Source organism: Argiope bruennichi, chromosome 1 (genome assembly GCF_947563725.1).
Source record: "Argiope bruennichi chromosome 1, qqArgBrue1.1, whole genome shotgun sequence".
NCBI lineage: Eukaryota > Metazoa > Arthropoda > Arachnida > Araneae > Araneidae > Argiope > Argiope bruennichi.
In genome coordinates this window covers 147,203,088-147,442,451 of record NC_079151.1, presented here as the reverse complement: position 1 = coordinate 147,442,451, position 239,364 = coordinate 147,203,088, and the positions used below count along the sequence as shown (strand labels likewise).

Below are 239,364 nucleotides of genomic sequence, written 5' to 3'. Positions count from 1 at the left end.
AATAACCGAACTTTTCTGTACAATTTGTGAATAGATATACTCAGAATATTTTTCTCAAGATATTAAATTTCAAAATATACTGAGAAACAAAATACTATAAAATACAACGGAACCCATGATTCAAAAATTTTCTAGACAATTCTCAAAAGGTTGCAGAAAATGGAAAAATTCAAAATGTTTACTTGACTGACAGCTGTTTCCGTAAGCAGAGGGCACGTTTTATGATCATTTCTTTCTGTGCACGATTTCAATGAAAGTATGAATATCTTGAATTTGAAAGAATATAAATGTAGAATATTTTGCACACGGAATACAAGTTCTTGATATATTTTCTTTTGAAAATTCTTGATATATTTTCTTTTGAAAAAGACCGAGAATTTTTTTTTTTCTGGCTTTTTTGCATGCGTGATATAAGAGTGTCACCTTCACTGAATGAAAAAAAAAAAATTGCTTTGCCAACTTGTCATGCAACCGAATATTCTCTATTGGTATTAATAAAAATATCTAAAAAGTTTCCAAAATTATCTTTTTTTTTTTTTTTCTCCAATGATTCAACATGATGGAGTTGAAATTTTGTCCTGGAATAGGAATATTTTTGGAAAAATAATATTCGAAGTTTATAAATTTTACATTATCGTTTCAACCATGCAGTTTTTTATTATCCTTTTTTTACTTACGTTTAGTTTAGCTATGTTAACATCCTGTTTTAAAGCAACGCTAGGTCTATTTTGGGACGGACCTTGTAATTTTGAACCGCGGTCAGATGACGAAGACGACATCTGAGCTGGCACTTCTCTCTCCAAGCTTCTGGAGACCCAGATGGATTTGGCGTACGCCAGGCCCGCTTACACGTCGGTTCTTCGGTGGAATCAGGTCATTATGTCTGATTAATTGTTACTATATCCAGGTGGGAGAAAACATATGTGGATCCCGTCGTTTCAAATAGATCCATCATGTCATCAAGAAAGAGGAATGTCGAAAATCTAGATGCTAAGCATTTTTTTACTTTATGAAGAGACTCCTCAGTTATCAAGAATCGATCAATCACCAGCAACCACTGTCATTAAATATCCAACCCAAGTGCACTTCAGCTAGCATTTAATTGACATATGCTCAAGAGGCGGTAGGCCACAAAGATGGTTCTTTAAGAGACACTCCCTAGGTGAAGTTTAGTCCATTGAGGAAGCGCTGCCGAGCAGCTGTTAGGTGATAAGGAACTCAAGTTCTCCATTGTAAAATCAGAGGCGGATATCTGACGAAAATAAAATGCGGTTTTTTTCCAGAAAGAAAAATATAAAGTTTTCGAAGAAGAGTTCGGAGAGACTTCGTTCCTGATTGTTTGAGAAGCTCCATGTGATTAAGACTTCTGTGTTAAGGTCCACCCGATAAAGATCGGAGGATTTTTGGAATTGCCGTGGAGTAGTCGTTTAGAGCTAATAGTGTGTTAGTGGTTTTTTTGCTGACTTATTCTCGAATTTGATTGAGGAACTATTTCTTGATTGAAGTGTTATTTGATTTGTGTAAATAATATTAATTTAGATGAGAACAAACTGTTCTTTGTAAATATATATAGGACTGTCAATAAAAGAATTATTTTGTTACGCTACTCCTTTATTTTGGCGGCCTTGACCAAGATATTACCGCCGAATAGTGGTGGAACTTGAAATGATTACAAACATTCAATAGTTAGCTTCAGAAGTATGAATAGAGTTGTAACTGAAATTTCGATTGATATTTCAATTTTCAATATTTATAACATATATCGTTAAAAAAAAAGAGTATTTATGTGAAGTGAGAACTCCAGCTACTTTGTGCCCCTTTATATTCTCTACAGTCCAAAATTATGTTCATACTAAAATAGCTTCTATGGTAGCTTTTAAATGAGATTTTAGTCCAATTACCATAAACCAGCAGCAGACAAACTTATCAAATTCATTGTTTACATGTTTTTTTTAAACTTGAAGCGAAAAAAAGAAGGTAGTATGTGAAGTTTCCAGAAATAACTCTTCGCATTCGTTAATTATTATACAATATCAAAGCTCTTGGAATCCACTCCATTTAGAAATTCAGAATAAGGGAGAACGGGGTTCATTGTTGCACCTTTTTTTTTTTTATATATATATGTTATAAGTACTTTTCCAAAACACTTCTTAAATTTCTATCTCTTCTTTATTGAATAACCGTAATATATTTTTATATATATTTTATAGTATATGGCATTTTTTCATCATAGTTTATCGACTTGTGACTTCGGTTTGCAAAGCATTTTTTACCAGTGAATCTGTTAAAATTAAATTCACTATTAATTTCTGTAACAACAACAACAACAAAATAACCTTTCTGCAAGTCAGCTTCTGAAAATAGCCTTATATTTTGCGGGCTGACAAAAATCTCCCTTCCGTGCTCCTTTCAAAGCAGAGGGACATATTCGTAATGAAAGAGCAGTCAGTGAGGCAGAAGGGTTTCATTCCGATATGACTTCTTCATCACTGTTTAATGATGAACCGAAATGAACTTTGAGAGTTTGTGGCTGGGTAGAAATGATTGCATGAGTAACGCGAAAGGATCATCCATTCAACTCTGCGTCAACACCTTGCACAAAGGTAAGATTTCAGTGTAAAATAGTGAAAGAATTTTAAGATAACTCAGAGTCTTGTAAAAGTATTACAACAATATTTTTTCATTTTGTGGTGAAAGATTCTCCTTTGCCTGATACTTACAAGGGCGTGGATTATTTTAACTAAGGATAGATCTTGAAACTGAAAGATGGCTGGATAACTCTCGACTCCACTGATTAGAACAACAACATACCGCAAACATTTGAGATCAACAAAAAGTACCACTAGTACTTCAAAATAGTTCTAGTATAGTTTCAAAATGAGTCAGCTAAGCAGTTGCTGTCATCAAAATGTTAGGCAAAGCAAAGAGATATTCAGGGGAGAAACGGCTTCAGGCCTTTTCTTCTTCCGAACTTAAAGCTTGCAGGTATCCTTGTAAGATCTTCATATTTCTTCTGCAATAGACAGGATGCTTAATCCTCTGATGTCGCAAAATCTGTCCTTTTTCAAATTTACTTAATTTATTTTTGGCAGGATTATAACTGAGCAAGGTTCTTCCTCAATAGCAAATGACACAAAAATTTACAAAACTTCAACATCTTAATATCATTATCTCAATAGACAACAGGTACGGGTATAATTACTTCGAATGAGATGGGCTGGCTTTTTTTAAATCATTAATAAAAACACAATCGATTCATTTCTGAAATATAAATCTTTCAAATACATTTTATTTTCATCTTATTTTTTCTATTTCACTTTAATGATAGATCTTAATTAAGATCCAATTTTTTATTTTCTGATTTGAAATTTATCAGTAAGTTTAATATACTTGGTGATCTCAAATTTTTTTCATTCATTATATGTTATTTACTCAAACATGTTTAATCGTTGCTGATATTTTTGTGAACAGAAATATCCTGAAATTCTGTAAAATAAGATTTTGCGTTGATGTGAAAATGCTAATTAATCAAAGAAAGAAAATTAAATTAATGATAATTCGATGATTTCCACAGTCATCACAATCATAGATTTTCTAAATTTCCATGTGCTATCTGATGAATATCCGCTACATGATAATGATAATAAATTATTTAAAGAAAGTACCTGCCTACCTATAGTGACGTTGATGCACGGACTCTTCCCTTTTCTTTATTTTAGGGGCAATTTTAAAAATAACTTAAATATCTGGAAAAAAAATCATTTTTCTTCAATTTAAAATAATCGAAAACATATTATTTGACCATTTTATTGAAAATATCATTTTGAAACTTTAGTTAGTGGAGCCGCAACAGATGGATAGAGGATGGAAAAATCTTCTTTCCTAAATTTAAATCAAATTAGAAGAGAACCTATTTCTGGATGAAGCCGTCCTCGTACCATTAACGCATGAGATCTAGGATTTACATCCACGCATAAAAGCCATTTTTCGATTCCAATAAAATATTAAGTGCTTTAAATACTTCAAATCTGTATTTAATTATCTCTCGGAAATAATAAACACTCAAAAGTAGGCCACGACTCTTAAATTAATAGATGACTCTACAAACCTCCTTATAAAAAGGCAATATAATTCAGCAAAACCAATAAAAGTGAACACCGTGGTAACAATAACCTTCAGCCGAGTTTTATTTCTCTGGTGATTCGCAACCAAACAATAATGAATAATGAGTAACTAAAAATATGTGCATCGGCTCATAACTAACATCATCTTCCGCATTGCTGCATCATGGAAGCAGGGCTGCCATATTGGCCTCTTTAAGGGAGAATTGAGGATACATAGCCTTCTGCAAAAAATCTGAGTATTGGAAAGTTTCTTTTCCTGGATTTAAAACTGGCTTTGGCCAACATTTCTAAATACATCATCGGAGCACAGTTTTATGCAAACTATAAACTAACGAATTTTGAAAATTTTGAATTCTCTTTGTGTCATTTCAAGCACAAATGATGGCTAGTTTTTTAATTGTGGTTTTAATATTGGTTTTTGGCACAAAGTACCACTTTTTCCCTTTACACTTTATATATGTTTTTTTTTTTGTTTTTTTTTTGTAGATTTTCATCTAATTTTTATACAAGCAGTTTTTAAATAAAATAACAAATTATATTGGTTACGGATTACTTTCAAGAAATTTGGTTTCATTATCCCGCACATGAAAAAAAATTCAAAATAAAAATTTCAAATTAATTATAAACTAAATTATAAAAAATGACAAACCTTTTAATGTTATCTAAATATATTAGAAGCGATAGATTTTTTAGCGATTTAATTTTTCAGCATTATAAAGCAACATAGGATAAGAAAATGAATCAGGAAATTTGTAACAATAATGTTCTAATTTGCTACAGATATTTGATTTTAAACTGAATTAGTTCTAATGAGCTTACGTTATAAATTAAATAAAATATTGTGATTTATTTAATTTTAACGTCTTTTGCAAATATCGCAAAAAAAAAAAAAATGCGATGTCTTGAAAGTTGTGGAGTTTATAGGTATTAGTGCAATACAAATGTAGTAATTCTACGGTTTAAGTGTTCCGCACTACCATATGCTAGAGATACGGCATAGCTTCCCGGATATCGACGGTTCAACACCCGATTAACCCAAAGTTCCTCTGTGTATAGAAATCGAGTGAACGTTAATACGTACATTGCAATGAATCAGGCCTCTGATTCAAATCGTCATCTAATAAGATACTTTTTTCCACCCCATCCCTTAATTGTAATAGAGAAGAAGATATCTCATTAGATAATAGATTTGAATCACAGCAATTCACTTTGTGAACAACGGGATGAAACAAATAAATAAAAACTAAACATATTCGTATTCTACTGGCATCATATTGTACACAGAGTGAAAACTTTTATTGGGACCCAACAGGTTGCCAATGGCAATGATATGACACTCGATATTATAAATGCCTATCCGCTGAGGTTCGCCAACTTCTACACCTTCTAGAAAGGGATGAGAGATTAAAGAGAGGCCTTTCCAAAATAATGATGCCGATTCAGATTCGCTTTCGTCATCTGACCAAAGTCCTATATGACTTTTATCTCAAAATAACTCTCAACAAGTTTCAAGACGCAGCATTAAACTAAATTTAGCATGCTCATGTCATATAAATCATATGTATCAATTCAGTTCAATTCTGGAATCCATTACTCATCTTGAGAAAGGAGGAGGTTAAAACAATTTACAAGTAGTTCACACACGATCCGTGCGTTCACGCTTCTCGCATGCCTGCGAAATCACGTGAATTGATTCTAAAGTGATGGAAGTTCGATTAGTTTCAGTTAAAGTGAAATTTCGGTATGCTTTGTGATTCTATTCTTGACTAAGAACTATCAAGGAATGAACGCGAAGTCAAGAAATAAAATAATAAAACGTACCAGTAAGTGAAGAAAAATTCATTTGTAGCAAATATTAGTAAAATTGCATTCACTCCAAATAATTTTCTGAATTGTTTCTAATTGCTTCAGTGAGACCAGAATTCCTTCTTTTTTATCGAAGCAATCCATTTTGTGTTCTCTGCTCTTTTTCATCAATATCATACATATATAAGCAATTTTATTAAAATTTATTTTAGAAAAAATATCGCCTTTCGCATTGAAATTTCGCGGTTCCAATTTACTAGTCCGAATTTGGCTTTATTTTATGCTTCCGATCTGGCAGTCCTGCTCGGAATCTTCGTCAATTCAAACGAAGAGCCAAGAAAGCAGTAAAAGTTAAGCGCTCGCTCGCAACGTCGCCGGTGTCCTTCGACATCTTGCTCGATTTCCAACGTCATTCAATGGCGGATAGAAATTTATTGGCCACCCATTTCGGAGAGCGAGGAATTCGGTACGTGTGTTCTAAAATTGGAATGTGGGACTTTTCGGCGGACAAAATGGGACTTGTAATGCAGTGGCGTGGAGAAATTTATACACCACTGACATCCGCTCTGGTGATATAAATTCTGAGGGACCTTAGCTACGTGGAACGGACTGAAATGACTGTTAGCAAAATGTTCTTTACTCAAGGTGGTTTTATTTTATTTATTTATTTCTAATTTCGTGGCATGTTCCAAGCGTAATAAAACAACTAGCTGGTTCTGAATTTGAATTAATAAATTGACACTGAAACAAAACAAACATTTGAGACTTTTTAGTGTGAAGATGAAAATAATAATACTATTACTGAATAATTATCTGCATCTTGATTACTGAAACAGTGTATGGAATGAATCTGGACTTTTAAAATCCTCTCCTGCTCATCATGCCTGTTTCTGGAATTTCCAGGTTTATTTATTTATTTATATTCTCCAATGAAGGTTTGAAGAAAACTGCCATTTCCGAAATTCCAACAGTAAATGAAGTGGATTTTTTCGTCAGTAAAATTTAATATCTGATAGAAAGTTTCGCCCATATAGAACGTATGATACATTTTACTAATAATTCTGAGATAAATAATTTTCTTAAAATAATGCTGAGTAAAGTTACTCCAAAATTAGCATAATAGATGAGCATATGTTTAATAATGACAGTAGGCTTATTTTCAATTCAATATGCTTATAAAATTTTCAAAATAAATAATTACGAATACTGTGTCAATTGAAAATCTAAGAAATATATCTACATGTTAAATAGCCACAAAAAATTAATACTGTTGTGCAGAAAAAATGAAAGTGTGTTTAACAGAGGCATGAGGTTTGTAAATATTGTTATATAAAATTTTATACGATCGTAACGAATAGAATGTGCTCTGTGGGTACCGAATTCGAACACAGGCGCTCCCGATGCATTCATTGTTAAAGGATAGTTTATAAAGATTTAACTTCCCAAATCTATACAAATTATGTATTTCCCCTAATCTATTACACTAAAATTGAAAAATCAGTTTTTTGAAGATAAGCGTAATAAAACAATAATAATATTTCCAGTTCCGTTGACAATCTAGTATATAATAGATAGCTACTATAATGGCAATGGTAATTAAAATGCTAGCAGAAATATACACTTTGGCGTGTTTAAATAATAAAGTCTTAAAGTTTAAGAAATTGTCAAAGTCAGAGGAAATAAGAACATTTCAATCAAACTGGAATCACTCAAAACGTAATAACTATTGAAGTATAAAGTGATGAAAGTAGCTTCCATCTCATAGTAATTTCGGAAGATCTCGCCTGAAAACATCAATAGAAGTGAACAAGACGGAAACACCAAAAAGTTACTTAACACTATGGGAAAAAGCAATATCGAATAATGGAATAGATTTTTCTTGTTGGCTTCCGAGAAAATTCTCTGGCATATCATTCAGACGACACAATATGTTTTTTTAACCATTAAAATTGCAAAGCAACATCAAAAAAGGTTGTTTTTAAATATTTTTTTAATGTTTCATTCTTTTTCTTACCGCTAAGTACTGGAAAAAGAAATGCAATCGAGTCTCTATGTAAAAAGTTTCATCGTTCCGTTTAAACATTGTTATATGGAAATTTGAAAATTAAATTATAAAAACGGGGGAAAGAATTAAGCCTAAAAGTTGTCCACGTATTTTATTGATTTTAACACATATTTAAGCCGTATAAAATTCAGTAAGCATATTTTGACTGGTTTGTTAGAAGGAACACACTTATAAAAATATTCATAGTTCAGAAAGGATTGAAATACTTCATCTGTGACATTTGCTTGAAACTCTAATCCTCTTCGAATTGTATTAAATGAAATGAATCTTTCTTTTTGTGAAATTTTTTTAATGTACTCCTTATTCTGTTTTCGTTTCTTAAGATTTTATAGTATGCCATGATCCGAGGGATATTCAGCTAGAATATTGTATTAAGAAATGAGGCAAAAATTCAATAGATCTGATCTTGGACTAGAACAAGAGCGCGTGATGTCAAGACATGATATTTAGATTTCGTCGGATCTTTGACAAATAAGAAATCATAGAACAAACATGCAAAAAAAAAAAAAAAAAAAAAAAATGTAGAATAAAGTTACAAAAAAAAGGAGGAGATTGTGGAAAACTTATTAAATAGAAACACATTTTGATATGTAGAATAAATAACATGCAAATTTATTCAAAACTAAGATTCTGCAGAAAAAGCATAAAGAAAATTTCGAGGAACTAGTTTAGTTATATTAACGTCCCATTTTAAAGCAACACTCGGGCTATTTTGGGACGTACCTCTTCATTTTAAACAGCGGTCGGGTGACGAAGACAACACTTGAATTGGCACCCCCCTTCCAAATGCACACACCACACCAGTAATAAGGCATTTTGATTATTTAACGTGTACCAGACCCACTTACACGACGGGTCTTCGGTGGAATCGGGTCTCGAACATGAAACCCTCCGCTTCCTACGCCGAGTTTCAGTTTTAAGTATTAAAATTGATATCTTTTTATTTGTAAAATTCTTTATATATGTGGATTACATTAGATTTTTAGTAAGGCAATTGGATTTTCATTGTAAATAAAGCAGTGTTTATTTTTTATTTTTTCCATCATGTCATTTCGATTTATGAAAATTAAAACTACTCTCTAGGTCATATTACAAAACAAACCACCAAAATATGTGATTTGTTATAAATGAAATAAAACGTTAACGTTGTTGGCTAATCTGTGCAAGTTTCAGCATTTTTGAAAATATTTATAAACACTCAATGTATACAAAAAAATTAAATTACAAATGAGTCACCCAATGAGTTAATTGAATTATTTGCTCATAATAATTTTGACAAAAAAAAAAAAAAAAAAAAAAAATCCCAAGAAATAAATTTTAAAAAAAATTCAAAACTATGTTGCAATAAAATTCATTGCTGTTTAAACTAAATTTTGATGCGTAAACAATATAAAAACGCACCGATTGTTTTCAGCTAATGGTCTAGGCCCTTACATTTTAATTATTGAAGAGATTCTTCACAGAATTATTAGACTTTCTAAAAATGTGAAATTTAATTACGATTACTGATCATTTTATTTAAATATCAAAAATTGCAGATTACCGATTAATAATTATTTTATAATTATTAATTATAAAATAATTTGTTGAAATTTGATTTATTTATAAACAAGAACCATTGCGTGAATTATAGTGCACTAAAAGCTAAATTGTAAAACTTCTCAAGATAAAAGAAAAATATCATAAATGTGCAAAAAATATTATAAAAATATTTTTAATTAAAACTGAAATAGAGAAAAATAATAATTCATAAAATATTATAATAGTTATATGTATTTCCGCTAACTATAACAAATAAGTGAAGGACAAATTAATTATTGAGGATGCAGATACGCTGAAACTAAGCAAAATTATCATCTTATGAAATGCACTGCTAAGTATATCTAGAAAATAATAATAATAATAATGGTAATTATCTAAATCATTTACTTACATAAAAAATACACTGCATATCAAATATGATTACGAAATTTAAGTAATCATAATCACAAGTTCATGAAAAAAACTTACTGCAACCTTAAATTATAAATATCCAAAAAAACTTATGTTCAAATAAATAATTCAAATTATAATTAATTCGAAAATTTCCAGAATAAATAACTCGAGGAAATAATTTTAATGTGCAATGATTTTTTTTACTCATTAAAGTCACACGTGTTTTTAACGGTTATTTGAATAAATTGCATTTATTGGAAATTACATAATTCATTATATTACATAAATTTATAGGCGCAGATTTCTTAACTCGCAAATTAAGGAGAACTGTCATTTGCTCATGAAATGCGCGGTTAAAAATATCTATAGCTTTAAAAGTGTGGGAATCTGTTAAATAGTTCATGTGTTATTCTTAATAAATAAAACAAAATAAATCTGATTCCAAAATTACCATGTTTCTAAAGAGATCTACTATTTGCAATATTTACTGCTCCTTAATGTCAACGAATAAAATACAATTCTTGATTAAAAAAGTTATTTGAGATATAAAATACAGAAATAACTTTTATTAAAATTTAAACAATAAAAACTGTTCTTGTAAATCATATTTAAAAACATTTTTAAAACTTGGGGGGGGGGGGTGCGCATCAACTGAATATATCATTGAAAAGATAAAATTTTTAAATCTTCAGTTGGTAAAAAAATTATTTTCATGCGATAATATTTCAACCACAGAAATTGCGATAATATTTCCAGAAATTATCACTACAACCACAGAAATTTCACCCGATTTTTTTTTAATTAATTAACTTACTTTTTATTGTTTAAAAAAATCCCCTCGGCTTCACATTTCCATCTTCAAAATTATATTTGTCCCAAATTACAAAATGTTAATTGAAACGGTTTGGTCCGTAATATACAAAATAATTGACATATACATTTTCGATCTTGCTATTATAAGCGATAATTGGACAACAGACATTAAATGTGGACTACTTTTCCCTTTAAAAACATCATAAGAATGAAACACAATAATTTTTATGAAATATTGTCGGAAGTTTTTAAAGAAATTTTCCGAAACCTGCTCTATAAGTTTCTGATATGTTATTACTTTAACAAATTCAAAAGAGGTTAAATAAAAAAATTGAACCGTTGTTTGTATGAAAGTTTAACCTAGCAGATGATATAAAATAAAGATGCATTTCAATGACATCTTCAGGGCAGAATATAAGTATCTGGCGAAGCGTACAAATATAATCACATATAATGAAGCTTTCCACTCATCGATCAATATATCCTGAAATATAATTTTAAATGCTATAATTTAAACCATACTTTTATTAGTAGCAATTGCCTTTATAACTCATATGTATATTTTTATACTTAATTTAATTAATACGATCTAATTACGATGCATTCTTTGGTGTAGATTTGGTTTAGTTACATTAATGTCCCGTTTTTAAAGGGAATTTTTAAATATATTTTCCCGTTTTGGGGCGGACATCGTGCTTTTGAACTGCGGTCAGATAAAGAGGGTGATAGCTAAGCCGGCACCCTCCTTCTCCAAGCTTCCGCACCACACCAGAAGGAAGGGCATTTGGTGTCGTCGGATTCAGCGTGCATCAAATCCACTTACAGGACGGTTCTTCCGTGGAATCGGGTCTCGAACCTAAAACCCTTCGGTTTCGAAACCGAGACCTTACCACTAGGCCACCGCGCCCCGGACGCGCTCATTGATAGGCGGTTAGATCAAAAATGTTTTATACATAATTATTTAGATTTTAATCTCTATCCATTATTCCGGCATAAAGTTTTTTCGTGATCTGTGAAATTATCTCCTACAACTGTCATCCATGATCTACAATCCACTGACCAAAGTTGGTAGTCTTAGAGGAAAAGTTTATATGCGAACATCACCAGGTATTACAAGGATACCTATGGAACATTAATATAATAGGGCAGGAATGAATTTAAAAAAAGCGTACATTTGGAAAATCATTCTTTATTTTTATTTTTTTGAAATTCGAGCAAAATTTTTATAATTCCACAAAAGTGTAAGCTATGCAAAAGAAAGCATATGATAAAAATTGCAAATCTATATCTATATGTAATATTTTTCGAAAAATGTATTTATTTTGAAAAAACAATGTCTTCGAAAAATACCTATAAGTCGTTTCCAATCTGTCCGGTTCGAAGAAAAAAATTATTAAAAAAGTGCTGCTCAGCGAATTCAGAAGATTATTTGATGGCTTATTTTTCAGATAAAAATAATTAAAATTGAATTTAAAAAAAAATATTACTTGGGGGTGATTAATTCTCGAAAAACATTATAAAGTAGTGTTGTTTCGTTTCTTCTTAATTTCTGTAACGGTCATCGGAAAATGCATTTAAGCTTAGGAATTGACGCAAAATTTTAAATTTGAATTTAATTTTCAACACATTTTTTTAAAAAAAATAGACAGTTATAATACCAACTGAAATAATCGAACATTTTTTAAAAGAGTCTTTTTTTTATCTATGAATTTGGAAAGATAAAAAATTACTTTTATAACATTTTTCAACAAAATTGAATTTTTGCATAGTGCAAGTGAATCTTTCTTTTAGTGCAATATATACAAAATAATGCAAGTGAATCGTTCTTTTATTACAATATATACAAAAAAGCAAGTGAATCTTTTTGTTAATAAGTATATGCATAAGTTGAATTGCAAAAATTCTGCCGAAATTAAATAATAATAATAAATAAAAATATTTTCCCCCCAAAATTCACATTTTTGTTTAAAAATTTATTCTTGGTCTTATAAAACTATCTTAAAGTTCGACGGTTCATTTAACAAGAAAGTTATAGGTACTAAAAATACCAATAACTCTTTTGTTTAAATTTCTCCTTTCAGAATAATAGTTTTTATTAAAATACGGAAGGTGGATACTACAACCTTCCCATTCACATCCTCCCTGATCTAGGAAGAAGCAAATAGTGGACTGCTTCAGGCAACTAAACCAACAATTTAAAGCAATAAAATTGTTATTATATATTTTTCTCTACATTTTCATTCGATATACCGACTGGAACTGACTTCACTTGCGATATGGCAACACTGTACACGAGGAAGTCTTCTGAATTACTGCCGCATATAAGAATTTATAAATTTACTAATATTTCATTTGTTACTAAAATAAAACTGGATGCAAATTTCATCATTATCTTTACATCGAAAATTATAAAGTTAATTGTTAAAACTGTTAATACTTCCTTGCTTTTTCGTTAAATTATATGAATGAATGAAATCATCTGCTAGTCAAAATATCATGAGAGAATTTATGTTCCTGTAAAGTTTTGTGTGCAATTTATTCTTTTCTAACCATTATGATATTAGAAAAAACAATGCATCCGCAGTCCTTGAGAGGGTATTTTTAAAATATATTAAAAAAAGTCAAGAAAAAAAGAAATACAGAATAACGTCAATCTGAAGAAATTGCCGACAATTAAAGGCACAAAGGGACAAAAGTACACTCGATCACGAGAAGGGAATTTTCCCTACTTTTAGGGAAAAACTCCCAGACTGATTCGATTACTGAACAAGAATGAATCGCGCGCTTTCTGTGCATAATCTTTTTCGGGGGGGGGGGATGAATCTGGTGAAAAATATTCTGCTTATTTTCCTCTCTCCCTCTTATTCATTCCATCCTGCGACCTCTCCCTCCTCTTATCAAGAGGGTGGGAGGGTACTTTTAAAAGAAATAAATAGATCGTTTTTTATGGATCAATCGATACATTTGTACACTAAAGGTCGTCTCAGTATAAACTCTGACACACAATTCTTGCGTTTTTTTTATTAATATTTTTTTTTAAATTTATATATAAATTCTTGGGAGAGCTGACATTTTTTTTAAGTATTTCAATTGTATACTCATAGCGGGTGTTTTTAAAAAGTAAATTCCTCATATCTTATACAGAAATAGTTGCTTAATAATAATAATAAAAAAAAACCCTCCCCATTGGATGAGTGTACTATTGAGAATATAATAAAAATATCCGTCTTTTTTTATTATTTGTGCAAAAGTCTTCAGGGGAATAGAGTTCAAGTAATAAACAAGCAATAACAACAAAACAGATCTAGGACTTTGAACTGTTATTTAGATTTCAAATAATAAGAAACAATAATAGAATTCGCTTTCTTTCGTTTTAGAAGAATACAAATCGAAATGTTGTTCAGTCACTAGAATCATTCACCGCTTCTTGTAACGCTGGCGGAGGTAAAAATACACCTGCCCCTTTGGTCCGAGTTATCATCGGGGAAAAAAAACAAAAAAACTTCTGTTTTAGCAGAGACAGGACTTTATTTTTTAATGATTAAACTGACTGATCTTTTTTTTAGTTTAGTTATAGTAGCAGCCCTTTTTTTAAAACAATACTAGGTCTATTTTGGGTCGGACCTCATACTTTTGCCCCACGGTTGACCAAGACGACACATGAGCAAACACCCTCTCTCCAAATTTCCAAACCACATCACACCAACGTGAGGACGTTTGGCCCTAGAGGATTTAACTTGCGCCACACCCACGACTGGTCCAGACGGCAGGCGGGCCATGCGTTCCCCTTTCGACCCCTCTTGCGGTTTTCTGGGGTGCTTTGAAGTCCGTTTGAAGATTTCTCCGGTCATGGGACCGCCGCATTCTAAGGCGATTTGTCGGCGGAATCGTGTATCGAACCTGAAACCTCCGGTCCCGGAGCCCAAACCTTACCACCAGGCCTCCGCGGCCCAATGGTAAATAGCAAAAATCTGATTAGTATGGAAATTTTGCCCGAAGTTCTTGTGGGAGGGGAGTAATTTTCTCGGATTTGGCTGGCAATTACGTTTTAATATTTTAACGTGTGTGCATTCACGCGGAGTAATACTAATATATCAAATCTCATCCCTACATTATCTTTGGTCTCTCCTTGTTAATATAGATTGCCTCTACTGTTGAATACTGTGAAACGCAATAAAAAAAAATTACTATTACGCAACAGATAACAAGCAATTTTTAAAAAATTAGAAATTAGCCGGAAAAAATTATTTAAAGTTTTAAAAAAATGTTTTAAAAATTAGAAAAAATATCAGTTTGAATTATAATTAAGTTAAAGAAATCTAGTGTTTTGTATTTTCTCCAAAATTAGTAAGTAATATATTTTTTAAAAAATCAGATACTTTTCATTGTTTAATCTTACGAGGTTCATAAAGATATTCTCGTATTCACAATCTTGTTATTTTATTGCAAAGCAGTCAGATAAAGGATAAAACGTGCTTTAAAATGGTATCGAAAAGCATTTCAATTAGTAGAGAAATGATTAAAAAATTGTGGCATTAATCAGATATAGTAAAAACTAATGTTTTGAATTTTATAATGATTCTACAATGAAAAGTAAAAAATAATTTTTATACAGTAATATTTCCAATGATCGAGAAAAGGTCTATAAAATATCAATTTATTTTTAGTTAAAACTCAAATTTAAAATTTTGAAAACCCCTTTTCTACTAACCTTCTACTACATGCTACATTTGGCATCTTCTTCCCAAAGTCTACCTTGTAAAGAGTTAATATGCCAGCTTGTAAACGTTATCTTATTAATAATACAAATTTGAATTTTGTTTTGAATGCTCACAGCTCTTTAAAACGTAGTAATGCATGATTTGCTGCAAACAGGGCTTGAGTTAATCGGACGGGACAAATTTTAAGAGGTAAGATTTGGAATAGGCCTTTTCTTTATTAGTTATTTTTAATTGTTTAATATTGTATACACTTCACGAATAACGGTAAACAGATGAGTTAATTAAACTGTGCTTCAGAAAAAAATGAAATTGTTACTTTAGTTTTAAAAAAATCACAGACTTCAAAAACGTTTTACGTTTTATTAGTATTGGAACACTATATGTACAAATATGATCAAATAAGAATCAAATCAAATGAATATAGTAATGACTTTTTTTTTATTTTCCTATCCCCCCCCCTAAAGAAGCTGCATAGTAATTCAGTTTATAGTAAATGCCAATTAATATTCAGAAGAAATTCACGTTACTCGAAAAAGTTTACTGGAGAACAGCAACTTCTGCCCTTATGGGAAACTGGTTAAAGTGAGTCTGTCCACCCGCACTTGATACGTCAACACATGCCCGGTCAATTAGGTTTTGGAATCCATAGTGCATTTAGAGAAAATTTATTAAACCTCAAAAAAATATTTCCCAAATTCTATCAAATAATAAATTGACTTTTGTAGTTCAAACTACCTTGGATTTCCTGTATCACAATGAAAGAGGAATTCTCCAAATGGAATAACCATTTATCCTAGTTTGTCTCCTATCTGGACTAATCTTTCTTATTTTGGACTCTATATGTTATTTTGCTACAAAGAAAACAAGGACCTTTGGTCGCTTATACCTTGTGGTAAAGCAATTTTGCATTCCTCTTGGTGCATGAAGTGTTAATACTTTTTTTAACAGCAGCAAACTTTAAATGGGACTCGATCATTGCCTGAGCCCTTCCAAGTATGCACAGAGAAAGTCAAGCACTTTTTTGTTAAAAGTGGACAGTATCTTGTGAGTATAAGAAAGAAAAATGAAAAAAGAACTCTTTATCTTGTCTTTTGTTCTTGATCATCTACCTTAGACTGACCCAATGTATATTTATTTTCCTGTTTTTTTTTTTCGTTTTTTTCTTCATTTATTTACTTATTTTTTTATTTATTTATTTATATTTTTCTCTTTGCTTTAATTTTTTTTACTTTTATTATTTTTTTTCTTTTTAAAGTTTAAACTGATTATTTTTGGTAAATTTTATTATTTACTAATTATGTTTCAATGACACTGTTACTGTGGAAAATTATGTAGGCTCTTCTGCTCGAGTCATTTAGACCTTCTCCATTTCTTCTTTTTATCCCTGCTCTTTTATTTTTTTGTTCCGATTTTTTTTTAAAAAAAAATTTCCTTTGGCTGATTTTAGTTTCCTTTGCAACTAGTACACATGCATATGAACAATTTTTTTTTTGAATAGTTAGTCCTTTGATAGCTATGTAAATTCTATTTTTTTTTTAAATTTTAATTATGAGCTTTTTACCGGTTTTGTCCCACTTCTAATCATCATCAAAATACATCAGAATAATGCATCTTGCAAGATGTGAAGAGAAGCATGTGAAAAGGCTTCATCAGATTAGAATGACGTGGCCATTTACTCTTGTCATGCGACTGATGTCTCGTGAAATGACTGCATTAAAAATTCAGCTGGATAATCCCACTATGGGGGAAAACTTTAAAACTTCTTGAGATAAATTTCGCTAAAAGGTACTCAAAGATAACCTTTCTTCTGATTGGCATAAGCTCTTCTTCCGGAAAAGATTATAAACTTCTCCGATTGTTTACTGCCGAATGCCTGGCAACCCAAAGATTATCGCCCCGCGCCCAGCTCTATTCTCTGGAACAACATGACATTATCTTTTGCGTTTGACACCTGATAACATCGAAAACCTGAGTTTGCAAACCTCACTCTTATCGGCGAGTGCGCTTCACACGCACGGACTTTTATCTGCCGTTATCGGGGTCGCAGGCAACCTTTTATCGACTTCAGTGCCGATCAATATGGACTTCATTAGCAGACGGGGTGAGAAATGGTAAATGTTCAAGCAATGGCTGCCCCCCGCCTCCACAAAAACGTCTTTCTGTCCTTGATCAGATAAGATTTATATAACACTAAATTTATAATTCTTTTGCATAGCCAAGATTTCATTTTCTCGTCCGCCAAGTAGATGGCAAATCAGCGATGGTGCTGTCCCCAAAACGTTCTCGCTTACTCTCCAATAAAGGTGAATTTGTGTTTTAGGCGCTTTTTTTCTCCAACTGTTTGAAACCGAAATTTTGACTTCGAACTATAATTGCGGTAGTATAATAACATATTAAGTTTGACATTTTTAAGTCGCTATGTTTTTGAGCTACCACCTTTACATACTTTCGAAAATACAGACCGACACACGTCTGATCCCTTGTCAGATTGGAAATTTTGACGTCTAACACATTTTGACAGGCATCTACACTGTAGATGTCAAATCTAGGTACCGAATTTTATCTGCTTAAAATATAATGCTATCTTTATCCTGTCTGCCAGACTTGAACTAAATGAATTTTATTCAAAATTTAAGAGAAATCTACAAATTTGATGTAAAGACTATATACCAAATTTCATCCCTCTTGCTCAAGATGATTTTCTGTTAGCTTTGTCACAGACAGATAGACGTCATTCCAAAAATGTGTTTCTGGAACGGAGGGGGCTATAAAATGTAGAGATTCGTCAAAATCTCGTGTTCGAATTTTTCAAAGAAAATAATATTCTCTCTGCACTTCTAAAACGTGCTCTTTCTGATTGACCGAGGAGGGATTTCACTCATGAATACGAACAATTTGAAAACCAAACAATTCTTTATTTAAAAAAAAATGTTTTTAAGTATATCTGTAATAACTTGCCCACAAATGAATGGACAGTGTTAATCCTTTTCAAAGTTTAAATCGGGGAAAAGTGTAAATTTCCAGAAACCGCTTGCATACGTAAAAATGCTCTTAAAATCTTAGAGACTGGCAAAAAGGATCGCAAATGATTAGAAAAGACGAAAACGTAAATATGAGATAATACTGTGCTTAATAATGCCATTAATAAGAGTTGCAAAGTAGTTACATATGTAAATAAAATACATTACTTAAAAATATATACTTTTAACTCTTAAATATGTACTTAAATATTTTCCCGTCAAAGAATTTCTTGAAAATTGTTATTTCTAATGTTAATTTGGAACACACACACACACACACACACACACACACACACACACACACGAGACTTTTAGTAAACTTCTCTTTACAGATGAATTGGGCCCAAAATAATTTTGGTAGGGACCACACGAGAAACTTCATCCATTTTATTCATTGTGCTTTTGAATGAAAACAAACAAAAAGACATAGTTCCAAAAATAATTGTTTCTCATTCATTGAGATCTAAAAGAAAGAGACGCATCGATCTCTGAAAGTGAGTTGCTTCGTAAAATCCCAATCACCTGGTTGCTTAGAAGAGGAAATAAAATGTGGCACAATAAAATTTTTTAGACAATGAATGAATGACAAAACAATTTTTTTATATCAATAAAAAATCAATCCATTTTTATATCAATAAAAAATTATTGCCATGTTTTTAATTAATGCAAAACTAAAACGATCGCTGGCATTTTGAGGATTCAAGATAATGGTGGCTCAATTAGCTTTCAATATAATTTTGTTTTAAACGGTATCAAAAAAAAAAATTACTTTCTCTTTGTACCACTTCTTTTTTTCATTGGGATAGGCTAGTCAATTCTTATTTAAAAGTACAATTTATCTTACTAGTAATATAATAAAGAAATCATCTCCAGTACTTTAAATAAAATGACCTTTTTGATTGATGTATTCCATTTTTTCGTTTATTTTTATTGAGTTTCTTGAATATTAAAATAAGTAATGCTCTCTTCTAATAATAACTTTTACATTTAGTTTCTTTGTTAATTTAAATGGTTATTGTGAATTATCGTGCAAATCGAAACTGTCAGCCAAAAGAATATTATTATTTTCTTAATTAATGAAATGAAATATTAAAGCTGTGAACGAAAAGAATTACAAAATGCACTATAATAAATTTCGTTGGCGACGGTGGAATAAAATCTTTCAATGGCCAAACTCGGAACAAACGTCATTTCAGATGGCTTTGCTGTGGCGTCAAACATTTTTGAAAAATGCGCAATGGATTTCAAAACTGGTTCGCCGCATGTCGTTTGATGTGTAACACAGGAAGATGAATTTATAATTGCTCTTAGTTCGCGCTGCAATTTTTAACACAGGCTTTGTGCAAATTGAAGAATTTTCACTTATTATTACAGCAAAACGAGATCAGAATAGCTAATGGATCTGTCATTGCAAATTTGTTCATCAATAGATGATCCTACATTTCACATCCCATATTTCTAAGCAATGATATTAAGCCAATTAGAGATTCGACTTTCTTTTTCAGAAAAAGTGAGTCGAATTTTAAAAACATTTCTGCATTTTGAAAAAAATGAAAGGGGGAAAAAACCCAACGAGATTTTTCGAGGGAAAAGAAACACGATAAAAAGAAATGGCGTGAATTTGTCAATTGTTTAATTTTAATTTTAAATTCTACAGGAGGAAAATCTTTGTCTGTAATTGTGTTCATTCATTTCACCACAAAACTTTACAATAAGAATTGGAATAAATATCGATTGCTTAGAATGATTAGAACTGTTTGTACCATCAATCATAACTGTAACCTTAAAATGTCTGATGGATACATTTTATTTCACCTTCTTGCAAAAGGGAAATCAAAATTTTATATGGTTTGCACCATTTGAAAATGCTTCAGTGTAAAATTGATGTAAGAAATCCGTATAATAAAAGATTGAATAGCACAAAAATAGGAATATTTAATTACTGACAAAAGAAATGAATGTTCAGTAAACTGTATATGTTTCTGTCAAAGCAACGAGAATTGAATTCAAAGCCTGAGGCAGACGAAAGCAAAAACAAGAGAGAAATTGAAAGCAAATTTTGGATGGGAGTGAAAAACCCCGCATTCCAAGTCTACTCTGATAACAGCACCAGCGCCTCTAAAGTCAAAGAGAGGAGAAGTTGTCCTTTTTTTAAAAATCAATTAATAGTTAAGTGCATAGTTGACTTTCAGGGGCTGCACGACGAAATACAGTAGCCTCGTATCTCTTGCTTGTTAGTTCATTTTCTGTGTTATTTTTATGTTTTTATTCATTTTTATTTTATTTTTATTTTCGTTCATTATCGGACTCTCAAAGAGAGAAAGCAAATGGAGTGCATCGAATTTCCAAAGTGTATAAATAAGAAATTTCAATTTAAAAAATTTAATTTTTACAAATAAGTTCAGGATGTGTTGGAGCTGTGCAGCACTATTGCGTGTGTGTACTCCCGTAAATATACTTTATAAAGTTGGAAAGTTTTTTGATTTTATTCCATTTCTAACAGAAGTCAAATCAAATCTCTCCCCCTAAACTGAAATTCGATTCCATTCTGTATTATAAAACGCAGCATCGTACTAAAAACGAAAATCAAAGAAACTTCAACTCCTAGCCAAAACAATAATTTCCACTCTTTTGAAGCAAAAGAACAAACAGAAACTGACAGATAATTTTAATGTTATTACAATAAAGCAGAGAGGGAAAGAACAACACTGCAGAATCGACGAAAATATTAAAAAAAAAAAAAAAAAAAAAAAAGCAACTAGCAACTCCAGGAAACCTCACCTCGAAAGATAACACGAAAATTAAGCAACGAAAAGAGCTTTAAAACCCGCGCTAAAGGTCAAGCTGCGATCACCTACGCTCGTTGGCAGCAAGAAAAAGGAAGCGGATAAAAGGAGAACTCGCAGCAGGGCTTGGTTGCGCACCTGCAAATGGCAAGCAAACGCCCGACTCGGTGTTGACATAAGGGCTTGAGCTTCGGTTTTCTTTTCCTTCGCAAAAATGCTGTTCTTTCTCTCGATGCCACCATGCGGCTGTGTTTCGGGTGGGGTTCCCTCCTTTTATGCCGCATCACGTGCCCCTGCGAATGTTATTTCTTGACTAAAGAGCAGGGTAAAAAATGACGCTCCAAAAGTGGGTGTCACTCTGATCTCCATCTCGTTGGTGGCGGGCGTTCATTGCCTTCCTTTATCTGTCTCGTGAAGGCTTATCAGACAATGCCTGCCCCTCTGCAGAGTAATATATATATATATATATATATATATATATATATAAAGTTATCGTTAGCTTTAAAGTTAAAAGAATTTTAAATCTTTAAATGACAGAAGAAAACTCCTCCCCTTTGTTAACGAGGTTGACAATTTTTATTTTCCTGTACTATATCAAATGTAAAGAACTGCAATCGCCAAAAAATTCACACTCGAGATTTTGACGAATCTTTGCGTTTCAGACGTCTTTGAGTTCGAAGAATACATTTTTGGAAAATGTCTGTCGACCGTGATAAACTCAAAAACATTTTCAGTTAGACGGATAAAATTTGGCATATGGTCTTTGCACCGAATTTGTTGATTTTTATTACATTTTGAGTAAAATCTATTCCGAGGAAGACTGAAGTCAGGCTATTCAAATATTAAGTTAATACGATAACTACAAAACGAATAGAGCTTGTTGAATAAAATTCGGTGCACGGATTTAACATCTATATTGAAGACATCTATCAAGTTTTAAACGATATGCAACCAGTGGTGGACCCTTTGTCGGTCTCTAGTTTAAAAAAAAATATGTAAATGTGATAAAACTCTAAAAAGCAATGACTTAACTATATCAATTTGGTATGTCATTTTGTGACTGCCATTGCAATTTTGAGTCAAATTTCGTTTTCAGTCGTTGGGAAGAAACTCGTCTAAAAATAAATTCACCTTCATTGGAGAATATGCGAGAAACTTCCAAAGGCTTATGTATTAAATGCATTCCAAGGATTCATTACCACAGATCGTACTCTAATAGTCTCTTTCAACACTATTATTCGTCAATGACAGGAGACTCAGGAGCTTTATTAGAGAGTATGCGAGAAAGTGGAGGGGAGACCACTTCCGTTAGTTCATCATAATATTTTTTGTTAGATATTACTAATAAAATATAGACCAAATGTCTTCCAGAACCCTCTACAGACTTCGGTTGAATGTAAAATGGCTGCATCTGGCGTGTCATCATTTCTTGGGCACTATAAAAGTTCCCTAACTTATATTTATTATAAAAGTTCTTTTTAAAAACATTTTAAAATTGGACTTTTAGCTAAAAAGGAATTGCATTGTTAAAGTTTTCCTTAATAACTATTAATAGCACATTATTCTAAAATTTAAAAAAAAAATCCATTTTAAAATTAAAAAGAACTTTTTTGTAATACTAATAATCCCCGCGCAATATTTCTCTAGTTTTAATGATATTTTATGTATAATTTTAAGTATTTTTTTCAATAATACTTTTCATCGTTTTAGACATTATGTTTTGATGCACAGGTTATTGCTGTTCTAAGTGAGAGTATATTTTTAAAAATAACATAAGAACAGGCAAATAAAGCCTGAAATGTTATTATTGTTCAAGGATTTGGAGTAAAAGTGCGTATATCTTTTATTTATTTTTACAATGCGACGCTATGCAGAACAATTAACTCATACAGAAAGACGGACGTTTTTCCTCCTCGTTCTTCTCCACATCTTTTATAACATGTGGTCAAGATAGCACATTAATGTATGAGGTACCGAAACTTATGCTGACGATTTATCAGTGATGTTTCTGAATTATGATATTTCCCAGTCATAATGTGAGAGATTTTTACATGAAAATGAATTTCTGACCATACGAAATGACATGCAAAATATTTTAATTTTATATCCTTTTTCCTTTCTTTACCAATGCTATCTTGATGAAGGTCATTCGTATCACTTTAGATGCCTAGGCAGGGCGGAGATAATTTATTCTTTGCTTCACGCAAAAATTCAGTTATATATCGCTGTACTACACCATTTTTTACACCGTTGATTCTCTTTTGGGGTGGAAAATGACTCCTGACGAATTTTTTAGAACCATTTTACCTGAATACCACGAAGTTTAATTTAAAAGAAAGTGAAACTTAAACGAGACAAAATTATTGGATGATTCATTGAAAATAATTTTTTGTTGTGAATTTTAAAGAATTAAAAAAAATTAATGTGAAATCTTTAATTACTTAATTATGTCAAAGAATATAAACGAAAAAAAAAAAAGCTTCTGCAACAAGTTTTGATTCGTAGATAAAGAATTTTTACCATATGGCGTGGTTGTCCAGTCATGTAGAAAATGTTTAAGTTAATATCATTAACTCAGTTAGAAGCATTTGTACTTGTCAAAATGAAATGAGAGAAGTCGATAAGATAAGGATAAAGGCAAAGTCGTGTTTGATGTATTTCAATCACTTTGTAAGAGCAATGCATGAAAACGGACTCTAACAATTTCGAATAATTTAATAGACAACCAATTATAGAATACATTACACTTACAGTCACACAACAACAAATCCACATTTAGCCAATACTTAAATGTACAGCTTAACCTAATGAATTCTCGAGGTCGGAAGGTTTACATGCTCACCGTATTGCAGCTAGCATCGTACTGCCATACTTCGGATTAGCGAGGAGTTTGGCGCACTTGCATTTTTAGAAAATGTTACGACTTTACATTATACACAAGTCCAGAAGAGATAGATTGGTTTGAAGGAAGCCATTTTGAAAACAGCATATAACGAATGAACCTTGCTTGCAGAAGACAACAGTTAAGCGTCAGAAAAGGCGACAATAGAAAGTCTCAGAGATTAAGCAGGCACTGAAAATAAATGGACACCCCGTTTCTCGAATTATTATTTACTACTGATGTGATTGATTGGTTCATATTTCTTGTTGAAATTCACATCGATATAAGCGAAATTTAAACCTTAAGTATCACTACAAACTGAAATTGCAGTTTTTCAAAAGAATTGGATTCAATAATTCATGAATTAAAAAAGATTATAATTGGAATTTAAAAATAACTTTGAGCAAAATGGTTTTAAAAAATTACAAAATCTTTTTTGGCATAATCTAATAACTATTACACAAAATTTTCCATGGTTGCTGTTGTTTTAATCTATTAACCAAATATTTTTTTTTAAAAAAAAAGCACCACATTAATTTACAGGAAAATCTGAAAAAAAAAAAAAAAAAACCCTCTAAGGATAATATTCTGAAATTTAAATGATACTTATTTTTAATTTGAAAAAAATAGTGTGCAAGTTCCATGTAAGATAATTGAGAGCCAGAAATTAAATTATTCTGACATTGCAGGAAAAAAAATTCCGATATCCCCAAAATTGTGGACCTGTAAGTAGTTGACAGTTTGAATTTTATTTGATCCCGGCTAGGGATTGCAATACCGGACCAAAATTTCAATACCGGTATTAGGTATTTTTTAGATCTTAATACCGGAATACAGGTTTTAATACCGGTATTAGACATTTTAGAAAAAGAAAGAAAACACATGTGCATCTTTGTTTTATTTGCCAGTTTCATTAGAGAGTGTAAATATCACAAAAAAATAATATGTAACATATAAATTATAACAGTATATAAAGAATCCCGAAAAAGTAAAGGAAAAACTTATTTATTTAAATCACAAAAAAAGTGTAAATACCACTATTCAGGCTGTGGTACTATTGCAAATTTTTGAAACGTGATCTTAAAATACATAATGCATCAATTGTACTGTCATTAAGCCTGAAAAGTAATTTGGTGCAAAACTGACCAGCTGTCGAAAACGCTCTTTCGGCATCTACGCTAGTTGGTGATACTGTTAGCAATGCCCGATATACTTTTTCCAAGTATTTACCTCTAAATCCCTCATCTTCAAATAAATCAATTTCTCGTCGGATGGTTTTGGATATAGCTGATTCCTATATTTTGGTTCGTTGAATTTTTTTTTTATTTATCATTAATTCTAATTTTTATTCAAAACACAATTCCTTTTCACTATCGACATTAATGACATCATAATCTTCGATAACTGAACCGAATTCTTCTGAATGTGGATAGGTTTGTGGGTAAAAATTTTAAAGAAAACTTACTATAAATTTAATCAGATTTGAATTGATTATTTTCTTTTTTTCGTTTTCCTTTTCAATTTTAAAATCATTATAATTATGTAAATACCGTAAGACATTTAATTTTTCGGTATGCCTTTCTTCTGTGCGATTTTTCATTGTAATATATAATTCTTCAGAGAGTGATGTGTGCTGTTCTTTCATGATTGCAACATGAAATTTATTGTTGCATTAGCTGTTAATAAATTAAAATCTCTCTGACATAATGCCTCTATAGTCAGTTTTATTGGAAGTAGAGATGATATAGTTCTGGATATTAAGTCGAATTCTTTATATGAAAAATTAATTTACAGATTTAAGTCGATTATTGCTTTTTGGATTGGATTTCTAAATTTCAAAAATCGTTCCATCATTAGGAGTAAACTGTTCCAACGTATTTTAGAATCTATTATTAACATATATTCTATTTTATTTTCAGTTAGTATATATTTTTGTAATATGGCATTTTTTGTAGGGGAACGTTTAAATATCTTAACAATTTTTCGAACTTTATAAATTATAGGAAGCAATTCTTGATGGTTTAGTATTTCATCCTCATTAGCAATATCTTCTTCAACAATTACATTGTCATTATCTTCATTGTCAATATCACTCCCACTCTTACTCTCTTCAATGTCGGAATCCGAAGTTTCTATATCCACAGTATTTGGATTCTTCTGTTCTTTATTTTTTTGGTATAATTCATCTATTACTCTTAATTGAATTCCATGAGCATAGCACAATTGCTGATTTGCACCAATCAACTTTCCAACTTTTTTCATAACTGTTGCTCCATTAGTCGTTATGAATACAATTTCTTCTTTCAGGGATAATCCATGTTTCGCTAATTTAGATTTAAGCAATTAATTAAGCCATTAATTAGCTAATTAATTTTGCCCTTTAGGTAGACATAAAAACAAAAACGTATACTATTTTGCTATGTTGGCGATCCCTGAACATATAGTGAAGACAATTTAAAAAAATTCTAGTAAATACCGAAAAACCGGTATTTAAACTTGTGAATACCGGTATTACAAAACTGTACAAATGGCTCAAAATACCGGTATTCGGTATCCCGGTATACCGGTATTGCAATCCCTAATCCCGGCATTGAGGGCGGATTTCCGACTAGCAACCGCCTGGGATCTTTAGACTCTAGGGGGTGGCAGCAGGCAGATTAATTAAAATATGCTATTGATCTAGTTATCAAAGAAATAAAATTGATCTATTATAAATAAAATTATTATAGATAAATATATAGATTATTATAGATCATATAGATAGAATTATTATAGATGATATAGATAGAATTATTATAGATCATATAGATAGAATTATTATAGATCATATAGATAGAATTATTATAGATCATATAGATAGAATTATTATAGATCATATAGATAGAATTATTATAGATATATTATTATAGATATAGATATTATAGATTACTAAGAAGTATAATTTTCTAAATAATGTATTCGGGCTACATTGAGTGTAAAAATTATTAAAATCATTCATTAAAATATATATCATTACTCTTTTATAATGGATTATTAAATATTCCTTGGCTATGTTATATTCCACTTAAAAGCATAAAGAAAAGATTGAAATAATTTTTAATCTTATGTTTTCTTGAAATGCATCATTCCTTAATAATCTTTTATATTTTGATGATTACCTTATTTTATATTTGCAAGTAAAGAAATCATAGCGCTAGTTCTTTTTTTCATAATATACACATTAAAAAAATAAACACACACACACACACACACACACACACACACACACACACACACACACACACACACACACACACACACACACACACACACACACACACACACACACACACACACACACACACACATATATATATATATATTATTTTCTCTATATGAAATGTAGAGAAAGTCTGATCATCGTCAAAAAGTTCCAACTCCATATTTTGACGAATCTCCGTGTTTTAGACCTCTTGAGTTCGAAAAAACTATTTCTGCCTCCCTGTTACAAATATAACTTAAAAGCGCTTTCAGCTGGATGGATGAAATTTTGTATATGATCTTTACAACACATTTTTATCAAATTCTGAGCAAAATCTATGCAGAAGAAGTGTGTCTGTAAAGGTATTCGATTATGAGTTAATATAATGACCACCATAGAGCTAGATGGATAAAATTGGGTACTGAAATTGAACGTCTATTTTGTAAACACTTATCAAATTTTGACCCAAATCCAACAAGGGCTTAGAGTCTGTAATTTCAGAAGCCTGTACAGGTGATTACTCAAAAACGCAAATGGGTTAAATATATCGAATTCGATATGTCATTTTGTAACTGCAACTGTAGTTCTGCGTCGAATTTTGGTTTCACTCGGTTGGAAAAAAAAGCGTTTAAAACACAAATGAACCTTTATTAAGGAGTATGCAAGAAAGTTTGAGGGAGACTCTCTTCCAGATTTACAATGTTATGAAAATAAAAAAATAAATTAAAATAATTCATTAACGTAATAATGAATTAAACTATAAACTAAATTCTTAGTTACGTTAAATAGTAGTTTTTAAAAATGGAGTCTCATAACGAGCATTGCCGAGAGTCGCAAAATATATAAATCTGCTACTGCGTATGAGTATCACATAAAAAAAAAAAAAAAAAAATGAAAGTTTTTTTTTAATATCTTTTTTATTGACGATTACTAAAAGCCATCCCTAACGGAAGCTTCTTGAGCGAAGCACTTCTACTATGACCTCATGCAATCGTTTAGACTTAACTTTTCAGGTGAGCATTGAGGCTTATTTTAAAAACGTCGTCTTTGTTGCAGGCATTCATCTCTCGTCACCATGTAAGGAAAGAGAGAAACACCCTCCGCGCGCTCTCTTCTTGTTGGAAATGCTAAATCAGATAGATCTCTTATCAGTCGTGTGTCTCTTCTTCGGACGTGCGGCCACTTCTAAGCTCCCGGTGGTTACGGTTACAGTTACGCCCAGCACACAGTAAAGGCAGGAATGAAGGTGTAAAGGGTATCAGTTATCAGCCAGTTTCTTTTTCAGATGCGTTCTGAGTAAGAGCCTGTCCTTGCTCTCAATCTCTGGTTCTAAACACTTGCGAAAGGGAAGATGAGTTACACCCGAGTTAAACCAGATACTCTGTTAGAATCGTAAACATCTGAGATTTGAGATACGAAAGGTATTAGAATGAATCTAATTCGCGGCCGAAAAGCTTTTATATTTTTCTATATATCAGAATCACTTAACGGTGGGTGTAATAATAATAATAAAAATTATAGGAATGTAAAACATTTCGAACATTCAGTGACAAAGTATAATGTTACGGATATTAGTTTAATCCTCATTCATGGAATTTTAACCTGAGATAATTTTTTTAAACATTTGGAAGCATTTAGTTGACAGTAATTATTTTAATATATGATCCGAAGTGAATATGGTAATTCTAATCTTACATGAGATTTATTTCCTCTTGTAACTAAATATAATCTTCCCATTTTTGAGTGCTTTTTTTCCAATTCAGCTGTAAAAAGCGTTTCTTCCTAAAAGATGCTGATGTTTAGAAGCTAATAATAATAATAATCCTCAGTATACAAATTAGATGCAAACACTGTTTTCTTTCTTACACCAGATGCTCCTGAGCATAAGCTTATTCTCGAGGTAACTTCGAATTTCTTTCCTAAATTCCTTTCGAAATAAAATTTCAATGGCCATCTGTGCGCATAATGCAGTCAAACGTGTCTTTTAGTTGGAAAAGCAATGGCAGCCAGCTTGAATACCTATTAGTAATCGGTTTGAAGTGCATTCTGCTATCAATACATGTAATCACATAGTGTCAGAAATTTATTAAAAAATGGATTCATTAAAAATATTTATTGAGCTTCCATTAATCATCAGCATACTGCTGTAGAATTTTCTCTGCCATTTGGAAAAAACACTTATTTAAAAATTGATATAAAGCTTCACTTCAATGCATTTTCACTTCAGATAAAAGTATAACTGTTATTCGATTGCCACAAATTGGTGGCTGATCGTTGATCTCAGGCGGGCGAATGCATTTACTGAAGGGGAAGGAATATAAGGCCGCCTTCCGACGACCTGTGGCCTTACGGCTTTGGTCATAAATCTGCCAACTGACCCATTGCTGAACCACCACCCCTGTGGACGGCGATCAGGAGCTATTGCGATCAGGAGTCGATAAAATGAACAAACATCAATGAACCCCGGAAAACCACAAGAAACGGGAAAGAGGGGAAAATGTGCCGGACTCAAGGTGGGCACAGGTTCTTCGGAACAGGGCTTGATATGAAACGGTGTGTAAATTGCGGAGATATAAAAGAGCTGTAACAATAACAACTGTATTCCCTATTCTTAATTTAGGAGAGTAGACTTTTCTGTTATTCTTTGGTCTCTCTACCTTTTCTTGAGGCCGCTCTTTTTTTAATAAATAAAAATCATTATTGATTAAAACCTAGCAATCTGAGTGTTATTCAAGTTACATTCTTATAAATGGAACCTCATCATTTTTATAATGGTGAAGATGACAGATTAAAATCCATCAACCTGAATATTATGCAAGTTATTACAAATCTAGAGTACATTTGGATCGAAGTTAATTCTGAGGCTTATTTATAATTATTTTTATATAGAACAAGTTGATATATGCGGCATTGATTATGATTAAAATCCTTTCATCTACATTATTTTTAAAGTAAGAAACCACTTTTATTTAAAATTTTATGATATACCAAACGATTTGCAAGAGATATGCATTGAAATAAAAATTAAATATAAAAAATAGAAGTAGAGTAGTTCAAAGTATAGTCGTTGCGCAGGAAAGGAGTACCTGCAAATTTCCGTATTTCAAAATGTACTACATAAACTTTTCTAAAGTTTTAAAAAGCGATTGGAACAATTACACAAAATTGAAATCGGTATCGTTGAAAAGGTAGAATTTTTAATTTCATGATGGTGGGTTTTTTTTTTTTTTTTTTTGATTTATTCCCTTTTACGTTTTTGCGAGAAAAAAAAAAAGTCAAAATACTGATTAATTCCCATAGCCTGAAGCTTCTGCTGTCGTCAAATATCTATTTCATTTTCTTGCAAGAGCTTTTTATATTTTAGAGATTGACTTATGCCTGCTTTAAGGTTTTTGTTAAGTCACTTCTTTGAAACAAATAAAAATCTTGTAAAAAAATATGCATTAAAATAAAACTTTTTTAAAAATAATGGTAAACTACAGTTCAATTTCAATGTGTCTAATTTTTTTAACAAGTAAATATCATTGAAAAAGTAACATTTTGGATTTTAAAATATATAAAATATCTCTTCTGGAATAATTTCTCCAAAAATTACTGTGGAGAGAAGGTGAAATTTTGATTAACTTCTAATGAATCGAATTTTAATTTTTTTTATTGAAAAGCTGACAGCATTATCTTTCCTGTCTTTAATAATAAGCAAAATTAGTTGAATTCGATCCAGTTGCTTAGAAGACACACACACACACACACACACACACACACACACACACACACACACACACACACACACACACACACACACACACACACACACACACACAAATGGAAGGAAAATGTTATTATTATTATTTTTTTATTCAATTTGGCATTTCGGACACCGAAATGGATGGCAACTTGATATCATTAGTGATACCAGGTTGACCTCCTCTACTTTCATCTTTCAAATTATTCAATAACTGAAATAAAAATGTTTACCTCATTCACTTTTACTTAAAAAAATTTCTTTTTAAAATATGTAGGGAAAAAATTCAAGTTGATTTGAACCCATTCATATTGACGTCATGCACGATAAAACAGTCGCTTTATTTCAATTTTCGTCTCCGTTGTGAACTTTGAAGGAAAAAGAAAGTAAATCAAATGGAATTTTGAAATGAGTCATATGACGATGATGCGAATCCGCAAGACGATAGCATTCTTGTGCCGTAACTGTGATATTTCAAAAATGCATCTGATTTCCCCCCCTTATTTGTTCATAATCCTCCTACCCTCCCAACCGAAAAAGGGATCACCTAAAAGGAAAAATGTTTTATTTAGCTTTTCTGGCTGGCTCATGCAAAGCGATGCCCTCCCTTCTTTCGCGGGGTCTGGGATGGAATCCCTCCCCCTCCCCCAGACACACACTCGCACAGTTCCACAACCGCTGAAAGACAAACAAGCGGCGATCTGGGAAAAAGGAGAGAGGAGGCGGATCGTTTCCATGGAAACCCGATGTGACTGGCATTGCACGTGTGAAAGAATTCTTCCTCTGTTTATTCTTCAGACTTCCCCGGGAAAATCGTTGATGTCTTGCACGTGTGCCCTCTCGGCGACTGATACATTTCTGCAATTCTTTTGTACCACTGCAACCGAGACGGGCCTATTCTATCGCCTTATTAATCTATCCGGCAACCTGCCTTCTTTTGATGAAATACAATCTGCAGGTGCAACGACTTTCCAAAGTTTTTATTTTTTCCTGTCTTCAGACGGCATGACGACGAACGCTTTTTGTTTGCTATGAATCACCCAGATGTTAAACAGAACATCTGCGGCAAAGAACATCCGATTAATCCATTGGAATGTTGAGTTCTGAAATGGGAAGCAAGCTGATCAAATAAAACTTTCAATTCTGTGTGGAACCGAAAATATAGCAATTCCAATTTTTATCCTGGTGCTATTTCGTTTGGAGGATCCATGACGTCAACATCTCAGGAATTTTAAAATCATGCCCATTGAGGATAATTGGTTAAATGTAGCATTTCTAAAATGCAGAATGAAGATAAATCTGTGCACAGCGTCGTAATGCATTTCAAAATTCATACAAGGTGACTCATCCACCGAAATGCGTTGATAAGTTGGCTTATTTTGCTGAAATAGTTGTTAGCAATTTCTAGTAGATAAGATAAGCTAGATGTCATAAAATGATCCATTTTTTTTTTATCAATGACTGTTTTTTCTCAATTTGGAATGAAGTTTTTTGTCCTTTAATTACAATTATCATTTATTAAAAATATAATTTATTTATGGTTGGAATAAAATAATATTTTTTAAAAACGTTCATTTTTTGAAAAAGATGCAAAATGAATCAAACTAATAATTTTAAAGGCGCAATAATGTAATGCATGATAATACATAATGTAAAATCGATAATGGTGCTTATAAAAAATATCTGAAATATGACATGGCATTTGTAATTGTTCTGCATAATGTAAATGTGAAGTATTTAATGAACACACTATGTTAATTTCAAATACATATGAAATATACATATGAAGAATGAACGAAATGTTCACTTTATGTATAATTTAAAGTAAATTTATGATTCAATTTTAGTTTTATTGAAATTCAATTCAATTATTCAATATACATTTTGCGTTCAACAATCGAAATCCTTTCTGCATTCTTTTTGTCGAGATAACAATACAAAAAATAGTTCAAAAAATCATTTGAAATGATTTTTTTTTTTTTTTTTTTGCTCAAAATTTTGAGTTACATGCAGTTTGAAATGCCTCGTTTTTCTATTTAAATCGGTAAAAAAAAAATTATTCGAACCATCCGATAGCTTTCCCTTGGTGTTGTGAAAGAGGGAGGAAATAAAAATTATATTGATATTGGGATACACACACGTGCGCACCCGCTAATAACTATTTACGCTACACTATAATTAGAAAATATCTAGAGATGTCTAAAAAAGAGCAATACTAAGATGTACAGAACATATTAATAAATATGCAATTAAATTGTTCGGCGCTATCGGGCATCTGTACTGTCAAGTCAGCGTATTTTAGACAAAGATATTTGTTGTGCGAGGCGAAAATGACCGAATTCTATCCCTCAAAGTGCGTTCACAAGAGGGCAACTACTGCGCGCAATACTTGTCTTTCTGCTATTGTCCGGATATTTTTCTAAAGGGAGAAGAAGTTCAGACAGCGTGTCTGGGATAATGTCAAATAGTTGTCTCGATGTGACAACTATTTCCATTGTCCCTTTGGAATTGCGCGTGGTCTTGTATTACGTTGCAGGAGTCGACCCCGTGTAAAAGCTGCTTTAGGGATTGTTAGTCTAATTTTGACTTTGTTTCGGTTTTCATTCCTTAAATGGGCAAAGGGATAATGAAAATTTCACCTTGACCTTGAGACCTTGAGATTTTGACGAGTCTCCACTTTCCAGACCTCCCTGAATTCAGAAAACACATTTTTGGCTTTATGCATGTCTGTTAACATAACTCAAAAACGCTTCGAGCTAGAAGAATGAAATTTGGTATACGGAATTTAGGCCAAGATTGTAGAATTTCATCAAAATTTGATGGAAACCCATTCAGAGGATGTCTGTTTGACTATTCGAGTGCAAGTGAACACGATAACTACAAGACATAAAAAAAAAAAACGGCATGCAGTTTTAAATTCTAAAATATAGATTCTTTTTAAGTTTTGAACTCATTCTGTCTGACAGGGTCGATCGTCAGTAGATCTGTATTTTAGCATGCATGTACACGTAAATCTCTAAAATACGGTCTGTTATCTTGTGACTATAACAGTTCCGGGTGATATTTTGGTTTCTGCCGATCGTATAAAAATACATATTCGAACGAAAGACGCAGTAAAAATGCTAGCCTGACAATGCTGACTGATTTATGTTTCTTAACTATTATTTGCTAATGCCATGCAAGATACTCGCTGCTTTATCCAAAGTCTACAATTTTATGTGGAGGATAAGATCTTTAGTGGAGAGTATGCGATAAGTTTCAGGAAGACCCTTTCCACTAGTTAATAATAATTAAAAACGTTCTTTTAAAATTTTTTTGATCTTCACAATTTGTTTTGGGGTGCGACATATTTTGACACAGAATGCATAAATATGTGAAACAATATACGGTACTTTTTCTGATTAAATAAAAATGTGCATGTGAAAATTTCTTTATAGTCTCTTAACTTAAATTTTTTTTTTTTTTTGCAAAGAGCCAAATAAATAAATAAAATAAAGAGTTAAAAATTGTAAATTTGCACTGTATTGAGAAATCCATAAATAGGCAACATAGCAAAGACATGCTATGCAAAGACATGCATTGTGCTGCCATCTTTAGTAGCAAGCAGAAACGGAAAACAATATTATGGTTTAAAACTTGATATCTTTACTTCCATGAAATGTTTTTTTTTTCATGTTTTTAAAAGAAATTGAAGCCTCTGCTCCTAAGTACATCTACAATCCCTGAATTAAATTTCAAGAAATTATCAAAAAAATTATTTTGCTTTTCATTGTAATAAATAGAATGCATATCAAATTTGTGCGGATATTTTCTGTCCCCAGCTTTAAAAAAACTCCATAAAAGTTCTTGTGCCTTTTTTGGAATTAAGTAAGCGATTTATCACCGAGTCTTTCTTTGATGAATTAATTAAGCAACCATTTTATTTACTACATTTAAATAGCTATTCTTTTCTTCAAAATAGTTGATTATATCAACCTCATTGCTAGATCTTTTATCATCCAGCGTAACAATTGGAAAAAACTGATTTTTATAGTTGTTCTGCAGTTAACCTCTTGATTTTTTGAAGGTATGTATTTATAAAAAAGTCTTAATAACAAAAAAATAGCTTTATAAAAAAATCTAGAAGCTCTTCACTGAGCATCTATTTTTTTTTGTCTGTATTCTATTTATTTTATACTTAGGCGACCCGTTGGTTCGCCAGTCTTAATGCTCGTTAAAATTTCCAATTAAATAATTTATGTAAGTCTTTCAATAGCTTCTTCATCAAAATATTTTTAAGCCTCAAAGCTTGATAGTCATATAATTCACTCATACTATTATAAAGACCTTAAACCATAATGTACCCGTATGTCTTTAATTTTCTGATTCTCCCGTAAAATTTCAACTTTAAAGTGGAAATGATTAAACGACAGTTAATATTAAAATCATCTTTTACTGAAACCAAGCATTTTTTTTTTTTTTTTTTAATATGACAACTGAAAACAGAGTCGTTCGACATTTTAGTCTTTAAACATTATTATCGACACACAAAATTAAGATATACTTTTTATTATTTATAAAATACTGTACAACCACCGATTTTCAATATCAAAAACAGATAAATAGAAACACCCTAGATTTCGGACACGATGTCGAACGGCCCCATTTCCTTCACCATAGAGCAACCGGAGCAAAATGTTGCGGTAATATATTCGGTCAAATATGATTTCAATCTAAGATGAACTTGCACCACTTTCAAAATAAACAGATTTTCAATACTGTAAGAGCTAAAACTTCCATCTCCAAAATACTACAATCTAAATATTTTTTTACTATAAATTTTTTACTCATAAAAAGATCATAAGAAGTTTTATCTATAACTGCCATTATCTCCATTTTTTCAAAAATGGACTTGCTCCACTTTCAAAATAAACGGCTCAATTGTAGAGGGCAAGCATATGACAACGGTAGTAACATGAAAGGGTAATATAAAGGAGTGCAATATAGAATACTTTTTTTAAATTCGCATGCAAATTATGTTTCTTGTCTATCACATTCCTTTAATTTATTAATTTGTAATGCCGCTTCCAACAGTATATAAAGTAAAAAATTTTTGCAAAACATTTGCAAACAAAAATTCTGCAAAGCATTTAAACATTATTCTTAAACCATTATGTGACACTTTGGGTAGCCAAAATAGATTAGGTGAAAGCTGTGTATACACAGTTTGAACAAACTTGTAATGCCCTAGAAGAAATTATTGATGTTTAAATGATGTAAGTAACGATAATACAGCGGTATCCGAAGCTCAAAGTTTATTATATGCAAGAAATATCATTTATTTTATGTTTAATTGCATTGTTTGCAATATTTTCCAAAATTAACATTATGAATAAACTATTTCAAGCAGAAACAATTGTTCTTGACCCGGTTTTCAATTTAGTCAATAAAATTAAAACTTTAATCCAAAATTTAAGAAAAACTTGAACATATTTTTCGACGAAGCAAAAGTGCTAGTACATAATTTGAACATTTTCCTGAATAACGAATTTGAAAAAACAAAAGATTATGTTCCAAAGTTATGAAAAAAAAAAAAAAAAAAACCGGTAGAGGAATTTAGATGTCATTTTTTTAACACTGTAATTAATACTGTTATTGTACAAATAGAAGCTAGATTTAAAAGTATACCAAATATTATTTCTAATTTCAAATTAATCACTGATATAACAACAAGAAAAATATGAATTAGAGAAATGTTCCAAAAACTTTGTAAAGTTTTATAACACAGATGTAGATGAAAACCTAATCCAAGAAATTGTTTGTTATGGGATTTGATTTTGAATGAAAGCGATGTAAATAACGCACAAGACATATTGCAATGCATACTAAATAATAATTATAATGAGTTATTTTTAAATGTATTAACTGTGTTAAAACTTTTCTCTATGTTGTGAGTTACTACAGAAAGTGCTGAGCGCTGTTTCAGCAAATTAAAATTAGAAAGGAATTATCTTCGGTCAAGCATGTGTTCAGAACACTTAAATGCACTTGCTGTATTAAGCATCGAAAAAGAAATTGCAAAAAATTGTAATTTTTCTAAAGTAATTGATGTATTAACAAAAAAAAATCATGCATTAATAATATATGTACATATTTGCATGTATATATATATATATATATATATTGATTTACAAAAAATTAAGGCCCCAAATGACTTCTTCCACCCAGGCCAATTTTTAGAAAAAGCCGCCTCTGACCATAAGCCGTTTAATATACTTTGTTATAACCGGCTATAAATATATGGCGAAGAATTATGTTATGAATTTGTAAATTTTTGTTACTATAATTTTTCAAATTCAAGTCATTATAAGATTCCTCCTTCAGATTTATGATTGTCAACGCTACTGATTTTCTGTATGTATGAGTTATATAACAATTCTTTGTTAAATACATATTTTAAATTCTTTTTTATTTTTTTAGGATAAAAAAATATATAATTCTTATGTATATCTAAAAAACATTGCAGTTGTTGTTACTATAAATACGCGTTCTGAATTTGATGCTTGTAATGAAATTTTGGGGCATTAAAACGCAAAATCAAAAATTAGGTGTCTAGTTTTGTCAAACTAAAGAAAAAGTTCATTATTTGTTTCATACTTAACCTCTTAGCCGATGCAGTTCCAAAGAATTGCAGCATTGCCCAGGGAACACCATGTGGAGGTGGGCTATTTTTGTTCCCCACCCACCCTCCATTGCTGCATCCGAAGACAGTTCAGATGTGAAAACTGCACCGGGCAGCAGACGGCAGTTTTAGCGTTAAACTGCGTCATTCTGCGACCGGTATCTCACTGGAATATCCAAAGCTAAGCAGAACTGGTAGATCACAAAGGATTCTACAACTGGCACTCCGACAGGAGCCATCCGTGCAGGCAAACCCAGAGCAGAACACAGCTTGTAGACCGTATAGGATTCTACAACAGGGATATCAGACTTCTGGATTGCAGATGGAGCCAGTTTCGTTGGAAGTTCTAGGAAGTTCCTGGCAAATCCTAAATACCGTGTAGGAGCGAACCACTGGGACGGATTCTACTCTTGTCGCAGGTGGATCAGATGGTGTATCAACATCTTGATCCAAATCGGGATCGGAAAACAGATCTCCGATTGAGGGTAAGTGAGGGAACATGTAATATTTCAACAGTTCCCAGATTGTCCATAGGACGATCCATCCAACGATGGCCGTAGCCTCATTGAAATGTTCACAAAACACACCAAGCATAGCTCAGCAAAAACAAAAGTCACACAACGATCAGTTGCAAAAAGAGAAATGATTCTTAACAGAGCAGCAGAAGGTGGATTCATTGTTTCATCTATTATATTGTTTGTATTTTGTGCGTTTGTTTAACATTAAACAGTAATATTTCTGCTAACAACAATAATAGGAATGATTGTTGAAATCTTCTGCATCAATAACAACTGAAATATAACCAATGATTATTATTAACAATGGAATAAGTCTAATAATCAAGCATAGAATACAAGAGGGGGCAAAGAAGGGAGTTAATATTTAGTTAAATTATGTGGGTTTTAATTTATATATTTTTTCGAATATTAATTAGATTTTTCATGAGAGATTTAAAACGAATACTACCGATCGAGATTGAAATTGGTTAAAATTTGTAAAAAATGTGTTGAGTAAAATTTGAGAACAAATTTCCTTTTTACTTAATAAGTTAAGAAATAAGTTTCTGCACTGTGCTGTATTTGAGGTAAATTGCCATCTCATATTAGTGTAGTAATTACTTAAATAAAGGAAGTGGAAGGTAAAAGAAAAATGGAAGAAAAAGAGAAGAAATGCGCAAAAATATGCTTAAAGATAAAATTTACGCTAAACTAATGCAGAAAAAACATCAATTCAAGAAGCACCAATTTCAAAATCCCTTACATGAGCGTTTAGTGCTTCGTAGAATAATGAAGAAAACCGAATATGCATATTAACGAATACGAAGTTAAATCTGTACATCAAATATTACTCATTTTGCGTTCTTCGTTTTGCTGCTATCGTGTTAAATTACTTTCGGACCACCGAATTGACAAATTTCCTCTGAATAATGCACTTCATTCAAAATTTGATAGAAATTTAAAAATCTGAAGTACAGACCATATACAAAATTTCATCCATCAAGCTGAAAACGCTTTTGAATAATTGTATTCACTCATAGGCGTGATTTTATTTTAAAAAAATAAGTTAAAATTTTTTTAAAGACTATTATAAGTGAAAACTTTAAAAGACTATTATGTATAAACTATATTTTTTAACTATTATAAGTCCTGGCTAGGGACACCGTCATCCCATTCTTATTTTATTGACTATTGACGAGTTTTTAGAAAGTTGGCACGATTTTGTCATGTTTTGCAAGTAACTGGACATTAATCTTAAGTCTTACCGAACCTTTAATTACTGTGTCTTAATATAAAAAGTATCCAGAAACTGAATTGAAGCTTCAAGTGGCACAAATAGTGCTCAAAACCTGGAAAGTGAAATGCAATCATTGATTTTGTAAAAATTTAATAATATGGAATGTATTAGATATAATTAGCATTTTGTAGCTTTTTTCATTTTCTGTTAAACTTATCCTTAATTAGGAATCTGTTTTATCCATGAAAAAACTTATTATTAATTTGAAATATTTTGAAAAATGATGATACAAATAATTTATATACCTTCTTCCTACATTTATTCTTTAAGCTTTATACATGACTCCAGTCTTAAATCCTTAGAAACTACTAAGACGCCAGACAAATTAAAATTTATTCTACGTGAGAGATTAAGAGGAATTGAAAGGTCTTTACGTAGCAGTCGTCAGGCTTTGTCACAATATATGAATTAGAGAAGTGTTCCAAAAACTTTGTAAAGTTTTATAACACAGATGTAGATGAAAACCTAATCCAAGAAATTTGTTTGTTACGGGATTTGATTTTGAAGGAAAGAGATGTAACTAACGCGCAAGGCATATTGCAATGCATACTAAATAATAATTATAATGAGTTATTTATAAATGTATTAACTGTTTTTAAATTTTTCTTTATGTTGTCAGTTACTACAGAAAGTGCTGAGTGCTCTTTCTGCAAATTAAAATTAAATAGGAATTATCTTCGGTCAAGCATGTGTTCAGAACGCTTACATGGACTTGCTGTATTAAGCATCGAAAAAAAAATTGCAAAAATTGTAATTTTTCTAAAATAATTGATAAATTAGCAAAAAAAAAAAAAAAAAAAAATAAATAAATAAAAAAATAAAAAAAAATCAAGGAATAAATAATTATATATTAATAATATATGCCCAGATTTTTTTTTTTTTTTGCTTTACAAAAAATTAGGGCCCTAAATGACTTCTTGCACCCAGGCCCCTTTGAAGAGAAGGCCGGCTCCGTTTCTTGTACAGTGTGGTCATAAAATAACTTTCCATGTTTGGTGGCATCTGCAGCTAAAAGGAACCACATTTCATATACAGACTGTGGAAGGCATGGGAAGAGGAATTCAACAGAAAAAAAAAAAAAAAACTAGCAAAAAAGTTGTCGATAAGGGAAATACTGGAGCTGTGGGAGTATACTTATGAATAAATTCATGAAACACGGAGAAAATGATCTTTTATTTATCAATATCAGGGCCCCTTGGACGCAATGCAACATTTTCATTATGCTGACTTTCCCTGTGTAGAACTTATTGCATACGATGCATATGTTGCATACGTTTTCCACTGCTGCGTGTAAACTGTTAGTTTCGATGTTCATAACAGCCCGTTATTTGTTCTGCACATAAGACATGAAGGTTACTTAAGGGCAGCCACGGCATTACACTGTCTAGTGGAAAAACAGTTTTGCCAGCAAAGCACGCTGAGGTAAGGCAGGGCCCGTATTAAGCACACATCAACAGTCAATCGTGAACAACTTTAAAGAAGGAACTGCTCACAGGTCGTTTGCTCTTCTCTCTCTCTCTCTCTCTCTTTTTTTTTTTTTTTTTTAAGGAAGGCGCTGCTGTCACACACGCACTAAATAATTTTACATAATCCATCCCGATATGTAAATTTCTTCATTCGTGCGTGAGAGCAGCGCCGTTATTTCTCCTTTTTGCAACTATTAGTACTAATTTTTTTTTTCTGCGGAATTTATTTTCCCATGTCTTTCACAATCTGTATATGAAATGAGGTTTCATTTTGTTCATTCGTTTTTGCTGAAGATGCCGCCAAACAGGGAACGTTATTTTATGGTCACCCTGTATTAAAATGAATTTTATGTTAAATGACAGAAATTTTTATTGAATAAATAATAAATTTTGCATAAATAATAATAGAAAAATATTTTGTAGTACACATAAAACTTCAATGGTGAACGATTATATTTTCTGTACTCATATTTTTTAAGAAATAAAATATGTCAGAAGAAAATGTTTTTGTATTAGTTGAAGTTTAATAATTTCATCTTTAAATTAAAATTAAAATTTTTGGGGAAATGACATTCAATAGAAAATTATCGAAATGTGATGAACAGAGCGATGCAACGTTTGTGAAATAGTATCTGTTATATGACTATCGAAATTTCAGCTTAAAAAATATTTTGCTAAAGAAACCAATAAGGCCAAGACAAAAAATAGGATTGAAGATTTCGGCAACCATTAATCACAGCGAAATAGTTAATAGCAAATGGCGGTTAGTTATTTATATATTAAAAATAACTTGTTACTATTACCAGAGAGCTTTACTTTTAGATGAAATATCTTCATTCTCTGTATTCTCTTCCAAATTACTTTGTATGATACGCCATATTACTTGCTTTTGCCAATTGTGCTTATGAATTTCAATACGAAATGGTATGCACGCTCTTCATATAACCCGAAAAAGTTAAATTAGAAACTATACATTATTATTAAATTGCGTGTTATTTGAAGGTTTCCCTTATTTCAATTGAGGCGACTTTTAAATCAATAATCACTCTGATAGTATTTGAGAATTTCCACAATTTTAATTGAGACTTGATTTGTTCATAAAACACTTGTTGCCTTCCATATTACCTTCGATTTTTTAATTTTCGGAATGTATTAGCGTAAAAGTCTATTAGAATGTGCAATCAGCATAGAATGAAACAACATAATACAATAGAAAATCTTTTCTACTTTCTTATGAATGAAATTCAAAAGTTTGTAGAAAATGATAATGCTTCCTTTTTGGAAACAAAGACGGGTATTTTTACTCAACTATACTAAATGGCGGTGTTTAAACAGTTTTATCGATCAAAACAGATAAATTTATTCTTATTTATTTTAAACACTGTGCAAAACTTCCAACGGAAGCGATACAGATATGATATATGATATAATTGTCATAAAATTGTGCGATTCTTTTCATTCAATATTTCTCTCTTGTTTCTTTTAATTTGTTGCAATATGTTTCATCATCACTGGGTTCGGAAACGGAAACAATTCTCCTAATTTATTTTAAAGGCGATGCAAAAATTCACTCGGATCGGATACTCTGATTGATCTTTCACACAGACCGCTTTCTTCCGAATTTGTGAAATGACGCCACTGTTTTTGATGAACGCGAATAAAAATAGTGAGCTCGCACTTTAGTACGAAAAGTAGCGTTGAACGCAAGCATCAAAGATGCCGGGAGAAGAGCTTTTGGCAGATTCCCTTGCCATCACTTTGTTTTTTGGAATAATCTCTCTTTTCTGTCTTTATTGGTAAGATCATGATGTTCTCAGTAATTACTTATTTACGAGCAATGCTTACGGATTATATATTGCCTGTAAATTGCGACCTATATAATGCAAGAAACGCTGCACAGGGCTTACTATTGGATCAGGAGCGGCTAAATTTTTCATATCAGTGCATTTTCTTTTTAACGCAGTACTTACGTTATTTCTATTTTTACTTGCGTTATTTGGATAGTTAATTTGGCACTTTTTGGAAATCTGCTATATTTTTCAGAACAGATGTTTTTTTAATATTCGTTAGATCGCGATAAAAATTTGCGTGATATACACTCATTGGATTAAAATCTAAACATTTTAATATCTTTTGTTTTTATATCCTTTAATTATAATGAAGGCCGTCTAGAAAATTTCCAATTTTGAGGTTTTATATTATTTTCTATTTTACTCGTTAATGCTTAGCGTCGTATTTACAGGACTTTTCCGTGTCTAAATCTAACACGTTCCATGTCTTATGTTTAACTTTGTCTTACAGAAACAGCTCGTACCACTCATTAACCAGATTGTGTTTTTAATATATCGTTTGCATTTTTTGTCTTTGTTTCTTTGATTCATTTTGAGTTAATGCAATGAATGCGAAAACGATTTATGTATTTCGATATTTTATTATATTTAAAAAATATTTTAATATATATCTATAAATAATTTTATCCAGATTTTTAGTTAAAATTTAATTTTATTCTTCATTTTTTAATATCTATACTATTGACATAACTAAAAAAAGAAATTTGCTAAAATCTAAGCATTAATGAAACTGAGCATTAAGCTCTTATTTCCATGTTAGATTTAATATGAAGCAGCATCTTAAGTAATCACATTACACGAAAATCTTGCAATAAAACCGTATTAGAGAAGCATCGAGCTATGAAAGAGTTTCTTTTGAAAAGAAATTCGTGACTTTCTAGGGAATGACGTTTCTTCTTTCAGGAAATGTTGCAATGATGATGTGTTAAAAAAGATTGTTCCATACAATTCATTTTATTTGGTAAATGTAATAAATTATCTTATTTATTTTAAAAGCTATGCAAAATTTTCGTCAGTTATTATGTAGCAATTTAAACTGTACATTCAGGCTTATTTTTTTCTGCAGATGAAAATTATTTTATATTTTTATGTTAGAAAAACAAAACAATTTTGTTTTTCGTTCTTAGGCGTACGCTGCAACAATAAATGAAATAACTTTTTTTTATTTACTTGTTATCTATAGACTCGATTTTTATGTGCAAGTATCATACAAATCAGAAAAATATTTTTCTTCCCAAAAGAGAATAAAACGTTGGTATTTGAATCAAAAGCAGAAACTGTGTTTCCTGCAAGCACTAAAATGTACGGAGAAGAACTTGTAATTGAACCTAGCGGCATCATACTTTTTCTTGTAATAGTTTTCTTTCTATCTCTTTATTGGTAAGAGCCAATTTTTCATAGGAATTATTTTTTTATAATTAAAGTTGTTTGTATATAGATATATACCAGCCATCTTTGGCGATCAGCTGGCTCACTACCATTTTTCACTCACGACAGTTTTTAATAAAATTCTTTAATGCGTAATTTGATCTTAACGGTTCCTTCAGTAAAATATTTTTAAACTTCAAATTTTGATTGATGTGGATTTGTACTATTTTCCATATTCCACATCTCGCCTAAACCTTGAATTTTAAAATAAAACGGGAGATAATTAAACTCCAACTCATTGTCTTTGCTGAATCGAAATATACTTATAAAATTTATAAGGATGATGTATAATAATCTATAGAATTTTGTCAATTGATTCAATAAAGATTTAGTGCACTGCAATAACAAATCTAAATTTCATACTTAAAGAGCAATCATATAGTTTTTTAACCCAATTATATTGCAGAAGAGAGAAGTTTAGAAATCTGAAGCTTGGAAGACTTTTCTTCATCATTTACTTTGAAAGATAGCCCTTATTTCTAATTGCAATAAAGACAAAAGAAATTCAAAAAATTTTATGAAAGACTTAGTTTAAAAAGAGACTTACTCGATATGAAAAAAAAAAAAAATCTTTCCTTGGTAAATAACAATTCCGAAAAATCCAGAATAAAACATTGTATAAAAAATAAAAGTGATTTCAATTTTATTACAACAAGGAAAAATATTATCATAAAATATGCATAAAAAAGTTTTTTTGTACAAACTATTCGAATTAGGGAGAAAAAAAAATTACAGCAACTAAACTGTAATGCATAGATAAGAAAATTCATTTTTGAGCTGTAATATTTTTGAAATTGTTACAGAAAGATGTAAAAAGTTCGATCAATTTTTAATTAATTAAAATTTCAAGAAAGAATATCTCAGAAACGTGCGTTCTCATCCTCCAAAGAATGAGTAACAAAATAAACTGTGCTAGGTTCAGCGCTCCGTCCGTCAACACACGGAAACACAATTCTCCTTATTTATTAGTAACAGAAATATATGTCAGTTTCGAGAGCTTTTTACTTCGAAACATTTAGATTTTTATTATATTAATGCACAAAGTATCATATACATTTTCTATATATGTAAACATTCCCAAAAATGTTTGAATATTTCAAGAATGTTTTGAAATTTTAGATTATTTCCCTTTCAAATAAATGCCTTTCTGTCTCATTTATAAGTTTTTTTAAGCAATTACAAATTTTATGTGCAATTATGATTATTATAACTTTTAGATATTCATATATATGTTTAAATCCTTTAGAATATCCCACAAAACTGTTTTACTAAATATTGTTTTAGAAACTGGACACAATTCACATTTATTTAAAATAAACTATTTTCAACTAAGTAGCAATTAGGTATTGCACTAAATTTTTTTTATTTTATTCATTTAAGAAGTGTATAGAAGTTTCTACTTTCGTATAAATTCAGAACAGAATTCGGCCCTTTTCCCCTTCATATGGAATCCCCTTGTTCAGAATTATTAATAAGTTTTCTTCAAATTATGACACAGTAGGAGAATAATTATAATCCTGAAAATACTGTTTGAAATAAGAAAGTCACTGTCAATGCATGGATATTGCTTTAAAATATTTTTGATTGACTTTCCTTTCGAAATCCAATGCACTGGCAGAAGCTTCGTTGGACGCTTTAGGAACATAATAATCCATTAAAGAGTAATTTGTTTATCTCTTATTTTTCTTAGTTGGGAAAATTTGGAAAGAGACAATAATAACAAATTAAATCTTGGAATTTGTTGTGCTTTACCGTTTGCTTCACTAATATTTTATAATGAAGCATATTGAAGTGATGAAGTAGGCCTGGTTTCAGATGCCGCTTTGAATCAGGTTTAAGAGTATTTTGAAAGATTTGGTTAATTTTTGCTTCTGTATAAAATTAAAATTTTTGGCTGGAACTATTTTAAAGTATGGTGAATTAAGGGAAAAGGACCATTGAAAGGCATCTTTCCAAACAATAAGACCGTAGACAAATGATGACTGGATTAGGATGTCTTTTGAAATCAAATTCACCATTGGTTTCTAGTTACATTTTCATATTTTTCAATTTTTCAGGTTATTTCTCACATTTTGTGGAAAAATATTATCATTTTATTTTTCTCTCTCTGTGTTTGAAATGCCAGTTCTCAGATTCGGAGAGTCGGAATATGAAATTTCTTGCCTATAAACATAATTTGAAAATACTTTAAAATTTCCTTCGTATTCTGCAGTTGATTGGCTATTTTCATTATGTAGCAGATGTAATGAAAAGTAAAATTTGTTTTTGAACGTAATGCAACGCACGTTAATACAAAAACTACTTGAGCTACGAAAACAACATCAAGTGAAACGCAGAAAACGTTAAGTTTCTTTTGGTATGCTTTTGGAGTCACTCCATAAACTCTTGCCGTAATAGTCCCTTATAAATTAATAAAAATCAATGGATTCGATGAAATGAGCAGATATAAAAAGAAGTCATAAATGATCCCCTGAATATGTATTCTGAATAAAATAAAGATTAGAATTGGAAAGTACACTCCAAAAATTAAAAACAATTCATTTGAGAGTATTAAATTAAAAAAATAAAATAAATGGTCGCATTTATCGTCAGATTATAGAAATATTTCTAAGAGTTTGAATATGAAGCTTTTGATGCATTTCTTCTTCATTTATATTTTATGTATTTTAGTACTCGAATACAACCCAAAAATATCTGTTCTGCTATCCGATGTTTAATTTTTTGCAAATTACAAAAATCAAAATCATTAATTAGTTATGAAATATATTTTTAGACTTATTTCGTTTTTCCGAGTAATAGTTCTTAACAGCAGTACCAATAAAAAAAAGCAAACCCTACCAATTTAAAAATAGGGCGCAAAAGGAGAATAAAACCAAAAACTACTTAGACATTTGATGAAAACTTTTTCATAAAGTTTCAATGAAAACCCACATTCCTTAAATTAATAAAAAATATTCTTATTCAAGAAACTCATCGAAAACAAGGAAGATTAATTTCTTAAGCTTAAAATCATTTTTTTTTTATATTGCAGGTATTCTATTAAAGACTTTGATTATTGGAAGAAAAGAGGAATACCCTATGTTAAACCTGTCTTACCTTTCATAGGTACATCATACTCGCTATTATGGAAAGTATGGTTTTTTTATTTCTATTTTTATACTTTTATATAAGATTGCTCAAAACAAGCCGAATCGAAAGCAGTTTCCACTGTAACTGTAGGCCCCTCCCCTCCACAATCCATATAAGTAGGCTTTCGTCTCTCATTCATTTTTGTAATGTCGCCTTACATTTTGTCTTGGGCTTGCTTTTCGTTTGGCTTATTTTAAAAAAAGTGAAAGTCATCTTTTAGTATGGCTTAATTGTAAATATAATTTAATATGCTCCTTTGATGTTGTTTCAAATAATTCTATTCTACCAAATATAATTAATCAAAATGTATTTTCATTTGTACATGTTGAGACTGGGCAAACTTAAAAACATCGTTGGCTGCTGCACATTTACGAATTGTGTTAATTCAAATAACAATTAAGTTCAGAAAGTACTTAATTTTCAACTAGAAATACATTGCAGAAAGTTATCTAGTAATTTCTTGGTCTTTACGAACTGTTGAAGTTATTTCCACAATAAATTCAAATTAATACAGAATGAAAAAACACTATAACTCTAGCAAGGAAAAAAAATGAGGCGGTTGTGAATTTGGTACCTGATATCCATATTGAATTTAAAATCTAATCCTTCGATGGTTATATTTGTCTGTTTATCCGTGTAAATGAGTACAGTTAATTTCAAATTCACAATAAGTTTCGCATATAAAATTAGAAACAGTCTTGATATCAAGTTGGAAAATTTGTAAGAAATTTTAGATTAATAAGTTGATGTATTTTTGTGCGTGGAAACGCGACAATTCAAAACCGCACAAACTTCCTAAATGAAACTTAACCTGTGATCTTTGTCCAATTATGGATCCAATCGATAACAGAAACAGTTCTAAAATGCATACTCGATTTCTTTTTTCGAATTACAATGACACTTAATACAAAACAAACTTTAACACTTACCAGCATGCAAATAATAACATAACTAAAACTGCCTTCGATCATATTAGAAAAAAAAATGCACTTAATAGGCAATGAGCATTATAGATGGGAAGTAATAAATATGCCATCAAACTTCAGACACCGTATCCAGAAACAGAAACGAAAGATTAAGTTTTCAATCCAGTTGTGACAGCTATATTTTGCCGAATTCTGAAATGCAGGCAAGTGTCGCTGTCATCAGAAAGAACTAAAGAAAGCAGTACTGAAAGTCGTGTGTGAGAGAAAATGTTAGTTAAAACGCGAAGGATACAATATGTTGTGGCCAACCCTTTCATATAGTTTATGTGTTCGTTTCGTTTCTTTCCCCACATTACTATTTGTAAATAACTGTAAATATTAAAAATATTCTACAAAACAAGAAAAAAATTTAAAAACGTGTAAAGGTTTAACATTTTAAGTTTCCTTTAGACAAGTATTTTTAGGATTTCATATCATATATACTCCTTTAAAATCTGACGCTTTGACTGTTTTTAAGCCAATAAATAATACAAACTCAATTCCTAGAAAGGCATATTTGCTTTTAGAAATGAAATATTACTTAGTTTTTTCGAATCCCCTGTCAGTAGTATTAAAAGCAATATTTCAGAATTTAAGCGAAATTTTTTAAACATATATCCATATTATTATAATTACGGCTTTTTAAACGCTTTTTAATAAGCTATTGCTTAATAATTTCACTTAAAGAAATGGCTTGTTAAATCAAATATCGAGATCTTATAAATCGTATGGTTTATGGATTTTCTGTATTTATGACACAGCAGTGCCTTATTCGTGAAGAAGAGGTATAACGCAATTATATATAAAAAATGCTATAAATCATCTAAAATAATAAGATCATTTTTTTCTGCTTATGTTTCGTCATAGTTAGGAACGAGGAAGGGATTTTACGAAGATGAGTCAGGTAGATCAATATCTTTAAAACTTTGAAATCTTTGCACTCGAGATATCTTTGCAAGCATCATTCTAAACAAAAACATATTTTGATGTTTCTTGATTTCGATAGTTAGCAACAACTTTCCTAAGAAAAATACACTGACGGAAAAAAAAATACGAACACCAAGAAAAAATTATTGTAGAGTAATGAAATTTGGACAATGCATTTGTCTAGTTAATATGTTTAATTGATTAAATTTTCAAGATCACAGGTTAATTTAAACTAAAGAAAATGCATTTCAAATGTGAAATGATGTTACATTAATAGTCGGTGTATTTTCCAGAATTTTGAATGCAAGCCTGCAAACGTGCATGCATTGTGTCATACAAGTCCAAATGTCACTTTGTGGTATGGAGTTCCATGCTTGTTGTACCTGTTATGTCAATACTTGGACGGTAAGTGCCGGGTGTGGATGATGCCGGAGTTGTCGTCCAATGATATCCCATACGTGCTCAATTGGATACAGATCTGGTGATCTCGCAGATCAAGGTAACATATCGACACTCTGTAGAGCACGTTGCGTTACAACAGCGGTATGAAGGCGAGTATTATTCTGTTGGGAAACTCCCCCTTGAATGCTGTTCATGAATGGCAGCACTACAGGTTGAATTACCAGATTGACGTACAAATTTGCAGTCAGTGTGTTTGGCATAACCATGAGAATGCTTCTGCTGTCATAGGAAATTGTTTCCCAGACCATGACTCTGAGTGTAGGTCCAGTGCGTCTAGGCAGCAGACAGTTTGTTGCAGGCGTTCCCCTGGCCTCCTTCTGACCAACACACCGCCATCACTGGTACCAAGACAGAACTTGTTTTCATCAGAAAAGACAACAGATCTCCATTCCGTCCTCCAATGAGCTCTGACTTGACACCACTGGCATCGCAAACGGTAGTGGCTTCGAGTCAGTGGAATGCACGCTACTAGGCGCCTGGCTTTGAGCTGTCCTTGAAATAACCGATTTCTAACAGTTCGTTATGTCACTGTGGCATCAACTACAGCTCGAATTTCAGCCGCAGACGCAGTACGAAGCGCCACAACCATCCCCCGAATACCGCGGTCTTCCCTCTCAATAGTGCCACGTGGCCGCCCGGAATCCGGTCTTCTTGTGGCAGTACAATACCTTCATTACTGCTTCCAACAATCATGCACATTGGATACATTCCGGCCAAGTCTTTCTGCAATATCCCGGAAGGAAAATCCACCTTCTTATAGCCCTATTACACGACCTCGTCCAGACTCCTTGAGCAGTTGATAGGGTCTTCTTCGTCTTCTTAAAGGCATTCTTGGCTAACATCAACTCAACACGCCAAATTTCAAAGATAAATAACGTTCACGAACTTTACAGCACGCATTTAAAGCAAACCTGATATGCAAATTCTGAATAGAGTTACTAGCACTACACTTATACGCGAAGTGTGAAATTTGAATCGATGTCATGTTTCAGATCCCGGAAGGAAAATCCACCTTCTTATAGCCCTATTACACGACCTCGTCCAGACTCCTTGAGCAGTTGATAGGGTCTTCTTCGTCTTCGACGCATACCAAATTTTGTTTATCTAACACAAGTCTTTCTTGGTGTTAGGATTTCTTTTCCGTCAGTGCAGTTAGAAATTGCAGATGAATTTTAGGATAAAAATCAACTTACGAAATTATATTTTATACTTCTCGAAGCGATAAATTAAACTTTTGCATTTAATAAATAATAATGATTTTATTAAATTAAATAACTTTTGCATTTAATAAATAATCTTTGCATTTAATGAATAATTATGAATCTAATTAACTTTCAGAGTCCAAAGATTTGATCGCCTGAGCAAATTATCTAATGAGTCTTTAGAGGCGTTAAATACATTAACGCAAGTCCGTGCATTAAAATATTAAACCATTTATTGTTTGGATTCTAATACCCTCCACACTTTTGTTCATGAGTTAGGGTGGGGTAAATTGGTCAAAACAGGGGTGAGAGGAAAGATGAAAGGAGGAAATGTTTACATTTAACAATAAAATAAACTCGGATTACTCGCAGACTGAATTAAAATAATACGGTCAGAAACAACACAATATTCACATAAAAAATTGAAAAAAAAATGAACAAAGAAGTATCTAATAAGGCGAAAATCAAGGTAAAAGAATGAAGAAGAATTCCTTCCGCGTCTCTCCCCTTAATGAGCTAGAATCATCTAAAAGTGGTCGTCTCAGAATACTGAAACCAACAGTAACTCAATATTCTAAATAAATATGAATAAATTATATAAATATCACAAATGCTGAATCAAAAGAACTACACATTATTTAAATAATATTTAACATTATGCAAATTCGGATACTGAGGGGGGGGGGAATATATCAAGGAAGGAAATAAAGCTTCTTGGGTGTCATTTCAAAAACTTCACAAATGTTCAAAAATTGTACAAACCTTCTAAAAATTGATCTTAAATGCATTATATTATGATATTAAAAGTTACGATGTAAAATTAAAAATATTGTTATGGAAAAATCCTTCTTTTGAGTGTAGGCGAAATAAGTCCAACAGCTCAGTAAGGAATAACGTCTTTTTATTTCATGCGCATACACAGTATCGAAATACAACCGAAGCGACGCAAGAAAAGCACTTGCGGTAAACAACAGCTCACATACAGCAAACAACTATTAAACATTTACAAGAGCTCAAAGCGCTCAGGAAGAACTTCTGAGAAACTCAGAGAGAAATCAATATTCTAAAAACTAACTTCGCTCAATTCAGCTGACTTCAACTCTATGTCTCATTGTTTTATAATTTCCATGAAAAAAGCAAATAAGATTCTAGAAGGATATCATATAGTCTTTCCTAATATGCAATATCCATCGAGCTACTAACTTAAGGTACAATACGATTCCAATAGTTTCTAGAAATTTTCGTTTTTATATCCAAAATTGTCAAGTCGTAAAATGGGCGCCAAGGTTGGGGGTCACTGATCCGGTGGCCATTACAACTATCTATAAAACTCTCTTCTTTACCTGAAAATATTTGTGAAGGGAAGTAATATTACAAATTCGTAACATTTCTACCCTCTGCAGAAATTAATGTCTAGCTATTCCATTACCGAGATATGTGGCCAATAGCTCGATATAGAGCCAAACAATTGATGTGAATAATTTTTGGTTCGGTGTTCGGGAAACTTCCAAACTCTGTTAATGGCACTGTTACAGTTTCTTGATGATAATATAACTTTCTTCGAAATTCTGTTGTATCATTAAGCTAAGACCTGTCTGTCGCTTCGAGTTATACATTCAGACTTGATCACTCTCGTTAAAATGGTGGTTTGTTGCTCTAACATCGCAATTAGTCTTTATTCGTGCACTTGAAATATCAACTCTCCCTCTGTCGTCTAAAGATATCACAACACAATTGTGACATTCGACTAAAAAGTATATTCAATGAAGTCCATCTAATGACTTATGGACGGATTTAATCAATACCTCCTAAAGCACGGAGCCTGGAATGAGTCACCCAAAGAAGTCTGCCGATACCAATATCTTAGCGGGGAAAGTGAAGTAGTTTCATGCTTTTTCTATAGTAAACACATCGTTTGGCTGTTATAAAATATTGGTCCAATGAAATATAAAGCATTTTTATCTTTATAGTATTTCTTAAAATTCAAAAAAGATTTTTGAAATTTTATTCTAGCAATTATATTAGAAAATATCTATAAAATGCATCATTTGAAAGTAGTTATGAAACTCTCATTTAAGAATATTCTGTAGAATTAATACATATTATTTCTCCCTTTATTTAAAAATATGAACATGCATAAGATAATTTAATAGTTTAATTTAAAAAAATTCATGAAGTTCTCACAAGAAGAAAAACTCAAAATTAAACTTTAATAAATCCTATTTGCATAATTGTCATGATATAACTTCTCTCATAAATCTTAAAAGAAATGGTCATGAATAGGAAGGTTTAAACCATTTTATTGAAAAATATTTTTGCATGAAGTATGAAGCTTTCACAAGAATAATTAATTACTATTTTAATCAGCGTTAAGGGTTCTAAAACATGTTAAGAAGTTCTAAAACATTAAGGGTTTCTAATTTTTTCTAGCAATTCTAAGGGAAATTTTATTCTAGCAATTATATTAGAAAATATCTATAAAATGCATCATTTGAAAGTAGTTATGAAACTCTCATTTAAGAATATTCTGTAGAATTAATACATATTATTTCTCCCTTTATTTAAAAATATGAACATGCATAAGATAATTTAATAGTTTAATTTAAAAAAATTCATGAAGTTCTCACAAGAAGAAAAACTCAAAATTAAACTTTAATAAATCCTATTTGCATAATTGTCATGATATAACTTCTCTCATAAATCTTAAAAGAAATGGTCATGAATAGGAAGGTTTAAACCATTTTATTGAAAAATATTTTTGCATGAAGTATGAAGCTTTCACAAGAATAATTAATTACTATTTTAATCAGCGTTAAGGGTTCTAAAACATGTTAAGAAGTTCTAAAACATTAAGGGTTTCTAACATTTTAATGTCTTACGATAAATTTTGAAAATAAGAATTCGAAAAACTGTATGACAAGAAGTTATGTTTTTTTTTTTTTTTTGCTTACATATTCAACAAATAAATATAAGCTCAAACGCGAGTAAAGCTGCTACTTTATTATAAATGAATGATAAAAGTGACTGCTGTGAATAAATGGCTCATTTCCCTTAAAAATCATAAAATGAAATGTAAAAATAAAAAATTTCTTAGGTTAATTCTGTTACTTGTTAATAAAAGGAATTCAAACAAAAAAAGAAGAAAATTTCAAAACAAAAATTTTTGCTTAAACTTTAGACATGCAAAAATATTTTTAAAAAAAGACATTTAATATGAAGTATTATTTAATAAATTTTATGCTCTGTGGATTTCAGCCCGCACACCAAATAGATGTGGAAAGATACAGAAAACTAGGCCCAGTCTATGGGTAAGCATATTATTTTTTAAGATTTTTTTTTTATAATATAAATCATGACGAAAAATCATCACATTATGTATATAAATATTTTTTGTTTTGTCATTCATTTAGAACATACAGATTTTTAAAAAAATAGAAATCTCAATTTGTAACTTATGGATTTCAGGATCGGCGAATCTAAAAGTTTTGAAATTTATCAGTATCAGCAGATTTATTTTAAAAAAAGAGTAATAATAGTTATAAATCAATGAATCAAAAATAGACACCGTTCATTATTTATAATTAATTATAACGAATTAAGTTAAAAATCTCTGAAGAAAAACGATTTCTTAAAGAAGATTGAATGTCTATTTATTCAAAGAGTCATCTTCAATTTGTTGACATTTATATGAAATTTTCAATTTTTTTAGTTGCTAATACAGTATCACTGAGCTGGAATAAATACATAAGTTTGCTGTTTCAAAGAAATGAGTGCCATTGAAATGGATTCGAGTGTTGAAGGTTTGAATGCTGACGGAAGATTTTTAATTCTTTTTTACATTTTTTGTATACGTAATACAGAGAAAGTGCTGTAATTGTCAAAAAGGCAAACTCGAGATTTTGACGATTCTCCCCTTTTCAGACCTCCCGAAGTCCGGAAAACACATTGGCATCATACCTGTTTGGCTGTAAACGGATAACTAATCAAAAATTTAAGCTGGAAGGCTGAAATTCGTTATATGGAATTATGGCAAAATTTGAAGATTTCTATCCAGTTTTGAACGAAATCCATTCGCATGAAGTCTGTCTGTCTGGCTGCTCCAGCACCAGTGAATTCGATAACTACGAAACGCAGAGTTGGGTAGATAAAATTTAGTACACACGTTTTAATGTCTGAAATATATATAATTATCAAACTTTGAACTAGATCAGTAGATAAAGTTTAGTGCACAGGTTTAATGTCTGAAATATATATATTTATCAAATTTTGAACTATATCCGTGAAGCGATTGTTCGTCTGTCGGTCTGTCTTTTCCTTTGCATATAAACACAGTCATTCATACACGCAATAACTTAAATGAATGGAATTCGGTATGTTGTCTTGTGACTACAAATCTAGTTTCGTTCTAAATTTTGACGTCAATGGACCGGCAAAAAAGGCTTCCAAAATACATATTCTAGCGATAGATTCAATGAAAATGTAAATTCATGCCAAATATTTATATTTCGTAATTTTCGTTCACCAATGCCAGGCAAGGTATTCGTTCACCAATGTATTCGTGGCCTTACCTAAAGCCTACCATTTTATGTGGGGTAAGGCTTATATTGGAGAGTATACGAGAGAATTTTGCTTCCTGATATCTATCAAAAGTGAATAAATTTTCAAATTTAAAATAATATTTTTTTTTACCAACTTATATATTTGCATTATTCAAGATCATAATTCTTTCATAAACCCATTTATTTTCTTTTTTACTTGTAATTAGTAATCCCCCCCCCCAAGAAAAAAACGCAGAGTTTCTTTGCATTCCTCTTTGTTTAATTAAATGATGTAGCGGATGCATTACAGTGCTGTAATGCAACAGTATGCAGCTGTAATGTTGCATTACACTATCTTCTTTTTTGGATAATAGACACGATATTTGATTAGGTACGCATCCCAAGTGCACTGCGATTGTTATTAAAAGGAGATGAGATGCTGTTCCTTTAGGTGTGCGCGCTTTAATGCCTTGTCTTGTTTTTCTCGTGTTTTGTGTGAAATGTGATCATTAAAGCAATGTTCCCGAAAACATATGTCCTCCTTCTTCCACTGCACGGATAATAATGATCTTCAATTCCACCACAAAGCATTAAAGCCTGAATTTTTTTATTACCCCGTATTATATGATATACAGAACATTTCTTTCACAATAGAGCATTGGCTCTTTTTGGTGAATGGGAGAATAATTATGTGTATATATATATATATATATATATATATATATATATATATATATATATATATATATATATATATATATATATATATAATATAAATGGCGCATGTAAAATACTAAAATATGAGGTACATCGATATTAACCAGAAACGGAAAAAAAAAAGAGCCAAATATTTAAATAGGACAAAGAATGAAGAAAAATTAAAACACTTTATTATGTTTCACGAACTTTAGATCTCTATATAAAGTATCATTATATAAGAAAGTAAGCCTTATAAACCGCAAAGTGTTTTTTTTATGTACACCATGTAATTCACTAACAAAAGGTATACCTTCCTCCCAGTGCTTTATCGACTCTGTGTTTTTTTCTCTTGTTTTTGTTTCCCTGCTGTGATTTTAGAAATATTTTGCATAGGTAAAACTTATGTAGCTCTACAAATATGTAAGATTTAATTTAGTTTTTTAATTGATTGAACTTTAATTTTTTAAATTTCATTTAAATGATTAATATTGTTATCGAGAAAGATGGTACTGATAACTTGCAGTAGTATGAAAAGATGGAGCTTGAGTCTTAAAGAACCGATCTTTTGCAGTGCCCCCAGACAGTCTGAAGTCATTGATCATCTATTTCGTTTGCTTGCAAAAAATGTTTGTTTTCATCTGAATCTGGTCAAAGAATTTAAGTTCCTTTTCATGGATTGTGAAATCGTTTCGCTAAAATCAACACTTTTCCCAGTGATAATATTCCCGGAATTTCATTCAAGAGTGTTTTTTGAATATACATAAAACAAAAAAACAACTAAGCTTTATATTTTGAGCGCTTTGATTTTAATTTATGGATCGTTAAATTCAAACAGCATTTCATTTCTTTCCCTTTACATAATTAAAGAACTTTCGAGATCTTTTTGATGGCAGGAATACTCTAGAATATCTTACAAGCATTTCAAAAATTCCAGATCAGTTTGGAATTGAAATAAAATTCTGTAAAATTGCAGAATGATCTTGAGTGCACCGAAATATTTTTGAAATTTTCAGGAAGTTCTACAAAATTTAGAAGTGCAACCACAAAGAATGCCAAATATCTGCTGCCACCTGGTTGGGTTGACAGGAATATTGATTATTTTTCAATTTCTTAAGCGAAAATTGATATTGATTTTCCAATGAGCATCTAATTTTTTTAAAGCATGCATCTAATAGTGATAAATATTAAAGCCTTGATTTTTCTTAATAAAATCATACCTGTTCAGTTTATTGTACGCATGAACCTTCCTAACATTACATTACATCAAATAACAATACATCAGAGCAGGTTTAAAAACATAACTGTACAGTTTATTCATCTTCTAATTTTACGTAACCTTCTCTGGTTTTTTCATATTTCTCAAGTAAGTTGAGAAGATAATATACATAATCCTTTTTTCAGCTTTTAACAATAGAAGAAAACTTTATAATTCATTATTTAATGAAGCAATCAAAAGAATTGTTGAAAATTAGGCAATATTATTTTTTTAAAAGTCAACTTTTATGAAAAATTACATATAAATGATATCAAAATAACTTTTATTTAATTTCACGAGAATAAAAAATAATTTTAATGCACTGATATTTCCGTTAAAGTGGAAAAACATCAGAATCCTTCTTAATTTGTAATTCATTAAAATAAAAAAAATTGTTACATCCCCACTTTTGAAAGTACTTTTTTTGTCAAATCTAATTGGAAGAAGTGTCAAACAATCTGGCTGCAGCATCTGACAAACTCTTTTGCTTTTGTCACACACACACACACACACACACACACACACACACACACACACACACACACACACACACACACACACACACACACACACACACACACACACACACACACACACACACACACACACACACACACACACACACACACACACACACACACACACACACACACACACACACACACACACACACACATTATTGGAAGAGAAAAATAAAACAGCAATTTTGGAAAGGTTCTTCTGGTGCAAAAGCAATTTCTTCTGGAAAAGAAATGAATACATTGAATTTTATATAATTGAATACATTTCAATTATTTCCTTCGGTTCTATTTCATAGCCATACAATAATATTGAAAGAGAATCCATAATATTTTCCTTCTCCTTTTTTATAGATTTTTCAATATTTCATGTGAATAATCTGTAGGAAATTATAGTTAATATGGAAATGAAATTCAGATTACCTCTGGTTTTAAAATAGAATAAAAATCAGGCATTGGTATAATTTTTCCAAAATAATTTTAATGCAAATTATAAGGATGTTGCACACAGTTGATGTTGCAAGCAAATTCGATTTAATAAGCCTGAAGCGCTTATTACTTTCATACTTGAATTGTTCATAAAAAATGAAACAAAATTCAATTTTGAAAAGTTTATTTAACAAAGTAAAAATGAATTTTATTTGAAAAAAAAAATGAACCAGAAAATGCTTGAGAAACTTTACATACATTCAGGAATGATTAAACACTAGCATTCATTTTACAGAGCTCCAACTTTAAAAATAAAGTCAATATTTAAAGATTGCTGAAAATTTTATTTTTATTTACGATTCTTAGTAGAAGGTACAATTAAATATAAATAGTAGATAAATTTAAAACAGTTTATTGTAATTTTATTTTTTTTATAAACATTAATATGAAAATGAGACTATTATGCTTTTTCTAGTTTTCTGATAAAGTAATTTTTTTAAATAATTTCTTAATCATCGTTTTTGTAAGAAAAATAGTTGCTTGCCTGTAATTCACAGTCTAAGTAGTGAAAATATAATTTTTGTTTGTTTAAACTAACGTGGGCAGATTAAAAGTAAGATTAAAATATATCAGGAGAAATGTCTGTTTATATAGGTAATTCAGGACAATAGTTTAGTCCAGAGAAAATGTCTAAGAAGTCTCTGAACGTTTCATTAACCGACAGATGGCAGCAGGTGATAAGATTTTAAATCTATAGACAGAAGATTTACTCATTTTTGTGAAACTAATTAGCGATTGTAATTAATGGATTTACGATTCAAAATGAGACACCAAATTATAAAATGGAATCAAGCAGTTTTTAAAAACGAATGAATGATATGAAGGAAACCTTTCAAGATTCTCAGCCAGGTCTAGATAATGAGATAGGCAACTCTCTAGGAAATCTCCAAAATTTGGGTTCCGAAATTCCGATATGTTCTTTTGGGATATTTTCTAATTCTATTAATTTAATATTTTTGTTTAATTTGCAAAGGCCATACACTCACACTGATTCAAATTCAAATAAAATATTTTTTTAAATGCTAAAACATTATTCTAATAATTTCACATAGTTAAGTTCTTTAAATATTTTTAAAATACATTGCTTAAAAAATACCGATTTAATAGTTAAACTATATTGAAATTGTGTTCTAAAACTCTTTTTTTATTGCTATAAATTTAAAATTGTTTCAGATCTGAGTTGGAAAATTTTTTATATGAGAAATACTGAAACAAACCCTCTGGATATGATCTTCTAATGAAATTTTTTGTTAGATTGTTAGAATTTTCTACATAAAACTGCTGACGCAAATAATTAAGATCAATAATAATAATAAAAAAAACGTGTGGTATAGGAAGTTAGAAACACATATTTAACATAGGTTTAATGTAATTCAGACTTACAACAGCGCAAAAAAAAAAAAAAGTTACACGATTATAAGTATGCGAAGCATACGGACGTCATATTCTTAGAATGTTCTGAATACTCCATCGGTTTGTTGTTGATCCGGCGACCAAACATACCTTTATCATATCTGCCGTTCTGCACAGACTTGTTATTGTTAACGCAACTGTGCTATTCAGCTATTCAAGTTTTGTATTCCATTGAATTTGCATTTCCCATTTCATCTGGTTGATAGATTTCTTTTATTAAATCTAATATATAAAAATGGATGTTTGTTCGTATTTTATGTGCAGCTATACTGTTCATCAGATTGCGATAAAACTTTGCCAACCTATTGCGTCCCCTTGCGCCATGGTTATAGCCATAGTGCAATCATTAAACTTAATATATAAAAATGGATGTTTGTTAGTATTTTATGCGCTGCCGTTCCCTTCATCCGATGGCGATAAAACTTTGCCACCTTATTGCTTTGAACCTAGAAAATCCACGTTTTTCACATGGCCATTTTTATGTTGGATGCTCAGGAGTTAGACAGCCACGAAATTTATTTGTTTTTGCTGAAAACAGGAAAACAAAAAATATGATCTACCCTAAAGCCCTTGAATAATAAAGTTAAAAAAAAAATAGGATGAATATTTTTTTTATACTTCTCCTTTATATATCATTCAATTTCAATGAATGTGTTCATTGTCGACAAGAGAATAAATATCATTCTTTCTGCTGTTACTAATTGAACAAGACAGTTATTTTAAATTTCAAACGATATTTCCAAAATTTTTTCCTCTGTGGCAGCAACGCGCCGGCTACCAGCTTGTAACGGCCATCTTGTAGATTGTACTTCATTTTCCATTGTAAAAACCTTCTAATGTTCTCTTCATCCATTGATGTCCATCGGATGCAAGTGTCGTTCTATTGAACCATTTGCAAATGAGTTATATTTGCTCAACGTCTTCAGATATTATATTGGAAATGCTACTTCGAGACACCGAGTCCTTCTCGTCTCCCATAACTGCAGCACTGCTGGATCTTCTTCTTCTTTTCTTTTTTAGTACTTCCCTAATGGAATTTAAATATCATTTCTATGATCGAATTTATGATTCTTGAAATTCCTTTCGCAGGCAGTTTGACGGCGCCCGTCCTGTGTTAGTAATTGCGGATCTCAAACTAGTTAGAGAAGTCTTGGTTAAAGAGTTTCCATCTTTCATAAATCGGAGAGTATCGGTAAGTACCCTACATTTTCTTGAAACCATGATAAAAATGAAGACAACGAAACTGTATATAGATTTTTCGGTAAGAGTTCTGTGAAAATCTCTATATGGTTTAAGAGCGAGGAATGCAATAACACTTGGTTCTGGCAATCTGAGAATTCGATTGCGATTCCTATTTTCTTCCAAATTAGGTCATGCCGATGTCCGGTCATGCTTTATCAGTTGCAGACTGAAACTGATACTCAATTGTGCTCAATACAAGCTGGCTGTCGGAATAAAACCAGGTAATCGTTGGATATCTGTTCTCGCATTGAGCAGAAACTGATAACTGAAATTAATACATATATGATTCCAAATGGGGATTTCACTTCGTCGGAAGAGGTGCTGCTGCCGATGACATTTGATTTTGACAATTATTAACGGGTAGATGAGAAAAAGAAAGTAAAAGCTTCGTTGATATAATTAGTGTAGGAGAAGTGGAGATTCACCATTATATGGGGTAAAGGGAATAAACTGAGGATGAAATACATAATACTTAAAAAACACAGCATCGCCGAGATAAGACAGTAAACAAAGCTATATCGACCTAATACTATGTGTTAGATGAGATCGAAGAGACTACCAATCGATATCAATTGAGTTTAAAAAATGGATATCTACGACCTGATACTCTTAGTCTGCATCAGTTTTGTGTACCTGATATTCTTGCGTACCTGATACAAAGTATCAGATTGAAAGAGTATTACCCAACCGTACTCAAATACGTTTGCCGCTCTAAAAAGTTGAAAGGTGGTAACTGATGAAACGTCAGTAGAGTCTATTTTTTAAATTTAGTTACGCTATGCTGATGACTTGTTTTGAAGTAGAATGAGAGATCTATAAAGCTTTATTAGATGACGAGGTTGGTATTAGAGCCCTTAGCTCTTCTCCAGGCTTTCATATAAACCTGGAAAGACACTTGACCTCAACCACCAGAGTTAGCCTAAATCACACTAGCGCACAGTGGCGAATCTTTGATGAAATTAGGTTCCGAACTTCGAACCTTTAATTCGAGATCTTGCTACAAAAGCACAGTGACCTCCTCCCCCTCTCTTTTGAGCAAATTACTAAATTTTTAAATTCTTTAAAAAGAATTTGGAAAAATTGAAGTCATGGTAATAGGTTTCTCTATTTTAACAGGTAATAACGTGACCACGTTTTCTGAAGCAAATAAAGAAGCTCAGTTATTAAAGCAGATGGACAGTAGTGATAAAAGCAAGCAGAGAGAGAGAGAGAGAGAGCATATCTTTTGAATAATTAAACTATATTTGAAATAAATATAAATAACAAAAATTATAGCTTGACTTACTATGAATCAATTCATATTAATTAAAAATGTTAAAAAAACAACAACAAGAATCCCTCGTTTTTTAGCATAATTTAGTTTACTGCACACATCAAATATCATTATACAATTAAGTTGAATTTCGTATCCAATATTAAGGCAACTAAAACATATAAAATTAAATTCTCTGAACGATTACAAAAGAAGACATTAAAGTTTGCACAATGTTCAAATACAACAATTTACTTTTTAAAAAATTAAAAGAAATCGCTGACTTTTTAAATTATTTTCTTAATTTGCTTTTCATCGTGAATAAGAATTCTGATTAAGGGCAAAATTAATCAAATTATATATCTCTATAAAATAATCTGTATGGCAGTTCATTATTTTATTCCTTTGAAACTAAATTTATCAAATCCTTCGGGGCCAAACTTCTTTCCGCTAGTGTGACGTGGAAGTTTTGAGAGGGAGGTGCCAGCTCAGATGTCGTCTCGTCACCTGACTGCTGTTTAAAATTACGATGTCCGTCCTAAAATAGCTATAGTGATGCTTTAAAACGAAACATTAATAAAACTAAACTAAACTAGATTCCATTTTTTTTATCTATTCTCATTTTAGTCTTTCAAGAATGGCGATTCCATTGTGGACGCGATGCTGTTCGTACTGCATGGCGATGAATGGAAGCGAGTGCGAAACATACTGACGCCAGCTTTCACTACAGGGAAAATAAAAAGAGTAATGCAATTTTCATTCATCATAAATTTATTGAAAATTACTTTAATGAAATAAATATTATACTGAGAAAATTTATTAAGCTTTGTAGATATCTATCATGCTGTATGTCTAATCGTCGTTTCTGATGACGATTTATCTTTCAGTTTCAGCATAATTATTTATCAATATTTCCCAATAAATTGTATTTTGGCAGAATTTTATGCGGTAAAATCCATTCCTGACTATCTAGTACCAACTGTAAAAAAAAAAAAAAAAAAAAAAAAAGATAATTAAGAAGATCACTATTAAGGTAGCAAATCATCTCTTTCTGAGGCGTTCTATAATCCCAAAATATCCAAATTTCTAAAAACCCTCGAGTTTTATTTAAAAATAATTAGAACAAGTTTTGCAATTAATACTGAAGTGATGATCAAATAGATATTTTTATTTATCATGGGATTAAAATTTTAATTTTTGAGATTTTTGAAACTGATATTGGAAGCTAGATAAATATAAAGCAGGAAGTCTGAAGTGAAATATAAAACTGAAGCCAGAACTGTAACTAAAATGAGAAGCGATCGCACAATTTATCACTGAAAAAATTAAAAATTGAGAGAAAAGCGACAAGGTTTAGGCAATTTTTTTTTGTTGTTGAGTACTTTATATCATTTTAGGAAGTTTTAAGTTGAATTAAAAGCTAAATATTAGAACTTTCCATGGTAATATTTTTCCTTCGCAGATTTAATGAATGATTTTGAATGTAGATCAAAGAGCATTCTCCTCTTTCCTTACAAAACAGAATTTGGGGATAATAAAAAATATTTTAGTAATATACTGACAAACATCTTTCCAATATTGGGAATTTTTCATTGGCAAATCAAATTTAAAATATAAAACGAATAAAAAATGTTTATCTTAAACGGAAAACGATTCTTTTTAAAATAATAAACAGAAGTCAGAAAAAATATCTAATTAACAGAGAAATTATGGAATACGCTTAATTTTTATGCATGCTTAACAAATTTCATCAGTCATGTTTCGACAAAATTAAGGTCATATATATAAGGCGAAATTTCATTTAGATGCATTTCGAAATTTCATTGTCTAAACATTCTTATTGTAATCATTAATACATTTTTTCTTCCCTTTAGATGATAGATATAATAAAGGAGTGCGGACAGACAGCAACTGAAAATTTCAGAACAACTGCAAAAAGTGGAAAACCCTTTCAAGCTAAATTGTAAGCAGTTGATATCTATTTTGTAATTAACTTAGTTCTGAAGAATAATTTAAAATTCCAATGAAAAGATTTGATTTAGAAAAGATGCTAATTATTCTTTCGTATTTTGTTAAAGATTCTGAAATCTTTTAATTTTTATATAATGATTCAGAATTATGTTATTATTTTATTTCTTATAATATTTAACTCTTTTTATTCCTTATTATTTTTATACATAGTCCTTTTGTTGAAATGAAATTTATGTTTATATAATTAGAGAAATGCCCTTACATGCACGCACAAACAGTAACTCTATATTTTCATCAATACAAAAATTTTCTTTTATATTTAAATTAAATTTCGATTCGGTAATATTTGGCTGGATTTCGATTTTTATTGAAGTGGGAATTTTGAATCTTAAGAATGTTGTCCTTAATTCACCTTCACATTTATTTCTGTCGCTTCTTGAATGAAATTTGACTGCCTTGCTTTCCTAAATTAGGATTATGGATATCTTTGAATTTCATTCTTTCATATATATGGATATGGCTCAGAATCTTGAGTTATTCTGTCAATTATATAGTCAGGTCCGAGTCCCGATTCCACCGAAGAACCGCAGTGTAAGCGGATCTGGGCACGTTAAATCTGTCGGGGTCAAACGCCCTCCCGCTTGTGTGGTGTGGAAGTTTGGAGAGGGAGTGCCAGCTCAGGTGTGGTCTCGTCATTTGACCACGGCTCAAAATTATGAGTTCGCCCAAAATAGCCCTAGGGTTGCTTTAAATCGGGACGTTAATATAACTAAACTATAACTGTACTCTGTCACTCATATTACTAGAGTTGTTCGGATAAATCGAAAATATTTAATTTAATCTACAGTGGGAAATTCTTATATGGAAAGGTTCATTGTTCTGAGAATATTCTCAGACTGTTATTATGGAGCACTGCATTCGAAATAACAATAACAAAAAATATTTTATGTTGACTACACAGCAATATTAGCATATATTCACATATTTTGGAAATGAACTCTTTTAGAGATGTTTGTTTGTTTCATACACTGAAAAATTACATTTTTCAAATGCATCATAGACAAATAATTTAGCGGAATCCCTGAAAATTTTTTTTCTAAGAAAGTTATTCCTAAAATTTTCTTAAGTAAAACTGAAATCTTAGTTAAAAAAAAAATTAAGATTCCATAAACTTAACTGTAGCTTAGGTAGGAGGCAGTTTAGATGCAAGTTGAAGGAAAATATAAACAATGAAACTGTGCGAGGGATAAAGTATTTTTCTTCTGAGACGGTCAAAAGTTGTGGAATCAAAAATTAGAAATAAATGTTTTGCGTTTCTAATCCAGTCTTTCTGATTTTAACCTGAAGAATTATACCTGTGACTAATTTTTCTTGAAGAAATTCATTATTAGGGTTATGTTCCTTATTTTTAAAGGCTATTGAACTTCTCAAATACGGAACATAATTAAACTTAAATTATTCTCCCTATTATGAAAATACGCATTTTACTTGATGGATATTTTAGATGCCGTTTTTTTTTTTATTAAAAAAATAATATGAAAGCCACTTACAAAGATAAAAACATACATTTGGCTAATATTTTGAATACAAAACGCTAAAGTTTAAATAAATACTAAATTTTTAATATTTGGTTTCACTATCAATTTGGTTTTAGTATCAATTTTCTGATTGAATATTTCAATATTCAATCAGTTTTGACTGTTTCGTTTATTATTAGCTTAAAAATAAACTCATAAACTTACAAATTCGAATAGAATAAGTCTGTGAAAGTGTATATTTTACTCCAACTCTTCTGCTATAAAACGGAAAATTGGAAATAAAGCAATCAAAATTTTACTCCACTTTTGAAAAATCTTCAGTAAAACCATGCCAGAAATGTCTCATCTATAGAAAGATGTACTTTTGGTTCCAAACAGAGATGTTTAAAACGTATATTTTCTTGAATGACAAAGATTTCATAGAAAATAGTTGAAAAAATTAGCAATTCTATAAAAATAATACACCGTAGTTAAAATTGCTGTTAGATTTTTTTCCCCCAGTGACGCCACTAGTGATAAAAATTTATTTCACATATAGATTGAATCAATTACATTTCGAATGCGCCCTGAAATATTAAACACGCTCATTATTTGAAAAAAAGGAGTAAGCGACTTAAATCTAGTCCAAAGATTTAGACATTTTGTCATTTTACATTCGCCTAGATTCTTCGCTTTTAATAAATATTTTAAGTCTACGAACGCATAGCATACAGACATACAATACTAAGAACGAATATGTTAGTTTACTTGAGAAAGCCAAGAATATTTCGTCTTAAAGAAGATGGATTCAGTTCGATATAGATTGCAACTTCAACAGAAATTCACTGCAGTTGAATTTCGTGCCTAGCAAACAACCGGATCTCCGAATCCTCGACTGCTTTCTTTCCGAATTGTCAGTTCAATTCATATGGTCCTAGACCGCGCGTGATTTCTCATGTCATTTCAGCGGTTCCATTTTGCCAAGGCTGTTGAATGTTATGAACGGAGTTGCTCATTCATTGTTAATGATTTGCAAATTTTTGACTACGTAATTTTATTTGTTTGTTGAAAAATAACAGGAATGATCTGTTATATTTAAAATGAATATTAAATAAGATTTTATTTAATAATCTTAATAAACTCAAAATCTGATTATTTCGTGGAAAACGTTTAGAATAAACTAAAGCTATTAAAAAACGATAAGGAACATGAACATTAAACTGCAAAAAAATTATCTGAAGGATCTAAAATTCATCCTATAGAGTGACTATAAAAAGAGTTTCAATGTTTTTGAACAAAATAAAGAGTGTAAATATGTTGTGTTAGATGCACATTTCATTTTAAGAAATTTATACATATTTTATGGGAATTAACTTCGATTTACTTGACAGTAGTTTGTTATTGAGAAAGGATTTCAAAGATTTTTTTATTTGTTACTGTTGAAAAAAATCTAGAATGAACCGAGAGAAACGGTTTCTTATTTTAGGATTTATGGCGCCTTCGCTATGGATGTTATCGCCAGTGCTGCTTTTTCAGTTAAACTGGATTCTCACAATGATACAAAAAATCAATTTGTTCAAACTGCTAAAGAAGCATTTTCAACGGATTTTGGATTCAAGCTTTTTATTTTCCGTAAGTATACATTTAAAAGATAGTGACTGATTTTATTTCGATTTCTTATTTTTATATTTATGCATTTCCATGCGTGCATTTTTCGCCAAACGATGAATCTATCAACTCCACACCCAGTGGGATTTAAATTCAAAAAAATTTATGCCAAATGTTTTTGCCCATATTGAAGAATATTGACTGAAATTCTGATCGAATGTTGATTGTTTGGATTGTTCTGGCATGAGTTATGGTGTTAGTTATGCGGTGCTAAACAATAAATAAAATCATTTTATAAAAGTAACTAATAATAATAATTTAGTAAAAAAATAGAAGAAGGTGTTCTGAAATGTTAATAAAATGTAAATGAGTGGATAAAACTTTCTATGGACTTTTTGTAAAAATGCTAAAAAAGTTGAATGCGAGGTGTCTTATCAAGTAAGAAAGATACTGGAATATTAGGCTTTTGAAATAAATGTTTGAAATTTTAATGAGTATCTGTAAGTAATGAGTTTGAATTTGATTGAAATGCTAAATTGTTCTCTTATTTAAGAACCGCAAATGGTATTTGCATAAAAATTTTCGATCTTTAGAAATGACTCGTCCTTCTTATGTATTTTCAGAAAAAAATAAGCCTCGATCAAATGACATTTCACTTCTAAAAAACATTCAGAATTCAAACATGTGTTTCAATGTTATTTCATATATAAAATTCTTTTAGTATTAGTAACTCAACAAGGAGTTTTCAAGAATTTTTTTTGCTATTGCCCTTGCTTTCTTTATATTCATAATTTTAGTGAGTGTTAGTTAAAGAATGCATTTTACCTTTTTAAGTAATTGTTTGAAACAGAGTCATTTAGAAAACATTAGATCATTGTATTTGATTAGTACGATAGTTAATTAAAACGAATTTTTCAGCAATATTTGCTGTTTGTGTAAATTCATTTCATTCTTTTCCATTTTTTATGATTACAATATTGTCAGCCTGTTGTATATCAGATAGCCAATCTTCTTTTTCTTCTCACTTTAGAATATGTAGGAGTACTTAAATTTTTTAATAATACATATGTGTAAAACGAAAATACTGAGGAAAATATCTGAATTTTTTAAATTTACTGCAAACATGGTGAGTTGCGTAAATCCAGTGCGGAAACCAAAGGGAGTTGATTTTTAAAATAAAAAATTTTACAGCAGAAGAAATACACAAATTATGATAAAAACTGACGCAAGTAAAGAACATATCCGTTCAAACGGACAGTGAAAGATTTCTTTGGAAAACTTCCTATCATATCGGAGATACTGTGCTTGATCAAGATGCATCATTTAAATGTCCCCTGTACTGTGCACCTAAGAAAAAAAGCGTTAAATGGCTAAACTATCTTATTTTCATATATGCTTGAAACATTATTCTAACTTAGACCAAAGACATAGAAAAAGGGCTTTCATATAGGCTAACTATTTTTAAAAAAATAGTTCTTTACATTTAAAACATTAACTAAACGACTTAGAAATCATTCTAAAAATGTATAAATACTCTCTGTATGATGGCAAATTAAAAAAAATATTTCATTGATGATTATTTAGCTTCAATTTATGAGACTGTTATGAGAACATTTTCAATTTTTGCGTCTTGTTAGTTATTTAAAACAAAAGCGTATTAGAACAGAGAGATTTTCAGATTTTATTCTATTGAAAAAAAAAAAAAAACTTATTTAAAAAGGAATCAAGAACTTTTAACAGAAATGTTCAAATTTAGTAATGGATACAAAGTATTTATAAAACTTTTAATGTTAGCCGATATTTAAATGATGATAACGGCTAGATTCAGATTTTGTTTCTTACGTAAAAATGACCACTTTTTAGTATTTCCGCTTCATTCATCCGATTTATTTAAGGCAGGAACGTATTTCAGTAACCAATCTGTACATATTTTTGCAGTTTTGTTTCCAAAGTTAGCGAAATTGTTCAAAGTGTCCATCATTTCTCCGAAGCCCCTGGTTTTTTTCAGAGAAGTGATTCTCCAAATTATGGAAAAGAGAAAGAAAACTGGGCAGGTAAGTAGATTTAGATAAAATACATGGAAATCTGTGAGGTGTTACTAGAAAAAATTTCAGTTATCTGACTTCTGTTGCTCGATGCTGCTTTAACCTTTTTACTAAAGAGCCGACTTAACCGGTCGTATAAATTTTATCCTGGAGGACCAGTGACTGTTTCAAAAGAGATGTGCAGGATTTAAAGCGAGAACATCCTTGGTGATAACTCATTTCACATTTTGCAGCCCGGTTTGAAACAGGAACTGGTCTTCCAGGAAAGAATTTGCAAGACCGGTTGGGCCGGGTCGGTAGTAAAAGGGTTAAATAACTTTTATTTAGAATTTCACCTAATAGTTTAATTTTAGTAAGGTGGGATTATATTTCGTTATTTGTAGGACGTTGAGACCAGGCGTTTTCAAGCTGCAGAGGCAAAAAATATATTTATTAATATTTCGATAATTTTTTTTCATGAATGGATTGATGCTGATGAGCTTTTCAAAATAAAATTGTTCTGGTTATAGACAATTATATGAATGAGCTTGACAAACAGCCAAGTGAAGCAATATGATTAAAGTGGCTCTTGAGAAAGCCGTCTAAATGCCGTCTTAGATAGCTTGAATTGCATTGAACACCAAAAGAAAGCCGCAAGTGTAAATATGATGCTTTTCATATGCACTGTGATACAGCACAGTGGCATCACACCGCCACCACTGAACGAGACAAAATCTACAGTATTTATTTTAGCCTACTGCTGTCTTTAACATAATCCATCCATATAACTGACAAATTCTCCGAATTGGCATCCTTTTCGAGGCGGTTGGCCCTAAGCCACAGGTGGTCAATTTCTGACCTTCCTCCTCATCTTCTCCTTGATACAGTACATCTGTGAGGTCAAGATTTTTGATGGCACCTTTCTTCCTGCCTTCATTAATCTGATTTGATTTAATGTCGCTTTACTTTAAAAAATAAGATATATCTAAAAGATTAGTTTTTATGGTTTTATAGCCTATATTTTTTGTTTTGAAATGCGTCACATCATGAGAGATTTAATTATAAGGGTATTCAGCATAAAAAGTGTATCTTTTCTTTCTTCAATATCGTCATTTCTTATTGTCCTATTTCACAAAAACATATAAATGTTGCATGACAATTTAATGAAAACACGAAGGATTATTAATAAGGAGCAATTCGTTCACTTTTCGTTCATTGCTCTTCTCGGAGCAAATATTTTTCTTCAATAGGGAAACCATAACCCTAAATTTCATATGAAATACTTATTATTTTTTTATCAAATTTTGACTGATTTGTTGTAAATCATGTGCCTTTTATTTTATTACTTATTCTTTGGAAGGCAGTTTTTCATATATCGCAAGAATTATCAAAAGCAGATCCTAGAAAAAATGAAGTGGGATTCGAAATGGCTGTCGTAATGTAGTTTATTAATATGTTACAAATTTGGACGGGTGAGTAGATTAACCCCTAGAAGCCTGATTTTCCAAATGAAATTAAAAATATATATATGATGTTCAATGAACACATATCAATAATGTGTTCATTGCCGTAGCCAGACAAAGGTAAAAAGTAATTTAAAAAAAATCGCAATACATATTTTATATATTTATTTCGAAAAGAAAGCAGGTATCAGTCCTTTAAGCAAAACAGGATCTTTCTAAAAATAATTATATTATAGTAAAAATAAGATACTCGAATACATTAAAACTATTTTTATTTTTCGGAAAAATGAAATATGTCAAAGATTTATTTCGCTAACCTTTTTCTAAAAATATGGCACTCATTCAATACGACGGGAAAACAAAATGTCATATTATTTGAATAATTTTGACCATTGACGCTTATTTTTTAAACTTTTGTTCAAAAGAATATTATGTAATGGTAACATACATACAGCCAAATATTAAGAACAAACCAATTGCAAGTGTACAATTCGATTTAAAAGCTCGGTATCAAATTTGAAACTTAGGGCATTTAAAGGTTAAATCCTTTCGAAAAGTTCAAAATTGAATTTAGTTCAAATTGCTCGTAAAATATTTGATTAAAACTATTAAGAGAAGCATAAGGAAGTAGACGGGAGTGCAGTACATTCAAATAAAAAAAAATATATTTCTCTGAAATGTTATAAGTACATTTTAAGGAAACGGAAGACGTTGTTTAGGTCAACAGACCTATTTGATATATAGTAAAATGTAGAGCTTTCCACGAGTGACTTATAAAATCGACAAACGTGTGACAGACAGCGTACGTGATGTAAGTTGTAAAGAATTTTCTGAACTCCTCCTTTTAGAAACAGAGGAAGTGACTGTTTCACGCATAATCGGAGAAAATCTGTGAGGCAAATACGAGGGAAGTCACTCATGGTGTAGGTGTTCACTGGTTCCGGAAATTTTACACGAGAAAAGAGTGTCTCTTTCTGCACAGTGAGAGCTATTCAGGCATCAAAACTGGATGATGAACTTCTCCAATTAGACTTCTTTTAATTGAAGACGGTCTGCGTGCACATTCTCTGCGGTCGTGCAAGCAAGTGTATCTAATAGCCACAATGTTCCTGTTTCAATGCATGAGACATTTTGTCACGAAAGGCGTCCACAGATTCTCTGTCGGAGTGCAGGCAGTTAAATTGTTACAATCGGCGTAACATATGCGGCGATTGCTTCATTCGACTCTATTCCATTCACTAGCTACCTGTACTTTTAAAGACACTTATCCGTACCTTTTCCAACTTCATTTAAATGTGTGAATAGTGTTTTGGAAATTTCTGGAATCTTTTTAGGTGTAAAGCACAACCAAAATAAATATACCATTTGCAATTCGCAATAGCATTGAACAAAGGCTAACAGCTCATATTTTTTTATCTCTATGTAATGTGGAAAAAATTAGTATTAATAAAGTAATAATAAAAGTAAACCATCGAAATTAAATCATTTTATGTTGCATGTATTATTTCTTTGTTAAAATTATAGCCAGAAAGAAGATATTTTGATCATCTCATTTCAGCTCAGAGATGTATATTTTGGCACGTGCTGATTCAACAAAGGAATGTCACATCAATTATAGATTATAAATATATTTTCATCGAAAGCGAATCGTCCTTGGATGGATCATATAATACATTCCCGTCCGGGTTTGGCTCAGGCCGAATGGACCTGCCATCTGATGAACGTCTTTGTTTCATTAAGCGGAAAGACAGTACAATAAAAGTATTGGAAATGAAGCTAATACAATTCTAGCTCTATTATTAAACCCCAAGGTGAAACGAAGACTCATTTATTCATATGGCGAGTTTTTCACCGAATTCAAATCTGGAGTTAATCAAAAATATTTATTTCGAAAAGTGCAGATGATAAATTGTATGTATGTTTCCCTTCTTAGACTAGAAATGATTTCTTGCAACTTCTAATGGCCACATTAAAGGAGGACACCGAAGAACTAAAGGTGGACAAAGGAATTGAGGAAAACAGCATCACGTCTAATTACGGGCACGACGAAAGCACGTATCAAACACCTAAATTTGGATCTAATAAAAGTAAGTATGATTCATGCTGAATCGCAAAAAGGAGAGGTTCAGAATAGACTTAAGCTTTTATAGAATACTGATTCTTAAAAAATATTATGTTTGAAATTCTTACTGAAGAGAAAATTTGTTTTATTACTTCTTTTAGAAAACTATAATAATTTTTGTGATATATTCTGTGTTTACGTTATTAAGTGTAATGACAATGACATTAAGGATCTCTTTTTAATACGAGTTTCTATTAAAGGTAATTAAATGAAGCAGATAGTTTGATTAGTGGAGACAGATATTTAACTATGAAACTTGGAATGAGAAGTGTTTTAAAGTTATCACTTTTCCTTTCTAAAGGTTACCGCTGCTCTATGGCGGTGTGGTGGTAGTAATCGGATTTTCAATGTTTATCAGTAGAAAACGTTAATTAACATTAAACGTTGATTGATTGATGTGAGTTTTGGTGGTGCAAGAGCCACAAAAAATTAAGAAGCGCCGTCTTAATTTAATATTTCAACCATAGATATCACGCCTGAGATAAAGCTAAGATTTTTGGAATTATTTGGAATCTTTTTGATTACTCCAGATTCACTAATTGGCACAATGCATAAAGCCGGAGTGGAAAAAGTACAAAAGTAAATATCTTCTGTCTTGTGATATTAGATACTTTCATCCCTTCACTCTCGGGCCGGGATAACCTGGTTGGTAGGGTGTTGGATTCGCATCCGTGGGGTTGTGAGTTCGAACTCTGCTTTCGTCTGCGGGCTTGTTTATGATAAGTGCCATAAGCAACAACAAAGAAACAACATTCCTTTATCATTTCCTTTTTTAAATTTTTTAAGAATCGGCAATATAAGGAGAAAAAATGTAACTAATGAGGATTTTTCGCATGGATAGATTAAAAGGCAGAAGATTCTTAGAATAAGGTGACAACTAGAGTGTTTTGAATTATCTCCCATCGTGAGGGAGTTATGGGAGATAATTCAAATGTTTTGAATTATCCCCCTTTAATTCGGATGGTCCATCTACGAATTCGGCGGAGTTTTTTATCCTCAATGCAGCTTGTTACTCACTGTTCAAATACGTTCACAATTACTCAAGTTATCAAGTATCATTATTCAAGTTATCAAGTTATCACGAGCAAAACATTATGAGATCAAAAGCATCCAGACACTTCTGAATTTATAAATATTTCCAGATTTCTTCAGAAAAGCTTACAGAAGTGTGTTCAAATTTGAACGATGCAAAGGCATACTTCAACTCACATTTTGTTGTAAAGATTCAGTTAAGAGAACGATTAGAAATTGATGAAAGAGAAAATGATTGGATATTACTCATTTCACAGAAAAGAAGCAGCAATTTGAATCTTTCAACGATGATTTTATTTGCTGTGGCTAAACTTATATATATTTTTTCTAAAACGCGTTCTCCAGGAAGGCTGGATGAACTATTTCAATTTTGATGGTGTAAAAAATAAACTTTTTTTTTACCTTAAAAATTCGGTCACAGGTGCATTTAAAGTACAGGCCATAAAATTGATGAAAAAGAAGGATTTTATTTATTAGATTTTATAACAGCATACAAAGATTTAAAACATCTAATAATTTGCCGGGGGTAATTCATTTCTTAAAAATAAAACGCCTATTCTAGAAGGTATAAGAGTTTTTTTAAAATATTCCACATTTTTCAGCGTTTTTTGTTTGTAAAATGTAGAGTTTTCAATTCAGTTAAACAAAACTTGCATAATATATGACAAAGTATTATTAAACTCATTAAAATTTAAAGAGTGTTTTGTGCATACTCGAAGAAATATCGGTATTTTTAATAAAAAATTTTAAGTACACATATGCAAAGTATAACACATTTTTCTTATTATTACTTCAAAGGCAGAAATTTTGGACTACTTACATAAAAATTTTAGGTCCGTATCATTAAGATGCAGAAAAATATCGACAGTGTAGTGAGATAAATTTCAGTTGCTCTTTAAAAGATGTAAATAAATGAAGAGTTTTCCACAACCTGAATATACGAATAATTATACTAAACTGTAGAGAAGATAAATATATTTGTTACCCTTTAATATTTATACATAAAACGTGCAAAATAAATTGTTGTAAATTCGGCATACATTTTTTTATGTTATTCATTATTATTTGCGCACTCTTTATACTTACAAAATTTTGTAAGCTGAATCATAAAAACCTCCAGACTAGTGTATCCCTTACTTAGCCCGTAGTTGTGTAAATTCCAGACAAAACATTCGAAAAAGGAGTGAACAGTTTTCCTCTTTAGTAGCAGCCGTCATTTCAGTAAAAGATATCATATTGTAAGCTGCGGAATAAGCAAAACATAAAGGTATGTGGAGGCTTGTAATTGTAATGTCAATCAAGTTATATTTTTCTAGAAGCCTAACGTTTGTAAAAATTGTAATAAATAATATAATAGAATATTTTTTTGTTATTTATTATACCTAATTTACCGACGAATAATAATGACATTGTTTATAATGTGTTGATATTTATTTTTTTTACGCAGATCTCTCTTTGAACGCAGCGGTTGCTCAAAGCATCTCGTTTTTCACCGCTGGCTTCGATACAGTTGCATCCACTTTGTCTTTTGCGACATATCTTCTGGCTGTGAATCCAGAGATCCAGGAGAGAATGTACGAAGAAGTGCACCAAGTTCTCGAAAAAACGGAGGTCATTTTTCAGAGCTAGATACCATTTGTTCTCTCTTTCAATCTATACGATTTGATAAACGAACGAAGCGTTGTATGTGAATGAAAACTTAGTGACCAACATCATGGTTCCTTGTAGGAATGATCTTTCTTTTTTTTAAATTTAGTTTATCCCATGGAGAAAATAAATTTAAAAAACCATTATTCTAAATTATATGCAAAAAAAAATTTAAAAATCATAACCGAGGCTGACTCAGTTTCTATTTTAACATTCTTCCTCACCGAACAGTGAAAAATTCAGATTTTGCATATCACTGCAGAGCAAATGATAGCTTCAAATAGATCGAAAGCCCCAAAATATTTTAATGAATGATTTACTTTAGAAATTTAGAAACGCATTCATTTCTGCAACATTGTTAGAGTTATTCAAATTGGAATGACTCTAGCAATGCTGTGTCATTCAAATTTGAATTGAAATATACCCTTTTAGTGAATGGATTCATCGGCGATGACCTATCAAGGTTTCTAACATTCCTCTAAAAATTTATTTTATATCTAAAAATTTATTTTATATCTAAAGATTTATTTTATATCTAAATATAGAGCGATGCGTTGTTTAAGTAATAAATATAAGGGGCGTTAAATGAATTCAAAGGAAAATGAGCAATTCTCGGTTTGTCTGTTTTTTATTTATGCTCATTTTCCTCAACCCATTTTAGGGAGAACTTACGTATGAAGCAATTCAAGAAATGAAGTATCTTGACAATGTATTATCAGAAACATTGAGACTATATCCTGTGATCCCAAGGTAAGAACATTTCATTGCTGTTTAAAAATGAAGTAAAATAATGTAAAGCCTTATCTTTTTCAGCTCTAAGCTTTGTTCATTTAAAATATTCATACATTTTATAACATCTTTCATCGGAAAATGAAAGGCGATTTAAAAGATCTAATTAGGAACATTATATCACCATAATATTTTAAGATTAAATATTCTTCATCTTAATTTAAGCATTGTGAACATGTGCACAAAAAATGCATTGAATGTCATTGTAACGCACATCAATATAAACACATTGTTACCAAAAATGAATGTTATTGGAAAAAGTGCTTAATAATATTTTGGAAAATTCTTTTAAAATTAGAAAAAAATTCTACGGAAATAAAACTGATAGCCCTAAAAAGGTTTTTTAAATTTCTTTTAAAGTAGTGTAAAAATGGCTTATATATGATAGTATATTCCGAATTTATTGAAGAAAATCTTTCCATTTTATAATAATTCTTAATTAAAAATCTAATTAAAATTAAGAAAAACCATTTGTAGTGACTATGTATGAAGTTTTAAAGCTCTAGGCCAACTGGTCAGCCTTGTCTAGAATTTTGGGGGATTTTTTCATCATACATGTTGTTGCATGCAGTTTACAGGTATATGGCCAGCTTACAAGCATTATTATGTAAATAAGGTAAAAGAGCATTAGAATAGTTTATACGTACTATGTATACAACTTCGGTCTGGAATTTTTTATATATATTTCAGAGAGAGAAATGCTTTTAGTACTGTACAGTCCAGTCAAGGAGAAAATCTGACAATTTGAAATAAAATATATTAGCCGTCTTTTACGACCAATTATTCGCCCATCATCTATATATTTAAAATAAATATAAAAAAAATCAAAAAATAATTCCTCGGGTTACAAACGCAGTTCCGATTTCGCCAATTTATATTTCATATTAAATCAATGATCACATGAAATTAATATTAATAAAGCCCGTCCCTCAACCGCCACCCATTTCCGAGAGAAATTTCAAAACTATTAGCTCGTAGCTCATTTTCTCTTTAAAAAATCTTCGACCGAGTTTGTCAAATACATTCACTAAATAAAATATCTAATGTACCGATTTTTCCAGTTTCAATTTCATACGAAACCTCCTCGATATCTCTTGAAGGAACATCTGTCCCTTTCACACCTATTTTCGAGAAATATTGCTACATAAAATTTAAGCAAAGCATATAGAATGTTGTAAAAGAGAGTCTCGTCAGCAAAACTCAGGAATCGAGGGCACTTGCAATGTTATCTAGCGTGAATGGCAATCATCTTTAACCCAGCATTGCAATGAGATTCTCAATCTGTAAGATAATCCATACCGTGGCCCATGAGGGTCACGATCCTACCCCTCCTAAAAGCTTGCAACTCTTGTACTGAGACACACTGCATACATAAAAACGGGAAACGGGAACAATTTAAAGGTCAGAATTACATAAAAACAAATGCCCTCTAAACAGGTTCTTAAACACTAGGAATCGTACTGGGACTGTTTGGGATTGAAAGAAGGTTGTCAGAAAAAATACACAATAAAGATCATTCATCCACAGCAACAATTGACCATGTTTTACATAGGATCACTTTGCAATGAGATTACATTACAGCTACAATACAGATGCTTACTTTTTCTCCTAGGTTAGAAAGAATGACAGAAACAGATTGCAAGTTAGGAGACACTGGCATAACCGTACCCAAAGGAATGGCTATCGTCATTCCAAGTTATGCGCTGCATAAAGATCCGAAGTTGTTTCCAGATCCTGAAAAATTTGACCCAGACAGGTTATTGATTTCTAACAACAGATTAAAACAGAAACTCTTCAAAAGTCTTCAGCAACATTTCATTGTATAATTTCTTTGTATAATTTCCATAAATGTTTGATGACATTTATTGAAATTATGACACGTTTTCAAATAATGAGAAAAAGGCACAAAATAATCCCGAAAAGATGATTGGAGGCTTTTTAAGAGAATTTCTACGACAATAGACAGTACTTGGATGGTAGATATTTTTCAGAAATTACGTAGGTAGAAATTATGTATATCTAGGTGCCTTTCTCCAAATTATGTCGATAAAATTAAGGTTCCGAATATCGATATGGTTTGATATAGTCTCATTCGATAGTTAATAGAATTATCCAAGAATATTGAAATAAAATGGATAACGCATAAATGAAGACAAAGAGTTCATAAAATATTAGCAAGTTAATGTAAAGAAGCATTAAATCAAAAGAGTTTATGAAAACTATAAATGAAATGAAAGTAATTACTAATGACATGAATGCTTTCGATGATATTATTTCCATTACTTAATCTTTATTTCAGTTTATTGCCTGAAGTTCAGGTTATTAATAATATCTGAAATTTTCGGAATTCGTATTATGAGAATCATTAGACTTCCTTACTGAAAGGAATCGATCAGAAAAACAGGCGTGCAATCTATACTACTATTATAAATGTGAAAGTTTGGATGGATAGATGGATGGATGGATGTTTGTCAGTCAATCACGCCAGAACGGTTGAACGGAATTGGATGAAATTTGGCACAAAGATAGATTATAGTCTGGAACAGGACATAGGCTACTATTTGTTCCGGTTAATTGAATAGTTAATTTTTTATTAATTAAAAACTAACTTTACCGCCAAAAGTCTTCATTTTCCCATCGCCAAATGAGTAGGGCTTCAGTTGTTTTTCTTTCCCATGCTGAAGAGGCAAGGCTTAAGATATTTTCGATCGATTATTTCAAATGATTCTGTTCATTTTCTTAGTGTTTGATGCATTTAAAATTAAAAATTGTTAATGAATCGATCTTTCGGATTCATTCTGAAGTGCTTTTAAATTAGGATAAAACAGAATAAAGGAAATAAAAAACTTCTAATCTGTATTGCATTACCCTAACTGACGTTGAAAATTCACGTATGCGCAGTGTGTTCTGATTGTTGACAATTGTGTTTTCATTTTAATTAAAAGTTTAAAAATTATGTGTATTATTTATTACTGTTGTAGCTATTTCAAACTCGATCAATAAATAAAATAGAGAAATACAGACTTAATTTTCTATTTTGTTTTATTGTATATTTTTAATAAATTTATTTATAGATTTAAGTACATTGTTTTTTTAGGTTAGTTTTAATTTTTTTTATTTGTTATTATTTGATACTTTTTTCGAAATGCCCAGAAAACGCAAATCTAATCTTTCGAAGAGGAAAAATAAAGCTCGAGCTATGAAAGTAGCTAGATGACCTGTCTGCACCAAGCCATGAACAGGAATGGCTGAAAAGAGTAGCCGGCAAATTCCTTTCCCGACAAAAAATCCACAGTATAATTAAATTTATAAGTGAAAACAGAAACCTATTCTTGCCTCCATAGCTCTCGACATCAAGTCTCACACCAAAAAAGACTAAGGGAAAAAACAAGCACAGCAGTCTCCTGTCACACATTTCAATCAAACAGAGATTGTCTTCATTTCCATTTCTCAAATTATTTTCCATCTGATTTTTTTAACTGCATCCTGATCTTCTATATCATAAAAAATAAGTGAACACAGATTATATGCATACTTATACACATTTTATCTCTCAGCATTATATTTCTACGTTTATTACTACAAATTATATTTCTAAGTTGAAAAATTATGTAAACGGTCTCATCTCAATATAATTTCTTATACAATTGTAAATTCTGTAAAAAGTTATTTTTGTTTCGTTTTCCTGCTGTAAATATTTTGTGAATTAAATAAAATTCCCGTAACATGCCTACCAAACCGTTCAGTGACCAGAATGGTCACGGATACGGGGGTATGAGACGGCGTTCTGTTCTCTCAGCAATTTTAGTGAGTACTTGCGGACTGTCAAACCTCCTTCAGTTGTGGGATACATACAAGGACGCTTTGTAAGAAGATATCGTGTTTTAGCTGGAGGAAGGCTTCGTATCAGTTTGGAAGTGATATTATAAAAGCTACCATTATTACAGGAGCTGCTAAAGGAGGCAGCGTTTTAATTAACCGTATACCTGTTATTCCAAACAACTTGCCATTTTTTTTCAAGACATTGCAATTTTCTTTAAAATTGGCTTTTACAATGACGATCAAGAAATCCCAGGGCCAAAACAGGGCTTAATGTTGTATACATTATGGTATTAGAATAAAAATAAATGTTGGAATTTTCCCGTAGACCTTTCTCAATCAGTTTCTTGATTATATCATATCAAACTTTGCTTTCAACAACACTATAATGATACGGTTTGGTAACATTTTACATTTTGAGCAGACCGACACTTTGCATTTTGATCAGACCGTCAGTTCTCATACATACACACCAAAATTTCCACGCGAACAAAGTCACGGGTAATGGCTAGTATTAGATATATTCATAAATATTGATGGAAGAATATGAGCAGTTTGTATCAGACTTTTTCACTAGATGGCGCTACTTTCTAAACGCGTGCTAAAATTCGCGAACTTCTCTTGCTTACTCATATATAAGTACGTAAAAAGAAAGTTTCGTGATCATCAAAAACTCATTTATTAATTCTATTCATTATGAAGGACAAAATGCCATATTCGGACCTCAGAAAATAAATTCTGAGCAATTGTGATGTTCACGGTATTGCAAAGATTCACAATTTTATGTGAAGGAGTAGGAAGGATACGAGAGGGTATATTAGAAAGATCCTGAGGGGGGGGGGCTTTCGCTGGTTTTCAAATCTAAGTCAGTCGCAATTCAATAGACCGACCTTCAGACAAGACAGATACTCTGAAGCTCTGTTTTCTGAAGTGACTTTTTATTTATTTCTGTTACAGATTCTTGCCCGAAGAACGCGCGAAGCGAGATCCCTATGCCTACTTGCCCTTCGGCGACGGCCCTCGGCATTGCATCGGAATGAGATTCGCACTCATAGAAGTCAAAACCTGTCTCGTCTACGTCATCGCCAACTTCAAGATACTCAGATGTCCAGAAACCAAGGTGAGGCCATGATCTGGGAATTTTATGAGATACGTTGATTAATTGATAGAAAGCACTTATAATCGGTATTTATTGTTCTGTTTTATGCAGAGTATCCATTCTTAATCCAACAACCAATTATTGAATCATAAGAAACAGGCTCATACTAACTGTTGCTTTAAAGAAGCAAAGGAATTATTTTTATGTTTTTTGTACTACTGAAAAACTACAAAATCTAAACTTTTATATAGTTCCCGATCCTATTAGACATATTTAGAACAATATTCTTGATACGCTAATATTAAAAAAAAAAAAAAAAAAACCTTCAGCTCTTCTGCGACTAAATGTGATCAAGTGTTGAAGTGTCCTCTCGAGGACCTATAAAATATTATTATTTAAAAGACAGAGATTATTTCAAGGTCATCCGGGCACAGAGCTTTCTAGAATCAACTGTTGATTAATATAAAATAATAAAATTAAGTTTTTTAATCCTACATATGTTTCTAGATAATCTCTGATAAATATTCTATATATATTTTTTAATTTCAGCTTTTAATATATTTTATAGTTCATTAGTTTAAACATTATGGATCCTATACTAAGTTCTGAATTTTTTCGCACATTAAAAATTACTTTTTAATGATAAATATCCGTGAAAAATGTATAGAGCACTTTATATTTTCATAACAAAAGAGTTTAGGTCAATAAATATCTTATTTTTTTAAGTTATAGAAAAGTCTAAAATTTTATTTTAACATTGGGAGTTCAAAATTTGGTTAGTTCATCATTTCGAAAAAATTGACCTTGGTCTATGAAATTGGTTTTCCGGAAAGAACTTTTGATGTGGTTTTGAAAATTGGATGAGAAAAATGGGTGTTGCTATTGGGAATTTTTAAGTTATTTATAAAAATCTTATGAATAACTTCTAAATGCAATAACGGGGCTTTTATAAGGGGCTTTGTATGTTCTTACATACATAAAATGCTCCTTACGACATTTTTAATTCAAAGAGAAGGATTAAATTCATTTAAGAATATGTTAATTTTTTTGTTACCTTTTTTTATGCTTATATCTTGAACGTTATCCGAATAAAGATGGGTGGCTCCTTTTTTCCCAGCAACTATACTATCACTAATCGATTCGATTTGTTTTCATGGCTGTAGACCGTGCCTAGGACTTTAATTGGTGTCATTTGTGATACGCTTTTCCCAGGAAATTCTGGAAAAAAAAATCATATTTGGAAAATTCGGGCATATTTATATACTCTAAATGTTTCATCTCCCCCCCCCCCCTCCGGAGCAACTACTGGCGCAGTGGTTACGTATTCTATGGCATAAATTTGGAACTTCTGGGTCGTATCCCAGTATCCCACTGCTCGCAAATTTTCCTTTCGCCCTCTACCCAATGCTAAAAAGATATTGTGATTTTGTAAGTTATTTATAATCAATGTGAGTCGAAAATCAGCTTGTTATTTTCACAATCTCTCACCAAAAAGAAAATCGGATAATCAAGGTTCTGTTTCTTTTTTTCTCTCTCTCTTTCTTCTTTTCTTTTGAGTAAATTCTTCTCCTGATTAAAAGTTAAATTACTTTCGACTACACCGCACTTTGAGCGACAATGACCTGAGGATGGGCCATTTCACCAAGTTTTAGAGATTACGAAATTCACGTATTGATTTAAAAAAAATCCAAATTGATTATTCCATATTAATAATTTGCAAAGTGCAACGATACACTTTTTTTTAGAATACGTAGAAAGTGTAAATTAATCTGCCAGCTGGTCTCTGAATGAGAAAGTAACAAAACTCATTCCAGAGACCTCGCGCATGTCCAACAGAGCTGCTGAGGAATGGTGAGAGAGACATGACAGTTTATATTCACGCTTCTCCTGATTGTTCCGGAATTGTTTGTAAAGAATACCATAAATCGCATCGATTCAAACAGACTACACAGTCTATGAAAATGAATGAGTTGTGAGGAAATATAGATAGATCTCTCTTATTAGTTACACGAGGATTTTCTGTAGCAATAATTTGAATCTATACAAACTTTTATCTGAATTTTTACTTGCAACACAAAGCATTTTATGAAAATAATATAAATATTTTAACTTGAGTTTTTTCCATTATTTTTTGTAGGTTCCTTTAGAATTCTGTCTTGGTCCTGGACTTTTGATTCCCAAGGATATCATCCTCAAATTCGAAGAAAGAACTGATAAAATTTCTTTGAAATAACCTTCATTCTCTCAAATGCTTTTTCAGAAGCCATGAAATGAATTTCATAGCTAATTTTATCAAAAATGAATTTTGTATAAAATTGCTTTATGAAATAAAATAAAACATTCCTTTCCAAATTCGATTTTCTTTTATAGTTATATTTTACACTGAATTTATGGAGTAATTAACTTTTTTTAAAATATAATACACAAAATCGCTATATTTTAAAGTTTTTATTACATTATTCAGACGAAATCTCCTGGCACTTGAAGGCTAGGTGTTTCTAAAGGAGCAGCCATCGCGAATAATAACTGAATAAAAAAAAATTCAGCATTTGAGTACACATTTCTGCATCTGGTCATATTTAAAACTTTGCATCCTGCTGATTAATATGTATTATAATCAAGTTCTGGTTTTCCACGGAGATTAAATATCTCCACTAATAATAAAGAAAAATGTGGGTGGGTATGTAAGTTGTCTCTTTATAGATTTGAGCAAATAAACTGACAAATTTAATACAAATATACAACTCAATGGGATTTCAAATATTTTTTAATTAATGACAGGTCATTTATGATTTAAAATCAAGACTAGTGGTAAATTCCGAAAATTACAAGAAATAATGGTTAAGAAGGATTAAGAGAGATGTCATATTTCATATTCACGCTCTGTACCTTGCTAGGTCTAACAGCGGGAAGGGCTCGACAGTTCAGATTCCTTGAAAGTTGTATATCCAGTCTGCTCAATAAGATGCCACTTGGCTCAAATGTCCGCATGCTTTCAGGAGTTTTCTAGAGTGTTGATAGAGCCCAAGAAAAAGATCTCTGCCCAAATCATAACAGAACTGCTGTCATAATCCTTAAACTTGTTGCCATCCGATTGGATGGAGGCAATCTTGATTATTCGCTTATGAAGGCGTTCATCTCAAGTAGACATGTCCTGTCGATGGAGGCATTCCAAACGATGATTCATTGCATCCATGTATAATATCTTAATGCTATGAGATGATGTTTTGATCCACAACAAGCAAAAATAGCTTCTGAATCGCGACTCTAGCATTATATTTTATTTGTGTGTGTCCTTACTAACCATATTTGTTGAAAATGCAGATACTGGTTGAGTTCTGTGGTTATTTTGGATGCGGCCGTTTCCTTTTTTTTTTTTTTTTTTTTAGTTTATAATCCACTTTAGTACTCAAAGACAGATTCCACTAAATTTGGATGAAGTTTTAGCTCCACTATGTATCCTTCCCTTCCTTATGCAGTTCTAGGTTTCAATATCGGAGCGAAAAACAACAACAAAACACACATATACCTGGTATGGTTATCGATATTCCAAACAGAGGAGTGTCAATGAATTATTTCAGCTTTGTTTTAAATATTATATCGTGAAGACTTCTGGAAAGAAAGAGAGAAAGAAGTTAGGCTTATCCGTTTTAGTCACTAGTTATAGGAAATAAAATGGAATTAAGGATTTCGTTTTTCTACAGTATTTATCGTCATCAACTTAGGTAGAAAAACAGTCACGTTGAGAGAAAGATGAAAATAATGCCATTAAGACATCCGATATGCAAAGATCGCTCCGTAGCATCTAGTAGCACTGCTATATTTACAAACAATGCAAATGAGTAGGTGACAAAGATGTAACTATTTAGCACAATTTAGAAGATATCGATAAAATGAGCTTCTCGATCTAGGCTTGAACTGAAGAAGTTGAGAAAAACCCCCTCTTATTAAAAAGAAAGGATGTATCGGGCTATTAAAAGGGCAGATCAGAATTCAAAAAAGGTAGAAATAGGCACTAAAACCGATATCGAGAGAGTTTCTGTAAACTTACTCCTAAAATAAGACTAATTGATGAAATTTCTGATTTTTAAATCTTCTTTTTTTATCCCCTTCATCATTAAATTATTTAGAAATTCACTTTACTGTTAGCTAATGAATAAAAAAATTATATCCAAGTACTGAAATCGTGATCTAACCTCCTTAATAAATATGACAGCATTTTTAAATGAAATGATGAGAAATGAAAATGCAATCAAATTTGAATTAAAATATTTCAACAAATATGATTTCGGTATCACAAATAAGCTGATCCTTAGAAGGCATCATAAGAAAAAAATGTTGATCGACTAAATGGTTATGTATGTATATTTGTTCTTCTATGGTCTCTTCGTTTCGGAGTTATCGTATTAAATTATATTCCAGCAACCGGACAGACAGATTTCTTCTGAGCGGAGTTTGTTCAAAATTGATTGAAATATACAAATTTGGTATTAAGACCGTATGCCAAATTTCATACGTTTAGATCAAACATTTTATGAAATATTTTTGCCGCTTATGGACAGTCGGACATTTTCCAAAAATGTGTTTTTCGAATTCAGGGAAGTCTAAAACGTGTGGATTCTTGACACTCTCCACTTCGAATTTTTTGACAATTCTTATACTTTCTCTGTATTGCTTATACGAGAAAATAAAAAAGAGGAAGTATTTCTTTTAGTTTTTTATTCTATTCTGAATGAATGTCAGAATTGTACTGTTTTCCTAATCATTTTTAATGAGCTGATATCCAACTTTTATGAAATGAAGACCCTATCATTTTATATTAAAGCATACCATGAGGAACTGTGATGACAGAGGAGTCAATTTGGTCAAAAGTGAAAGAATTGTTTCTATAACTTAAGTCTATTTTTTTTCTTAAACAAGCCTAGTTTGAGAAGATTTCCGAATTGCAATAAAAAAAAAAAGTGTTTTTTATGCTTGGTTGAAATTATTTTAATATTTAAGAATTTGAAGAGTACGAATTAAGAAACATACTTTTTTATAAAAAAAGTAACGAATTACTTTTTAAAAAAATAACAGAGAATTCGGTGCATATACTACTGTCAAGATGTGAAATATTTTTGTACATTTAAAATAATTGAGTCAAATCAACGAACAGGTCCCCCCATCTCAATCACTAGCTTATTCCGCCAATGTTTATTTCATATGAAAACTTTTGACTCTTAGATACCGCTTGAATGGTTATTTGAATTGAATCTCGTGTTCCTTATAGAAGGTAACAATATTCGCCGATCCCATGCTACTTCCATTTTCGAAAGAAGTTTCAAAGATACTATTCTGTTCACCCACTATGGAAAAAAAATCTACTCTACCTATCCCCAACTACTGTACTTATTACGTCACATTTTATTTCAATTAAAAACTCATACTTCTGCCCCTCCTACTTCGATTTGAGAGTAAAACCTTGATACAGCAGCCTGTTTCATTCGCTGGTGGATTCTGCTACTCTGCTAGTAGAGTCAACAAACCAGAACGCTTGATGTTTATTTTACAAATATAATTTAATATAATTCTATCATTTGGGGTGATGAGATGTCATGAATCAAAGCTGGATGCCTATATTATATCGATGCTATTCATATGCTGGGCAGACTGCTGATTGGGACAATCGAAAGAGGGTCCAATGATGGGTGGGCAGATGAGCATTTAAAATACTAAATTGTCGTGAGCGATGAACCTTTGAAATAATAGAATTAAGAAAAAGAAAAATGTGACGAGGGAAATACTGTGCGGGTCATGCGGGAAATTGGATGGGGCAGCCGAAGAGCGACCCCACCTAGCACGAAGGAACAAACTACACTTGACGACATTGGACCCATGCAGACAATAAAGAAAACGCATATTGGTACAGAAAAAGAACAGGAAAAAAAAATTGCATTTTATATTACATAGTAAGTTTGAAACAAAAAAAATGCCTAAAATACATTAAATGAGCGTTAACTTTTTACATTCGGAGAGAGCTAAAGACAAAAGCTTTGACACAATGTCCCTTATAAAAGATTTAATGGCTGGAATTTTTATGAGTTCTTCAATTTCAAAAGGCATCCAGTTTCTTGGCCATCTGGGTCTGTATTCTCGCCATAGTGCACAGGCTTTGATCGTGATTTATAGATCCTTCTTCGGGGCCAAGTCGAACTTAGGTCAAAGAAACGACTTTGATGCAAAGAAAAGACACCATGGCCAGTGTATACTTGGTTAAGATAAAAATCACCCTCCATTCGGTCAACAGAAACGTTTTTAAAATGTTGATAGGTTGTTCACCTCTTGATGGAATAATTCCATCTCTTCTGCCCATCTTTAATTATTAGTTTTTTAGTCTCATTTCTGAGTTGGATTTTGGATTCATTGAAACATATTTCTAAGGAAACCCTTACGAAAGAGAAGGGCAATGTGAAGTGAAAGAGATTGTATTTATTTACGATGAAAGGAAAGATTATTTTATTTTCCAATCCAGATATCCTCCACTCATTCATATATAAATTGATTTGACATATAATTAATACGTGGAATAAATAACTTTGTTTAAACGTTATTATACTTAGCTATTTAGGAAATAGTTAAGTATTTTAAAATAATTCTTCTAAATGGTACACTTTAACAACATATGACAGTCAACTTGCACGCGATAACTTCTGCAATCCCATAAAATGATTCAAATTGCCAGCAGAATGGGTGGATATAACCGATTTATTTCTAATTTATGTATATTATTTTACAAAGAAACCCAAAGCCTATAGTTTTTTTTGATTTTAAAAAATGCCTGATTTTGTTTTAACAATGGGGATTTTTTTTGCTGTAATAATTAATAATAATTAAGTTCTTTTCAGAACATAAATTATGTTTTAAATGATTTGAAACTTCTGGAATTTGATATTCTCTTGACTGTCAGATCATTGATATTTCCGCCTTTAGAATTTAATAAGTTAATATTTTCTTTTTTTAGTTAATATTTTCTGTTCACTTTCTATTGTGTTCGGCGTTGTTATTGTGCCTGTGTGTATTTTGCGGTGCCCATTCGCACATTTTATAGTGATATAATCCAATAAAAGTGCAAGTGGTCGGCTGAAACAGGGTTGTCATATTGGCATATTTATGGCCAAATTAGGGAAAGCAGTTATTTTTTTTTATAATTCAACCATGGAAATCCTTATTTGCATATACATGAAGATATAATTTTTATCAACACGTCACTAAGGCCTTTTTTCTGCTTTTATTTTATACAAATGTTTTAAGTTTAATATTATTGTTGAAATGGATTGTACGCTTTTAAATGACAGAAATTTTTATATATACACATCACTAACATAAAATTTTCTATTCAAACAAAATTGTTCATAAAAAAAATTGCTCATAATTTTTTTTCTCTGGCAATTTTATTTTGGAAAGGAATTTTTTTCAACAGCAACAATTATAATAGAAATAAAGAAATGTTGATTAAAAATAAGGGAAACGGAATTGGCAATATATTACAATAAAATTCTTTTTAACTAAATCATTTATTTATTTACTTTTTGTGTGAACTATTTCTGCTCATCTTCAAAATGAAGGAAAGAATTTTTTAAAAGTAAAGCAATCTAAAGTTTCGTAAGGAAGTCGCCCTTTCAATTTAAATCATTTAACTACAGGGTTGTTCAAACAATTACGTCCATTACAAACCATTACAACCTTCTTGTAAATAACGATGGATAAACAAAATTTGAAACACAATGCAGAAAGGAAGATAAGCATTTTGTTTCAATGTATATTTACTTCCCTTAGTCAGATGGTCTATATCCGTGCGTTTTTCCATTTTATAATAGTCACCGTGGAGCCTATTTGCAGCCGTGGACGCGAGCTTGACAGCCGCGATTCATTCTACATATACTTGTCTGTATTTTTAATTAATTTTTATCTCTTCATTTTCAATGGATATGCCGTAAACTCCGTCTCCGAATTCAATGATGAAGAAGCTGAAGAAATGCTTTGACAATGCTTCACAGGATAATGAAATAGATTCTCTCACTGATGTGATCGAGGTAAGCCGCATAAATCAATGATTACGTACCCAAACGAAACTTTCAGTTTCTTTACTTATTGTATTTTCCTTCCTATCGTAGCTCTCTAGAAAGTGAAAGCCATTTTTAAATTGTTTTAAATGCTCCTATACTTCTGCCATTTTATTTAATACATACATATCACTTCAAGTCAAAAAGGTTAAGTGAAAATAATTTCACTTCTAATGGAGGCTGAATGGAAAGTTAGTATTTCAAAACAACAATTAAAACATATATATTTTTTTCGATCTTATTTTTTGAAGAAGTTAGTCATACCGATCTTGCAACCCTGGGCAGAAGGCTGATAAAAATGACTTTCATGAGATAAAACAAGCCTCACCAAAGAAGGAACACGAAAAATTCCGAGATAAGATACCGTTCACCTCTGCACAGGTGAAATAGGTGTAGAACAAACAGAGGGGTTCAAAGTCTTCTCGGATGAGCTTCAGCAAGATACTTGGGAACGAGTGTGCTGTGTACTCCAACGATGGGATTTGAACCTGAAAAGAATTGATTCTCTTAAAAATTAGCATTTGGGTAAGTAGTGCACATTTTCATGAGCATTAAAGCTTTATAAGGACATTTAATAAAATGAGCATCCTAACAAAGTTCTTGTTTCTAGAAAATTTAACTTGAATTTAGAACATAGAGTTGCGTAATATTTCGCAACTTTACAGAATTCATTCTGGGACCATTTTTCAAATTAATCATAATTTTTTTTTCATTGAATTAAGCATAATATAAAGGATAAATTGTGGGAGTTCAATGAATGTTCTTCAGTTATTGATTGTATTCTTAAACTCCTGATTAAAAGTGCTTAGCTTTTGCGAATATATTACTTAACGGATGAGTAAGATGCTCGATTTTTTCAATTCAAGATATTGTACTATTTAAGGTTTTATTATTATTTTCACTTACAGATTGAATGAATTAATAGGATTAATCTTTAGAGTTAACTCTATCCAAAAAGGCGAGTCTTCATTTTCTTATTTAAAAATTTCTTATTTATAAGATTTATAGTAAAAGCATTTGGTCTACGTTCCTGTTTTTATATGCCTTTTGGACATTGCTTGATTTTATTTCTACAGTTCATAAGATAATTTTGAAACCAAATTTTGTAGCCAACTAATTAATCTGACATCACTTGATTTACTTTGCTATTTTCTTTAACATAGTTCATTGCATTTATTTTTTGTGTTCCCTTTACGCTAGCTTAACGGAGAAGTGCACGAAACAATATTTTTTTTTTTGGAGGAGCCATCTATAATGAATAAAAACATAAAATGAACAGACTCTCCAATTTTATTTTTTAAACTAGAAGGTAGATTTTATTTTCCAGTCTTACGAGTGAAGTAGGATAGATTACTATTTTATATTCTATATCTATATAAATGGAAGAAGTATATTTTTCTAACATCTTCTCTCTTTGTGTCACGAATAAATTATCATCAGCTTTTATATTAAGTGCCAACATAGATTTAGCACAAAATTGTGAAATAGACAAACAATAAAACAAAAAGAATTAAAATTTGTCTTTTTAGATTTGGGTTGAAATTTAAGTTCATTTATTCTTAAATCTGTTATATTTTTCAGAAAAAGCTTTAGATTTTAGAGGTTGCGGTAATAGTCCGTGGAATTACTTAGAATTAGAATGTATGATTTGTTTTGCCCCAGAATTTATAAATTCAATAAACGAAAAGTGCTGTATTCATTGTTCATCGAAGTGTTCCGGGGCCCTAGTTTCAAATTAAGTACATTGTTAAATTTCGACTGGATATCGATCGAAAATTCAAGGATTTACTTCATTACTGACATCAAATTTATTTTCTGTGGTCATTAAAAATTGTATTATATAGATAGTGATATTTTAGAAATGAATTTCTGACACAACAAAATGCATAATTTAGTTATGTTTGGTAATTTGGCAATAGATATTTAATGGAATTACTTCTCTTCAAGCTTATTAATCTCTAAAATTATCTTGCTGATTTCTTAAAATTTTTTAATATTTTCTTAACAATGCCTATGAAATAGCCTTTATCAGCAAGCCCTGTGGCTCAGTGGATAAAGCATTGAATTGTTAGTCTGTGGAGCGAATCCCTGCCACGGTTGTCTAAATTGTGAATTACCAATTCAATTCCAATATTGTTTATTTAAATTCTAGGTAATTTTGGATTACTTGTTAAATATTTGAATGCTGAATTGCGGGCAAGCTTTTTGTACACCAAAATCAAACTGATAAATTTACTTTATTGCAAAATAGTCATCTGCGATTCCTTGAATATTAGTGAAAATATGTGAATCCACATTCGTAATTTTATTAAAAAATGTAGAGTTAGAATCTCGCTACCTTCTTTTAATTTCAAAGTAAAATTTTCAGTTATTTAAAAAAATTAAGTTTATTAAACTTTTTTATTATTTGGAACAAATTTAAAAGTTTTAATCAGTTTTATGTTCTTATTTCACTCTTTTTTTTTTTAATCTTGGTAAACGATTATAATATTGGATTGTTGAATTATTTCCGTAGATTTAGTAGAAATAATTTAGTGACTCATATCAAAATAAATTGGTAAATCCATGGAGTATATTCTCTCTCTTTTTTTTAAAAATGTATCTTAAAGCTTCCTGTGGAAACATGCTTTTATTATGCAAAATTTTCAAAAAGCTTTTTTAATAAAAAACGAATTTAAATTACTAATTAGTTTAATTTGATAAAAAAAATATTTATTCAAATTTGTATTATTTTAAAGATATGATCTGGAATTTTCTTTGTTCTGAAGCCCCTTATAACATGAAAGTAAAATACAATGTAGCATAGTAACATTCATCTTCTTTAGTCTGTTTAAAAGCTATTTTCTAATCTGGGGCATTATGAACATTTATCTATTTAAACTTCACATGATGACATAAATTTAAAATTTTCTATTTTAGGAAATTACTAAGAGATATGCCATTGTTATTAAATACTTCTTCAATTGATTTATGGTTTTGTTTTGCAAATCCCATACGAAATTTTTTTATATTAAATTAATAACTGTTTTCCAAAATTTAAGACATTAAAAATCTTAAAAAATGAAGGCAAATTAGATAAAGATTAAATCATAAACGCATTCTTTTAATAAAATACACAAATGATTTTGTTGGTTAATATAAATTTTGATTTCATCGTATTCGTATCGGTGATATTTTAAAATTGGATCTCTCAATGACTAAAAGTGTGATTCAATTATGTGTCATTGATAAGAACATTGGATAAGAATCAATAGATCATTTTCATTTTTCCAGTTATATTAGAATATTTACCAATGAAAGAAGATCAGAGATTTTAAATTTATACGCTTGCATTTCGGAATGCACGCGTTTTTCTTAAAATAACGTTTTAAACAAATTATTCTCAATAAAATTTTCGAAATAGCACTATTTTAGATATCTGAAAAATGTATTAATTTTTCATTCATTCAATAAAGTAATCGATGTCTATCTTAATTTGTATGATTTATAGAATAATCTGAGCAAGATACGAAATAAGCCAAATTTGGTATCAGTCTTCCGTTTTTTCTGAAGAACTTCATTGGATAGTTTTTCAAAACACGTTCTACTTGCGCATGATTTGACATCTAAAAGATAAAAATAGAAGAGATAAAAAATAGGCTTTGGTTTTTCACGGTAACGGTCCGCCGAAGGAAAGGTATAGACATATTGATTATACTGCCATTAAAAGTCAAATATTACATTTAATGCTTTTATGATCTTTTTTCTTTATATCCCAGTGATTAGAATCAAAAATGAGTGTTTGAGGCGTCAACAAAACACTAAATGTTACTTAAAAGACATTAATTATTTATTCCACAAATATACTCAAAATAATTTTGCTCAGAAAAATAGAATTAGTTTTCCTTTATACAATGAATCTAAATATTTATATTCAAGAGTTAAGGACACAAATTTAAATTTTTTGAGTTCAATAAATGTTTATTATGAGCAAATATTAATTATAATAATTAATTGGTAAATTAAATGCAAACAATATAGAAATCATAAGATGCAAATATTATTAGCAAAAATGTAGTTATTATGATATATGGTTAATTATTTTATTTTAAAGCGTCAGAAATGAAAATTTACGAGAGCATCTATATAGTGGTGGACGGATTCCAAGAACTTTAGGCATCAGACTCTGCAGTATTCTTAATCCATTTGGTTTTCAATAATTTTGGTAACAATCATTTCTACAAACGAAAGTCTTTTGTGACTGGGATATAATCTAAAGTTAAAAAAAAAATGAAATTTTTCTTAACTAATAAATGATAAGAGATCACACACACACACACACACACACACACACACACACACACACACACACACACACACACACACACACACACACACACACACACACACACACACACACACACACACACACACAACACACACACACACACACACACACACACACAATACATGGGTAAATTTATTGCATTTATTTGCATGGCTTTAATTTGTTAAATATAATTTTATTTGCTTATTTATTGTTTGTCTGTTGATATTTAATTCATTAAATTCTTTTTTCCTCAAGTAAGTAATTATCGATTGAAGAATTTTTGTAAGTAAAGTAAGTATTGAATTAAAAGAATTAGAAAAGGACATAAACAGGATTCTTAAAGAATCAGGATTCTGTTGAAATATTAATGAGTATTTTGCTTTATATCAGCCTTCCTTGTAAAATAAAATTCCAGCTGATTAGTATTTATGTTATTAAATAAAATGTAATAAATTAACTTCCTGTTTTAAAATGACTTTTTTGCTTTTAGACACTTTTAAAGACAAACTGAAAGCATGAAGACTGCAATCATTTTTCTTTTCTGTTTTGGTAAGTTTTATTCTTTTTTAGTTTTTGAATTGAATTTATTCAAAAAGATCGAATTGAATCGTTCGTATTTAAAAAAAAAAAAAAAAAAAACAGAAGCCAAAAGTGTTGTATATTTTTGTGATTAAAATGATAATACTTAAATTCAGAGATGAAATCAATGAGACAAATGAAAATGAATTACCTTTCATTCTGACTGACAGATAAGACTTAAAATATCTTCATATATCTTTTTTTTTAAATCCCGAACGCGATTTGTAAAGAAAAAATGACTCACTATCAATTATTTCTTTTCAAATAATCGAACAGCATCATTTCATTCCAACAAATCTTTGAAGAAAACTTTTCCATTTTTTAAAAATAAAAATGATTTCTATATATAGTTTTAGAATGTCTATCAAAGACGGTTATCAAAGAGATTATTACTACAGGTGGTCAATCTCTTGTCTTCCTTCCTCATCTTCCATTACATTTGTCAGCCTGTTTTACGAACAGCAGATCAACACTTTGGGAAAACTTCTCAAAAATCTCTGTATTCCTTCAAATGTGCGTCCCACAACAAAAGAAAGGCAAACACTTTTAAACTTTAAATATTCGGCAAAAAAAAAAAAAAAAAAAAACCCTGCCAATTTTTAAAATGTTTTTCAGTATTTTAAGATTTTTCTGACACTATTAGTACTGAGCTTAAGCCATTATTTTAGACTTTTAGATTCTTTCTTAGTTCTGAGAATTCTATACATTCATTTAAATAATGATAAACAGTACCGATTCCTCCACAGATCCATTTATTTTCCTGAATTCTCCCAAATATGCGGGAAATTTCATTTTAGACTGGTATTCAAAGGAAATGTAGCTTAACGCAGTGAATGTTTACACGTATTTCATTTCGCTTGATTTTGTGGATTTTTATTTGTTTGAATTAATTGGCTATAAATGTCCTAGGTTAACTTGCCGAATTTTATCTGATTTCCTTATTTGAATTTTGCAGCCTATTTCCATCCTGCTGCATCATTCTTGACTGCCAAAGACTTATCGCGAAATGGCCTGAAAAGGTGCTACGAGAGGGGAACTCTACCTCAAAAAATCAACGGACAAGACTTGCCTCTGCCGAGTTCGATGGAGACATTCGTCTCCCTGGTCGAAAGAATTGAAACTAAATACCCTACAATGCAAGCAGTAGAGCTCATAAAGAAGCTTCAAATGAGCTTCAGGGTGGATGATCTCACAGAGGATTTCAGAGCTTGGAGTTCTGCAGCACAATACGCCAATGACTTCGAGAAGCTCTTTTTCAACATACCTTCTGAATTGAAGGGGTACGAATTTGCAGAAGAAGATTTTACGGAAGACGAGCAGTGCGCCTTGCATTTTATGCTCTCTCACACCATCAACGCAACTGCGTGGGGAACCGAAGAGCTGAAAGAAGATGGGTAAGTTCATTCCATCATTTTAAAGCAACACTAGGGCTATTTTGAGACGGACTTCGTACTTTTGAATCGCAGTAAGATGTCTAGGACGATACCCGAGCTGGCATCCCCCTCTTGAAACTTCCACACCGCAGTACCAAGGGAGGGCATTTGGGTCCTAAGGATTTAACGTGCACTAGACCCGCTTAAATGACGGTTCTTCTGTGGAAACGGGTCTCGAATCTGAAACCCTCCGGTTCCGTAGCCCAGGCATTACCACGAAGCGGCAAAATACCAAAATATCCGATACAAAATACCAAAGTAACTCTTTTATGCATTGGTTAAGTAGAAATCAGACTCACAGTGCCCCTATTTCGGCGAAACTACGATTGCCATATGACTTCAGTAACATGCAAGATGGATGCAAAATGGAAATGTAAAATGTTTAAGAGCACATTTTCTGAATTTTACACAAAGCAAAAATTTATAACTATTAAGTTAAAGCAAAAAAGAACATCAAAAGCTCATAAAATTAGCAATATATCATAATGGAAAAATCAAGCTAAAGTTTGAGAGCCATAAAAATTCTTTCCAGATAGAATTATAAACCTGTACACTCTCCAATAATAAATAAAAATTTTCTAGCTATATTTTAGAATGCATTAACATGCTTTCATGTTTATGCATTTCAAACTTCATCAGCTCTTTGAAACGAAAAGTCTAACAAAAAAAAATCGCAAACTTAATAATCTAGAAGCTTTATTAAATTTAGATTTTACTTTTTATTAAACACAGTTCTGGTTATTCCCTCTCCAATATAAACCATATGCCCCTTTTAATTTCATTTCATTGAACTTTCGTGTGCTTGTTAAGTTTTATGGTGAAGATCCATTTTAATTCTCTGAATGAGATAAAAATGCCTTTCATTATCATAAATAATAAGATGTCAATAATATATTTTATATATGCATGAGAATTTCTCATATGTTTCAACAACTTCATCCATTTTGACTTTCTGATTTCTGTAATCTAAAAAAAGTATCCACAAACAGAAAGAATGGCCTTTAAAATATTTTTCCAGGGCATAAAAAGCAGTCTTCTTGATGTCCGTGTTCTTCTTACTAAATTTGTTATAAATTCTGTTCTTCGTTATCAAAAAAAAAAAAAGTATTGCCGAAGAAATTGCTAAATATTTATTGTAAGAAAAAATATATTTCATTTCGAAAACTTTAAAGCAACATAAAGAAAAAGAACTTAATAGTAGATGTGCTGATATTTACATGATGCTTTGAAATGATACGTATAAATGAATGCGATTACGTAAATGGGAGCCGATTACCATTCAATGATTTTGGGTTCACTATTTTAAGCTATCAACGAACTGAATCGATTCCATTTTCATGCATCAAACTTGTCAAAACGCAATAATCCATTTTTGAAATACAACTTTAGAGATTTTCCAATAATGTTTAAGAGAAAATGACTATACCACAAAATGTTTATTTTTGAGTTCGAGTAACAAAACGCTAGGCAATTAGAAAATGATTATTCTACGATCGGGAAAATGTAAAGATAATATAGTATTCAATATCTACAAGGTACTTCGTAGGTGTAGTACCTGCAAATTATGTTTCTTTTACAACTACACTACCTACGTTTATTCATCAGTACATTGCCAGATTGTAACGCTTCATTTATATGAAGAGTACAGCTCATGAAATTTTATTGATAGTTGCAATACCAACAACTGATACTTTATTTATAGATAGAGTGTAGTAAATAAATGTTTATTAATATATAGAGAGATACAAGTGACGTTTCATTCATAGATACACATAAGCTCATCCTAATAAAAATACGTATGTATATATTACATATCTCCAAATATGCATTAAGAATCGCAATTACAAACATGGCATTATGGCCATACCAATATAATATTTTTTTGAACATCTACAAGATCATCTTATGAAACTATTTATCCGATATCCAAAATATACGTGTTAATAAATTTAAAATAGTTCAAATGAAAAACGTTTTTCATCACAACGTCCTACTTCGTTGACATTTTCATTATTTTCTGACTTACATGACATTAGTTTCCGGTCAGTTATTTCAAGCAAATATAAATGTAGCGTGGGCATAAAATAATTTTCTTTATTTGAGAGCATCTGTAGCTAAAACTGATGAACAGAATAAATTCTGCTTTCTTTTTTAAACAATAGAGGAGAGAATTCCAGAAGACAAAAAAAGAATTAGTGCAAGCTAAGTTCAGAATACTGCAAAACTTACACAAAGTTTAGGGAGCAATATGAATAAAAAATCAAAGATTATTGTCAATGAGTTAAATGGAGTATATCATTCAATTTGTTGTGTGGCCCATTTTCCGTGTGTTTATGGTATTTCCCGATCTTTTACAAACAACGTTCTCCTGTCACCAAATTTTTTGCACTGCTTTTGCTGAATTTGTCTCCTTATGCCCCAAACAGGAAAAGTTATGTCATAACACTCTGTACACTCTCATTTAAAGCAATTTGCATGAAGAAAAGAGATAAAAAAAATGATGCACTTTCTTTAAGCTCCTTATTGCAATGATTCATCAGAGATAATGGGTATCTCATTTCAAAATTCGTGAAAAACGCTGCAGAAAATTTCAATATAAATTTAAATAATTCAAAATACATGTACATATATAGCTTGTGTCTTTTCCAGAGATTGGGGATGGATCTCTCTGCTGCAATAATTTCATTTCCTAAATGATTATATGGATGTTGAATGATCAAAGTAACAGAATAAAAAAAATAATGCAAAATGTCCATCAAAAGTTTAAAATACCAAATCAGTCACCCAATGGCTTTAGAGTATTTACAAGTGATACGGTGAAATCGAGAATATTGTATTCTTTTTAAAGGAAAATAGGGAAGGTGATGAGAAGCATCCAAAGGGAATATTGAAAGAGTGGGAGAGAAATTTCTAAGATAGTTTAATCATGCTAATAGTGTTTTAACTTCTTCATTTGAGAGGTGATGCAAGATCAGGTGTACATTCTTCACTATCCACAAATCTACGCAACCCTATACAATGTATTTATGCTCCTTTAGAAGTTTGCTGAACAACGATTACTGTTTACTGAAAGTTCTCTGTTCACTTATTACCTCAAGCATTTCTTTAGGAAAAAGGGTCAAACAATAAAATGAACAACCATTTATTGTTTTTTAATTAAAACTTTAGCAGTTTTCTTTCGTATTCATGCATTATTTATCATTCTGTCTCGTTCACTTAAAATATAGAATTTTTAAATAACTAAATATTGCAAAAATAACTGTTTTTCACGTTAAATTTCCATTAAAAGTAATTCAATACTTGCAAAAATGCATTCCTCCGTCCTTTTCAAGACGTAAAATTTTCACTTTAAAACGTTAAATTAAATTTATTTTTTAGCTTTTCCCTCTTTGAATTCCTATGAGTTAGAAACACAAGGTGTCATTTTGATTCAAAATTCCTGAGGATCTCATTTTTAAATTTTTTCTCTTTAGCACCGCGAAGCATCCGAGAGAGCTCGGCGTCGTCAGTCTGCACTCCAAGTGGAAGCACGCCCTCTCCCTGAATAAAGTCCTCTTGGGCATTCTCGCGGGAATGTCGGGTCCTTACAAGAAGAGTGCAAATGAAGTATACAAACTCCTGTTGCCTGGAAAAAGTGAAGAATCTTTGAATGCCATCGAAATAAATCGACTTTACGCAGTAACTCTGGGTGGTAAGAAATAGTTTGATTCTTCGCCAAGAAATAATTTCTCCCTTAAGGAGTTTATGACAGAAAATTATTTTCAAAGGAGATTGGAACCTTTCATACAAAGCACATTTGCACCATTCTGTTTTGGGTTTGATTTGTCTGCCTTTATTTTGTTTTAAACTTTTCTTCTTAATTATACAGCAGCCATAGAGTGCACGCGAAAACATAATGCATAGTGGCTAAAACTGTGGAAACCTTATGAAAAAAGTGCATTTTTGAGATCTAATGATTCATAACAGCAATTTTACTTAGAGATCGTAATACCTTAAAGTAGTACGTCACTTTCTAGATGATGTATTCATAAATTTTATGGAATAATGTTTAGGACAGATATATTGGAACAGTGATTATTATGGAAAATAAAGGAAACATAAGAATAACGTGTGCGGAAATTCTTACATATGGTAATGACAACTGGGTAACCATAGCATTAATTGTAGGATTTCAATGCCGATCTATGGAGTTCACCAAATGCTCTTTTAATACCTAAGTTGCTATGATGTGATATCATGATAGGATTATTGCTTTAATTAATTGGGTGTTATTGCTGAGTTACGTCAGAAATTTTCACCAGCTCAGTAGACTTTCTAATGGATAAAACTTCCAGATTATTCCAATAGTGAAATATGATTGTCCTGAAACAATTTTTTTTACATAAGGTGGTAAAATGACATGAAGCTTAATTTTATTGAAATATAAATTCTTCAAAAACTGGGAAAAATCACATGTGGTAGACAGCAGTTTAGAAGCTATCTCATTCATGTAGTTTTGGACATTTATATCCCCATTAATCATATTAATTCTGCCCACTTCTTCCGCTGTTATAAATCCTCCGACCATAACACTAACTGAATATTTAATGTTAATTCAATCAGGATGAAAATCTTTTCCTATTCTTCTTCTTGCGCCATCGTTACCAAATAGTGAGATTTTATTCTCGTCACGTCAAATCACATTGTCCTTTTATTCTGCTCTCCAGTTAACAAGCATCTTTTCTCAGTTTAATCTATTCTAGGATTTAAAAATGTTTTTTTCGTGTAATTCTTATATTTAGACAAGATTTCTGCAATCTGCATCGAATAGTCCTCGCATTCAACTTCACAGTGTATTGCGCCATTTTACTTTATATATTCCAAGATAATCTTAGTCTATCACATACACACAGACTTTTAATTATTCTATCAATACTTGTTGTTTCACATCTTTTCTTGTTTCTCCAATTTAGTTTTCTATTGAATGAATTCCTTCACATTTCTTTAAAAATTTAGAAATAATACGATTAGATTTTCTCCAATTTATTTTTTTCTAATTTCATTATTTCTAAAGCCTTGTTCATGCAATAACGAAATTTCACAGCATTTTTACCATGACCAGTACCAGTCTTTGTACCATTTTTTTTAACTTTTTGCATTTTGAAAACTCGCAGAATTGAAGAATACACTCGCAAAAAAAAAAAAAGAAAAAAAAAAAAAAAGAACAATCTTAATAGCAATCGTAAAATTTATGGAAAAACGGCCTTTTCTCAGCTCCAAAATATGGAGTCAGTAGTAAAATTCGAGTTATAACAAGATGCCATATTATTGACAATCTAAGCACTCAAATTCATCGGCTACATTCAAATGAAAAAAAATATGGCTTATCAATAATATCAAGATTTTATTTCTTCTGGTTATTTAGCTCTAACTTTTGAAAAAGAATGACAATTTTCCAAAAATTTGGCTTCTACTCTATATATTTAATAACATCGCAACACACGTGGGAATAAAACAATTAATTAAAGCGATAAAAAGTATTGTTATAAAATATATTTCAAAATATTTTTTTTTAATTTATTGAAATTAAAATACTCTGAAACATAATTGGCTTAACTGGATTTCCTTTAATTAAGCAGACAGTTTAATAGCAGTCAATAAATGGCAATTCATTTGCTTTAAATAAGCAATTTGGAAAGCTTCTTTACTTTAAATATTTAAATAATCAAAATAGCTTAATATAAAAATAACTTTTGTGTAACAAATTATCAAATCTTAAACTTATTAAGATAGAACGTTAAAATCTAATTAGAATTTTGAAATTCCTTTTCTTATTGATCACCTACTACCTGAAAAGCAGCTACTTGCGTACCAACTTTGGTAATTCCAGATCTAACGGTCTTCCCTATAAAGTGTTTTAAACAATTTTTTCATTAAGCATACTACAATTTTCAATCTATAAACATTATAGTCTGAAAGTCTATAAACATTATCATATTAAAAGACTCAGGCTTAATATATAAGAAAATATGGACGAAGAAGAAAGACATTAAGGCCATATTTGGCATTATGCATCAGACAATTAGGTCAAAACGTGCGAACGTTTAGATATATTCACATCTTATTTTGGGTTAAGAGATCTCGCAATTTTTGAATGTGGGTGAGAAAAACATTTTGATCGGTCTCCTACTTCTAAATTTTCTTGCCACACTAGCTATAAAATATTTGATACTATACATTAAATGAGCACTACTCCCACTGTTACCGAAGATCTTCGTTGGAATCAGGTTGTGAATTTTTAACTCTCCCGTTCGAAGTTGAAACCTTACTACTAATCTACCGAAACTCAGTGGGCTAATAATGCAAAAAACGTCAAATTTAAAACCATGAAGACATGATTTAAGAACAACGATTTTAAACAACGAGCACAAATATAACGAAAAACTAAAAACCCCTCCAAAATAGTGATTATAGTTTCCTAAATTTTTGGAACTCACTTTATCTTTTTAGCATTTCATACGTTTCTGCCATCTCAACAATCGTGTACTACCTAACTTTCGAAATTAGTTTGACAGGAACAATGATGAATATGCATATTCATTTCAAATTGGTCAATATTCTTACTTCCGTACGTTCTTGCTGAAAACTGGTTACTTTTTTCCCTACTAAAATCTTAATCTAAGTCTGAATTGTTTTTTTTTTTTTTTTTTTTTCTAATTTTTCTATTGTCACATCTGCTAACGTTGACTAACGAAATATTTATTAAAAATATGCTTCCTAAAATCCCTCCTCTTTGGTTTTGAGCTACCGAAGTGTTGTGACGAGAATATTCTGATACTCCATTGATTGCATTAAAATGACATTTTTCAGAGTCATCTGTAGTTGTATCTAATAGTGAAATAATGCCAAATTGGTGGGAGGAATGTTGTTGAGGAATGTTATTTAGCCATGATCGGAAACAACAACAACAACGTCTTTCCTATAGTAACCTTCATGTTGATTCAAATGGTGAATTTATATAAATAAATAAACTAATTTCGAAACTAATAGAAAAATAACATGTCTTTAGTGTGCATATTTAATGTCCGCATTTTAAGCTTGAAAGGTTAAAACGAAAATATTTTTGTCTACCTTTGCATGCTTTACTGACCTTACAAAATTCTCAAATTCTTAGAGATGAAAAATGTAATCCAAATTTACATCAAATCCAATATTCCCCTCCATTTAAACATTTATATAAAAGTTTCTTCAAACCGAGCCATTTCGTTTAATGTTTAATGGATTGATATTCTCTTCCAGATTTGGTATCTCATTATGTGAACAAGATTTACAAAAGAAACGAACAAATAGCTTTCGTTCCTAATGGGGTATGGAATGACCTCTCCTGCCCCACGTCCTACGCTTTGATAGAAAACAACGGCAAATCTGTGACAAACTCAGTTCTCCGAGGAGCGATTGACGGTAAGTCATTTGGTATTCTCACTGCGAATTATTTAGCCCATATCTAATATCAATTTTGATATATATATATATATTCGCTTCGCTTAACTAAGAGAGTATTTGCCAAAAAATGTGAGCTTGTTTCATATTTATTGAAAAGTGCATTTTATCTAAAGTTACATTTTAGGACCAGCTTTTATTCTTTAATTATTGCCATGTGGTAATATTTTAATCTTAAGGAAGAGTATTTTACTTTTCTCTTTTGTGCACAGCTTGAACAATAATAATAATAATTTTTTGAGAACTCGATGTTTTCAAGCAGTTTCAGACTTAACTGTTGTGCTATCTCAAATAAAATTCATTAAAATATCTTTCAGATCACTGCGAAAATGATCGGTAAATGATTGGGAAGTGATTGGTAACATATATATAAAAGTCAAATGACATTCTATGATAAAAAAATACTTTCATATGCTTTATATCCATCTCTTTATTAGACATTTACTTCATAGTATATTGATCTCAAGTCAAGTATTTTTTTTACAATGCAATGCGTGTTGTAGTCTTCGAATAAATTTTCATTCTGAGCAAAGACTTTTACAATTATTACTGAATCTCCTTTATATAAATCAAAGTGAAATCAAAGTTCTATAAATCAAAGTGAAAGTTTTTAAAATCAAAGTGAAAAATTGTTGAATTATTATTAGCTCTCGTGCAATTCTCCGCTATAATAAAAGAAAAATATGCTCATTGTTTCAGTTTTACAGCATGACGATATAAATTGGATACGTATTTTACGACTGTATTTTTCCCCATTGACTTGTTTTCTTCGAAATTTGACCCATCTACCATCTTGGTGAAAGAACCAAAGGCGAGTCAGATCGACAATAACTGAAAATGCGTTTATGTGTTTCAGTTCCTCAGTTGAGAATTCCAAAATTTCTCGTAATCTCGAATTCAAAGTTTTTAAAAATTACAATAAACCTCTGTGATATTTCGTATACAATAACATAAAGAAATTTCTAGTTCTCAATAGAGTAACTTTGAAATAACTATATTACATATGAATTTTAACTAATTTTTAAAATTGATTTCTGCGCACAATTTTCTTTTGAGAAACTTCGCTGCTGGCTTTAATATATAAAAATATGAAATTCATCCCATCTTCCTGAGTTGAGGATTTTTCTTTGTCTTTTTCTACTTTCGTTAACCTACTGTTTTCAAATTTCATTGTCAATATTCCTTTATGTTCATGTAGGTTTCACTATTTTGACTATTCCCATTTGTTAAAATCGGGCAATTCTTATTACATTTGCCGATGGCAGAAAGTAAGCCATATTTCTTAAATGGATTAAGAGAATCAGTAATTAGTGCTTTCTTTTCTTTCAGGTCTTATAATCGGGTTGAAAATTGAAGAAAACCTAGATACGTTTCAAAAGTTGAAACTCAGCCAGATTCTCAGCATGTATTATGGACCCACAGGTCTGATAACTAAAACTGAGAGTCTTTCCAAAAGTGATTTACAATGGTGTGAAAGAGAGAAAAATTTTAACAACATACAAAGTTTGAAAGATGAAATTTACAGATTTTACTTGCTCTACACAAATTATATGGGAGCTATGCCGACTCAAAATGCACAAGATGAAGTCAGCGAAATTGTAGGCAGCATCCAAAAATCTACAGATATTTTCAATGACATAACAGGTAAGGAACGCTGATGATCTTAATAAACAAAGGCCAATCCGTAGGATGAAAAGAATTTGTTTCAGTTCGAATCAAAATGTGCAAATGCTCATTTTTCGCGAAAATACACTCGATAGTGATTAACAGTGAAAGTCAGAGATTCATAACTTAAATGCTAAATGATAACAAACCAGATATTATTGGTTTTCATTGTAAAACAATACACAGCATATTTTTGTAAAAAAGAAAAATTGTTAGTATGGTCTAATTTTTCATCAACTACCATTGACATTTTTCTAAGTTTTGCATTTTGTAAATATTTTATAGATTCGTTCCTATTTGAGTTAGACAAAATTTTATTGCATGGATTCAATTATTAGAGATTGACGCAAACAAATCCTATCTATAATACTCTCTAATAATGCCAATGCACCAACGAAGCGCCAACCCCCTCAAACGGTAACAATCTCTAATAATGCCAGTGCACCAACCAAATGCCAACCCAAAGTCGGCAGTACGATGCTAGGTGCCAGACTGTGAGCATGAAAAACCTACCGACCTCGGGAGTTAATTATGTTAAGCTGTAAATTTAAGTATTGGCTGTGTTGTGTAATTATAAGTGTTAAGTAGTAATAGACAACCAAGTATAATTGGTTGTCTATTAAATTCTTTTAAATTGTTAGAGCCCGCTTTCATGCATACCTATCTTACATATCTATCTTCCTTTTTTCTATTCCAGCTGAAGCATCCACTGAGTGCATGAGGTCCGATACAACTCTAGGTAAGTTTTTTTTCTCTTTAAATAGGCTTTTGATGTTACTTCAATTGACTCATTAAATCCAAAATGAGTCAGTGAATTTTTGTCTTGTTTGATGACTTTAAAAATTAAAAAGATTTCAAATTAAAATATCTGAAAACACAATTTCTATTTGAAATTCGTGGCAGAAAAACAATCATGACGCTTATAGATGAGACAGACAATGAAAGCATTTCCTTTCTATTACTCAAATCAACGTTGGGCTTATAAAGAGTACTTAGGGGTGAACCCATTTTATTATCTGAGCCGTACTCATCTATGCATCAAATTATCGCAGTTTACGCTTAGGATTCATAGTCTCGGCAATTATGTATAGAAATAATAGGTAATTCATTAACTTCTCTATTCATGTGTCATTTTTAAATAGCTCATGTGTAGGCTTTCAGATGAATCATGATAACAACTTACAGAAGGTGTCATCTCTATAGAATAAAGGAAACAAAGGGGATAACAGCGGAATGACAAATACACATCAAAGAAAACAAATTATCTGCAATGATTTACTGATTAATTGATTGATTTGGGTTTTTTGGCGCAGGGGCCATTTCTGACCATACTGCGCCATCCATATGGTAAAGTAGGGCATGGTTAATGTTTAAAACTTTGTATATCATCAAGTATATTTATGTGTAAAATAATATAAAACCACTGAGATACTGCAATGATTTACTGACGTTTTATTGTAAATACGATGTAAAATTTAAAAAAAGAATCAATGTGTAATAAATGATCCAATACATGATTTCCATACCATGATTATCATTTGATCAGATTTAAGAAAAAAATTAATTGAATGGTATGAATAACATTCTTGCTTTTGGAACTTCCAGATCCTTCTCCACATTCCCATTCAATGCTCTAAAAATTAAAAGAAAAGAATAATTTCCCGAAAACTGACATTTATGCTACAGGTTCTGTAACCGATAAAAGAGGATGATGTCAGGACTGAAAATGTATTCACTACGGAGGGTGAAGTTTAGAAATGGCACGAGTGTGCAGTCACTTCTTCTACAAAACAAGAACTTGTGATTTCAAATGCGAGCATGGGCAGTCACAGGGGCACTTTGTCAAGGTATTGTGTTGAAGGGAAAAAGTACACCAGATAATATATACAACAAAAATTCAATAGAATACAAATTTATAATAGCATAACAACCTGTTTGGATGAATATCAGTATTGCAGTTCATAGCAGCATGGCAGACAAGATGTATTGCAATACAAATCTTAAAAGCATTTCAAGTAAATGGGAAAATCACTTTCCTTTCAAAAGGATGCGTATTTTGCAAGCTTTTAATCATGCAGTTGAGTTATTGTGGTATTGAAAATTTGTATTTCATCAAGCATGTGTTTCACATTTCATCTGGTCTATCCTTTTCTTTTACTTCACACACTGACAAAGATCATTGGAATCCATTTGTAAAAATGACTTGTTTCTGCACAGGTGAAGACGTAAGAATTTGTCTCGTGATTTAAAAAAGAATGACATGCAGTAATCAATTTTTTCTGTTGCTTCAATGATGTCATTTCTGTCAAAAACCATTAAAAAAGATGGCTCCGACTAAATTATTACCCTGAGTTTGTAATGAAAATTGTGTGAGTTTGTAGAATACGTGCATTTTTAAGTTTAAGTTCTGTCCATCAGATAGATTAATATTCTTTTCAAAAATATAATAGTGTCGAGCAGGGCTATAATTAATAAAATTTAAATTTATATCTTTTTCAAAAATTTCTTTAAGATGAATCGATTTGGAGTCAAAATAATCCAATTTTCTTTTCTAACATCCCACAATTAGAGTCAATGAAACTAAGTATTTTCTGAATGTAAAATTTTAATATGAGCTATTTTCGTGAACAGAAACCTCACGCGCACGCCTGTGTGATCAAAAGTAAGCAGGGACATTACTTTTGGAACGATGTCATTTTCCGATTTCCTCCCAAAACAAGTGCAGGTGAACTGCCTTTCAATGTTGATGGTGTAAATGCACATTTTTACTGTAAAGATTGGATCACGTTGTATTTCAGGGTGCGACTCGAGACTGATGTAGAAGGAAAGGGCTAACACTTTTCTCCGAAAGAAGCGAATGATTTAAAACTTTTAATAATGGTTTTATCTGTTGTGGGTAATATTTACATGCATTTACTTAAAAAAAAGACCTTTTATTCAGGAAATTATAATTAAAAAATGCTACATTTTTCGGAAAAAGTTTTGTTTATACAATTCAGTCTTCTAGAAATTTATATAAGACTTACAGCATAAGTAACAAACTATGATTATGGCATTATTTTAGGGAGAGTATTACAGTAAATTAGAGAAAATATGAGGATTTTTTTTTAATAAATACATTCTTAACTGCGTATGACCGAAATAAAGTATATTTTCCTTTTCATAGTTCCAAAGCGAGATATACAGGACTGCAATATATATATATATATATATATATATATATATAACCTCCAGATCAACACCATTAAGATTCCGAAAGATATTGACAATACAATGAGCTGAATTTCAGTTTTTTAAACCCTTTTCTTATCAATCCCTTAAATGTACCTTCGAATTTTTAAGATAAAATGTGATTTGAAGCTTATTTTTTATAGAACCGAAATTCAAAGATATTTCTTTCTAGAGAGATTCGGGAAACTGTGTCCGGATATTTTTGATGACGTTGAGTATGAACATAATCCATAATTATATGAAATGCACTGTCTGTTGAAGAAAATACTCTTGTTCATGAAGGATGATATGCTTGATAAAAAACTTTCATCAAGCAGATGTCTGAAAGCGAAGTCGTGTGGTCACTCTAATAAGCTGTCGATAATATTCGTAACAGGAACTTGTTATAACTCATTCATTTTTTAAATGTCTGCAAAGATTAGTTAACGCATGTTATTTTTTATGCAAGAATCATTTTCATATTTATATTTATATCAAATCAGTTTTTTCAATATTAACACCTGATTTTAAATAAAAATGGCAACTCAAGAGCATTAGTTATTAGCTATGAAATTTGCAAAAGTTGATAAATTATAACTTACTGAAATGAAAGCTTTCATTTTTAAAACTAAAATTTCTGCTTTATATCTCTAGATATAACCGGAAGACAAAAAGAAATGTTGCTATGCGCTGGATTCCTGAAAGACATAAATCAAAACTATTTAATTCTAAAATCTTTAAATGATATCTTACAATCTACCTTGACTAAATGAAAAATATAAAAGTTCTAAAATAAATTTGCTCTTTTGCATTCTCTGCTTTCTAATATTATCTTTGTTTTTTTTAACAGACAAACGATGTTCAACTCCTTACGACATGTTTGCAATTTTAGACTGGGGAACTGATCAACAAAGAAATTTTCAGTTAGAAGTTATCGGGTAAGAAATTTTCAAATGGATTTTGAAAAAATTTCACAGTCAAATTTTATTCTTAAATTTCTGTTTTAGTATTTAAGCAAGGCATTTACTGACTCTTGGTACAAGTTCAAAATGTAGCGGTGATCTAAGCATAAGTACTAATCTCCATGCGTTATAGAACCAGATTGAAAGAAGAAAAATGCTGAAGAGGACATTTGTGATACTCCTCCCCCCCCCGCGTAAAAGAAATGAATCTAGAGAAAGAGCTCGAAAATTCGTACGTAAGCACGACACAGGTTTCACGCTGTCGGCATTGTGATCAACGAACACAGGCGCACATTTCTCATATGCAATAATAGTTAAATAAATTTTGATCCCCAGCACTCAAAGAAATCGACGTGAGTGTCATCATAGATCAGCTCATAACATAGTCGCACAAGGAAAAGTCCACGAGTGAGAGATTTCGTTACTATACTTGTCACCCCTTGGAATTTTCATGATTTATACAATGCTTTGGATCCTTAGAACTTCCACCTTAACACGCTGCTCCAACTCTTCTCTTATACTCTCTGCACACTTTGTATGGCGAACGATTTTTTTGCCATGGTATAACGGTAAAACTGCGTTCAATATCCCTTGACTTATCTTAAATATCATATTCACCTTCTATAAATTCATGGAGACATCCATCTTTTGATTAATGACGGTGTTTAGTGGAACTAATAATTTTATTACAATATCGTCATTTAGCACTTCACCTGTTGAATCACCTTGACCTGCACTAAAGGGACTTATTCTTGGAGTGGTAGAGTTTGCAACAAGATTTGATATGCTTATACTTCACCTTAAGAAAAGGATCTTGTAAGTGCAACTCAGATGTTTTTTGGCGATGAAAAAAATTGAGTATTTAAAAAAAATTGACAAAAATTGACATTTATAGTTGTTTTTGTTAAGAATCCTTATATTAAATATATCATGCAAAAAAGACAGCCCCCCCCACGTTTGAATAGCAAAATAACTCGATAAATCTTGGCATTTAATGACTTGATGTCTGAATTCTTGAAACACTAAATTCATTTCTTTTATTTTATTCAAGTAATGAAATGCATACAAATGATGCTTCAGAAAAAACTCCTAGAAGTCGATTTCTACTGCTTATAATGAGAAAAATGTCACCATGTTACTGAATGTTCCCACATAAAGCAATCCAGTTTTTCTTTAGCAGAAAACAATCATTCTTACGGCAAACTAGAATCACAAGAATTTTCGTATGATTCTTGATAAATTTTTAGAAGACCAGAATGATTATTTCAGCCAATTAGAAAGCAATTTTTTCCTCTTTACTCTGAATTTAGTATATGTCTCATATAAAATGCATTTATTTATTTTGAATCTTTTTTAAAAAAATTATATACTTGAAATTAAATTTTTCAGGAATTTATCAGTGAATTTCGATGTAGGACCCAGAAGAAGCTCATTTGGTGTTTATTCAAACATGAAATCCCCGCTAAGCAGAGGCTTAAACACCATTGTTAACAATACGGGAGTGGCTGGTTGCCAATCCTGCTACCCAAAATACTATCAAAGTAGGTATTAAAACTTTATTTCCATTCCTTAAATATTCTTCTAATTATTTAGTAAAAATATTTTAATCAAATCATTGAAATGTAATTCAATACTTTGAAGAAAGTCTAAATATTTTCTTTATTTTCAGAAAATTTATTGTAAAAAAATTACTTCTCCACTACTTTTATACTTAAAAAAAACTCTTGAAAAGAATTTAAGAATATTAATAAAAATGTTTTAATAATGAGAAATCATTTTTTTAAAATTTAGTAGATGCAATACGAATTATTTTGATACTTTCCAAGCGACCCGAGGAATAGCGATGTAAATGCCGTTAACTGGTTTGCAAGGAAACATTAAATGTTTCACAATTACAGAATATTTCGTTCTTGCTCCTCAACTGAGTGTCCGGTGCCATTCTGTCTTTGGATTTCTGTTTATTTACTAGCTAGAAGAATAGCACTTACAATAATGCTCTACATATTCTTTTAAGTTGGTTATCTTTCATATCAAAGTGTTGGAATGATCTGGCTTGCAGTAAATGTTCTTTCATTGCATGAAATACTAAGATTTCAATAATTTACGTTATCAACAAGCATTTATTCCAAATGATAAACTCAATGACAGCTTCCAATCCAAAAATATGTTAACCAAAACGGCCTTTTCTTTGCTTCTCTTATTCCTTATGTTATCATCATTATTTTAACCTTTATTTGTCTTTCGAGTTTATAAAGATTATTAAGGTTTTTTTTCCTCCTTCACAATACATACCATGATTATTTAAAGCGCACGAAGCCGTTTTATTCAGATTTTTCTACCCGGCTTGTTGTAGGTTGCAGAAACAGATATAATAAATAGAAGCGTAAGAATTTTAATTCAATACAGACACAGTTTTATCTTAGAAAGTACCGTGAAAGACGAAATGAAAAAGCGGAAAAATATTGTAAATAGATATACATATATATTTATATTTTTATCATAATCATCGTAAATTGAAGTGAAGTTGTTACAAATAAATAATTTATTTTAAGTTATCTTTAGGGAAGAGTTCAATAATGTTTCAAACAGAATTAGTATAAAATTGTTTTTATTGAATTAAGGAATATAAAATGTAAAAAAAAAGAAAAAAATGAAGTATACTAGCAATTTTTTTCAGTCTTAATTTGGAATGAATTTTTCTTAATTCATTTCCACTTATTATCTAGATTGAATGATGTAGACCGAGAAATCTTTGTTTCTACTTCTATAATTTATTATCAATAAGTATCGAAGTTTCAAAGCCATGGCATACGAAATGCATGGCCCAAAAAGAAAGGATGCCACTGGACAGCGACGAAGAGGGAAATATTTCGGCTGCGACTGAAATGAAGTGCAATGAGTGAAAGTAATCCCTTGAAAAGCTGACACCCGATTTCCAACAAGGTTTTTGGGAAGGAAAAATAGTTGATAACTATATAGTTCTACGCAATATTTTATTTTATGCACAGTAACTATGATGCATAACTATTCCTTAATTATTATATGAGCTCAGTCTTTTTATAAATAATTAAGGAAAACTTTAATATAAAGGCGGAAATAAAATTCTGTTATAAAGCACACAAAAATGCTACACATACAATTTTAAAATTTCGATTCTAAAAGCGATATTGATATCTCTCACTTTAAAGTTTGCTTCTCTTTTTGGAGGGGGCCGCGGGTAAGATGCGCGGGTCTGCTTCGGAACCGGAGGGTTTCAGGTTCGAGACCCGATTCCACCGATGAACCGTCGTGTAAGGGGGTCTGTTGAACGTTAAATCCGTCCTGACCAAACGTCCTCCAGCTGGTGTGGTGTGATGTGGAGAGGGGGGTGCCTGCTCAGGTGTCGTCCTCGTCATCTGACCGCGGTTCAAAATTACGAGGTCCGTCACAAAATAGTCCTAGTGTTGCTTCAAACGGGATGTTAATATAACTAAACTAAACTATTTTTGGTGTATGTAGCCAACATTTTTTTTTACATATTTTACTTCTTTTAAGATTTTTTTAATTAACTGAACATATGATAAATACTAATAGCCTGAATATTAAAATGTTTTCCTAAAATCATCGTTGTCTGATTTGTTTGTTAACTGATCACTCACAGTATATATATTTAGTTAATAAGCAAGTGAAACTTTAGAACACTAGCGATGAGCATTTAGTGGTAAAAAGCAAAATAATAATAATAATAATAATGTTATTAATGCCGGATTTACACTTGGCCAGTTATAAGACGGCCAGTAGACAGCGCATGCGTAGAAAGGTTAAAAATGCTGTTCGGTCGATGGCAAGTAATTTTCCCTACGGGACAACAACATGCCACTGTATCGTATTTTTTTCTTACTTCGCATACCTTTGTAGAATTTGGCGGTTTTTTGGCGTGAAAATTTGATCACTTACCATAGATTAATTTCGACATTCTTTGCTCTTTGTTCTTTCAGATACGAGGTTATGCCTTTTTTCATTTTATTTGCCATTTTTTTTTCTATACTTTTCCAAATTTAGGTATGTTGGCTTTCTTTTTATTTTACCATGTTTCTTTGTGTAAATAGCCATCATTTTAAATCGATACGCAGTGAAAAAGAAAAATTCAGGGACGCCATAACGACAATTTATAGCCAAACTTGGAATGCCTGAATCTATCGTAGGAAATTGTGGCAAACATAAATCTGTCCCTTTCTACGCAAGCGCTGTCTACTGGCCATTTTATAATTGGCCGAATGTAAACTTGACATAACGTGCACTTGCCTCTCCTTCATCCATGACAGGAATTTTATCAGATTTAATAAACGACAATGATTTTTGACACAACAAAAAATATAAAAGGTCTTTCAAAGATAGGTTTTGATGTCGCTACTACCACTTCTCTGGAAAAGAGCGGATCATTGTGGTTTAAAATACTGCTAGTCTTTACACTAAATTTATTATGAAATAACTCATGGATACGAATTTTTCATTTTTATTCATCCTACAAACCATTCATTATTTCATTCTATTTTTTTACAGGAAGTGGAGGAAAGAACTCTGACATAGAAGTCATCCAGAAATTGAATGAAACTTTGGCAGACTTTGTTGAAGAACAAGATCAAAATTTAAATGATATGGGCGAAGTGAAATCTGGAACTCCTGCAAAGGTTATAGAAATTTTAAATTTTCTGAATTGTAATATCTGTGGCAAAGAGCAAAATGTCAGTAAATATTTACAACTGGCAAACTATACTCCTGAATTTCTCTGAATTCAAATTTATTCAGAATTCAAAACGTTTTTAATATTTGAATCGTATGCTCTCTTTTTTTCATTACTTGTTTTAAAACAATTCTTATGAACCTAAATCCTCTAACAAAAGAATGCGAAATGAACACCTTTAATTAACTAGTGTTTACCCAACATGTTTCAATTATAAGCATTAATTGACCTAAGTTGATATTTTAAATTATAAAACTCTATAATTAAATTTTGAATTATTTAATTTTAAGGAGTTCTTTTTGTAATCTTAAGCAGCATCGAAACAGATTAGGTCATTCGCTAATGATTCGTTTGATTTTAGTCTTCTAGCACTGCAAATCTGAATTACACTGATAATATCTTCATTTTAAATTCCAGTAATAAAAATACACAACTGGCGAAGAAAATAAAATAAGTACTTTTGTAATAAGAGGAAATCTTTTAATAGGGGATTGAATCATAATCGAACTGAAATGCATATTGTATGAAAGGTGGGATAAATACAAACAAGTCATTTAAAACAATATAAAGTCTTTCCACTTGCTGAGCAATCTGATTCTGAAAGTGGAAGCGATGACAGAATTCCAACACAAAGTTTGATTTCGGATGTCTTTATTAAAATTGACTGGAACAAAAATTGGAAAACAGAAAGTTTCCTCCTTGTCATATTCCAAGAATATGACGCGAATAAGAATTCTCATCTTGAAAAGAGATCGTTGTTCTGGGAATAGAGAGTAAAAATGATGCTAGAAAATAGAGCTGTTGTAATCTTTTCATGCAAAACAACAAATGGGCCAAGACCGCATTTTGGAACCTCACCTATGTCCAAAATTCTTCATTCTCGTTATAAGCAGTCAAATTAAGGTTACTTCGTGTGTTCTGTAGATATAGAGTAGTGGCCAAAACTGTGGAAAGCTTTTTGGATAAGTGCATTTTGAAAACTTGAAGGCTCAAAACAGCTTTGCACTCATACCATGAAGTTAAAAATCATCTTAAAGATAATTCATTCAAAATTGTAAAGAATTGAATTATTCTCAGTCATCATCATTTTTTAAAAGTTATTAGAATTAAAAAGCGTGCCTTATTTTAGTGGATATGGCATAGCTTTTCTTAATTTGAGTGTAAGAAATGAGTATTTAGAATGCCAATAAAGTGGCATCATGTTTTCAGCAGGATTCAACAACTGACGTCATGTTTTGAGATGGACTGGAAATTGTTTTTCCTTAATATTTTTTTTTTTTTTTTTTTTTTTTTTGTTGTTGTTGTTGGGTTTTTTTTTTTTTTTTTTTTTGTATTCTTCTACTTTAAAAATAAAAGAAGCGGCACTAAGAAGTTTCTGGTTACGTATTATTTCAAATAATAATATGCACCCACTTACTATCAACTGTAATAAATTGTAAATATCATAGTAATATCATCCAAATAAACTTGGACTATTTTCAAAGATTGGTCAAAATCAAATACTCATGACAATATCAATAAAAATACACTGTAACCTCACTGCGTTTTCCATGGATGATTTAACACTATTATCTTTTTTGACAATAACTGCAAGAATTCTTATTAAAAACACTTTTGTTACTCTCTTTTTTTTATATATATAATCTGTACAATTTTTTAAAATTCCTTTTAATGGTAGAATTGATAACCTATAAAAAATGATAGGTTAAATTATTTTACTAGACGGTGTGTTAATGCAAGTGAATATGATGCTTTCTTTCGTTATTTCATAGTTAAATTTTAGGGGAAATAATAGACATACAATTTGGAAATTTCTTGTTGACTGTTTCACTCGAAAAATCAATAATTATAATTATGTCAATAAAATATTAAGTATACAAGTAACAGTTTTTGGTACTGTTTAACCGTTTATAGGAAAAATGTGGTTTATAGAATGATTTGATAAACTGCCGTGCTATTTAAAAAAACCATTCTAAAATTTTCTGACTTTAATGCTTCACTTGTGTTTTCAGTTTGGTGCATTCCAATGACTATACAGCTTCAAGATCCTCAGAGCTGCAACATGCTTTACTTTTTCTTGATAACACCCATATAATTAATCTCAGAATGATATTTTTTTCTAAAAAAATTGTAAAACATTCTATATTTCAAAACTTTCACATATAAGAAATCGAAAGTCTAAAATTTCGACTTTGAGAAATTCACAGTCACCCTTACCATTCCTCCTTTTGGGGGCCTCGGTGACCTGGTGAAAAGGTCTCGGTTCGAGACCCGATTCCCTCGAAAACTCATCGTGTAAGCGGAGCTGGTGCAAGTTAAATCCGTCCGGGCCAAACGCCCTCTCGCTGGTGTGGCGTGGGAGTTTGGAGAGTAGGTGATAGTTCAGATGTTCCAGTTCAGGTGTCGTCCTCGTTAACTGACTGCGGCTCAAAAAATTGCGAGTTCTGTCTCAAAATAGCCCTATTGTTGGTTTAAAGCGGGATTTTAATATAACAAAACTAAATATTCCATTCTTTTTCTAGATCATTTTGTACTTCTCCTACAACACAGCCGTAAACGACGATTACCGATTAAGAGATGCTCTGTGGGAATTCGAGAAGAGCTTCAAGGGTCAGTTGATATTTATTTTATTTTTAATGTTGTTGTTGTTTATAATGGCACTTGCCATGCACAAGCTCGCTGACGAAGTCAGCGATTTTAAGCCAAGAGAGCGTCTCTTGTTTTTAGTAGCGCCAACTAGGGCCAAGAGTACGTCTTAGCTACTCACACATCTCATTCGCTTGCACAACCCCTTTTTACAGGGGGGGCACATTCACACATCGAACGGAGGAAGAACAACCATGCCCGTACCGGGACTCGAACCCAGGACGCCCAGAACACGTGGAAGACGCGCTACCCCATATGCCAGGACGCCGGCATTTTATTTTTATAACATTTTATTTTACATTTAGAGGAGGAGGAGGTTAATTGTCTCAAGGCGACTTAAACAGTTATAACGTGACTATTTTGAGTAATTGCTTTATATTTTAAGCAGTGTAAAAGAATCCACTTCTTTTCTGTTACGTTCACTAGTCTTTTGTTTTTAGTTTTTTTTTTCTTCGAAGTTTTTGTTTTTGAAATTGAAAATGTACAGAATTCTGTTATCGACATTATTAGGAGCTGAATTAAGGTGAATTAATTATGAGGAGCTGAATGTGAAAATTCGAAGAAAAATTCTCAGACCTGCGCAATATTCAATTATCTTTACGAAAGGCGAGACATAATATGCGAAATGGCACAGCTCATTTTACATTTCTGATGTAAGTACATGCAGGCTACCTGAACTCATATGATTCATGAATGCAAAAAGATTGGCTATGTAGATTCTTAAATTTAAAGAACAATAAAACGGAATGGCTTGCTTTCCCCAAGAAAATACATGGAACATAATGGATTGTCACATCGCTCTTTTTTCACTGACAAAGGACTGAAGATTCTAACCACGTGACAAAAAGCTCCGAACTATGCAATAAATCCACAGCAACTGATTCTGTTGACGAAATGATGATTTTAGAAAATTAAAAAGAAAACAAATTTACTTTTTTATATGGCTCGCTCATTTAACGCTTTTTAATTTATAGGAGCATTGAATTGTACAATAGAAAAAAGGGTCATTTTATTGGACTTTAATCTATTTCAAACATTTTGCTTGGTAATTTTTTATTGAAAGAAAAACTTTTAAATAATTTTCCGATCCTCATTTAAGGAGCCTGTTTTTCTTGTATTTTTAATTCTACTTGATAACTTTTTTATTTACAAAAAATTATTTCATACTTTGTCACTATTAATAAAAATTCAAAGGTGCATTCCAATATTGCACAGAAACTAAATGATTGTTTTTCATTTGCAGAAGCAACGATCTTAGCTGTGGGACCTGGAAAAGAAAGCCTGAAAATCTTCACTCTGAAAGACGATTTTGACGTCTTTCAGATACCCACTGGTTCGGTTAACGCAGCTGATCTGATTGGAAAACTCAAAAACAGGATTTGTAAAGGTGCTGCTTTATATTTCTTATAATGCGCATTTTTCTTATAATGTATATTAATCTTTAGTTAGAATTGCAACGTTTGCAGAAATTTCTTCGGTGTTTGTAATATTTCTGTACACGATGCAGCTCGTTCATTTTTATAAAAAGATTCATTTACCAACTTTTCATATTTTTTGAGAGTGAAATATATTTTTAATGATGTTAACATGATATGATAGGCATTTATTTATTGTTATTAGTGTATAAATAGATCAATGAATTATGTTTAACCTTCTACGAGTTTCACTTTTAGACTTTTTATTTAGAGTTTGATAAATCTCTAATAATAATAAAGGTGTGTGTGCGTGCGCATGTATGTGTTAGCTAGGCAAGCCACTAACTTGACACGTATAAACTTTAAAAATATGTTTGCACCTAGGAGGAATTTTTTTAAAAAAAATTTAACTGTTTAAAAATAAGGTAAAATTTTGCAGTCTTTCCACAATGACTTCCAAAAATATCAAGGTAGAAAAGTGATTGTCGCATTATTTTAAAATTCAAAATATTATTTTTCAATGTCACTCATTTTTTATCATATAATTTTTGTTTTTATTTTTAACTTTTTTTTTATAAATATTTTAAGTATATTTTACCACAGATATATTTCGTTGCTGAAGTGGGAAACCAGAATCATTTCCAATGTTGCTTCAATGGGCTGCGGCGGCCTACTGGTAAGGTCTCGGCTGCGGAACCGGAGGGCTTCGGGTTCGAGATCCGATTCCACCGAAAAACCGTCGTGTAAGCGGATTAGGTGCACGTTGAATCCATCGGGGTCAAACGTCCTCCCGCTGGTGTTGTGTAGAAATTCAGAGAGAGGGGGCCTTGAAATGTGACTGTGGTTCAAAATTACGAGGACCGTCCCAAAATAGCACTATTGTTGCTTTAAAATGGGACGTTAATATAACTAAAGCTGAAGAAGTTACTCAGATTATGCTAGGCCAAAGATTCAACTGAACGTTTTATTTTAATAACGAACGAATTATAATAAAGATTTCAACGAACCCAATGATTTCAAACATTAATATTAACGGACTCAATGCTTACCAAACATTACCTAGCATAAATTAGGAACAATTAGAAACATTGGCTGAATGTGAGCTCTCATGCAGTGAAACTTTCAGGAATATGATAACTATTTGTAAGAAAGAAGGAAATGTATAATTCTTTAAAACACAATGAGATCGATTCGCTAATGAATCTCTTAAAAAAATTTTTTTTTTTCTTTTTTGCACAGTTGGATTCTAAATAGATATTAGGTTTGCTACCTGTATGATTATTTTTATTTGTATGTTGGTCTAGAAATTCAGCACTGTTTTTGCTTTGAATACGAAAGCATGACATTTACACACGTAAAAAATGAAAGTTCATTTGGAATCGATTACTTCAGAAGCTATTAACAAACCGATGATAACAGAAAACTCTAATTATATGTTTTGTCGATTCGCAAGAAATTTTCCCAAAGTTAATTAATTATTTTGAGCTACAAAACAGCAACATTATCGGCATATCATTTCATTTTAAAATATCGAACCTTTAGAGAACAAAAAGAAATTGGAAACGAATAGCAGTGAATATTTAGTTAACAAAAACAATTTTTGAACGGACCTGTTATAAAAAAGGTCAAGAAGCACGTTTTGATGGTGCAAAAATGAAATATTCCTGGCTTAGACGACGCTTCTATAATTTTACGTACTAGACCAGTATTGTTTTCAAATGAAATGAGAATGAACACAGTTGAACTTGTATTTCAAATGAAATGAGAATTATACAACTGAATTTGCATCCTCCATATTAAAAGCGTCATTAGGGAGCGCGACTTTATGATTATTTTCAAAGTAAAGGGTGAGCATAAAATAACTTTCCTGTTTGACGGCATCTGCACCCAAAACGAATGAACGAAATGAAGCCAATGAAATCATGTACAGACTGTAGAAGGCAAGGAAAGATGAATTTCGCAGGGAAAAAAATAGTATCAAAAGTTCCCGATTGGGGAAATATTGGCGTTATAGAAGTACCGTTATGAATGAATTCATAAAATATACGGAAAATAATCTTTTATTCATCGATATAGGGTCCCCTAGACATGGTGCAACATTTTCAATATGCTGATCTTCCCTGTGTACAACATATTGCATACGGTGTATGAATTTTTCCACTGTTGCGTGTAAACTGTCAGTTTCGATGTTCATAACTGCCCGTCATAGGCTCTGCACATAAGACAAGCAGGTTTGCTTAAGAGCAGCCACGGTATTACACTGTCTAGTGTTAGAACAGTTTTATCAGTAAAACATGCTGAGGTAAGGTAGGGCCCATATTAAACACACATCAAAATTCAATCATGAACAACAGTCAAGAACACATCAATAGTCAAGATTATTAGTCTTATACTTTTTTAAAAAATTGACGGTTCTGAGAGACCTCTGTAGCTCGAACTATCAGCCGCAAAGACACCAAATTTCGTACGGGGACTATTGATAACATGGAAAAAAAGGAATCCGCGAAAAAAAAAAAAATTAGTTCGAAAAGTTGCCGATAGGGGTAATGTGGCGCTTTTGATCTAAATTTTAACTGCACAATAAAATTTTAAAAAGCTACAGTAAACAGATTAATGAATAACAAAGAATTAATTTTTCCACAAATGTGCTTTATTCTAAAAAAGTAACTTCTGTAAATGGTTACAAATTTAAAAAAAAAAATATGAGATTCTATTTGACTTCCTTTTTATTCTTTGTTCTTTTGTCTTTATTCAGTAGAATCGCTTTCCCGGGGAAGACATCGGCTATTTTCAATATGACCTCCATTTTCTTGGACTAAGCATTGCATTCTCTACAGCTGAATGCAATATTTCAGGAGGCATGTTTATAACAGTCCGTGTTATGTTTTCCTTTAAAATTGATAAGTTCGAGACTCCATCAAGGTAAACCTTCGATTTTAAATAATTTCACATAAGAAAATCCCATGGGGTTTCATCCGGGGAGCGAGGTGGCAATGCAGCACGAAAACAGCGACTAAGGACTCTTTCCTCTGTAAAGGGATGGCGCAATAGTTGCTGTACGGATGTACCAATATGTGGTGGTGCTCCATCTTACATAAAGACAATTTTATCTAAGCATTGCATTTGCTGAAGTTGTGGGATAACAAAACTACTCAGCATATCATAATATCTTTGAGCGTTTACGGAACAGATCTGCGGTCCTGCTTGGGTAATAGTCTCAAAAAAGTATGGATAAGTTCGATGATAAAATCTGCTGTAAAACCACACCAAACAGTTACTTTTTGAGAATGGAATGGGATTTCTTAAAATGCATTGGGTTGTTAAGATGCCCAAATACTAAAATTCTGAGTGTTAACAGTCCCATTGAAATAAAAATGGGCCTCATCACTCCAGAGAATTGTCCAAGGCTAAACCTCGTCGACCTCCATCTTCGAAAGAAATGTCAAACCAAAAGTCAATCGAAAATCATAATCTGTAAGTTTTAATTCATGCAAAAGGCTAATTTTATATGGATAAAATTGAAGAATTTTTCTTAAAACTTTCCATACTGTTGTAATACTAACATCCAGTTGTTGGGTAACTCCACGTGTGCTGCTATTATCAATAGTGCTCATCTGATTTCTTTCAACGATTGCAGTCGCAACATCTGTTATCGTATCCTCCTATACCAGTTTCCGTCCTCTACCAGGCCCAGTACGAGAGAACCTGTTTCTTCAAAAAATTTTATCATTGCTTTCACTGTATTAATTTATAGAGGTCTTTTACGTAAATTGTTTCGACTTCTAAATTCGCGAAGAGCGGCCGCTGCATTGGATTAATTAAGATAAAAAAGCTTCACAAGTAATGCACGCTGTACTGAAGTGAGACGCATTTTATAAACCAACTGATACTTGCAATGATTTTCAATGCCCCGCTTCTTTCTTATAACTCAAAATACTTCCGCTGGTGTCGACTATGTAATCGGGATTTTGTATTTTTCCCCGGTGTTTTATGTGAAATTTTAGCTGTCTTAAAGTGTAAAGTGCTACATTTTCCCCTGTCGGCAACTTTTGGAACTAATTTTTTTTCTCAGATTCCTTTTTCCTATGTCGTCAATAGTCCCCGTACAAAATTTGGTGCTTCGCGGCTGATAGTTCAAGCTACAGAGATCTCTGAGTACCGTCAGTTAAAAAAAAAAAAAAAAAAACCATCCTGTATATGTATATATATATATATCAAAGTAGAAAATGTTTGTAAAAAGTTTCATTTTATTATCATTTCTTATAATGATTGTGAAATCTGTACATAGTTATTTTTTTCTACTCTAAATATTTTGGTATTTAATAACATTCTTGCAACATGCCCATCAAACCGCTCAATGACCAAAATGGTTACCGATACGGGGGTATAAGACGGCTGTATGTATGTTCTGTATTGTAATTTTTTAAAAATTGTTTGTAAATTTTAATATTGTAAATTTTAAAATTTACAATATTAAAGCAATTAACAATATTGTAAATTTTACAATATTGTTTCTTCTAATTAGTTCCTGCTGAGTTTCAATTCAAAGAATGCCAACGGAACAGCCGCAGTGCAGAGGCGGAGAACAGGCAAGAGCTGGTCATCGGTCACAACAGAAAGCAGTACTGGGCGATGTACCCGAAGTACTTCTTGAAGAGTTTCAGCATTACATTGAAGGTAATTCACGAACATTCAGTCTAATTCTGTCACACGAGAGGAAACAAATGCGAATTTTAAACAGCGTCTTTATGTGGGGCTGTTGGAATGCTCCGCAGATGGAAGAGGAAGATTTCACCAACAAAGTGGAATTACAATAAGAGTAGAGCAACCTGCAAACAACTTTTTAAAAGTTCCAAAGCTTTTTACATATAGGCTTCATCCATTTCAAATACGATAGCGCATTTGGTTATATCTTAATTATAAGTATTCGAAACTTCCCCTATGGGTAGAGTTACAAGTCTAAATTAAGATCGGTGGATGAATGAAGTCTGCTTCGTGAAAAGGGCTGTGACGCATGCGTAGATAAGACGTACTCTTAGTTCTAGATGGCACTACTGAAACAGGAGACACTAAAACTCAGCTTAACATCGCTGACTGTATCAGCGGGCCTGTCTATGACAAGTGCCATAAGCAACAGCATAACAGCAATTATAATTTCAAAAGAATAAGTGAAAGCTTACTTGAGCAGTGACTTGTCATGTACAACTGAATTGCTTATTGAAAACCCTTGTAGTTGCAACATTGAGAAAGGAAAAAAATTGCAAATGTATGTAATTCTACTGTCCATTATAGTGGCACTTTTTCAGAAAGATTAATAGCGATTTCCCTCTTAGAAGTGAGAATAAAGCCATCTGCTACTTGCTGAGACTCCATTGCTAATAGGTCTGAGGGGGTCACGAATGGCTGATCTCTCTAAGAATGCATCGATATGAGATTTAACATTTTCAAGGAAGGACATCCTTAAATTTATTATTTTAGAAACGGTTTGATAATTCACTCTATCAAAATTCGGATTTAATGCCCTAATTTGAGACTTAAAACATATTTTCACGTGCTCTTTGTTATAGCTATACCATGATATTCATGATTAAGTAAAGAGAGCTATGAATTTAAAACGATATTGAATTCCAAAATTAATTAACAATTCATCAAGTTTGGAATTCACTTTGAGATAACAGAGATGATGGTGTTGGGAATCTTAATATTATTTCTGCAGTTTAGTTTTAGAATTCTTTTTATTACTGGAAACCAATTGTCGCAAGCCTTTGTACTTAAATTTGCACTAAATCTCGTAGAGCTGTGGCAGCTTGTCAGGGTTGTTTTTGCTCGAAAGGGCAGCATCTTAATAGATGATCCATTGGAGATAATGAAGAAAGTAAATCAGTATCATTGCAATAAAATCTTTTAAAATTAGTTTTACCAGATAATGGCAGACGGCATCCACTTTGATAGATATGTCAGAGAATATCATAGAATGTATTGCGAAAAGTGAGATTGGAACAATTTATAGAAAATTCCGCGAGAAGTCAAACAGTATTGGTTCCCGAGAAAACAAAACTAAAGCTTCTTCAACAAAGAACGTATTCATTCAGATGTAACTAGACTTTTCGAAGATGAAATTAACATACGCAATGATAATCTCGAAGGGAAGTTGACAATAACTGTCATTCTTATAACTGCCACAGAAGATCTTTGCACAGGATTTCAAACTTACTAAGATTGGCTATTTTTTCATCACTTTAGTAAAATAACATCAGCAATAAATCAGTTACTAAGTGCCCAAAGCGATCATCAAATGTTTCCGTAAATTTTTGTACCGACTTTTATATAAATTGCTTTTAAATAATTTCCACAATTCGACTCTTCTTTTGTCCATCTAGTATTAAATATTCGAAAATGTTTTCTTAATTTTATATGAAAAGTTTAAATAGTAGATGTTCGATTTCATCAGAATTAAAATTTGATTTATCGAATTCATCAGAATATTAATTACAGAATATCTGTAATTAATATTTATCGAGACTGCTAAGCCGCCTCATTGCTGTGTACTTTATCTTATTTTACACGATCATATGTTTCAATTTTTGGCTATTTTCTTTTTAAATTTTGAGCAATACGTCCGTAAAAGGAGGCTATGTAAATAAGAGGTTCTTGTCACAACATTTCTTTGCAACATTATTTTAAACTGAGATACTTTCTTTCTTGCTACTTGATCTGTGTAAAAAAAAAAAAAAAAAAAAAAATGTTAAAAAACACCAATTGGTTTTATTGTATTTTCTGTCTCATTTCGCGGATTTTTTTCAATATTGGATCATTATTCTAAACCATCACTTCAACACAATGCCATAATCTGAATGATTTATAAGAAGTGTCAAATTATAAATAATTCATTATTTGTAAAAATGTTTACGTAAAATATCAAGGAAAGCGATTGACGAAGAGCTTTTCGCTTGTAAACACCTTGTGCCTAACTTCTCACAGTGTATAAAAATATGTATTTAAATGTGTTGTGGAAACAAAAATATAAAAAAGAAATGTTTATGAAAGAAAGTAATAAAATTTCAAAACTCTAATACTTGCAATAAAAGAGATAATATTATTTTTGAAACCATAAAAGATTTATTTCGTCATTTTGAAAGATTTATTAAAAGAGAGAGAGAGGATGGCATCAGGATGATAACAGTACTATAAAAATCATTCTTTCACTTTGCTTTCAGTCATTTCGACTTTCTTTTTTTTTGTTAGTTTTTTTTTCGTAATATGCATGAATACTTTACACTCGTGAAACAAACAAACTCATTACCTAAACCATTCATTTTTTGCAGTTTAAACCTCTGGACGGTGCTCAGATTAAAGTGTGCTTCACGAGATCAGCTTATGTTATGATGGAAGACAATCCTCAAAACATTGAGTGCCACGAATCAAGTGGTAATTTTTTTTATTATTATATCTGTTATGGTCAGCGTGATGAACCGGTTATTACTTATAGCAACCTCTCTAGGTGATAAATAAATTTATCTCATGGACGGATATTATTAATAATGATTCATCACGACGACAGTAATTTAAATATAATTTCATATCGCTCCATTTTTATGCATTTTCTTTAAATGGAAAAAATTCTTAAATGACTCCAAATAAATTATTGCTCGACACTGTTGGAAAAAATCTGGCGAGCAAGTATTAAAGTGGAGGGAACTATTCAGACAGCTATTCATCCGCATTTGTTGACACAAGCGACTTTTGATGAGTTGATTTGAAGTCAAAATCATTATGTTCCAATGCTTATATTTTGATACCTGTCAAAGATGAACCGCTTAGTTGTATGCCATACTTGCATCGATGGATCGAATTTTGATAGTGGTAAGCAAAAAAAAAAAAAAAAAAAAAACCATTCATAACGATTATAATTCAATATTAAAATGACTTCGATGACATAGATAAGTCAAGTATACAATGGATTTCTATTTGAATCAAAATAAGAAAATATTATCAAAATAAGAATGGGTCATCTTATTAGATGGTAAAGAAAATGAAATAGTTAAGTGGTTAAAAGCTTGAAAAGTGGTGGCCTTGAAAACTTTAATAGGACGAGTGGCGTTGAATAACTAAGACCATTACATGTCTGTTTGACATGAATGAGATGATTTCAATTTCTCTTTCACACTAACATTTTCAGACAGGGGCACTGGTCTAATTGCAATACGTCATATGAAAATATACAGATATCCTCGATCAAATTTAAGTAAAAAGATGACTCTAATTATAATATACGCTGTATTACGTTTATTTCAAGCATCATGGATTCAAAGAAAGAAATCTTCACTGACTGGATAAAATACTTTCAGCTACCATAGATATCTTTGCGGATAATATTGCGCCCACGTATGTTGATCCCCCATCGACTTCACCATGCTGTGGCGAATACATTGAGTGCCTCGCTAATACAGTGAGAGCGAATACATTCGCTTTGAGCCCAATTTCGATACTAATAGATCTAGAAACAATTTTTTTCAATAATACATCACGTGGATATGGAAGGAACACACATTTTGAGTCGGCACACATAGAAACGACTTTAATAGTAGCGATTTTTGCTTCTTTATTTCCACACCCATTGAGGGGCCGCGGTGACCTCGTGGTAAGGTCTCGGCTTCGGAACCGGAGAGTTTCAGGTCCGGGACCCGATTCCATCGTAGAACTGTCGTGTAAGCGGGTCTGGCGCGCGTTAAATCTGTCGGGGCCAAACGTCCTCCCGATGGTGTGGCATGGCAGCTTAGAGAGGGGTGACAACTCAGGTGTCGTCCTCGCCATCTGATCGCGGTTCAAAATGTTGAGGTCCGTCCCAAAATAGCTCCGGTGTTACTTTAAAACGGGATGTTGATATAATCAAATCAAACCGAACTAAAGTCAGAAATATTCAAAGAACACAGAAAAGCAAAATTTGTAGAGGCATTGGACTCTTTTACCGGAGAGTAAATCGTATTAGGTTTCCATAAACTGGAGAAACGATTATGGATATCAGTATTCAAATCCCATGACTTGTTAAAATCAGGCATATTTTTTGCTGGCTTGTGGTGAAATTTATACTATATTCTAAATTTTTTTGAAATCAACATTTTATTTAAATCTTTTTTGTCAGTCATGCGAGGTTTCACATCATATAATAATGAATACTTAATATTTTGACCGATCTTTTCGAGTGGATATTAAAAATGCAGTCATTTCTTTAGAGGGGGATGATGTGCTATTTAAAATAAAAGTGACAAAAGCATAATTTTAAAATATGAAGAAATTCCAGCTTGAACAGAAAAAGCAATTTATAAGAAATGCATATAGTTTATTCATTATTTTTTTCTCCTCTCAAGCATAATTTTTACAGTGAAGTTTTATATATTCTTTTTATTAAGAACTGAAATCGTAATCATATTTCTCACTATGATCTCTCTTATGACGAAAGATCTAACAAAACAATTTAGTTGATTCTAAAAGTAAAATCGTTTTATTGTTTTTACAAGAGCTGTACAACATGTTCATATCTTACTAAAACACTCCCTTTTTTTATTTATAGGTGAAGAAATAAAATTCTTTGTGAAAAATCCATGCTATAGTAAGTTTTCTTTAAACCTCTTATATGAGTTTTATTTTATTTATTTAGACATTATTTTGTTTCATATTATCAATAACGTTTTCAACACTGAAAAATAGTTTTATTGTGACCGTTCTAAAATGAACAATGATCACTTCACCTTCTATTCACAACGTACTTGAGATGAAACAAGCAATCGATAAACCGAATGTCTCACTTTATCTTTACATAGCGAAATTATACCCGAACGGAGATAGAGTTGTGGAACTAAAGCTTATTTACTATGAAGTGTCGATTTTTACCACTGGAGATTCATTACAGGGTTTCTAAAAGCGAATATTCAGTGTAAAAAATGTTGCTTTAGATTTTTTTGTATATGTTTGTGAATCTTTTCTTTGTCATTTTAAATTTTTTCACTCATCATAAATTTCTTCTGGTTTCTTGCTTTTGTGTAATAGTTTATATCTGCTTCAAATTATACATTCCAAAATTTGGTCCAAGTAAGAAATTTCTTTTATAGATTGGGTATTTTTAATGTTACTAACGACTTTTTATGGAGTGAATAACTATTCAAAACTTCTTACATGGAATGTAATATCCTAAACTATTTACAAGCATATTCCTGATATATTCCCTTCTATTTTAGAACGCAACGTGAATAACTGTGACCCCTTCTTTTTCACCGTGGAAGGAAAAAGGCCGCCGAATGGGGTGTGCCAGAGTAAGTAATTACATTTATTCTATTTAAACCGTTCAACTTTCTTCGTTAACAGTTTTATAAAGAGACAATATTGAACTGAAAATGCTTCAACTCTCAAATTTTGGAAAACATTCAAAAGCTTTTATACTTTTGTTTCATGTAATTTTATGTGATATCTCCAATATTCAAATTAATCTTTGGGCGTTATATTTTCTGATTAGAAACTGTGTCTTTTACTGGAGATTTATCATTTAAGTTTTAGAACATTTTAACATGTTTTGTAAGTATTTTTCATGTAACACATATCTATATAATATAGGATGTCCCAAAAAAATGGAACACGTGAAAATACATTAAATAAATAATCATACAAATAAGAATATCTAGCAACTATCATTGCCCTTCTATAATATTATATGTAAGCGATCATCAAAAACTCAAAAGAGAAATTTCCAAAAGGCTGCATTTTCTCTGTAGATAGAGATTTGAACAGAGCGGCAATCTTCTAAAACTTACTTTTTAATTATATATTTCTTAAAAGCTATTAAATATATTTATTGCTTTTCGGAGAGTACAATACGAAAAACATGATCGTAATTGTTTATATAATATAATTTCAAGGAAACGTTTTGTAATTTTAATCCATTTTGTAATTTTTTTTTCTCCCTAGGTCTCAAGTGCGTAACTCCAAGAGATATTCAGTTTGAGTTTCAACATGAAGGTGCAGTATTTATAAATATGTCTTATTTTAATTTTAAACGAAGTTATTAAATCCTCAAATCTTGTATAGATACCGAAATAGTTACTGACCTTTGGTGCAACCAGTTGGAATTAATCAAACCAGAAACGTGATGCGATTAAAAAAAATCAATGGAGTATAAATGAAATATAATTAAAAAAACCTTTCCCTCTAAACTGCCCCAAATTTTTAATTCAATAATCTGAATCGTATTTAATAAAACTGCCGACGTATCTTTTTTTGTATTAATAATTTTTAACAAGAAGGCTAATGATCGAGAATTTGGTTCATAAGGACAATAAAAAGGGTGACACTGAGGGTAATTCCTTGTAGAATGTCAACAAGTTGAATGAAACGATAAGAATAAAAATTACCTACACGAATTCTGAGGGACCGATTTGATAAAATGTTTTGTAAAAATAAAGCCAAGTTTCTCCTATAGCCAAAGTTAAAAAGTGGCTAAAGTATGTCATAACGCCAAGCACGTTCATACGCTTTTTCTATGTCAAAGAATATAGAGACAAGGAGATTTCTTTTAACAAATGCGTAGCGTATTTGTATTTCCAGTATGGCAAACTAGAGCGACCTCTACGGAAATCACTATGCAACAGAGAGATGTATCCTTGTTTCTCCAATTCGTATATAAGACGAGCATTGGCCATGCGTTCAAAAGTTTTGCAACGATAGCTGGAAGTGCAATTGACCTGTATTTCAAAGGATTTGCAAGATTTTATTAGGTTTTAAAATTTGAATCACAATAGCTCCTCGCCATTGTGAAATGTACTTCTGCTCGGTATAGATTCTATTGAATAACAGTAATAGATTGGAAAGGAAACAGGTATTCAATTGGCGAAGCGTGATACCATCTGTACCGAGACTGGTATCATGTGCTTGAGACAAAGTGATATCTAATCCCTGCATTCTAAGCTCACAGTTGTATGGCAAAGTACTTCGGGCTGTAAAATGCAAAAGCAACCGTTCCGCTCGATTCTTAATTGACAGAAAATCAGGACTATAAGAATCAGTTTCGGAAACTTGTGGAATGCTTGACCGAGGATATTGGCTACGTATAATGGGGAAGAGTGTCTTATATTTACAACAGGAAATCAATATTCATTTTAAGTCCCATTAGCTACCTTAACCTTTTTTTCACTAAGTGCAATAGGAAGTAAAGGATATAATAGAAGAAACAAAGAATATCCTGGACTTCCTCTGATTACGATGGTGTAGGCAGCGAACAAGAACTTTGGCCCGTTTCAGGGCAGTAACAAGATTTTTCATTGTTGTACTTCTAAATTTAAATTTCTATTGTCGTATTGTTCTAACCTTCTAAATTCACTCCAATCTTTTTATTAATTCTTATAATTGTCACGACATTCTTCGTTTCAGCAAGGTTTATGAAATTTTTTTAGACGTGGGGAACTCTTACTCTCTTCGGTGTTATTAGTGTAGTTCAGTATGATATCAATGACACGTTATACTGCTTTCGCAGTCTTTTGTGTATTGACTATAGTCTCTGTAATATCTACCATTTTCGAGAAAGTAGTCCAGTCTGACCGCTGGAATAGATAACATTATGAACACAGTGTTGCACCACCACTATCAGTTTGAGAGACTATTAAAGGAAAGTGATCACTATTATAGAGATCAGTTCGACCATAAAATTCAGCAATGGGGGGGGGGAGCTCAAGAGAATATATGGTCAGATCAAGACGTAGAAGGTACTTGTAGATTCATGGAAGTATGTTATCTCATCATTATTAAGCAAACAAAGAGAGTTATTTGAAATAAATTGCTCAATTCGTCGCCCACGAGAATTTGTATAATCCGAACCCCGAAAGTACTGTGTTCGTTGAAATCGCCGAATAAAATAAAAGGTGAAGGAAGCCACAATTATCAAGATCTTATTGATAAATGACACCATGAGGCGGTAAATAAATAGAAAAGATTATGACCAACGATTGTGTGTGAACTTGAATAGGGATGACGAATATTTTCAGAGCGGTTATTACGTAACCAATATCAAAAAGTCACAAATACAAGTGATCAATACTTTTCAAAGAGGGGTGTGATTCAAATCCTTGATACGATCTTACTGATGATATTTCGATTACAGGTTTTGGATCCCGATAGAAAGTAACAATTGATACGATATCACTGAAATTTAGCAATCGATACGATCTGTCCAATGGAAGCTCTCGAAAGAAATCTGTGATTGGATTGAAAAGTGAACGGACCGGTTATTGGAATTATCGTATCGTATCATTGAATTGCATATCACTGAAATTTATCGGAGCGGTGATTTCACTGGAAAGTGCCAGTCACCGCTCCACTTTACGGGAGTGACCGATATTCGTATTTGATAAAGCACTATTCCGTACAGATCATTTTTAATTGCTCGTGACATAATTAACTTTGATTACATGTACTCTGTTGACTGCTGGCGCCATCTATTGGTAGAATATAGGACTAAAGTAAACATTTTAAAGAAATGACATATATTTTTAACTCATCTTTTCCAGAAAATGGTTCACTCTAATAAATAAATTAAATAAATAGTTTTGAGAAAAAAAATTTAAGAAGTAAGCTGAAACAGATAAATTAATTCAATCACACGTTAATTAAATTAGTAAATTAAGTATTAATTACAATTAATAAATTTTATATTTAATATTAAGTAATAATTTTTAATTAATAATATGATTGAAATAACAGATATTTGGAAAGCATATTTAAAAATAACAATATTATTTGTTATTCAAAAAATCGTGGATTATGCATCTCTAAACTTGAATAGCCACAGCCTGCAAAGCAATATGTAAAGTGAGAGGTGTGTTTGGATATAAACTCGGAAGCACAAGATCCAGTATCTGCATCTTTTCGAATACGTTTAAAACCGCGTAATTTTAAAGGATTGTTTGGATTCAAGAAGATTTTTTTTGAACATAAATGCAGACAAGATGAAATTTGTTAATAACGTATTTGACGTCAAGAAGTTTGGATCGAATGCCGTGACAATTCCAAGAAAGGAAGGTACCCATTAAGAGGTTCTTGTTATTTTAGAAGTATCAGGGATGCTGGTTGAAGATTGAAACATTCCAACTCATTTGAAATTCTTCATCCTCCTCTTCAGATAAATTCGGCGAGTTCGAAACTTTTGAACGCATCACCAGCACCAACGTAAGTGCTTACGAACTATATCCTGCGTCACAATTCACAGGACGATGGAATTGTGGACATTAGATAACGTTAATTTTGGAGGCAAATTTGTTCATGGAAGATCACATTCGGAAAGCTTTAGCTTGACAGAATTTTAATCTTTATCAAAGACTTTATGGATTTACGAGTACCTGATGTTTGTATATGATTAAGAATCAGAATGGGGTGCTTTAAAAATTACGATAGAATGGTTTCATATTTTTCAGATAATTCTGGCACGAACAGTTTGCGCAAAAGGACCGGGAGTAGGTGTTTGAGACATAAATTTTTTTCTGTCTTCAGAGTAGGATAGAACCTCTTTATTTTAACTGTAATTAATTTTTTCTCAAGTGATCAGCGTTCGCTTGATCTAGAAGGCGACATATGATTGCCACCGAAGTTCAAGCACTTTTCAAGTGTGGAGGACTGCTGGCTATCGCTGGTCTTCTCAGTAGAGTGAGAATCCGCGGCGGTTGGTTTTTGAGCGACAGAAATTATGGCACTGGAAATATCTCAATGGGTTAGGGATATAGTGTCGAACAGGTCATTTAATGTATCCGGCATAAACACATTCAGGTAAATCTGGGCTATGGAAAGAAAGGATATAATGTTTCGTGGGAAGGAACTGTCCACCCAGCCGAACAAAAATCTGTTTCGCATTAGTCACCTCTTGAAGTTTTAATTCTGTAGATATTTGTTCAAGCTGGCCAGTAAACAATTCGTCGCAAGTTATGATGCCTTTAGAATAATATAAGGATGCTTGTGGCTTGACTGTAACGGAATGGTAGTCAAAACTTCAAATTTTACTATTCGCTACTTCCTTTCTTGAATTGATTTCAATCAGAAAATCACTGGAATGCATTTTTCGGATTGAGGAAACATCACCCATTGTTGCTGTAAACGACTTATGTACGAGAATAGGCGGCAGAGAATAAAAATTTTCATTTTTATTAGACACGTTTTTTGAAAATAAGAAATCATGATTTGAGTTATTAGTTTGGGGAAGAGAATCTGGAAGGCAGTACTTCGGGGTTGTTAAGTTCGTCATTATTGCAGCATCTATTAAATATTCTATTGCAGCAAGCAAATTCCTAAACAATTTGAAGCAGAAAAGTTCTTATAAGAAATGTGTATGATGAAGACAGCTGTTAAAATTTTATTTGTATATTTTTATGATTATTTTAACTAACTTGAATATTTTTTTCAGGCATATCCTGTAATGCAGCAAGTTTCATATCTGTTTCTATGATGGCTTTAGTTTTGGCTGCATTAGCATTTTTCACCCGAATGCCATAAACTTTTATCGCTCAAAATTCATCCAGCAATAGGAGGGTCACTATTCATTATATTTCGCCAGTTTTTACATATTGTGTGACATTGATTTCATATGAATTATAGATTTTATTTTATCAATGAATATTACTTGTAGTGATTGCATAATATAATAAATTTTCTTACTTTTTTTATATTCTGTCGAATTATTGACGCCTAATAACAATATGAAGTAGTCAACTTGTCTTCGAATATAAATAGTTCCTCAAAGAAAAGTCGAGTATTTCATGCTTGAAGGATAATACATAAAACAATGTTTTTCAGTTCCTATTATTCATGCACCTTGCAAGTGATAGCCTACCGGACTATTTGAATGTCAAATGTATTGAAATTTCGCAAAATTTTATTTCAGGAAACATGAGAAAAAGAAGCGGTGCTGCTCGTAACATTTGTAAAATCTACATCTTACTGTCATCTGTTTGCGACATTATAAAAAAAAAAATGACAGATAAAATCAAGATACTGAAGAATTGTAGGAGCACTAAGCGAACTAAACAAAAAACTGAAGGGGGGGGGGAATCTGAAATCATAAATGAAAAAGCTAAACTTTTATACGTTTAAGGGCATTTCTTGAATAATATTCTGACATGTGTATACATAATATTTATTGTAATCTAAACAATACATTTATTTTCTCAGAATTTCCCAAGTTCCAAAATTCTTCCAAGTTTCACAAACTCTGATTTTCAAAAATATTTTAAAAATAACGATAAAGTTCCACCGCACTCTAAAAGACATTAACTATTTCATGCTTTAAATGACTGAATTTTAAATAAAATTAGAGGTAATAAATCTCCACTGAACTCATATTATTTAACTGCAGAATTTTTTTTTTTTAATATAAAAAGAATTGTAAGTCTCTTGAAACAAGACAGATTCATTTCAGAGATAGATCACATTTTTTAATGACGTCAATATTACTTTTCTAAACAAATGTCGCTTTTATAATTCTCAGCAGTCAAATCCAATGCCATTCGCATGGACAAATTTGTCTCAAAAAGTGTGTCGGTATCCTATTTAATCTGTGCTATGCTCTCAAATTTTACAAATCTCCGCGACTTTTGGAAACAGATCATTATTTGAGTTATCATGAAAAAGTCCTTTTTTCATCAATAGAATATATTCAACTACTGTAGGTTTTTCTTCTTAAATATATCTCTCAGAATGCTCTTTGGAATATCAAACCCCAAGTATTTATTACTGACTTCCCATCTAATATTTGTTTTATAACTGCGTCAAGTTCCTCATATGACCATTTAACTTTTTCAGTAGTTCTTTTTCCTACGCGAAACATATTATACGGAATTAAAAGATATTTGGGACGAAAAGACTTATCAGGTTGTGCCTATATAATAGCAGCAGATCCCCAATTTTAACGATAGAAGAATATGGAGAAGGATCCTAATTCACCACAAATGAAGAGTTTATTCACTGAAATTACGATATATTAATATAAATGAATATTAGGAGGATGCGTGAACTTTTTAATTATTCAAATAAACCATTATTAAACTGTACTTCAGAAATTTTATTATTCTTATCAAAAAAGAACACTATAATTCTCCCACTTTTTTTTGGACTCTCAAAGAAATTGGAGATCCATAGAAACTCGATCTCTGTAGACCAAATTGGATCAGTTCTGTGGTTTCGAAAATTTCATTTCATGTAATAATATTTCCTTTCCCTTAACAAAAGCTTTCTTAACCATTATACAAGGTGCCCAAATGCTCCATTACAAATACAAATTTTTAAGGGGATGCCAAGTGTACATAAATAAGTCGATTTTAGAATAAAGAATGGGATCAAAAACAAAACGGGATTGCTGTAGGGGATTCTTTGCCAGTAAATTACAAGGATAAATCAGATAAAATATACGACACAAATTTAATGGAATAAAAATTTTCGATAGCATGACAGTAAAATTGCAGGTAATACAGCAGCATTAAAAGTAGTGTGAAGTATGACAAACACAATGGTAAATAGGATAATAACACATAGGTAAATAGGATAGGACGCAAAATCAATAACAATTGACTGCAATATTAAGAAGTAAATGTTCAAAAGGATTTACCTTACATGTTTAAAACAGTGTTAATCATATAATTATGTTTATACTATTACAAATTCGCACTCCATAAAGCTTTGTTGTACACTTAACTAGCGTGCCCTTTTCTATTACTTAATTCACTGGCAAAGATTTTGTATATCAATTGTCCTTAGCATTAAGGTTGTTCTATGATTTATTTTTTTGAATGTTTGTCCTACTCTTAAAGTTCAAGCGGCATTTTGAGTCAATCTATAATAAGCGATGGATATCATTTATGACTTCTTCAAAAGTGAGACAAAATATGATGTACTGGTATTGATATCTTTATATTGTTATAAAAATGTGCCCAGTGGGTGTAGTGTGAAAAGACTAAGAAACTCAATAACGGACAGCAAAATAAATAGAAAAAAAAAAAAAAAACCAGAGGCAGGATATATAAAAGAAGAGCACTAGTAGACGCTAACAATACAAGCTGACAGAGTATTGCCAGTTTGAAAATAGTAATAACACTCAGAGTGGACAGTCAGAAAGGTCTCTCCGGCAGGGAATGAACTTATATGTGAAGCGACTGAACTTATTGATAGATAAGGCATCACATTTTCGAGAAGTAGAAAAATAATTCTGACATTTTCTAGAATCTCTTCTATATTGCCAAAATCCACCATTGCTGTGACACAACTAGTATTAAGTTGCACTAGTCAATCTATTTATCCTGGGTATCTCTGGGCAGGGCAAGTGTAATTCTAAATATGGTTATCACAAATATATATAACAAATAAAAAAAATAAGTTCTTTTAATAATTCTTAATCAAAAATTGTATTACTTGTAATAGATAACGATGTACCTTCAGATACTGGTACACTAGTATTGGAAGAGCAAAATATAAATACAAATTTATGATTGAATTTTAAATAATATTTTTGCAAATTTATAGCCAATGAACTGCTATTTTCTAATTATGTTGGTATTTAATTTTTCCCCCCAAAACCTCATTGAAAATAAAAGCCCTCTAAAAATTTTAAATTCCGGAAAAAGATGAAAAAAGGAACTGCAGCTACATACAGTTTGATTTTTTTTCAGTTAACATCTAATTAAAATACTATACTACTTATACAATATTTGAATAAGCAGAGAATGTTAACACCAATATTACATTAGAAAGTTCAATTAGTAAACAATTATGGTGCTCATGCTAGTTTTCTTTCGTATTTTACTAACTAGTCAACTTTGCAGGCCATCTTGTTTGCTGAGAAATTTAACTCTCTGACTCTTAAACAATTAACAAGTAATGAATTTTCCATTTGATAAGACTAAAAAGTATAATTTAATAAAAATTGAATTTTAAACAAAACTGACTCATTCTTTCTTTCCTTGAGTAAATAAAGTATCTTAATATTAAATGTTTTGAACTAAATATCTGTATATGGCCAAATTGAACAACAATAAATAATAATAAACTAGAAAACTGCAATAGATCTGCCATCAACAGATCTACCATTCAGTAAAAATTACTAATATCTTACCACCCCTTTTTTTTCTCTTAGTTAAGGTGTCTTACAAAATTCAGTAGCAATTTCAAAATTAAAATTAAATTGAAAATCAGAATTAAGAGAGTTTAAGATAGTTTTCCACATAAAAATTCTTGAATTTAACAATCTTACTTTAATGCAACTTATATTTTTTGTAGTAGCATGTAAGTTGTCAGCGGATTGTGATGAGCGAGGATAGAACCTGGGACCTTGTGTTTTGCAGCCGAGTAACATGACCACAATACAAAAGCAATTTCTCGGGTAGCATAGCTGTTAACTGGCTTATAAGCTTTCACCAAAGTATATATTTTGGCACAAGTGCATAGCGATGTAGATAGTAGTACATATGATGTATGGTGCAGTTGCAATTATTTGAGATGTAATACTTTTGTTAGAACACCATAGTGACTTTGTTCCATCATTTCAAACCTGTGCACATAAATCCCACTAACAGAAATTCATTCCTGTTCTAGTAATTATTAATTAGTTCAAATACTTTTCTTCCTTTCAGAAAGATATTTACAAAACAGCTGTATCATTCTGAGAATTTCTAACAAAAATCTGTAGATTCGTCGTACTGCTTGTTGAATTAAAAGAGTGAAGATTTTAATCATATTTTTTATTTCTAAGATCTGCAAATATTATTAGCAGATCTTAATCAAGCAATGATTTAAAAAAGAAAATAAAAATCACACCATAAAAGATAAGAGCAATGCAATTATAATAATTAAAACAATAGTTTTTCTATCAATTCTATTTCATAAGTTTGAAAAAATATACAATATAACAATATCTAAGGTTAATATTGTTAAATTTCAATAAGATATTTTAAATGCAATGCCATGTTTTAAAAAAGAGATAAATTTTTTTTACAAATAATAAAAAACTAAAGTTTATGAAATTACTAAAGGCTGGCAGTTTAGAAAAGGAAGTTTTGATGCCTGCATTGATAATGTATGACTAACTTCTGTTTTTGAACAATTTTTATTTCTGTAAAAAAGTTGCTACTGAAAGGAAAATGCTTCAGTTACAAGATAATGCTTGTAAAGGAAAAAGCATCAGTTTAAAGACAGATTGAAAACGTTAATAAAAAAAAAGTGTATCGTAATCAAATAACTTTTGTTACTCTCCATTTCACATACAAGATATAAATATGTAAAAAAGATTAAAAAGGTGAGAGTAAAACACTTTACAATTTTTGTTGTAACTTCTCGTTTAAATTCAGAACTTCTTGATTATCATTCATTGCTTTGTATCACTGCAAATAATCCTTGTTTCTTCTTGAGTAGTTATGGAAGGAACACACATTTAAGTTCATATATTAAGTGATTTTAATTCAACAATAACATTGAAAAAGGAGGAGAGGGACTAAGGAGAAATATTTCACTTTAAAGAAATATTTCATCTTTAATATTATTTTGTATTCAAAAAGATAGTTTTTACCCCAAGTGGAATATATATTTCACTGTATTTAAATCAGTCTAAAAGCGTTTTGATATTTAACTTTTAATCAACATTCAATTAGTCAGATTAATTTACATTTATTTAGCAGACACTACAGCATTTAGTTTATGTATCCAAAATTACACAGGCCTTAGAAATCACAGTACTGAATCTTAAATTTTTGAATAAGTAGTGGCTCAAAAAATAAAATTTTTAGTTATAAACGGGATGCAAATGATCCATCAATTCTCAATGGTATACAAAATATATATTTACAATACACACAACAAAAATATAACACTCTTTTTTCCTTCAAAATACTAATCTAAAAAATTATAAATAATTAACATGATTTATATACAATTATTTGGTGAAGTAGAATTCCAAAGGCACAACAATTATATCTTAGAAACAATGACTTGTACTGTTCAGTGTAAATCACCAGTAAAAAACACAGCATACATAAAAAAACTAAAAGCAATTAACAAAAGAATAAATAAAAATCATCATACATATGTAACATGTACATATTTCCGAAACATAAAAACCAAAAGCAGAAGGCTCAGATCTTATTCAACTACTGTTTTATGTTTTCCCCAGCCATGGAAGCACTTTGTGAATCTCTTTGACTCTTTTCCTTTTAAAGTGAGCATGAGTTTTCTAGGTTTATCTGGTTGTTTTGCTCTTAAACTTTGCACATATACCTAGAAGAAGAAAAATAGGGGGGGGGGGACATAAATTCAGGTATGAATAAATTTTATCATATGCATATCAGAAACATTTATACCATAATATTATTATTATAGCAAAGTTTCTAAAAAATTATGAGATTTGTGAAAACTAGGGTTAAGTACAGTAGACTCCCGATTACCGCGGTGCGGATTCTCCGCGCCTGCCGCATAAAGTTTTTTTTTTTTTGACTGATTTTTTCAAAAAGGTGCAGTTTTACAGTTATACTTTTGTAATTACATAATACATTACAGTATTAAAACAGTACATATGTATTAATTTTTCTGTGTATCCTTGACGCCTCTCGTAAGTACAAAGCACTTTTCTATTTTCATTAACAAAATGCATTTTAGGTTAGTTTTGAGTGATATACTAAAATATTAAGCGTTAGTTAAACATTCCCTGTTGTTTATTTTACGTTTTATTGTACATAAAACGATTTTTCAAAGTTGGAATGACTGTTCTCTCTTTTGCTATACCCGTTTTTAGCTTTTTTCGGATTATCCGCGATTTTTGTTATCCGCGGCGGCCGCGCCACCCAATTCCGCGGATAATCAGGAGTGTACTGTATATGATACAAGACAGACTTAACATTTAATACAGTTGAAAAATCTCGGTAATTGAATGTATAAAACAAAGAAATGTACAAACTACATTAAGATTAATAATGTAAACAGAAAACACATTTGGCTTTATATTTAGAATATTTCCATCAGTATCTGAATACTTATTATCAATGAATGAAACAAAATAATAACCTTATCTTTTTTATTACTAAAAAATCTTATTAAATTTAAATATTAATTATTAAAACAATTACCTCTTTAAGTATGCTCCAACAATTCCTACAGAGGTATTAAATGTTTTCTAGATCAGCTTATGTAAAATGAATATAATTTAAGCAGACGAATATAATTTTTTCTTAATACGAATTATTTTATCTTTAATTTTGACCTAGATAATACAACAGGATTCCATTCTATTGTAAGGAATTTGATTAAAGCATGTAATTATTTCCTTGCATTATTTATTGAATATGCAATGCAATTACCTGAGCTTTCTCTTTTGTAAGCATTGGATTTACCAAATGCCAGTGGTATTGCAGATTTAAAAAATGATAATGAGAACTGTAATAGAACTTACGAATATTTTTTATGAATCTGGAAAGTGGTGGAAACTCTTTAGGAAATCGGCCATTTGTAAGTGAAATTATACAATCTAATGATGATGGAGTTATTCAGATTGCGCGTTCGTCGTCGAAAATTAATCCTCATGTTCCATTTAGGTCCCATTGTGGTAAATTTCAAAATGAACTCAACTTGGAAAAAACTTTTTTGCATTTTCAAAAAGGACATTTTTAATTCGGTAAACTAAGCCTGCTGAAATTACATGAGCCATATTATTTGTATTTTAAATGGCAAAAAAAAAAAAAAAAAAAAAAACTTTCTTGATTCTCTTTTTATCTGAAAAGTTTTCATAAAATAAAGAATAGTAACATATTTAGATGTGGAAAATATTAAAAATGCCTGGATGTATTTCAAGACTAGATGTCATCAAATTCCAGTCACACGTAGAGGTAGTCAAGATCCTAAATTTTTTTAAATCACTTTCCTGGGAAATAATCAGTTAAATAAAGAAATACATAGATCAGAATAACTCCTCCCACATCGCAATCATAATTGACATTGGGATAGTATTGTGAATTTGATGTGGCAGTCTACATATTTTGAATGGATGAATAGTCAGAACTTTATAAATATCTTTATTATACATTTACTATGCACATTTGTAATATTATAAGCAGTTTTTTAAATATATACATTAGACATAATTAAAAGCTGATACACCACTCTATTTGATCATTCTATGAAATTCTATAATAATGTTAATGTTATCAATTCTAAAATGTTGATTAAAACAAAGATTAAAGATAGTTTAAATGTTTAATTTATTCTTTTAGAAGAAAACAATAATTCTTTTCCACTCAACAAGTTAAATGCTAAATAAAAACAGACAATAAGTTAACAGATATGCAAATGGACATTAAACAGATCTCCAGATAAGAGGCAAGGACCTTTGTTGTCAATCGTGGTTTTCTAAATCTCAATCTGCAGTTTACTTGTTCCTTTGAATAAAAGGAGGATTGATAAATTGACGGTAATTAGGATTGTAATCTTCATTCAGGGAAAATCTCAAATCTGAAGTTGGAGAAGTTTATATAATTTTCTCCTTTTGTATTCCTGATTGTTGTAGTTGGTTTATGCGATGCTTGATGTCTCTTCTGTCATTTTACATTACAATGCATTGAAAATGACCATGTTTTTAAGTTACAATTCTAAGTTAGTATGTTTACTGTTGATGAAAATCTTTGTTCTTATTCTCTTTCCCATTTTTATCATTTGAGTATAAGAATTGATTTTTTGATCAAATTTTCTTTCGTAATATCGAAACATTGCATCAAGTTTAATGCAAATCTGATGTTTTTAATACATTTCTACTGGTGGTCTTTCATTTGTTAAAAGAGCAGCTCAATATCGAAAAAGAATTCTTTGAATTTTCAAGCAGATTGAAAAGTTTTTTAAGCCACTGTTTTTAATCGATGCTTCAATGTCTTGATATTATGTATGGCAAGTTCTTTGGTATGATGTGGTGAATTTTTGTTTCATTCCATTCATATATGAAATTTTTAAATTCTTAATTAATAAAAATTGAAGCATTATTAGAAACCACAACTAAAGGATATCCCTGAATTGTAAAAATTTCATTCAGTAATTTTATGATAATTTCTGAATTAGGTGATCTTTGCAACACTTTCATTTCTACCTAATAAAATTTGGCATGTACCACACATAGGCAATGAAATCCCTGAAAGGGCCCTGCAAAATTAACATGAATTCGATTTCAGTTATTAAATGGTAAATCCCAATGATGAAGTGATGCCTTGGCAAGATTGCGTTTCCCTGAAGAATAAGATTTTACAAGGTTTTCTGTATCTTTGTTGATATTCTTCTATATAGAGTAATGTCTTGTTAACAGCTTCATTTTTGTTATTCCATTATGTATTGAATACAACTCTCAAAACCATAGATTGAAGGGATTTTAGTATGACAATATAATGTTTCTTAAATAAATACCACTATCCAAATTACAATTATTGTTAATAGGACTTGATGAAAGTTCACATGCAGAAACTTGATGGACTTCTTCATTTATAGACATGTCTACAGAAATGTAATTTTGGTTAATAGGGATTATAGATAAGCGATTCACATCTTGTTTTTCCAAATTTGACAGTTAATCAAATCCCGTTACAAAGGAAACATAGGGTAGAAGCCAAATTGATGCCATTTTCGGAAGGCCAATCTTAAGGTAGAATATTGTGAATAGGAACTAGCTATCTGTTATGAGAACAAAATACTAACCATAAAAATAATCATAACTCCAAAAATAATTTCTAATGCTCCTCTATCAAGTTGAGAATAATTTCTTTCAGCTTCTGTTAGAGGACAGGAAGCGAAAGCAACAGGATTTTCGATATTGTCAATGACATACGATAGATAATATAGCTGCAACTCTGACCAGGTTAACATCTGGCACTAATGTAACAGGAAATACAGGATCGAAAAGTATTAGTACTCAGGTAAGGATATTTCTTCCTTCAGCTTCAGAAAAGCCTGTTAACATTCCTTATTCCAGTAAAATTTTTGATGCTTATGAAGAAGTTTATGTAAGGAAAATGTAATGGTACAAGAATAGTAAGTAACCACACCCAAAAATTGACTAAGTTCTTGAACATTTCTTAGTTATTAAATCTGTATTATAACTTCAACTTTCGATGATGGTCATGCTATCATTGTTTTCTATTACAAGGCCCAGATAATCAATTTTTGTTTGAAAAAAAGTACACTTCTTGATATTCAGATGTAAATCATAATCACATAAACTTTTTAGATAAGTAAATAAGTTCCTTGAGAATCTTTAGTTTTACCCTGGACCATACTGTCATCAAAATAAGCTATAGCTTTTGGCACACTATTCAGAATTTGATTGATTACCCATTGAAAGCTGGGGCAGCTTTAATTCCAAAATTCAGTCAGTTTATTTTATATGTCTCTCGAGGAATTGAAATGGTTTTGATACTGCTGCTCACTTTATTAATTTGCAAATGAAAATATGATTTTTATAAGTCCAATTTGCAGAAGTACTTGGAATCTCTGAAGCAATTTAACACTTCGTCGCTCTTCTTGACTGGATAGTTGACGTTTAAAAGTAAGTCGTTACCTAATATAATCTATGCAAAGTCGAACTGTTCCATCTTCCTTAGGAATTACAACCAAAGGTGATCATCAATTACTTGCAACCAATTTGGATATTATTCCAGCTGCTTCGACACAATCAAGTCCCCCCCCCCCCATGTCTTTTTCATTTAAAGCAAAGACATTCCATATTGTAGTATAACTAGGTTTAGTTACGTCACATAATTTTAATTTGACTGTAAAATTAGGCATACAGCCAACTTTTTGTTTAAATACTTCCAACAATTTAAAAAAAAAAAAAGATGTTTTGGATGGAAAATACTTTATTTTGAATTTTGTTGGCTGTGTTTTCATCAGATTTCATTTGGATTAATTTTTGAACGTCTCACCCAAACTCTTCATAACAGAGGATCATATTCATCTGCTATGACATACAAATCTTTGTAAGACACATGACCCTTGTATTCGACTTCTATTTGAACTTCTCCTAGAGAATAAAAGATATTTTCAGAGTACAATCAAAATGAAATCCTTGTTATTTCAAGCTACTTCTTGATATCTATTATTTTAAATTGATTTTCTGGTATAAAAGTGCATCCTGCTCCTGTTTTACCTTCAAATATTTAATACCAATTTTGAATTTTAATAGAAATAATATACTTTATAGCTGTGGATTCTGAGGCAAAGCTGTAATAAATGTCAATGATTGCATTTCCAGCAATAATATTTGATCAATCTTCAGCGAGTTAGATGAGAGCTATAGAATTCTTTAATTTTTCAGCATTAAGCAAAGTTTTATATACAGACTTTTTACATGTGTTCAATAGATACATACTTTACACTTTTTTGTTTGTTTGTTTGACTTTATTCAACATTCTCTTGATAAATGGTTATTTCTACAATTCAGGCTAATCCTATGCTATCATTTATACCAAGCTTTTCAAATCCAAGGAAATGCTTCTTAGTTTTCCAACAATAATTTAACAAGGCATCTTTTTGCTTTGTGGTTTAATTTGTAAAAGATGCTTTTATGTTTTTTGATCTCCGAATATATAGATATTTTGTTGATTTCCTCCAAATCAGTTGTATCCGATTTCAATAATTCATGACTATCTATTTTTGAAGCTTCAAGTGCAATAGCTTTATTGATAATATCATTCAAATCAATTAGTCCAGATTCTAATACCTGCTCTTTCATCCAGCTGTTCTGAAAGCAACAAATAAATCGTGCTCTTAGAAAAATATCAGACACCAATACATTTTTATTGCATTCACAGGCAATAGTAAAATCACCCTTGGCAATATTACATTGTAAATCAGCAACATTATCCAAGATGGAACTATTCTATTTTTGATAAGTCAATAAAAAGTAACACAGCAAAGCTAAGAAGTTTTCCTTTTGTCGTTAAATGATTTTCTAATACTTTAAGTAGTTCATCATATGCCAATTTATTTCGAACTTTTGGCACAAAGAAAGTCACCAAACTGTTATAATTTGCTGTTCCAATGGAACTGAATAATATGTGAGCACTTTTTTGTTTTGAAAAGCAACTTCCACCATTAAGTAATTTTCCAAATGTTGTATATAAGATTTAAATTTATCATTCTTAGGTTCATAGCTTTCAAGTGGTGGAATGTGAGCAATATTTATAGACGGAGTTTCTTTAGAAGAAATCACTTCTGGTTCATTTTTCAATAATAACAGCTCAATCAGTAGTTGTTGATTTTGATTCATAATTTCGATTAATATCTTGAATTGTTCCACATCCAACATCTATTAATTATTAAAACTACTTTCAAATAATTTTTTTAAGAAAAATATTCATTACCACATCACCAAAACTATTGTGAATTTGATGTGGCAGCTTGCATATTTTGAATGGATGAATGGTTGCAATTTCATAAATATCTTTTAATTATATATTTAGTATACACATTTGTAATATTATTAGCTCATATTTACATATATATATTAGATATAGTTAAAAGTTGATGCATCACTGAATCTAATCATTTGATGAAATTTTACAATAATAATGTTGCCAACTCTAAAATGTTAATTAAAACAAAGATTGTGGGCAGTCTAGATGCTCAATTCAATTTTTTAGAAGAATACAACAGATATAAGAGGCAATCATCCTGCATATGTATTTACAGGCTACAAATTCATTGCATTTATTTCATACTTGTTTGCAAAAACTATACAACCACATATGGAGCAACTAATGGGATCTTTCTTTTCTTAAGGTGAGAAATGTATAAAAGAAATGAAATGCCAAGAGCAGCAAACAAAATCTTGATTCTATAAGCTATCATTCTAGTACAGATCTATCTGAGACAATATCTGATGATATGCTATTTTATATGTTAATCTAATAAAGCTTTGGTGGCTGATTTAACTAGTTCCATTTTACCATTTTGAATGAATCTGAAGATACTATGGATTTTTTTCTGATGATAACCAGGGCCAGCCATCTGAAGGTACGGAGGGTGCTATGCACTGGGCCCTGCGATTGAAGGGGAGTCCCACCATGATTAAGAATTAAAATAGTGTTCTGAACAATAATAGCATTTACATGTACTGAAAGTATACCAAGTTTGTTTCCATGTGGCTGCCTGAGCGTCGACTAATGCCGCTATTTGGCAATGATACCTGTAAAAAGGGGAAAAAAGTTCATTTATGGATAAGGAAATCCTGTTCAGAACATGTTAACACAGTGCGGCGTAACTTCTGGATACAAACGATGGCCAGAAGTCCAGATTGAGGCTGGGTTCAAGTAGACTTGTAAATCATCAGCTATTTACTTTATTCTACATCAAATGTAATATTTTTTTTATTCTTGCATCTGTGTATGTCTGTTTATATTAAGTTGTTTAAACAAAAAGTAAAACGAATATAAAATAAATGATCAACTCCTAGCAATGCACATTCATTACTGCTTCACCGGCTACAACCAAATGAAAAGAATTAAGGAAGAAGTTTAAATGGAGCACTCTGCGAATTTGGAAATATATGAAGTTTACAATATATATTATAGTCTAGTGCAAGTGTGCAAAATATTATTAATATAAGGTAAGCAGATTTACAGTCACTTACCTTACCTATTAGGTAATAGTGTATAGTATAGCATATAGTAATTTGATAATTCATTATATAAACTGCTTAATACTATTAGATATAACCATGTCCATGCCAAGGAAATATGCCACTGGGTGTCAAAAAAGAAAATTATCAGAAAAGGAAAAAGAAGAAAAGCTAAACGTTAAGAAGTCACAATTAGATCTGTTTTCTTGGCTATGAAGTATATCTGGCAAAGAAATTGCTTCGACTTCAGAAGTTACAATTTGAACTTCAACTGGAGAAGAAAGGTCCGCGCAAAGTACACAGTCTTACAATGAAAATGTTGGAACGATGAAATTTGTTGAAGAACCGTGTGTTTATACATATATAACTGAATCAGAAAACAATGACAAAAATGACAATAACAAATATGATCAAGAGAGTATAAATGATCCTGGTTTATGGCCAAGTATTATAATGGATAAATTTAGAATCTTTTGTGTTAAAATTGGACCTATACAACATAAATGAGTTTTTGCTAAAATTGCTGAAGTTAGATCATTTCCCACTACACACTATTTTTAAAAAATGCCAAATGGTAAAATGCAGCTGATTAATTTATTCAAAGACTCTGTATTTTGTTTTTGTTGTATATAGTTTTCTAAAAGAAGAGGAAATGACCAAAATACACAAATTATAGGTGGTTATAATAACTACAGAAAGCTGTCTGTAATGAGCATTCTAGTTTTCATTTTACTTCGTTTATTGCTTGGAAAAAATATGTTCAACTATTGATAAAACAAATCAAGTTAATATAAGTAAGAAAATGCCACGACACAAATTACTATTTCAAAGAATTTTAGATGTGATTCCATTTTTAGCATGTAATAATCTTCCAGTTCAAGGAACCCACAAAATAATAGTTACGCCTAATAATGGACATTTTTTAAGCTTAATTGAATTATTAAGTAAATACTGCCTTTGCTAATGGATCATATAAACAAAGTAATAAATTCTACAAATAGAATTGTGAACAAATTAAACATTAACAAAATTAAACATGATGTAAAAGCAGCCATATACTATAGTATCCAAATGGACTGCACTCCTGATATTTTCCATAAGGAACAAACTTTAATCATTATTAGATATGTAAATTTAGAAGAAAGAAAGATTAACTATAAATGAGTTATTTATAGGGTTTAGTGAAATAACTGATGTGACTGGAGAAAGACGAGCAAAATCTCTATTAGAAAGATTAAGTGAGCTTGATTTCGATATTATGAATTGTAGAGGACAAGTATACGACAACGGTAGCAACATGAAAGAGAAATATAAAGGTGTACAATCAAGAATACTTTCTCTAAATCCGCATGCAATTTATGTGCCTTGCCTGTCACATTCATTTAATTTATAAATTTGTGATGCTTTTCCAGTAGTATATACTGTAAGAAATTTTTGGGGGTATTGCAATGCTTATATTGTTTATTTTCTGTATCGACAAAAAGATGGAAAATTCTACAAAAGCATTTAAACATTACTCTTAAGCCATTATGTAACACTCGTTGGAAAAACCAAACTGGATTCGGTTAAAGCAGTGTATACACAGTTTGAACAAACTTCTAATGCCCTAGAAGAATTTATTGATATAAATAACGATAATACAGCGATATCCGAGGTTAAAAGGTTATTCGATGCAATACAAGAAACACCAGTTATTTTATGTTTAATAGGATGGTTTGCAATATTGCCCAAAATTAACACTATCAGTAAACTATATCACTAAACTATTTCAAGCAAAAACAATTGTTCTAGGCTCGGCTTTCAATTAAGTTAATAAAATTTAAAATTGAAATTCAAAATTTAAGAACAAAATTTAACACATTTTTTAGATGATGCAAAAGTGCTGGCACATAATTTGACCACTTCAGAACATTTTTCTGCAAAACGAATTCAAAAAAGGAAAATATTACATTCTGAATTAGCAGAAGACGAAGTAATAAAAAAACCCGGTTGAGGAATTCAGGTGTTATTTTTTTAAAACTGTAATCGATATATTTATTGCACAAATAGAAGATAGATTTAAACGCATACCAAATATTATTTCTGATTTCAAATTAATCATCAATATAATTTTAGAAAAACATGTATTATAAAAATGTTCCAAAAACTTTGTAAAGTTTTATAACAAATATGTAGATGAAAACCTAATCCAGGCAATTTGTTTGCTACAGGATATGATTTTGAATGAAAGAAATGTAAATAACACACAAGACATATTGCAATGCATACTAAATAATAATTGTAATGAATTATTCTAAATGTATTAACTGAGTTAAAACTTTTCTTTATGTTGCCAGTTACTATAGCAATGCTGAGCACTCTTTCAGCAAATTAAAATTAATAAAGAATTATCTTCTGTCAAGCATGTGGTCAGAATGCTTAAATGCGCTTGCTATATTAAGCATCAAAAAAGAAATTGCAAAAAATTGCAATTTTTTTTACGTAATTGATGCATCAGCAGAAATAAAATCACGCATTAAATAAACATTCATTAATATATATGAATATGTTTGTATTCTTTTTTTTTTTTTTTTTTTTTTTTTTTACTTCACAAAAAATTAGGGCTCTGTTGGCTACTTGCACCCAGGTCCCTGTATAGAGAATGCTGGCTCTGATGATAATTCAGATATATGTGTACTTAAACTTTCCAAAAAATTTTATTTTCAGAATATAATTTTTATACATTAAAAAATCATGTCATCTATGAACATTTTTAATATGTATGCTCCTATACTCAAATCTCATCAAATTTAATAAGTATCAGCATCATAAGAAAATAACGTGAAATGAGAAGGAAGAATGCTAGTATTTTTACGAATTATACAGACTCATATTTAGATTTACTAATTCAAAATATATGCTGGGATGTTTTCAACATATTAATACATCTAAAAAACCATAATAATAAATATAAAATTAGAAATATATCTGAAAACTATAATATATAAGATGTTTTTATGTATTTTGCTGCTTAAATAATTTCTATGCTATAATTTAAATCTAGAGCAATGTATTCATGTTACATCATAGAAAAGAAAAATAACTTAATATTAGAGTTACTATAAAAATAATATAAATCAACCACGAATGATTTTTCTAGATTGAATAAGGCAATTTTTAGAGTAAATAAATAAATAAAATAACATCCTTCAAAATATTCCTCCACTAAATTTTTGCTACTATTTTTTTAAATAATTAAATGCATTTTCTTTTAACAAAAGCACACAATTAGATTTTTGATTTAAACAATAAAGCTACATTTTTATTTAAACATAATAATTTAAAGGAAACTATTTCTGTTAAGGAAGTAGTAAAACATATTCAAATAGCAAAGATTTTTTATAGAAAACTTATTTCTATGTATATTTTAGTGAAATGTATTAATCAGTTTAAACACCTCCAATTTTCAAAAACACGAAGAAGAAAAATCGAGACTTAACTTTAATATGTGTAACTTTTGAAATATTTTTATATAGTTTTGGAATAATTCAAACAGGAGTTGTCATATCATGTATATGTCATTTTTTTCATAGTATAGTTTTTGTGAGTTATGAAATTCAGCTCAAAATTTGATAATTCATATTTATTTGTATATTTTCTTAAAATATGGTGAAATATTCAAAAGACAGAAGATTTAATAACATATGAAAGTGTAAAGTTCAACTGCATACTCATTTCTAAATTATTGCATAAAAAATGATGGAATAAAAGGAATAATAATAATGATGGAATAAAAGGAAAAGGATGGAATAAAGGAATAAATGAAAATATTACCTGAGCACTTTTATAGGCAAGTTTTATTTCTACTTCGCTGCATTTAGCACCAACCCATATAAATACATGTGTACCATTGTCCAGTATCATAATATCGTCATCAGCTAAGTCATCTTGGCAAAAGTCTGAGCATTTTTCAGATATAGAAAAGTATCCCTTCTCATTGGAGCAGCGGAAAAGTCTTGTATGATTCATGAAATCAGCATCCTGCAAAGACAAAATGAAGATGGAACAAAAAACGAACATAAAATAAAACTGCCACATTGCTTGATGGTAAATAAAGGAAAAATCAAAGTTTTATATAAAGAAGAATATAGAAAATTAAAATTTTACATATTTCCCATTTTACTAAGAAAAACAGATTTTCTCCAAGATATTAGCATAAACAATAGCCATAATTTATATGTGTACTTTAATTAACTCAAATATTCAATTTTCTATAACACTTTTATCCAAAGAAACTAAAAGACAAAGTAAAAGAATATAATCAAATATCTACATAAATGAAATTATTAGATATATAACAGAAATTTAGTATAATTTCTCTGCATTTAGATCCTGAATATTTTCTTTATTAATTTTAAATATAAACAAAACTCCATACTTTACCATGAAAAAAACATTTCCTTTAAAGTTAGAAATGAATGTATCCTGCAAATAAGTATTTTTGATAGTAATCTCTAATATACATATATGTGTGTGTGCTCTTTATTTTTTTTTTCAGATTTATATATTTTTTTGAATATTTACATTAATACATTTTGATATTTACAATACATCTCACCAATAAAGGGGAAAAAAAAAAAAAAAAAACATTACTGAATCAAACCCATTACTCAATGGTTTGAAATGATTTTATCAACAATGGAATCAAAATTCAGCATTATCAGGACTCAGAATTTCAAGGGACGGGGGGAGCTGCTTGCTGAATCTGTAAAAATATTTCCCAAAAATTAAGAAATAAAACGGTTATTACAAACAAATAAAGATTACCGTATCATATGGTTTTTTGCCACCAAGAGCAACCCAGAAGAAATTTTCAGGCTCTTCTCCTTCATTAAGAACCTGAATGCTGTGTGTTTCCTAAAATAAAATAATCAATCATCAAAAATTTAAGCTACATAAAAATAACAAAAGCACATTTTGTATAATACTGCTTAGAGTTCAGATGCAGCTCTTAAACCATTCAAAATAATAATCTCACAGAAGAAATATAAATGCATTAAATTATTTCCTCCATTTTTAGCCAAATAAAAAAAAAGGAGGGAATAATCTTTTATTTAAATCAATATTATTACCTTCTTTGAATCAATAAGAAATATAAATTGTATTAGTTACTGAATTCTTTGTTAAGATTTACAGACATTGAGATGCTAAAAATTATAAAAGGAATAACAAAGTGATTACGCTAGATTATTTTAAGAGATAACAAATGTAAGAAATAAAAGAATCTGATATTTTAAACTTATTTTGAACTAAAAGTTGATATCTTTTAAACTTAATTTTAGAATTACTAAGCACATAAATAATTACAAAATCCTACTAAGGTGTAAAAAGAGACATAAATAATAAAAAAGAAAATATATCAATACATCTTTTCAGCAAAATATTTATACATCAGGTTTATTATCTACTTATAAAGTGAGCAGTACGCAATAAATTGATTTTGTGGAACTTCTTGAACTCATTCAGCAAAATCAGGATTGATTTTTTTCATCCGTCCAAATCGCATTACATGTGGATTTTGAGGAGCTAGTTAATTATAAAATATTCTCTAATCTACTCTGAATAAGCTCATAGATTCTCAAATAATGAACAAACCATTCAATAAACTCAAGTATCGTAGATTAAACACCATCGCACTGCTTCTGTAGATTGAATGTTGCTAATCAAGTCAGAGATATGTATTCTATTCTTTTGCACAGTTGCAGAAATCACTTGCATGCTGATTAGCCGCAATTCGGGAATCTCATGGAAATAGAACAACTGTTTCATAAATCGAAAATGGAATGATTAATACAGAAACAAAGGGAAGAGAGAAAAGGGACGAGTTTCTAAACTACACAGTTGCTAGTGGCATTGTTTCGTTTTTGAAAGCTATGATTACGATCTTTTATTCTTGTAGTCTTTAGAGACAGGCATTTTTTGGATTGGAAAAAAAAATAACTAAGAAACTTAAAATTCCCTGCTTTTATGAAAATTTTCAAATTTTACATTTTTTAGACAATTTTTTAAATTCCTTGTTTTCCCTATTCTCCCAGTGGCATGGCAACCCTGGTTCTACCAAGAATTAGCAGAATTCAAATCAATTCAAATCATTAATTCTGTTAATAGAATTATTCCTAATTAGCAGAAGAAATCGAAAATAATATACACATATGATTGCAAATTACCGTTATTGAACCGAATAAATTGAACCAGTTATTAAGATTTCATTTTATTGGACTTCATGTACCATCATCAAGATAATTGGATCCGTTTTAATTTGTTGAAATTTATTTTTTTAACTTCATTCATTACTTGAAATTAATGTGGAAAAATCTTAAAGAAAATCTATTTTATGATCATACTGTTACCATAAGGGGAGGGCATGTATATAACTAATAGGAAATCAAATTATATATATTTCCAAAGTATGCAATGAGCTAGCATCTAATTGCCTTATCATGATTCAGCAATACCTGCTATGAAAAAAATGAACCAATACCAATGAACTTTAAGAGAAATAAAAACTGAAAGAAAATACATGAATGTAATTCAGATGACTTGTTTTAAAATAAATAAACTTTTAATTCAAAATCTCAGAACAAAAACTGTTTTTGCTTACAGTGTCATACAACTTGTTAGCCAATTCTTCAGTCAGTTTTGCTTCTTCTTCATCACTCTTGGATCCAATCCAAACGTAGACAATACCTGAATTATTCACCTTATCAAATGGTACTTTCAGAATATAGCTGTAGAATAAACATGAAAATATGGCATTAGCAGGATTATAGAAACCAAATTATATTAGAGGTAACCTTTGGATTCATAACATATTTCATAAACTATTAAAGTAATTTTGTATAATTAATATTTTTGTATAAGTCAAAAACATCAGAAAACTTGGAGGTTGTCAGCTTTATTTACAGGCTATATAATGCCTAGTAGTACTTCAAATTAGTGTATTCAGATTTGATACCAATCCCAAACAATGGGCACTATCATCATGAGCTGTGGTAATGGGTATGATTGACAAATTCAAAAACATCACACAGAAACAATAGCTATCTGATGACCTTATTGCTGTTTTGAAATTACAATTTTAGTACAAATAGTATATCAATCTTTTTACTCAAGAGTCAGTAGATGCTTCCATATGTACTCTATAGAATGGGACAATTATATCATTGTCAGTTATCATGAATTTGGATTAACATGTTATTGTCAGAGTGAATAACATGGCTATTCTGTGAATTTTGCTATGTCAACATTTCTCAAGAACTTTTCTTTTGTTGAGTTGGTTTTAGTGACACAATTGTCATTTTCTTTTTTATACCCAAATTATAGGGAAAAGGTGGATAAAACATATCCAATGTGTTTAAAAAAAGAAACATAAAACAAAATTTATTTAATATAATGATACTTTATGACATTTAGAGTTATTATTATTAAATTATTCACAATGAAAGATTAAGCATTAATAAACTTTAAAAATGTTTTCCTTCTGGAGACCTGACACTTAATGTTTTAGAATTCCCTAGTATGATTTGCATATATAGGGTCTTTACAATTTAAATTTCACATTGCAATTGCAATAAAAAGAAAATTACTAAGCAAAATGTTATCAAAACTAATAATAGTTTACGTAAATACATGAAATTTTATTTTTTGAAAAAAATAAAAAATGAAAAATTTATCACTAACAGGTAATTGCTCTTATTGGATGCAGTAAACAAAAATAATTAACAAGCTAAATTAATTTTTTAATTGTTCCTAAAATGAAATTCAGGTAGGATTATAACAATGGTTTGTATACGGCAGGATGAAAGCAATGTTAGAATTATGCAAATTCAAAAACTTGAGTTTTCAGGTATAAAATTGAAATTCTTTATCTGAACTCATTGCTATGAGTCGATAATGTCAGTAATCATGGAAGAAGGCATTTTTCTCATTAAAGGTTATTACGAATGCCACAGCACCGAATGGTTAGGTTTGCTAAAGTATTATACTATAAGAGAAGTATGCTGAAACCCAAAATCAATGCAGGGTTTCAGGAAAATGATAGCAAAGTTTTAAAACACAGGCTTTTTAAAAAAATCTATTAAACCTGTGAAAAACTGAAATCACTGCATTAGCAGTAGAAGAAACAACAATGGAAAGCACACAAAAGAAATTTTGCAAATGGAATGGTCTTAGGACTAAGCAAAATTTTTGGTAAAATGCTGTTGTACTAATCCTTTGAAAACAAATTCGTTCCAAAAGCTTGAACTTAACAATCCAATTGTAAGAAAGAATTTTGTTTTGGATTTCCTTGCACAAATGAAGGTAGATGAACATTAGCTACAAAACACTTTGAGGATAGATAAGGTCCATTCATGTTTAAATGGGATATCAATATCCACAATTACAGGATTTGAACAAAATAAATCCCTAATATCATCCAATCTCATTGCATTCTCCTAACATACGATCCGATGTTGCACGCCTTTGAAGAGAAGTCTATAGCTGGGCCCAAATTTGTTGCTCACTTAAAGTTGATGTAAAGACATTTTGTGATATCTAAACTTCAGCAACATGGCATTTTAGACATTATGAATTCTATGCAAGAGGGAACTTACCCTAATATTGGCACATGTATCAATACAGCCATAACATTCCTCCTGATGTGCTAAGAGCAAATGTTGAAATGACAAGTTGAGTTAGTCATGGACTTTTTTAAGCAAATTGATAATAAGTTGCTCTCTCTAGAAATTATTGAGTTGATGCATTTTATGGGGAAGAAAATTATTTATCAGAAAGGCTTTTTATGGAAAAAAGATGTTATGGAAAAACATAAGTTTATATATAAATACCCCTACTTAAAATTAAGAGACTTAAATTAAATTGTCTGCTAGCAGTTAATTTAGCACTATTAGAGGGTCAAGTTACACAGGATTAAGCACTATTCCATTGATGATTGCATTGCAAGCAGTCATTTCCCCATTTTTTTCTAACCCTGATTATTAGATCTTAATCTCAGCAACTTCTGGCTATCTCAAATACACTATTTATAATGATAACATAATCAATTTGATGAAATTGAAAAATGCAATGTATTAACTATCCTTAACATTTCTTCTAATATGCTAAGAGCAGCAGTTGAAAATAGAGTAATGTGATATTTCCATTACTTTCAGAAAATGGTGGATGCTACAAGGAACATGATTTGTAGCATGTTTCAGAACGATTAAAAAGGTTTTAAACCAACATCTTATTTTGTTTAACAATATTGATATTGTGGCATTACTTACTGGTGGTGATTCCCCACTCCTACCCTCTTTCTTGCAGAAAGTAAAATTTCATATTCTTCTGTAAACTATTACCAGGCTTAATAACATTTTGGCAAGTAATTTTTTATGGTCATTTCATTACATATATCTCCTATCATATCTTTATTGCATATGTTTCCTGTTATATCTTTATTGCATATATTTCCAGTTTATTTTATGTAATTATTAAGCTTGAGTACCAAGTTTTATTGCAATAAAAAATAGTTTTCCTTGATAACATATGCTTTGCATTAAAAACTTTAGTTATGGATACAAATATATGAAATTTGAAAATTGTTTGACTTTTTAATATGAAGGATGTTTTATAAATATACATTATCAGACAATATATCAACATCAGAAACAAGAAGAATACAAATAAAACTGCTTTGTAAAGAAAAAAAAAATTGCAAGTAAAAATACTTAAACCTACCAAAAACAAGAATTGAGAATACTGGCATCTGGATGGACCTATAAGAATAATACCTTTGATTATTTCTGAGATATTTAATCAAGAAAATATTTTCATATGTTCAAGATTCGAATGTCAATGTCAAATACAATGTGTGGATAAAGGACTACATGGTGATTGGAATTTGGGAATCTTTAAGACAACCAAATATATCAAGATATTAAAATGAGAAAATAAATCTTTGTTTTGGTTTTAAGAAGTTTCATTTTAATTTTGAAATATAGAAGTTAAAAGAAAATTATTTTTTTCCTTAAATGTAATTAATTCATTCCAATTTTTGTACCTCCTAACAAAAGTGTCCTAAACACTAGTCCAGCCTCCTCTGTCCCAGTTATTACAAGTTGACTACTCTGACCCACCCTGAGGCACACAGATAAATTTGAATGACCATACCACAATGGCAGCATTGGCAGAAACTGAGGTTGAGTCTTAAGGGACATCACTAGTCACAGTATAACCCCTATTGAGGGAGGTATGTCCCCTCATCAGTAGCAGGTAGCCAAACCTCACACCATTTCACCACCTTCACACCTGGGTAGTGGTGAAAAACAATTAACATATTGGAACCTTCCCTTCCTGAGTTGCTCCCCCCCCCCCTCAACGGGAGGCTCTGCCCTAGTTATATCATGAGAAAATTCTAGAGATGCGATGTATGTAATATGTCATTTAAAAAACTGCACAGTTACTCAGATGGTATCTATTTACAATAGTAATTCAGTCACCTTTCTTTTGACTAAAATATTGCTACTTCAAATGAGTATGTCCCCTTTTTATTCATAAAAACTGCTTTTGACTATGTCTCCTCGATTGAATATGTAATACAGTCTATTTATCCAATAACATTTAATTAGTCAAATGATGGAAGTTGTTTTGCATGGTCATTTCTTCATAACTTAGTAATAATACTAAACAACAGTGGCTGAATATAATTTTTAGAAAATTATACATTTTAAAATGTTGTCTTAAAATCTGTAATAATAATAAGTTTTTTTTAAATAAAATAACACTTAAAATATTTATATTTGCTTTGATATAAATAAATAAGAAAAGGATATAAATTAAGTACTATAAAAAATCCATTCACCTGTATGCAACGAGTACATATGGGACTTCCATTAGATCGAATATGAAACATTTCAATGGCAGTACTAATTTTTGGATTTTTTCTTTTCCCTTGATGAATAATAAAATGTCGTTTAAAGTGAGACAAAAATTTCAAATTTTCTTGTTGCTGAAAAACATTATTAAAAATTCAAATGAGCAAAGCTTAGGGGAGAAAAAAAATAATATTAGATTACAAAAAAATACACATTTTATGCAAATTAAAATTAGAAAAATCTTAAATTGAAAATTATACTATTATGGAAAGAAATTAATGACAAAATAACTTACTTGGTAAGTTCGTACAACTTCTAATTTATCGCCAAAAAGTGATTCAAATTTTTTCTGCAAGCTATTAAAGATACAAAGGGGAAAATAAACTTACAGAAACAAAGTTCAATAATTTATAACATTTCAAAAGTTTCAGACAATCAATCAAAACACAAATCAGAAAATGTAAAGAATAAAATAAAGCAGATAATATATAAATATTATAAATTTATTATCTTTAAAAAAAGGAAATGCAAGATAAAATGAACAGTGTTTATAAACATGCTTTTAAATTATATAAAAATATAATTTTTTTAAAAACTCAGGAGGTAGCATATAATATATAATCATTATAAATTTATTATCTTTAAAAAAAGGAAATACAAGATAAAATGAGCAGTGTTTATAAACATGCTTTTAAATTATATAAAATATAATTTTTTAAAAAACCCAGGGGGGAAAATAATTAGCATAGTAATTTTTTTTTTTGCTTAAAAAAAAGGATAATTACTGATTTTTTAAAAAATAATAGTATGTATATGCGAGAAAATGCAAATTTCTTTTAATTTTTTTTTTAATTATTATTAGTGAATAAAGCAGATGAAAATAAATATCTTTTGATGTCTTATATTTTTTTGGAAAACAAACTTGCTTAAATATATCTGGGTTAATATTAAATCAGAATGACATTTATGGCAGATTTCCTCAAATTCACTTTAAAAATTATCATTACTTACAACTGAGTTCTTTTCCTTCTTATACGTGAAACTTAAACAAGCCTACTCATAAAGAAAAGTTCAAAAGAAGAAAAAAACATTTCTGTGGGTCTTTATTGGTGAGGAAATATAAAATTGACTTGATAATTTTACAAAAAATATACATAATCCAAATTGTTGGTATGAAAGTATTTGCACAATTCTAAACATTGATTCAATTCAACAACATTTGACTGAAATATTAAAACATTTTTTTTACATTGTAATGCAATTAAGTGAGCACTCATCAAATACTGGATTTATTAATTGTATCCTGGTTACACCTAATAAATCCCATTTCAATTAGTATATTCATTATATCTTGAATTGCTTAACACATATGTATTTTATTCAAATTTAATCATTCAGATATTCTTTACAGAAATACTGCATATGCCAGATCATTGTTGTGCTACAAGATACTACTTTCAGATTTTTGAATTTTTCGTATCTTTCTTTGAAACTGTTATTTGGAGTTGCTCTCTATCAAAAACAAGGCACTACTCTATCCTATAGCTGTGTTCAGGAACAACGAAATGGAATATTTTAAAATGAGACTATCCTGATTACAGCAGAATCGCCATTATTAAATATCTGTACATACCTAAATGTAAATGTCAGCCAGCCCATATTGCTAGCTTCTCTACCTTGCCAAAAGTATACCACACACTGGTATCCATCTTCTTGTATCTCTTCTTCTTCTGTGCCTTCCTCATTTTCAGGAACCTCAAGAGGCACCCAATAGCGGCATAAGAAAACATAACAATCTTCACTGTAAAAATGACCTGGAAAAAAAATGTAGAATCATTTACATAAAAATATTTCACAATTCAAGCTAAAAACAGCAGTCACAGCTTACAAAACTGTTAATATTTGACTTATGATACCTAAAATCCATTTAACTAAATAATGCTTATTTTTCTTATTCTTGTTATGAAATAATTAAGATGCATAATTATTTCATTGTTTAAATTTTGATTCTCTTATCAGGTCACATAATTGATATAAGCATATCATATATCAATAATATGCAACGTTTCATAAATTTATATATAAAAGAAATTTTTGATAATTTTCGAAAAAAATGTCTCTTATTTACATAAAAATTAAAAATTTTTGAAGAGCAAATTATTTCATTGGAGTACTTGACACAATACATGAGTTATTATTAAAAAAGTTAAGCAATGCAGGAAAATTAATGATGTTGTAGTTGTAAGAAGAAATTTATAATTTCTAAATAAAATACATTCTAGATAAGAAAAGATTTTTAACATCTCTCACCAATTTCTTCTTCAGGAAGTCTAACAAATTTTTTCCCTTCTAAAACGAATGATTCCATAGCTTCTAAATCTTCATTCCACTCTTCCATCAGAGTTTTCTATCAACACAGAAATATATATATATATATATATATATATATATATATATATATATATATATATATATATATATATATATATATATATACAGACATATGCACAAACAAAAGAAAAAAAATGTTTAAGCTTTCTATATTAGAATCTTTTACTATTTGTTTAAGTGGATGAAATATAAATGATAAATATTTCTATGACTAAGAGAAATATTATTTAAAAGACAAAATCTTTGTCTTTTAGTACATATATGAACATCCACACATATTAGTAGTATCAAGTGTATAATGCAAATATTATTTGAAAATCTACTAATTAAATAGCTTTTATTAAAATTTTTCATTTAAAAACAGCAAAAACAATCACAACTAAAAATAAATATGAAAAATGAAACAGATCGTCACTAGCAAATATGATCAATATATGCATATGGAAACACAATTAACTGAATGATAATCATTACTTTATTTACTCTTGTAAACAAATAAAAGAATATAAAGAAAATATAATAAAAAATACTAAGAAAAATTATTAACCTTCCAATCACACATATAGAAAAAGCCCTAAAAAATCTGTTACATACAGTGGAAAAATAAACTTACAGCTTCTTCTTTGCTCATTGGAGGCTGCCTGTTCATGAATAAAGCAGAAAGGTCTGCTTTTGTTTCTTGCTTACTCATCCATTTCTAATATGGGGAGAGAAAAAGACTATCAGAATCTCAAAATTATTGTTTAACAAATTAAAGGTATATAAATTAAAAAAAAAAAAAAAAAAAAAGGGAAATTTATTCAATGTACGAATCTCAGATGAAACATGTAATCTAACAAAAATACAAATTCATAAAAAGGCAAAATGTTCATGTGCATGCTAAAATATATAAATCAATATATAACACTGTAATAAGCAATATATTAAGGTTATTTAAGATTATCCTACCTTCAAATCTGCTCCAGTTCGAGCCACAGATTGGGCAGTTCTAGTAAAATCAACAGCTATGACATCATCCCAACCATAAAACTTAGATTTAAATATTTGAGGCTCAGTTCTGTAAAAGAATTGAAGTGTAATAAATAATAAGAATATTTATATTCAAAATTCTAACATTCACAAATGAAATCTAATCTTTTTATGAATTTTTTTCTGAGAATCCAGCACAGGTAGAATGAAACCATTAAAAATTTGCTGAAATGCAAATGTAGATCTTTCTTATTAAAAAACCATTCATTCAAAATTGAATCAAAATCACACCATGAGATAATAACAAAATAATTTCAATACATACTGAATTTTATGATCTTTTAAAAGTAAACAATGTGACAAGATTTGGTCAATTCTAAGTCCTCAAATAGTTGCACTCACAATTAGAATGAAAGTCGAGTATATACTAATCATATTTATTGCCATATTCTTAACTCAAGGCAACAGTTTCCATAATTGTGATCAAAATACAATGTTAAGTTCCGTTATTTATTAGAATTGAATGTCAGATCAAAACTACATCCTTTATTAGACCTGTATGTTAGGCTGGACCTCAAAATACCTTTGACTGATTTCCAGGCCAATTTTAGGGCCCAAATTGAGATTGAAGTACCATGTCAAATACCAGGCCTGTGTCTTAGTAACAAAGCAATGAAGAAATTAGTTGGACATATCCTTTATCTCATTTCGACGATGAGGTGAAACAATTTGGTTAATTCTACCAAAATCTAAAGGTTATTTTTTTTCAGTCTCTTTCATTTGTGGTGATGTCTTGAAACAGAACAATGCATTTTGTGTAGCTAAGAAATATGTCACAACAAAAACAACTTATTTTATTCTTTTCTATTAAATACAATAAATTACATGAATGGGCAATTACTATCAACGAAGAATAGGGAGGAGAGAATCAAAACTTTGTCATATTAGCAATGTAACTCAAAAACTTTTTAAAAATTAAAATAAGTTTGTTAAGTGTCCCTTATCAAACATGTTAATTACTGTAACTTTTTCTAAGATTCACTTCTCACAAGCTTAGATAAAGATTTTGCTATTACACATTCTTGGTTCAGATTTACAGCACAGCATAAGATTGCATGAAGTAAAGAATGTTGTACCAAAAGCATTAAAGAAAAAGACTTCAATTATTTAATAAATCATAAATATTAATACTATCTAGTATATGTATTATAAAAAATATTATAACTGTCAAAAAATTTGATTTTGAGACTTTGTTGAATATCCATAATTCGCAATTTCTTAATCAGAAAAAAAAAAAAAAAAAAAAAAAAAAAACAATCCTGAAATTTAGAATATAACTTATTACTTTTACATTTTTTTCTAACAATAAATTTGCGTAAAGACACTTCCTTGTCAATACTTCAAAATTTGGAAAAAATAAGACACAGTATTATTATTAATAAATTTGTTTACTGCACAACTACCATCTTTTTAGGGTGGCTTTTATATATTCCTTATTTCATGGGAAGGTTGATCTTTATTGAGAATTATTTCTTCCTCTTCATGAAATCTCCTGCTTACCTTCTTGCTGTGATACAGAATGCAGCTCCTGGCTATGCATGCATTTAAGTTCCCATGTTGCTGAAATATTTTTCCTTCTTATTGCAATGCAAAACCATAATGTTTACCAAAGCTTTTTATTTTTTATGGCTCATTAGCTATATATTTAACAATTCCACAATTAATTTGCAAGCAAATTATTAACATACAAACATTAAACACAAATTGATGCTCTGATATAAAGACAAGATTTTGATGTTTAAATGTTTCCTCATTTTGTTTTATACAACATCACTCATTCAGGGAGTCGTTTTTTTTAACACTTTGATTTTCTTATTATGTGAATCATTCATTAAAAAAGGATTGACTACATCTCTTGGTCTGTATATCAACAACTTAGATGGTGGAGTTTGGTTATTAATCTGATCACCAATATTGTATAACAGTATCAAAATTTAAATTAAATTGATGAAAAGAAAGATATTCTAAATGTATATTTATTTTTCTTCACTGAGCAATGAAGATAAAATATGCCATGTTGTGTTAGTATATAAGAGAGTAGTGAGGGAGAAGCAATATACCAGAAAGCAAAAGAGGGGAGGGGGAAACCCTGCAGTTTTCTTTCCTTTTTAATTTAAGGCTTCAACAAATCATGCACATCCCAGATGAATGATAATATACTATTTGAACAATTATTACTTTCTGTACATTATTAAAAAAATAAGAGGGAAATGAAGAAGAAAAAAATATCCCTGTATTATATCACCTTTTCAAAAATCAATAATAAGTCATTAATTTCTTTGGGTTTAATTAGAATGTTTTTTGATAATTTTTTAAAAAAAATAATGGCCTAGATTTTTTCTACTATTACACTTATTTTATAAAATATATTTGCGCATATATACACTACAACCAATAAGCATATATACCAATAAGCAACCAATATTTGATAAGCATCTATCTATATAATACCTGTCTTTGATTTTATATTAAATTTTAAATATATTTTTGATTTATAATCTGATAATGCAACATAAAAATTACTATAATTTTTTTTTTTTTTTTTTTTTTACTATGATAAGCAAAGATTTATATGAAATATGCAGTAAAAAAATAATTTCAATTAAAAAGCATAATTACCCTTCTAATACTCGGCTAACAATTGCATGTTTAGGTCTTTTTATCATAGCACATAACTCTTGAGACAATTTAAGAGCAGCTGCACGTACAAGGCGAGTAGATTTTTGACCCAACCTGGAAAAAATAAATGGTATACAGATATGAAAACAGTTTCTTAAAGAAAATTAATAGCTTTGATCACAATTTTAAAATAATGGATTTTTTTTATTTTCATATTACAATTTAACATATTTATATAAAAAAAAAAATGTACAACAAAGTTTAGCATAAAATAAATACATACCAAACAAAAACATCAGTAGAGCAATCCAAAATATATACATTCTTAGTCTCCAGAAGTTTTTTTTCTAACCTTTTCTGCTTGATTTCAACTGAATAATAAAGTATATTAATTAGTATTGTATCTTCCATAAAACATAAAAGTGAAAAATTTTCAATTATTCATTAAAACAGATAAAATCAAAAATTCAATACAAATTCATTGATCAAAAATTTATATTTATTCGAAATTATGAATTTAAAATTTATCTTTTGAAAAATTGAAACTAAGTTCAAGAATTTATATTTCAAAGATTTTTATTTTAACTAGAGTTTTCCAAAAAAACACTTAAAACAGAGCAAATGTGAAGATTTTGTTCTCCCTTATATGTATAGAAATTATCAATAAAAGTATAACAAATTTGATCAATTTAAGTCATTCTGTTTTTTTTTTTTTTTTTTTTTTTAGAACTGCTTTTATGGATGGTCCTTCCTCCTTTTGCTACAAGAATTTCATGAAAGAAATATCTCTTAATAAATATCAAATTTTAATTTTATCTTAATTTCTTTGATTTAAAATCAATCTAAGAAATGAAAAACTAAGCACAATTTTAAAAAATATTTTTAAGTCAGCAGTCAAAGTTTAGGTGTATATGCAGGAAACAATTTATATATCCTAAAAAAATTGCTTATTTTTAAAAATTTTTACTATGTTGATAAGGTAACAAATGTTTTTCCTTTAATACCATTTTATTTCAGAAAATTTGGTATAGATATTGCATAGATTGGATTATTAGAAAGCAAAAGATCTAATTTCTTTTATAAATAAATTTTAAACATTGATTCAAGTATATTCATTTTTTAATTGAAAAATCAATGTGGTATATTGAAGATGAACATGGCAGTTCTTTGGTTAAAAAAAATTCAGAGGTATAACTTTACTTATATATACATATATATATATATATTCTTTATTAGTACAGTGTAGGACCGCCTTTGGCATATAATACAGCTTGGACTCGCTTAGGAATCGATTCATACAAGTGTTGAATAGTGTTTAGAGGAATATTGTACCATTCTTCCTGGAGATATTGTGAAAGTTCTGGAGAAATACCAGTAGAAAATATTGATTCTGTATTCAACGCTCTAAAATAGACCATAATGGTTCAATTGAGGTTGGGTGACTATGCAGGCAAAGGCAGATATTTAACTTCATCCTCATGTTCATCAAACCATAATTAGACAAGTCTCGATGTTTGGATAGGTGCATTATCATCCTGGAAAATTCCATCTCTTGCAGGAAACAAAGTTTGCATCATAGGATGGACCTGGTCAGCTAAAAGTTATTTATACTTCTCACCAATGATCCTTTTTTCAGGGTTATGATTGGCCCAGCAGAAAACCATGACATGGCTGCCCATATCATAATAGATCCATCTCCATGCTTGTCAGCTGGAAGGAGACAATAACGATCATATGTGCAGGTGTTCTCCAAACGTGCACCCGTCCTGTTGTAGGGAAAAGTGTGAAACACGATTTGTCAGACTATATTACTTTCTTCTACTTATCAATCGATCTGGTTTTGTGAAAGTGACACCACTGTAGATGATGTTTACCATTAACATCTGTGACAAGTGGCTAGGGAATTGTTGCACTGCCATAAATATTCTGTTTATAAAGGTGCCTTCTAAACGTAATTACTGACACTGGAGAATCCAAATGGGGATTGATCTCTGCGGTCACTTTTGCTGCAGTTGTTCACTTATTAGACATTACAATCTGCTTCAATATCTGTCAGTCTCTTTCACTGAGCTTCTCTTTCCACCCACTATTTTGCTTTGTCTAGCTTGTCTTGCCGTGCTGTGTGTATGCCGTCATGTCTTTAGACACCGTACCTCTAGAAATGCCTAAAAGTTGGGATGTTTTGATCACACTTGCTCCAGCTAGACAGGCTCCTACAATTTGGTCTCTTCGAAAATCTGAGAATTCCGACAATTTACGCTCTTATTTAAAGAAAATCCAAGAATTATAGAACTTCAATAAAGCTTATACATTCAAGCCAGAACATATACATTCCTATTTAAATAAATAAAAAAAAATGGTGGCTATTATTATATTTTAATGCTTATGATGAGCATTCAAAAATGTCACTTTTATTCAAAGGTTTTCTATTATTTTGATAACCACCTGTATATATAATCAAATGAAAGATATTTAAAATGTAAACAAAATTTAGTAAAACACTACTCAGACATATTTTCAAAATAATGAAAACACACACAAAACAATAAGAAAATTGTAACATATTTTGCAAAAAAGGGCTCTTAAAGGCTTATTAAATTAAATAAAAATCAAATAATTTTTTTTAAATAGCCGAAATTTTCTTAAATTATTTTCAATCATAACTATTTTTTAACACCCCTAATCTCCATCTAATTATTTTGGTGCAAAATGTTTTGAAACATTTCCTAAAATTTTGAATTGAACAGTTGATCATATGGAAAATTTAATAGAGTTTTGCATATATTATTGAACTAGCCTTACTTTTTATGCATATTATAATATATTTTCCATCAAGAACAATAAAATAAAATTTAAAACTATAATAAATGAAAAATATTCAAACGAATGCTAGAAATTTCATGGGATAAGCTACATCCCATTTTCTTCAAAAAGAGCAAATTCCAAAATTTTACAATTTTAACTTTAAATTTTTGTTTCACGAGAAAGTGAAACTAAATTATTGTGCATTATACCATTCATAACAATAGGATGAGGATTTATGAACAATAGGAATTGATTCATAATAATAGTCCTCTATGAAAGCAAGCTGAAATATCTAAAAAATTTCAATAACAGTTTTCATTAAAGTTAGGCAAATAAATATAATGTTAATATTACTCATAAAACTGATAATACAAGATGGCATTCTTTAAAAAAAAAAAAGACGAAATTTACACTACACAAGATGATTACAAAAGATTGGTAAATAAGTTAATGCTCTAAAATTAAAACTCAATTTTCTTTTGGACAGGCATAGTATGATCACAAATTTTTTTTATGCTTTAATTATGATAATTATAAAGATATTCAATCCAATAAATTACTCTGTAGAATTTCAATGAAATATATTTTTAAATAAAAATGTTTTCTTAAACGACTTTTGCTTATTAATATTAAAAAAAAAATCAAACCAAAAACAAGAATTGTTACGGAATTTGAGATCCTAAGATTTGTGTACTAACTAAATTTTCAGTCGGTACATCCTACAGCTTGAGAATATTTGACCTAACTGATAGAACTTATTTTTAGCCACATAGGTATGTTTGTTTATTTGCTTCATATATTTCAATATTAAAGCAAAACACTATTTAAATAACAGAAAAAAAAAATACATATATGCAATTTTTTTCTTCTCCATTTTGTTTAGGTAAAATCATTATATATAATTCTGAACAGAACAAATACATTAAAACATACAAATTTTGTAAATACAGAAATTTGCTTTGGTGTATATTAAGAGCATAATAGAGCACAACAATAACTTTACATATTGTTTTAAAAAAGCCACAAAACAAGTGACTAGCTTATTTGCCCAGACTGATTTTTTTGGGAGTGAAGTAATTAATATGGAAAGCATTAAAAAAAAAATCTAATTTGTTGATACAACTGAAAGAAACAAATTTAATTGTATCATTCTGTAGTAAATTATAGGCGTGCAAATTAAAAAATGCATATAATAAGAAATAAAAATCCTACTGTAGAAGTTATATCAAATGAAAACAATTTTTAAATCTGCATTTTAATGCTAGTAAAAACATGTGATTGAGCTTTTTGATAGATGAATTTGAATTTCTCATAACATTATTTTAGATTAAAACCAAAGTAAATTTTATAAAAATATATTAAAAATAAAGAAGAGAATTTTATTGCCATGAAATTACTTTCACTAAACAGGAAATTTTATAAATTTTAAGATAATCAAAAACCATTTTCAGGAAATAATAGGACTCGTGTTTTCATAGGCAAGTTATAGCAGCTATCCATCTGGCAACAGTTAAGCTTTTTTATGCGATTAAATTTTGGTTGATGTTCATTTCTAATATTTTGACTTTTTAAAATATTCTTGACATATCCTTTTTAATGAAACAGTATGCTCCCACACAAGAAAACCTAATAATAATTTTGCAGCTCCATTAATTAGTTAATGAAGCATGGAATTAAGTGCAGCTGTAAAGAGTATATGATCAAGTAGTCTGAAACATTTATAGGATGTTTTGTTTACATTTGACAACTGCAATTCAGCATAAGTAATGACAGCAAGTTACATTAGTGTTTTATATATAGAGAAAAAAAAAAAAACATTTTACAACACAATAAAAGAATTACATTTTAAAAACAAGTTGAAAAACAAGAGAAAATGCCCGAGTAAAGCAGAATATCATCAAAAGCAAAAAGCAGAGAATTTTTAAGCAACTTATTAAAAAATTAACTTCAATGGTTGTAAAAGTTGCAAAAACAACCTCAATAAAAATATAAAATATATATAGAAAGAAAATACAATGATGCAATAGATGCTATTTACAAAAACGATGCAAGACATGCTATTTGCAGTTTTAATTTAAATACAGTTGAATTTGCTCAGCAATTTCAATTATTGTCTTAAGAAAAACAGCCATTTTCTACTCACCTTGGGGTAGTTCCAAATAGCCCATTCCTAGCCCAACCTGATATAAAGTTGGAAAAACATTAACAAAAGTGTCCTCAGAATTTTCAGTAGGTGGTGGAAGTGGTACTGATGGATCTTCAATTCCAGCCAATTTTAGAAATTCAGGCAGTTCTTGACCTTGAGTAAATGTTATTATTTCTGCTAGATTTTTTCTTTCATTTTTGTTCATCTTTTCAGCTAACAGTCTAAATATATTAAAATATATACATTCAAAAATAAGAAATGTAGATAAATAGAAATATTATAATAGAATGAAAATCACAATTATAAAAAAAGGAGAGCTTTGAATTTTATTTTAAAAAAAATCAAAATACATTTTTTAATTATAGATTCATGTTTATAAAGCATATTTTCATTTTAAATGAAATCTTCTTATTTATATAATTAAAGTATACATGCAAATTATTAAATCTGTATCATGTATCTGTTATGTAATAATTTTGAACAAAACAGATTTAAATGTTTTTTTAAATATATTTCATGCAATTTTCTTCTTAACTGTCCCATATTCCAATTCAAAAGTGAGAAATGAAAGAAAAGGTAGAAGCACTTTCAAATGTTAACATTTTCAAAATAAATTTTGGATATTTGAAACTAATTGCCACAACTTTGATTTTTTTTTATCAAGATTATTTTACACAAACAAACAAACAACCACTTCTTTAGTTCAGAAATAATCAAGTATATCACTTTAAATGATGACTACTTAGTAATTTTTTTTTTTTTTTAAGAAAATGTGCAGTTAGTTAAGTACATATCAAGCATCTAATATTAATACAAAATTCATTTATATATATATATATATATATATATATATATATATATATATAACCAATCTAAAGTAAGAAAAAGTTTGAAAACGAAACAAAACAGTTTCGAAATCGCAACTAAAATTTATTACCTATTTAAACTAAAACCAAAAAGGAACTTCATAGTATTTAGAGAGCGCAATTGCAGCTACTTCTAAAACACAGATGAATTGATACAAAAGTATTAGAATCAAGTTAATAGGAAAAACAAAAACCAAATAAAAATTAAACCAAAAAAAATTATTAAAAATTTTAAAAAAGAATCCGGCCTGAAGACTTTTTCAAGGGTCACCCTCAGGCAGGGATTCAAAGATAGGGATTTTTTCTGTGAGGACATACAGACATTAAGTCTAATAATGATTCCTCGTGGCCCGAAAATCCCCCGAAATTATGCTCAAGAGATATACCATTTTAACAGAAAGGAAATACAAAATAACAAATTAGAAAAAAACCACAAAGTAAAAATACAATAAAAACAATAACAATAAAAACAAAAACAGCATTAAAATTAAAATTAAAAACGAAAAGGCCAGCACATACCATCCAACAGTGAAGGAAACTTTAAACAATCGATTGTGATTTCCTGTTTTTGAAAGTTAACGGTAAATTATGTAAACAGAGGTAGGCACCCAGCGCCATCTATTGAGTGATCCAATATGCAAGTAAATTTCTATTTTTATTTAAGCCAAAAGATTAATCCCAAACCATACCTTGTTTAATTAAAAAATTGACATTACAGTAATTTCTAGGAAAATCATTTTTAATTAAATTTTTAAGGAGGATATTTGATGCTTCAATATAAGAATTTTTATTATTGCAAACCCTTTTGATCCTGTTAACTTGTGAGAAAATTAGATTTTTGAAAATTTTAGAGTTTAGATTGGAATGGTAGTTACAAAGTTTTGTTATTTTAAAGTTGAAATCATCCCTTTTATCGTATATACCAACTATTGTTTTATCATTAGCAATTTCGATTTTTAAATCCAGAAAGGTAGCCTCAAGTTGATTTATATTTGTATCTTTTAGAATTAAATCTTTTGGATAGCAATTAGTAATAATATTAGTATTGTCGAAGTTAATCAAAAGTAGGTCATCAATATATCTCCACCCGTTTATTAAATTATATTTAATTATTTTTTTCTCATAGTAATGTAGGAAAATATTAGCTAAAGCACTTGAGAAAGCTGTCCCCATTGGAATGCCCTTGACTTGTTTATAAAAATTAATACCATTAAACACGTCTACCTCATGAAAAATTAATAAAGGTCTGCACTTTTATATATGACGAATATTTAAATGAAAATATCATTCCTAAAAATAACTGGCTTGAGTTATGTAATTTTAATATTACTGAAAATTACGTGTTTAATGGTATTAATTTTTATAAACAAGTCAAGGGCATTCCAATGGGGACAGCTTTCTCAAGTGCTTTAGCTAATATTTTCCTACATTACTATGAGAAAAAAATAATTAAATATAATTTAATAAACGGGTGGAGATATATTGATGACCTACTTTTGATTAACTTCGACAATACTAATATTATTACTAATTGCTATCCAAAAGATTTAATTCTAAAAGATACAAATATAAATCAACTTGAGGCTACCTTTCTGGATTTAAAAATCGAAATTGCTAATGATAAAACAATAGTTGGTATATACGATAAAAGGGATGATTTCAACTTTAAAATAACAAAACTTTGTAACTACCATTCCAATCTAAACTCTAAAATTTTCAAAAATCTAATTTTCTCACAAGTTAACAGGATCAAAAGGGTTTGCAATAATAAAAATTCTTATATTGAAGCATCAAATATCCTCCTTAAAAATTTAATTAAAAATGATTTTCCTAGAAATTACTGTAATGTCAATTTTTTAATTAAACAAGGTATGGTTTGGGATTAATCTTTTGGCTTAAATAAAAATAGAAATTTACTTGCATATTGGATCACTCAATAGATGGCACTGGGTGCCTACCTCTGTTTACATAATTTACAGTTAACTTTCAAAAACAGGAAATCACAATCGATTGTTTAAAGTTTCCTTCACTGTTGGATGGTATGTGCTGGCCTTTTCGTTTTTAATTTTAATTTTAATGCTGTTTTTGTTTTTATTGTTATTGTTTTTATTGTATTTTTACTTTGTGGTTTTTTTCTAATTTGTTATTTTGTATTTCCTTTCTGTTAAAATGGTATATCTCTTGAGCATAATTTCGGGGGATTTTCGGGTCACGAGGAATCATTATTAGACTTAATGTCTGTATGTCCTCACAGAAAAAATCCCTTTATTTGAATCCCTGCCTGAGGGTGACCCTTGAAAAAGTCTTCAGGCCGGATTCTTTTTAAAAATTTTTAATAATTTTTTTGGTTTAATTTTTATTTGGTTTTTGTTTTTCCTATTAACTTGATTCTAATACTTTTGTATATATATATATATATATATATATATAGTAAAAAAAAATTGTTTTGAATGGTTCTAATTTTGAGGAATTTAATTATTAAGTCATATAAAACTTTTTAAGGCTTTTATTTTGAAAATAATATTTTAATAATTAATCCACAACTTTAAAAAAACATTATACAAAAAAGACAACTACTACTTTTGTAGAATGTGTAAAAACATTCTTTTAAATATTCTACATAAGTAATTATTATAAGAGTACTTAAATAAATTAATTCAGTATTAATTAAAATTACCTTGCTTTAGACTGAACAGTATTTTTAGATTTTTTTCCATACCAAATGTAGATTTTTTTACCCACATCCAGTAAAAATACGTATCTTGGATCCAAACATTCATATTCTACTGGAAACTGTAAATAAAAATTAGATTAAGGAACTGAACTAAAAAGACGTTTGTGGCAACAAAAATTAAATTATTCTGTACATACCGATTCAATGTGAAGAACCCTATTATTCGTCTCCAATCTATATAACCTAGGTATATATTCCTAAAAATATTTCAATTAAACAATTATTTTAAGAAGTAGAAATATAAATGTAAGTCATAATTCTGAATCTTCATTTCAAAGGATAATAAATAAACTGAAATGAAATATAAAATGTTTAAAAAGTTAAAAACAATTTTATACCAATTTAAAAAACAAGTAACACTCATAAAAACATCTACAAATTTAAGATTTTTGATGGAATGGATGGGAAATTCAACACATCAGTCAGAAAATAAAACGGCTGCAAAACCTGAATATGTTAAAAAAAAAATCCATTTAAATTTGAAATAACTTTTCATAGAAGTTTTTGATTTTATAATGATAAGAAAATGAATAAATACAAAAACAATTTTTATACAGATGTTTAAATGAAATACTTTTACATTTTAATAATTGTAATTTATTTTTGAATCTGTTTAGATAAGTCGTAAAACTATTATAATAACACTTTTTTCATTTCGCTTATCCAGGATTGTGGCTGACTACCTCATTACAACAAATTGGTACAAGCAGCCTAGTTATAACTTTCCCTCTTCTCAACTGAAGATTACTCAAATGACGTTTAATTTGAAAAGAAATGTTGAAGCTCTATTGTTAAAAAAATTTATTTACTATGAAGTCACAAGATGAAATAGCAGAATCATCTGACCTCAAAATGAGGATGACCAAATAAAATTAGTCAAACTTTCAGTAAAGACAAGCTAAAAATTTATTTTATTTAACAAATAATAAAATTTTGAAAGTGGAAGAGAACTTTTAAATGTCCTACAGTTCCAGAATGAAATTATTTGAAGTGCATTTTAAAAAGCCATTTTGCTATCATAAAAGAAAATTTTTTAAAAAAAAGGGGGGGGGGGAGGGGGGAATTATATTTCTAACATTTGGATGGAAAGTGGAAGATATATTAGTGAGATGGCTAATACATACTCTATGACAGATTTTTTTAAAAATCTGATATCCAAAGAAAACATTCCATAAGTACTTACTATTTTGATTTTATCATAGCTTTTTCTTAATAATAATATTTTTTTATTTATTGGATCTCTTACTTAAAAAAATATCCATAAAATATTTTTTTATTGTTATGGAAATATTTACTAAGGTTATATAATTTCATACAATAAAATTCCACAGAGTGAGTGATTAAAAACCTAACATTGTTCAAAAAGTATTCGGAAATTCACAAGAATAATTACCAACAGAGGTTCAAGATTTATTTCAATTGAAATTGAAATTTATAATGCTGAAAAAAAAAATACCTTTAAAAGAAATGTGCAGACTGAATGAAGACATAGGATATCTATTTGGTAAAAATGATATCATGAAAATCCAATTGAATGGTTCAAATGCACTGCTACCTCACAGCAAATAATCAACAGTACATGTAGTATAAAGACTAATTCATTTGATGTTATAAATGAAAACAGAAGGAAAAATTAAAGATGTGAGAATCAATAAAACATTAAATGAAAAATATACAATTTGAAGTAGCAATTAAATGGCATAAGAAACGATTCTAACAAAAAAACGCATTGAGATCAAAAAGGGAAGGGAGCCTGAGGTTTATAAATTGAATGATATAGTAGTTATTCAAAAGCCCAGCATGGGACAGGACTGAAATTGGTGATACAGGTTTACACAAAATCTCAAAAACCAATAACTTAATATTCAATTTGATGTTGAAAAGCTTATATTCTAATATCAGTCTAAAAAAACATTCATAGTTGTCGATGATATCATGATCAAATGGTTCAATTTTCATAATGTAAAGAACAAGATACTTTTCTACTTTTCCTTTTTTATTTATTTATTTTCTTTTTCTTCATCTTTACAGTTCACCTGAGAATGGTTTTTTCCCCCCATTTAGTATACGTGATAGCAGTTAACCAAGCAATTGGCCAAAAAATAGTCTAATCTGTAATATGACCACCTCAATGGAAAAACCTGGTTCAGGAGTTATGCTTTCAACTCAAAAACAAATGAACATTTAGATTTCAAGAAATGCACAAACAGATAAATTCAAGGTGGCTCCATATTTATGAACTGTTTCGTGTGAAGTCCATTTGCCATTAAGATGACACACAGACATCACAATGATTTAATATTCTATTTACCACCATTTGAATAAGGATTAGGTATTTCATTCAATCATTAAACATATATGATTAAACATTATGTATATCTCTATTGTAATATCTATATATATGATTATCATTATCTCTATTGTAAAGTGTGCATTAATTGAGCTCAGTATATTAAAAAAGCATTGTCTATGCCTACAGAACAGATTTATATACATTCAAAAAATTAACTATCTCATTTTGTAGATATATAAAAATAACATACCACTTCTTCAATTGTATAAAAGCCACTAGCAGTTCTTCCACCTTCAATGTAAACAATATCAGAACCAAATAAGTCTAAAAATTCATCACTTTCATCTCCTTGCTCTTCCCGAATAGTACGGCACTGAGCTCCTAGAAAATTTCTTAAGTTGACAGCATGAATGGCAGAACAGGCTTTTTTGTCAAGCTAAAGGAAATAAAATAGTTAAATTAAGAAAATTCAAAAGTGTTTTTGATATACGAATCATATTTACAATTAATTTCTCCTGAAAAATCAATTACTTACAGTTGCATGAGACCCAATCCAGTAAAATATTTGCCAATCCAAACTCTGATTCTCATCCAATGTTGTTTTAAGTATAATATAACAGTCACCCTCATAAAATTTCCCAATGAGAGCTGCAAAATAATTTAAATATCTCATCTAAATAAATGAATACATAGAAGATATTTAAAATGGAATAAAAATTAATAGTTAAGAATTACCTTCATCAACTTGATTTGGTACAAAATTCTCAATTTCCCAACAAGTCAAACCTGAAAATAAAATAAAATTATAAACGTCATGAAGGGGTAAAAAATGATACATCAAAAATTTCTAATTTTCTTTAATTTGATTTGAACACTGCCATACAGATATAATTAGCAATATTCAACATTTTATTGTAATTGGGAAGCAATAAAGTATTCAAGATAAAATAGAGAAAATTCTCTAGTGATAATTTTTAAAAGTAATACACCATTGCCTTTGCAAAATAAGTTAAAATGTGATTATATTTTTCTAATAAGATTGTTATATAGTTAAGATATTGTTAAGAAGGTGTGTATTTTTCACAATAACTTTTCTATTGGAAAGAATAAATCTATATCAAAAAAGAAAGGAAGGTCGGTTGCTATGTTTCTTTTCATTATTGCAGCTACCAGGATTTTTTAAACAAGCAACACAGTGTAAGTAAATGGAAAACAATTGAAAAATAAATCATTGCTTTTGTGAACTTTACAATTTACTACTTTTAAAAGTCTGAAATTAGTACCAAGAGAACTGGCAAAGGGTCTCTGTTTTTCACCTATTCTTTGCATGAGTTCTTTAATGTTAAACTGAATAGATATTGATAGTTTATGAACTTGACAATTCTTGTTTGAATCATGTTTTACATTGAATTGAATTTTTAATAATGCTGAATTTTCAACGAATTACATAATAAAACTCATTCAGAAACAGAAAAATAAAATGATACAAGTGCTTTAATACTTATTTCAAATACAATTAGAACATGCATTCTTCTTTAAAAAATCTATAATTGTTCTTAAGAATATTGTGTGTGCGAGTGTTTAAAGCTATGATTTTCAATTTCATGGCTTTTCGTGTGGGTGTGGGTGGGATTATGCATATTTTCAGAAATATTCAATTATTATTTTTCATGCTTAAACAAAAAGAATTTTTTTCGATTAAATTTTTAATTTATAGTTGTTTCTTACAACACGTCGTATAATGCTTCAATTTTTTTTTTTCCCTCTACAATTTAACTTTCAAAATGTGCTTTGTTGGATTCAAAATGATGCAAAACATTAACAATTTTTGGAAGTATTTAATTATTTACTACTATCAATAAAATTATACTATTGAGGAAGCAGAGTATATTTTCCTATACTTTTAACCATTTTGGTATTTAAATATATGTCATGTAACTGCCAAAAAAATTAAAGACAATCTTTACTGTATTGTAACATTAAGCATAAAAAGTTCTTACAATCTATTATACTAATGATTAATAATTTACAAATTGCCGTATTATTGTTTATCTATCCTTATTTTTTTATCTCAACAAAATTATAAATAACATTAATCTCTTCAGGATGGATGTGCACAAAAAGGCATGCTTTCACAGGATAGTTTTAAACAAACACTAACTGTCTATACAGGCCAGAGAGTTTTCTTCCATTAACCATAAAATGAATTATTATGTTCATAAAAATGTACATAATAATTCATGAAAATGTACATAATAATTCATGAAAATGTACATAATAATTCATTATTTTATTTCACATAGAAATAAAATAAAATCAGGCCTTCCCTTTCCTACATCTGATACTGAAAGGTTAAAAATGCTGATAATAAACTGATATAGTCTTCCTTTTCTATTCAGAAGAATAGAAAAGGAAAAGAAATGCAGAAACTAATTGCAGTGATGTTGGATAATTCAGCAACAATCAACTTTAATCTAAAAGAAACAAAACCATTTAATAAGTATATAATATGTTATATGATACATATACAATGGTGGCCAAAATTGTGGACACTTTTGAAAATCGTTGTTTTTTAACTTTGTATGCTTGCAAAAAATGTTATATTTCACAAAATGCAAACTCTTACATATCATTTTAAAGAGAATTTAATACTGATTTCAATACAAAAAGCAAATATTTGAAGTACAAAAAAAAGTTACTATTACTTTAATCTGAATAACAAACACAGTGATGAAGTGGATTGTAATTTCTAACTTTCCTGACAAATTACTGTTCTTATTCTGGAAACCAATCAAATGTTAATAATTGCTAGAAGAAGCTGACAGTATGTTTAAAGTTGGGACAAGTCATTATTGTGCTTTTTTCTGAAGAAGGAAAACTTTTTTATGTAATCAAATTGCAAGTAAGAAAAATTTTAATATGCAGTTGGAATTTTTAAAAGTATTTCTAATATTTAGTCAAGAAGCAATGACATCAAATAAAAGAATAGATTGGACACCTAGAAAGAGAACTAAGATTATTGCATTAAATGAATCTGGTCTTTCCTATGCTGAAACTGCAAGACAGGTGGGTGATTCAGTGACTGCAACTGGAGTCCGAAAGTTTTGTTTACGATTTCAGGAGACAAATTCAATAAAGAACAAAGCAGGAAATTGCTGGAAAAGGCGCACCACATCTGCTGATGACAGACAATAAAAAGACTATGTCTCCAAGATAGAAGAATGTCATTAGCGGCCATCAGAAGTCAACTGATTGATGCTGGCGTTTTTGTCAGTTCAAGAACAATAAGGAGAAGATTATTACATGTTGGACTTACAGGTAGAATTCAACAAAAAAAATCCTTATCTCAATTTACAGCACTGTATAAAAAGATTACAGTGGGCAAAGGAAAGTATTAATTGTACAGATGATCAGTGGTCGCAAGTTATACAGAATGATGAAACAAAGATATTATTATTTGGTAGTGATGGCAAAAATACGTAAGACATAGAATAGGCTAAGAGCTACATCCTGACTGCATTCAGGCAAATATGAAGAACTCAGTTAGTGTTAAGATTTGGTCATGCATGTAAGTAGACGTTATTGGTCCCCTTCATGTTATCGATGGGACATTAAATGCAAGAAAATCCATTTGACCAAAACATCCTAGAGCCAAAACTTACACCTTCCATCAGTAATCTCTTTCTCAACAATACATTATTTATTTTTCAGCAGGATTCAGCTCCTTGCCACATAGCAAAAATATCAAAAGCGTGGTTTAGTACAAAGAGCATTGAATTATTATCATGGCCATAAAACAGTCCTGATTTCAAAATTACTGAGAACTTACGGCACCATTTGAAAATTCTTGTAGAAAGGAAGAATTTATCAAATAAAAGAGAATTAATTAAGGCTATAATTGTTTCCTGGTATCATGCAATAACGAAGGAAGAGTTTAAACCTCTTGCCAGCTCAATAAAACATCAGTGTGAAGCTGTAACATAAAATAAACGCAACCCTACTAAGCACGGATAACTCACTGCAGTCATCAGCATCTAATGTAAATCGATAATTATTGCCGTTCAACTTTTTTGTATTGTAAATATTTGAATTTTGCTTTTTGTATTGAAATCAGCATTAAATTCTCTTTAAAATGATATATAAGAGTTTGCAATTTGTGAAACATTACATTTCATATAAGCTTACAAAATTAGAAAACATAAAAATTTTCCAAAGTGTCCACAATTTTGGCCCCCACTGTATAGTTTATTCTAACATGAAACAAAAATTTATTTGGCATTCAATAGATATACCAGTTTTTAACAACCAATTTTTGCAGATTGAAAGGGAAAGGAACCGAATTCCCATGCAATGCAGTCCATAAAATTTTAGTATAATTACAATAATTTTTTGTAAATAGATGAAAAGAAAGAGAAATGCTATTTCACTTTTCATGGGAAAATTATGAAAGACTTAAGTGATCTATATTTGAAGACAAAATTACTTGAGACAATTCGTACTTGAAGACAAAATTATTTCAATATGGATGCATCTAGCGTTTCACCTACAGGGCATAAAGAAGCAGACAGTCAGAAACAGAAGCAGCAAAAAATGATCCCAATCAGACCAGAAAACAAACAGGGAATTCAGATATAATACTAAAAATATTTTGAATTATTAGGCAAAAGAAAACAGTAAGGAATGGTTTCATTTATGCTTATGTTTTCGATTTTCTCTTGAAATATCAAATCTAACATTATATTTTATTATAGAATATGACACTGTTCCATGTTTTTTTGTTTTTTTTGAAGTTATAAATTTAGTAACACCATTCTGATAAATTTTTGTCATAAACAATGGTTTTGCTGAGTCTATAACTTGAAATCTCTAGATTATTTGCAAATACTTGCAGTCCAGAAATTTGTTATCAATTTATATGAAACAACATTACAATTAAAAGTCAATAATCATCAATAATCCTTACTTACAAAAAAAGAAGCATTGAATACATACTCCGAAATGAAAATACAATATTTCAGCATCTGAAACAAACTTAGCACCACTAAAATTACTTTGGAAACTATTTAGAAAAAGTTATTGCACTTTTCTGATAATGATTATCTCCCAGTGTAGATGACAATTCCAAACAAATAATTTTTTACCTCAAAATTTACTTCTAGAAGAATATCAAGCATCTGATTGAAAGTATCTGAACTATTAATTGAAATATTGTTACATAAATTCTTGATATTTGAAGGGGAAACAAAAGAAAATAAAAATGTATTTTATTAAATGATTGTAAAAATGACATCTTTTTATATGAAGAAACATATTTCTTATTATTACATTCATAAATAAATCATCAGGTAATCAATCAATCCACCCATTGCAAACTATGCATATTTGTGAGAAGTTACAGAAACTTAAGCAAAAAGTAAAAATAGTTATTGTGTAACAATTGTGTTATTAAATCAATAATAACAAAAGCTTACCAGGGACTTGACCAACTTCTTCATCAAAAAAATCACTATAGTCCAATGGTGGTTTTTCTAAAGCTTCATCCCACCTTTTGGGCCTGACAAATATTATTCATATTATATATTTTTTGTAAGTTTATTTAAAACATAACAACAATTTATTATATGAAATAACAAAATGCTAATAAATAATACATTAAGCAGTCAAGATAAATGTTAAGTTAAGAACAACTATAAAAATTTGTAAACACTTTTAAAATTTCCTCTTCACAAAATAAAAAGGAAACATATCTACATATCAAAATTACATAAAAAAAATATTTATATTTAAAGGAAACTATTTGTTTAATCTACACAGAAACATTAAAAAAAAAAAAAAAAAAAAAGGAAGATTAACATTTAAAAAAGTACAGAAATTTTGGGGATACGAGTTAAAAATGTAATATTTAAAAACTGTATAAAAATAGTTTTCATGCTATGGCAAATAATCAATAAGGTATATCAACAAAAAATCTACTAAAACACACAAAAGTAACATATACAATGAAAAGCAGTAAAATAAACAATACTCACTTTAACGAAACATTTTTATCATCCTGAGCAAAATCTTTCTTATCTTTGGCTAAATCACTCATTCCTTTCAAAACTTTAGCTTGATCACTATCTACTTCATCATCTTTTTTTCTCCTCAACCTCTGTTTACGAGCAATAGGATCTTTGCTATGGGCTAAAAAAAACACCCCAATTTTTTAATGAAATCGATTGTCATAGAAATTTTATAATGAACTTGAATTTTTATTATGAAGAATGAAGTATCTCAGATGTAATCTAAATTGATTCAGCAGAATTTAACAAGAATGCATTAGGAGTAGGTAAGAAATTTTACTTTTTTGAAACTTTAATTAACAGTTCATTGTGTAAAACAGAAGTATAAAAAAAATTTATTTACTTAAAAAAAAGAAAAAAATATTTAATACATTTTAACAAAGCATCATGGTGCAGAAATAAGATGAAAAGGCTTAACTAGCTTTTAGTTACATTTAAGAATAGATCTTAAGCGAAGAAACCTCAAAAAGCGTTTTAAAAATAATCTTGAAAGTGAATTCATTTTAAACAAGACTACTTATGTGTAACTGATAGAAAAGTTACACAGCACAAAACATTTATCATAATTTATTTCAATAAGAATAAAAGTTATAAAACGAAAAATGAATGTCCATACTTTTTCTTTATTCAGTTATTATTACTCAAAACTTAAAGATATAAAAATTGTATTATGTGGTATGTAAAATATTATTTTACATACCATAAATGTTTTATTTAGAACCAAATGTTTCACCTTGAAAGAAAACACATGACATCAAATTAATTGTATATGCTTTACAAATCCAATTATACAAAAATAGTGTAAGTTAAATACTCACAGAATAGATAACACATTAATGTTCTTAAAAAATAAGAATTCCAAACTTTTTATACAGATAAAATAATAAAAAAGAATTTCCTTCGTTTATACATGAAATAAGGCAATTAATTAATAGAATAAATATAAAAAAAATCTTTGAAAAAATAAGTCATTCCTGCCTTTCATCTCAGAAAAACCATACAGCAAATCTATAATATAAACATCAAATGTTTAATAAATACAAATAATTTAATCAGTAAATTATTTGCTCACCTGGAGCTGCTACTGGATTGTTGGTTGTGGCACCAGCAAGCCTAAGTTGTGTGCTCAATGAAAAATCAATATTGTAATACTCAGAGCCACTACCCATAATTAATTCCTCAGGTTTAGGAGGCATTATCAAATCAGGATTACCATGCAAATCTAGAACCTCCAAATCTGTCAACAGGTGAATTGCTTCAGGTAGAGTAATTAAACGATTATTTGACAATACCAATTTCTTCAGCCTTCCACAGCTATGAAAAAACATTAAATTAATTAATCTAGTGAAATATTTAATAATAGCAGAAATATTTTAAGAAATACTTTAAACTTACCGAACAACACCTTCCGGTATCATCTCTAGGTTATTATTAGAAGCCATGAAAACTTCCAAACTATACAGTTTTCCTATACCAGATGGTATGCCATCAAAGTCTAACTGATTATCATTTATATATAATCTTCTTAATTTAGACAGTTTACATAAAGTAGCCTAGGGGAAAAAACAAAACAAAAAAAACATTATTTAGCTTTCATTAAGGAGAATACAAAATTATACTGTTAAAAAAATTCTGATTTTTTTTTTTTGTTGTTGTTCAGAAAAACAGAAAACTATAAAACCATTTATCATTTCATATTTTATATATAACATTTATCATTTCATATTACATCAATTATACAAATAATTATCAGATTTTAAATGTTCTGTAGTTACAATATTTTGCACAGAGTTACAACAGAATACCTCTTTTTCAGACTAAGGTAATATATTCTATGCACATAGGAAATGAGTATCAACCAATAAAATACAGAACAAAAAGAGATATAAGTAACTATAAATAGTATCAATAAAGTAATAAATATATTGTAGTGCATTGGCAACAACAAAATTGAAAAACTCTTTTTAACTCATTAATTGTTTGTTTGACTGCATAAATTTTCTTAAACAAGTTTAATCCTCATTATAAACAAAATTTAAAGAAGCTAACGTCTATATTCAATATGGAGATCATAGGTACCGAAACTCCATAGTGATGATTTTTAAGTGAACTCCGAGCAAGCAACCATTAAAAAAAAAAGATATTCTAACGAAATATTTGTATAATGTCATCGTTTAACCAACCAACAATGAAAAATCATTTGTCCTGATGTTATGGAAATAAGATGCTAAATTATTTCCACTATATTTGTTTTTTTTTAATTATGCAGTCAACCAAACAGTTAAGAGTTAAAAAGAGGTTTATCAATTTTGTTGTTGCCAATATGCTATAATATTCAAAAATTTGAAATGTTAAACAATTTTCATTTTTTAATAATCATAATTTTAATAAATTTAATAATTTTTTTCATTTATAAATCTTTTTTAATGTAATGTGAAAGATATAATATTGAAAAAAATAAATTAAAACAAAACTCAGGATGCTCCAAAATTATATACACGTTTTGAATAACCATTAAATAATAATAAATTTATGATGAAATCCAATATAATGTTCAAAAAAACACTTGTAATTTCATGGATGGCCCTAATCCTATATAATGGCTAGTACATATATAATAATCACCAATATATTGACAAATTCAAATATAAAACAAGATTTGATACTTGCATATATCAATTTGCAATATGAAATTTTGAAATATGTCATCAATATCTTAAAATTTAACTTTTTTCTTCTTCCAACCCTCTTTTTTTTTCTTTGGTTTTAAAATATTCTGCAGATACACAGGATATATGTATGTATGTATATATATATGTACTAGCTGACCCGGCAAACGTTGTTCTGCCATATAAATTATTTCTAGTGAATATTATGGTTGTTAATTAAAAATAACGAATGTATTGTAAGTGTGTGGGGATGGGATCTATGACAGAAAGAGGATTGGAGCACTGTAGATAATGATCGGCAATAAAAAGGAAAAAAAAAAAAAAAAAAACCCACTAACCATTCATTTTCAAAATACAACATATTTCATTAACGTAACGATTGTATACATTGTTTGATCTCTTAAATATTAAATGTAAAGTGAAAAAAGGAATATATTCCTTATCCTAAAGTATAAAAATGAAATAAAGAAAATCACTCTTCATTTCGAAAAGCTATTGATTGTACGATATTTTTTGTCAGTCCGTCTTTAGCCAACACAAATAAGCTCAATGGTTTGCCCACATCTGTGTGAAAAACATGGTGTGCCCAAATCTAAGTAGCAAACAGACATCATTTGGCCTTGCGACTTATTGATTGTCATTGCGAATGCCAATCTAATAGGAAATTGAATGTGTTTGAATTCAATTGCCACGCCTGTGAGAATCATTGGAATTTGTGGCAGCAAAACATTTTTGCCTTAGAATTTACCATTCAAAACGGTGGCTTTGATAACGTTTTTCATCAATCTTTTAATAACCAAGCGCGAGCCATTACACAACCATGGTGGGTTCAAATTCCGAAGTAAAATAACCGGAGATCCAACTTTCAGTCGTAGAAGGTGTGGTGACATGTCTGGCAAATCCAGTGATTCAAAAATTCTGTTGGATAATTTACAGCTTCATTAGCATCGCAAACTGTATCGATCGGTTTGTGTGATACCAAGTCGCCTGGCAACGACAGCTGAATCTTGAAGTTTAAATCATCGACGTCCACATTTTTTGCAGCTAAAATAGCTCTTTCTGCCGGTCACACATGATTTATGTATTGTGCGTGTACATCAGGAAATATGCGGTCAATGAGAGCATTTTGCGAATCAACGACAGTGAAGAAATTAGTGGATAATTTTATGCCTCCAGTATTTTCAAAGGTAGCAGCTTTTCCATTGTCGATATCTAATAATTGGTCTCAGAATGTGTCAACAGATGGATCTGGTAGCATTTGGACGTGCATGTTTATATATAGTTGGACTTTTTCAACATTACGCCGCAGTGGTGATGATTTCAAGCAAGTGTTGATCTCATGAGCGTACGTTGAATGTGGATAGGGACACTCTAATTACCTAGCATTATGAAATATACTTTACAACCTATTCTCATACCTACCAAATACAAGTAAAAAATTTCATAAAAATCGATCAAGCCGTTTCGGAGGAGTACGAACACAAACACCGTAACATGAGATTTTTATATGTAAGATATATAATCAATTCATTTTAAAATCTCAATGAAAAAAAAGAAAGAGGACATGCTTGATATAAAAAAATTAGAAAACGATAGTAAAATAAAAAGTATCTCAATACTTACAGGTAGTGCTTTAAGTTTATTTCTTGAGAGATTTAGAGTAACAATATTTTTCCATAAATCTGAAAGAAAACTATTTTTTAGTGACAGATGAAAAATTTCATGCAAATTTACCTTAACATCTTAGATTTACAATTAAAAATATTTTTAAGACAAAAAATTGCCTAATTAACACATTTTAAGTTAAGAAACAGATAATTACAGATTTTTAATATAAGATCATATATATATAAGCAAAATTTTTCAAATACGTGACAAAAACAAAGAAACTTGTGAAATTTTAACTTTGATTTATTTAATCCTGGAGACACAATTTGTGCAAAACAGATACACACACACACACAAAATGATGATAAAAAATACATTTGTTCACATAGCAAAACAAGAGTAATGTGACAGAATTTCCCTTTAGTAGTTTTATTGCAAAATTCTGATAGGGATTTTGCTGACACATGTCAACTTAAGAAAGGGAATCTTAGGTATCTTTGAAAATCCTGCACAGGCAACAGCTATTCTTATTCCTCCACTCTATGGCAAGCAAAAATAAAGAAAAGGGAATTCTGAGAATGTGTGTTATAATTAAATAAAAAAGTGGGATTTGAATCAGAAAATAAAAGAAAATGTTATACTAAAATAGTATTCACGAAGTTAAAATAAAAAACAGGAAATTATATTACATTTCAATATTAAGTAGATTCTTAATTTTTAAGAAGCAAATAAAAATATTACCTCCAATATCTGGTGATATATCAATAATACAATTTTCACACAGATTCAGACGTTTCAAATTTGGTAAAGTATACAATGCATCTGGTACACGAGGTAAACTATTCTGAGATAAATCAACATCTAATAAATGATAAAAAAAAAACCAAATGAATATAAATAAATGTAAAAATCTTATATCATTTCAACTTTGAAACATGATTTTAAAAAAAAATTACTGAACAGTAAAAATTGACAGGTTGCATAGTGAGAAAATGTTGAAAAAATTAAGCACTTTTGCATAAGTAAACTTGCATTTTTTTGGCAAAGGATGTTTTCTATTTTATAAAGTATAGTTTTTATTGAAAAATCTGTTTAATTAATTTTAAATATGCATTCTTGAAATTTTAATATTTATTTCTGTATTTGCTCTATGTCTTTTACTGTAAAACAAATTATGAATTTTTGGTTTTGACAAAAGCATGAAAATAAAAGAAAAAATTAAGAATACAAAAAAATTAAGCCAACTTTTATAAGAATAACAATAAAGATCTCAGATCTCTCAACATTTTTTAAAATTAACAAATCATTTAAATGGATACATCATTCCTGAAAATGTCATGTAAAAGCCTGGCATGACCAAAAATTTTGTACTTAATTTTTATATATGCAATAGCAAATAAAATTCAACACGGCTGATATGGAAAATGTAAATCTCCACCTGTAGATCATTATATTTAGTAATTATTTACAGTCTCATAAATCAAAGAACTAAAGCATTCCAGAATGGTTACATCATAAGATTGACAGAACTGCCATGAAATTGAAGGCAGAACAAAGCTATACTTTAAATATATTTTTAGGTCATTTTTTAAATAGAAAAAAATAGCAGTGTTCAGAAATGATGAAACTATATAAAAATAACCTTACTGTTTTTTACGTATAAAGTTTAGTAAAGACGTTTGTAGAGTAGTTTGACACTTTAACAAAAACTTACTTTTATGCTATGCACTCTGATAGAATAAATATAATTGGCCTAAAGCATTTTTATAGTATTATGAAAATACTTTTAGGAATTGGCTGACATGTAATCTTTCCTGGTGGTAAAATTATTTTTAAAATCAAAATTATGTAATACAACTAAAAACAATATATTCTTCATATATTAAGATGGAATATTAAATTAATTATACAAAGGAGATTAGCTGAAAATTATCTAAAACAAGAAAATAATAAGCAAATATATCAAATGTTATTTCAGTAAAAAGTATGCAAGCTATCAAACTATTAATACATTACGGTAGTCAATAAAGAATCGTCATTAATAAGGGTACTTGTTGGCAAAAAATTTAAAAATGCACACACACAATTTGAAAATCAGAATTTTTCAATTAACTTATGAATATTTGAATGAAATGCAAACCTTGCAGATTTGTCAAACTGTCCAAAGAAGTAGGTATATTTGATAAGCTTCTTTGTGTGTTAGCCATATGCAAGGTCTGCAATGCCACAAGTGCTGGTAATTGCCTGAAAATATAAATTATCTGTATAGGGAAGAAAAAAAGTTTTGAAATCATTGCTAAAACAATGATAATTCTTCATAATTTTTTCAGAGATAAGTAAAATTATTAGATTTAATAGCTAAATATCAATATTTAAAATAATTAATTTAAGATAGTATAAACTATGAAGAATATAAATTAATGTGATTAACATAATGGAGAAGAATTAATGTGTGTTCTATTCAGAAGTTACTTGATATAAAACTTTAATAATTTCTACCTTTTAAAGAGGGCCAAGTAACTTACAGACATAAAATCTATTCTATGATTTGTTCATCTAGTTTTCCCAACTTTCCTTTTATGAAGTTAATAATTAATTTTCATTACAAATATTTATACAAATGAGTATTTTGTAAGAAAAATTTAAAATGTAATGTGTTAAAAATAGAATAAAAATATAGAAAATGGATTAACCAAATCCAGCAAAAATTTATCAGATACTGAAACTAAAAAGAGGGTTAATATTGATAGCTTATAAAGGTCTAGAATAACTCTATTTCAATAAAATTTTACTATTAAAATTTAAAAGAAAGAGGATTTATATTTACCGTAGCTGATTATGACCCAAAGGATTATTATTTAACTTCAAAGTTTGTAAATTTACTAGTCTCCTCATCTGAGGTGGGAGGGATTCTAAAAAGAAGACATGATATAATAAAATGCATATAAAGTTTGATTTTTTTTTTTAAACCAAAGATTTAGAAGTTCATGAAATGTATTACAGTTTTTAACAGAATAAAAATCTAATAATTTCTCTTCAAAAAAAAAAAAAAAAAAAAGAGAGAGAGTATTCCAGTTTAGTAAGAAAGTGGATAAAAAATTATAAAAATGAATGTTTACAAATAGAAATTTAATTCATGTTAATATTGTAAATAGCAGCAAAAGAAAATTATAGTTGCCTTTTAAACACTATCAAAAAGAAGAAGAAAAAAATTCCAAAGATAAGAAAAGAAAAAAAAATTATACAAAAATAATAATTATATAACAAGATATAATAAATAATAATTATCTATCTATTCTAAAAAGAATTTAAACTTTGCATTACACATATGTTCACTTTCAATAATAAGATTCAACTTATTTTTTTAAAACCTTTTGATTGGTTGATTATATTTCTTGAAATTGTTACACTGTTTAAAGTAACATAAAAATTTAAGTGAAAATTATAATTGGAGTTGATGCTAATAATTTTATGAATTGGAGTTGATGAATAAATAATTTTACACTATGAAATAAACACTTTAAATGTCAATTCATAAATAATCATAATGTCAATTTATAAAAAAACAACAATAAAATAAAGAATTAAACATTCAAATTTTTATGAAATCTCTGAGTTACTGAGTATAGTGTTCTTTAAAAATGATCTGATTTCAAAGAGTAATCTGATATAATTAATTTCTAAAAATTATCATAAAATAAAAACCCAAAAACAGTTTACATTAACTGGAAAAGTAGGAAAGTGGTGTATGGAAAAGTAATATTAAAATGTTACAGGAAAAATCATCTAAACAGAAACATACTCACAAAATTATTATATTAAAAATATGAATTAGAAAGAAAGAAGACAAATTTCTTTATAAGAGCAAAAAATACAGCAGCCACAGTTGAAAAGAACAAATTACAGCTACGAAAAATAATAATTTTCTCTAGTTTCTTTCCCCAAAAATTAGAAACCAGGACTTCTAAAATTACAGAAATCAAAATTATTCCTTAGATTATATTTAAGGTCAAAAGTAAATCAACAAATATATTTCAGATACATTAGATAGATATTCAAAGAGTTAGGGAATTAGAACGGTCTCATTCCCTAAAAATTTTAATGAATGATTAATTATTTATTATGCTCAGTTACATAATTCAAAACAAAATTTTAACTGCTATAAATACTGAAGGCAAAATGACCAGGCACATGAATGGAAGTTTTTTTTCATTATTATCATTTCCAAAAATTCTATCTTTTTAAATCTATTCTATCTGAATGAATCATTTGTTCTTATTGAAATAAAAGCTTTGTCATTAGGGTTAGAATACTAAAAACTACTAAAAAAAATTATCCTTAATTTACAATTTAAGGAATATTCTTATAATCATATTTTTTTAACCTTCAATAGGACACAGAAAAATTGTACTTGAAAAATGTACTTTTAATTAAAAGTCTATCAAGTTCTGTATGATTTGCAGTACACTTCTGAATTATGATTCATATCTCATACTTTTTAAAAATATAGATTCTAGTTTCCACAGACTGATATGTCTATGGTATAATTTGATTTATACATTGATTATCAGCAAACCAAGAAGTAGCATATCTAGAATTAATTCTCCTTATTTAATTTTTAAAAAATACAAAATAAGTCCACATATAAATAAAAACACTCACCAAGTTTATTGTCACTTAAATCTAAGTGAAGCAAATCTGTTAGATTGACAAAAAGTTGACTAGGTATGTTTTCAATTCTGAAAGGAGTTAAGATAATATGAGATGAAACAAGAAACTATAATACGTCAATCTTCATTAGAAAAATAAGTTTGATTTAATTTATGTAGTGACAGTTAAATTTTTGTAAACATTCTTCGAAATCAGACAACTTCAGTTCTTACAAAGAAAATACTTACGAATTAAAACTTAAATTTAAGACTAGAAGACCCTTTGCATGCTCCAAATCTCGAGGAACTTCTCTTAGACAATTATGACTAAAATCCTAAAATACAATAAAACTAGTTTTAGATTAATGACTGATAATTTAACTTTAATATTTGTAATTTTCAAAAATATCATTTAAAGTGAACAACAATAAAAGTAAAAAAGCAAAAGTATTACCACAACAGATAAATCTTCTAGCTCAAAAACATCAACAGGGATTCCAGAATTTTTTAATTTATTGTAACGACAATTAACATATCGAAGACAAGGTAACGTTGATACTTCCCCATGAATAGTTACCAGGTTATTGCGTACTAAGGATAATACTTCCTAGAAAGGAAATTATAATATTTTAATATGGCAGATATAATATAAGTAAGTAATGCTTCAATATTGTAATTAAAATAATTCTTCCTAAAATAACAATTATAATGTTCATTAATTCAAATAAGCATTATAATAAATCTATAAGCAAATTATAGATTTTATAAAATTAGTTAAATTTGAGAATCATTTATTTTTGTGATTTGTTAGCTTATAAATGCAAATTTAGATGCTGACAAATTTGACTTTTTCACAGTCGTAAAAAAGTAAATCCTGCCTGTGTTTGCAATGCTCTATCATCGTAAAAGATAGAAAAAAGAAGCTGAAGTTGGAGTTCTAAGGGTCATCAGAAATGAGATCATGTTTCCTTAACTGGTAATTTCTCATTCACATATTCATAGTGTCTCCCTTTCCTAGGGAGGAGATTTGTTTATTTGTTTTTCTCTTATAAATACAAACTTCAGAAACTTACAAAAACTGATTCTTTTATTTTTCAGAAGGTAAATAGACCACAATGTAACAGTGCATTAATTAACCTTTAAACTTTTTTTCGTTAATCAGTTTCATAAATCTTTTTATTTCCTTCACCTTTTAAAATGTAAGTCAATTATTATGTTAAATTATTTATAGAATTTTGGTATATTTACTTATAATTTTACATCCTCATTACATTATATCCTCAGCAAAAATTTTAAAGAAAGATGAAAGGAACAAATAAAATTCACTCTTTTAATAGAAAAAAATACAAAACGAAAAAGAAAAACAGACAAATATTTCAAATTTCAATCTTCTCCTTTTTACCACATTTGATGGATTTTCTATGTGTAAACAATTATTTGTTTAGTCAGAAGTCCAGATATATTACACCTTTTAGTTTGATTCGCATTTATAGAAGAGTTCTTATCAATTTCTGATCAAATTTCACTCTAAAAATAATTTTCTGATCATCTGAATTTCAGCATCACTATAACATTAACATCTATGTTGTGCTGGCTATTAATTTCCTCATAGTATAAGAATGCTGTCAAAAAAAAAAAAAAAAAAAATCTTTTCTGAAACTATACAAACACAGAATTTGTTCTTGAGTTCACTCTATTGCTTTCTACCATCTTATTCACTTAACTATACACTGCTCTTGCCATGTCTTGGACAAGAAAATTTTGATAAAAGCAAAAAATTGGCTTATCTCTTTGAAGTCAGAAAGAATAAAAATCATTAACAAATTCCATCATGTACAGGTCATATCACAGATATTTATTATTTATCATATTCAAATATAAGAATAAAACATTGATTTCAGTCCTCTTTATGCAGGATACAGAAAGGAATAGAAGAAAACATTTCTATATTCTTTATAAAATCAATTACAATCTCAATATCAAGAAAAAAATAATAATTTTTTATTCTACATTTTAATATTCTTTTTTTCTTATTCAGTTTTTATATTTCTATATATTATTTAAATGTCTTCTACAATATGGATATCAGGAAAACTAAAACTTATATTTACTATAGATGGAAAATATGTCTGTAGTTTATAATTACGGTAGAACAGTTATATGCATGAATATCTACATCAATACTTATAATAAAGCTGAATGTCTGTGTGTTGGGGATCAACAGGTCAGATCATTAGACCTATAGTTACCAAATTTGATACATGTATACCTTGCAGGTTAAAAATGTGCACTTAAAGGATATTTTTTTGAATTTTTTATTAGAATTTTAATTAATTTATAACTAAGTGAAATCTGCATTTCTTCACAATAACTTCCAAAAATTTTATCACATAAAAATGACCTTTACATCAAATTAACATTCAAAAAATTATCCTTTTAAAGATACCAATGTTTTAACCTATAAATTAAATTCTATTTTTAACAAATTAAAAAAAAAATTAACCATATTTTTCAACAATTTTTTTTGCACGAACAAGTTACGAATGCATGTGAAAAATTAGCTTTTATTAATGTGTTGCAATCATATTGACAAAAGTTCAAATTCAAAAATAAATTAATTGCTACTGAAAATTAAATCTAGAAAAGTGTAATTTTCATGACATATCTGTATAAAATGAAATAAATAAGAAATATGATATTTAAAAAAAATGAATGCAAGAAAAAGTATTCTATAACATTTTACAATATCTATATTATTAATTCAATAAAGATTTATTTAAGGCAAAAATGTTTTAATATATACATTGGTATCCACACTAATCAGAACCCAACAGCTAATTTGAAAATCTTTAGTAATAGACATACATCTGCTAACAAAATGTTCTAAATGAAGAAAATAATTATATTTTATATAACTTGAATCGATAATTGCTCTGATGAATTACAAATTTTAAATTTTTTTTCATGTATCCTCTGCCCTGTGAATCCTATTTAAAATAATAATCTTGAGATACTTAAAAATATAGACTCTTGAGACACTAGACTTTTAAATAAAAAGAGTTGCATTCCGATCAACTAAATTAATTACTGAAACTGACTCATTTATGAAAATTTAAATATCACTATTCTATGAAAACATGTGGTTTTAGACTCTTTATTGACCATCTGAAAGAAGATCTGCAAATTAACATTCAGGATTTTTCCAAGACTGATTAGCCAAAAATTGTAAATATGTTAATTATATTATTATTCAAAACTTCATAAATTAGACAGATTTGATTGCAGAAAATAGAAGTATTTATTTATTTATTTAAAAGTTGGAGTATGAAGAATATTTTGCAGATTATAATTCCTTAGGACCAAAGAAGTGTATAAAATTTAGACTTCATAATTTTTTGAAGTATATTTATAGATAGAAACAAAATAAAATTTTATTAATGAAGTCATTTAAATCCTTTTGAAAGTAAAACTAAAAACTGGTTTTTCTGATAAATTAGAGAAATTTTTGTTGCATAATTCTCTGAAAAATTATGAAAATTATTATACAGTTCACACAAGACTTCAATGCCAAACCATTTTATTTTCTGCACTAGAAAAAAAAAAACTTGCTTTTTTTAAGTAAATGATTTATATTAACTGTAATTAAATCATTTCCACTTTAATTTAAAATTTTATGGGAGCTATCATAAAATTAGAAAGAGAAACATAGTATAATGAACATAACAGTTTAAGGTATCCATTTTAGCATCAGTGAATTATATGACTATCAAAATGTGAAGATTTGAAGTCTAAAAATATTTTGCTGAAGAAGCTATTAAGAGACCAAGTCACATAAAACATTTAATTGAAAATTTTAGCGAGCATTAATACTTGCGAATCGGCTGGTTGCCAAAAGGAGGCTTATGTTTAATATATCCTCCCTAAATTAATTATTTTGTTACTTACAAGCTTTTGAAGATTTCCTAATTCATCAGGAATCCAATCAATATTTGTTTTATTCAATTTTAGCCATCTTAATCCAGTCATCTCAGCTACAGCTTTTGGAAAATAATCTTCCTATAATAACAAGTATTAAACAGTCACTAATTGGAAATTGGTTAATTTTTTAAACAAAAATATATAACTTATAACAAAGATGAAAGAGAAAGAAAGAAATTTATTCTAAATGATAAAATTATCATAAGGAAATAAATAATATCAATAATAAGAATAAGTGTGTTAGAGGATTTGCATCCCCATATATTTACTCATTAAAATCTTATTAAGTTCATGTGAGAAAAATCCAATAACATAGTTTTATATGAATTTTACAATCCTGATTATCAATAAATCATTACATGATACATTAATTCATGAGAAAAAAGATTGCTAATATCTAAAGAAAACCACCTACTCAATTAAATATACTAATTCATGAGGAAAAAGATCGCTATACTCTGTTTCATCCTAACTGGGCAGTATTGTAAAAGGCAGAAAACGTGACGCTCCGTGTTGGGAAAGAGTTCCCCATCAATTCCGACTTTAAAATAGTTAAAATGCTCAGAAATTTATCAAATAATATCATAAATTACAGAAATCCTTTTTTTTATCAGTATGTATTTAAAATTATTCTCAAGTTAGAAGTGTTTATCTGTTAAGTATTTTGTAAATAAAGCGAATGAATAAAACGAAACTTTTGACATAATGAATACCACTTTGGCTAGAACCGGTCTTCAAGGTCAAATATTTGGCGCGCTTTTCTTTTACGTCTCCGCAAACTCAGCTTCATTTAGTTCCCAACCATTATCATCTTTCGTACTTTTTTATTCTCGCTTTTTTACCAGCTGATATTTTTGATACAATTAATCACATTAGTAGTTATTAGTTTTGATTGTTGAATATTTATTCGATTCGTCATTTCTATTCACTTCTAAAATGTCTGAAAAAGAAAAAGTGTTATCAACGAATATGCTGTGCACACCTTCAAGACGAGTAAAATCAACAAAAAGTGCAACATGAAAACAGAAATAAAGGCATCCAGTCCTTTAAGTACCCCTGGAAAGAAGCGACAAGGCTCAGTAGGTAAACATTCAGGTCATCTTATGAAAAAGTAAATATGATGATGTAAAAATGATGATTTTACATTAAAATATGAGGATTTTACATTATCCTATATCTAACGAAAAATCCTTCATTTATTCGTAGAAATGAAATCCCAACATTAGATAAAGTTTTAAAAGATGTGAACGATAATACAGATACCTTTTCTAAAAACATTAACCGAACTACGCTTTACAGAATATTGAAAGATTTAGGGTTTTCTTTTGAGAAACAATGAAACGAAATGAAATAACTTTAATGATTTATTAAAATAATGTATCAATAATATTGAACAAAATAATGAAAATAAGGAAAAAGTTAATTCTCTGATTTAAAATGATAATATAATAAAGTTAATAAATATTTACTATTTGGCGAAAAATTTGCGAGATAAAGTTCCACCAGCGATCTGCATTTCTAGTAACTTTATAGTTTAAAGTAACCCAGTTCCCCTCACAGCGACTGTGATTCGGCATGCCTAGAATATACACTACTGCCAAGTTAGGGTGAAACAGAGTATAATATCTAAAGAATCCACCTACTTAATTAAAAATATACTAAAGTCAGAATGCAAATATTCAAATTAATACAAAACTTTATACCAAATTAAATCTCCCATGAAATTTACCCATCAATTATTATGAAATACTCCAAATATTTTTTTAATTAAACATGTTCGTGATGAGAGCAGAAATTTAAAATACAACCCAACTATTGTTACAATACAACTATTTTAGGAAAGTATTTTTAAAAAAAACCTACTTCTTAAGAAAATTACTTCTAAATATTCTTAAATTTAATTTAATGTATATAAAAAATCCATGCTAATCAATATGAACATTTAACAGACCAATAAATAAATATTTTAACCATTATACTTCTCTTTTAATGCATAGATAATCAATGACGGACTCTGAACACATATTGCTTTGAATTATTTTTTAAATTAGGATTTGAAAAATTGAATACTTATGTTAGCAGTCAAATTAAGTTGTTCACATTTGAATAAAAATCTCATGAAAATGTGCTATAAAGTATGATTTTTTTTTTAAAAAAAAAGCAGACCAACAATTTAAGAAAGATAGAATTTAGAAGAAAAATAAATTATGTATATGTGGAGTATATTGAAGAAATATCCAAAAATGGTTATGAACCAATTTTTAATCAAAGAAACGCGACAATAAAATCGACTTTCTGAATATTCAGTGAATAGTAAAGACTTTATTGTTAACTTTCTGACATGATGTTATTCATACCTGAAAGTCATTTCCTGTAAAATCGATACCTCTCACAAACGGCAAAACACCTGTGACAGCCATTTCAATAAAAACTTAAATATTCCAAAATTGCAAAGAAAACAAAACAAAACTTATTTCGTTACAGTTACAGTACTGTCGCAAAATATGTGATGAAATTGAAAATTTTTTGCAATTTTGAATTGAAGTCAAACTATAGTTTTTTTTTATAAAAAAAAATGGGGGCTGAAAGTAGCAGTGAGCGCAACAAATAAAGTTTATCCATTTCATTTATTGCATTTTCTCTAAGTATTTTTTTAAAAAGTAGATAGAGAAATTATTTTTTTTAATTTGTTCTCTTTATCACTTCACTTCAACATGAAAAAGCATTATTGTAAAAAATATTATTAATAAGTTAAAAGAATGAAGCAGCACTAAATATTCAAAAGTCTTCATGCCGAAAAAAAGTTAGGAAATATCAATTATTTGAATCGAAGAAAAGAATTTATTAATAAAGAGACAAATGCCATTGTCTGGTGGCAAAATTTTGAACTACAATAAACATGAGCATCTTTAAGATTTCTGTTTGGCAATACAAAAGAATGTTATTATTCTTAAAAGAAAACTGAAAGATTTATGAAACGAGTGTATACGTGACATGTTTAGTGTTTTAAATGTTCTTTATATAGATCGTTTCTCTTTTATTGTATATGTTCCACTTGAATAACTTATTTTTATAGAAAGGTTAACAATTTATAAGCATGAAAATGGGAGAAGATACTCCTGTTTCAGCACTTGTGCTGCCGATACTTGTTGGGCCTATCCTCGAGAAGGTAACATTTTCGATCATGCAGTCCTCTTGTTTTATTTCCCGAAATATTGCTCTACGCAAGAATATTTAATTTTTTTTATTATACAGTTTTAGATATTAAGGAATATATCATTCATATAACAAATATTACAATTTCTCGAGTTTTTCTAATTTTCAAAATGAAACAAATGATGCTTGGCAAAAAGGAAGAAAGAGCATAATGATTTTTCACATATTTCATTAAATGAGAATTCTAGTTGACTCATAATTGTCCGACGTGATTAATATAGCAAATGAACTTTTTATTCCTTTTTCTGAATTATATATTTAATATGCTTAAAATAATGGTAAAACATTGCCCTAATTATTTTAGTGAATAAGAATTTATTTATTTGTTAATTAATAATTTCAATTGCTTGTATATCTTATATTTGCAATTCTCAAGATGATTATTATAACATACAAAAAACATAATGTTTTGTAATTATTCCTTCTTTAGCATTAAATTGATTAATTTACGTGTAATTTTCAAAAATGGTTAAAAAGCAGATATGTTAGCAGTCTTGTATTTACAATATATGTGATATTACTGTATTTGGAATATAGTACTTTATTATTTTTTTTCTCTTTGTCATTTGATTCAAATATCAGAGATTGAATTTGCAAAATTTATATATAATATATCCTTTTTTTAATTAATCAAATCTTTGTTAGGAATAAATTCAAATTACTTTGCATTGAAAAATTAGATATATTAATTCTTAATCTTCAAGGGAAATAATTTAATTATTATTATATATATATATTTGTCTATTTAATATTATCCTTTAGGTATAATATTTGCAGATGCTAATTTATTGTAAATTTGTGAGCAAACTCTTGAAATATTGATATTTCATTTTGTATCACATATTGTGATGTATGGCTACTGTTTGAAATGTTTGAGAAAATTCTTGGATAGATTCTTCTAGCTGAGATAAATTGCAGTTTTTAAACTAAAAGGAAATACATGTTTATCAATGGTGGTAGGAAGTGATTTGAGCAAGTACATTTTCATTGCTTGTTATTATGAAAGAGCTCACTGCAGTGCACTCTATTAATTTTTTTTCTCTTTTTTTTATGTGTGTATCTTAATAAAATTTATATATTTCCAAAATCTGGTGTTATCATTTTGAAAAGGAAAAAATATAATAACATGCATACAATTAGAGCCCTTGCATCAATAGAATGGGAAAAGTGAAGATCTTTTAATGTTATTAACCAACTTTGATAAGTTAATAATGTAATTACATCTTGATGAAGAATATTGTTTAAAATGAGAACGCTAACTGGAATTAGTAAGAATTCAAGTAAATCAAAATGTCAAGGATAGAAGTTCATTACTTAGTTCTTACAGCAGCAGAGCTGACGAAATTATCCCCAATAACTTGATAAGGGCAGTAGAACAATATCAATATCCATATCAGTAACAATAAAAGCTGAAGCTTGGAATATACATTTCAATTGTTTCAAACATAAAGTTCTGGAAGAATTTCAGGTAGGAATTTTATTAAAACTTATAAACATTGAATGTTCTTCTCTACATTAAGAAATTTAAAAGATTATGTTAGAATAGAAAGTTTTGATTTTACAAGAATTTTAACTGGTACTTCACAACTGTCTGCAAAACTTTAAAAATATAAAGAGACACTTAGAGAAAATTTCTATCCATTTTGCTTCCAGTGTTATTTTTACATGGAAATATTGTTTCAAATTTCATGAAGTCAGCAATTATGATTCTTTTAGAGGAATGGTAATTTTTTAATTATTTCAATCACTAAACAATGAAACTGCTTGGGACAAAAAAGCGTGTTTTGGTAAATTTCAAAATTATTTTGGATGTGCAGCTATTAAGAGAAATTTAAAAGTTGGACAATAGCATTTTTAAACAAAAGGAATGTTGTGTCTACAAGGTCATCTGCATCTTAATAGAGAATGCCTTGGGAAATGAAAAATAAATCATTTTGGGGCAAAAAACAAACTTATCAAAATATCAGAAATATTAATAAAATAAAAATATCAAATTCTATTAAGTCTTGTTGCAACATTAAAAAAGAGGATTTTTTATATTGATCCTGATTGATTTTTTATATTGATATCAAGTCTGAAAACATGAAATTTAATGTCTGAAATAAACCAGTTTTGAACTTTTCAGTTCAAGAACAACAATTTAAGCTGAATTTTTATGAGTATTAAAATTTGTTGCATTACATTTGTCCTTCAATGCATTCAATAATATATTGGAAATATTTTCACATATGTTCACTGAAAATGAAATAGCTTAAAAATGTGCGTTAGACAATACAAAAATGTCTACCTTATTTTTTAAGGATTAGCTCTTTGAAACTGAAAGCTGAAAAAAAAAAAAAAAAAAAGCAGAAATTGATGCCCAAATATATAATCTGACAAAAATAAATATTTTTTTTTTTTTTTAAGAAATTTTTAAAATATTTGTATTATGATAACAAGAATGCTTTGTGTTTTATTTCACCTGAGGCTTTATTTTTGGGTGTCTTACAATTAAAGTGCACAAGAGATAATATATCCCCTTCACTCTTAATATATAAATTTTGTCTTATTAAATTCCAGATAATAAATAAAAAGATTTTTTTTATGTAAATATTAAAATTCCTTTAATATGCAATTATTTCAAATAATGCTTCCTTTCCTTGCTTTTTCCCCACCTTAAAATTATCATGTGCTAGTAATTAATATAAGCATAAAATAATGTTCGTTTTAATATAATCGGAAGCTGCAGACAAGAACCATTATAATTGAAATTATTTTGGAAACAAAAAAAAAAATTATAGAAGTTATAAAGCTTCAAAAAAGACTATACAGTACCTTTGAAGAACTAATTAAAAAATGAGAAGAACTTAAATAACTTAATGGAATTTCAGGAAGGAAAAAAAGGGGGGGGGGAGCTTCTTAACAAGCACCACAGATTGTTTATCAGTAAACTGAACAAAGGAAAGTGAAAGGACATAAAATTCATAAGAGGCCTAATATGGAAAGAATCTCTAGATAGGTAGAATTCTGAAAACTAAAGAAAATCGAAGAGCTATTAGATCCAGATTTTATAGTTGAAAGTGATATGGATACAGTTCATCCAATAGTCTTTGATGGAAGAATGGTAGGATTGCACAAATATACATCAACTAGCAAAGCTTGAATATTGTTGCAAAATCAAATGATTTTTTTCTATGGAGGATGTAGTAATGTATGGTTTTGGAAGAGTTAACAACAATTTTGGATTTGCTGAACAGATGTGCAACTCCAAATAAAGAACAGAACAAAGATTATGCATCATTTAAAACATAATAAGCCCAATAATTATTTTCATTTTTACTATTTAGACATAAAAATACTGCTATAATACTTTAAAGTAATAAATAATCCTATAAAGGAATTTGATGAATTTGTAATAGCTTATCTCGAGGATATCACAATTTCTTCACCTGATTTTCAATGCATTTGCAATTGTTTGTATATTTATGAAAATAGAAAACCTTGGATTCAAGAAAATATTCATTTATTTATTTGCTAAAATATAAAGTAAATATTTTAGACACATATAGGCTTTATAAAGTATGAACTTGCTTCTGAAGAAATTAATACTATTTAAAAATTGAAAATTCCTCATATAAAAAACCCAGCTATATATACTGATCATCCATTTATAGAGCCAATGAAAAAATAAGTGCCTGACATTCTTTCTCTAGAACCAAGGGAATTTTTTTAAAAAATCACTGGAGTTGTTTGCCCTGCCTTTTCCTTCTTGATTCCTGTGCTGATTTGTAGTAACAATATGAAAAGGTAAAGAGTATTTGCCATGCAGATCAGAAATCAATTCCAAGGAATTATGCAAGTCAAAAGAATTATGCAATATGAGCCTTAAAAAAGTTGGGACCTTGAATATTTCCTGTGCCGATTTGTAGTAAGAATATGAAAAGATAAAGAGTATTTGCCATGCAGATCAAAAATCAATTCCAAGGAATTATGCAATAATGTGAGCCTTAAAAAAGTTGGAACCTTGAATATTTGACTTACTCATAAACAAGGTGTGTAGTATGAAATGGAAATGCTTAAATTTGAAAACCATTTTGAAGCATCTTAAAACTGCCTAAATTGTAAAAAAAATGCTTAATTTTCTCAAGAACTGCAAAGAAAACTTTTTATTTTCCCATATGTTGAATACAATAATTTGAAGGCATAGTTGTAACAGTTAATTTACTGGATGTATCAAGAAAAAAAAAAAAACCCAAAAAAAGGGGAGAATTTAGAGAAAAAAAATCCAGATTGCCCCCCCCCCAAAGCAATTGTATGTGTGCATGTTTTTTTCCCCCTTTATAAATGAAAGACAAAATTTTTATTAAACAATATACTCTCCATTTTGTTTGATCACCTTTCAGGCAACTTCAAGATTCTGCATACAAAAATATTTTTATCTTTTGTAGCAAAAAACTGTTCCAAGAACAATTTGATATTTTCATCAGCAGTTAATGTTTTTACCATTTAAAGCATTTTGAAAAGAATGATACAACTGGTAATCTGCTGCTACATCTGATGAATGTGGTGGATGTTTCCAAATTTTTGAAATTATATTTACCATTATAACTGTGTACCATAAACACTCCAGTAGAAGCTTATTTTAGCTAAATCTTCAACTTGGTATTAAAATAAAAAGAATAAATGCATAATAGACATTAAATATGGATGGCTCTATCTGTTCTAAAAGGCATTATAATATATCATAAAAACAAATTTCAATTTTTAAAAAATCGTTTTAAAAGTTTTTAATGGATATTTGCGTAACTTTTTTCAGAAAATGTGTGATGTATTTTATTTATTCTTTAAACCTCTGAATTAAAGCTTAAATGAGAAATTTATATAGTTATAAGAGTTAAAATTTTAATACATTAAAAAGCGTAAAACAAATATATATTCCAGTAGTCTTTTTAAGAGCAGAATAAATTTATTGGGGATGCCTGTCATGAATATTCTTGGAGGGTGTCCTAAAATAATAACATATAATGTGCATTTTAATTTGTTTGTCATTACATTTTAAGAAAACTTTAAACACTTTTATGAATTTTAATTATTATTTTTTTATAATTGCTATATTAATTTTGATAATTTAACTAATCTTTTTAAATTATTAAGATATATTGATTGAATGATAGGTCATATTACTACAAAGCTGTATTACATATAACTATTTTGGCTGAAATTCAGCTTTCACTCGATATAATGTTTCTTAAGAAGGGGAATGTGAAAATGCAGTTTCAAAAAAAAGAGAAAGGGCACTATTTTTGTATTTATCTTTGGTGCCAATTTATGTAGGTACATCAAGTATCATCTTTCATAATTCTGAAAGTAGGGTTTTTTCTCTAGTTTAAATTTCTATATTTGGCACTTTTGTTATTACTGAAATTTATAACATGTTGTCTCTTTATTTCAGTACAAGCAATTTCTAAACAATATATTTATTCATCATATGTTTTTTAGCCTATATTTCATTCCATTTTTTAAAGTGTTTTATTATTATTATTATTATTTAGATTTATCAAATATTACTTGCATGATTTTTTATTATCACTATATATCTGTCTTTGCTTATTACTCACAAACTTTTTCAAATGTTCATGACTTGATTTCCAGTGTCAGATATGATATTTGCATACTAAACTGAAATAGTGTACTCTGGAAATTTTTGAGATAACTCACTGTAATAAAATATTGAAATGTTATTAAAAAAAAATCACCCTTTTTATTTTTTAAGATGTTTTATTTTAGTTCTGGAGAGTAAGAACTAAAGAAATACAGTTTGTGCTTAAATGCAACTAATTTATTCAATAAGTTTGGATCGTGCCTAAGACACCTGCCCTGCCTGTCCCACCATCGTTACACCACTGGGACAGACATAATTCCAGTTATTTTTCAGACCCATAGAAGTTTGAAATATAGATATTCATCAAAATCTTAAGGTCAATTTTCTTTTTGTGGACAGGAAAGTAATAACTTACTTTAGAAAGAGATATGACCTTAATATTTGAAATATCTCCATATATATTCTATATTCTCTGTTTGCCATCTATGATCCTATTGGTTTTAATTTTTTGAGATGCTTCATAAATTATTTTAATAGATTAGCAATGAAATGATAGGTCTTAAAAAGTCAATTTTGAGGTTGAATCTGAATCTATAGCATTATAAAAAATTCTAAACATAAAAAAAAAAATGCTGTTAAACAATTTTACATTTTATTTTTGAATGTCTATTTTAAATTCAATATTCTAAATTTCAAGCAAAATTATTGCTGTATTTTTTATATATATTATAGTTGTTTTTATTTATCTTATAATATTTTTTTATATATATTTTACAGTTAGAGAGAAAGGACCTTGCTGCAGCACAGACATTAAAATCTGCTGTTTCCAAAGTAAGTTTTTATTGAATTTACTTTATTGCATACTAAGTGAACCATTAGTAACATAATAATAATTCAATTATAATTTTTACTTTTATTTTTAATGTGAGACATTAGAATTTTACTGATATACCTGTATGAATCGTTACAGAATATGATGTATTCATATAATGTATTGTATCAGCTTATGAATTTAGCTTCCCATTATAAAAAATTTCTTGTAATTTTAATAATACATAAATGAGCTAGACTAGTAAATTTGGTTTTCTACATTTTTGAAGTAGGGTTTGATTATTGTGAAAACTCTTAATAACAGTTTACTCTGTATTAAACTGACCTTTCCAAACGGCAAATTAATTTTTTTAAAAAGATTTCCTTTTTAATATTACAGTATTAACAGAACTCACAAATATTTTACTATTATTTTTTTTATTACCATATGGTTAGGAAATGTTTAGTGCAAGCTTTAATCTGAGCCAGTGATGAAAATTAATAATCTGCAAACAGATTATATAATAATAAGATAATTATCTACATTTTTTGGAATCTTCTAAAATTTCTTAGTGAGGGATAAATCTTTAAGTGGCGGATATTTGATTTAAAGAATTTAGTTTATTTTTAGAACTAAACTAAGTTCTACCTAACTTGAACTGACTTTAAATTTATATTTGTAATGAATAAAAATGAAAAGTCATGATGAAAGTTATTTCCAATCATTATTATTATTTGTAGAAAACATCTTTGAAGAATGCATATATATGTTACGGCCAAAGCTCGAAGTTCGGCCAGTTAGCGAATTGGCCAAGAAGTTTGGCCAAAGTCCGAAGTACTTGCAATTAATATTGTGTATTCTACTTTATCTGGCCATTTCGCGAGGTGGCCAGGAATCCTTGACCAAAACCCAATGTGATAATAAGTACTTATAAATAAAGCTCAATGTATGTGTTTTGGCGCTTTACAGTCCAAACCGTTTGACATACAGTTATCAAATCTTGGAGATCGAAAATGTGCACCTTGAAGCTATTTTTTAAAATTTTTATTAGAATTTTAATTAAAAATTAAGTGTAATTTCGGTGTTTTGTCGTTTTAACTTCAGAAAATATTACAGCACAAAATCGATTTATGCATCAAATTAAAGCTCAGAAAATTATCTTCTTAATGATATCAATGTTTTAATTTATAAATTATGCTTAGATTTTTAACGAATTTTTAAAGAAATATTTTAACCATATTTTCCAATAATATATTTCACTCAAAATAAAAATAAAATTTAATCTGCACGAGCACGTCAAATTAAAAAAGAAAAAATTAGTTTTATCAACGCGTTGCCACCACATTGATAGAAGTTTAAATTAAAAGATAAATCAACTATTATTGAAAATTCAATATATAAAATTGTAATTTTCGGCAGGTATCTGTATAAAGTGAAAAAAAAAAATGAAATAATATATTTTCTGAAAAGTAAAAGGAGGAAAAATTTTCTGTGAGTTTTGACAATACTTATATTACTAATTCAATAAAACAATTTAACATTTAAGTCAAACATGGTTTAATATACTTAGGATAATCATTCTAATCGGCGACCATCAGCTAATTTGGGCATACAATTGTTAACAAAATGGTCTAAAGGAAGTGAATAATTATATTTAATGTGACTTTAGTCAATAAATGCTCCGATGAATTAGGAATTTAAAATTTTTACATAGGTCCTCTGCTCTTTGAATCATATTTAACAAAATATTCTTGAGACACCAATATTTTAAATAAAAATTGTTGAACTCCAATCAACAAAATCATTCATTAAGACTGAATAATTTATTAAATTTGAATATCGCTCTTCTATAAAGACTGGCGATTTTAGACTACACCGACTGTCTCAATGAAGATACACTAATCTTCTGCCACGTTTTTTCGACATTGATTGGCCTGTGACATTTGACCGTAACATATATATACGCACACAATTCAAGTTTAAAATAGTTTTTTCATAGGTTATATCTTAATACTCTACAATATTATTTCTAGATTCTTAATGAGAAAAATGAATTAAGAACTGATATAGATATTTGAAATAGAAACTAATATAGATATTAGTAGCTGAAAGGACCTTTGTGGCAAAAATTTTGAAAGAAGAAAGCATATTGTTTTATATTTTATGTCTGAAATGAGCCTAGTTAAATGTTATAGTTCTATCTTTATGTTGAAATAGTAAACTGTGTATTAAGAAGAATGCTGAAAAAGTATTAAATTATAACTTTTTGATTAAATACAATTGATCACATTCTTACATTTCTCTTAGAATGAATTTTTTTCCCCCCCAGATAAGTAGGTGAACAGTCAGTCAATATATAAATAACTTTTGTACTCTCTCTCTTTTGTGTGTGTGTGAGAGAGAGAGAGAGTGTACTTTTGTTGAGGGCTTCATTGATTAGAATAAAACACTTTTTTTTAAAAAAATTTGGAAGCATGCTGCTTTATATATATATAAAAATCAGATTTTTTTCACATTTGTACTTTTATTTCATCAACAAATTTATATTTTATTTGCAAACATAGGTATTACACTTTTGGAAAATATTCTGAAATTTGAATATTATATATCTTGTTTGAAGAAATATGTATTAAATATAATGGAATTATCAATTCTATATAGGTTGAAAATACCCACCCAGGTTTCCTGTATGACTTAGTAATGGGTTTAGTAAAACAAGCAGATCTGTCTGTGAACATGGCAGAAAGTTTACTAAAATTGCAAGGCTCTGTTCCTGATTGTGAAGGTAATTATTAAAAAATAATCTTTACAATGCGTATCTTATTAACATGTTTATGAAATCATTTGTATACTCTTTTTTTTTTGCGAGGATATCTTTAATATTTGATTAAAATAATAATATAATATCCCTTAATATAACATCCCAGAAAATTCTTCTTGATTGTTTCACTTCTTATATTTTTTCAACATTTTTATTAATTTTTAAAAGATAAAGCATATTCATATTTAAAAATATATGTGTTAATTTCTTCTTTGCTTTGCTTTTTTTAAAATTGTATGTAATAAAGAATAATTAAAATCAGGAAGATTTTTTTTTTTTTTGCATTTATAATTAATTGAATAGATTCTTTTAAATATGGAATTTTCTCAGAAAAGTGTAAAATTATTTGTGTATTACTTGCATGCTAGTGATTAATCAATAAAGATATCATGTTTATTTCAACTAATAATTAGTTACCCCAAATATATCACAAAATTTCTCATGCTATTCTGATGTTTATATAAACCAGTGGCATGTGTTGAACCTAAAGTACACCAATATGGCTAAAACAAAATTTGATTTATGGCATGCAGGTAATATTCATGTACCTGACATTTTTATTAAAAAAGATGTTTTAATCAAGATTTCTTTTTGCAAAATTGCTAATTAAATCATATTCAGAAAATTAATATGATGAATTTCTTTTAATGAATAATTTTTCTTTTTTTACAACAAAAAAATATTTTGAAAATTTTTTTAATATTTGTAAATTTTTTATTTCTTTCTATCTTTTAAAATTGCATTGATTGTTTATTTAATGTTTTTTAATTCATAATGTTTTTTTTAATTTAATTTTTGAATTGATTTACTTTAAAATGTGATGGGTTAAAAAATGTATGAAATAAAAATTGATATAATTTTTTAATGTATTTATGCAGTGTTATTTTTTTTATTATTATTTTTCTGTAATTTGTAATATATTTTAAATTAAGCAGATGATAATGATTTATTTCCGTGAAAATTATTTTATGTAATACAAATAATTTTTTGTAAGAACATTATTCCTTTTCCCTTTCGCTCTTTCTTAAACAGTTGATTGTCAAGATGCAATTAAGCCTTTGTTTTGATATTTTACTTGGGAATTTTTTATGAAGAATAATAATATTAACAAAAATAAATTTGCAAAACTCATTCCCAGTTTTTTTTTTTTTTTTTCCTCATATATAATTTTTGATGTTTAATTTTTTATTGCCAAACATGGCTGTTGCATGTAATTAATATTTTTTCACTGATAAATCACTAAATATTTTTTCACTGAAAGCATTAATCATAACTTCTTTAAAATGTTATTTGTATTGAATCCAATTAAATATCTGTATTATTAATTTTAATTATATTCTTTTTAATAATAGAATATAAATCTAATCGTCATGAAGATGCTTTTCAAGAACTAAATAAAAAGTCTTCATCCTTAAAAAGAATTCTAAGTCGCATACCTGACGAAATAAACGACAGAAAGACGTTCTTAGAAACAATCAAGTAAGCTGTGTACATTAAGTTTTTAATTCAGATATTGTTTGCTTTTTCTGTAATTACTTGTTTTGATTTTAATCCCTCTATAGCTATTTAAATTGTAGTTTGGTTAAAATATATCTTTAATAAATTTGTTTGTCCAAATAAATATATAAATGGACAACATAGCATTCCCTCCCCCTCCCCTTAATATATTTATTGAACAATAGTTGTCATACTTATCATAAGGCTTGGAAATAGAAGAAATAACTTGAAAATTGTTAGATTTTTTTTCATTTGATTTAAATACTTTGCTTATAATAGCTTCCTTATTATTTTTTTTCATCTCTCCTCTTTCTGTAATAGTGATGCTTTTTAGCTTCCATAGTTAATCTCATTTTAAAGCTATAAAATTAGTCTGAGGATGCATTTACTGATGCTTTTTGTAATTTCTAATTGACAGATTTTAATATATTGATTTTAAATATACTAATACTAATTTCGATTTTCATTTTCTTAAATTTTTACTGGAAATAAGAATTTGCAAGTAAAAAGCAAAGAAAAATGTCTGATGATTTTCCTTATATATTCCCAATATTAAGTGGATACAACATGTTAAAAAAATAAAAAGCTACCTAAACAAATGATAGGCATTGTACACTTGTATAAATGCTTCAAATCTTTTAAAGATATGTAAAGTTAAATTATTAATCACATAAATGTAAGTAAAAAGTGAATATCAAATTATATAATCATTTGGTCATTCTATGTTTCAACCATACCTTGAATACCCATGATCTCGGATTTTAATGAAATTTGGTATGTTATTTGTGTTGATTTAAGAAGCTTGTGGAATATTTTATCTCAAATTGTGTAAGATTTGTCTTGATAACTGTTTGCACTATGAAAATTAATGAAATGCGTTGTTTTACATATGTGAGTGTAAAGACTCCTTTTAGTGCTTAAAAAGCCTGAAAGTTATTACCAATTTATTATATTATCTAAAAATTAATGTGAGATTGTTTGCTGTTATGTGGCTTTTATAATAAGTATCAAGAATGTGAGAACCCTTCATCTTTTAATGTGGAGAGTCAGACTTTATATAGAAGTGCAAAGAGTTAAGACTTTTTAAGAATTCTATGATTTTCATCTAACAGGATTAAGAGCATTTTATTTTATTTTTTTAATCTAAATGGTCTTCCTTATTTACCATTCAATGTTGAGGAAAACATTTTATAATTATACTTTAATATGAAATGAATCCATTTTTAAAAACTAAACTAGGAAAAAATTTTGAATATTTTGGAAAGGAAATGTGGAATTCCATGTTAATCCTTCTTTGCATGTTGATGGAAATTTCCATCATAAAATTTAGTGAACAAAAAATTGCACTCAAAACAGGTGTATTGTAAATTGCTTGTTGCTGGCAACTTTTTTCACTATTATTGCATAATAAGGAACATAACTATTTAAAAAAATCAAATTTCACAATAAGTATAGTGGGTTTGAATTTGTCATTCCATTTTTTGTCATGGTTGGAAGAAACTTGCGATTTCTTAAATATTTTTTTATAACTGATCCGATATTTTTTTGCTAATAAAAGGGGCAATGGGTGGAGAAATTTAGAAGAGTGGGACATTGAAAATTTTGTAATGAGTTGAACGTGTACATTTGCATGATGGTGGATATTTCCATCATACTGTTTTTTTTATCATTTTATATTATATATTTTTACTAGGATTTTTTTAAAAAAACATTTTTTTTCCCTTTAATCTAGAGCATGCATTATATCACCCTAATTTATTTCACAAGAAAAAAAAAGCGTGCAAAGAAGGGTTTAATGGATTATTAACAAATGAAAAAAAGTGATAAAATAGTTATTGTTATAAAAGCTATGCTGTGCCTGATAAAAAAATAAAATGAATGGATGTTTCCAATTTTACATTTTACTGACTTCAAATTATTAAACACTTTACTTTTAATAAATGAAAAAGATCTTCAAAATAAAACATTAATTTTTTTTTAATACATGTTTAAAATGAGAGAGAATAATATATTAATTTTGATGCTTGTAATGAAAAATATCTAATTTTGTTAAAGTAAATAATCTAAAAATATATTTAAATTGAGATTTAGAAATAAGCTAACTGATTTCCTTTCTTCAGTAGTTAGGCCTAATTAATAGAAAATTGTATTGCAATTTAATTTAGTTATAAAATTTAGTTTCAAACTAAAGTCAATTTATTAGTAAATTGTTATTTATAAAAACTTCATTATAAGCAGTCAAACTATTAAAGCTGTGACTAGACAAAGTGATGTTCTGTCATCAACTCTGTTAAACGAAAAAAGGAAGGGGAGAGGGAGACTGTAACATGTGTAAACATGAGAGCCCTTGCAGAGGCCAGAACTTGATATCCAATAATAATTTATTTAACCCTTTAAAAAAAATGAAACTTAAATTTAAAAAGATACTGTATTTTGAACATTGTACTGTACATTGAAAGATAATTTTATCAAATGATTTCAAATTGTTACTAGGATAAAAATTTTGTGCACTTCATATAACCAGCAACTAAAAATCAAACAAATTGATGAGATCAATGTTAAAAGTTGTTTAAATGCTCAAAGTAATAAAATTTTTAATGTGAGATTTTCTCCTTATAAACTTATTAAAAAAAGTGTAAAATGAACTAAATTCTTCATTCCATGAATTGGATTTCAGCAAATCATCTTCTGATAAAGAAAGGATACAAAGAATACATTAAAATATTTTTTTCAATTATGATAGGGAAAAGTGAATATTTTGCTTAATTTTTATTAACCCTTGGGAAGTATCCTTCCCACCAAATTTATCTATCTTTGTATGAATTTATGTAGGTTGGCATCAGGTCTGACAAATTTTTTTTAGAAAGACAAACTTAGAGGCTTTAGTTCTTCATCTTACACAAAATTATGTGTCTTGATTTGTTACTTAATTATTAATTAACCTAATTAATCAAATTAAATTTATCTAATAAGCTAAATGAATCCTTTTTCTTATTCTAATTTCAAGCCTAAAAATATTTTAACATAATATGACTAGAAAAAAATGGCCCTTTAAAGGGTTAAATTAAGTGTCAAATTATGTAATTAAATAATCTATCCTTTAGTACACCAAAAACTCATAATTATTACTAGAAAGTAGAGATAGTGTTGTCTTAAATTATTTTCATTAAAATTATTAATATTTTAATGGAAATTGATTTCTAATGCTATAATGAAAAAATAAAGAAAGCATCATACTCATATTTTGATTGAGGGTAATTGGAAAAATAGAACAAATTACTGGTATTAAAAAAATTTAAAACATGCAATTCGGTCTTTAAAATGTAAAACTAATATGTAGGACAAATATAACTATTCAAAAGATATGCGATAACATACATACTTTTTTCAGAGAAATTGCAAGTGCCATAAAGAAACTACTGGATGCAGTTAATGAAGTTTCAGGATATATACCATCACCTTCTGGAAAACAGGTAACTCTTTTTGTTTGTTATTTTATTCTGTATAAAATCTTTCTCATTATGAACTTTCTAAAAAAATTTTGTTTTAAGAAATTGAATGTAGTTTAACATGTTGACTGCCTCATTATGCTCCTGTGTGTTATGGATAATATGTACTTGTACCTAACCATCTATCTTATTAGATAACTTCTTCTCTACTATATTTAAGAGATAGCAAAGAACAAGTTATCTAATTAGATAGAGGACCCGAATATGAGGCATGAGTCATGGCAACAAACACGTTAAAAAGTATGTAATTTCAAATACACAGGAGAGAAATTTGCTTTTGTTCCTTTTTTAAAAAGATTAAATATGAATATTAAAATCATGTACGCTTTTAGAAAACTCTATTGATGCTTACATGCTAAGTTGTATCCTAATTAATTTAGTTATCCAATTTATTTTCAGTGAATGTTTTTCAAACAACTATTTATTTCAATAATTAATTTCAATTGTTTTTTGGGAAAAAAAGATAATTAAAAAGATTTAGTTAATCTATTTAGATTCATAATTTTAAGTACTGGTTATAATTGAACTTTTTGAATTGAAGAAATATTGAAAATATCTCAAATTGAAGAATTTGAGATATGAGTTAAATTTCCTTAAAATGTTCCTGCATATTGAGATGCCTAATTTCAAAAACAATTTTGATTGTTTAGATTTTAAACAATAAATTGTTCCAAATAATCATTATTATATTGCAATGATTATTATTTTACAAGACAGAATGTCCATATTTAAAGTTTTCCTATTCAGAGTTACCTACAATCATAGTCATACATAAAAAAAAAAAAGTATGAAACTTTATGAATGATTTAATGAATCAATCAGAAAAATATTATGCTAATTAAAAATTGTTTTAAATATGTTAACCGAAGGGGGCTCAATCATGAAAACTTATAATGTGCAAATTTATTCACCTAGCTGCAAATATTTTTTTAAAATTTAGACATTTGTTGAAAAAATTTTCAGCTTATTCGCAGTTCTAATGACTTTGGATTAGTCCAGTCACTGCTAAACAATCTAGTAACTCTGAAAGTTAATAATAAAGCTTGAAAAACAGGACTTTTGTTGAATCATCCTAGATGAGAGGAGAAAAAAATTATTTTTGCAGACATATGAAAGAAGTTGCTACTCAAATAGGTAAGGGCAGATTTTCAGATTACAAATATTTCTTCGTTTTGTAACAATTACTACATCATGTAAATAATAATAATAATCTGCATGTGTACCACATGCTTTTATGGTCATAAGCCTTTTGGTGGCTGTATTTGGAACTGGTTTTTCATCTGAATTTTTTTATTAAACTATATACAAAGCTTCATATTTTTCTGATAAATGGTTACAGCTGTAGGAACCTTAATTATTCATTCTGTGTATGATACGGAATTTTTTGTTTGGTTTTAGAAGTTTGAACATTATTAAATGAATTAATTTCTTTTCTTTAAAGGCTTTGGATCAAAGAAAAAGAGAATTTGTAAAGTATTCCAAGCGATTTAGTAATACTTTAAAAGATTTCTTTCGTGAAGGACAGTAAGTACTAGTTTTTTCAAATTTTCTGTCAATATAAAATATTTTTACTTTTATTCGTGTGATTTGAGAATGTATTTTCCCCTGTTTTTTAAATCAGGCCCAATTGGTTTAAAATACAATTGAAATAATTACCTTTAAATATTTTATGATTTCGATGTTGTTTGTGTTTATATTAAGTCTAGTTTCTAAATAATATACTTCTGAATAATACTTATCAATTAAATGTTTTTCAAATGTATTAAGAAACATTTCCATCTATACTTATATATAAAGCTCAGTGTGTGTGTGTGTTGGCGCTCTACAGAAAAAAGACCATTTGACCTACAGCAACCAAATTTGGTACATGCATACCTTAGAGGTCGGGAATGTGCACCTGGGGTCCCTTTTTTTGAATTTTTAATTAGAATTTTAATTATTAATTAAAAACTAACTTTCCCGCCAAAAAATCTTTTCATTTTCCCCAACGCCAAATGAGTAAGGCTTCAGTTTTTTTTCCCAACAGTAATGAGGTTAATATTTTTCGGCCGATTATTTCAAACGATTTTGTTTATTTTCTTAATGCTTTATGCATTTAAAATTAAACATTGTTAATTAATCGATCTTTCAGATTAATTCTGAAGTACTTTTGAATTAAAATAACACAGAATAAAGGAAATAAAAAATTTCTAATTTGCATACTGTTACCCCAACTGGCGTAGAAAAATTCACACATTTGCGTTACCGTAACTGGCGTTGAAAATTCACGCATGCGCACTGTGTTCTGATTGTTGACAATATTATCAATGGGGGATTCTTGATTTAAATTATTTTTAGGTTAGTTGCATGCTTTTGTAATTAAATCGTATTTATGTTAGTTATATATTTTTTGTATATGCTTATATTTTTAAGTACATAGTTATGTAGTTTTTTTAAACCTGTTTTCGACCGATTATTTTAAACGATTCATTTTATTTTCTTAGTGTTTGATTCATTTAAAATTAAACATTGTGAATTAATCGTTCTGTTCATGTTGAATCTGAGAAAATTTTGTTGACAAATTCTTGAGATATTACATAAATTAAGAAAGATATTCTTTAGTGCCCATAAAGTTTAAACGCTCAAAGACTGTGTTATCAGTAATCATATTATAAAAAAATACTTTGTTTCAGTAAAAAATATTATTATATTAATTGCAGATTAATTCTTTCCACTTTAATTTAAAGCATAAATTCTACGAGAGCTAACGGAAAATTAGAGAGATACATATTACGTTACAACTGAAGGCCTTTATAATATTATGAATGAATTATATGACTATCAAAATTTGAAGTTTTAAAATATTTTGATGAAGAATCTATTAAAGTAGGAATTGCGTAAAATATTTAATTATTAAAATTTAAACGAACATTAAAGATTGGCGAACCGGCATGTCGCCAAAAGCGGCTAGTTATTAATAAAATATATAAATTGGAACCCAGGAATCTGAATGAATTAAAACTTACATCTATTCAAATTATTCTTGGTGTGCTAAATGTATTAGAGTATTAATTTATTGATTTTGGGGGATCATTGTATGAGTATGGAAAGAGCTAGTAGTGATTTGCATTGTGGAACTATAGGCAAACAATATGAGAGTAGTGACCTTGAACTGGGGTAGTGATTCATGATTTTTATTATAACACACATTATAAATAACCTACTGAGTTAAAAATAACAGAAATGATTTATTTATTGTCTGCTCTGTATGAAACAAGTCAGCGATCATTTCATTGAATCACATAAATGTATTGTTTTACAAAACCTGTCATTTTGAAGTGTGTATCATGTGAATGAATGAATTTTTCTTAAATTGCAGTATAATTATTTCCATCATCAATAATCAATTTCTAAATGATTCTGAGCCGAATGAAGAAGCATCTTGGCAGATCTTATGCCATATGCAGATGCTACTGGTACATTTTAATTGGCACCACTCCATGTAGAAAGCCCACTGCTGGTACATCAATATAATACTTATGCTACTTGGTGTAACAATGCATCTTCGAATTCCTTACACCAAAAGAAGATAACTAATTTTGTTTCTATTAATATAAGTATTGCATTCATTCTTAAATGTCATTTCAACTTTTTTTTAATGTTTGTTTCCGATTCATAATTTTTTATCATTATTTATGTATATATTTTATATTCTCACATTCAGAGAAAAACTATTGTAATTGTCAAAAAAATTGAACTCGAGATTTTGACGAATCAGACTTGCCTTACTTCAAAAAACACATGATTGGAATTATGTCTGTCTGTTGATTTTTCTATGAACATGATAACTTGAAAATGTTTTGAGCTAGGTGGATGAAATTTGGTATGTGGTCTTTAATGGAGCTTGTAAATTTCTATCAAATTTTACACAAAATTCATTTTAAAGAAGTATATTTGTTTGAGTGCAAGTGAATATAATAACTGCAAAATGTCAATAGATAGATAAAATTTGGTACACACATTTTGCATATTAATTGTAGATCTATATCAAATTTCGAACTTATTCTGTCGATGGAATTATCTGTTGTTGGTCTGTACTTTCACATGCATGTACAGGTGGTTGTTAAAATAATGGAAACACCTTAGATTTGTAAAGAATCTTTTATTAATATGGTATAGGACCGCCTTTCGCATGCATTACAGCTTGGATTTGCCTAGGAATCGATTCATACAAGTGTTGAATAGTGTTTAGAAGAATATTATACCATTCTTCCTGGAGATATTGTGAATGTTCTGGGAGAGATGCCGGTGGAGGATATTGATTTCGTATTGAATGCTTTAAAATGGACCTTAATGATTCAATTATATTGAGGTCAGGTGAGTGTGCAAACCAAGACAGATGTTTAACTTTATTCTCATTTTCATCAAACCATGACTGGACAAATCCCGCTGTATGAATAGATGCATTATCAGCCTGGAAAATTCCATCTCTTCCAGGAAACAAAGTTTGTATCATAGGATGGACTTGGTCAGCTAAAATTTCTCTATACTTCTCGCCAATGATCCTTCCTGTCAGGGTTATGATTGGTCCAGCAGAAAACCACGGCATGGCTGCCCATATCATGACAGATCCATCTCGATGCTTGAAAGTTGGAAGGAGACAATCACGATCATGAGCTTGTGCAAATGTCCTCCAAACATGCATCTGTCCTGTTGTAGACAAAAGTGTGAAACACTATTTGTCTGACCATATTACTTTTTTCCACTTATCAATCGACCAGGTTTTGTGATTGTGACACCACTGTGGACGATGGTTACTATTAACATCTGTGACAAGTGGCTTGGGAATTGCTGCTCTGCCATAAATGTGCTGTTTATGAAGGTACCTTCTAACTGTAATCACTGACACTGGAGAAGGGAGATGGGGATTGAGCTGTACGGTCACTTTTGCTGCAGTTGTTTGATTTTTAGACATTACAATCTGCTTCAATACCCATCAGTCTCTTTCACTGAGCTTCTCTTTCCGCCCACTATTTTGCTTTGCCGTGCTGTGTGTATGCTGTCATAACTTCAAACACTGTACCTCTAGAAATGCCCAGAAATTGAAATGTTTCGGTCACACTTGCTCCATCTAGATGGGCTCCTACAACTTGGCGTCTTTGAAAATCTGAGAGACTCAACATTTTACACTTTTGAAAAAAAATCCAAGAATTACAGAACTTCAATAAAGTTAACACATACTACCGGAATATATAAATTGCTATTTATATATATAAAAAAAACTGGTGGCTATTCTTGTATTTTAATGCTTATGAAGTGTGTTTAAAAATGTCACTTTTAGTCTCAGGTGTTTCTATTATTTTGATAACCACCTGTAAATATAATAAAACAACTGCTGAAATAAATCAAATGTTAATCTTGTTACTAAAATTGTAGTGATATCAAATTTTGATTTTAATCTAAGAAAAAAGTGGCATAATTGCATGTATTATTTGCATTTTGTATTATTGATTGCTGCAGAAGCTGTATTAATTTCCATTTATTTTTTTAGCATCAATTCATTTTGACTTTACATTAATGAAAGGATACAATGGCATTTTTAATTTAGTCCACATGTTTAAATTTTTTAGAAGCTGATAATTGTTCCTTGAAATTTCTTTTGCAATCATCATTTACTTTAAATAACAACTACTTGACAAGTTTTAATATAAATCTAGTGGAATATTTTTAGATTACTTATATTAAATTGTCTTTTTTTTTTTTTTTTTTTTTTTTTTTTGCTAAATATAGCTAATAGAACACAGAAACTATTATAATTTAGATATCATGTGTGCATTTCTAATGATTTAGAAATTAGCTGCTAGTTAACAATTTAAATTTGTACCATATATATATATATATATATATATGTAGAGACATATTAACTCTGGCTCAAAAAGCAGGCCTCTACTAATCGGATTATATATCAAATCAGGGAAAGCCCGGTTGAGATTAATGCTTAGAGATGGCTCATATTACAAGAATCACACACTAATTTAACATAAATGTATTTAATGAACTGGACGAACGGCTTGGCTACTTTACATCGATGAACACTATTACAGTACTGAATACAGTTTTAATGGCGGGAATCGGATAGCTTCTTATTGGCTGTTGAGTGATGACGCGAGCACCGCCAGGATGACGCTCCGTACACCATGCACACACATATATATATATAGAAAGAGAGAGAGAAAATATAAATATGAAATAAAGATGCTTATATTGCTAATTTATTAATATATATATATCATAATTTCATGATAGTTTCTTATTCAGAAATGTGATATGAATTCTCCCTCTCACTCTCTCTTTTTTTTACAAAGGAGTTTTGCATTTACTTTACTTATGAATAAATCATTATTTGTCAGTATTGTCAAAATCTTATATCTGTAGAAGTCCCATAATGTTTTTTTGGTATATTTTAAATTAAGAAACGTATTTTTTATTTTGTTAAATGATGTGACATTTTACGTAGTAGACATAATGCATTTAGTTTTCATTTGATTTAGTTTGTGATTTCCCCTCAAATTATCTGGAGATTATTTATTGAAGCATTCAACATGAGATTGTAACTCTTAGGAAATTATTGATAAAAATCAAATTTCTGAATTGAATCATTGTCCATAGCTTAAAAAATATCTTATTCTTCCACCAGGATTTTAAAATACACTTTTCAACTGTCAAAGTTTTAATCCCAGTAACTAAAATCTGCTAATAACTTTGCTGACATAATGCAGATTTTCGTTGACAGTACATTTGATTAAATTAAAATTGTGAAGAAATTAAATAACATTAGTAAATTTCCCTTATTGTTGCTTAAGGAAATCCCACTGGTATTTTTAGTCCCTTGACCTATTAATTTGCTTAACTTCCAAATTAGATGACAATCCTGTTTCTGATATTTATTATTATTTTAATTTCTATAATAATATTAGGACATATGATATATTAAAACATTTTAAGGGATTTTTGCATTTTAAATTACTTAATACTTTCATTGAATTGAAGATTTAAAATTAAAAATTCAGTAATTCAATGTGCTAGTCAGGCTCATCATTGTATGCAAAGGTTTAGTTTGTACATATGTTACAAGATCTATTGTTCTTATTGTGAATGCTTTTTCAGTATGATAGCTGCACAACTAATCTGTTTAAGTATTTTAATTTTGACTAGCTAATTTCAGAAATTGTGTGTAATGTATTTATTTTTATTTTATTTATTTATTTTTATTATTATTTACAGATCACAGGCTGTTTTCCTCAGTGCCATCTGCCTGATACACCAGACCAATTTGATCATGATAACTGTTAAACATAAATGTGACTGACTTCCATTATATTATTCCCAAATATTCTATTTCGAATGAAAAGAAGTATTTTAGAGTGATGTAATTCATTTTCTGAGAGCATATCTTAAGTTTGTGTGGTTCATTTATTTGTACAAAGAAGTATTTTTAATCTTTAAGGGATATATAAATTGAATTATTTTCAGGTTTCTGTATACATTTATATATTTGGAGAATGATAATATCCTGTAATTTATATATAAAGATTATACTGTTATTACTATGATAAAGTATAAAGATTATACTTAACAAAGATGTAAAAATATAAATAATTCGATGTAAATAAGTTACAGTTGATATTTATATCAATATAGTCATACATATAATTCAAACTACTTTCATTCCTTTTTAAATTTGATTTCATAATTATTAACAAAATTATTAAGTTTGGTAGAATTATTTAAGTTTCTGTGTTATGAATATTTTTTTCTTTTGTTGTGCTGTTTATTAAAATAATGGCCCAAATATATTATGTACTTTTATAGTTATAAAGAAGAGAATAGAGTTTAATATGTGTATAAATTATTTTTTTAATACAAGAAGCATAGTTCTTTTGCTTCTGAAGCTATATCATATTCTTTAGTTTAGAAGATAGTATTCATTCATAATTTATTCTTTAATCGTATCAATTTTTATTGAAATTGATAGTTCTTAATGAGATGAAAAATTTCACATGCTTCCAATTTATGTCTTAAGTTTGCTCTTATATTCATCCTAACTTGCTTTGCTACTTAAGAACTATTTCATGTATTATGAAGTCTTTTTAAAGAATTCATATTTTTTTTTTCTTTTATGTTTAGCTTAAAATTCTAAATATATATATATATATCATTTTCATAGTTTATTATTAATTTTATAAAATTTTACTGGAATATAACATTTAATTACATAGAAAATTGTACGATGCTTTCATTTCAGTCTTCATTGTTTTGTTGTTTTAATGATAGGGTTTCATTCATTTTTCTGTTTCTTTTAAACGCATACTATGTAAGTCATAGGAAAAAGTGATTAGCTTATATTGAAATAAAACTTCCAACTTTGTTATATTATTTTGTGAAAATATTTTAATTTTCGTTTATTAGGTCTTTTCCTAGAATCGTAGGAATGTCAGATATATAAAACTATTAGTATTATAGAATTTTTATTTAATCATTTCATTCTTTAACTCTTATTAAATTTCTATATGTGAACTGTTAGGTCATATGGCCAAATTATGTATATAAAGGGAAAACATTTTAAAAATATTTATAAACCAAGTGCATTTTGTTAAAAAGGCACTCAATTTTTTTTTTTTTTCCTATTATGAAATAACATAATATACATAAAATAATAAATAAATTTAGATAATGAGTTAAAAAAATTTTTTTACATAATTTGTACCTTGTATTTTGAAATTTATATTGCAATTCTGAAGAATGATTGATGTATTCCTGTATTATTCAGTACTTTGTTTTTTTTATCTGTCTCCTGCTATTTTTTTTTTTTTTTCAGTTTTAGTTTAACTGTCAATTACATATTTATAAGAAAATTATGAAATATTTATTCACGAGTAATTGTGAAATGTGTACATTGAAAACTATATAATAATTGGTTTCGGTTTTAATAAAAGGAAAAAAGAAAATGCCAGAGGTGCATTCCAAATAGTGTTTATGTATTATAAATCTATGCTTTTAAAATAATAGTTATTTATTTTTTTATTCTAATTGTATATACATGTTTCTTCACAATAAATAAATCTATACGAAAAAAAGGACGCCAGTGAAATCTGTTTCATTCTATTTATTAAATGCTGCATTGAGGTGCTGGATATGTTTTATGTAATGTTCTGTGTGGGACAACCTGTGATAATAAATGATAAAGAAATTTTTAAAATCATTCTTGCATTTCTAACTCTTTTAAAAATATTTGATTTTATTCAAAATACAGTTATATAACAGTATTTCTAAATATATTACATGGAAATGATGTGACTTTTGTGACCTATTTTGGGAAGATTGAGTTGACATTGACTAATTTAATGATTGATATTTTTAAGATACAAATATATCACTTTAATTAATGTGAAAATATTGTATACAAATTAATCATGGTAATTATTGATTGCTCTAAGCTATCTATATTTTAAAATATACTACTTTTAAGCTATACATCTGATATTTATTTTATCCAAATATTTTTTTAATAAATTTTTTTCCTGATATTTCTTTCTATCATTTTTAATGATTACACTTAATTGTAATCATTTTATGTAATGAGGTGAATGAAAACAGACCTTTAAGTTAATGAAAGCGTATAAGTGAAAAGTAAATATGACAAATTGTAAAGACAATTTATCATTTTCTAGGCATTAGGTTATGTTTTTGTATTGATGTCTATAGTGAAAATTATTAATATTCTTTCATTAATGCCTTTATAAATGTTCATCTCAATTTATGTTAAAGGTCAGTGCTGAGTGAAAGTCTGTTTATTTTGAAACTGTGCGAATATCTCTTAGTATTTCCTGTTTGGTCTACATTTTGGTACAAATCTGCAATTTGGATGGAAAAGCCATATACCAAATTTCATTCATCTAACATGGCGTAGTTTTGAATTATATCATATCTATATAGCAGGGTGTGTAGCATCACGAAAAGTCCTAAAAAAGTGCTTAAATTTAAAAACCATATTTCAACACCTTAAGAGTGCTTAATTTTGGAAAAAGGTCCTTAAAAGTGTTTAATTTTCTCGAGAAGCACAAAGAAGATATTTCTTTTTGTTTCCGCAAAAAATGAATACGATAAATCGAAAACAATCATAAATCTTTGGATATATCAAAAAAGAAAACCGATGGAATGGAAGCATTCGGTGAAGGGAAACAGTAGTTTCAACCCATGTTATTAAGATAATGCTTAAGGAGCTTTTTTTTTTTTTGCTCCTTTTTTCAATAATGGGCACCGACATATATTGGAATATTGATTCCGAAAGAGCGAAATACGAGATATGCCAAACTGGTTGCAGTAGCAAATAATTAATTTAATTATGCATGTTAATTTTATGTCAACTCTTAGTATGTTCTTAAAGACTACACTGATTAGCTCCAATCGACTAAAAATAATATATGGTGCGTAGAAGAAATAGATACATCAGAAATGAGAGAAGTTGTTCTAAAAGCGTACATGAAAAAAATATTTATTTAACTGCTTTTATTCTAATTACTATGAAGACTCATTACACATTCAATCATCATTCTCATTAATATGTTGTTTTGAGCAATCTGTTGAATAACTACAAAAGGGATTTTACTGTACGATTATTTATTGGGATTGTAATTACTTTAGTCGACTGCATAAAATCCAGTGAGATGAAATTTTAATTTGAAGATGCCAAGTTTTCAATAATTTTTTTTGCGGTGTACTTTTTTAAATGATCCCATTCCTTTGAAAATTATCATTTATTGAACCTACCTTCTCAAATGTTAGTTTTTATTTATTTTTTTAAATTCTGCTAGGTCTAATGTTTAAAATTTGAAAGAATTAAAAAAAAATTTTTAAGAAACCTTTGATTCAGATTATATTAATTTTTAAAAGTTTATTATTTTCTCTCCTTTTGTAACTTTTACACAATTTTTTTTTTATTTCCCATCGAAATGTTTCGTTGTCAGTATATAAAGATTTGCCTGACTAAGACAGAACATCACTGAAATAAGGAGCGTGAAATTTAACGGGCAATTACTTTTTGGATATTAGAGGCTCACTAAGGATGGATTTTGAAAAATTGTAATTAGAAATTAATTTTAAAAATTAAAATTTTAACATATTTCCCACATAACCTTGAGGAATATTATGGCATAAAATTTATTTTTTCACCTTCTTAAAGGTGCTTATACAATATTTTTTGACGCTCTTTTGTGAATTTGGTTGCAGCTTGTTACTTCACATTTACTTTGATGGCCTTGGAAGGCTTGCATTAACTATGATAGTAACAGAAGGGTTTTTCCATTAACAGCTTTCAAATCTGACCTTCTCCTATAGCATTTTGATGGACTTTGTCCTCTTTTAAAGCTTCAGAAAAATACCATCAATAAATTCTTACCCCTCTCCTTTGTAAACACATTTTTTAGAACAAAAAAAGCAAATTCATAGTTAGTACATATGTTTTGAATTCAGTTCTGATAAAGAAACCTGATGCAAAAATCCGTTAGTGAACACAAAAGGAAAATTATCGCGTACAGCAGTTGTAAGCTATCCTCCATAGAAAATTAATGCTACCGACTTTCCCTTGAATATATTCAGCAACCCACATATACTATATACTGTAGAAATTTAAGAACTGCCGCTAAAAACTAATGAAACAAAGGATTTTTCACTTGTTGCGAAGTACAGCAACATTCAAACAAGGATAGAATTAAAAAAAAAAAAAAACCTTTTATAAGATGCAGAATCTTAAATTGTAAATGAGATTTTTTTAAATTTATAATTAGTTGTAATAATAATAATGTTTCTCTACATACCTACTTAATTAACTGTATTAATAGTGTTCTTGTTTCAATCGTATTATTTCTATTCATATAAATATTTAAATGAATAGAAAATATCTTATATAATCTTTTTTTTATAAAAAGAACGTCAAAATAAAAGCTGTATATATTAGTTAATTTAACTTAATTTATCGATACAAAATTATACTGTCAGTTTTTTCATTTTAATGTTAAAATTTGAATTGAATATTTTAAAAATTAAGGTAAAGGAAGCAATCAGTTACTTTTTGTAATTTTTTTTTAATTGTTCGCATAAAAAAATAAAAATAATTAAGACATAAAAGTCATTAATTATATTTTTTCTGATTTTTAAAATTTTTTAAAAATTATTCTGATAAAAATCTGTCAGCATTATCTAGTATTATAAATTAAATTTTCTAAACTAATATGTAATTGTTATAGTTTTTGTATAATTAGCATAATTTCTTTTCGCCTGATGTCTTGTGAAAATAATTTTGTAAATCCATTTTTGTCGAATTTACCAATTATTTGAATCTTTAATGTTTGTAACATATATAGATACTCTATTCAATTTGCTCTTAATTCAAATTTTCAAAGTTTCTTTGTATTAATTATTGCTGAAGATAATGCTGCTAATTTAAATAAAAGATGAGACTGGATTCAACATCTAAACATCGATTAAAATTTGAAAAAGTTGTTTTTTAATGAAAGATTAAATTAAAAAAAAAATTTTTTTTTTAATTTCTATAAAAACTATAATTTATTATAAGAGAAAAAAAAATTTGGGGGTAGAAAATTCTTGAGTTTATGTATTCATGCATGTACGAAAGGGCTTATTTATTTATTTATTTATTTCGCTAAGTGCTTAAAAGTAGTTAATTTTTGCATCCATTTCACACTGCGCACCCTGTATGGGTAAATAGTTCACACTTTGATGAATTTGGTTCCAAATCTATTACAGATTTATAATATCAGCATAAAGAGTACATTCCTAGTTTATCTAACGTGTCCAATTTCTGAATTATTACACTCATGGTCGCAGTTGTAAAAAAATTAAATTTTGGAATCGGGGCCGTTTAGGGTGGAAAATTATCAAAATCTCTAAAATAGAAAATGTTTGATTATAACATTTTGTTTACATATGTGAGAAAATAATGTGTTTATTAGTCTGTTAAAGTCTTGCAAATTTTGTATGTATACATCTGGGCAAATAATAATCTGTCTGTCGGCAGTCTTAGAGGCCAGATTACTTGATCTAAAGTTATCAAACTTGACACAGATAAATTTTGAAGAATAGAAATATGCACTTTGAAGCAACATTTTTTGTAAAAATTTTTAAGTAATCAAAAATTCTCCGAAATGTTGTTTTTCCTTGATAACTCCAAAAATATTTTGGCATAAAAATAACTTTTATGCCATTTTAAATTCACAGAAATTATCTTCTTAATGATTCCAATTTAATTATAGCGTGCATTTTTCAGTATTTTAATTATTTTATACAATGATGTTTTCAGTACTGCAATGAAATTAAAATTATTTTTATTGTTTCATGACAATATTAAATAGCATGATTTTCATCCATAGAAGAAAGTTTTGGAAGAGATTTTATTGCATATTTTTGACATAGAATGAGAAGGGGAAGTTCCAGTCTCGTGAAAGGTAATAGAATTAATGGTTGCTTATCTGAGCCATTACAATTTTAATGTGGTGTGACATTCTTTCATTAGGAATGTTCATGCATGCAATTAACAGAACAAGTATAAGATTATTAAAATTACTGCTTTAGTGTCTATCATGTTTGATGATTGAAAATATTTTTTAGAAAATTATGAACATTCAAATTATGTAGTTTGATTGAAATTAAGCAAGACTAATATTACGAGTGAACTAACTGGTTCCCAAAAGCAATTATTTCCTACCTCAATTTTAGTTCCAAAATAATACAACAGTTTTTTTCGTAGAGAAAATGATATCAGTGAAACATTCGTGTAAATAGAGGCATGTATTAGAAGTGACCTAAAAAAACAAACATTCATTCAAGTTCTCCATTCTAATCATATATGAATTTAATGAGTAGTTTGTCTGATTCTTAGAGTTAAAAATATTCCAAAATCATTTAATTATACTCTGTTATAAAATCTGAGATGTAGTAAAAAATATTAAGCTATATATGAGATCCCCCTCCATACCTATTGCAGGTAAGGTACTGCAGACATTATATACCTTAGATTTTAATAATTACATTTCCATATGATTGATTTTTAAATAAAATTCTTGTATTTCAATTGATTGCAAAATAGCTGTAAATGAAATACAGATATCCTTTATTATCCGTTTTAATCGATTCAAATGCTCTTGTCAGTTACATAATCGCCGTAAGGAAATGAGAAATAAAGATTCGTTATTTTTTAAAAGCGATATTTCCTTTGAATGAATAAAAATGCATGCAGAGTTTAGTCACCTTCTCCTAAAATATGTCTAGTGAATTCATAACAATGTAACTTAAAAACTCTGCATAATTCTGTCTTTTCGTTTCCAGTTTGTTTACAGACATACTAAGCGCTACTAACTATTTAAGCATTTTTAAAATTACCATGTGTGTTGCAGGATTGTTACTTCTTTTAAAATAGAATTGAGTATCACATATGAAAAATTTTGTTTGTGGTGTTTTTGGCTTGGATAAATAGACATGCCGTCATTCTGGAAAAGAAAAATGACAGTTATTATCTACATTTTTGTAACAAAAACAAATTGAAAGTTAAAAAGGTAACTTTAAATACTTTAACCTAGATGTATTTTTTTTTTCACAATTTTAATTTTTTTAATACCGTTATGCTCAAAAGTTCAGAAATCCTTATTATTGAAGTAATATATAATGATCCATGATGTTGATAAATTGCAAATATTGATTTGATGTGAAAGCCGTTAATAAATTTTAAATTATTGCTTATGATATTGAAGTTTTTCAGTTCAAATAATATTTTAAGTTAACTGAAAGTCAAATTTAAAGAGATTATTAAATGAAATGGCATCATTCTTAAGTGAAATCTTAAGATTTTGATGTTTGGATCTTGGTAATATTTTCCTCCTCTAAAAATATCAGTTTTTATTTTTAAACTTAAAATTATTTAGTGGTTTTTAATAAGTATTAAACAAGCACGGAATTTTTCACGCAGCTTTGAAGGAAACTCTTGGAAAACATTTGGAAGGTGGAATATCCCTTCTTTGTTGAAATATAAGGAAAGAAAATGTCCCCATTTATGCCATTACCCACGTTTAATTTCTTTAGGATTGAAATTATGTCTCAGGCTTAGGTTAAGAAGCAATTGGCAGGTCAGGGTTGAAAAGAAATTTCTGCCATTTGCAAAAAGCATTTTTTTCCTTAATAAAATAGATAGTTTCAAATAAAAATATTAAAATTTTTTTTCACTAGCAAAAAAAAAAAAAAAAAAAAACTAATGATTTCTGAATTAGTTAACAATTTATTGCCTAATTTTGTTCGATGAGGGATGGTATTATTTTTATGAATTTTTTCCCCTTTTAACTTGTTTGTGGATACATTTTAAAATATATTAAAAAGAAATTGGTTTTAATTATAGAATTGATAATAGAATTCAGTCATTATATTTTATTTTTCTTACTATTAGAAAACTTTCTGCTCCTGACTTTCTCTTTAAAAAAATAATCATGTTATCTTTTTATTCTGAAAATATCTATTTGATATCAGAAAAGTTTTGAAAGAGTGTACTTACAAATATTTCCACTTTGAATACTTGTGACATAATAGTTGTTTTCTTTGGTGATCCAGTTTTTCTGACACTAACAAGGGAAACAAATATATTCATGATTTCAGATTTCAAATATTGGTAACTTATTCCAATCATTTTTTCATCAATTATGTTTGTTCAAATCATCTTACCACAGGAGGTCTTTGTAAAGTGTTTTGGCCATTAAAATATATGGATTTATGTTGTCTTCATACTGATTTAGGGAGCCGCCAAGACAGAAGTGCTGGAAGATTAGGAAGAGAAACTCTGCTCTTTCTTTGTCTGTGTATAATGGATAGTTATATGACTCCTCTACCAAAAGTATGTTCCGGAGTTCGTCAGCTATGACAATATCATCCATGTATTCTTCAAAACATTTTCTAATTGTTCCATCATGAAGAACGATTTCGTTCTTGTAAATTCTGTCGAAGAATTCTGTGCTCAGAATAGTGCAAGGGATATCCTCTATTTCAATCCATGTCTTTTTATCTTTTGAATTATTCCATAACTGACATTCTAAATTTTTCAAAACAACATCGGTGTGGAACAAATCCTGAAAAACATTTTTTTTGTAATAAAATTTTATGATTTTTTTAATAATTATATTTTCTATATATAACCAAGCTCTGAGCAACATAAATCTCTGGAAATTAGTGTAGAATTTTTTAATTTTATATTTGAATGAAGGGATGAATACGAAACTAAATCGAATGGTATTCCGAAGAGAGCTTTTTGGAAAAGTAATTTAAAAATAATCATATCTTCTGAATAGAATAATAAACAACAGAAGAATTTATATTAGATATCAGAAATCACACAAACGATTTCCATTTCAATGCTAAATGCATTTTATTTCTAATGAAAAGCCTCTCGCACATTACACACTCGTGCACAGAAGGGGACCGAGAATAGACGTCGGAAGAAAATCGTAGATTTCCCGATATCGTCTGATTCGGGGAGGAAGGGAAGGTGTATCATGGTCATTCTAAAATATTTTCGTTTTTTTTTTTTTTTTTTATTATTATTATTATTATTTCTTTGTCGGAAATTTATCAAAATGTATTCAATATAAATCATTTGGTGAATTCCGTAGAATATCTGCTGGTCGAAATAAAGCATCATTAATAACTTCCAAGTTATTGAATTCGTAATTTAGTTGTATGATTCAAAAGCATAAAGAAATGGAAACTTCAAAAACGTGAATGTACACAAGTAATAAACTGGGACAATTGCCGCATATATAATTTGTGTGTGTGTGTGTGGGGGGGGGTAATAATGTACATCTTAGCGAAATTTTAATGATATCGCTTTGAATGGCATGCGATTATACCGAATTAAAGGCATTTTTGGAAAGTATTTTTCTATTTAATATTTTACTATAGATTGAATTGTTGTATTGAAATTCCAACCACTTTCGCTGTTTCATCAGTTGCTTCATCGCATGATTTTCATCCTTAGTTGAAATGAGGAATAAAAAAATATGGTATTTATCTGCACTGTTTATGCGTGAAGCAGATAATGAAAATTATACTATCGAAAGGAATATGATGTAGTTTGAAGATAGATGAAACGGTGAGTGATATTTTTAATGGCATTATAACGTTATTGAATTTGACATCATGAGGAGTGTTCATTTGCAAAACAAACAGAAGAGGTTTAAAGTTTCTGAAATAGCATGGCTCTAATGTCAATCACCATTTGATACTTACAAATGATTTGTTAAGGGCATCCAAGTTTTGCATGAGAGGTTTCATTGAAATGACGCACAATTAGTATTCTCGGCGAATCAGCTGGACGTCAAAAGCAGTTAATCTATATTTATAATAAAGTTCAATGTGTATGTGTGCGTGCATGCGCGCGTGTGTGTGTTGGCGTTCTACAGGTCAGATCGTTTAGCCGACAACTATCAAATTTGACACAAGTATACCTTGGAGCGATTTTTTTTAATGTTCAATTATAATTTTACTTAATTAAAAATGAAGCAAAATTTTGGCGTTTTTCCGTTGTAGCATAAAATGTGATATTTTCCACATGGTTCCACGGCAGCTGATTGCAAATAAGAGAGATATATAATACAATGAACGAATTATCGCAAGGCTTCTATAACAATATGAGTTACGTGACTATTAAAATTCGCAGTTTAAATATATTTTGCTGAAGAAGTTATTAAAAGAGCAATCTACATAAATATTTAATTGAAAATTTTAGAAAGCATTATTCCTGTTGAACCAGCTGGTCGCCAAAGGCGGTTAGTATATGAGCGGAAAATATGAAATTTGGGCAATTAGTTTAATTTTTGATAAGCTGAAGGCATTCATTGCTACATGAGACTGAGAAATGAATCGTATGATGACATGAGACTTGAAAATGCATTGGCAATTGAATTAAATTTTGATGTATAAGTAGAATGGAAATGTTTTGAAAATTTACACAATCAATTGGAAACACATTTTAAGTTAATTGAAACACCTTCATTAATTAATTATGTTTTAGCGTTATTATAATTTTGTCGTTATAATTTTTAGTCTAAACATAAGCAAAGATTATCATTTTCTTTTAAAATGTTTTTATTAAATTTATCTAGAAAATACAAAATTCTTTCCAACAATCCGAATCATCGAAATCGTTGAAAAAACATCGCATGCCAAACATAACCCTGAATTGTAAATTTATTGTTTAATCACAACATGGATTAAGGGGGAAAGTGAAACATTCATAACAAATCCTTTAAAGTGAAATTTTTGGCCAAAAGTTACATCTGAAATATATTAACATTTCTCCTCCTTTATTTTTAAAATCACTTGATTTTAATATTTCAGTAACTGTATTTCTCAGCTGTTTAGAAAATATATAATTTAGCTAATAATATATTCTTTTAATAAAAATGAATCCCTGTGTTAGTGCTGAGACTTCAGTACTGAACGATTCGGATCTCTATACTCATATTAAAAATAAAAAACATGTTTGGTTTCAGCAAAAAAGTTTTTGTATTTATTGAAATTTAATCAACTCTACGTCAATTTAAAGATAAACTTTATGGGAGCTGAAAAAGTAGGAAGATATATAATTCATGAATAGAATGGCGTAAGGCTTCTATGATAGTAATATGGGTATATGAGTATCAAAATTTTAAACCTTGAAAATATTTTGCTGATGACGCTATTAAAAGACCAAGTTGTATAAAATGTTGAATTCAAAGTTTTTAGCGAGGATTGATCCCGGCTAACTAGCTGATTGCTAAAGGCGGCTAGTAAAAAAATATATCTATATAAAAATATATAGAAAGTATTATTTCAAATCATATTTAAAAGTAATTTTAAAATTGAGGATGGGGATTACACAACACTTGCAGTTTTTTTAATTTTAACACAGAGTAAAAATTATTCTTGTGCGTTTTATAGTTATCTGATTCATTCAAATGAACAAAAATCATCCCGAACTGTGCATTCTAACCTCTATAAGTATATTTGGACGAATTTGGTGAGTCTAAGTCAACAGATTTACCTACAGAGAGTCATGCAATAGTCATTCGTTTTTATCAGTAGTAGAGTTAAAGATTACAATATTACTTATAAATAACAATTATTTTGATATTAGTGATACAAAATAGTGATACTATTTTGGAAATAATTTTCAAAAATTGCCAAACTTAAGGATAGAATTAATTTATTTCAATTATAAAAATTGTTTTTAATTAAATCTAACGTTAAAGTTATTTTACTGAAATTATATTTTTCGTAATAATCACGGAAAAACGCCAAAGTTTTCTTTAATTTTTTAATTCATTAGAATTAAAAAAAATCAGAAAAGAAATGTGTCCCAAATAAACAATAGTTTCTGCAAAGAGATAAATGACAAATTTAGTTTGTTTATTGTTATTATATAACCTGCATCAAACTTTTGAAAAGAAACAAATGAATGAAATTTAAAATGTACGGTTGTCATTAAGAGTTAATTACTTTGTAAATAAAATCAACTATTTATTGTATCAAAACTATTAACTTACTTTGAAGAATTGGTCCTTATTTGCTTCATAATATGTATCTTGAAAACTGTACGTAAAAATTCTGAGACTTTTATCCATATTCCTAAATAATAAAAAAGTAACAATTGTAAATTTTTCTGTAAATTGTAAAATTGAAGACAATCTAATTAGAAGTTATTTTTTCGATCTAAAAATTATTGTAACCTATAACTTACCATTTCATTAAATACTCTATTAAATTTCTTTCGATGAAAATTTTGTAGTCCTTATTTTCAAGATTAAATTCGTACTTTCTCAAATACTGAATATCTGAAAGTAAAACAACTTTTTTAGATTCCATTTTCCATCAGATCGCTATAAACGAAATGATGTAAGTTCTGAATTGTTTGCAGTTCTAGTTGCCATGGTTACTCCATAGCTGTCTATGTTTAACTCCAATTGCTCTTACAAAGTCTTTTCTTTAGAATTAAGTTGTTGCCGGCCAAAGGGATTCAATTAAAAACTTCTAAGGATGATCCACATTATTTTGTTTTTCATTCTGGCATTTTGTAACTTTTGAAGATTGTTTTTGACGATTAGTAAATCGTAATCTGTCAAATTGAAATTGCTGTTGGGAGACTGGTTTTTTTCTTCTTTGTGTTGTTGAGGTTGAAAAAAAAACAAGATTTGAATTTTGAATAATTTTGTGCTGTAATTTTTGAAGGAAAAGAATTTGCTCCTTGTTCTCTTATTTTATTAGATATTCTGTTTTTTCAACTGGTATGTGATATAGTGCACTGAAGTCAGATAAGACCTGTCCATTTTTCTTCTTTTTTTCTTCTAGTGTTTCAAAACTTAGTAAAACTGAGCCATACAAAGGTTACTGTAGTAGAAGAAAATGGTATTTGCTATTCTGCAAACATCATGCAATCTGAAATGTCTAAAAAATTCTTCAAGAGTGGAAAATCCACAAATGAACTGATTTTACGCCTTGTGCAAAATGAATACGAATAAATTAATATTGTAATATCAAATGCGGACTCTAACTTACGAATTTTCCAAATAAACCCATTTACCCTGCAAGCTTTCATAAAAGAGAAAATAAAGTGTCATGCAAACATACAAAATATGAAATTTATTCGCAAGGGAAAACTCTTGTTTACAACCCAAGATCCTGTTTGTGCAGCCCAATTACTTAATTTAGACAACATAATAACCATTCCAGCTGCGACGGATATTATAGGGGAAATATAATCTCCCGATTTCTACTCTATGATACCCCAACAAAAGTCTCACTGCTAAAAATTTCTGAAGAGTTAACAAAAAAATAAAGAATTTAAAATTGTTTTGATGAGGTGATTTATAAAATAGAATGACTCCCGGGAGACATCACCCGTTTTCATAACGAAACTTGGAACACGTTTGCCGGTGGAAGTAAAGATTTGGTTCACAAATCAAAAAATACAATCATTTATTGAAAAGCCGCGACAGTGCATAAATTGCTTCAGTTTCATGAACCCGTCAAGGGTATGCGAAAAACCAAAGATTTGACATCTGTGTGGCGACAATCATGCAGGCATTTATCAATCCCCACAGAAATGTATAAATTGTGAAGGCGAGCATTCAGCCACATCGAGAGAATCCCATTTTATATCAAGAAAAAGGACATTTTAGAGCTCAAATGTAGAAACAATATCACAACTGCTGAGGCGAGACGAATCGGCAATCAATCAAAGAAATCTAGTTACGCGACAACTGTCAAAATAAATGCTACAATAAAAAATATCAAAGAACAAATAATCGAAAAAAATGGAGACTATGGTCATTACAATGAATGAAAGGATAGAATCTGTCATCCAAACAATGAAAATTAAAATGGAAGAGCAAATTAACATGATCCTTGGAATGCTTGAAAAATTGGTGGAATCGCTGTCACATGATTTAACAGCCATGAGTAACGTTGGCGGCGAAAATCTTTCTCATCAAGAAGGAAAAAAAGCATTGGAAAAGATTCACAAAGCATCTGCTATTCCAATGCAATTGGATGCAGGGGCTTTTAGTTAGTTCTTGGACTCGCTCCTTCCCCTTTTTATCCTTTTTCCTTTTGTTTTCTTGTGTGTCTTCAAACTTTTTTGTTTTCCTATAATTCATTTGGGACTGGGTTTTTTTCTGAGTTTTTGTCGTTTTCTTTGCTACAATGACTTTCGTACAGTGGAACTGTTGAGGTCTTAAAAAAATGTGGCTCAAAGTTCCTCCTTTTTCTTCATCTGAATTCTGGACTTTTCAAGAAACATTCTTCAAGTATGAAGATTACTTTCTTTTTTCAACTAAAATTTGTTTTATTTAGACAGGCAGGATCGGCCCGGAGGTGATTTAATTACCGGCATTCCAGAAAACGCATCTGGTAGAATTATCACAATGAGTGCTACACACAATAGCAACCATGAAATTCTTGCAGTTGAAGTTTATCATAAAGGCTTAAATTTTATTATCATTAACTTATATGCTCCTCAAGGACTGAATAGAGAAAATGTAAAAGGTTAATCTCCATCATCCTCTTTGGGGATCAAATAAATCATCTCCTCTAAGCAATGATTTCGTAGAATGGCTTCAAAATTCCAGTATTGTCCTCCTTAATACTTCGAATCCTACCAGGGCCTGCCATCTGGGGGGTGCGGCGGATGCAATGAACCGGGACCCGCCATTGAGGAGGGCCCAACATGATGAGGAACTAAGATAATGATCTGAATAATAATAGCGTTATGAAAAGAGGAGAGGAAGAAATCTAACTGAACAATCGACTGGTTTGAAAATATACGAAGTTTACAGATATATTACAGTCTGGTGCAAGAATACAACATATTATAAACATAAAGTAAGAAGATCTACGGTCATTTACTTCATCTTTCAGGTTAGACTGCATAAAGTATTTTGATAATTCATACCCAAAAAGACTTAATAGCTTTAGATTTAATCATGTCCATGGCAAGGAAATATCTCTCTGGGTGTCAAAAAAGCAAATTAGAAGAAAAGGAAAAAGAATAAACGCTAAATTTCAAGAAGTCGCAAGTAGACCTGTTTTCTTGCCTAAGAAGTCATTCTGGCAATGATATTGCCTCGATTTCAGAAGTTACAATTCAGGCTCCAACTGGAGAAGAAAGTTTCACACAAACTGCACAATCTTGCAATGAAAACGTAGAAATTGAAACTCTTTGAAGAACTGTATGTTTATAAAAATATGATCAAATCAGAAAATAACGACGAAAATCACAATAGCAAATATGATCAAATGAAATGCGTGATCCAGGTGTATGAGCAAGTATTATAACTGATAAGTTTAGAATGTTTTGTGTTAAAATCGGACCTGTACAACACAAAGGAGTTTTTGTTAAGAATGCTGAAGGTGGATAATTTTCTTCTTTAAAAAATCCCAAATGGTGAAACCCAATTTCGCAGCTGGTTCATTTATTTAAAAACGCAAGACTCCATGGTTTTTTTTCATACTGTTTTCCAAAAAAGTTGAATATGTCATTTATGTGACTACAATAGCTGAAGAAAGCTATACACTGTAATTCAAGATCATGAGAGTTTTGTTTGCCTCTTCAATTCCTTACTTGGATGGAAAGAATGACTAAAATGACTAAAGTTATGTTTGACTATTGATAAAAACAAATTAAATTAATAAAAATAAAATATTAGAATTACTATTTTAAAGAGTTTTAGATGTGATTCTATTTTTTAAAGTGATATAATCTTTTACTTCGTGGAAACCATGGATAGAAAATCCTAATAATGGAAACTTTCTAAGTTTGATCGAATTATTTAGAAAATACGACTTTGTGCTAATAGATCATATAAGCAGAATAAAGCACATGACATACTGCAATATATACTAAATAATAATTATAATGAGTTATTTCTAAATGAATGAACAGTGTTAAAATTTTTCATGACATTTCCAGTTTCCATAATAAATACTGGGCACTCTTTCAGCAAATTAAAATGAACAAAGAATTGTCCTTGGTCAGGAATGTGTGCAGAACGCTTAAATGAACTTGCTATGCTAAGCATCAAAAAAAAAAAAATTGCAAAAAAAAATATATAATTTTTCTGATATAATTAATAGAAAAAACAAAACCATGTAATAAATAAACATGCAATAATATTATATATTATGTTTGCATTTCCTTTTTTTACTTTACAAAAAATTTAGGGCCCCGAATGGTTTCTTGCACCCAGGCCCCTTTACAGAGGAGGCCGGCTTTGAAACCTAAGTTTGCCACTTGTACTAGATCAGCTTCGCTGCTCGATCTCTCGATCTGCTCGGCATTTATCTCTCCTGGCGTTAATTGTTGTGTTTCTGATTCGTCCTTTGAAAGTGATCATTATTACGTGGTCAAATTTAGAACCTAGTGCAAGGTATATAAAAACAATAGTTTGGAATCAGACTAGGAGCAATCAGCAAAAATATTAGTTACAAGAACTAATCTAAATGCATTGACAAGCAGGATTTCGGAAGTTATAAGGGAAAACAAAAAAATGAATGCCTTTGCTGATTAAAACTTATCCTCCCTGGTGGAACCTATCTTCTCAAAGATGTTACGGTACGGCTCCTTTACTCCGAAGATGGTTCCGTGCTGGCTCGGCCGCTTGCTTTCCGACTCTGCCGGTTTACCTCCCGTGACATAGCGTCTTCAGATCCGACCACGTCGCTGATATTCTACGAATGACGATGCTTCCGTTTTTGTTTCCGCATCATCACTACTCCTGCCGTAACCTGTGACATCATCCGACACTCCGTCTCAATACCCTTGTGTTTTTATGCTCCTTGTCATCATAGAGAAGTTGCAGTTAATCAGTGCTCAAAATTTCCTTTTGTGATTTCTTTAAAAAGTGATTAGTGTTTCCTGGCTCAACGAGTGAAAATCAAGATTTATATTCTGTACTTTTGATTTTGTTTTAAATTGAATTTTCCAATTATAATGCAATTGCAAATGATATTTTCATACTATTATTTAAAATATTATAATGTTTTTAATATTTTCATATCTATTATTTAAAATTTATTCATAATATTATAATTTGTTGAATTTGAAATTTATTTATATGTTATTAATTCAAGAAAAGTGATTTCCCCAAAGTAATTAAATTTAACTTTAAATAAATGAAAAAATAAATAATTAAAAGTCACGACACATTATATCAGAAAATTAGTTAATACTTCAGAGGAAAATTTGCTACACCTCTGATTGTAATGAAACTATACTCTGGTATTTATTGTGTCAGATTGCTTGTTTGTTTTAATAAGCATACAGACCTTGTGAATGAAATAAAAAAAGTTGCATGTCAAGATTCTTATATACTTAATAATTAATGGCACATGATAATTAGACTAATTTGATAAATACCTCAGGGGAACTTTTTACACCCGTGACAGTTACTAAGCTACCTTCTATTATCACTGTGTCCAAAAGTGGTTTTTACAAAATTCAATTTTTTTTCTCAATTACCAAATATTTTTTATATTGTTACGAATCTGTGATGCGGCTTCCCAGCATAGTTGGTTCCATAGCAGGTCCCAGAGCTTGGCGACAGACTTGGTGACCATTTGGTGACGAATTTGGCGACTTTGGTGCCAAAATAGATTATGCCCGAAACATCGAGAATTTTCCCGATCCTTCCAGTAGGAACCGAGTTACGCCTCAAACGTTCCTGATTGGTTGAGAGGCTTCTAGCCCCGCCTCCTGAGACCTATAAAAGGAGCAGCCTGCAGCTGCCGGGTCGTCGTGAATTGAGCAGAGTAATCGGAATCGACGGTGAAGAATTGGTCTTTCAGGGATAAGCAGAGCAGCGACGGAGTCAAGCTAGTGCTGAACTAAGCTGTGCGCTACTGTCTGCAGTTGAGTCTTGTTGTATGCTGCACGTCTCGGATGAAGATAATCGTCTTCTGTGCTGTATATAGTTTGTCGTCTTTGTGCTGTCCTGTGTGTCTTCGTGCAAATAAACGTCGTTGTTTTATTTTCTACTGCCGCCTGCTGATTGAGCGTTCTCCACACCATATAACTCCCACTATCCAAACGAACCCCGGAAATTTCGTAACAATATTATATATTTTATTTCACAAATAGTTACTATATGATTATTTTGTCTTGTGTTTGTTACATTCATTCACAAGTGTTTTGTTTGAAATCTTTGAATTTTGCATTTATTACTTTAGGTTCCAAGCTTTTCATTTGATATTTTTGAATTTTGAAATTATTATTATAATTTCCAAATGATTTATTTGAAATAAATGAATCTTACATTTATTTACGTTTGCAAAAGTTTTTTATGAAATCAATTAATTTTACAAGTATTATTTTCATTTCCAAGTTTTTCATTAGATATTTTTGAATGTTATATTTATGGTTTTAGTTCCAAGTATTTAAAATGAAATATTTCAATTTTGCAAGTATTATTTTCATATCCAAGTTTTTTACCTGAAGTTTTAAATCTTTTTGTGTTTTTATTTACAGCTAAAATACTTTATTTAAAATCATAACTAAACTGATATTTCTTTTGGGTGAAATCATAGCAATATTAATATTTTATTTAATAATTTAATATTTCATTTCCAATTGTTCAGTCAGACTTCCTAGCATTTAAGAATAATATAGGCAAATATACCATAAACTGTTTTCATTAAATTCAATTCAATAGCTGAGTTTTTACAGAAAAATGGTCAAATTAACTTTGTGCAATATACTGTTTAATTTATTAATATTTTGTTATTACTGTTGATTATTAAGGTTTTTATATACTATTTTCACAATATAAATCTTATTATGCTTCTAATATAAAATGATGAATGGGATTTCTGTATTAATGTAGAGGCAAGGAAAACTGAGGAGTCACTTTCAATATACTTTTAAATTAAACTTACTCACACACCACTGTAAGGTATGGTTGTGTGTTAAAGGGCCCCGACGCACTTCCACGTTTGCGGTGGGGGGGGGAATTGCAATGATATTTTAATATCTAATTTAAACCAAATAAATTTCCAAAGCTTTATCTTAATATTAGCCCATAGTAATTTCATTCTCTTATATCCTGATCCAATTCCACTTTTAATACAACTGAAACTGTGTAAAAATTACTGCGCCATCAGTTCTACGTATCAAGTGAAAATGATTCCTCCTTTGCAATTGTACAAGGTCAACGCGAGTATTCAATCGCCACGTGGCCGGAAATTCCATGTTATATAAGACTAGTGATCATTTGTTTCGCGCCCTCCCTTCCTGACTTCTGCTTTTGTTTCGCGCTGTGGCGGACGTGCCTTGTCCGCGTCTCTGCTTGTAAATAATTTTGCTTTTCCGGAATGGATATTAAAATTAATTTTAAAATGTAAATGTCTCTTCAATGTTTTCGAACCTGCAATCTGCTTCAAATAAGCCAAAATAAGCTTTTATATATATATATATATATATATATATATATATATATATATATATATATATATATATATATATATATATATATATATATATATATATATATATATATATATATATATATATATATATATATATATATATATATATATATATATATATATATATATATATATATATAAAATGGAGGGAATTTGAAGTGAAAATTTATTATCGATTTAAGAACTAATTTCAGTGTTTAATTGTATTCTTAAAAGAGTTCTGTTTTATTTATAACTCTGCTTTCAGAATCATGGTCCATAAGCAAGGGAGGGCAGGCCAGTCTTTAATCTTAAAAAATAAATGTTTAAAGCAATCATTTAAACTAATGATTCTCTTCAGTAGTTCAAAATTATACAGACATTGAACATTTTTTCATTACAAAATTCTAATTAGGACTAAGATAGTACTTTTGATCTTGGGTTTTTTAAAAATATATATATATATATATATATATATATATTTTTGTTCAGTCTTGAAAATTGTTTGTCATAAATTGACGAAAATAAGTAATAACCTTATAATCTATTAATAAAATAGAGCGATAAATGTTCCTACCATTTCAGGTAATTTGAAATTCCTATATCATACACATGGGACATTTGCAAGCAAATTATCGCTTTTGTTCACGAAGTGTTCTTGATCCGCCTTCCATCAGCTGTCAAGAATCACCGAAGCCACGTGATAGCGGTGTTCTTACCCTTTGTTTCACTCACGGAAAAGGAAGCAACAAAAATTTCGCTGTAGGTATTTTGAAACCGATGTTCCCCAAACAATTCTGGAAAAGTTTCTTGAACCTGAGAAATAAAGCAAGATCGTCAGTAAAACGAGGATTCTGGGAAAGCATCCGTCTTCCTTTCTTCCCTTCAATATTGGAAGCTAATAGAAAATTTCGCGTGATAAAGTCACTCAACCGGAGGAGAGAAACTTTCTGTCTTCTTCCTATTTCGAGTCAAAACATCCGAATTCCTTAAAGTGATTTACAGGACCTTGTTGAAAGTGGCGGGAATCTCATTGTCTTGGGTTCTGATGAAGGGCATGACCGTTCAAGACACGAAAAGGCGAATAAAAAATATCTGATTTCCCAGGAAAGCGTCGAAAGCTTTCACTTTTACTTTGTCGGTTCTTATTATAAATTGCTTCAATACGAGCAATTATAAGTCCTTTATTTTTTAATTTTTGAAAAAATTTGTTATTTCTTGTTATTGAAGACAAAGGTACAATACTACTTTTCAGGATAGATTTTACAACTTCATCATGGATTAAGCAAAAACTCCTTTCCAAGAGTATTTTAAGAAGCAAAAGCCGAAATATAGACATTTTTTAATCAAATACTCTAATTTCCTTTTTACAAACTCTTATACAAAATATGACAAGGAGGAAGTACTTTAATCTTAAATAATTCATCCTCTATATTTTAATGAATCTCGGTGTTTTAGATCTCCTTGAGAATTAAATA

General features: G+C 29.6%; 5 protein-coding genes across 5 annotated transcripts; 3 read left to right on the top strand and 2 right to left on the bottom strand.

Annotated features, from left to right (window-relative positions):
- The first annotated feature begins 42,677 nt into the window (after positions 1-42,677).
- Positions 42,678-83,867, top strand: LOC129965908 (cytochrome P450 3A21-like). Its single transcript, XM_056080190.1, has 14 exons — positions 42,678-42,851; positions 47,365-47,464; positions 54,274-54,326; positions 61,020-61,122; positions 63,052-63,168; positions 64,299-64,387; positions 67,399-67,544; positions 69,459-69,574; positions 72,941-73,094; positions 75,609-75,772; positions 76,470-76,558; positions 78,210-78,353; positions 81,374-81,536; positions 83,653-83,867. The coding sequence occupies exons 1-14, from the start codon at positions 42,772-42,774 to the stop codon at positions 83,746-83,748; spliced, it is 1,614 nt and encodes a 537-aa protein (XP_055936165.1). The 5' UTR covers positions 42,678-42,771; the 3' UTR covers positions 83,749-83,867.
- Positions 83,868-90,006: 6,139 nt separating this feature from the next.
- Positions 90,007-133,730, top strand: LOC129963038 (uncharacterized). The gene is made up of 18 exons (XM_056077053.1): positions 90,007-90,142; positions 94,417-94,475; positions 95,461-95,899; positions 99,412-99,629; positions 103,217-103,378; positions 104,747-105,061; positions 105,780-105,821; positions 109,143-109,230; positions 110,644-110,795; positions 113,797-113,924; positions 116,500-116,587; positions 117,867-118,010; positions 122,564-122,715; positions 125,364-125,466; positions 127,610-127,648; positions 128,274-128,348; positions 128,998-129,048; positions 133,472-133,730. Exons 2-18 carry the CDS (start codon positions 94,442-94,444, stop codon positions 133,558-133,560), a joined length of 2,319 nt encoding a protein of 772 aa, XP_055933028.1. The 5' UTR covers positions 90,007-90,142; positions 94,417-94,441; the 3' UTR covers positions 133,561-133,730.
- Positions 133,731-137,989: 4,259 nt separating this feature from the next.
- LOC129968981 (protein flightless-1 homolog) lies at positions 137,990-195,934 on the bottom strand. The gene is made up of 32 exons (XM_056083372.1): positions 195,785-195,934; positions 193,395-193,505; positions 189,904-190,056; positions 189,699-189,784; positions 189,463-189,539; positions 187,628-187,712; positions 186,941-187,044; positions 185,542-185,661; positions 184,816-184,874; positions 181,919-182,076; positions 181,596-181,837; positions 180,491-180,644; positions 179,933-180,015; positions 175,197-175,247; positions 174,997-175,109; positions 174,712-174,897; positions 172,306-172,365; positions 172,112-172,227; positions 168,566-168,789; positions 163,901-163,988; positions 163,618-163,731; positions 160,918-161,026; positions 160,583-160,666; positions 159,889-159,985; positions 159,212-159,392; positions 157,874-157,934; positions 157,566-157,712; positions 156,443-156,480; positions 153,327-153,453; positions 151,493-151,582; positions 150,500-150,706; positions 137,990-139,320 (listed from the first exon to the last, which is right to left on the bottom strand). Exons 1-32 carry the CDS (start codon positions 195,845-195,847, stop codon positions 139,186-139,188), a joined length of 3,723 nt encoding a protein of 1,240 aa, XP_055939347.1. The 5' UTR covers positions 195,848-195,934; the 3' UTR covers positions 137,990-139,185.
- A 429-nt stretch (positions 195,935-196,363) lies between these two features.
- On the top strand, positions 196,364-218,973 carry LOC129971958 (programmed cell death protein 10-like). The gene is made up of 7 exons (XM_056085941.1): positions 196,364-196,596; positions 203,002-203,055; positions 205,697-205,820; positions 207,209-207,335; positions 210,745-210,826; positions 212,304-212,386; positions 218,126-218,973. Exons 1-7 carry the CDS (start codon positions 196,525-196,527, stop codon positions 218,208-218,210), a joined length of 627 nt encoding a protein of 208 aa, XP_055941916.1. The 5' UTR covers positions 196,364-196,524; the 3' UTR covers positions 218,211-218,973.
- Positions 218,974-224,836: 5,863 nt separating this feature from the next.
- LOC129976628 (cilia- and flagella-associated protein 300-like) lies at positions 224,837-230,755 on the bottom strand. The gene is made up of 5 exons (XM_056090291.1): positions 230,673-230,755; positions 230,479-230,560; positions 226,625-227,025; positions 226,458-226,524; positions 224,837-225,405 (listed from the first exon to the last, which is right to left on the bottom strand). The coding sequence occupies exons 1-5, from the start codon at positions 230,678-230,680 to the stop codon at positions 225,295-225,297; spliced, it is 669 nt and encodes a 222-aa protein (XP_055946266.1). The 5' UTR covers positions 230,681-230,755; the 3' UTR covers positions 224,837-225,294.
- Positions 230,756-239,364: the final 8,609 nt, after the last annotated feature.

Bases quoted from the DNA above. Each gene is read 5' to 3' on its own strand.
- LOC129965908 (XM_056080190.1), top strand. From the start codon at position 42,772: ATGCCGGGAGAAGAGCTTTTGGCAGATTCCCTTGCCATCACTTTGTTT. The intron at 75,773-76,469 runs GTCATTTTTCAG...AACCCATTTTAG, and splicing joins AAGTTCTCGAAAAAACGGAG to GGAGAACTTACGTATGAAGC. The intron at 81,537-83,652 runs GTGAGGCCATGA...TATTTTTTGTAG, and splicing joins TCAGATGTCCAGAAACCAAG to GTTCCTTTAGAATTCTGTCT.
- LOC129963038 (XM_056077053.1), top strand. From the start codon at position 94,442: ATGAAGACTGCAATCATTTTTCTTTTCTGTTTTG. The intron at 127,649-128,273 runs GTAAGTTTTCTT...CTTCTATTTTAG, and splicing joins TGTGAAAAATCCATGCTATA to AACGCAACGTGAATAACTGT. The intron at 128,349-128,997 runs GTAAGTAATTAC...TTTTCTCCCTAG, and splicing joins GCCGAATGGGGTGTGCCAGA to GTCTCAAGTGCGTAACTCCA.
- LOC129968981 (XM_056083372.1), bottom strand. From the start codon at position 195,847: ATGGCTGTCACAGGTGTTTTGCCGTTTGTGAGAGGTATCGATTTTACA. The intron at 161,027-163,617 runs GTAATTATGCTT...ATTCTTTTACAG, and splicing joins GTTAGCCGAGTATTAGAAGG to AACTGAGCCTCAAATATTTA. The intron at 159,986-160,582 runs GTAAGTTTATTT...CTGTGTTGATAG, and splicing joins CAATGAGCAAAGAAGAAGCT to AAAACTCTGATGGAAGAGTG.
- LOC129971958 (XM_056085941.1), top strand. From the start codon at position 196,525: ATGAAAATGGGAGAAGATACTCCTGTTTCAGCACTTGTGCTGCCGATA. The intron at 196,597-203,001 runs GTAACATTTTCG...TATATTTTACAG, and splicing joins TTGGGCCTATCCTCGAGAAG to TTAGAGAGAAAGGACCTTGC. The intron at 212,387-218,125 runs GTAAGTACTAGT...TATTATTTACAG, and splicing joins GATTTCTTTCGTGAAGGACA to ATCACAGGCTGTTTTCCTCA.
- LOC129976628 (XM_056090291.1), bottom strand. The intron at 227,026-230,478 runs GTAAGTTAATAG...AATGTTTTTCAG, and splicing joins ATAAGGACCAATTCTTCAAA to GATTTGTTCCACACCGATGT. The intron at 226,525-226,624 runs GTAAGATGATTT...TTCCCTTGTTAG, and splicing joins CTTTACAAAGACCTCCTGTG to TGTCAGAAAAACTGGATCAC.